Below are 288,358 nucleotides of genomic sequence, written 5' to 3' on the forward strand. Positions count from 1 at the left end.
ATCCAATATAGATAATTAACCAACTTCAAACCAAACTAAATTATTCGGTTCAGTTTGACAATTCAATTTAGGCTTTGAAGAACATTTATTAAATTGGGTTGTTCAAGTTAATTATTGGGATTTTACTTTGGGATTTGAATAAGATTTTTTAAATTTGGAGTTTGAAGTTAATTATTGGGCTTAATTGATCTAATAAATCTATATCAATATAACCACTAAATATAAATTTCATAGTTAACATGTTAACTAAAATATATAATATACCACTCTAATGAATTAAAAACATAAAGTAAATCATGCTAAAATATAAAATGAAAAAATTAGAATTAGATTTGAAAAGAAAATTAGTATTATACCAAATTAATATCTTAATATTTTTATTGCCTAATTATATAACCCTCTATTGCCAAGTACAACTCATCCACTTATTTTAGTTTAATCAATTATTAGATTTAAACTGCTTGATGTGGCACTTGTTGGTTTTTTTATTAAGTTTTGAAATTAAAATAAATACAGCTTATCAATAGTATAAGAGAGGTAAGACTCTCTCCCATGTAAGTTTATCTTATTTTGCTCATGTTTATTTCAAAATTACTAATAATATTTCATAATATTATTAACATATCTTTTTATACTAATACATACACGTAAATCATGAAAAGGAAGAGAATAATGACCCATTTTTATAATAAAAAAATCACGAAATTTTATATTTGTAATTAGTATAAATTAATTAATTTAAGACAATAATGTTAGACAAGTTAAATAGTATAACTCTTATAAATTGACTGCTAAAAAATATTAGGCGATAAAATGCTTATTGGATTAGGGTGATCATGGCATTAGTAAAATTCTTTTTCTTCCTCAAGAAAAATGCTTATCATGATTGCTGATAAACACAAATTGAAAAGATATACTCTCAAATAAAAAAAAGAATAAGAATGAAGATGATGACTTCAAAGAATTAAAATATAAGTAAATTTTTGTGAAAGATAAACACAACACCAAATTTGTCATGATCCCATTTGTGGGCCTGTGACCGACACTGGGGAATGAGTAGGTGTAAGACCACCGAATCTCGTAGTAAACCTGACACTCACTAACTCAACTAAATCTCATCTCATTTTACTGATGCCACAATTTATCTTACTGTTAAATTTTACATATTTAATTCGGTATGCCAGAAAGATTAGGCGAAATCTGAAACTACAGAAAATTTACAACGGATATATCTACTATTTCTACTGCGGAGATACTAAACTTTTACAAGTCAGAAAAACCGAATCAAACACGTCACCCGATGATGAAGAAGTCGGGTTGCTTGATAAGAGCCGCGGGAAGTCTAACAAACTCAAATATGAAAAACAGTAAAATTGAGACTGTCAGTCTTGAGAATGAGCTAAAATCATATATCTAAAAACAGTTGCAAACACCTCAATAATACATTTATTTAATTTAAAATAAATACTAACTCATGCAAAAATAAACGTGTCATGTCATGCTTAAATAAAATAAAATAATTTTCACGCTACGGGATGGAGTACTTCAGTGAAATCCTAATCCCAACACTAACATCTAGGTCAATCTCAACATTGACATCTCGATTAGCCTCAACTCTAACATCTCGACTCTCTCATTCCAACAGAACTGGTGCCTAGACAGTGAAGCTAGATCAGGGACCTTACCTCCAGTCTGGTCACTTAGTTATCACTATCAGTCTTAGCCTTTCGGCTCTCTTAATCCAATAAGACTGGCGCCCAGAGAGCGATGCTCGACCAGGGACCTTACCTCTAGTCTGGTCACTTAGGTTTCCAAATAAGCCGGCGCCCAAAGAGCAATGTTCGACCATGGATCTTACCTCCGGCAGACACACTCTACTAAGCTCAGAGAGCGATGCTCGACCAGGACAAGTTCTAAACTTTTCAATTTAAATTTACCCATTTACCTTTTTTTCCATCACTCTTAGATTTACACCGGTACACTCATCAAACTAATATGTTTTACTATCTTCCCATCCCGTATCATCATACAATAATAAAATCAATGATAAAGGAAAGGACATATATATGAATAGTAATTAAAAAAGTATAATACATATGAATAATAATTAAATAAATAATTAAACTTGTAATCAAATAATCATAATAGCTAATAAAAAATTTATGCATGACACGTGCATAACTAATATATGACTTTAACTCACTGCTTAGACGACCTCCTAGCTCTGCTCTGATGCCTCGAGTGGAGCGAGTCGAACTGACGGATTTATCTAATCACGAAAAAAATAATTTATCAATAACACTGAAACAATTGACAATTAACCCTAGGTCTAGATCTCTAGGACTGACTGTTTAAGAATCTCGACTCGAGTAAATTCTACCGAAAATTCGGCAGCACCTCCCCTATAATATGAACATTTATCCCCCGTAAAACGGGTCCAGGACCTGCCAGAAAACACGTCAAATATTTAACAATTCATTTTAACGGGAGTTGGGTCCCCAAGACTTCACTATTTTTTCCGACTCCGCCACACATCAACAAACACGACCTAAGGCAGGCAGTCTGACAAACAATTATTTTGACTCACAATATTCTCTAATACTCAACACAATTTGATAAAAATATAAATTTACCAAAGAATTCTAAAATCAACGGGTCAGAGAAAATTACCGAGACGCTTGATCGCTCGGTCGACTCGCCTTCAGCCGCCGTAGTCCGATCGACGATTCGTACACACCATCGGACTCGAAACGACGCACTGATGACGATTCCCGCTTCTGATTTTCTGATCCGACTCTCGATCATCCGAAGAGAATTGCGGACGATCTCGGCCGTCGATTTGCAAACGGAGTCTAATTGCCACGAAACTGGTGCCATTGCAAAGATTGAGCTGAGAAGAGTCCGGATACGTCCTCCGATCATCCATCCCCGGCCGGAGCTCGCCGGAAAAGGCGAAAAACATCGATCATTCTTCTTCTTCTTTTCTTTCTTTCTTTCTTTTCAATATCGACATTAGGTCCCTGAAATTTTATTCCATACCATTTGGTCCCTCAACTTTTTTTAATTACTATCAATTTCATCCTGTAAAAATTCCAATTAACTCCTAAACTTTTCTTTAGCTTTTCAATTAAACCCTAACTATTTAATTTGGGCCAAATTAGAATTATTGAAAATACACAATTACATATTTTCTCTTGCTTTTAAATATAAAATTACCAAAAAGCCCTTGCCGACATATTTAATTACAAAAGTACCAAACTTATAAATTTTCATTAAAACTCCATTATTAATAAAATTATACTTTTAATCCTTATTTCAAATTAATTTTCCAATTTAATCCTAACACACAACTAATTTAATCAATCAATTTGCTAAATATTTTTCAATTAAAATTTAATACCATTAGCTAATTAAAATACCCTTTTCCCCAACAATTCTTTTATAAAATATCCTTTACAATTTCTTTTATAACTCTCAAATATAGAATTTAATTAAATATATATTCATTTGGGGGTAAATTTGAATAACCAAAAATATAATTTATTTCTCAAAAAATTTACTTAATTAATTTCTTTAAAATTCAAACTAATATGATATATAAAATAGCTCATTTATCTGTCTAGCATTAAAATTCAAAATTGCATTTAAATCATTTCAATTAAACCAAATAAAAAATAAAGTAAAAATTAATTTAAATAAAAACTCATTTATTAATTATTATTATTATTAAAAAAAATTCCGGATATTACAAAATTTATCAGAAAAGAACAAACATAGACAAACAAAATAATATAATACCAAATCTTGAAAAACAACTTTGGTTAGAAAGAAGTAGAGAGTGAAAGTGGCAAAGAGAGAATAGAAGCGATAAAGAAAGAGGTAGAGAGAGAAAGTGCTTTCTAGATCTAATTTTGTTATATTAGGTTACTTTTTGGAATATAGACTAAACATAAAACTAAAAGACCTAATTCTATTATATAAAAACACACTTTATTCTTAATTTGGTTCGGTCTATATCGTTTTTTGGCCACAAAAACCGAACTGAACCGTATTGACTGAATATTTAGTAAATTACAACCAAAACCAAACTGTAGTTATTATATTTAAAACTCATTTAAGAAGCATGCATTGCTTTTTTTTTTTTTTTTACAAAAACTATAAGTAATTTCTATATAAGATATTTTTGAATTACCAACATAAGAAGGACATAATTCTTAAATAGAAAGCAATAAGTATAATACATACATCCAATTTTTAAAACCAATTTTTAAAATTACTTAATCATAAAAATAAAATAAAAGTCATTTACAATGAAATCACGATACCGCTTATAAATTTTGAAAATGAATTTAATTTCTTGACAAATAATTAACAAAATTGAAAATCATCATACTAAAAATATTTATCAAAATAATGTGTTAAATATCAAAACTAGTTGCCATATAAGATAAAACTCGAAATGAAAGCAATAAGTATAATACATACATCCAATTCTTAAAATCACTTAATCATAAAAATAAAATAGAAGTCATCTACAATAAAATCACGATGCCGCTTATAAATTTTGAAAATAAATTTAATTTTTAATAAATAATTAACAAAATTGAAGATCATCATACTAAAAATATTTATCAAAATAATGTTGAATATCAAAACTAGTTGCCATATAAGACACAACTCGCGAGCATCATGTCTTGGTCTCATCTCTTCCCACTTGGATGGTGTAGACATCAAAGCCATTTGGATATAGCTCTCCTTGGACTTGTTTAGACTAGACTCTTCATGTCACCGGCTTTGCCTTTTAGCTTTCATTCTTTGGCACCTTTAGAAAGCTAAAACCAAGCTAATATTCAACCGTCAAAATTGGAAAGAGCTAGAAGTGTTATCCCATGGATGGCAAAAGGTGGCTTTTGTAGGGGATGCTTTGAATGTCATTCGTGGCACCTTATGCCTTGCACCCCCTCCTTACTTTGTCACTCCAATTTTTAAATATATTTTTTCTTTTCATGAGTTGTTTGCAAGGGTTAAGTTTTTATATGTTCCTAGAGCTTTTAATTCTCTTACCCACCTTGTGGCAAATAATACCTTTATTGTATAACTCCCTTTTCATATAAATTATATCTTTAAAAAATAAGATAAAACTCGAACTAATTTATTTGGCACTCGCTTTAATATATTTGTATAGATAATAAACATTGTCTTAATTGTGATGATGTAAAATTTTAAGAGAAAATATAATAATAACAATCTTAGTGAGCAACTTTTATTAAAATAGAATAATGAAGAAAAATTATATTCTTATAATGACAAAAACAAGTGGAAATTCGAATTTACAAGAAACGTATGATTTTATTTTATAGTGACTAATTTTTGAATTTTAATTATGCATTACATTAAAATTATTGTTAAATAGAAATTCTAAGGGTGTGTTTATCTATAAAAAACTATGTTAATCTTCTAGAAGTTTTTTTAAATAAAAAAAAACTGAACTTTATATTTATTTGTGCTATTTCTTAAAATAAAAATAGAAACAGTTTTTCATATTTTTAAAATTATAATTAAACTTTTTCTTTATATGAGAAGTAACTTATTTTCAAATGAACACAATAATTTTTTACTTCATTTATTCCAAGTTTATTTTTTAAAGTTAAAATATTAGCTTTTTTATAATCAAAATAATTGAAACAAGGAGGTGTTACTTCTTCTCTTTTCTTCTTTTATTATTAACTATTTCTCTATTATTTCGATCCTGCTTCGCAAATGGTATCAGAGCCTAGTCATTAAACTCGTAATATTGTTTAAGGTAGCGTTGGTCAGCCCGTCTTCCCAATTATCGGTCAAGGCAGTCCCGGTAGGTGGTCCCACTATCCTAAACATTATTTACTTGTTTATTGTCTTTGGTAATGACATCGTTGTTTCGCAGTTTTAGTAGTCGAGAAATAGTTTCTCCTTCTTCTTCTTCTACTCTTTCTGATTTAAATTCTGAAGAATTTACTGTTCAAGGGTCTAATATCTCAGAAATAGAAAATCAGTTACATAATTGGTCCATCCCTAAATAAAATGTTAATAGTATTTATCGAATTGGAACTTTTGATTTTGCATAAAATTATTCTATTAAACAAACTGAACAAACTATTGCTTTAAATAAATCTCATGAAAATTTACATTTACTTTCGTCTTCTGCATTGCATGAACATATTAAAAAGAAATTTAAATTTTTACATATAGGCATGGTTCAAATTGCTGTTAAACCTTTATTTAGAATTGGATTGGACATACCTATTTTCCTTTGTTTAAGAGATGCAAGACATTTGAATTTTTCAAATTCACTTTTGGCTATGGCTGAATCAAATTTAGCCAATGGTCCTGTCTATTTTAATTGTTATCCAAATTTTTCAATTTCATTATTTGATTCAAATATTTTAGACACTTTGATTTTAACTGTTAAAACCAAAAATATTGAACCATGCCTATATGTAAAAATTTAAATTTCTTTTTAATATGTTCATGCAATGCAGAAGACGAAAGTAAATGTAAATTTTCATGAGATTTATTTAAAGCAATAGTTTGTTCAGTTTGTTTAATAGAATAATTTTGTGCAAAATCAAAAGTTCCAATTCGATAAATACTATTAACATTTTGTTTAGGGATTGACCAATTATGTAACTGATTTTCTATTTCCGAGATATTAGACCTTGAACAAGAAATTCTTGTAATTTAAATCGGAAAGAGTAAGAAGAAGAAGGAGAAACTATTTCTCGACTACTAAAACGCGAAACAACGATGTCATTACCAAAGACAATAAACAAGTAAATAATGTTTAGGATAGTGGGACCACCTAACGGGACCGCTTGACCGATAATTCGGGAAGACTGGAGGCCGACCAACTAAAACCAGTCGACCAACGCTACCTTAAACAATATTACGAGTTTAATGACTAGGCTCTGATACCATTTGCGGAGCAGGATCGAAATAATAGAGAAATAGTTAATAATAAAAGAAGAAAAGAGAAGAAGTAAATAAATAATTTAAACTTTTATTGAATAAAGATTTTACAAAGAGAGATAGTAGGGAAGATAGCTCAAGCATTCAAGTGATGCCTTCTTACTTCTAATGTACATCTATTTATAATAAGAAAAACTATACTATTCGGACTTCAAACATTTTTGAGTCCGTTACATTATTGAATCTGCTACTGTTATTCTTGGAACTCCGTTTTTAGCATTGCTTTATCCTTTTTCAGTAGACACTCACGGTATCAAAACTAGATTATTAGGAAAAGAAATTTATTTTAAATTCATCTTCTTTGAGCAAGAAAAAGACATAAATATTTTGAAGAAAAATTGCGTTTTTAATTATCTTATTAGTCAAAAGAAAAAACAAATCGCTTTTTTAAACAAAGAAATCTTGTCTTTAAAGATTAAAGAAGAGTTAGACCTTGATGTGACAAAAGCCAAAATAAAAGATATTGAGAATCTCTTTACTAAAGACTTATGTGCACCTGTCCCAAATGCTTTTTGGAATAGGAAAAAACATGTGATTTCTTTACCTTATGTTAAAGATTTTTCTGAAAATGACATACCAACAAAATCACATGCTATACACATGAACACGGAACTTGAAAATCATTGTAAGAAAAAAATAGATGAATTATTACAAAAGGGGTTAATTCGTAATTCTAGTTCTCCTTGGAGCTGCTCTGCTTTTTATGTTTTCAATGCAGCAGAAAGAGAACGGGGTGTACCTAGACTTGTCATAAATTATAAACCTTTAAATAAAGTCTTAGAATGGATTAGATATCATTTACCTAACAAAAGAGATTTGTTGAAAAAACTTTATGATTCAAAAATTTATTCCAAGTTTGACATGAAATATGGTTTTTGACAAAATCAAATTAATGAAAAAAATCGTTACAAAACTGGTTTTAACGTCCCTTTATAGAAATTCTAAGGGTGTGTTTATCTATAAAAGACTATGTTAATCTTCTAGAAGGTTTTTTTAAATAAAAAAAAACTGAACTTTATATTTATTTGTGCTATTTCTTAAAATAAAAATAGAAACAGTTTTTCATATTTTTAAAATTATAATTAAACTTTTTCTTTATATGAGAAGTAACTTATTTTCAAATGAACACAATAATTTTTTACTTCATTTATTCCAAGTTTATTTTTTAAAGTTAAAATATTATCTAAATAGAAAATAATTTTTTTTATAATAGCATGTAAATATCTTTTACAAATTTTCTATAAAAATGAAGGACCAGTTTAATTGTAGACAATTTTTTTTTATTTTTCAATTAAAAAAAAAAAATTTTTCATTATCATAAAAAATTTATAAAAGTTATAATATATTTACTTGATATTATATACATTTTTTTATTTTTATTTGAATAATATTCTAAGTTTAAAAGGTAAATTTGAAATAAATGAACTAAAAACTTATTGTTTTGAAAACAACTGGTTTCTTCTTATATAAAGAAAAACATAGAAAATATATTAAATATGTTTTCTAAAATTTAGTTGTAATGTTAAAAACATGAAAAATTGTTCTCTATTTTTATTCTAGAAAAATAATACAAGTAAACACAAATTCTATTTTTATCTTCATATAAAAAATTTCTAAAAAATTATAAGAGTTAAATACTATTTAATTTCTGAAGTTTAGTCTAATATATGATTGAGCTCTTATATTTTTTAATTACATTAAAACTCCATTCAGTTTTAATAAACTAACTACTATCCCCTTATGTGTTAGTCTAGGACTAAACTAGCAATTTAAGTTTGCAATTTGATTTTTAAATTTATTATCAAGTATCAAACTCGTCCAAAATGAATTTTATTATCAAATTAGAATAAAATATTATTTTTAACACAAATTAATTTTAGTGTTCAATTAAAATAACAAATTTAATATTATTTTACTTATTTATATCTTTTATATTTTAGCATAATTTTATTCTTAAAAAATGTAGATGTATTAAAAATATTTATTTTTGTTTAATATTATTAAATTACTAGTTTAATTTAAATGTTTAAATAAAATAAATAATTAAATTTATTATTTTTAACATATAAGATCATCATGATCTTTTCATTAATAATGAATTTATCAACTTAATGTCTAGATTATTCCACTAAATTAAGATATGATTGTTTAATTTAATTTTTAATTTTATATAATTTAACTATAATATATAATAATAAATAATAGAATGATATTTTTTAATTAGAAATATTTATTTTATATTAATAACTATAATTAAATTATATAATAATTTAATAATATTATTATAAATATAACTAGTTTTAAAATATTTAAATTTGTTTGAATTAAATTGTATTCAAAATAAAAATTAGAGTAAGAAAAAGAATATTAAATTTATTATTTTAATTAGACACTAAAATTAATTTATATTAAAATTAAAAATATATTCCAATTTAATAATAAAATTAATTTTGAGCGAGTTTGATACTTGATAATAAATTCAAGGATCAAATTATAAATTACCAGTTTAGTTTTTAAATTAACACGGAAGTAGATAATAGTTAGTTTTATTAAAACTGAAAAGATTCTTAATATAATAAAAAATTACGAAATTTACTCATATATTAAACTAAATTAGAGAAGGTAAATAGTATTTAATCTAAATTATGAATTTTTTTTATTTTTTTAAATTAAAAAATAACTACAAAGAAAAATTTCTATAATTAAATAGACCCTAATTTTTTGAGCCCGTAAAAAATCAAACCTGAAAATTAATTCATTATTAAAAGGCCAAGACCACATCTGGATTGTTCCATACAACAAATCACAACCGTCCATCATACGAAACCCTATGATCTCCCCAACCCTAAATCCTAGCCCTTTCCTATATAATGCTTCTCTCTCTCTCTCTCTCTCTCTTTCTCTCTCTCTCTCTCTCGAATATCATTGGTTGCTTTAGCTTTCTCTCTTGCTCGGGTTTCTTTGTGCTCTTGCTCTTAATATCAATTTTGTGTTCGTAAGCTCTCTCTGTTGAATTTTCTAGAAATCATATAGGTTATTACTTTTGTTAATATCTGATTCGGGTTGCTCCAATTTCTAGGGTTTGGTGTTATGTTTGATATATCCCTACGGGGACTACATGTCTGCCCCTTTAGCAGGATTCTGGGTGCTTTAGGGATGAACAAGTCCCTAATAAATATCGATCCATCCATCACTTTGTCGGCAATATTCGTTTTTGGTTTGTTGCCTGATCATTTAAGGGTGGAATATGCTATATTTTAATAATGATAATAATTATTACTAGTATCAAGATTGCCTTTGTTATAGGGTCAATGATGATAAATCCAAGGGCTCGTTGGCGATTGCCAAACTTTCAATGTCCATGTATATTTGTGTTCTAGTGTGCTTGTGATCGATGTGATAATTTCTATGCTTTTCTTTATATGTTGTCATTATATTTGGATCAGATTTACGACCTTTTGTTCCGTCAGCTTGTCCATTCATGTTTCATGGGCAGATGGCATGTAAATTGTAAATCATTGGTTGTCGTTCAAATGCTTGCTGTCTTGATGCTTCATTGTTTTTTGTTAATAGAATGGCAAATCTGTTTTTATTTTTGTTTTTTATTTGGATTATCTGTTTCTCATTTGTTTTTTTTTTTGTATTTTGTTGGATGCTAAGCCTTTTCTGGAAGTCTTGCCTGGATTTTCTTGATAAGTGGAAATAAAAGTCATGAATAGTTAGCTTATTTGTGTTATGTAATGTGGGTATTGGGCTAATAAATTTGCATTTTTATCTATGTTGATGATGACAATTCCAAAGGCTTGTTTCTCAAAACATTCGCAGTGGCCGCCTAAGAGCTTTCGCCTTCGCCTGGCTTGAGAGCTTGTGCTGCTTTATCCTTCCTTGGATGTCTGAAACTAATTGTTATTAGTTAATCCCAGTAATCCAATTAATTTCTCATCATGCATATTTCATGGTTTTTATACATGAGAAGTACCTGTGATAGTTTTGATGGTCTATACTGTTTTCATATGTTGTCGATGACATGTTCAGACACCTGTTATATTGTGTAGTGTTCAGACACTTTTTATATTATGTAGAGGCTGCAAAAGAGGAAAAAACCTCTATATATGAGAGCTTGTGTTGCTCCAATCCTTATTTGATTTCTGCAACGTGTACATTTAATTTAATCTTATTTCTTGGGCATATGATTTGCAGATTTGTAAATTGCATAAACTAACTCATTTCTGATCAATTTCTGGTTTCTTGTTTCTTGGATTTGTTTATGTTGTAATTGTTTTTGTTTATTTGTTGTTTTGTCTTTCTTTTCCAGGGATAAATGTTCTTTAGAAGATTTATCTGAATTTTCTTGTATGTTTTTCAGAAGTGAAAGTGAAGCATATGAACGACTCTTGGGTTGTTGTTGTTCCACATTGAGGATTTTATGGTCATTTTGTATCTTAGTGCATGTTGATGATGACAATCAAGAGGCTTGTTTCTCAAAATATTCGCAGTGGCCGCCTAAGAGCTTTCGCCTTTGCCAGGCTTGAGAGCTTGTGCTGCTCTATCCTTCCTTGGATGTCTGAAACTAACTGTTATTAACGAATTATAAAGTTTAACTTAAATCTTGTTATACATGGTTCATTCTGTTTATTTAATATGAGCACATATAAAGAAGTACAAGTGACAGTCTTGATGATTGTTGTACTTTTATCATATGTTCCTGGTGACACTTGTTATATTATCTTGTGGCTGGTAAAGATATCAATCATTTGCTACTTGAGAGCTTCTGTTGCACCTATTTTTCTTTCAATTTCTGCAACTTGGTATATTTAGGTTCATCTTTCTTTTTCCCATGGGCATATGATTTGCGAAGTTGTAAATCATAAAGCATAAGTCATTTATGTAGAATGGATTGGTTATAATTGTGGCTACATAGTTATTGTTTTTCTTTCTTGAAAAATGTGTTTGCTTGAGTTGTTTTTTAATTTTTTTATTTTGTACAAAATGTTGTAAGAAACTAAATCATATCTTTGTAATTTGTTTACCTGTTTTCTAGCAGTAATCTGTCGCATACTCTCTCCACTAATTTTCCTTGTTATCACATTGTTTCCTTTAATCCATTGTATGATCTTTTCTTATTTTCTTTATTAGATCAGATTGATATTGAAAAGTATTATTACTTTTCTAATTGCAACTTTGTTCTGTAGATTTCTTAAAATTGCAACTTTTTTGTGAGATTGTTGTAGAAATTTATGAAGTTGTATTAGAAACTGTATCCCTACAATATTAATTGAGCTGCTAATTCTTTTCCAAAAAAAGAAAGGTTTGAATCTCTAAAATAAGTGGTTTGATGAATAGAAATCTTTTTATCTTCAGGGAAAAAAGCTGTTTTAAAAAACAAAAAATAGTTATTCTTTTTGCTTCTCACAATATGTTGATGGTGACAAATCCAAAGGCTTGTTTCTCTAAACATTCGCAGTGGCTACCTAAGAGCTTTCGCCTTCGCCGGGATTGAGAGCCTGTGCTGCTTTACCCTTTGTTGGATGTATGAGACTATATTTGTTATTACTTAATATGGATAGTTTTGTACTTGTGCTTATATCATGGTTCAAGTTGATGTGAACTTTGTTTGACAGCCTCTGTTCGCGCATGTTATGTGTATTATGTTGGCTCTTTTTGTTTTTGTCAAAACAACTGTAGCTATTACTGTTCGTATATTTGTTCAGAAGTTCTTTTATTTTTTTTTGAGAACGTTAGCTCTGAACTTTGGCAGCAATTCCCTGGTAGTGTTAGAGCACTTGATGATCTTTGTTTATCTTACTTATCTTTTTACCATCATGAGAATTGTGGAGAGATGTAGATAGATTCTGGTGTGTTTTATTCTGCTGCAAGATGTGGTTTAAGGGATTTTGCTAGTTAAGTTTCAATGTGCAAGTACTCGAATGATAATCTTCTCAGTGAGATCATTTCTATTATATTTATATAATTATAATACAAATCAGAAACAAAAAAATAAGTTAAAAGTCAAAACAGTGTATGTGTTCAATGTAGGTGGGGTTTAACTTAGTCTTGTATCAGGTTTTGATTTACATTCGTACATGTTAATGGGACCTCATCTTTGGTTTGGTCTTTTACTATCTTTCTTCTATCCTTGATTGGCGACAAAAGCTGAAACATAGATGCTTTTAGTCCATGACAGGGAAATGAGGACATGGCATGGTTTCCTGTTTCTAAAATTTCTTAAGCTGAGTAGCATTTCATGATTCTAGCTTTGTAATTTTATTGATTGGCATTGCTTTAGGGTACTTGAGAAACTAGTATATAATATAGCATGATGCTTATTAAAGGTTCAACTCTCTCTGTACTTTCAGTTCTTGCGCCTCTACTACTGTTTTCTGTATTCTTTCAGTTTATTTATTTATTATCTTTGCCATTGAGGGATGAACTAAGATCAGTTGTTATCTGGAAAAAATGGCTCTGAATCATGAGTCAACAGCAGGCGCCGATTCAATGGCGAGTTGACTGCCGCATAGAGCCTACATGAAAGGCTGCACCATGAAACTTGCCTTTTTATTTTTTCAGTTTCATATCACAATAATCCACCTATATTTCTAGATTATTATTATTTAAAAAAAAAAAAAAAATATTTGTTAGTGAGGAACGCAGAGCTTTAGCTTTTAGGCGCTAAAGTCAGACACGGGTGTTTGAGGTCTTATAAATTGCCAAATCACCTTTTGCAGAGTGCCTAAATGGAGAGCTACTTTTCACGATTGGAGTGAGCTGTTTTTGTTCGTGGCTTCCTTCAAATTCGTAGTAGCGACATTCTTTTTATTTTAGTCAGCTTGTAAATGATTTTTCTTTTAATTGAATCTTTTAGGAAAGAGATTTTCAAGATAGATAGAAGTGTGTTTTATCTGAAGGTTCAGAAATGCAATGCATGCAAGTAGCAGATGGATTCATTTGGACCCTCGAGTGATTTGACGAATAGAATAGAAAGTAAAAAAAAAAAAATCTTTATTATCAAAACATTCGCGGAGGCCACCTAAGAGCTTCTGCTGCTTTATCCTTCCTTAGATGTCTGCGAGTAATTGTTATTGGTTAATCTGGATAGTTTTGTTGTTGTGCTTATGTTTGACAGCCTGTGTCATGCATGTTATGTGTATCATGTTGGCTTTTCTTTTTTCTTTTATTATAACAACTGTAGGTATTACTATTCATATATTTTTTTCAGATTTATTTATTTATTTATCAATTTTTCTCCCTTTTTTTTATTTTGGGTTGAAATCAAGTGATGAGAAAAAACTGCAACAATATGATGGATTAGTTCCATGATTCGTAGTATTTAAGTCTCTGATGATGATTATTTCTGATAAAATCTTTGTTTATCAATTTAATATTTTCTCTTTTCGGGGTTTTGATTTAATGTTTATTATAAATTGGAAATTACAGGAGTAGATATGAATATGACGAGTAATATTAATTTAATTCACTGACTGGTTATCTATTTATAGCAGCAGGAAGATTTCATGCAAGGCTCACATGAATCTCAAAAAGTAAGTTTTGTGGTCTCAGGTACTTAGAGCGGGAGTAGGAGCTTGATGGAATCTTGCTCTATGCCTTTTATTGAATAAAATCTTAGTTCTGCTGCTAGGCCTAAGCGTGGTGGCTTAATCAGTGTCTTATGATATGTGATTTTATTTTTCTTTTCATTTAGGAGTATAGTTTCATTATTTGATTAATTTTTTGTATGTGAGCACAAAGAAAGTATTACTAGTAAATAATTTTTAGCTAACTTTGGATATTTTTAAAAAATGGGGAATATAGTAAAGAAAAAGAAAGACTGACAATATAAAAGAATTTAATTTAAAAAGAAACAAAAGTAAAAAAATTTTGTTGAGAATTTTTATTTGTAATAATATATAAAAGATAATGATTTTTTAATTAATTTTTTAAAATTTTTTAGAAAATTGTTATTAAATATCCCATAAATTTTAAAAGTTTTTAAAGTTTTTAAAAATTTATGTTGAATATTTCATATTTTATTATTGAATACACTTTAATTTTTAAATTCTATTAAAATTTTTTTAAGTCTTAATTGAATATATTATCTTTAACGTAATTTTTAATTCTTTGACTGTTGTCTTATTTGAACTTAGTATAATAATATTATCTATATAAACCAACAAAGCAATAAACTTACCACTCACATTCTTTGTGAAAAGGAAATATGAGAAAAAGCATTTGTCAAACAATTTGTAAATTTTGCAATCTATTTTCGAGATTGCTTCAACTCATATAAAATTTTTTGAAGTTTGTAAATAAGTATAGATGGAACACCAAGAACAATATTCATTAGCTTAAGAACTGAGATTGCTTCAGCTCATATAAAAACTTTTGAAGCTTGCAAATAAGTTTAGATGGAACATTAACAACAAAATTCATTGGCTTAAGACTCTCATAAAAAGCTTCCTTAACCACCTTGGCATTGCTAACAGATTTAGTACCAATCTTCTCCTAAATCTGATAGCTTTGAGGGAATTCTAAGGAAGCATCATCCTTTAAACGATCATTTAAAAATACATTGCTGATTTCCAATTGAGAAAGAAACCATTCGTTTACAGCAATAAGAGCTAACAACAATCTTACAGTTGCATGTTTAGCTACAGGGTTAAAAGTTTCTTAGTATTCAAACTTTGCTCTTTAGTTATATCTCTCCATACTGCAATTAAAATGAAACTTTACTTTGTACACTTATTTTGATCAAATTGCTTTTTTGTCAATAGGTAGAGGAACAACTTTCCAAGTGTGGTTTTGTTATAAAGCATCAAGTTCTTCTCTTATAGCCTTTTGTAAATAAATATATTGAAAAGCTTGATGAAAATGTTGAAGCAAAAAAACAACAAAAGTTTTATAATTGGGATGAAGTTCGTCATAAGAGATGTAATTCTGGATGGGGTATGAAGTAGAACAAGAAGAAACAAAATTATATGTGGTTGAATCTTTAAGTGAATGATGGTAATCTTGCAAATATGTAGGAATAATATGTTTTCGAGTACTTTTCTTTGGAACATATGATATGAAGGTTCAAGAGTAGGATCAGGTGATAAAGAATTAACAGTTGTAGAAGGGGAACCATGAAGTGATGGTGCGATGGTATGAGGTGAATGTATATCAGAAGAGAAGAATGCACATTATTAATGCATCATGACCATGATCTGGGACATCAAACTGAGTATGTAAAGAATCGTATGTAAAGAATCAACACCAGAAAAGAGTGTTAGAGAGAACTGAGATAAAACATTAGAAGAAAAATATAAGTAGAATTAGAAGTCTGAAAAGGAAAATTAGATGCAAAGAATCTAACATCTCTAGAAATGAATTGATTTTAGATTCCAGATCATACAGCTTATATCCCTTCACTTTAACTGGGTATTCTATAAGAATGCATTGTTTTACTCTTGGATCAAATTTCTTTTTAGAAGGTAGTGCATTAAAAACAAAACATAAAGAACCAAACACCTTTAAATATATATAGACAAGAGGTTTATGAAATAGAAATTCATAAGGTGACTTATTTTGAAGCAAAGGTGTAGGCATTCTATAAATTAAATAACAAGCTATAAGAACAACTGCTCTCCAAAACTTAACAAGTAATAAAACTTGAAAAAGTAAGGCCCTAGATTTATTAAGTAAATATTGATATTTTTCCTTTACAACTCCACTCTGTTGTGGAGTATAAATACAACTAGTTTGATGTAAAATGCCTTTTGTAGCATAGGAAGTAGAAAGTTGAAACTTTAGTTCATTATCAAATCTAATAATTTTGATATTGACATGGAATTGATTAAGAATAAATTGATAGAATTGCTACAAAAGATGAGAAGCTTCAGATTTATGTTTCATTAAGAAAACCTAAGTAATTTTAGAATAATTATCAACTAAGGTAAGAAAATAATGATTGCCATTCAAATCAATAGTAGAATAAGGCCCTCATATATCCACATAAATCAGATCAAAGCAAATTGTAGTGTTATTAATGTGAACAGGAAAGAAACTTCTCTTTTATTTAGCTTTACGAAAAACTGAACAAGGAGTGCATGAAGAAAAATCACAACTTAGTAAGGTATTTTGAAGTATTTGTAATCTAGTAAAAGAAGGATGTCCTAGGCTGGAATGCCAAATATTGGCAGAAAGTGTACATAAAGTTTTATTGCTAATAGAATTCACAAGCCCAAAAAGAAGTAGTAGTCTTTGTTTAGCATCTGGAACTTGAAGATAGTAAAGACCTTTAACCATCTTAGCCATCCTATTCCTCGTCCATGATAAACGGTCCTGAATAAGGCAATAATCAGTGAGGAATCTAAGATAGTATTTTCTGTTCTATGTGAGTTTGCTAACATAAAGCAAATTAAAGGAAAAATTAGGAACGGATAGGACATTTGTGAGAAATAAAGAAGGTAAGAGAAAAACAGAATCAATGTGTGTAACTTTAGCTCTCATTTCATTTGGAAGTTGAACAAAGCAATTTGAAACAAAAGTGTATAAATCAAGTAATAATAAAGAACATACAAAATGGTCAGTAGCCCTAGTATCAATGATCCGTGATGAATATGAATGTTTATGCATTTTTTAGTAGATGTAATGAAAAAAGAACGAAAGGGAGTTTTACCAACAAGGTTAGAAAGCTATGAGGTTTTGATTTAGAGAGTGAAGGCATATGATCATTGATTAAAGATATAAGTTTCTGAACTTGATCAACAGGTAGATTCAACTATGAAAGAGTTGCTCCACTTGTTACTGACTTGCAGTCAACTGAATCTTGATGAGTATTAACTCCATATGAAACTTGATATGAAGTATGAGTAGATTGAACTACATATGTTGATTTAGGAGTTGGCAAAATCCATGTAGAATTACTTTGTGTTTGCTGATCTCTAGATTTATTAAACTTGAAATTTGATGAAAATCCAATGATCTTGTAACAATTGTCTTTGCTATGACCAATTTTACCATTAATGTAACATATCAGATTTGGATTGAATTTACTCCTTTTACCAGCCATGGCGGCCGCATCAATGAAGTTCTAAGAATTAGTATGCAAACTTCTTTGTGTCTCTTCCCTCAAAACCATATTATAAACTTGATTTAGTATAGGAAATGGTTTGAATAGAATAATCTGCGACCTAAATTCTTGATAAGTTTCATTCAATCTGCTCAAGAATATGAACACATAATCTTTTTGTTGAACTTTAACAAGTTTTTGAAAACAATCATCATTACATTTTCCACAACTACAATGAGGAGGAAAAGATTTAGAGCTTCAAAGTTATTCCCAAATAATATTCACCTTAGAAAAATAAGTATCAATGGAGCTTGTACCTTGAGTGATAGTACAAAGCATACAATGTAAATGACAAATCCTTATATCGTCAAGCTGAGAAGATTTGTCAAGAATTCTTAAAGATGTTTGGAGGAATGAATTGGCTACTCCTTAAAGTATTTGATGAAATTATGTTGGAATATTGGACTTTTGTGATGGAAAATTATGTATTGCAAGCAGATCAATTGGATCTAATTAAGTAGAGAGTCTCTAGGAATGGTCAATTCTCTTCAAATAGTGCTTAAGAGATGGGTGATGGCCAAGATTCCATATATTTTAAAAGGCCAAGACCCTTTAAGTATTCAAAAATCACGAGGAGTAAACTCTAAAATCAAGTTCAAGACTTATTAGCTTGATCCAATGGGCTTGATTAAATTCAATTGAGCTTTAGTTATTCAAAATAAGCTAATAAAAAACTAAGGAAGCAAGTTGGTCCAAGGAGGACTTAATGAGCTACTCTACACGTGTGACCTCCTGAAGTGATTACGGTTTCAACCTAAACTATTGACTAATAAACACTGAAGGGCGGCACCTTCTACTTTTGTTATCTAGCAAATTTCTTATTTACTTTATTTTGTTTAGGAAGTAAATATATAACTTATTTCTTTTTTTTTTCTAGCTTAATTATAGGGGGACATATGCTTGTTAGCTATTTAGAAGTTTTTGTTTTATTTCTTATTTAGTATAGGAAGTAATCTATTGTTTTCTAAGTGATTTTATTTATTTCTAGTATCATTATAGGGTTATAGGAGACCTATAAATATCTTGTATTCGACCACCTATATCGATCAATCTGGTATGAATTATTTTATTTAATAATTTAATTGAAGTTAGTTTACTTTACTTGAAGCTGGGGCCCCAAGTTCCGAATTTTATTCCATTTGGGGGAAGAGGATAACCCCTACGCTAGGTGAGGATCCCTAAACTTTCCACTCCTTGAAGCCATTGCTCTGCATAAAGCCGGATCGGCTCTATATATTCCCGATTGACTTATTTACTACATCTGTTGTCATTTTATATAAAGTTTTGACTTACAAACACCAAAAATAATAAAAGAAAATTCTAGAAATTTTTTTTTGTGATAAACATTAGGATTTTGGAAGATTTTTATTTGTTATTAATGACCAACAAAAAAATCTTTTTCTTTAAAATTCAAAACTGATGTGAGCTTATCTGTTGCGTAATAAGAACATAATAGTCAATATATTTATTCTCTTTATATTTAGTTTTTGTTATTGATTTTTAGTTTAAAAGAGCTTATTAGATTGTTTTATGTATGTAGGAATGATTTAAAGGAGTTTGTACTTAATTGAAAGGAAATGGTGAATTTCAACATTATGCATATTTGATCGCATTAGCTTTGGTAAGACTTTTCGTGACCTTAGAGGTCTATTTTCATTTAGGTTAGTCTTAGTGTTTGGGTTTTATCTAGAGCTAAAGAGGTCAATGGAGGTGATTCAAAAGCTTAAAATAAACTACTCTTCAAGAGCTACAACATCGTAAGCCTAAATTCAATTTCTACAAGGTTTAAAAATAGCCGGTAAAGTAAATAACAGAAAGAGACACATTAATGAGTTATCTTTTAGATTTTTCTTGTGTTGTCCTATAAATATATCATTATAATTTAGGGTTTAGTATCTTTGGCACCAGCTTTTGCATTTAGAATAGTAACTAAACTATTTTATTTTCATTTTTTAGCTATTTTCTAGTTACTATATATGGCTAGTTTCTTTATTTTAATTCAAGAGAACATCTTTGTATTAATTTGATTATTGTGAGACACGTGTCATGAAACTTAGGCTTAGAGGTTAGATAGCCAAGTCGCGTGGCACTTAGTTAACTTGCTTATCAAAGTCGAACTAAATAAGCCTAGATGAGAGTTGGGAGCGATTTTAGGTGAGCAAAGTAGACAGCAAAGGTGTAGGGCTAGAGTAGAATAGAGCACTTGAGCTTTGTAAATATGGAGAGCTTTATTAAGTTTTCCAACCTTCCTCTTGTATGTGGGGTGGCCTTTATATAGGCTTCCCACCTCCTCAACATGTGGTCAAGATTAATCCATCTAGAAATTTCTACAAGCTACTTATGTACAAGGCTTTCTTTGAAAGCTACTCTATGTACAAACAAGGGAAGCTTCTAGGCAGCTCCTTGGCTTGGCACACAGCCTTGCATCCTCTAGCAACTTCTAGGATCTTCCCTTAGTTTCTTTGGCCAGCTAACTTGGGCTAGGCAGTAGCATTGGGTCGGGCATATGCTGGGCATATTTCTGCCCGTGGACAAGCCTTGCCTCGTCCAAGATGAGGCAGGCTGTGACACCCTCCCCCACTCAATCTCGCGACGTCCTTGTCGCGCCTTGAACTTTGTAATTTTGGATATGCTCGGGGAATTGCCATAGCAAATCTTCACGTTCTCACATAACCTCAGTGTCGGGCAGATTTTTCCACTTCACCAAGTATTCGGTATAATTGGGAACTCCTCTTCTTCTTATCACTCTATCCGCAAGGATGCATTCGATTTTCTCGTCGAATTCGACGACAACGGCTGTTGGAGCTCTTCTAGATTCGCCACGACTGGGGTCTTCCTTGTCTTCGTGGTATGGCTTAAGCATACTCACATGGAAGATATTATGGATTTTCAATCTCGAGGGTAGTTGGAGCTGGTAGGCAGCAACACTAACACATTTCACAATTGGGAATGGCCTTCATATCTCCTTACCAAGCCTTTATGCACTTTGCAGAGGGACTTGAACTGATTAGGCAGCAACTTCACCATCACCGTCGCTAGCACTGTATTTCTTTGAGCGCCTCTTCACGTCAGCCCACTTCTTCAACGCTTTGCTGCCTTGTCGAGGCATGCCTTTGTGATGTCTGCCTCTTCGTGCCATTCCCTCGCAAATTTATAGGCGGAAGGGTTGGCTCCTCCATAACTAGCACCAATAGCATTTGGCGTCAATGGCTGCTGTCCTATGATAACTTTGAAGGGACTCTTGCCAATGGACTCGCTTCTTTAGAGGTTATATGAGAATTGGGATACGTTAAGTAGCTTTGCCCAATCTCGCTGGTGAGCACTAACATAGTGCCTTAGGTAGAGTTCCAGCAAGGCATTAATCCTTTCCGTTTGGCCGTGGCTTTGCGGATGAAAGCTTGTGGAGAAGTTAAGGTCTGTGCCTAGCAACTTGAACAACTCTCGCCAAAATTTGCCGGTGAACCAAGGGTCTCTATCGCTGATTATACTCTTCGGCCAGCCCCACAACTTCACAACATTCTTGAAGAAGAGACGAGCTGCCTCGTCTACCTTGCAATCCGCCGGGGCAGGGATGAAAGTAGCATACTTGTCTTGTTGGCATACAAGGCAGGTCCGAACATAGGCCTCCACATCGTCCTTGAGTTGCGGCCAGTAGTAGCTTTGCTGGACTAGCGCAAGTGTGCGAGTCATGCCGGGATGTCCAGCCCACAAGAAGTCATGGCACTTCTTTAAGATTTCTCTTTGCAGATTTTCCCACTTCGGCACATAGATTCGATTGCCAACAGTGAGGAGAAGGCCATCTTTCTCTCAAAATCGTCGAGTTTTTCCCTCAATCGCCAGCTTGATGATGCTTTTGGCCAAAGTGTCTTGCTGCATTCCTTCCTTGACGCGGCCAAGGAAGTCACTCTTCGGTGTGCTAGCAGCAATGGAAGCCAACTCCGCTTTTCTACTCAGCGCATCATCGACAATGTTGGCTTTGTCTGGCTTATATTCAAGCTTGTAGTCGAATTCGGTCAAGAAATCTTGCCAGCGTGCTTGCTTAGGACTCAACTTCTTTTGAGTCTGAAAATAGCTTGTAGCCACATTGTCCGTTAAAATTGTGAACTTGCTACCAAGCAAGTAATGTCTCTATGTGCGCAAAAGCAATGGACGGCGACAATTATTTCCTTATCTTGGACAGTATACCGCCTCTCCGTTTCGTTGAGCTTGCATCTTTCATAGGCGATAGGGTGCCTATCTTGCATGAGAACGCTTCCAATGGCATAGTCTGAGGCATCCGCGTGCACCTCAAATGATTTTTCATAATCGGGCAGCATCATGACAGGCTCTATTGACACGGCATCCTTCAAGGCTCCGAATGCAGCTTGGCATTCCTCACCTTAACTCCATGCCTTATTCTTCTTGAGTAGTTCCGTCAATGGGGCGGCGATGGCAGAATAGCCTTCGCCGATAATAGTTCACCAGCCCAAGAAAAGATCGTAACTCGGGCACTTTGGAAGGAGGTTGCCATTCTTGGATGGCTTTGACTTTTGCTGGATCCATCATCAACCTGCCATCCTTGATTCGATGGCCAAGGAACTCCACTTTTTCTTTCGCGAATGAGCATTTCTCGCACTTCACGTATAGCTCGTGTTCGCAGAGTACTTGGAAGACTTGCTTGAGGTGTTGCACATGCTCCTCAAGACTGTTGCTGTACACAACAATGTCATCCAAATAAACAACCACAAACTTATCAAGAAAGGGATGGAGTACCTTGTTCATGCGTGTGCAGAAGGTGGCAGGGGCATTAGTGAGGCCGAAAGGCATGACCAAGAACTCGAAAGCTCCGCATCGCGTCACACATGTTGTCTTCGGCACATCACCAGGTGCGATGCAGACTTGGTAGTAACCAGACCGTAAGTCCAGCTCTGAGAAGTACCGGGCCTTCCCCAATTGATCAAACAAGTCGGCAATCAAGGGGATTGGATACTTATTCTTGATGGTGATCTTGTTTAAAACCCGATAATCTATGCACATCCGTAGCGAACCGTCCTTCTTCTTTTGAAAGAGGACTGGTGCACCATATGGGGCCTTAGATGGCTGGATGTAGCCCGAATCAAGTAGATCTTGGAGCTGTTTCCTCAATTCGGCCAGCTCCGGAGGTGACATGCGGTGGGGTGCCATGGCAGGAGGTTTCGCACCAGGCTCGAGCTCAATGTGGTGATCCATATCTCGCTTTGGTGGCAACTTTTGCGGCAGCTTCGGTGGCATCACGTCCTTGTATTCGTCAAGGACTGCTTCGATGGATGGTGGCAAATGCGGGGCAGATTGCTCAACATAGTCTTCCTCATTGAGTTCTCTCATAGTTGCGACGTAACACTCCCCGTTCTTGAGACCCCACTTGAATTGCAAGGCAGAAATCACATCAGGTATTGATTTTACCATGCTCTTCAAGGGGATCACACAAAGCTTGGAAGCGTCGAGGATCAACAAAGAGCTCATAGAAAGGACCGGAACGGCATAGTCCTTGTAGAAGAATGCTAGACCAAAGACAGCTTTAAAATCATCATAGGCACAACAGTAAAGTCTAGCGTACCTTGCCAATCACCGACTTGCACCTTCACATTCTCCGCAATGCCATGCACAGGCTTTGCCTTTGAGTTGACAGCCTTGATCATGCCGACTCCTTTGGATAATTTTAAGCATAGGCGCTTCGCCTCGTGCATGTCCAGAAAGTTGTGTAGCACCCGTATCGAGCATAGGGCAGGCAGCTTTGCCTCCGATGGCAGCGTTGACGTAGAGTAGGCCTCTCTCCTTGGAGACTGAGTGAGAGAGGAACTTTGATATCGCACCTAAGTGCTGTAGAGAATCCATGCCAGCTTGGGGTTCTTCTTAGCATTTATCTTTGAATTCTGCCACAATAGCATTCATGGCCTTACGGTTTGGACAGTCCCTTACCCAATGTGGACCATCGCAAATGAAGCAAGGCTTGGGCGGTTTGGAGGTAGTAGGCTTATCTTTGCGTCCCAAGCCTTTATCGTGCCTTGAGTTACCGCCAGAGGATTTCTGGTAGCTACTCTCCTTGCCTTTATTGAAATCCTTCTTTTGACCTCTCCCACTCTTAGTAGAGCTAGGTTTCTTGCCCTTGTCTTGAGCGGAGTAGTCCTTGAGGTTTTCCACCGCGGCAATTTCTTCGTCAAGGGTCTACACTCCGCGTCGTTCGAGCTCCATCTTCACCCAATCCTTCAGCCCATCTTTGAAATCAAAGAGGAGTTGATCGTCGGTTAGGTATGTGATCTCTAGCATAAGAGTCGTGAACTCCTTAACATACTCGGCAATGCTTCCGGTTTGCCTCAGCCTACACAGCCTGCTTCGTACCTCATCGTTGGCGTTGTAGGGCACAAATTGTTTGCGGAGTTCAGTCTTGAACTGTTCCCACGTATTAATGATGCAAAGCCCCTTCTCTCTTTCGGAATATTTCCTTCTCCACCATAGTTGGGCGGAATCCCTTAGGAAGATGGCAGCATTGCTAATCTTCGTGAAGTCATCTGTGACGTTCATCGCCTCGTAGTATTGTTCAAGGCCGAACAAGAAGTTTTCTACCATAGTGGCGTTGCGTGTGCCATTGTACATGGCAAGCTTAGGGACTTTCAATCCGTGTGGGGCAGTGGAACTAGTAGTGGCAGCTGTGTTTGTCGAGGGAGGACTACCTTGACAAAGAGCATCCATCTCCCTATAAAGCTTTTTCAGCTCATCTCGTAGGGTCTTTTGCTGGTCGGCGAACTCCTCTCTTAGGGAGCGTAGCTCTCCCCGAAAGGCTTTGCCACGATCTTCGATCATGGCCTTGGCAACCCTTGTGATCTCCATGTTTTCATGGATGAGGTTGTCAACCTGATCACTGAGCTCGCCAATAGTCGAAGTTACGCTAGCCAAATCTTTCTCAAGGCTAGCAACTCTAGACTCCACAGGCTCGCGCGTTGGAGCCTTGGATTTGCCCCGTCTAGGCTGTGAACGTTGTTCCTCACGCCCACGGGTCTGCTCAGTGCGTTGCTCTTCCACCGTAGCAGCAACAATTCCTTCCTCACTTGCCATCACTCGAATCACTTCAACCAGCGGTACCTAGGATTCAAACCGTTGCTCTGATACAACCTGTCACGAAACTTAGGCTTAGAGATTAGCCAAGTCGCACGACACTTAGTTAACTTTCTTGTCAAAGTCGAACTAAGTAACCCTAAATGAGAGTTGGGAGCGATTTTAGGTGAGCAAAGTAGGCAGCAAGGGTGTAGTGCTAGAGTAGAATAGAGCACTTGAGCTTTGTAAATATGGAAGCTTTATTAAGTTTTCCAACCTTCCTCTTGTATGTGGAGTGGCCTTTATATAGGCTTCCCACCTTCTCAGCATGTGGTCAAGATTAATCCATCTAGAAATTTCTACAAGCTACTTATGTACAAGGCTTCCTTTGGAAGCTACTCTATGTACAAACAAGGGAAGCTTCTAGGTAGCTCCTTGGCTTGGCACACAGCCTTGCATCCTCTAGCAACTTCTAGGATCTTCCCTTGGTTTCTTTGGGCAGCCAACTTGGGCTAGGCAGCAGCATTGGGCTGGGCATATTTCTGCCCATGGACAAGCCTTGCCTCGCCCAAGATGAGGCGGACTGTGACACACGGTTCTTAATAAAACTCTACTTTTATTTTAATTATCTTTTATTTTTTTATTATAATTATTTATAATTGCTTAGATGTATAACTAAGTGGCCAATTAGTTAGAGATTTATAGTTCTTGAATGCTTTGTTGAAATTATAATTCGTAATTATTGTGAACTTTAACTTAGTAGCAATTAGATTACGTGCTAATCTAAAAGAAACTAGGGACGATTTAATTAATTATCGCTTGATAGGTATTAATCGGTTTAATAATCTCCTAGAATTTAATGTTATTTCTAATTATATGATGATTGCTTAATACCAAGTAAATTAGAAATAAGGGTTAATTTGGATGCTGGGTTTGAATTAACTTTTGTAGGGAAGATTATGATTTATTCTCGATTGTGGTAAATTTCTAGCTAAGTAGTTAATAATGGAATAGAATTTCTAGGTGTCAATGATCAATGTGAAAAATTAATCGAATCAATTTTCCTTGGATTGAAATTGTCTATAATTTTATTTTCAGTTTTTATTTCAATTTGCTTCTCAATCATATTCAACAAAATCCCTTTCTATTTTAGGTTTGAAGTTATAATTACTCTAATAATATTATTAAAGAATTAGTCTCTATGGTTCGACCTGGGCTTGCCTCCACTATAGTTTTGGTAAGATCAGCAATACAATCTTGGTGCTCATGACACGCATCAAATTTTGGTGCTGTGCCGGGAATTGGTTTTCATTTTATTTATTTTATTGAAGTTTTATAGTTTGTTTTTAATTTTATATGTTTTTTTTATTTTATTTTATTATTTATGACTAGAACTTCTCAATATAGTGATTAGAATTTGATCTAGAAATGGAAAAGATTGCTAAAAGATTGAGAAAAACAACTCGGTAAGCTAGATTAACAACTACAGAAACGAAGCAAGCAATTATTACATCTCCTGGTTTACTCGGCTTACTTTCCATCAGTTTAGTCTAGCGATTCAGAAGAGGAAGAGATAAATGTGAATAATAATAAGACTTTGAATGAGTTGGCTGCTCCTGATCTTAATCAGCAACTCTTATGCATTAGATACCCTAATTTAGAAGTTGATTTTGAATTAAAATCAGGACTAATACATATGTTACCTAAATTTTATGGTCTTGTAGGTGATGATCCACATAAGCACTTGAAGGAGTTTCTTGTGGTGTGTGCAAGTATGAAATCTCAAAATATTACTGAAGAGCATACTAAGCTGCGGGTATTCTATTCTCATTGATAAATTTGGCAAAGGATTGATTGTATTACTTTCCTTTAGGATTAATTCAGATATGGAATGAGATGAAAATGCTGCTTTCTGGAGAAGTACTTCCTTGCCTCTAAAGCTGTCAACATAAGAAAATAGATATGTAGTATTAGGCAATGATGGAGAGTCTCTTTATGAGTACTAGAAGAGGTTTAAGAAGTTGTATGCTAGTTGTCCTCAGCACCAAATTACTGATCAACTGTTAATTCAATATTTCTATAAGGGTTTATTGCCAATGGAGTGAAGTATGATTTGCTAGTGGAGGTGCATTAGTATATCAAACTCCAGAAGCATCAAGGAAATTAATTGCTAACATGCGGAAAACTCTCAACTATTTAGCATGAGGATGGGTCATACACCTAAGAAGGTGAATAAGGTAAGTTCATTTAACCTTGAATGTCAGAATTTTAGGTTTAACTGCTTTGATTAGACAAATGGTTATAGGTAATATACAAGCAACAACAAAGGTGTGTGGGATATGTGCTATGTTGGGACATTATACTGATGCATATCCAACTTTGCAAGCGGATGAAGGTGTCCAACAAGCTAATGCAATAGGCAATTTCCCAAGACAACAACAATATCGTTATGATACATGTCTATTGCCAAGTTATCTCTCCAAGCACTCCAATCATTTGATGTCTCAATTATTGAAATAACATTATCTATTTCGTCAATTCATTGACTTTGAGTACTTGTTCTATCTAATTTTTCCTTCATCTCATCTATAGACATTTCTCTTCAAATAAAATTATGAAGCAGACAATAGGGCATAATAATCTTTTTATAAGTCCTAACACGATAATAATTAGGACTCTAAGAATTGCCCAATGTAATTTAAGTACACTAAAAATCTCTTAATTATATTTCTTACTGCTGAATGCTTCATATTAAAAAAAATTCTTCTAGAATAGTAGGTCGATGCCTTTCTTTCCAATCATTTAGATGATATTTCTCCTAGTTATTGCATCTTTAAAGCACTCGACCATCTGCAGATAATCCCTCCCAACCAAGTAATATATAAATAAACACCAAATACTAGTAGCAATTTCGCATTTTCGTGATTGATATATAGGCCTACCTACTTCAGGCACATGAGACTCAAATATATGTGCCATCTAGAACTCCAAGACAATTCTAAACAAAAAAAATTGAGATGTGAATTAATTATTGACTTTTATTCGAGATATTACATACAAGGATCATATAATAGTACCTTAAACTATCTCCATCTTAAATCTGTTGAATTAGTAGGAACATGTTCTGGCTTCCCAACCGCTTAAATCTTAATTGTATAGTTCTATTCTTAATATGATGTGGTAACACATGTGAGAACATGACTACTTGTCCATCTACCATCATATGTGTAGTTGAAACCCCCTTCATGTTCAAGCATATAGGATAACTTGCTAAAATGCATATATATTCATCTTTAATTCTGATTTCCACGTGTCATCATTTTCATACACTAATCCATTCATCATCTTTCTTCTTAAGAAAAAATAAAAATCATTGGTATATCTCATTCTCAAACAATTTTTACCATATGATACCACTATACTACAATATAACTGAAAAAACCAGCTTATTACATTTAGTATCTCTAGCCATTGTGATAATGTAACAATCAACTTCCTCCTTCTTATTAATTTCTGCATGGCCAAACTTAGCCGAGCCATACTTATCTAGTAATAATAAATTGTCAAATTGAAAAAAAAAGAAGAGGTTTTTCCTAGACTCAAATTTGTCACTATAGAACTTTTAAATTTTTAAAATTCATAATAATTTAACTAATATATTGAGATCTCACATCACTAAAAAATAAAAATTGCTAACAATTTATAAGATAAAGATCCAACCAACTAAGTGGTTAGTTCTAGTCATTTTGATACTAGTTGGACACAGATCAATCCTATTAGTTGGGCTTTAATACTCTCTCATTCATTTAACTCTATTCTTAATCAATTAATTCAATTTCATAATATGATATCAGAGTAACTCTGACTCGGTTTTTCAATTTTTTGGCTTTTCGGCCGAACCGATATTACTGCCGTATTTCTTTCAATTTATTTTCACATTTCAAGAGAAATATTTAAAATTTTAGTGATATCTGAACGTCAAAGTCAAATTCCAATTGTATTTGGAGGGAATAAGTACTAACAATTTATAAGGATATAGTCCAATCAACCATGTGGTATTTTGGTATTAAGTGAACACAAATACAATCATATTAGTTGTGTTCTAATATTCTCTCGTTCATTTGCCTCTATTCTTAATCAATTAATTCAAATTTATAATATAATATATATCTATTATTTTATCCTTATTTATTAAATAAAAAATGCCAACTTACTCAAATATTTATTCTTAGCATTAATAAATTTATGATGAGTGAAATTTTTATTTTATTTTATTATTATGTAATTATACAGATTTCTTAGTTTTTTTATGAAAAAAATATAAAATTATTAATTTTATGAATTTTAAATTATTATTGTTTAAAAAATTTCAAAATTCAAAAACTTAATTAAATTTATAAAAAAACATAGAAGTTGATCCTTTGGTTTAATTTTTTGACGATAAGAGATATTATGATTCTTGTAATGATATTTTAATATACTGAAAATTAATATAACTAATTTTAAATGAGAATTAAATTAATAAGAAATAAAAGGGTAGAAGAATCATAAATATTAATAAATAAATATTAATATTAAATAAAATGAATTATAAACTATTGATTAATGATGTCAGTGAACTGTAATATAAAACATTTACATTTTAACTCTCTAAATACTAAAATATAATTAAAAAGATCACAAGTTATTCAAAAGGTTAAACCACATTTTTCTAGATTTTAAAATATATTTGCAATACAAATTGCAATCTAATTACGATTGAATTCGTCCAATTATGAATCTTGATCCTTCATCCTTTAATTTTGCCGGGCCATGCCCGCTTTTCAAAAAGTCGATAATAAGATTTCAGCTAAAAATGAAAGTATAAATCAATTTGAAACTCGTCGAGCACTTTGCAGTTTGGGGTTCTACCTACAAAATCAACTTGAGAGTTTTGAGTCTTAGACTCTCAATTGATTTTGACACTTTTGATTTTGATTTATTTTTTCTTTTGACAAATGAAAAACGAAATAATAAACTCAATCATCAGCAATTTGAGGCATGGATACAAATCTTTATCTCACTTGAAGTGGGTATCATCTTCTTCTGGATTTCACGTACCAGTGGCTGGTGCTCTTGGTGTTGCTGGTTTGATTTTGGCTTTAATAAAAGATCACAACTTTGATAACTTAACTCGATTATCTTGGTTTTCTAATAGAGAAACTCACCTTCAGAAGCTCTATTTAGTTCCTGGTTTGCAAAATCTTGGCAATAATTGCTTCTTGAATGTCATATTACAGGTATCATCTCTGTTTGGTTCGTGGGTAGTTTTTGTAAATTTGGGTTTTGTTTGGTTGATGAGAAAATTTAGTAGAAAGTGACAGAATTGTAATGCCCAGTTATGAAGTTCGCTACTTTCTTTTGTTATTATTTCTTTTTTAGGAAATTGAAGTTCAATGAATTTCGAAACAAAAGAAATTCAAAGGGTTAAAGGTTAAGTCTTTACTCTTTTTTCTATTTTCTTACTACCAGGCTCTAGCTAGCTGTTCATATTTCCAAGCTTATCTTCAAAAGGTGATAGGAGAATGTGATTCATCAGACACTGTGGGGTATAGTGAAAGTTTGCAGCTTACATTTGCTTTGGCTGCTCTATTAGAAGGTGATGCAGATATTTCCTTTGGATGAAGGAATCTTAAATTGTGAGATTTGAATTTGAAGAATTTTAGGTTTAATATCGCTAATTATAGTTATTAGCAGAAGTTACTTCTATCATTGTGGACAAAATTTTTTATGGATGTGTGAATTCTAAATTCTCCTGGGTAGGTGTCAATTTAAATCCTCCTCAAGTTCGTTCTTAAACCCACTCATAGATCTAATTATAATGAATAGGCAAACTTCTACACGAGCAGTTTAAACTAATATCCTACCCAAATCCCTGTTTGATTTCATACCACGTGACCATATATACAATAGACATTTTAAAATAACAACTCAATGAAAATGGAACTGTGCTTGTGTTGCTTTCTTGGCTAATGCTATGCATTACAAGTTACAGTTGAAGGCAGGGAATATTTGCTCCTGCAACTCCTCTATTCTTCTTACTGTTGTTTTTAACTTACAATGAGATTCAACTTTAACTGATTCAAAGCTCTCATGCATATGCAGGATAATGTTAGAAAGTGAGCAGATATTTTAGTTTTCTTTAATAAATTTTACGAACACTTTTATATCCCATGTTGAGAGTTTATTCTCCATACTTGCAAATTCACTACAAGAGGTGGAATTATTTCTCATTAGTTCATTCAATGGCTCCTAAACAATTAGTTAGACTTTAAATTATTGTTGAGCTTATTAAAATTTTTACTGAAAATTTTGTGATTATGTTTGACATTATCATTGGAATCTAATTCGTAAGCTCTCCATTTCTACAGAACTATCTGCATTTGGCAAAGGGAAAGTTGTGTTAAGTCCACGAAAAGTGATGCTTGCAATGACCGAGTATATTCAAAATTTCAGTTTAAGAAGCCAACAGGTGTGATTGCAGCGTCAATATTCTTTGAACAAACAAGTTGTGTTCGAATGACTGATTTGTGATTTCTTTGTGAGTAGGATGCTGAAGAAGCATTTCTTCATCTCTTATCATCTTTAAGAGAAGAATTTTCAGATTCTTATCCTGCAGATCAGAGTTCTCTAGCAGATTCTTTTGATTCTTCTAATTGTAGGATTCTCACCCCAAAGAGGAGGGAAATCCTGAATGAAAAAGAAAGGTGGCAGCAACACTTCCTTGGACCATTTGATGGAATTCTTAGTAGCATTTTAGCTTGTCAAAGTTGTTCATCTCAGGTTTGTGCTGCCCTCACACAACACTTTTCATTTGTATCTACATATACCAGTCATTTCTCTCTGCCTTTGGTTTTGCCTACATACTAGAATTGTATTACTATTAAAGGTTGCATTCATTAATAAAAATCAGTGATTGATTTGAATGTTTATAAAATGGGAAATTTTGGAGAAACAGGGTCTTCCTTTTACAAGAAGTTTGAATTCTATATAAATAGATTGCAGCTAACTGTTTTGATTCTCTTCCTATCTTGTAGCTCCATATAGTTTAACTGCACTTTTGTTATTTTGCAGATTTCGTTGAATTTTCAATTTTTTCATAGCTTACCTCTTTTGCCAGTCCTTGAAAGTGTTGCTACCATTGTATGTTAAATAAAGGTTTCAATTTTATTGAATTCCTATCTCAATATTTAGTTTTGTGGTAACAAATGTATACCCCAGTTCTAACTTTTGCACACATGACGCTAGATGACTGGATGTAGGTTGGAGGATTGCTTGAAGCAGTTCATTTCCGCTGAACAAGTTGAGAATTACAATTGCAGCCAATGTTGGCATATTGCTGCAATAAAGTATTTAATGTTAGAAGGAGTAAAAGAGGTGATTCTTCCATTATATAATCCAGGTTATTCTGATTTGTTGGCAGCTAGCCCATTGGCACATGTGACCCCAATCATATTCTGTCATTTTCTCCTGAAGTTACTTCATCTCCTTTTACTTATTTAATTAATTGATGTTGTCTCGTTTGCACTGGGCTTAGTCTGGTTTTCCAATTTGTTTGACCTTTCTCTTGGAATATATGTGTGTGTGTGTGTGTGTGTGTGGCTCATACTTATTTGATTTCTCTGACTTCATGTTTTAGACAGAGATTGAAAAACTTAGGAGATGTAGCATGCAAGATTCCTGTACTTGCCATAGACTTCCTCATCTTGAAGGTTTGCCATGGTCTAATAATTTTTCACGCACACTAAAGCAACTAAGCATTGCTCGTTGTCCGAAGGTGTGAACTCTTACTTTTTACTTGTTATAATAAAACCCAAAGTAAATTTCAGTGGTTCAATGCCTTATGCTCATTGAAGTTTTTATATTCATTTTGCTCTGACTAATATCTGAATGGGATTTCATGAAACAATAATAAGGCCAATGCTCTTAACCAGAGGAGATAGCAAGTGTTTTACATTTGCTACTTCCAAATTTTTAGGACGGACTAAGGGATAATGGTTACTTGGGAAAACATGCAGTAATACGTTTTTAAAACCTATCAGAAACTGGTATACATCCTTTAAACTGTTTTGTGAGGATAGGATAGCCCTGGAAGAGTACTTGCCCTTGTAATTTGGGTACTTTGTCCAACCTTTTATTCCTCTGCAATCAAGTTCTCTTCTTACTGTGTTTGTTTCAGACATTTCATATTTTGCTAGATATTCGTGCACTTTCTTTATATGCCCATGAGTTCTATCATGTACTTGCAGATTTTGTGTATTCATTTGCAACGTGCTTCAATAAATCAGTTTGGAGAACTAGTCAAACTTCAGGTATTCAAATTTCTATTGCTTGGGCTTCTTCTAACTTTGTTTCCGGGGATATCCTTATTCCAAAAGCTAACTTCCTTGCTTACATTGATGCGATGAGATTTACAGCATAACAGTGGATTACTGTACTGATAATTGTAGGGGCATGTCAGCTTTCCATTAATTTTGGACATTCTTCCATTCACGTTGGAAAAGGTGCAATGTCAAAAACGAAGCCCTCATTTGAACTATTTAAATGTTCAACCTGACACAAGAATGCTAAATTGTGATTATGGGCAAAGTACTTGCTCAAAGGTCTTAGCAGCTGATGAATCACAGTGCAATGAACACATAAAAACCTTTGTTGGAGAATCCATTTTGCCCCAAACTAAAGGCTGTTCCAACACCATGTGTACAGATATGAGCTCACAGGCTAATGACAAGGTAGGCTGAATGATTGCTGATATGGATATATTCATTTGTGCTTTAGAGGTTTGTGCTATGATATGTGTCTGTTTATTTATGTGAGTGTGTAAACATCTGGGCATTCTGGTCCAGTTCTCTGTGGCAGGAAGTAACCTTTACCATTAATTAACTTCTTCACCACCATTTCAGTTCAATGGTCTAATTCCAAGTTAAAGTTCCAAAATTTATTGTTCCTTTGGCTGGAAGCTTATGAAGTCTTCAGTAACTTGCCATATAGAATTAGGAGATTTAGTTTAGCTTGGCACGTCGCTTAAATTATGGCAAGAGTTGTGCAACATATCTCTGGAGGTTTTTTTGTCTCAATTGTCACTACCCCAAAAACATAGCACTTGTGGCAAATTCCTCCTTTATTCTTGGCTTTGATGAATAAGTGCCTCCTACATTCTTGGCTTTCCTGATGAAGTCAAAAGATTTTATTTGTGCATTGATAGGAGAATAAATATAAATTGAAGAAAATGAATTAGCTGGTTCATTTCATGTAAGATTTAGTTAGTGATTAATTGAATGATTATCCAATCTAACTAGACTTTAAAAAGAAAATTAGTGCCTAATGCGGGAAAGGCCGTTTGGTGAGAAACCTTTTTATTTTCTTTTAGTGAGTTCTAACTATTAGCTATTTCCCAGTATGAGGGAGAGATGAATGGGTAGAAGAATAAGTATATGGATAAAGAAATTTTTTTTCAAAAGCAAGAGAGCGATTGTATTGAAAGATAAAGGACTTCTAATCATTTTTTTTTAATCTATTTATCTTATAGTAAACAGAGACCAATTAGATGGAGAAAAGGTAAGGATGAGAGTTTGTTGATGAGTTTATCTATTTCTGAGGTATCTATTATTTCTATCCTACTTTGTTTTTACTCACGCTTTGCCAAATCTTAGCATGGAAATTGGAAGGGGAAGAAATCCAATCCATGTGGCAACCATGTAGAATTCCATTTCATTTCATGGGATTGTCATTGGTGGGAAATTGTCATGAGTTTCTACATTAAGGATGAAAAAATAATTTTCTTACCAGTTTAAACAAATCAAGATTTAATAACCAAATTAAACTCAAGGCCTAAAGTGCTTAGCAGTTTTAAGTTACCGGTTACATTAGCACATTATCTGTCATCTTTACTGAATGAATTTTTAAACCACCTTTTGAATATTACTCTCTCTCTCTCTCTCTCCCTCTCTCTCTCATGTCTTTCAACTATTTATTCGCTGTTTTATGAACTGATGCTCTTACTCTTTTAGTTTACTTGCCTACTGAAACAGAACAAAGTGTGGCCTATTAGGATTTGTTTGCAGTTGCACCTTCAATAGTCAAACTTAGTTTTAATAGTACTATTACACTTTTCATTAATGTATGTAATGTTTGTGATCAAAGTGTAATGGAACAATTTCTCCAAGTTTGGCTGCATAATCTTAGTTGCAGATTCTGTTTATAATGGCATTAACTTTTCAAACCTTTAATGAGAGTCATAAAATGCATTTTACTCTTTTGGCACATCCTTCCTAGGAATGAGTCGTGTTCTGTGTAGGTCCTGAACCTGCCACTTCTATCATCAACTTGAAGAAAAAGATACTTGTTACTGAAAGTTTTTACTTCAGTTATCATATGCTGAGAATATTAAATGTATGTTCTTAGAGCTCTACAAATGGAAAAGATTGCCATCTGGTATCTTTTAAATAAGAGGTGATGGTTCTAATTTCTCTTCAAGGTCATTTCATTATATGATTTGTTTGTCTCCATTTTTTGGCAGGTCGGCATACCTAGCTCAGTTGTTCCTTCACAACCTCTGGTATACCGTCTTGTATCTGTGGTGGAGCACTTTGGGAAAACTGGAGGGGGGCATTATACTGTTTATAGAAGCGTGATATCTAAGTCACCAAAGGAATGTACTGATGAAACTCTCAACCCCTCCATTCCGCAGTGGTTTTGTATATCAGACTCTGATGTACAAAGTGTTTCGGAGGAGGATGTTTTAGCTGCAGAGGCTAGCATACTTTTTTATGAGAGAATTGTATGAGGCAGAAAAATAACCTACTACATGTGCTGTTTTGGAAGCTTTTTGATATCCCATCAAAAGCAGCTTCTTCAATTGCAGTTCAAGCAATCACTTCATGGCATGCAATTTTGTTGCAAGGAATCTTATTCAACTCTGTAATGCTGGATAAATTCAAGTGCTGAGCTGAGTCCCTGAAGTTTACCTGATGACCTGCTCTGTTGGACTAGATGCTTCAATCCTGAAGTTTCTCAGGAACATGGTACTTGTGGAAGAAGTGCAGTTCAAACCAGTGATTGTTTTGTTCAAAACCTAGGTGCAAGACAGAAACAGTGACTACAGCAACTCTTCTATAGCAAAAAATGAAGGACAAATTTTCTGATGTAAAATTACGGTATACTCGATTTGACTGTTGCATCATTCAGTAATTGTTGGAACGAAAATGTTTTACATCTACATTTTGCTGGTCTTGCTGTTATTTTCTGAAAGAGGGGTCTTTCTGTCATACATTGAAGAGTGGGAATAGGTAGAAAAGAACTGACAGGCATTACAGAAATGTGTCATGTAGCATGTGACTTCTTGTTTGATGCAGTTCTTCTATAGCTATTGAATCCCACCTTAAAGTTATCAATTACTGGTGCAAATTCATGATTAGATGCCCACTTAATTATAATTTATTTATTAAGTAATAGATATTTCCTTCTGTTAAAATAAAAAATTGAAAAAAGAAAAAACTTGAAAGAGAATGTCATGCATACTCTCTTGCAAAGTCTAATCAAGTCTTTTTATCTTCTGCATTATAGAGTTCCAAATCAGCTCATCTGGTTGGCACCTTGTCATAGAGTCAATGCCATCTATTTCACAAACAAGAATATACATTTTTTAATTAGAATTTTCCAAAATTTATTTCAATGTTGGATTGGAAATGTTGCCTGTCATTGAATGGACCTACTTAACAAACCCTTCTTTTTTCTTTTTCCCAACATACCTTTTCCCTATTGTTTTTCACCAGATTCTTCTCATCATTTTCCACTCATAAAGAAAAGAGAAAGACACTTCTAATCATTGATTATGAGATGAGAATTGAACATTTAAATAGTTTTGAGCATCCAAAGTTGCATACATAGATGGTGTTTCTCTAGTTAATATAGCCCATGATTAACCCATTATTATTGTTATTTTATGTGTAGGAAAAGTTTATTACTGGTGATATAGCAGTATTTAAGAAAAATGAGCTTGATCTCAACCTAGGCTAGCTAGGAGATTCATCATCCCTAGCATATATGTTCTTGTTCATCTGTATCTCTCTCTCTCTCTCTCTCTCTCTCTCTCTCTAAGTTCTTTCTTTTGGATTATAAATAGAGCGTTTCTTAGAGTTTTACACAGTCTTTAACTTTCAACCCTTATTTAAGAAGAAAGAACTAAAGTAAAGTTTTTGAAAACTTTCAGAAAACTTCTGAAATTTCAAACCACCAAATCGGTAGATTGAGGAGGTTATAATCTTAAAAATGTTATATTACCTTCTAAACTTATATATTTATTCTTTCTAAATAAAAATAAAAATAAAATTAAAGATTCTAGTTTACCTCTTAAAACTTTTATAGAACCTTACCTTATCTTATCCTCACTAAAAACTTGCATTTGATTGAAAACTCAAGGGAAATGTGTAACAGCATCTTGTGGATTAAACTACAATCCTGAAATGTTCATTGAGCACTTTGATCATATATATAGTTTCATTATTGGATTGAACCGAAGCTATATGTGCTTATCAAGAACACTTTGAAAAATTAATCTTTTATTTAAGAATGAAAACACAAAGACGGACTCGTAAGAAAAAGAAAACAAGAAGGTTAGAGGGATAAAATGTAAAAGAAGAAGAAACTGAGTGGGAAAAATAACACAAAGAGAAGTTGAACTAGGAAGTAATAGCTTTGCGTTTGAAGGGCACCATGTACCAAAATGATAGATAATTGAAACATACTTATTAGTTTTAAATAATTATGTGTCAATCATTCGATGTCAAAGTGTAAAATACTAAATGAACACTCTATTTATAACAAAATTAATGCCAAAAAGAAAGGTGTAAATTTGTATTTGTAAATAATTTAAGGTATTACAAGCCGATACATCTGGATATATAGCTAGCATGTGTCGCAGTCAATTCTTTTTTTAAAGCCTCGACATGACCTAATTTACATAAAGACTCCATAAGCTAGATCCTACAGCAATATCCATACTTCCCATGTTACATTTATATATATATGATCATATATTATATAGATATCTTTAGCTTGTTCCTCCTCCTACGTATGTGTACCTAACTATGGGTAATAGAACAGAAACTTTATATGGAAGTAGGAATAATTAAGAAGAGACTAAGTTTTTAGCTTTCTAACAAAAAATTGCCATTTTAGTTATGAATTGGAGGCTTCTTTCTTGGAGCAGTGTAATCCATTCCCACTAATTCTTCGGCCTCCGGCACCGGCACGGGCGCCTCCTGCACCTCATTTTCTTTGGGTGTAGAAAGATCTTGATGTTTCATCTCTACTTGATTGTTGTTACTAGCCACTCTTAAACTCCTTGCTGCAATATAGAACAGAAAGAAAGCAAAGATTAATAATCTTAAAACATAAAGATTCAAGAATTCAGAAAACTGTATATGGCAAGAATTTAATTTATCACCTCTTGCACCAATAGAAACAAAGCAAAGCAGGAAAAGGGCTACAAGAACAAGATGCTTGCATGGGACTTTAGCCATTTTTCACTTGCAAGAAAAGAAAGCCTTGTGTAGTTTTGTTTGATCTTTTTTCTTGAGTATTGATTCTTGATTTGGTGTAGGCCGTTGAAACTTGATATCTTATATAGAGAATTGGACTAGTACTTTGTTACCCATATACTTGGACATGTGTTACAATCGATTATGACCTAAATTTTGTAGTAATTCTACGTGAACAAATGTGGTCTTGTAAGTGTCGATATCAATGTCTCACTACTGTCTTTGAATGAAAGATGCTAGTGTAGACATGACCCTCCTATGGCAACCTACAATTTCATGACTATAAATCTCTACATTGTTATCTAGTTAGGGCCAGGTCTTCACTTAATTACAGTACATACACTTCTTCCTTTTCCCCTTTCTTGTTTCCTTTGCATTAATATTTTCAGCTCATGTAATTTAGTCCAAAGGTTTTTCTTGGTTGATTTTCCTTTTTTTGGATCTCCTTTCTTTTTTATGCTTTATGTATACTCATATTCTAGATTTCTTTTTTTCTTCCCACTTAAAAATGAAGAAAATATTAAAATTTGAACTAGTCATTCTTGTATGATATAATTAAAATTTTTATTAATTACCTTGTAATTTAACAGTTTAACGTATTTTTATTTTATAGTCTGTGATTTTTTTTAATATCTAGTGAATATGACTATTAGTAAATAACGACTAAATTGTACAATACCGTTAAGAAATTTTGAAGTGGTACACAATAATCAATGTTCTTCTAACTACCACGTCAGTACTTGCTAACGGTGTTATGCAATTTAACCGTAATTTGCTAATAGTCATATTCATATAGTACCAAAGTGACAAACAAAAAACCATAAATTCTAAAATAAAAATATGTTAAATCACATAATAGTTTATTGAAGTTTTTCTTAATAATATATTACCGATTAAACTATCATTAATTTTTAATTTTATAAATTCCTAAAGATTTTTTTCTAAAATTTTATTTTTGAGTCATTGAGAGATATCAATTAATTAAAAATATAAAACAATAATTGGGTTTGACACTTGTCGTAATTATTAAATTAGAATTATTCATTTGTTGGGAAGCTTATAGTGGAGTAGTAGAAGGAGAAACAATAGGGCTAGCGGTGAAATGAAATTATTCAGATTTTAGAGGCCAGTGAGGGAACAGCTTCTAGCAATGTTAGATTTCTGGGTCCCCTAATTCAAGTATGTCTTGAAAGCAGAATTTATGACATTGTTGCAAAGCATTTGGATGCCCACTTGGAAATTCTAAGTTTAAAAGGAAGAAAAAGAGAAACCCAGAGAATTAACAAAATAAAAATAAAATGGTATATAATGATATATTGTTAAAAGATACCTAGAGAAGATGAACTGAAGCTGCCACAGTCCTGACCCTAAATTTTACTTTTGTTGCATTATGATGTGATATATGATAAAGAAAAGAAATAATAATTGTTTTTTTGGGTTATTATTATGAGGCAATTAATCACGAAAAAATTAAAAACCATGCATTAATTAATGAAGGGAGAAAAGCCGACAAGGGTGTAGGGGCAGAATTGCTATCGGATAAGCTGATGAATATATTGAATTGTACCAAAAGAAAAAATAAAATAAAATCACGTGAAATCCAGTGTGGACAATCTACTTAATGGACCCAATTGTCCACCTAATTTACATACACTAAACATGATTAGTCTTCCCAATTAGGGCTTAAGACAAAGACGATTAATAATGTATGTACACCATTTTTGAGATCCGAAGAGACTTGAGTTTGATGTGGGCACATGTTTTAGCATTACATATAAATACTCTCTATTTACTTTTTATTTTTTATTTTTTATTTTTTTTGTTTTAAAAAAAATAATTTGGTACTTCTCCTAAGATCATTTTTTAATTTACACATAGATTTAAAAATTTAACTTTTATAACTAATGACATTAGGGTTTTTTTTTTTTTAATGAATGATATTTGTGTTAATTATGAAGGGGTTTTTTTTCTGTGATAACTAATTATTAAATTAATAATTAAAAGGATTAGACTTGTATTTTGAAATTTAAATAAAAGAAAGAAGCCGGTATCAGTAAAGTCATTAATTTTTAATTTGTACTAAATCGTCTGAACTTTAATTTTAGAATCATAAAAGCCTTTCGTGCTATTTTTCTAGTAAAAAAATATTATCCGAATGATTATGTGGTGCATATGTATAAAAATATTTAATTTATAATATTATAAAATATATGCCATGTCATTATTAAAGGACTAAGAATAAATTGACTAAAAATAAATAGACTAAAATTTAAATTTTCACTAATCAAAAATCAAATAAATACTAACTTTTCTTTATTTTCTCACTAACCAAGCATAAACAAAACCAATTTTCTTTTATTTTCTCGGTAATCAAATAAGAAAAGAAGTCTAACTATAAATTATTCTCTCACTAATCAAACAAACTAATGAAACGAGAAAGAAAAATTCAATTCTGGAATAGTCAAATTCAATCGTTTAATTTTTTCATTTTCTCACTAAAACTCAGATCCATAAATGTAATAACAACTTTATTAATAATCAACCAGCGAACCTGCGCCATTAATAATAGATCCACCACCAATAACAAATTCACAAATACAATCAACCATTGATGTATAAAAGTAATATTTTCTATTCATGGCAGAAAGTAAAACCTTACGATTAAAAAAAATACCAGCATTTTCTCTCTTTCTCTCTCATCAATGGCAAAAAACTGAGGATGGCTAGACAAACATTGTAACTTTAGGGGGTGACTGAGTTAAGGCAGACAAACTCATTGTTAAAAGTAGCACCGTCGATCGATGAGATTTGGAGAAGAAAGCAATGGAAACCGTAAGCTTTGAATGCTGATTTCTCACTCCTCTAGCACTAGTACTCTTCAATACCTATATAGATAGACTCACAGTGGCATGGGTTTCGTTTCTGTGGTGGTAGCGCCATTTGTTGGGTTAAAAAATAAAATTGGTGGAAAAGATGAAAGAACGGTAAGGAGTAGGGCTGAGCACGGATCGGTCTAATTCGGTTATTTATAAATCACCAGTACTATACCAAACCTTGGTTATTTTAAAATTAAAGGTACCAGTACCGTACTAAACATAAAAGGATCCAATACTGTATTGTACCAATTTTACGGTTCAATACAATTCGGTTCGGTGCTATTTTCGGTTTTAAAAAATTTAAAAATTACAACTTTAATCTCGTCTTTAATCAAATACATTTAGAAAAAATATGATTACCAACCTAAAAAAAGTAGCATGAAAATCTGAATTAAAATTGCAATCACATTCTTAAACAACCTGTTTCGCAATTCAATCACTTGCAAATACAATAATTCATTCAATATTCAAATACAAACTATTAAAATATATATTACTGCTAACATAAAAATATTTTACAGATGGCAATTATTAAAATAAATAAATTTATAAACTTTATATAGCACTAAAATACATGTTCAAAATTAGCAAAGGAATGTTATTACCTCCCCTCAAAATTAGCACTCCACATTTAATCTTGGCATAAGGGACTCACCAATCTCATGATCTTGAATAATTTCTACAATAAAAGTAAAAAATTACGTCAATAAGACTTAACAGCATCAACAATAAAAATACATGACTCTATGCTTTCAATATCCTCTATTGATTCTTCTAGTTGGATAGGTTTATTTGAACTTCTAAGCCAATCTTCACAACAAATGAGGACCTCTGCTGCTGTAGGAAGTAAATAACTTCTATATTGTTAAAAGAAGTTTTGACAATTATTTCTCAAATTTTGTTTAATCCTTTTCAAAAAAAATAAATTAAATTTATAAATATAATTTAATATTTTTTTATATTTTAATATTAATTTATAATATTTTAAAGTTAATAAATTAATTATTTCTAAATATTTAATTTTTAAGTTTTATTAGTATAATAATATAAAAATTATTTTTAAAATATTTATTTCTTAATTTTAATATTTATATAAATTAATACTTTTAGTATAATTAATATTATTATTCTTAAAATAAAAATATTATATAATTTAAAATTATTTTATTAATAAATATAGTGTAAATAATATTAGATTTATATAATAATATCTTTTTATAATTTTTACTAATTTATATAACTTTTTATTAAATTAAATAATTTTTAATTAACTTGTCAAAAATTTCTAGATAGTAAATAAATTTTAAATCTAGTATTATATTATGTATACTAGATTACTAGTATCAATATACTATGTGACATATTAATATATATAACTTATATTTTTTATAGAGTATAAAGTATATTATAATATTATAGTTATTTTTAATATGTATTATTTTTTATATTTCCGATAACAATTGCTTGAATTATATAAATGATAAATATAAAATAATTTTATATAGAGTATATGTATTATTTTTTTAATATATGTATTATTTATATAATATAAATAATTATTTATAAATATATGTAAAAAATTCGGTTCTACGGTTTGGTCCGGATCAGTATAAGACAGATCGGTTCTGGTACGGTTATGGTACGGTTTTTACTAAAGAACTAGTACCATACCGTAATAGTAAAAAAATTCGGATCGGTTCAATTCGGTTATAAAAATTTTCGGTTTTTTCGGTTCTGGTACTTTTCGGTACGGTTATTCGGTTCGGGCGAGAATCACTGAGATCCATGCTTAGCCCTAGTAAGGAGAGAGAACTAATTACCAATTACATTAATTACCAATTGTTAAGAGATGATAAATTTAGAACTTAGCCCTAGTAAGGAGAGAGAACTAATTACCAATTACATTAATTACCAATTGTTAAGAGATGATAAATTTAGAACTAATTTAATATATGCTTTTAAATTCCTAGGACAACATTTTGGGAGTTAAAACCTCAAGTATTTATTAGAAAACTTTATATTTAAATTTGAATTATTTATAAAGTATAATGATTAGTGAGTTATAAAATCTAATTGAAATATATGAGCTTACATATTTATTATTAAAATAACTCTTTTATATCTCTTGATTGTACTTTTTTTTAATTGAGTAAGTTGTATTTTTATTTTTAGATAAAATTCATTATTAAGTTCTTAAATTTTTTTAGTTTTTTCTATTGAGCTCTTAAACTTTTATTTTATTTTATTGAGCTCTTGGATCTTTATTTTTTGCTTTATTAAAAAAAAAATTTCACATGTTTCATAATATTTTCATTTATTTTATTGAGCTCTTATATTTTTATTTATATCTTGATTAAGGACTATTAGGTTCTCAATAAAAGTAAATATAAAAGTATAAGAGCTCAATGAAACACAATAAAAATTAAAAAGCTCAATAAAATAAAATCAAAAAGTTCATGGCTTAATGAATTAAAATTTCACAATTAAAAAAAAGAAGTAAAATACATACTTAGATATCTAAACTTTGATAATTTAGTCACTTTAATACTTTAACTTTCAATTTGACTTAACAAATACCTAAATTTTATTTTTTAATAATCTTTAAATAGTTTTATTTTTTTATTTAACTTAACAAACACTTGAATTTTATTTTTATAATACTATTAAAACACTTATGCATATTATATGTAGACATATCGAATAAAGGCACTTGTCAAAAAGTATTCAAAAGCCTGAGCCCGCTTACGGAAAGTGGAAATAGAAGCACATAAGTTTGGAATGAATGTATAAAGTGGAATTTGATTAATTCAACTTATAAGACTTTGGAACAATTAGAAATTTAAAAAAAAAATGAAACCATTCATTTCAAACAATAAAGAACGATTAATCAAGTCCGACAACGGGTTTTCCAACAAGCCTTACAGGGAGCTCTAGGAACTCTGAATAGTTGTTTTTGACCAACGAGTTACATTTATGTACCATCAATTTTTTAAGTGATACGTACCATAATTTACTTAAGAATTTTTTAAATTGAAAAGGAAAAAACAAATTAGTAATTTTCTTATCTTACTAAGTATATTAGTAAAAGAGAATAACTTCTAAATCTTTTGTTATTATATTAAGATTTTACATTAATTTTAAAACTATAATTGATTAATATTAATGGAAAAATTTGTTGAAATAAAAATTAGGTAGTGGCATGTTTGATTAAATTGTTGCAGATAGTTGGTATTTGGTATAATTGGTAGTCAGTAGTAACTGATAACTGATGGCTAGTTAATAATTGTGTTTAATAAAATTGTCTATAGTTATTGTTGTTTATATATTTAATTACCAATTCAAATATCAGTTAGAAACGAGAAAAAGTTAAAATTATAATAAAAAGAAGATTTATGATTTTTTAATTTTTTTTAATTTAAAATATTAAAAATTAAAAGGAATAATTTACTCATTGTATTTATATTAATATAATTGCTTAAGAAAAGCTGCAAATTAGAGTTGATATCAACTGTAACTATTAGAAATTCCAAAAGCAATCAATAATTACTCAAAAAAATTACTAAGTACATAAACATAGCTATTTGAAATTAAACAATTATTAACTAATATCATATTAGGGGTGAAAATGAGCTGAGTCAATCTAAATACGTCATTCTTCAAACTCGGTTTGATGAAATCATATTTATGATCGACATCGTCTTGAGTTTGAGATATTTTGAACAAACTAGAACGAGTTAAAAACAAGCTGAGCCCAACCAAGCTTGAACCATTTATAATATTAATACTTCTTAATATTTCGCTTGTTTTTATTATATAAATATGAATAATAAAATAAAACATAATTTTATTAAAAATGAAACTAATAGAAAAACAAAAATCACAAAGAATAATAAGCTCACAATAACTAAAAAAAACTATTTAGAGAACTAAATACGAGCATTTTGCTTGTCTAAAATAAAATAAAAAATTATCTCGTAAAAAAAGATTAGTATATGTCATATATTCTTTTCAAATTTCATCTCATAAAAGAAGATTTAAAAATTATATGAATATCAGTGTACAAATGATGTTTCATAGTTAAGTATAAAATTTTCATTTTGATTTATAAAAAATTTTGTTTAATTTAAATAGATTTAATCTTAAATGGATTTAGACCAATACTAAATTTGGGGTAAGCATATATATATACATATACCCTAAATTTAGTACTAGTCCAAACCCATTAAATTTTGTTAGGCCCATAAAGAGAGCCCATTTGATGTTGATTTAAATCTTGAAGCCCATGGATTTTGACCCATATCTGGAATCCTCACCCATGTGTAAATCCTCGGCCCATTTGCTAGGAGTTGGTTTTATAATTCTTAAGGATTATTGACATGTGATAAATAAGAAAGCATGAAGATGGAAAATAGTTACAGAATCTTCTGAAAGCTTGAAACACGTTCTTGAAAAGTGGAAAGAAAGAAATACAAGTGTCAGCCAAGGAGAAAAAGATATGGAAGTGAAGCATATCTATATGAAAAAAAACATGTTTATAATATGTGAGGAAGGAAGTTAAGCAGAAGTAGAAAGTGGAGAGAAATAAGATTAGGAAGTTGAGAGGAGTAAAGGAATGGAGCAAGGAAGTTACATCATCAACATGTGCAAAATGTGAAAAGCAACAGGATATCCTCTCTAGGTAGGGAGTTAATTGAGGACCAAGCTTGTGATTAAGAATATACCAGAGCATCTTTCCAACAATGGAAGTCTATAAATAGGCAATGACCCTCTAGTGAGCAAATCCTAACCAACCAATCAACCAATCAAACAAAACAGACTTAGAGTATATAAACTTTATCTTTATCCTTAGATTAGAAAGCTATCAATAGATTAGACAATAATCCTTAGTTTAGAAAAAGTAATCCTTAGGATAGTTAAGCAATCCTCAGCTTTATTTTACAGTATGTTTAAAGCTCTCAACTGTTACATTCAATTACTCTTGTAAGTCAATTGCTTTATGTAATTAATTCTTGAAGCTTTCCAATTATTATTTGTACTTGTACTTATTGCAATTAAGTTCCTTAGCTTACACATTTACATCATCGCTCTTAGCTTACAGTAATTTAGCTCATAGCTTTATTCCTTAAACTCAATTTCACATCCTTAGCTCATAATTGCATGCTCATAACTTAATTTTACATTCTTAGCTCATTATTAGTCTTTAGCTCATTAATTAGCTCTGCGTGTTGATTTAGCAAAACTGCATCAGCTTAGCTAAGAACCTAAGATAATCTAGGTCCCTTTAATACCTGCACAATCATCTAGATCAGAAGTCAAACAGTCGTGCACTTTATATTTATTGCATCTATAATGATTATTTAAGGTAATCAGCCTCTAGCACACTCACACTTAAAGACTTTATTGCCAGTCCTTTTTGAGTGCTTCGAAGATGAAGAAGATGATTGAAAAAGAATTTAGAAGTGAGAATTCGCTTACCATTGTTCATGACATATAGGAATATGAGATCCTTTTGAGGTACTTTTTCCATCTCATTCTCTCTTGCATAGATATTTATGGCTATCATCCTATGCATAATCCAATGAACAAAAGATTTAAGGTCTTTTGAGATAGAGTCTTTGGAGTGAGTGTCTTTAGTGGATATTTATCAAACATTGGGCACGAGAAATAGGCATTTCAATAAAGTTTCCAATGATGGAAAGATGGATTGGAATCCAAAAAGCCTAAATTCTATCCATAGCACTCATCTTTATCCCTTTTTTGTTGATCACTAAGGTGGAGAGAAGTTCCTTAGTAAGATTTTCATGTCCTAAATCTAAGGATTAGGGTAGGAAAAATTCTTCTAAACCTACATTTTTAGGAGAGAATGTACCTCTTCAGAGATACCAAGTTTGATAAGTGCTTCCTTATCAAAGAATCGATTTGCTTGAGTCTCCTTTCATTCTATCTTCATAAAATTTATTCTGGCTTTATTATCAACACATTTCATCCTCTCTAGAATAGATTCAGAAGAAGAAGAACCTCTATCAACATATTTTTTTGACCTCGTGATTGAGATAGAAGGATTTGAAGAATATTTTTAAAGGTTTGATGTAGAGAAAACAAGAGTTTTGAAGGTTTGAATGATAATGTATGTAAAGAGTGATGATTCTCTATAGTATGAGTCTTATATAGCCTTCAAGGAGATAAAAAAAAGGGGCTAGTTTTGAATTTAAAACTCAATTTGAAATAAGCTATAACGACTATTGTTTATAGAAAAAAAGGAGAAGCGCGGGCACGCTCGAGAAGCACGATCGCACTATTTAAAAATCAGTCATAACAGCTATAATTTTTAGGAACTGGAGTCGCATTTTAGAAGTTAGTTTCCAAGTTCATAGTGACTTGTAAAGTGCGAGCATCCTTCTAAACCGCGAGCACGCTCTTCAAAAGAAAATGCAAATTTTATCAATTTCATGCAAGATTAGGGTTGATCACACTTGTTCTTTAAGAGTATTAAAATGCATAGTGTTTAAGAATGCATCTCATATGCAAAGTGAGATTTTAATACTCAAACATCAATATAAAGATGTAAATAAAATTTCTTCACATAAGAGATTACTAAGAACTTCAAGAATTTAGAGAATTTTATATAAGAGGGCTAACTTAGAGTGCTTCCATCAATCATTCCTAATTCTCTTTTAATGTAACTTAATCTCTACTTATTAAGAGGTTTTGTAAAGATGTCGGCTAAAAGGTTAGTTGTATCAATAAATTCTAAAATAACATCACCATTTTGCACATGATTTCTCAAAAAGTGATGCCTAATATCTATATGTTTACTCTTAGAATGTTGAATGAGATTCTAAGAAAGATTTATAGCACTAATCTTGTCACACTTTATAGGAATATGATCAACCTTTCTCCCATGATCTCTTAATTGTTGCCTCATCCAAAGTATTTGTGTGCAACAACCCCTCATCATATATTCGACTTCCGCGGTGAAGAGAGTAATTGAAACTTGTTTCTTACTAAACCAAGATACTAAACATTCACCTAACAGGTGATAAGTTCCGGAAGAGCTCTTTTTATCTAAAAAACTTCCCACAATAATCGGCATTCGAATAACCTATAATATTAAAAGACGTTTCTCTAGGATACCAAAGACCTAAATGCAAAGTACTATGCAAATATTTTAAAATTCTTTTAACGGCAATCAAGTGAGACTCTTTAGGACATGATTGAAATCTAGCACATAGAAAAATATTATACATAATATCGAGTATAGAGGCGGTTAAATATAAGAGAGATCTGATCAATACCTTTATAGAGCTTTTTATTTACCCTCTTACCCTTCTCATTTTTGTCTAATTTTGTTGTGACGCTCATGGGATTTTTGGCTATTTTGCAACCATCTCATCTTAAATCCCTTTAAGAGTTCTCTTGTGTACTTGGATTGGTTGATAAATATTTCATCCTTGCTTTGTTTGATTTGAAGACCAAGAAAAAACTTGAGCTCTCCTATCATGCTCATTTCAAATTTTCTAGTCATACACTTAGCAAAATTCTCATAAAGAAATTCATTAGTAACACCAGACACAATACCATCAATATAAATTTGAACAATTAGAGTATCATGCTTGTGTTTCTTTACAAATAGTATAATATCAACCTTTCCTTTTAAAAACTCATTTTCTATTAAAAAGGAACTAAGCCTTTCATACCAAGCTCTAGGGGCTTGTTTCAATCCATACAAGGCTTTAGTCAATTTAAAAATATGATTAGGAAATTTATGACTTTCAAAACTATAAGGTTGCTCAACATAGACTTCCTCCTCAATAAACCAATTTAAGAATGCACTTTTCACATCCATTTGAAATACTTTAAAATTCATGCGACATGCTTAAGCCAAGAATATCCTAATAGCTTCTAATCTAGCAACCGGAGTAAAGGTCTCATCATAATCAATGTCTTCCTCTTGGTTGTAACCTCTTGCAACCAATCTAGCTTTGTTTCTTGTGAAAAGCCTTGTTCATCAAACTTGTTTCTAAACACTCATTTACACTCAATTATTTGGTAATCCTTAGGTCTAGGAATAAGTTTCCATTCTTTATTTCTCTCAAATTAGTTGAGTTCATCTTGCATAATAATCACCCAACTCTCATCATTTAGAGCCTCATTAATAGTCCTTGGCTCAAATTGAGAAACAAATGCTAGATTATTTAAAGCTACTAGTATAGAACGAGTATTTACACCTTCTGATAAGTCTCCAATAACTTGAGTGGGAGATGATCCTTTTTGAAGTTCCACTCCTTGGGAAGACTTTGTGAATTCTATAATGCTTGAGGATCTTGATTTGCATCATCATTTTATTGATTTTCTTGATTCTCCTCTATGGATTTGTCAACCTCTTTTGATGGGTCATCAAGGTTCATATTAAGCTCCTCAAATGCACTTACAAGATCATTCACACAAGTACATTTCCCAAGATTAAGCTTACTTGATTTATAAAAACAACATTCATAGAGTTTTCAACTACGACCGTACGTTTGTTAAAAACTCTATAAGCTTTGCTTGAAGTGGAATAGCCTAGGAATATTCCAATATCAGTTTTAGAGTCAAATTTTTCAAGATTATCCTTGGTATTCAAAATGTAGCATTTGCATCTAAATACTCTAAAATATGAAACTTTAGACTTTTTTCTATTTCAAAGCTCATAAGAAGCTTTATTTAATAAAGGTCTTTTGAAAACTTTATTTGTAACATAATAACTAGCGTTAACGATTTTCGCCACAAAGTAAGAAGGAAGTTTATACTCGTTGATTATTGTTCCAGCCATTTCCACTAGTGTTCTATTTTTTCTTTCCATAACTCCATTTTATTGTAGTGTCCTAGAAGATGAAAAATTATGTGAAATTCCAAATTCTTTGCAAAAGTTTTCAAAAAGATCATTTTCAAATTCTTTTCCACGATCACTTCTTATGGAGGAAATCAAATATTCTTTTTCATTTTGAACACACTTTGCAAATGATTTGAAAATGTTAAAGACTTCATTCTTATGAGCAAGAAAATAAATCCAAGTAAATCTAAAGTAGTCATCAACAATCACAAATGCCTATGATTTTTCACCCAAACTAGCTATTCTTATAGGTCCAAACAAGTCCATATGTAGTACTTGAAGTAGTCTAAAGGCACTTACAATGGTTTTAGACTTAAAGAATGATATATATTGTTTTTCCATTTGACATGGTTGATAAGGCTTGTCTTTGATGAACTTCACTTTGGGAAGTCCATTCACTAGCTCTTTTTTGGCTAATTTGTGCAGAAGCTTCATACTTGTATGACCAAGTATTCTATGCTATAGCCAAGATTTATCACTAATAGACATGGGACACTTGAAAGATTGATTAGCAACTTTGTGTAGGTTAATTATGTAGGTGTTGCCACTTCTTTCTCCTTTAAATATCACATTGTCATCCACTAGGGCATTGACAAGGCATTCATTGGAGTCAAAAGTAACTGTGTTATCTTTGTCACACAATTGCCTTACACTTAACAAATTATGTTTCAATCCATCAACTAAGAAAACATCATCAATGAAAGATTTACCATGCTTACTAATGGAGCCAATGCCAATTACCTTACCCTTGGCATCATTTCCAAATGTGACTTTGTCTCCATCATAGTTCTTGACATTTACAAAGAGGCTTTGTCACCCAACAATATGCCTTGAACGTCCACTATCAACATGCCAAAGATTTGTGCTTATGGATTTAAGACCCACCTACAAAAGAAGATTAGTCACTTGATTTAGGTTCCCAAACAAAGTTGAGTCCTTTGAAGTTAGCTTTGGAAAATCCATCTATGAAGATATGCATCTTCCTTATTTGGCATTTAACATTGATATGTCCAACTCTCATGCAATAGTGGTAAGTAACCTTGGGATTGGTCTTCTTAGCCACTTTTACTTGAGGTTTAGACCTCACATGATCTATATCATTACACATGCATGAGCAAGACTCATCCTCATCATCCAACACATCATCACCAAAAGAATGAGAAGATGAATAAGAAAAAGAAGTGTATGAATGAGAAGTGGAGCATACCTCATGTGAATCTTCTAAGTTGGCCATGAAGTAAAGATTAGCCTCCTCTTCTCTCTCACTCTCATTATTAGATGATGAGGATGCATCACTCTAAGTAGCTTTCAAGCCATTTTTCTTTTCTTTATCTCTCTTCTTCCTTTTCAAGTATTTGGGATAATTTGGCTTAATGTGTCCTTACTTTCAAACTCATAGCAAGTGACTTCGTCCTTTTTGTCCTTGTTTGATCTTGATTTGGAGAAGAGCTTCTTGCTTATGATAGACTTGTTACTTTTTTTTCTTTTAGCCTCAAGAATTCTCTTGACATGTTTGGTGATGAGGGCAACATCATCACTCTCACTTTAAGCTTCTTCTTGATCTTCACCATTAATTGGGATATTCTTTCCTTCTTGAGCTCTTGTGCTAGCCTTGAGTGCTAATGCTTTCTTCTTCGCACCATCTCTATTAAATTCATCCTTGACAAGAGACATCTCATGGGTTAGAAGTTTGCCTATGAGAACATCTCTAGGTATCTTTCAAGGTATTTGTTTGCTTCTTTAATACTAGCCACTCTAGCACCATATTTATCCAAAGGAAGACTCCTAAGGATCTTATTGTTGATATCCACGAACTCATAATGCTTTCTAAGTTTTCTCATATTGTTGATGATGGTAAGAAGCCTATCTGTCATGTCGGTGACGAATTCGTTTAGCTTCATCTTGAACATTTCATACTTGGTAATGTATATTTGGATCTTTCTTGATTTAACTTACTTGGTGCCTTCGTGATAGTTCTCCAAGATAGTCCAAACTTGATGAGTCATAGTATAATGTTGTACTCTTCCACATTCTTCTCTAGAAAGACAACTCATACGAATGGTCATTGCTTGCTTATTTTTGTGATTATGCTTCGTATGAGCATCCACCTATTCTTCTCTAGAGATAATCCTTTCTTCACCATTTCTGACTTTGGTGGGAGTCGTCCATTCCTCATCATATAGTCCCACACTTCAATGTCATAAGAATCCAAATAAATTTCCATATGGAATTTCCAAAAGGCATTAATCGAATCCATCAAAAAATGGCTTGAGGTGTTGAGCTCTTTCATTGGCTGCCATGGTTTTTACACTCGCAATGAAGCTTGATAAGAGTATTCTTACTTTGATACCACTTGTTGTCCCTTAGAAATAAGAAAGGAGGTTGAATTGGTGACCTCAAATTGCGAAAATAAATTAACTTAGGAGGCACACGAGGACTTAAGGATGAGTAAAGTGAAATGGAAGAGAGTTAGGGTTAGAGAAATTGATACAAAGGTTTATTGTGGTTCAGAAACAATCCTCCATATATCCACTCCTCAAGATCACACTTGAGTATTCCACTATAATCTTCAAGATTACAACCTTTAGATTTTGCAAGTTCACCCAACAACTTGGTGTTTTCCAAGGCTAACACTTAATCTCTTCCCTCAGTGAACTAATCCCTCACTAAGTCCCTTGACCCTTGAGTATTAATGGTTACTCAACAACCAAATTTTTATATTTTTAATGTCTAGGCTCACACAACAACCCTTTAGAGTTTTAGTTGAACAATAAAATTCAACTTAATACACTATACAAAGAAGAGAATTAAATGTAGAAATTTGATAAATTAATTTGCATGAGTTTTGACATAACACAATCACACACTTGCATCTTAAGCTTTATCAGGGGAATTTATACTTATACCTACCTCTTAGAGATGTTATAAAAAGATCCAAACTCATTAAATGCAAATTAGGTGACATGAAAAAAAGTTACATGTTGGCATAAAAAGCCGCACTTCTCAAGCGCCCTAGCGCTTTCTGAAAGGAGTTATTGGGGCTCCAACAACTCCTGACACGTGGCTCTGACTTGGTGGTTAAGGTTACAACGATTACTAATATTGCATTAAATGTGAAAACCTTCCTCGCACCATAATAGCGGCCTCGCACTCAAGAGCACCCTCACGCTCTTCATCGTGAAACTATCTACCACTTTGAGTCTTATGCTTTAATTTAAACGCCCTCATGCTTTTTGAGGTGTTGACTGGTTGACTGCCAGGTGCCACTCCATCATTAGGAAGTTGTTAGATGGAATTTTCAGCGGCTTGGATAATTTTGACTACATGAAAAGCACCCTCGCGCTTTTAAGGCGCCCTCACATTTTTTAGGTCTTTTTATAATTCTTTATTGAAAGCTTAGGGAAGCTTTGGCCAATTTGAAATCTTTTGATACACCGTCATATAGACATTTAAACAAGAAGTTAGAAATATTCAATTTGATTGTTAAGATAAAAATAGAGATCAATTGACTCTTAGGTTAACGCACCCATTCCATATACTTTCTAAAAATATTTGTACATATTTTCACATTCTACACACAATCGAGAAGGTCGAATAACCCATTATTATTCTAGCCAAAATTTCTAGTATCTGACAAAGATACATCAATTCAACTACCACAACACATCCATAAACACATTCAAACCAAAAAATAATTCTACAAATATAATTCCCTAGTCATTTTTTATCAAAATCCATTTCTGATTAATATCTTAGTATATGTTAAAATTATTAAATAAATTTCAGGCTCAAATTCTAAGCACTAAATATTAATTTTAACTATCTTTAAACACCAAAGCCATTGAGTCCAGCAGTTTTTATTCACATTCCACATAATTTAATCCAAATTCATGCTCGAAAAATCTAAAATTGAATTTTGCTCGATTTTACATTTGTCGTCATATGCCCACAGCAAAATTAGACAGTATCTAAAAAATATCACCCAAGCTTTAAAAAAGATTCAGAACTATTAAAAAATCTCCATATTAATTTTAGTTATTTTATTATTTTTGGTGTTTTTATTTTAATTTAAATTCTATTTTTAGGCTAAATTCCAAAAAATGCCAAATATAGTGAATAATTGAAATTAATTCACCAACAAATCTCAAAAAATACCAAAATTTCCAGAAACACCCAGATAATCATTCTCCATTAGTTTGATTGTTTTATTATTTTTGGCTATTTTGTTTAGCCTAAATCCTATTTTTTGGCTAAATTCCAAAGAATTTCAAGAATGGTAAAAAAAATAAAATTAATTCATCCAAAATTCCAAAAAATTTAGAAATTCCAGAATACCTAGAAATCATGTCCTATATTGATTTTAATTATTTTGTGATTTCTAGTAATTGAATTTTTGCCTAATTCCTATTTTTGAGCTTAAATTCAAAAATGCTAAAAAAATCATAAATAATTAAAATTAATTCGAGAAAATTACACCATCATTCATTCATCATCACACAATAATCTTACTTGTTTTTATATTTTTAGTAGTGAATTTTGGCCTTAGATAAAAAATTTGGCTAAAAAACATAAAATTGTTAAACATATACAATAAATGGAATTAATCCAAAATTGTACATACCCATCATCAATCTCAAAAATTCTAAAAATTTTATTCAAGAAAATCAAGAATACATAAAAGAAAAATAGATTTTTGCATTAAATGCCTATTTTTCTCAAGAAAATTGAATAAAAATCAATTAAAGGATGTTGTTTGTGGGGCTGTCGGAGGCTGGTGGTCAGACAACGACTACAGGGGTTGCGGTATTGGTGGTGATACGGAGACGTGTGTGTAGCCTACACTCATAGAAATTTCAGCAGACGCGCAGACAACGTGTGTTGGGGCTGCTATCGGTGACAGGTGGCTGCCGGGCGGTGACCCACGGCGGTTGGTGGTTGATGGTGACAGCAGGCAGCCAGCAAGGGTGGTTTCTTGGTGGGCGTTTAGAATTTTGTGGGTTTTTTGCAAAAAGAAAGAAAAAATAAAGGAAAAATAAAATAAAAAATATAATAATAAAGATATATGGGGGAATTTTTGTGCTGAAAAAAAGGAGTTGTAGAATTAGGACATGTTTGGTCGCGCACTTTACACGTACTTCCTTATTTTAATTGGATTTGTTATTTAAACAAATTCTAATTAAAATGGGACATATATCATTTAAAAGTATGGATGAGAATAAATTGGTGAGGAATATAAGAAAGTGTTTAGTTGAAGAATTAATGAATTCTTTTATATTTTAATTGATTGTTTCTAATTAAAATAAGATTTCTTTCTTAATTATTTTAGAGAAAATTAAATGGCTATAAAATTAATTTGTAGTGGAATATTTTATACGATATTTGGGATTTAAAATTAAATATTTTATTTCTAAATAGTTCTAAACATTAATTCATTTCATTATTAATTAGTTATTTTTCTATTATTGTTGGCCTTAATTATTCTTAATAGAGACTAAAAATAATTTTTGAGGGATCTATTCATACAGATAAGGCTTTCAATCTTATTATATGCAGGAAGCAATTATTTACACCCAAATTTAGCATTAGTCCAAGCCCATTAAATTTGGCAAGGCCTATAGAGAAATTTCATTTAATATTGAACCGAATCCTGAAGCCCATGAATTTTGACCCACATCGGGAATCATAACCTATGTGTAAATCCTCGAACCACTAGCTAGAAATTTGTTTGATAATCCTTAAGGATTATTCACATGTGATAAATAAAGAAGTAGGAAGGTGGAAAGCAGTTACAAAATCTTCTGAAAGCTTAAAGCACATTCTTAAAAAGTGGGAAGGAAAGAATACAAATGTCAACCAAAAATGGAAAGCTGTGGAAGTGAAACATATCTATAGGAAAAAAAATACGTTTATAATGTGTGAGAAAGAAATTTGAGCAGAAGCAGAAAGTGGAAAGAAATAAAATCAAAAAGTTGAGAGGAATAAGAAAATGGAGTAAAGAAGTTACATTACCAGTATGTGCAAAATGTGAAAAGCACTAGTATGTGCTCTTAAAATGGGGTTAATTGAGGACCAAGCCAAAGATGAAGAATATGCCATAATATCTCTCTAGCTATAGAAATCTATAAATTGGCAAGGACCCCCTAATAAGCAAACCCCAACCAATCAATTAAACAAAATAGATCGAGAGTCTATAAACTTTATCTTTATCCTTAGATTAAACAACAATCCTTAGTGTAGTCAAGCAATCCTTAGCTTTAGTTTATAGCACGTTCAAAGCTCTTAAGTATTCTTTAGCATTCAATTACTCATGTAAATCAATTACTTTATGTAATCAATTCCTAAAGCTTTCCAGTTATTGTTTCAACTTGTACTTATTGCAATTAAGTTTCTTAGCTACACATTTACATAATCGCTCTTAGCTTATAATAATTTAGCACATAGCTTTATTTCTTAAGTTCAATTTCACATTCTTAGCTCATAATTACGTGGTCATAGCTCAAATTTATATCCTTAGCTCATTAATTAGCTCTATGTGTTGATTTGACAAAACTGCATCAGCTTAGCTAAAAACCTAAGGTAATTTAGGTCATTTTATTATTTGCACAATCATCTACATTAGAAGTCAAACATTATACATAATAATTATTTGAGGTAACCAGTCTCTGTCACGCTCAGTAATTCATCGCACGTGAAACGGTCTTAAATATTGACCAAACAATATTCTACTTCATTGTTGTAGATAATTTATATTATCTATAATGAACCTAAAAGCTCATGAACATACTAAGCTGAGCTTTTATCTTTTTAAACTCGGCTCGAATTCTTAACGAGTTTAAAAATAATATCAAGCTCGGATCATTATACTTTTTAAACGAGCTTGAACGAATTAAAAAACGAGTTGAATTCGAGTCAAGCTCGAACCAGTCAGATCATTTTACACTCCTATTCCATATACTCTCATCTCCAACATTTATACAAACACCCTTTAAATGTGATGGAAGGGGAAAAACATCCGGCGACCAAAACCTTCGGAGGGAACAAAAATGTCCAGACGGCAGTTAAGTGGGGTTGGGAGGCAACGGCCCGTACTACTCCTCAAGTAGGTTGGCAGATTAGCAACCACGTGAATGTGAATGCACCTAACGGCCCTTCTTGTGCTGTCCCGACTAAAATTACTGTGACATGCAATTAGCAGTTAAAATTGCAAAATAGAGTAAAACTATGTTTGTGGGAGAACATTAATAAAATGGAGAAATTTAAATTTAAATATGAAATGGAAGAAAAATATATTTAGATTATGTTATTTTTAAAATTAAAATTATTATTTTTTATTCTTTATAATAAGTATGAGAAATTATAAAATAAAACTGGTATTTAAACTCGGTCATCTTAATTAAAATACTATTCCACTTATTTTGATTTGAATTAATTTGATTAATTAGAAGTTAACTAAATAAAAAAATGTTAAAATCCAATAAATAAATTTTAGATTTTAATCCGACCAATACCAAAAGACTAGGATTAACCAATTGGCCGGTTGGATTTTTACTCTTATAGTATCTCTTATTTCTTAAGAATTGCACCACCGAATAAAGACACATAGTAAGCTAGTTTCTAGTTTGTAGGTCCGATTGGATTTGACAGAAGCCCTACAACAAATGCCTAAATACATGATCAAATAGTGCAACCCATTTTATAGCATTAAAAAAATAAAATTGTACAAGCAATTATCATTGCACATATTTTCTAGTACTTTGGTGACCCTTAGACTGTTTCAAGTGACCTAACAATATACTAGTACTAGAATTTATTTAGTGGCCCTCATAAATAATGAAATTTTAATAGAGATGTGAATGTTGGTCCACTAAAAAATAAATAGAAAAAATTTTACGGGCGCTATTTTTTTAAAAAAAATTATTCTTTAAGCTTCAAAATAAAATATTTTTATAGTTTTTTTTTCAATTTTTTTTATTTATATAGTATTTTTTTCAATATTTCATCAGAAAAGAGATATCAATAGTATATCTAAAATATATCAAAATGATATCATTTTGATTTGCATTATTGTGAAGTTAGCTTTTATTTTATATCTTTTTAATTTTTTTCAGAATTTCGTTAAAAAAAAAAGACACTAAAGATATACCTAAAAGATATTCAAAATTTATTTATTTTAACTTGTATTATTATGAATTCTTTTCAAAATTTAGTCTAAAAGAATATACTAAAAATATACCTAAAAGATACTGAAATGAGATTATTCTTAATTTGTATTATTATGAATTCAATTTTTTTATATTTTTTTATTTCTTAGAATTTCGTCAGGAAAAGAATATTAAAAATATACTTAAAAAGATACCAAAAATTTATTATTTAAACTTGTATTATTATAAAAAAATTTATTGTCAGAATTTTATTTGAAAAAAGATATTAAAAATATATCTATAAAATATTTAAAGGATATTATTTTAATCTATATTACTGTGAAATCAATCAAATATATATATTTATCATTTTTATTTTGTATATTTATGTTTAGTATTCGTAAATTGAATAATTTTACATGTTTTTATAGCAACTAGTATATTTTTGTGATATAAAAATATGTGTTTCAAGAATTATATTATAATATACTAAATATAATTTAAAATATATAAAAATATAAATAAAATAAAACTAAAAGAATATTTTAACGGTAACAAAATATACTAAAAAGAAAGTTTTGATCATAAAAAAATCTTACCGCCGCTTTTTCATATTTATGTAAAAGTCCTCTTTTTCTAAAACTTTTATATTTTTACCCTGCTTTTTGTTTATAGCAATTTTACACTTTATTTTGCACAAATACGTTGTTTTGCTAATCTTTCATTGTCCCTCTATATGGATGAAATCTTGTTGTTTGGCGGACCTATGTGAGCACAGCGGGACTGAACCCCCACTGGGAATTCTCTTTTCTTAATATTTTAATCAGTTAATTAATTAAAATAACAGAATAACATATTAGTACTCTAGTATATTATATTGATTCCTAAAAGAAAATATCTTAATATTAAAATAAATAATGTTTATCAAATATTATTTATTTATTGATAATTTTATAAAAATATTAAAGAATTAGCAGAAAGATGCTTGTAAAAATAATTTGAAAGCATTTGATTTATTTATGTGGACATATTTGTTAGTGAGGCTAATACCATCTTTATTTATTCATATCAAAAATATAATTTTAAATATTAAAATATAATATTTGAAAGTGATTATTCTAATAAAAGAATTTCATAAAATTTATTATTATTCATATATTTTAAATTTTAAATTTTAAATAAATATAAATGTCATCATCACTACCGCTCATTTCAAATTTTGTGTCTGCCAAGTACATATAGGGTCATGTCTACCATTGCATATTTCTTTTATTCTGTTAATTTATAATTTTATGTTAATTATGTAGAGTTTATTTTATTTTTTAATTTTGTTTCTAATATTTTTCTAGGTTTTGATTTTATTTTTAAATATTTATATAGGTATAATTTAGATATAAAATTTATTTTTATGTAAATTATTATTTTTAAATTTATGTGTAATATATTTATATAGTTTTTTATTTTTATTTTTATATTATGTGTTTAATTTTTGTATAGCCTTTTTAATATTTTTTGTATTTAATTGTATATAATATTGAAAAGTAAATATTGTGTCTTTATTTATTTAGTATTGTGCCTTATGGTACAGTGCACAATAAAACGCATAGTTAGCAAGTGGTGAATAGAATATTAACTTTTTTTTATTGTATGTGTTGATAATTTATTTAAAGCTTTAATATATAAAGTTCTTCAAATATAATTATTAAAAAATAAATTAGCACGTCTAAATATACTTCAAAATATTTAATATTTTAAAAATATTAAATTACTAAAGTATCTCTAAGAAATAATATTTAAATAAAATAAAAATTTATATTATTATAGTAAACAAAAAGAACTCACCATATTTAATATATATATTTTTACAAAAAGTAATTTAAAATAATATATATTCTTAATACATATACATAATAAAATAAAATAAAAAGATTTCAATGACAAGTTGATTAGCATTTCTTTGAAAACAAAAAGAGAAATTGATCAAAAAATATGTTCTAAAAACATGAGAAAACAATTTCAAATTAGATGCTTTTTATATTATAGAACTAGTTACTTTGAATAATTTTGTTGGTGTTTGGTTGATATTTAGTTGATCTTTGATTGATATTTAATAATATTTTTGTTGATTGTTTTCTAGTTCCTTGAACAATTATTTCCATGTTGAAGAAGATCTAAAATATTATATATTAATCTTTTTATTGAAAAATTATTTTTTTTAGTATTTAGATTTACCTTATTTCATGTTTGTTTATGGTTGATTCTTATTTATTTTGTTGATGCATAAATTAATTAAAGATGAAAAACAAATTAAAGTCAAGACGGCAACTCAAAAGTGATTTATATAAATTTTCATGTTATTAGCATCAAAAAAATAAAACAATGACTATAAATAAATTTAAAATAATATAATTAATTTTATAAATAATGAAAAAAAAAGACTGTCAAGAGAAAAAGTAATAAAACATAAGCGACATATTAATCTTATATATATTTTTTTATTTTAAGATATTGATTACTTCAAGAGATATTAATTTTTATTTTTAAGAAAATATGAAAACATCGTAACAATTTATGATAAAAGTAATAAAAATAAATCGGGATATTAATATTATATTTTTTCATTTTCAGATATTTACTATTTTAAGAAATATTTTATTTTATTTTAAAAAAATATGAAAATCTCATAACAATTTATGATAAATGTAATTTTTATTTAATTTAAATTATAATGGTAAATGAGTGGTTATAAGTTAAAATATAATAAATGATTAAATGATAATAAAGAAAAAATAAATTTTTAGTTATTACAAAAGCTATCATATTTTTCGAGAATTAAAATATATGTGCCACTATTACTTCACAATTTAATATTTTAATTCAAAAATATATTTGTTTAAAATTTTAATTCAATAAATAGATGAGTTTTAGAAAGTATTCTAAGGCAAATGCAGTTAAAAACATATCATTATGGCAATTTGAGAGCTTCAAGATATCAAATATATTTTTTAGTTAACTAAAAATATAGTCTAACTAAAAAAAATAATTACATTGATAATATAGACTACAACTTTTAAAATTAAAAAAAATGAGTAAAAGAAAAAGAGTATAAGAAAAAAATATAAAAAAAATATTTTTTGTATTTTGTAGTGAATTGTTATGTCATGTCATATGTCATTTTTAAAAAGAAAATACTAGTATTTCTTTTTATTTTGTAAATTTATTCATAATTTAAAGAAAAAAGGTAATTTTTCAAATAAAAAAAGTATTTTTATGAACTCATTTAGTTTGAAGATAAATATATTATTAAAATTTTTAAAAATGAGATTTTCATAAATAACTATTTATTAAATTCCCACCTTAATTAATTCAATTTCAATTTCTAATAATTGGCTTTTTTGATGCCTTTATATGTGCTCATTTGGTGTGGATTCTTTAAATGAAGAGCTTCAATTCAAAGGACCTAAAGTGGTGTCTATTTAACACCATGAAAGATTTTTCTATTAGGTTTTGTTTGGTTAAATTGATGATGATAATTTATCGATGTTGAGTGTTTGATAAACTATTATTAATTGTTGCTGATAAAATATTTAATTACTTATTAGACATTAAATTAAAATTTATTTTGAAAGACGTATAATATAATTTTATAATTTTAATGAGTATATTAATTATATATTAGACATAAAATATATACTAAATATTTTTTATTAAATATGGTATCATATTTTAATTTAATCTTAACAAAAAAGAATAACAACAGTTATTTCAATTGTTTTTAAAAAAATTCAATTAAAATTTCTAAGAGATATAAGGAATAACGTAATTTACTATTTTTTCACAAAAAAAATTAAATTAAAGTACTATAAGAATTAAAAGAATAATAATAAAAATAAAAATAATAGAAATATTAGTCTAATCTATTCATTTTAAAAATAAAAACTATTGGTGAAAAGTTTCAAATTGAAGCTGTTGTGAACCAGAGTTATTAAATATCCTAGCAACTATCAGTTATTATTCAAAAAATATTAAAGTACTTGCTGGAAACTGAAAAACTATCAGTTGTTGTCTAACAGCTATGTCAAACACCTTCTTAGAGTATGTTTAGTTCGATTGATCAATGCAGCAGATAGCTCGTAGCTGACAGCTAGTAGCTAATGGTTGATAAATTAAAGCGTTTGATAAAATCTTATTAGCAGTTGTTGTTAGTATGTTAAATGACTATTGATGATATAATTATTTTTATTATATTATATTCAATAATACAAACTAAAAATAACTTATAACAATTAAAAATATTATAGTTAATTTTTTTTAGCTCAATTGTATTTATTATTAAAAGAATTTTAAAAAAATTTTAGAAATAGAAATTTAAATTTAAATTCTACTAATATATAAATTTTTAGTTTCAAATACCATAATTATAATTATTATAATTATTTAACTATTAGGGAAAATTTTAAAATAATAATTATTTATGATAAAATATAAAAATCTAATTATATAAAATCAACTTAAAATAAATTATTTATAAATTTTAATAAAGATAATTGTGTTTAAATAAATAAAAAATTAAATTAGCTACTGATACAATTAGTAGCTGATTAGGATTAAATCAACTATCAGTTGTTGTTTATTAAGTCTTTACTAAATACTTTAATATAATTATTTAATAATAAACAACTATCAAACTGCCTCTAAACCAAATACTTTCTTATTTAGGTTCAGATTGCTCATTTTTATATCTATTTTTTATGCTACTTTATTTGGGTTTAATAGTCATCAAAATGCTATTTTTTATATCTATTTCAGCTCTTCTTGTTGATTCTTCTGAATCAGAATTTTCGAATAGTGATGAAGAGTTTCAAATTGATGAAATTAAAATATCATTCGATTATTCTGAATCAGATTTTGATGATATTTCAAAGAATATTAATATGCTCACTAGGCAACAAGAAGTTCTTCTTGAAGCCATCAAGCATATTAATGACCCCAAAATCCAAAAACAAGTTTTGAAAGAAATTCTAAAAACTGAAACCCTTGTCCCTTCTTCTAGTAAGAACACTTATGATCTTGGATAAAGGGAAAAGGTTAAAAAACCCTCTTCCTACAGTCCAAGAACTTCATAAAGAAATTAAAGCTATCAAAACAGAGCTCAAAGATTTAAAAGAAAAACAACAAAATGATTCTATTTTGCTCCAAAACTTGATTCTTAAACAGAATAGTGATTATGATTCTGAAGAAGAAAATGATTTTCAAAATCTCGAGGTTTCTGAAAATGTTCCAGAAAACTTTATTAATGTTTTAAAAGAAATTAGCTCAAGAAAATATTTAATCCAAATAAAACTCATTTTCCCTGGTGATTTCCAAATAGAAACTATAGCTTTATTTGATACAGGAGCAGACCTCAACTGTATCAATTATGAGCTGGTTCCTAAAAGGTATCATCAAAACAAAAGAAAGGCTTACCTCAGCCAATAGTTCAAATATTAGAATTGCGGGTAAAACTGAAGCTGCAATTCTAAATAACAATATTGTTTTAAAAAATATTTTTATTTTTATAAAGGATTTACAACAAACAGTTATTTTGGGAACTCTTTTAATCAATTTAATTACTCCTTTCAGCTTTTCTCTAGCTCATTTTATAAATGAATTACTTTTTATACGACAAAAGACGAGCTCTCTTTCTCAAATCTCCTATCCTCTGACCGCTTGTGCATTTTGCAAAGCAATGAGTGCTTTCTCTTCTTATGCTGAAAATCATTCTCATTCTTCTCAACTATTTTAGAAACATAGATTCCCAAAACCCTAACTTTAGGATCCAAAAAACCGTACGCTTTCTTTCTCACTCATAAACCTTACTCCTACTTTAATCGATCTTTCCTTGTTCTTTTTATTTGTATTCGATATGTTCTATTATCAATGTTAGTTGAATACAATGGTGAAACAAGACCTGTAAGCACATAAACTCGATTGCCCTTGCACCTTTATTAGTAAGGTTGCTTCTTTCCACTCATTAAAGATTCTATGCTTGAGGCATGGAAAGCATGCGCTCCATTATCTGCTGAGGGCTGCGTACCGGTCCCAAGTAATAGAATTCATTCCCACTCTATGAAGAAAACGTGAAGAATTGCCATTTTTTCCAAGTTTCTCTGAAATTCTGCCTTTGTTTTGGCTTTACTTCGAAAAGTTGAAAGAGAACCCTTCCTCTACAAGGAATGGAACAGCATATGGTAGATTTACCATATGAAAAAGATTTTTTTGATAAACAAATTTCTACCAAAGCAAGACCCATCCAAATGAATGAAACCCTAGAAAGCCATTGTAGAATAGAAATAAAAGATTTAGAGCAAAACGGTTTGATTACCAAATCCAGATCCCCCTGGTCGTGTGCAGCCTTCTATGTTAACAAAAATAATGTGATAGAAAGAGGAATACCTAGGTTGGTGATTAATTACAAACTGTTGAATAAAGCTCTAAAGTGGATTAGATACTCCATTCCAAAACAAAAAGATCTTCTTCAAAAGCTTCATTCTGCTTTTATCTTTTCAAAGTTTGATATGAAGTCAGGATTTTGGCAAATCCAAATTCATCCTAAAGACCGATACAAAACTGCATTTACAGTCCCATTTGGCTAGTATGAATGGAATGTAATGCCCTTCGGATTAAAAAATGCTCCTTCTGAATTTCAAAAAATTATGAACGACATTTTCAATTCTTATTCAAAATTTTCCATTGTCTATATAGATGATGTGTTGATATTTTTGTAAATTCTCTAGAGCAACATTTCAAACATTTGGAGACATTTTTCTATGTTGTTAAGAAAAATGGTCTAGTAGTTTCAAAGTCTAAGATATCTTTATTCCAAACAAAAATTAGATTTCTTGGACACTACATCTCCCGGGGAACCATCACCCCAATTGAAAGGTCTCTAGCCTTTACTTCAAAATTTATAGATAAAATTTTGGAAAAAACTCAATTGCAAAGGTTCCTTGGCAGTTTAAATTATGTGATGGAATTTTATCCAAATTTGAACTGTCTAGCAAAGCCCCTCTATGATAGATTAAAGAAAAACCCCCCTGCATGGACTGATGAGCATACAAAGATTGCCCAAGCATTAAAAAGCAAGTTTCTGAAATACCATGCTTACACCTAGCTGATCCATTTGCATTCAAAATTGTTGAAACTGATGCATCAAGTTTAGGATATGGTAGAATTCTTAAGCAAGTTCAAAACAACAAAGAATGCATTGTCCAGTTTACTTCTGCACATTGGAATGATACACAAAAAAATTATTCAACTATCAAAAAAGAAATTCTTTCGATAGTTTTGTGCATTTTAAAATTGCAAAGCGACCTTTTAAATCAAAAATTTCTTTTAAGGATTGATTGTAAATCCGCCAAAGAAGTTTTATAAAAAGATTTTCAAAATATAGCTTCAAAACAGATTTTTGTCAGATGGCAAGTTATTCTTTCTGTTTTTGATTTTGAAATCAAATACATAAGAGGAGATTCGAATTCAATTTCAGACTTTCTAACTAGAGAGTTCCTTCAGAAACAGGAGTGAAAATGCCAAGAAAATCGAGAGCAAAAGACAAAGAAGAAAAGTCGACAGCAAATTCAAAAGCTATTCAAAGCCCAAAAAAGGAGATTTTACTCTCCTCTTTAAAGCCTATCAGAACCTGAACCGAGATCATCTAGGAAGAAATTGACAAAAGCAAAGAAGATCTGACCCAAAAGCAATTACAAATTCAGGAGTGGCTTGCACAACAAACTCCCGAATTTCTAAAAAGAGTAGAAGAATATTCAAAGTAACTAGTAGAACTTTACCCCGAAGTCTCTCTAAAGACATCCTCTCCAAAGACATCCTCCTCTTCCAACAAAGGTAAAAGTATACTTTCTATCCCTCTTTCAAAACCTAAGATAGAAATTTTCCCTCAAAACTTATCTCAGAGCTCTCAAAGTATTTCAGAGTCTAACTCTCAAGAAATAGTTTTTTCACAAACAAAACTTTTCAAAACCAATGAGTATAAAGAAAAGCAAAATTTCCAAAGCATTTTAACTATTGAGGAAGGATTCTGTACAAAAAGCCCTTCAAAACTAATTTCCAAAATTTTCTCTCCAGGATGGTACTTCAAACCCTGGAATATATCAAAGCCTCAATCTTACTACTAGTCTATCCTTGAGGTAACTGGTTCTGTAAAGTTCAAACTCTTCAAAAAGTATAAAGACCACAAAGACCCTGCATATTCCACATGCACCATCCAAAGAATCCTCCACCCTTTAGATTGGGGAATGGATTTACATTCATCAAGATCTTTTCCAACTTCCCTCTAAAGAACCTACCCATCAAGCCTAAACACTTCTTTCAACTATTGGGATTACCAACAAGCTTGGTTTAATACCTTTCTTCTACAAAACAAAGGACAAAGCCATTCTTGGCTTTTCTACTTCGACACAAGCACAATCCAAACTTCAAAAATACCATATTGGTTTAAACAATGGTGGAATTTTTATGGCAATGTTCCTGAGACCATAATTTCAGAAGTTCTACCTCTGTTTAATCTATTCAAAGCCCATTATAAACCAAACAAAATAGAGAGACATTTTCCCCCTTTGCTTCTATTTTGTTCAAACTTTTTTCTCCCCTGGGTATGTGTATGGTATTTCCATTTCAACCAAGCAGCAGATGGAAAAATCATCCTTGTCCGAAGATTCAAAGTTAAATGGTGGGATAAATTTAACCACCAAGAAAAATAATCTCTAAAGATGGTACAAAATTTTCTTTCAAAGAATAGCTTCTTGCCACTTTCGAAAGAACATACCACTTTCCTGGCACAGAAGTCCTTCGTTATTCCAAAGCTAGCGGCGGCTCAAACAGAAGAAGATTTCTTACAATTGATCAAACAATTGTCGGAAACCGCCTCTTCCAAAGGAAAATCTATATATATATATATATCATGAATGACATTTTTTAATCCGAAAGGCATTACATTCCATTCCTACTGGCCAAATGGAACTGTAAATGCAGTTTTGTATTGTCTTTAGGATGAATTTGGATTTGCCAAAATCCTGATTTCATATCAAACTTTGAAAAAATAAAAGCAGAATGAAGCTTTTAAAAGATCTTTTTTATTTGGAATGGGTATACAATCTACTTTAGAGCTTTATTCAAAGGTTTGTAATTAATCACCAACCTAGGTGTTCCTCTTTCTATCTCACTATTTTTGTTGACATAGAAGGCTGCACACGACCAGGGAGATCTGGATTTTGTAATTAAACCCTTTTGCTTTAAATCTTTTATTTCTATTCTACAATGTCTTTCTAGGGTTTCATTCATTTGGATGGGTCTAGCTTTAGTGGGAATTTCTTTATCAGAAAAATCTTTTTCATATGGTAAATCTACCATATGCTGTTTTCTTTTCCAAAAAGCATTAGAAAGATCAGAACAAACTTCTTTTTCAATCTCCTTTTGCAAATCAGAAATTTTTCTTTGGACAAACTCATTTTGCAATTGGCTTTGGATTCTTTTTAAACCCATATCTTGTTTTAGGTGAAAAAGCTGGGTTTGTTTTCCTTTAATCAAAGCATTTATCTCAAAATTGTAAATTGAGTGAGCTTTTATAAGATTGAGAATTCTCTTCTTTGGTTTTTCTATAAAAGGAAAAACAATATTTGAATCTTTAGCAGTAGCTTTAAAAATGATACCAGCAGTAGCTACTTTGAAAGGAGTGATTAGATTTATAAAAGGAGTTCCCAAAATAACAGTTTGCTATAAATCCTTTGTAAAAATAAAAATATTTTTTAAAGCAATATTGTTGTTCAGAATTGCAGTTTCGGTTTTTTCCGCAATTCTGATCTTTGAACTATTGGCTGAGGTGAGCCTTTCTTTTGTTTCTTGATGATACCTTTTAGGAACCAGCGTGATACAGTTGATGTCTGCTCCTGTATCAAATAAAGCTATAGTTTCTACTTGGAAATCACCAGGGAAAATGAGTTTTATTTGGATCAAATATTTTCTTGAGGTAATTTCTTTTAAAACATTAATGAAGTTTTCTGGAACATTTTCAGAAACCTCAAGATTTTAAAAATCATTTTCTTTCTCAGAATCAGAATCACTATTTTGTTTAAGAATCAAGCTTTGGAGCAAAACATAATCATTTTGTTATTTTTCTTTTAAATCTTTGAGCTCTATTTTGATGGCTTTGATTTCTTTTTGAAGTTTTTGGACGGTAGGAAGAGGGTTTTTTTAACTTTTTCCCTTTATCCAAGATCATAGTAATATCATAGGTGTTCTTACTAGAGGAAGGGACAAGGGTTTCAGTTCTTAGAATTTCTTTCAAAACTTATTTTTGGATTTGAGGGTCATTAATATGCTTGACGGCTTCAAGAAGAGCTTCTTGTTGCCTAGTGAGCATATTAATATTCTTTGGAATGTCATCAGAATCTGATTCAGAATAATCGGATGAGGTTTTAATTTCATCAATTTGAAACTCCTCCTCACTATTTAAAAATTCTGATTCAGAGAAATTAACAAGAAGAGCTGAAATTATGTTCAAAATTTCTTCTTCTATTTGGAGCTCATGAAGTTTTTTAGAAAACTTGCAATATTTTGAAGTGTGACCATTTTTTCCACATTTGTAGCAAGTAATTTTGCTAAAATCTTTTTTGAAATTTTGTTTTAGAAATTTAGAAGAGGAAGACTTTTTGTAGAAATTCTCTTTGTTTTTGGGAGTCCTCCTATTTTTGAAAAAATATTTTTTTAAAAAAAGATTTAGAGAAATCTTCTTTGCATTTTTCTTTGCAGGTAGGTGAAGATTCTATGGGATTATATTCAAACTGATTGTAAAAGCTACCTAGTTCTTGCCTAGTCTTCTTCATTTCCCATTAGAGTTGTCTTTGGAGTTTAAGGTCATGGCAAATCTTCAATCTTTCTTTTTGGACAAGGCTAACTAATTCACCATAAATGTAGAAATCATAAGAGATCTGGCCATTATGGGCTTCTATTATGGTATTCCTAACTCTTTCACCTAGTATCTTAGGTAAACCAGCTAAAAAATTTTCTTTCCAGAAAGGTTGGTTTGAATTTTCTCTAAGCATGACTCTGGTCAGGAAAGTATCTTTATAAGCTTGAAAATTGCTAAGCTTTTTACAGGTTAGATTGCTGAAAAGCTCAACATTCTTATCTTTTAGAAGAGAATGGTCTCCTATGAAATGGAGGAAAATCGTCAAGATTAAGGTTGACACATCATCCTCAATAGGATTTCCTAGCTCATTCTAAGATGGGGTCCTTTTTATGGTGGTTTGGAAGGCACGTAGGATTTGGAGCTGTTGTGCTTGTGTGAGATGGTAATCCCACCATCCTTTAAGCTGGCCAGAAAATCTAGCTATAAGGAGCTCAACAATGGCTCTATTAGAGGTACCACTTTGGGTTTTGTAAGCATTGGCTGCCATGGTCATCTGTTGTAAGAGACCAAGAATGTTGTATTTTGACATTCCATCTATATTCCATTCATAGACGGAAGAGGCATTGAATCTGGATTGGGTAAGGATATTATTTCTATTTTCTATCCCTAGATCTGGGGTAGTATTCCTAAAAGTATGCCAGGTCAATCTAGGGGCTTGCCATCCCAATCTGTTGATGTTGGAAGGTTTTTCAGTAATACTTTTAAGCTCTGAATCATCAGATTCATCGCATTGGGCTTGATCTATAGCACTGATATTCCTACTGCTTTGAGGAGTATCTGGTACTAGGTTTTTGAAGGACTCTGAAGTGGCTAATATGCTAAGTTGTTTCCTGACTGCTCTTGCAAACTCAGTTTGCTTTTGAAATTGGTCTTGACTAGGCTTTGAGATTTGGTAGGGTTTGAAGACTGGATTTTTGAGCTTTTCTGTTTGGCTTTTCTCTTTTGGATAACCAATGTTGGGAATGGGAGAGGTGAAGACTGTAGGAGGTTTTTAAATTTGGCTTTCTATTCTAACAAGCTGCTTCCCTATTGTGCTAAGATAGGTATTTGAGAAACTGTTCTGCTGAACAATATTCTTGACATTTTTCTTAAGCTCTTCTCCTACTATTTTGTAAGGTGTGGCTTCTATTTCGTTCTCTCCATAAGGAATGGTTATTTTCCTAAGGGGAGGATGTTCAGACTGGATGGTTTGGTTTTCTCCGACCTTCCACTCTGGAATCTTGTTCCTTACAGTAACAGGACTAATAAGTTTTTCTTTAAAAGGATAAAGAATACTATTTTCTTTGCAATAAATCTGAAACCAATCAAAAAATTTGATTTGGATCTTGTTTTGTATGCAAAATTGGTAGTATCTTTCTTGGATACTGTCATTTTCTTGTAAAAAATATTTAAAAAATCAAAATTTTTTAGAATGATTTTTCTTTGAATAGAAATCTGCATATAAAAGCCTTTTATTGATTTGAAAATCTTTTGAAATCATTTTGATTTCTACTTCTAGATTTTGAGTTATTGCAGATGGTGATGGTGAAGAGGGGGTAGAGACGGACTCTATATCATCATCTTTCTTTAGTTCATTGTAAACGGCTCTAGGGATATTGCTTTGGTAATCAACATTTTGTAATATGGTGCTTGAGCTTGGTATATCAGATGTTGAAAATCTTGGTTGTGTTTGTGATGGGGTTGATTCTTTGTAAGAGGCATAAATAGCATAAGGTATTTTTTATACTCTTCCAATATCTATGGTCGAGGTTGAAGAGTCATCATCAGAAAATCTAGAAGAGGTTGATTTCCTGTTGAATGTAAGCTTTACTTTTCCATCTGAAAACTGGGTTATGTTTCTGAGATTTGTATTTAGCTCTATTTGCTTTGGTGATTCAGGTTGAGCTGCACCTTCAAGGATCCATTCTTCTGAAAGAGTGATATCCTTCCATTGAATGGTTTTTGGAATAGTTGAATTGGATTTGGAAAGATCTGTTTGGAGGAATAAGGTTTCTCCTTTTGGTGAGTGGAGCTTGTGTTTCGAACCAAAATCAGAAATCATGGCTTTGTAATGTATTTTGAAAATCAATGCTATCGGAATAGATCCTTCAAGCATTTTGTAATTATGTGTCTTTATTTGAAGAACAATGCTCTTTGAAATATTTTTATCATTTAAAGATATTGTAATATTTGGAAAACAATTGAAAGAAATTGGTCCTTTATTAAGGCTTGACTCAACAATACCTAATAAAGAATCATAGAAATTTGTAAATCTAGTATCTTTAAGGACTGCTAAGATGAAAGTATCTAAACTTTCTCTAGTAAGAGGCTTTATTCCTACCTGGACAAGACCTATATGAATGTACTTATAGTCTTTTTTTTTATACTTCTGGAGGGTCTTTGAATTCAAAATATAAATTTCTTCAAAAGGCTTTGAAATTTGAATATCTCTTTCTTCAGTTTTGATAGTAAAATCAGTTTTGAAGAGAGAAAACTTTGAAAACTCATAGATTTGCTTCTTTTGAACCTTGGGTATTTCCCAATCATCAATATGTTTTGAAAAATCTTCAATAGTGATTTCCTTACTATTTACTAAAACTTTAGATCTTAAAGACTCAGATGTAGAAGAGTTTGAGGAAGAAGAAGATCTACAGAAAAAAGGTTCTAAATTCATTTTAAAATAAATCAAGATAACTTTCTAAACAAACATGAACCAAGACACCATATTTGTTGCCCTTACACCAGACGGGATTTACTACTGTGCATAAATGAACAAGTTTGTTTATCAGTGAAATGATGCAGATTAAAATAATTTTAAAATCTCTTTTATGCAGATGATGTTTCTTCCTGGAACCCTATAAGCTCTAATACCAAAATATATACTAACAAGTTTCTGGTGTGCAGGATCCTCAGACGAGGCAAGCACAGAGCATATACTTATTAAATCATAAAAAGAAATGGAAATAGATAAAAATAACAAGTTCTTAATTATTGATAAACGAACAAATATACAAACTTTGAAATAAAAGTATATATATATATATATATATATATATATATATATATAATTAGTTTCCTTACATTGTATTTGATCAAAATGAATAATTTTATGAAATTGATTTTCAAATCCAAAATTTATATGTTTAGTTAAAATAAAAGTTCATTTAGAATTTTAACTCCTTAACTTCATAAAATTTATCATAATTAAAATAAATTCTAAAAAAATAGATAAAATATTAGAACACATTCCATATTAATGAAGCAACATATTTTATGATATTAATTTTATTTAACTTCTCTCTCATTTTACTCTTATATTTTCTATCTCTATGAATTAATTGTTTAAAAACATTAATTTCATTTCAAGTAAATCCTATATATAATTATTATTTAACATAAAATATATGAACTCATTGTAATTAAAATGAGTTTTTCAATAAAATTCAACCAAAACTAGTGCTAGCATTTGTTATTTTAATACTTATTATTAATAGTAAATTTGATATTTAGAAATTACCAAACATAAATAAAATTAGAATTTATTAAATACAAATAATTTCTTTTACACATATGCCACAAGAAAGAAAATGAAGTGAAAACTATATTTTCTATTAAAAGGAGTGTAGTTATTATGAATTTTATCTTGTACAATAATTAATTGATTTTAAATTTATGTAAGTAATTTACTCTGAACTTAATAAATTAATAATTTATAATATTATAAATTTTTTTGATATACTAAATATATCAATTATTATATGGTCGACCATATTATTTACAAAATAAGAAATTAATACATACTTTTTTCTTCTTTTATTTTTACCTATTTTTCTATATTTTTGTTATACTTTTTTTAAATATTTGCATTTTTTTAATTTCACATTTTATGCTTACCTTTTTTTATCTTAAAAAATAAATCTAACATAAGACTAAACATAAACTTATTAGAAGTCAATTAGTTACTCAATAAAAACCAATTTGAAATTAATTTCTTATGATTGTTATCATTAACTTGAATTAGAATCTAAAATAAATCAATTGAAAAGTTGCAGTCCCTTAGAAGAATTATACAACTACTTCGTAGTTGATATGCGAAATTTACTCTAATATGTGAAATGCCTCCTCTTCATTTTTATTATATTAAAACTTTTTTATATTTAAAGAAAAAGATTGACTATTATATCTCTGTGTCCAAAATTATTGTAGTTAAGGAATTAAATTGATAAATAAAATCTTAATTTGATTATTAAATTTTTATGCAATATGAAATTTATCCAAAATTAATTGTTTTAACAAGTTAGAGTGAAATTATTAAATTTAGTGGGATAATAGTTAGTTATATAATAAATTAATTTTAATATCTGTTGGTTACTTTTTTATTTACTCTAGTTTTTAGTACAATTTAATTTAAAAATTTAAAAATTTTAAAAATACTTATACTTAGAGAAATATTATTAAATTACTATTTATTTAATTTTAAGTTATTAAAATAAAATACATATTGATGATTAGAATTAAACTATGTTAAAAAAATAAAAAATTTACTCTAATTTAATAAAAATTAATTTTGGATAAATTACTTCTTATGTTCAAACTGCAATGTTTCTATTGATTATCCCTTTGACCCATTGAATTTGAATATAGAAATGTAATAGTTAGTTTTATAAAAATATAAGAAAATTTAATATATAAAAAATGACATAAAATTTAACCAATATGTTGGCCCAAAAATCAAAGGGTAGATAGTAATTATCCCTTATCATAAATTGAACTTTCATTCCATTTTCTATTTTGATAAACCAAAATTAGTATTGTATCAAATTTTGAAATAAAAAAAGTTATATAATATGTTAAAATACTTTAAATGTAGAAAACTATTGAAATATAAATAAACATAAACTAAATATAAACTCCACAAAAATCTAACATAGTGTTAGCAAAAACTAAAAAAAAACTCAACTGAAACAACATCTAAGTTCCTATGAAGACAACATGCATACCATATCAATATCTAGTTTTCTTATTATCTTTAAATATATATGTCAACATCAAATAAAAAGAAATTACTAAATCTTATATGTGGCAGTAAATTTTTAGACCTTTTATAATAATTTGATATGAGTCAGATCTCAAATATCGATAATAAAATATATTTTTATTTTTGGTAAAAAAACATATTCTTAAAAATAGTATATTCTATTTTATATTTTTATAAAAAAAATCCTTTAAAAAATAAATAAAACCTTACTTGACAAAAAGAAACAAAATCCAAGGACCCATACGTCTGTCCATGGTGAATATAGACTATAAAAGTAGCTGTCAAACTGGTTAGCAAGCTCAATATTTTCAAATGCTTCAGACCCAAAACTAACAAATCAAGTCTCAAGTTTAGCCTAGTTTAAATGATTGGATTTAATTTTTTTACTATTACAAAAGAAGATATCAGATTTTAAAATTTTATTCAAATTAAAATATATATATATATATATATATATATGTCAGACTAGCCTATCAGTGCATTAGATCTAATTTTTTGGATCCAAAAGAAAGATTAGACATATTTGAATATAATAAGAGTGATAAACAAAAATTAAAACAAAAGAATATAAAAAGAGTGGACCATTTCCAAATTTTAAAAGAAAACCCTAGACTTAGAGTGGTCCAAATAGGCAGTCCCTTTAGTAAATATGAGCTATATAATACTGATAGTCCACTCTCAGCTGCTAAATGAAAAATAATAATAATAATAATATAATACTAATTATGTGCAATCACAAGCAAAACATAAATTATCAAATGGGTTTGTTTTATTAGGACTATAATATGGTTGTTTGTATATCAAATTTCTCTTTCATTAGCTGAATTAATAACAAATTGACAAACTTTTTTTATTGTTCATAAATCATGCTTGAATCAACGGCAAGTTGATTTATCAAAGGAGACAACATAATTGAGACTGGGGCTGCTTGTACCTCAAAACTATGACCAATCTCAAGTAGATATATAAACTAGGTGGTGAAGATTGTGACCACTCTATCTATCTATCCCTTAGCCATGCCACACCACCTGCCTGGCCAAAACCCTCTCTAATCTAACCAGGTATTGATTAGACACTGATCACACCAGAATTTGCCTTCAAAGTTGAAGAAGTTGACACTTTTCTGACTATGTGTGTCTTGCTTGGCTTAGAGGATGGTTGGTCCATCACGTGCCACCCCTGATGGCTTTTTGGCAAATGTTTGCTTCATTTTTTATCAAACTAACGGAGGGTGTCTACCCAATTTTGGCCTTTTCTTTTTGGAATTTCTGGAGTCTGTTTCAAATGACAAAGGCATTAATGAGATAAAGATGTTCCTTATCCCCTTTGATTAAATTTAAATTTGAATATTTGTGGTAGGTTTCTTTTGTTATAAATAATGGGACGAGAATTCGAATTCAAGATTCAGTTCAAGTTGAAATATGTAATTAGTTACCATCAGATTTAATATTGTCTCGATATTGTATCTCTTTCGACCATTAATCACTATTTTCACATGTGGTTTATTAAGAAAAAAAAAAAGATCTTTCATTCTTTAGTTGAAAAAGCACATCAATTTGTAAGAATTGTTTACATTAAAGATTAATGTAAAATACTGAATTATATTTTTCTGATAGATACCTAATCAAGAAAGGAAAAAAAACCATATGGGTTAGTAACAATTATAAAAATCTAAGTGGCTATGGCTTGACATAGTTGGGTTGTAATTTTAAGGTAATTGTCATATTGTTTGTTTGCATAATTTGGCAATTGTAGCGTACAATTTATGTTATTGTGGTCATGGACAAGTGGGTAGAGAGGTATAAGGGTGCAACATCACGTGCTTGTGTTGCTCCTCTATTATATGTTTTGATGTGAACAAAATTGAAATATGGCCAAGCATAGGATTTTCTTCCTCTTCTTTCTTGTTCATGTATGTTCAGATTTTGGAAAACAAATTCTCCCTTCTAAGTCAAAGTCGGCAATTAAGATCCAAAAAGGAAAAAAGAAAAAGGTAGGATACATCCAAATAAATTTGATTTTAAAATTCATGTGTGAAGATATTTACTTTGCAAGAAAATAAAGAAAAAAGACATTTGGAATTTTTTTTTTACTAGTTTATTTTAAAAAAAAGTGAAATGATTATTATTAAAAATTGATAAAATGTATATGAAACTAGTTTTATTCGTCACGTGTATTACACGCATAAATTATTTTTATAAAAATTATAATATAAAAATATTTGATAAATTAATATATAATATAATATTTATTAAATACATTTAATTATTTCATGGTTATTTTTTTGCCCTTTAATCTTATAGATAATTTGACTTGAAAAGATTATAAGTGTTATATAAAATGCCTAACTTATCATAAAATGATTCTGCCATCATTATCATGTTGCCCGTATTTGATAACTTGAGTTTAGAGCTTAACAATGCCTAATTTTATTATTTGACCGTCATATTGATCTCATTAGATTATTGTCTTTTTTATTTGCGATCTGACAGTCAAATAATAAAATTAGAAATTGTTAAGTTTTAAAGTCATGTTAACTGTGACATCATAACCTAGAGAAGCAGTCTGATGAAAATAAAAAGTGAACACCAGGACAAAAGTAAGATGTCTGTATAAGGAGCGGCTTCTAGTAAGATTCTAGGATACATGAGTATATAAACGCATTGAATTGTATATCAAAACGGTGCAAGGAATGATTAATAGCATATATATAAAGAGTTGAAATTAATTACACAAAGCGTTCTTTGATTGTTTGTTTGTGGAGTTGTACGAACTCCAAAATCAAATATATTGAACTTAAGAAAATTTCAAAAAGAGTGACCTCATAGGAAGTTCTTGAATCCACTAAAGGGACAAAATTGTAAGGTCCATAGCTAAAGCGAGTAATATCTCATGTAATTTTGTTCTAAATCATTACGCTATCATACATGAGTAATATGATAACGATGGATGATCGAATTGAAAACAGTTAAAATCCTTCTAAATCATAACTTTTTTTACAATGAGATACTTATTTTAGTCATGATTTGCATAGACATACAATTTCTTGTCTAAATAAAAAATACATTCTTACAGTTATTAAAAATGAAACCGCATATAGTATTTTTTTTTAATTTTCTTTCATATAATTAAACTCTTACTAGCTTTTTACTCTTTAATCTATATATTTTGTTATTTGTTAATATTTTTTTTCTGAATTTTATTTCTTTTTGTCTTCATGGTTATTATTGTATCAATACATCAAAGATTAATTTTCTTTTATGTTTCTTCTTATGTTCTTGTATAAAAATTTATTTTAGTTAATTTTATAAATTTATCATTTTGATAATGATAATTAATCTATGTGTTTTCAAAGGCATATGTCTAGTTTATTTACTATTTTAAAAACCATAAAATACTATTTTTTAAAATTTTATTTATATTCTTATATGAGAGGAATTATCGTTGGGTGTTAAAAAAGTAATTTTTAGAATTTTTCTTATATAATTAGTTTTTTTTTAAATATTTTTATAAGTCATTCTTGTCAAACATACTTTTGTAAAAAAAAAAAAAAAACTATTTACTTCTCTTTAAAAGTAGTTTTTATTATGAAACTTCCTGCAAGTGTATAGTTGCCACTATAATAATATATGAATAAATCTAGATTATTGTACCACAAGAATTTATAATACTTAGCACCAAAATATATTATAGTTTTATACTAACTAGATTAAAATAAATAAGGTTGAATTTTGAAATAATTAAAATCAAAAGTAAAAGCTGTAATAAATAAATCAAATAAATAAAATTCTGAAATTAAGTTTCCACCATAATAATCCTTCTATAGTTCGATTAATTATTCCTTTTGAATCTAGTTTAATTGATCTTGAAGATAATTTACACTAGATTAGCAAATATATTCTTTCAAATCATATCCTCCATATTCAGATTAATTTCTTGCCTACTATCATGATGAATTCTATTAATCTGAATTCTTTAAGTTCTATAACAAATTAAAACAAATCTCAAGGACCTAAGCTTTATGTCTAAGTCTTTATAGTCCTCGCTTTAATACTCCTTAAACTAATATCAAACTTCAACCTTCGTTGCTTCACTTAATACCTAAATCTATTGTAAATATTAGGCCTTTATATTCACAATAACATGAAGGATAAAAATAATAAGTCCAAACTATTAAACAAAGAATCAAAGAAATATTATTGAATCAAATCATATAATAAGGTTATTAGATTTCCACCTAATTTCAGAAAATAAACTTAGTTCCTCATAATGTAATTGAAACTAACAAAAATAATTGAATTTATGGAATCTAAGAATAATAAAGTAAGACAAGAAAGGAAGAAAAAGGTCTTGAATTTTGATGGAATTTCTTCAATTATGATCTTTGAATCTTCTTCAATCCTTACCTTTAGCCGCTTTTTCTAACTCTAAGAACTTGCTTTATAAAACATATCCTAGAATACCTAAAAATACCTCTACTAATATCTTAAACATTTTATTTTAATTATAGGTTATAGTTTCATAAGTTTTAAGTCTTAGGTTCTTTGATATTTTTATCATTAATTCTGCATGCAATATAATTATTTTATTATATTTAAATGTCAATTCAAATAAATATGGATATATTTGTAGAATAATGAGATTTGCAAAAATTTAAATATTAAAATATTATTATAAAAAGTAAGAAATAATGTAAATATTTAAATATTAAAAGAAAAAAATGTATATTAGTTAAAAATAATGGAGAAGAAACTAAAAGAAAGTTAAATAATAATAAAAGATATAGTTACAATAAAAAAAAAAGTCTTAAAAGTTTTTTATAGGAAAAATAATTTGTTGGAAGTAGAGAAACGGCTGTGTTTTTAGGTTAAATGAATTTTGTGGGAAATCGTCTTTTTAATGCCGATCTTTTCATTTTAATCGTGCGTTAAAATTGAAGGGTAAAGCTCCGCTCGTATTAATAGACCCAGGTTCATTATCCTAAATGAACCTTGGTCAGAATATAAAAATTGGTTTCTTGACAATGCTCTTACTATTAGGACTCAGAAACGGTTAACTTTGAAACCTTATAGGGATTTTTTATTGGGTTTGGAACCTAATGATGGCCCATTCCTAGACAGACAACTGGGACACACTTGGAACGAAACAAATCCATTCTAATCCGAGCATGAGAAAACCTCAATCATCATAACCAAACATCTCCTTTTCCCTCAACAATCCCGCGCTTATTCGAAGACGAACCAAATCAAATCCATATCAGAAGCTCTCTAATCTTCCAGACTCTGCAATTCATTGTTCCAAACAATGTCGAATACAATAATTCTCTCCGATGACGAAGACGACCATAAGACTCCAGTCCCTTCTCTTCCCAAGAAACCCAGAACCATAGAACCTAACCTCCACTTCCCTACCATCCTCGTCCTCGATGATGACCCTACCCCACCGAAACCTGGGCCCACCACTTCCTCTTCCTCCACGCCCTCTTTCGTCCCCGATACTCCAATGTCTGATCTCTCTATCGTTAAATGCACATTTGCTCCTTCTAATCTCCATTCTAGGGTTTCTAATTCTGATACAGTGCTCTCAGGTTATTTATTTTCTTACATATTGTTTTTCTGGTTATTTTTTATATATTTGCATTTCATCGTACAATTTGATTTTGGTGCCATTCTTATCTGGTTATGGTGTATAGTGGTTTCCTAATATTAGGGCTTCAGTAATTTGTGATTTTGTATGTTAACTTATCGAAGATGCCATTGGAGTGTGTATGGAGGAAAAGTGTAATTCTTTTGTTTGCAGTTATACTACTTGACTATGCCTGAGGAAAAGTGTAATTCTTTTGTTTGCAGTTATACTACTTGACTATGCCTGTGTCTAAAATCTTACTCCACTTTTTTTTTTTTTGGGTCATTTGGGGAATTTCATGTTGCCAACTCTTGATATATATAGATTGCTATCATCCAGTAGAGTCCTTAATTTACTTAAGTGGTATTTATCCTCCAAACTTGGATGCATCTGATGTGATTTTGTTTGTGCCAGGTTACATTGAAATACTGAGTAGATCATTTTGCTGTTCCATTACTTGTTTTTGTTTGGATATCCCACTGATTCTTTTGTCATTTCCCCAAATTTTATGCTTGGCTGGGAATACTTTCAACCATGGCATGGTCATATTTCTGATTCACAACCTCCTTTGTGTTTTCCCTTCTCTATATCCTTTTTCTTTTTCAAAGGAAGCAGTCAATTTGTATGTTTGGAATCTGAGGATGATGAGTCAGAAAGTGGCTCTGCAATGGAAAATTGGAAGAACAGTGTATTGGGCATTAGTGACGACGAGACAGACAAGATGGCATGGAGTGATAGATTATATGGCTCTATGGATATGCTTGGTACAGTACTGTTGAATCTAGATTTTCTCTTTTCCTGCCTGAAACATTCAGCTGCTGTTTTCTGTAAATGCTAAAGAAGGCTACCTCAATACTTGCTATCCGTTTTCTTCTGTCAACTGAAGTTATGAAAACTATGGTTATCAGGGGATGCTAATCCAACCCAGAAACATGGGGACAATTCTTCAGAACCACTTACATGGCAAGATGATTTAAATCAGGTAATTCTTCATCACGACAATGCTACCACAGTACCATCATGATATTTTTCATTTTAAACATATTTGAAGGTTAAACAATGAGCAGTAGTTATAATCTAATAGGAGATGAATAGATACTAGAAAAAATATTAGAGGGCATGGTACCTAAAGAATAAAGAAACGGATAATTAATATAAAGAAGCGATAATTGTATATTGTATATATTGTATACTTTCCCGCATTTATCCTTTTGTCCTATAGTTTGTTTCATTTGAGAGAATCTAGTTGACAAAATATTAGGGATTCCATAAGTGACTTTGCAGATGGCAAAAATGATTGCCTGAATCCAGCCTTCCTAGTACGTCTATCTGCTCTTTTAATATGAATTACAAAGGAAAAAGACAACTGGGAAGAGAAAGAGTTTTACTTTATTATCTGCATGGGGCTTTAGCGAATTATATAATTCAAAGTTTGAAGAATACGTGAATGGGTGAAAAAGACTAATTAACGCATATATGCCAGGATGAAAAATACGAAAAAACCTATCTCTTTCTCACGTTTATAAAGAAAAAATGTATGAGATAATAGTACCTCATTAACGTGCATATAAAAATGAAGATGAAACTTGTTCTTGCTTTGTGAGGTGGCTTGGGCAACTTGGAAATGCCTTTCTTGCATTGTTGAGGAGAATTTGATGTGTCTAGAATCTTTTGTTGCTTTGAAATGGAGAGGATTTGGTGGCAGGAAAGTTGCTGAAATGTTGGGTGTATTGTGGAAGATCAAATACAACATTTATAATACTTGAATAATACATCATTTCATATTGTATTTTAGTATCACAATTAATTGTTGAAACTCACACATTATTACCACAAACAGTATTCACTTTAGGCATACTCTTTTTGTTTTTTTCCATTCTACAGTTTCCATGCTTAGGACTTGGTCTCACTCACATCAAATTGCCATACAAAATGGCTATAGTAGCCTCACATGCATTTAAGATGAGAGCCTTGTTCTCAAATAAATTACTTGACCACTAATCATGGTTGGAGACCAAGCTTGCACATTATGATCTTGACTCATAGCAAGTGAAGCGTTCATGAAGCTTCTTGACGGACATTGGCCAAATACCAGACTTTGGGCCTTAAGACAACAAAATTAACGATGATTTCATCCGTTCAATATCATCGCTAATTTACTTCTCTTGGGGTCAATATGTGGTACTTTCCTTGGTGGATTGCACTTTAATTTACTTGTGTTCAAAATCCAAAGGCGAGCATCTGGTCTTTGGTCCAATCCATATTTGGCTTGCGTTGATTCTTAGCTTATTTTTGTGTTCTCTTTATTTCTTCTAGCTGTCTGCCGAGTTTAATTTAGGAGGATATCTTATCCTTCATGTTGTACTTTCTTTTGCAACAATTTTTTTTTATTTGTTCTTTAAAGATTATTTAAAGAGCTAAAAAAGTTACACATCAATGAATTTCAAAACTTAGTAGTAATTTGTAAATATGCACTAAAGTAAATACTAATTATTTTTTTATGTTATAAATATACACTAGTTTGATGATTGTATAATAGAAGACCCTCTTCCTACCCTCATAAAGTAAGAAGCATTGTGCACTAGGGATGTCCTTTCCATTAAGACATTAAAATGGAAATTCAGATCTTTCATGATGATTTTATGTTCTCCTGAAAAAATAAGTAAAACCATACTGGTGGAACAATATATGTTCTTTTGCATTGGGTGCTAGGATTTTCCTTTGCTTTCATAGAGAAATTTTTTCATTTATGATGATCATTCAATCCATTTCTTGGCTACCTTTATATCTCAATGATATAATGGCGTTGAATCAGGTAAATTATGATCCTGATAAGGAAAATTGTAGCATGGAGCAGATTAGTACCAATGCAAAAAAGATAGGAACTAATGTTTTTTCTAAAGAGAAAGGTATAACAAAGAAGCCGACGGGCAAGAAGAAGCTGACAAAAGAGGAAAGAAATCTTCTCCTAGAAGAAAAAAAGCAAAAGAAAGAGGTAAATATCTTTGTGATGGTCTTCAACTTTTATTGGTTTTTCACTTAATACGTGAAATAGTGAAGTAGGATCTGTTGTACAGCAAGAGAAGTTGCAAAAAGCAGCTCAGAAGGCTCAAGCTGCAGAATTGAAAAAATTGGAGAAGGAAAAACAAAAGTGGGAAAAAGGGAAGTTTGCTCTGAAGTCTATTATTGTTGAGTTAGACATTAAAGTTGTAGAACAGGGATCAATTGGAGGTGAGGTTTTCTATTTTTGAAAATTTTTCTTATCTTGTTTTTTCAGTAGATTCCTTATTCTAATGTCTGGATCTTGCTTATTGCTACCTTATTAATACAGGACATTTGCTTACCAGGTTCTCTGAAAAAGGTGTTACATATCGCTTAACATCAAATTCTATAGAAAAATCTATTGTCTGGACTATGAGTGTTCCAGAACATATTTCTCAGGTAATTTATTATTACTGTACATGGTATTTCAGAGTTTGTAGATAATGTGATAGTTTCTGTTTTCTTTCAAAGTTGAAAGGTACTTGTCAGTTCACATTGTGGCTATTAGATAATCTATGAAGGGTACTTCCATTATGATGTTTCAGAATATGTATATGTTATCTGTAAATTATTGCAGCTTTCTCCCAAGGGAACTGAGGTACAATACGTGTTACTTGTATATGAGGCTGAGGAGTTCTGCAATCTTGTTATCAATGAATCACTTTTGGATCATGTTTCTAGAATTCGAAGTCGTTATCCATCGTATACAGTTTGCTATCTCACAAATAGGCTGATGGCTTATATCAATAAAAGGTAAAATATTACTAAGTCTATTTGTTCATGGACTGTAACTATATTGGACTTTTTATGTTGGATAGTTGTTGATGTGTTCTTCTTTTTATCTTAATTATTGAATACAATGGAATTTGAGGATTGATAGGGTGAATGCAAGTTTGTTTTAGGAAACAATGATTTAGTACAAGGGCAAGGTGTTGGCTTTATTGATTTAATACCTGTTATATTAAGTAATTTTTATTTACAAAGAAAGAAGAGCCACTGGATATGGCATTGGAATCCATTAGGTTGGTGAAAGTCAAATCAAATTATCAGTTTTTAGCACGGGTCCATGATGACCTAAGGACAGCTGATCAACTCTTTCTTTTCGGATTGATGACTTCAACCATATCAGTGATTAAGTTTTACCTCTGTAGCCGATTTTATGAAAATGCATTATGACTACTCATATAAATCCATATACTTAGGATCACCTTACAAATGTGCAAGTTTCACAGTATTTTAAATAATTTCACAATTTTGTTAATAAATCATATGTTTTCCAAACTAGCTCACGGATTTATTGCTCTAATCGTGCAGAGCATGCATGCATGTAGCTTTCAGGTCCATTAAATATATAACTGTTTTATTAGCCAAGTTATTGCATCACTAAAAACAATTGCTCATAGTCAATAAAACTTGAAATTTGATGTGATCTTCCAGACTGACTTATAGCTTTCAATTGATAACACATTCATTTTTCATTGAGGAAATTAAGTTGTTTGTTTAATGAGATTTGCAGTGGATTCAGTTCTTGTATTTGTGAATTCTTAATCCACACTTGATGTCAGCAATCTGTCCAGGAATAAGAGGCTGATTTGCAATTGGTTATGCTCTTGATTTGTGCATATGCATATTGCTTTGTACACAGTCAGCTCTTCATACTAGTCATCTTACATATATACCGTAGGAAGCCAGCTTGGAGAAGATTCTGCATTTTATAGGGTCACAGCCTAATGAATGCTGGCATTATCAATAACGATGTAATTTCGTGGCCTAGTTTTAATTGTTTCATGCATGTTTGTTCACTTGATATATATCGGTGGAACCTGACAAATTATAATTACAGGAAGGCTTTACTTTTTCCAATTTCTTTTGCTATGTTTTTGCTATTCCGTGAATTTGAAACATGGATATTGGAAATGTGCAGGGAAAAGGAGCAATACAAGAATCCAGAAAATGATAATGGTTGGAGACGTCCACCTATTGAAGAGGTCAGACTACTCAATTTGAAATCCATGGGATACCCAGAATTTTCAATATGGCTATGTGCTGATTTGTTTTTGAAGATCATCATGATGTTTTATGTATCTGAAATCTTTCCTACAGGTACTGGCGAAATTGACCACTCATTTTGTCAGGGTACATTATAGGCATTGTACAGATGAAGCAGAACTTGCTGAACATGTTGTTGGTTTGACATGCAGCCTGGCATCTTGCCAGTTTAGGTTCTGAACATTTCTAATCTTACTTGTCATATTACAAATATGGAGCATCTATTTTATGCTGCATAAATATGTCCCCCACATGAACCTTTCCGTACTTCAGTTGACCAATTTGCTCAATCTAGTTAATGTTTTTGTTATAATTGCAGAAATAAGTTAACACGATTATCTGTAAATGCTAACGGGGCTCTTGTCCCCAAGGACTCTGTTGACAGGAATTTAATAAAAAAGAGTACATGGTGAGTAGTATTATTCCTAAGCTTATTGTTTCAGAACATTCATAGATGTACTACATTTTAAAGTCAATTAAATACCACATATAGTAGTTATCAAGTTATTTTCTATTGTATCAATTATTTTTCTAGTTGTATGTTTTCAGTAAGTTTAATATTGTTACCATTTTCACTTTCTGTCTGTTATAAAAATTGTGTCATGACTCAATGAATATGTATATGGCACGCATTTACTTCTATTTTATGCATTTGAGAAACATTCATTATTTTTAGCAAAATAGCAACTTCACCAGATGCTTGGAAAAATTCTGAGAACCAAAGGGAGAGAGGAAGGGAGTCCAGACTCTTGAAAATGCTGAATGTGAAAACAAAGTCAAATATTAAATAGATAAAAGGTTGACAATCTAATAGGGGGAAGGGAGATGATTAAGTAGAGAACTGGAATGAGCAAGCAAGAAAAACTGAATCTATCTTCTGAAACAGAGTTAGGACTGAAAAATATTATAGCATTTGTGAAGTCTTTCTTCTTTCACTAGTTGGTTGCTTAAGACTCATTTAGTAGTACATGGAAAACTCGAGTATAAGTGGACCCAGCCATTGTACAAGTCCATAAACTATCTGAAATTCATAAGTATATAAGGTCGTAGGAAACTATTTACACAACCATTGTGGGATTAAATAAGTAACTCAAATAGACATTACCTAGGATGACAATTGTCTGGTTGCAGAACTATGTGTATTTTTCCTTTGTGAATTTCACCAAGAATATGACTCCACCAGACAGTATCTAGCCTGATGTAGTTTATCTAAGAAATGTGACAAGCGGGAGATGTGGACTGAATCTTTTTATATTTTGCTTTCTGAATTCAGGTTAAAAGCTTTGGTAGCTATTCCCAAGGTGCAGCCACGATTTGCTGTCGCTATATGGAAGAAGTATCCTACCATGAAATCTCTTTTGCGTGTTTACATGGATCCTAGTAAATCGGTAAGGATGAGTAAAATATTTCATGTATATTTTATGATTGATGATGAAACAAAGATTTGTCCTTAATATGATCCCGTATATTTATGTTCTACATATTACCTTTCTCAATAGTCCTAATGTCCAAAAACATCCAAATGTTTAGGGTTTTTTTTTTTCCTCTCTTAGCATTATCAATTTCTTTGACATTAACAAATTTGACCAATTTGGTGAGAGAAACAAAATGTATGCTAATGCTGACATAACAAACATTTATATGCAAAAGTTATTTAATTTCCATTGCTTTTCAAGGTTGAAGTGAAAAGTATTCTTTTTCTTAATATTTTTTTGTCAAAGACCAAAATTTTTATGGTAATATTTATATCTTCTTTAAAGAAAATATGTAATTATTTGTACTAACTAGGATCATAAATAAGTAAAAGAAATTTCTTCCTTTGCCTAATTGATATAGTTAAATAGGATTTCTTTGTGCATTTTGTTTTCCTTTTTAAATTGTCTACAATTGTTGCCAATGTCAAAGGTTAGGCTAAAGTTGACAAAATAAATAGGATTGGGATAAATTTTAAAAAGTATGCAAAACTTTGGGATTTTCTTTTCTGGTCATTTGGCCTTTCCAACATGGGTGCATCTTATTGTCCTACCAATATGAAAGACTTTGTTGTTAGTCACAAAAAATTTGATGGATTTGAATCAAATTAATTTTGGGATTATATGCAATGCTGTATGCTGTGCATCTCCGCTTTTGATGCTGCCATTTTTATCAGAAGCCTCGTACCTAATGAATCTTAAGAAATACCTTAACATTCAACTGTGTGCATATGAATTAGAAAAGTTCAGGTATCTAAATCACTTTGTAAACTGCACAGTTCCATGTTAGAAGGCTTTTGTGTAATTCTTTTTAATATCTTTAAGTCCATAATTTTATTCTGATCAGATAACAATTTGATTGGTGATCATGATAGTCATGAGTACCTGTTGATATTTAGGTGTAAAGACTTGCAAAATATTGTTTAGCACTTAAAAGTTTATGAGGCACGATCACATGCGGTAACTTGGCAACTTTAACATTGCTATCATGAGGAGAGCCATGGAATTGTGGAAATCCGGGAGTGAAGTTACCTGTCCTAAGTATAGTGCGACAAGCTGACTTCTTAAACTAAAATATGTTTGTTTGTTCTGCATTTGGAAGTTTTAGCCGTTTGCATCCATGGTGTGTTAAACTTGAATGGAGAGACCACATCCCATGATAAAATATTAAAATGTCATATTAAGGGCAAATAATGATGTTGCTTCACCTGGAGAATAGATACTTTCATACTCCTAATCTTTCTGGTCTGATTGAGGAAATTTATTTTTGGTTCGCTTGTTTTCGTTTCTCATTTTCCCCTCTGCAAGTTGTAGCATGGTTATGCTAAGACATTTGTCTCTTGGATCAAATGGCAGGTGCATGAAAAGGAATTTCTGCTCGAGGACTTGACTACAGAAGGTTTACTCGGTGGTGAAAGAAGGGTAGGTCGGATTTGTTCAAAGCGAATCTACAGAATACTTATGGCTCAAAGTGGAAGCATCAAAACTGATGATGTTGAGGATGGTGCTGACTTTTTCAGACATGAACAATCTTGACTAACTCTGCCCTGTTATTCTCCGCGATTATTGTATATATCATGCTTCTTACAATGCTTTCTTCGGGAGAACTGATTTGGTCAAAGCACTTCAAGATAGCACAATATTCTTGAAGTTGTAGCTGGAATTCACTTCCTCAAATGGCATCAGAATCGACAGGGTCCTCAATCTTTAAGCATCATGATCAGTAGCTAGGTATGTCAATAAACTGATGATGTGCAAATTAAATCAATCTCCAGAGCATATTAGGTGAGTGGAGTACTCCTCACCTTCCCATATGAGTTTGATAAATGAAAGTAATCGAAAGCCGCATTGAGCTTTTTATTCTGATTTTTGTTTTTTGAATAAAACTAAATGAGCTGGATTTTTTGAAATATAAGTAAAGAAGAACCTTTTTTCATGGTTCGGGAGTAGCTGGATTTTCTAACTATGCGAATTCTGGTGAATTAGTTATAGAGATTCTGGTTTGTAAGGATGTCTTAAGAATTTGTTTCAGGAGTATGGTGTTGAGAAAGTGTTACAGAAATGAGAACAATTGAAGACAACCCCTTGTAATTATGCTTGCTGTTTATTATTCAAACAAAAATGACAGCTCCTTCTTGTTCTTGTAGTGGCATAGCATGAACATCAACTTAGCTGTCCAGAGGTGTGTCTGCATCACTTCAACAGTTACTCCATACCATAAATTTCTTCTTTCTTGGTTTGTGATGTCTCATCATTGCTCTTTGATCTTCAGAATGGAAGATTATTATTATTTTTATTATAAATTTTCTTTGATTTTGCTCTTTCTCTCTCTCTCTCTCTCACACACAGATACACACACAAACACAAACAGACACTGGGGTTGGGAAGTTGTATGGGGGGGTGGAAGTGGAGTCATAGAGCGATATGTAATGACTTGATTAGTGATAGTATAGCCAGCGTGCCCCACTGCCCTTAGTGTGTTTGCCATTAAGTTCTTTCAGTGTGATAAATTTCTTTATAAAATGAAAATAGAAAGAAGAGATTGTCTCACATGGATAACTTACGTCTCCTGATCTAAAAATTGTGTCAAAAACTAATTTTCTGGGTATAAAGTTAATGCAAATGACTACTTTTCTTAGTGGGTTTTTATATCATACTATGGTACTAAATGGTTAAAAGGGCAATTTGCCCCTGAACTTGAATGTGATGCCTAATTGCCTCAAATTTTTAATTTTTGGCCAATTTGCGTTCGAACTTAACAAAACTTGGGTGATACAGCATCATCTTAATAACAACGAAAGATGATACAATAATTATAGAATAACGTCTTTAAATAATTATTTTGTAAAAGGAAAAGAAAAGTAAGGAGGATTTTGGGTTTATGAATACTAATTCATTGATATGTTAAAGTTAGTACTCGTAAGTGTATGAACCGAATAATAGTATAAGTGGATGTTGATTTCTAAAAGAATTTATAGCAAATTTATTATATAAACTAATTGTCAAATAAATAAATTAAAAAGTAAATCTATACATTCTAAATCAAGATTAAAAAAAAAATTTATCGAATAAATAAACAAAGTAATAAAAGGTAAATATGCAAATATTATGATTAAGAAAATTATGTGATGGAAATAGTACTTAATCTCGTTAATTATTTAGTATTATTTTTGTTTTAATAATAAACAAAGATCTAATTAATGAGAGGTGATGTTTCTTTTTTTTTTAATTACTCAAACTAATGATATAATTAAATTTTTTTAATTCAATATAGGATGAAGCAAAAATGATATTTTTAATACAACAAATTAAGATATTCTTAACAATCATAAATACTAATATGATATGATGGTCCAATAATATATATAACTAAAACTAATAAAATATACTGAATAAGAATCATTTATTAAATATAAAAATAACAAAGTTCATACGTAAGCAAAAAAGCTTAACTGAATACTTAAATGAACTAGCCTAATATCTTTAATCCCATGATCATAGTGATTAAATAGTTAAACATAGAAAATAACAAGAACAAAGTAAAAATTTCCTTCTAGATCCGGAATATCTTCAAGGCAAAAGGATGATTGGTTCTTATTTTTTAAATCCCCAAAACTTTTCTGATCTTAAAAGAATAAAACAAAACTAACTAAAGTGTTTATGAAGAATGGAGAATTGCAAAGACAAGAATGGTGGATAGAAGTAGATGGAAGATATAGTAAAAAGCAGATGAGAGAAATTTCTTTTCTTCTTTTGTAGATCTAAATCTGCAGAGATATATGTAGAGAAGTTATCTACCAAAGATAAGTCTCTCTAAAGATTATCTTTATCACAAATCTTAATTATTATCCTTACATAAATAACTGATATAAATCCTTAAATAATAAAAAGATTGAATTGCCCTAAAGTGAATAGTAATTTCAGTTAGCTTAATAAATAATCAGTCCACACACCTTGATCTTGGGTCTTGATACAAGCATGTCCTATTAAACTCTTTTATGAATATTTTGCTCCATAATTTCCTCTTTGGCTAATTGTCAACACCCATTTTTCGGATCCAGATATCAAGGGAATTACGGAAAACCCTATGATAAAAGTTACCGCCTTTCTCGAATTTCGGAAGATTGAGAACGAGCGAATCCAAGTTAGGATTAAGAATGGTTGAACCAAAATGACTTTTTCTAGAATCAATTTGGACCTAATTGGCGGAAAAAATTAAGTTTGAGGGTAAAACAACAGTGTTTTACAAGTTCATGGACTAAATTATTAAAATTTTCATAGCTTTTTACCCTTAAAGCCAATCAACTTTGCATACAGCCAAATCGGCTCACACAGAGTAGATCAGCTTAGCATAGAGTCAGTCGGTCTACAAGCGTTGATTGGTTAATTTTCAAAATCTAATGCCGTTTTAAGCGTATTTCTGACCTAAAATGCCAAAATTAATAAAAAAAATAAAGTTTCTAGAAGATATTTGTGATAATTATTGAGATTCTTAAATATATTTAGTGATGATAATTTGAATTTTAAAGATTTTATTGGATATTAATCTGATAAAAAAAAATAATCGATTTATTTTTTAATTTAAATAATTAAATATTTATCTGCTCCTCTAGGGTTTCTTAATCCTATTACTATAATTAGAATATGATAGTCTAGGTCTAAGGTTAGCTACATTCATTAAATATATTACTAGCAACTTAGGTAAATTGACAAACGTTAAAAGAGCAGAGTGAGTTTTAAGAAACAAAAGAAAGTCACTAGATAAAAACTAAGATTTGGAAACTTTATTTTTTGAATGACAGAAAATTTTTCAAATCCAACCAATACTGGATTCTCAACCAATTTTCGATTTCACTACCTCATCATCTCTAGAAACTTGAAGATCAACATTCAATGGTGATAGCCTAAGGATTCTCCAAATCTAATATCATCATCATCCCTATCTTCATAAAACTTGTTCTTTTATTTTATGTTTTAGAAACATGATTAGGAATGGATTTCTTTAATTATTTTGTATGATTCACATTATTAAATTAGGATTTTTCCTAAATTAATATGTTTGTGATATTGGACTTTGAATATGATAACACGATTTGTGCTGGGTTTTAAATCTGATATCCTAATTTTTATTGGTTTTGAATTTGATGATTAGAATAATTAGGGAAACATGATTTATGTCTTTTTTAAATGACTATATGATTATATTAGGTTTATAGGGTTGTATGTTAAGATCTAGAATTTGCCATGTGAAGTTTTATTTACTTTATGTCAGCTTTTTGCTTTCTAGAATTTGTATTATTTTATATTTTTTGACTTAATTTATTTTTTAATGAATTTATTTCATATTTTCAAGTTTTAATCATGTTTTTATCTCTTGTTCATATTAAATTCGCTTCTGGATGAGAGACGATCGAAAAAGTTATAAAACAGACGATAATCAGGTCCTAGAGCATATCGGCTCTGTGATGTCACCAATAGGCTGTGCCTTAAGCCGAATCGGCTCTGTGATGTCATTAATTGGTTGTTCGTCCCAAATTGCCCTAATTCACGGATTTTCAAGCCATTTTGCTAATTTTTATCAATTTTAACTTATTTTAGTCGTTTTTTGTAAGTTTATTAGTTATAGGAAGGGTTGTAATAGTTAGACTTACTGCTTATTTTATTTTATTTTTTGCTTTATTTTGATAATGGCAAATAACTGTTATATGATTGTTAACTAAAATTTGACATCTAGACTTAGGCCCTAAAACTTGGACTTTGGCATGCAATTTATAGTCCATTAGGTTAACATATTAATAAGTTTGGGCTTAAATTAAAATCCAATTAGACTTATTGAGCTTTGCCATGTTTAATTAATTAATCAACTCACTTAGAATAGGATTACTGAATTAGGTCTTAGCAATGTAAGACGTAGCCCATTTAGGTTAAAAACTTAGTAATTAAAGCATAATTTGTAATTGGGTTAGACTAGGTAGGTCTTTATACATAATTGGATTAATAATTAGGTTAATTATTTGATTGAGAATTAGGCTTAAAATGGCTAGACAGCGCAAAGTCTTTACACACATGACATGATAGCGGCAGCCATAAGTGGACCTTACATGCTGTAATGAACACTTGTAAATATAAACTGTCGTATTTATAGAGAATAGCTCGTTAAATACTAAAATTGATGACTAGGATACACAGATAAGAAAATTGACTTTTGGGTCCATCTCTAGATGTGGCGAAGCTTCCTTATGGAATATAGTATGCCACTCAATTAGTAAAAGTGTCCCAGAGAATTATTCGGGTGGCGACTCCATCTCCGTGCTAGTCTCTGTGACTAGTTTTCCAATTAGGTTGAAAAGCCTTGCAGTGCGTAGTTGCTAGAGACACTTGGGTGTGCGCCTGAAACCGCCGCCTACACTAATATTATTTGAAAATAGACAATTAAACTTAAATGAGGTATAAATACATATTTTTACCCAATTATATATATATATATATATATATATATATATATATATATAATGTATATTAATAAAGCTTAATATCTATATATAATTTGGACCTATCAACCACTAATCGAGACAAAATAATTCCAAGAATTACTACATTGTTTTGAAACCTAAAGCAAATGAATACATATAATTTGTATGATTAACTCTTAAACATTCACAATAAATAATTCTTATTTTCGAAAAGAATAACTTAAAGATTAATTCAAATTTGTTTTAAAATCTAACTGAAAACATAAAGAAATAAACCACCAGTATTGTTGACAAACAAGTAACAAGACAAGCTATCTTATCAAACAATAATCAAAAAATAAAAACTAGATTTCAAGGAATTGATAAACTTTCAAGAAAAGAATGTGATGCAAGTATAATACCAAGAAGTAAAGAACTTAGTAGATTGAGCAAGAGTAAACAACAACAAGAGCAGAAAGAACCCGGATATTATAACACCCACCATCTCTATCTTTCTCTTTTGTATCTAATACTTAAAAAAAAAAGAATATTGTGTCTTTATTTTTTCTTTTTTATACCAAAAAATTCAAAATTTATTGTTTTCTTTAAAGAAGGACCAAATATAGAATTTTCTTGAAATGATTGTGACAGTCTGACCTAGAGAAGCGGTTCGACAAGAACGGAAAGTGGAGTCGGGGCAAGGATAAGATGCTTGGACGAGGAGCGGTTTCTGGCAGGCTTTTAGGATGGCAGCACTCTAATGTACGGGGTTACATGAATGAATCAAATTGCACATCGAAATAAGGCGGGAAATAGTTGATAAAATATGTAAAGAGTTGGAACTAATTACATGAGGCGCCTTTTAGTTGTTTGGTTGTAGAGTTATAGGGACTCCAAAGTTAAACATGTTTGGTTCATAGAAATTCTAGAATGGGTGACCTCTTGGAAAGTTCTCGAACCTGCCAAAAGGTACAAAACCGTGAAGCTAGTGGGGCCTAAAGAGGACAATATCTCATGTAATCTGGTTCCAGATTGTTACAAATAGTATCAGAGCAAGACTCATGTAGTAGATATTTGGTTCGAGGATGAACCAGGTGGAAACTGGTGGGCATGTGACAGCTTGACCTAAAGAAGCAGTCTGACGAGGGCAGAAAGTGGACGTCGGGGTAAGGATAGGATGCCTAGACAAGAAGCGGCTTCTGGCAGGCTTCTAGGATGATAACACTCTAAGGTACGGGGGTACATGAATGAATCGAATTACACATTGAAATAGGGTGTGGAATTGATTGATAACATATGTAAAGAGTTGGAACTAATTACATGAGTTATAGGAACTCTAAAGTTAAATGTGTTTGGTTTAGAAAAATTCCAAGATGGGTGACCTCCTCGGAAGTTCTCGAACCCGCAAAAGGGAAAAACCGTGAGGTCAGTAGGGGACTAAAGCGAACAATATCTCATGTGATCTGGTTCCGGATTATTACAATAATGGAGGAAACTAAGGGGTGTTGTTATAAGGAATTATTAATATTATTAATTAGAAGGAGGCGAAGAGTGAGGGTAGGTTTTTGGTTTTGTATAATAAAAAGGAAAACTTGTTGAATTGAAGCAGCGAACATTTTTTTTTTGGCTTAATTACAAAAAGATTCTCGACCTTTGGCGTTTTTCTCAATTTAATCACGTGTTTTTAATTGTAATAATGTCATGTGCGACATTATAAATTTTGTCAAATCGATACATAAATGAAATTTCTGGTGAAGATTATTCCACGTGGCTGCTGGTGCTCTAGTAACTTAAACACGTAGAAATGGTGCGTTTTAAAGCAAAAGTAGAAATATTGCGTTTTGCCCAATAGAAACGGTGCATTTTTATAGTCTTAATATGCCCCAAATGTATCGTGCTTCATATGCCCGAAATCCCTAATTCCCAAATTCATTTGCAATCTGTAACCCTAGTTTTTCTTATTCTCGTGGTTGATATGCCCCCAAATTGATATTTGTCTGCTAGTTTTAAGGTCGCGCATGGAAGAGGTAATGATGTTCTATTAGGTAGATTGAAAGATTTATTTGGAACTTCTGATCCTGTAATGCTTCAATTGCGAGCTGGATTAGTAGTTCGATGGCTTCACCCTGACATATGAATGCCTTCCTTATACGAAAGATGTGATGAATCATTTGAAGGCTGAAAGGACGCATTGGAAGAGGTAATGAAAGTGAAGATGGTAATTGAGTCAACTATTGCAGAAAACTTGATGAGTGCAGAAAGCTTGATGATTGTAGAAAACTTGATGACTGCAGAAAGCTAAATTCTGAGAAGAAAATGCTACAAAGAGAGTGTCCTGATGTGGTTTGAGAAACTTTTGTATTGTACTACTCATTGGTATTGGTATTGTAATGCCTATGCGTTTAGCTTAACTGTTGGATAAATGTTTGTTTTGTAATTTGAATAGAAATATTGAATAAATGACAATGTTAATTTATGATTATTGAGCATTTTGACATAGGCCATATAACTTGAAGTTGGATGCCTTTTGCATATATGGTACTAGCATAAATCATAAATGGAGAATACAAGTGTTTAAGAAGAGTATGAATTGATGAAAATAAAGGCATTATCTGCCTTCAAAACATTCTATTAATATGTGTGGGTACAAAGGCAGTATTTGCCTACAAAAAATTAGTGTAAAGGCTGGTACAAAGAAAGGCATAAGTCTGTAAACAAGATAACAGACACAATATTTGCCTAAAAAAGGAAATGTCATGCTCTACATTTAATCACAATTGCATTGTACTACTCAATTTGCTTGACTCTTTTGGGTTCCAACAGGTGCAGCACTTCTCCCACCATTTTTAGCTCCTCTGCTACGACCTCTGCCAGCTTTATTGTTTGTTGAACTTGCAATTGTTGGTCTGGCATAAGAGGGAACTAATTTGCCCTTACTTGCTGCTGCCTTTGCTAATGCTGCCTTTGTACCAGAAAGGAATTTCACACTCCTTGATTCAGGCATCTAGAAACCAAACACAATTGTTCCATTAGACTAGGCATAAAATAATAAGAAATAAAATGTTGTATTGAAATTACCCTCAAATATATGTTGCTAGAATCTTCAAAGATTCTAACTCCATAACCTTGGTTAACCTGTTTGTACAACCATAATGAATACATATTTCTTCCCACTATTCAAATGTAAATCAAATACAAGTATTCAAATGTAAACTAAATACAAGTGTTCAAAAAACTTACTAATGCAGTTTCTTTTTTCCTCCTTTGAGGTCCACTTAAAGGTATGCCAGCAAATTGAGTTTGTCCAGATTCAGGTCCACTTGAAGGTGTCCAGCAAATTGACTTGGTCCACTTGAACTAGGGACATCAGACTGAGTTGTTGGGGAAGTTGCAGTAGATCCAAGTGCAGAAGTTGCTTTTCGTGGCCTGCCATGCTTGACTGCCAGTTTAGGAGGCCTCTTGAAAGATGGATCATTTTTCATCTTACAACTCCTCTTGTTGTGCCTAACTCCTCCACAAACTGCACAAGTCATTTGAATTCCTTGTCTAGATAGCTTATTAGGATTCTTTGGATCTTCAGTGATAATTCTCTTCCTGTTCTTCTTAGGTCTGCCAGGCATTTTCTTAAATTTTGGTGCCTTGATTGGAAACCCATCAGCCTGTGGTCACATTTTTCTGTCATTCAGTGGCTCAAGAGCATTTTTGTAGGTTTCAATATAAGTGTCTACACTAAAGTACTTGTCCACAAAGGTTGCACTATCCTGGTTCATCCAATGAATGCTAGAACATACATGGATATAAGGAATGCCTGTTATCTGCCATGCTTTACAAGTACAAGTGTGCATATTGATATCAACCACAAACTGATCCTCTCTTATGTTCACTTGGAACTTGCCACCAACAGTAGGTTTGCAAGTACATAATTTGCTATTGTACTTGATTTCTTCAAGTTTAGTTCTAATTCTAGGTGTGATGGAGTCAGTTAAACCACTAGCATGCATCAACTTACTGTGCATTCTCTCCATTAATGCACATCTAATCTCTTTTAGCATGTCTATAATGGTCATACTTCTAAATTTGACAATGTAACCATTGAAGGTTTCACTGATATTGTTATCAATCATATCACACTTAGGAAGCTCAAAAATAAATGACTTACAAAATTTGGATGGATCCCTCTGTAAAAAATTGTTATAGGCAGCTTCATTCTCTACTTTAATTTGATCAATGGCTTCCTTATAAGCAGCTTCATAAGTACTTCTAGCTGCACTCCAAAACATATTTTTTAAAACTTGCCCATTAAACTCCTTCTTCCAATTACAATAAACATGCCTAGCACAATTCCTATGTTCAATAAAAGGTGCTAGGTTCTTTATAGCATTAGTAAGACCCTGTGCAATAAAGCAAATATAATTATTAAACAAATACAAATATAAAGTAAGCAATAATTAAAACAGTCAAGAAAAATCACCTTTTGTTAGTCTGATATAAAGGTCCACCCTAAACCATCTGTAATTTGCAGCTCCTCTAAAATAATGGTTAAAAACCAAGTCCAAAAGTACTCATTTTCACATTCAACTACAGCCCAAAAGATGGGGAACATTTGATTGTTCCTATCTTTACTTACGGCACATAATAGTGCCCCTCCTAAAAAAATTTTCAAAAAACACCCATCGAATCCAATAACGGGCCTGCAACTCTTCAAGAAGCCTTTTCTCAAGGAACTAAAGCCTATGAAGAACCCTTTAAAAGTGCAGTCTTCATCAAGAAGGAAATAAAATCTGCCTTCCTTATCCACCCTAAGCAATTCAACTTTGTAGCCTCTTAACTTAGCATAATGTTCTTGTACAGACCCTCTTAGCATATTAAGCGCTTTCCATTTTGCCCTATAACACTTTGTTCTTGACACTTGAACACATAACTTCTTAAGTAAGTCATCCTCTAAGTCCTTCACACTCCAATTGCCATTTCTTCTGAATCTATGTATATATTCCTTAGCTATCCATTCAGAGGTAGCTTGCCTATTTTTCATCTCCCTAGGGCACCTATGCTCACCAACATATGTCTTAATAGCAAAGGTATGCTCTCTTTTAATCATGCTTCCATACAGTCTCCATGGACATTCCTTGTCACATCTCATTTGAAGTTGGTACTTGCTGCTTCTCATCACCTGCACATTGTGACCATCAATAATTGCCCATTTACAAACTGCAGCTTTGCACTGATGTGCATCTTCAAATCGCATTCCAAGAACCAGCTGTAAATAGTTATGATCACATCTAGGATCATATACAACCCTCATTCTCCTCTTTTTTGAAGCCTCTTCAATGCCATCCTCATCAGTACTGTCTAAATTCACATCCCCATCAGAGTCTTCGTATTCACTTATAAAGCTAAATGCTCGATAGATGCTTTTTTGAACTGCAAATCAGTGTTGCCATGTAATCTATCAGTAAGCTCATCAACAGGCACATAATTCTTATACTTTGTTGTCCTTTTCCTTGCTTCCACATACTCATCATCATCTGACAGTTCATTATTATTTAGTCCATTATCTGTGTCACTCTCATCAATTGGTAAGTACTCAGGATCCTCTTCTGATTCTACTTGCTGTTGCAATTGCTCACTATGTTCAATACTGACATCAAATACAGTTTCATCTAAATCATCTAAATTGTCACTCTCATCTTTAGTTTCATCTAAATCATCAATCTCACTATCGCTCTCATCAACTGGTAAGTAGTCAAGATCCTCTTCTGATTTTACTCCCTACTGCAATTGCTCACTATGTTCCTTAGTTTCATGTACACCTTTTGAATTTTCACTAATACAGCTAACACCACCATCTTTTCCATGTACACGTTTCTCTCCTTCAATATAGACTTGTAATACTCCATTGCCTTCATTTATATACTTAATTATATCCATTAACCCTTTACCATCCACCATTTCCCTTAACCCATTATTCAAACTCATTCCTGGAATCTTATAAGAAATCTTTGCCCCATAATACCCTAGTTTTTCTACTTCATCAAGTATATCAAAATATCCTATCCTATCTGGGTCTAATCCATGTTTAGGCAAAATATCTCCACCTACATAAACCACATTCCCACAAATAGATGCAAAACACCCACCATAGTTTATATATACAGAAAAACTATCAGACATTCTGTTGAAAGAGTGCATGAGTTAATATTTCAACAAGACAAACACAATACATTTTGAGAAACCCGAAAGTGCAGTAATAAAAAATTGATTGATGCCCTACCCCACACATATCGCACTCATCTCGTTAATGTAAAAGTTTCTTAGAAAAGCAATTAACAATATAATAACTTACTTGTCCTTTTCCAGTGGTCGGTACTTCAACGGACCACAACGTTCGATGGCTGTTGTTGTCTTTGCTAGTTGAAAGGACCACAACGTGTTTGATTCTTCAAAGCGGCTTCACTTTCACTCTATTCTTCAAATAGTTTCAGTAATCATAAACGGTAAGAAATAACGGCTATTTCAATTTTGGGGATTTAGGATTTTCTTATACCATATACGCCATCGTTTCGTTCTTTTTTTTGTTCCTATTTAAGACTATAAAAACACACTGTTTCTATAGGGTAAAACGAAACATTTCTGCTTTTGCTTTAAAACGCACCGTTTCTACGTGTTTAAGTTACTAAAACGCCAGCAGCCACGTGGAATAAACTTCACTGAAAATTTCATTTATGTATCGATTTGACAAAATTGATAAGGTCGCGCATGACATTGTTACAATTAAAAACACGTGATTAAATTGAAAAAAATGCCAAAAGTCGAGAATTCTCTTATAATTAAGCCTTTTTTTTAATCAATTTCTTATAAAAAAGTTGAATAAAACATTTCAGACTTTAAAGAGCGATTATGTATCACGTGTGAAAAAAAAGCTAAAATTAAAAGTTATGCATTTTGGCTAGTTTTAACAAATTTGTGTATAAATCAGCCAGAAATTAAAAAATTTGAGCTAAATGGATATTGGATCCAAGTTCAAAGGGCAAAACAATCTTTTTATAGATTATGGAATCAAATATATGAATTTCAGTCAATCAATTCATAATCATAAAGTAATAACTTTTTTGATATTTACAAGATAAATAAAAGTTGATTATATTATCCAACACAGTGTCAGAAAATATCTCAAAACAATAATTATATGTATTTTTTTATTTTATATTAGTCATCTTTTAATATATAAAAATTATATTTTTTTATTTTTTTATTTTATAATTTTATACTAAAAATCTCTTCTAGAAGAATTTATGTTAAACAATCATCGTTAACTAGATTTGATTTTATATTATTTACTCTAAATTTTAGTGTAATATATGAATTACTTCTTATAATTTATTTATTATATTATGTGCAAAATCAGTTTTAGTATCTGTACAAAAATAATTAACTAGTGTTCTTTAATTACTATAATTTCTAACATTATTAAATCCTAATAAAATTCAAATACTTATATTTCTATAAAAATATCCGAAATAAGTCAAAGTCTTTGCTTTAAGAAATGAAAAAGGATAATAATTTACTTATATACTTAATTATTTTTGTGTATTTACTATCGTATATATAATGATTATCATGGAAGTAATTACTCTTAAACCCATTATTTATTTATTTCTATTTTAATTCTCTTAAACCCATTTTAAAAAAATTAAGACTCCAATAATTATAATTTTTATTCAAAAAGAGAAGGATAAATTGATCCTTAATATCAAAATATATAAAATAAGTGTAACCGTTACTATTATTCTTAAGTACAAAAGTTCTACGAGCGGTGAAATTCTGAAACCCTGTGAAAAGTCTCCACCATCAAGGCAATGGAAACCCAACTAAGACACTCTCTCTGTATATATATGAGTAGTGGTGCAGTGTTCCCATGTTTAGGTTGAACAGGTTAGGACACCATCTTCCTATCGCTACTTCCGTTAGTCAAGCCAGCAGCAGTGTCTTCTCTATGGGGATTTTATGTAATGCCTTGTTTCATCCGCATAAGCTGCCTACAAATACCTCGTACACTATACATAAGTCGGTAAGAATATCTTTTAGTTTAACTAATACTTTTAATTTAAATTTTAAATATATAATTATATTAAGATTTTTAAATATTATCCGCATAATTCAGCCTAGTACGCTTTAAATTAATTAGACTAATTCTTGATACTAAATTAAAAAAATTCTCTCATAGTAATTAACCCATTTTTAAAAATTTATAGCATTAAGATTTTCAACTTTTTTTTCTTACGGAGGATCTATTTAGGGCAGTTTAGCATATTTTCCCTGTTTTTATTTATTTTCTATATCTGTTTTATTGAATTAGACTTTTAGACAAAGCAAAGTAAACTATGGTTTTTCTAAAAAAAATAATGTGTTAAAAAGGTAGAAATAATAAAAAAAAAAATTCACATTCAAATTCAAATTTTCAAAAAATAGGTGCTACAGAATGTTAAAGTAGTTCTTTATCAAAACATAATTATACATATACTTTTGAACATTATAATAGCTGAAAATCGTAGAATATAGTAAAATAATTAATATCAATCTTTGATTTTAAATATTTTTAGATAATATTTTTATTTTTTTATTTTTTTTTATTTTTTTGAAGATTAATTTGGATTTTTCAATAATCAGCTTCACTAGGGCATATGGCCCTCCACAGACTACTGTCTCCCCAGCATATCCCTCAAATAAATCCATTCCAATAGAATCAAACATAACTTATTGCCATAATAATAATTAAAAAGACCTTGATGATAAATTTAAGTATCTCCTAACAATGGAGAAAAAAAAAACTCCAGAATTTAATAAATATAAAATTACAGGACACGTCACTGCCCATGCACACCCCACTAACGTGAGAAATTAACATTTTGCATGTAATTCATAAATTTAAATTTTAGTTTAATCCTTTTCTTGCTCTATATAATAGAATTCAGACCATGGTTCTTCTCTTGGTGCTCTTTGATCATGGAGAAGAGCAAGTCGTTTTCAGGTTACTCTAACCCCTACTCAGAGATCCGGCTCGAGTTTGAGGATCGGTCAAAATCGTATAGTTTTAACGGTCCGACGACTGGGAAGATGGATGAGCTAGCAAGTTCAGGGAATCCAGAAGTGAAGAGGAGGAGGAGAGTAGCTCAATATAATATGTATACTATGGAAGGTAAACTCAAATCTTCATTGAGAAATAGCTTCAAGTGGATCAAAAGCAAGTTTGTGGATGACTATGATGTTTGAGACTTTATTAATTATTTGATGTGCATCTTTCTTAAATTTACTCTCATCTCTTTTGGTTAAGTATTTTCTGTTTTGTTTGGGTGCTCATGTACATAGAAAATCCTATGCTTTGTTATTGAAATTTTCTTTACAAAGTGAAAGCATTATTTAAGTTCTTGGATGTGGAGGAATTGTTTCATTATTTTATGAGATCAAGAAAAACCTTTTCATTATGAATTCAGATGTTCATAATCTTCTCATATACATAACATAATATAACATCTAAAAGTTAATAATTTCTCCTTTCCATAAGCATAAACCATTAACCATATAGGATTCATACATTAAAACTACTCTCAAGTATGAGATTATTAGCTAGGTTCAAGCATCTTTTACACTGAGTTTGCTGGAAGCTAGTGTAAGCTGAATCTCAATGTAGATTATTATTTTCTTTTGATTATGGGTTTTGGCCCCCCCTCCTTAAGTAGTAATAATTGTCACCAAGAAACTGATCTCTACTTTGGTCCCCATCAAGATTGTCAACTCATAGCCTAAATGATGGAAATTGGAAGCACTTAAAGCCTTTCTTGTGGATGATGATGGTGATGCCAATTCATTTCATTTTTGAAAATGAACTCTGGACCATACATTCTTATATACTAAAAGAAATAAATGGTTTGTGGTTTAAGTTAGACCGAACAAAATCGAAATGAAACTGAAATATAAATGAAATCAATTAGTACTAATTGGTTTAATTTTAAAAATTTAAAAATATTTGTCATAATTATTGGAGATGAGATCCAAACAACTACGTTAATATATTTGGCAATTTTTTTAAAGTATATGCTAATAGCTTTTTGAACTCCTAATGTTTATTGTTCATATCAACTCTAAATTGAAGCTTTTTGTGAACAACTTGTACTAATTTAAATACAATTACTAAATTATTTCTTTATTTCATTGATTTCATTTTTATATTTTCTCGTTGTGTTATCTAGAATTTGGCTTTTACAAATTGAATTTGATAATAATTTGCTATAATTCTTACCTACCCTCGTGGGTTCAATATAAAAATAAAAAATTATTTCTTTTAAATTAGAAGTATATTATATGTAACTAAATTCGTACACAGAATATCATATATTTATGTAGATAAAATATTTTATAGATAAATTAAAGATATTTTATCTATAATATAATTTATGAGCTTAATATATATATACAAGATATAGCTAGAGTGGTATTACTATTAGATATGGTAATTCATATAACTTTAAATTTAATATCTTAATTATATATTATATTATTTTTTTAATTGATATCTATATTGGTTATTAAATATATAAACAATAACAACTATAAATTATTTTACCGACCATAATTATCAATCAGTATAAGCTAACAACAAAAATATAGCCAAATAAGTTGTTATTTTGATTCAATTTAATAAAAGATAAGTTGAATAACATTTTGATTTGGTTCAATTTTTGCTAAAAAATATTTTGATTATAACCGAACAACTGAAATGTTTATAAATATCTAAAATATTATTCATTTCTTTATTTATGTAAAAAAATAATACACTTAACTATAAAATATATTTATTTATATATTTAAATATTATTTTATCATTTTTAATGTTGAAGAAAGATATATATATATATATATATATATATATATATTCAAAAGTTCAAACTGATTAATCAAATTGAACCAAATAAAATTTTTTTGGTTCGATTCAGTGCAGTTATATATAATATTTTAGATTGGTTCAGTTAATAAAATTAAAAAAAAAATTATTTGAGTTTTAATTAAATCAGATCGGACTGACCATTGCTCGCTTCTAATTTAATATTTTGACACAAAATGTCATATGGTATTCTTTTTTGTGATACTTTAATACTTTGAGAATTAGATCGTTTTATATTTAAATTCACTAATATTGTTATTTGTACCTCATTCATTTGTTGTTAATTGTTTATAATTTAATACTATTAGATTCTTTATCAATTTAATTTTTATCTAAGTGCAGCTGCATCAATTTTTATCAAGTTTAGAGAAAAAAGTCCAAAAGAAAAAAATATCTAATAATTTAATTTTTCTAATTTTAATAATTCAACAAGTGTTAGATGATCTAACAAAGTTAATAAATTTAGATATAAATTATTAACCTCTTGTATTAATTTAACTATATTTACAAATTTTATACTATTTTTTTTTTTTAATAAAAGGAAAACAGCTTGTTACATGAATATTTCATTAGTTATTACCATATTTATTCATTTCCGCCACATGTATGTATTATTTTAGGAGTGAAGCGGCAATGTATCCGTGCGCACACCCATTTGGTACTCTTTTAATAATGGCCGTCTATTTCTTTTTCAACCTAATCCATCAAGAAATTATTACTTTTTTATGAAGTACCTAATCCATGATTACCAGAACAAAGACTTTCTGCTGGCGGCATTCTCTTTGTCGTCTAACCTTTTAAAATCATGAACAAACGCCGCCTTGAAGTTGCTTCCCAAATCTCAAAAGTTTTAATATTTCCCAACTTTTTGAAGGTGAAAAAAGGCATTTGGTTCTGAGATTTAAAATTATTATTATATATTATATTATATTCAAAATTAAAATAATAATTAATAAATTTTAAAAAGAATAAAGCCTTGCACTACGTTATCCCATTTCCAGTGCTGGATAAATATTCATACGTCCGCTTTAACATGTAAAATATAATTTTTATTTTAAATTTTTAAACTTTCAGTTAATAATTCTCTTTTTTACTGCTAGAGGATAAACACTGTAATTTTTTTCTTCAGTGTAATGTTTCTTTACCTGGCAAAGGATTTGATTTTTATCGTTACCACCGTAATATTATATAAAGTTAGAACAAAAAAGAAGGTCTATAAGTAATGCACCAGCCGGGAATCGAACCCGGGTCTGTACCGTGGCAGGGTACTATTCTACCACTAGACCACTGGTGCTTTGATGTTTAACCGTGAAACAACACTCATCCTGAACAGATTCTCTAAATTGTCAACATAATGGGAGTGCTTTTCTTTATTTTCATTATGGTATCATGTCCTAAATTTTTTTTTTTGTGGAATCAACCCGGTAAGTAATTGCCCCTTTCCTTCCATAAGAATTAGTTGATACTGTAATAAATTAAAACAGTATTATATATGAGATATTGTCTACTTTGACTCCCACAGGCTTTACAGTTTTATTCCATGGGAAAATTCGAGAACTTCCTAAGAGGTCACACCCATACTGAAATTTCTCTAAACCAATCACGTTTAACTTCAGAATTCCTATAACTCTATAACTAAATAACCAAAGTCTCATGTGATTAGTTCCAACTTTTTACATATATATTATTAATCATTTCCTGTCCTATTTTGATATGCAATTTGATTCATTCATGTACATCCGTACCTTAGAATGTTGTCATTCTAGAAGCCTGCCAGAAGCCACTTCTTATCCAGGCATCCTATCCTTGCCCGAGTGTCTACTTTCCGTCCTCATTAGACTGCTTCTCTGGGCCAAGCTATTACAGATGCACTCAGACACCTGCAAATATAATGGATTGGGGCAAGGATGCTCCCAATGAATGGCCTCTCCTAAAACATGTAGACACTGAGTTTTTTTTTTTTCTTTTTTTATATAAAAATAGGAGAAATGGAACGATCAATGGTAACAATTTTCACCGGGTATATGATCATAAGGCTCTCGTCTATTGGAGAATATTCAAAAAGTCATAGCTTAATTTGAGACGAAGTCGAAGCCCGTTACCACAACACTAACTTTAGAGCTAAGCGAAAAAAATCCAACCAACACGTTTCCTGGATAATCTTATTAGATACCCTAAAAAACCGCTCCCTAAGGTTTAAATTTAGACCCTTTTAGCGCGGTGGAAGTACATTTTAGCAGTAGGCTGTTGAGTTGAAATAAATAAGTTTGTAACTTTCTCATATTCTGGCAGTGCCATATATATACCCAAAAGAACATAATTTATTGATGCACAGTCCCGTCCCCAAAAACAAACAAAAAAAGGACTTTCCATTTTAGATTTTCTTAGTTGAGAATTGATTAAATATTAAATTAAAAATATTAGAATTTGCATCCATTTCAAGAAACATTGAGCAATCAATTAAGTTTAACATGTAAGCTTTTCTGACGAATTTTTCTTGTCCATATTTAAATACGAAAGTAAAAGTCACCCGACTCCTCTTTAGGACTGTAAAAGTCACTTTGTTCTTGAGTAAATAAATCAATGTCGTTCCTCAATACCTTCATCTTCAACATTTAAATATTAGAGTTTTATTGAAGCCTTCATCGTCTAAATTTCCAATAGCCTTCCACAAGCTCTACTTTACAGGTAATGCCTTAATTTGAATCAGAAAATGATGAAATCCCCAAGCAAATTGAGAACTTTCCTAAAGATGATTGATGATAGGCCTTTATAGAATGATAAAGCTCCAAAGTTTTGACTGGGATAATGATGAGATGGAGAAAGAACAAAGTTGAGTTGATCTCTTTCGTAATAGTAGAACTAAATCAAGTGAATTTAAAATTGCAATATATAGCTCGTGCAATCCCTAACCGGATCAAAATTGTCAAATTCAACTCTACAGAATCGATGAACGTCATTGCTTGTTGAATATATAAAAGGATTAAGACATGGATTTCGAAGAAGTGGAGAGCTCTATGATGTCTAGATGGAAGAATTTAGGGTTACAATGAGATCCATATGCTTTAGGCAAGTGCCTGGTTGAGTTCACTCGGTTCATATGCTTCAGGCGAGTACGTGGCTAGGCCACAATCGAAAAATGTGCTTGGATTGGCTGAGTTCAACAAGGTTTCGGTATGGAGTAAATACCCCAATTGCCATTTGAGTTCTTGATGTCTTATGGGAATTTCCTGCTGTGGTTATTTTAGAGGATGAATGTGGACTTAGATTCAATCACATAAAGTGGAATATGATGCCATTTGAATCAATAAATCATTATTTTGAATTATTTTAAAAAATAATTATAACACAACTTGTTATGAAAAGAAATAGAACGCATATTTAAATATATAAATTTTTATCATTTAATTACATTTTTTAAATTAATTTAATAAATATATTAATTTTATTTTTAATCTCTTAATATAATTTTTAATTTAATTTAACAGGTATATTTAATTTTTAATTTAACTTAAAAAATATCTAAATTTTATTTTTTGTTAATATTTAAATACTTATGAGCAATATACGTAGATGTATTGAATAAAGGCATATATGTCAAAAAGTATTTAAATATTATAAAAAAATAAGTTCATGTATTTATTAGATTATATCAAAAATTAAGATGTTAAAGTGATCAAATAGATAAAATTCAGATATCTAAATATATATTTAGCCAAAAAAATATAAACACACTTATACATGTGAAAAAGATCAAAGACATTTAAACAATAATATAGCATATGCCAATAAAAATTTCACATGGTACTGTATTTATTCTAATAATATACTTTATACATGTCATGTGAGACACAAGTCTTGATAAAATAACATATAAAGGCTTATGATTTCACTGTTTGTCAGTCACAACAAACATTATCTTTTTAATTGTCATGCTTGCTATTTATACACATGGTAGTAAGTGGAAGTAAATAAAGAATAACAATTTATACAAGAATATTTAGATGAAATAGTAAATATTTTTTTATAGTTTAATTAAAATCTTGATATCAAATTTTAGATATGTAATTGTATTAAAACTTTTGAGAAAGTATTTTATTATCTGTAAGGGTCTAAATTAACTCTTGAACAAAATACCATTAAAATTGCGTTTCACACACTTTTCTCTCTCCATAAAAAAAGTTAAATGAGCCAAAAACAAAGAATTGTTCAAATTCGCTTAAAAAGGTCAAAAGGGTTTATTTGATACGCACGACAAGTTCAGTGACCAATTTGACCTTATTCCTTTTTCCTCCCCTCTCGTTTTGCTTCTTGTAAATCGATTAGTGTCGGAAGAGAAATGGGTTCAGTCTCTCAGCTAAATTATCACAATCCAAAATTAACAAGTCCTTATCTTTCCATTACGCCAAAACGAAATTTGTCCATCACCAATCCACACTACAGACAGAGCCTACTCAAGCTCCCATTTCACCGTACAACAAAACTACTACGAATCTCTTCTAAACTGTCTCTTTCACCCATTCCTCATATACCCACTTCAAATTCCTCGAAAAGGAAGGGATTCGCAAATGTTTTATGTGATAAAGTACTGATTTCTGTTCTTGGGGCATTTATCTTTATGGGTTCTTTTGGGTTTAATGCTAGGCCAAGTTTGGCATTACCTGCTCAGGAAAGTGCATATACAGAGGAAATGAGAGATACTCAGATGAAGAATAACGAAGATGAGGAGATGTATGAAAAATTTTTGGAGAAGGAGCCAAGAAATATGGAAGCTCTGAAGGTGGTTGTATATGGAAAGATAAGAAAAGGAAAGACTAAAGAAGCTTTGAAGTATGTGGAGAGATTGATTAAAACTGAACCTGATGAAGTAGAATGGAGGCTCTTAGAGGCACTTTGTTGGGAGATGATGGGGCAATTTAGTAAAGCTAAAAGATTGTTTAAGGAAATCCTGGAAGAGAGACCTCTTCTGCTTAGAGCTTTGCATGTGTGTCTCCTGACTTAGTACTCTTGTTTTTATTTTTTCCAGAAACTTTTTAATGTGTCTATATGAGGTGCATTCATGTGTAAAGCATATATTTTGTGTGCTTCCATTGTGATAAGGTGGATATGCTTGTGCAGAGTATAGTATGACTATTCAGATAATTAGTGATTAGCAGGATAGAGTTTGTTTAAAGTTGTATGATTTGGATGTTACGACTTATTCAGGCTGACTAACTTTACTGAATAAATGGTTCATGTATGTGAGTCCATTTTGGAAATACAGGGGAGATTTGTATTGGTGGGAAGTAGAGACTTTAGGAATGAAGGTACTAAACTGTTTTAAACAGAAAACCTAGCTATGTGAAATAGTCGTTGAATATTGTAATTTTGCTCACCGTTTCTTCTCCATTTTTATCTTGGAATCTTTCTTCCCTCAATGTGTTCTACAGGATTCTGCGAGCCAAATATTTGGTTCGCTCTAAGGAAAATTGGCAATTGCCTACAAAATGTTATCGTTTGCTAAGTTGCAAGCCTTTTTGTTCAATAGTTTTTGCTCCATTTCTTTTGAATATACCACAGTTACAAAGATGGCTAGGGCAAATTTTTCCAGCGAGGAGGGTCTACTTATTGTTTTTTGCTCACATGAATATTATTCTCATTTTCCATTGTTTGCAATAAAGAGTATAGTTATGCTATCAGGTTCATTACTTTGATTGCGCAGTTGCTAGTTTTTATCTTGGAACTATGCTGTTATGTATATAGTTTTAGCACAGGTTTCTGTTGCAATTTGTTAGGTGTTCTGTTTCTTATTCTCGAACCATTTCTTCATCAGTACATAGTTTATAGCATAGACTTTTGTTGCAACTTATAAGGTTCTGTTTCTTATTCTCTAACCATTTTGTCATCAGAAAGTAATCGCAATAGTCAAGGTGCACACCACCAATTTCCCTTTTCATTATAATATCAGCATTACTAGTGGGCATTTTGTACTGTGATGGTCTCATGACAAGTAATCTAATTTCACGGCAATATGATAAAATATATCTGAATTTTGTTAAATATATTTTTATAAGAAAATTATCTCTTACTTTAAGTGACTGCATTTATTCTGTGGACATATGACTCCTATGTGGGCTACTAGCCTAAGATATTGGTATTGTATCACCATAGACTAAATTTTTTCGGTCTACCAAACAGGTCAAGATAAAAAACTTCTGATCATAAAATTAAATTGTGTCACACTTTGGAGGTATAACTATCATCAGGATTTGATATAAGTAAGTTTATTCATTGTCAAATGTTGAGGTTTCAACTTCATTGCACCATTTAATGGTGAAAACAGTAATTTTATACAGCAGTCTTAAGACCATAGTTTTGAGCTGTTAGCCGTCTTTTTGGCCAATTAAAATTCCTAGTTTATATTATTGTAAAAAGAGGTCCTTGGATGAGCTATTCCTTACCTGGTTAAATCTTGCTCCAACACCGAAGCATTCCCTTATATTATAGTGAAACTGTGAAACCGGTCTCCTGTTTGGTGGGGGGGGGGGGGGACAAGGATTAAAGTTACTCCAAAATTGAAGCATTAACTGTTTGCCAATGCAATTATTCAAGATTTCCTGTTCATGAAGCCTTTAAGCACCTTGCCTATGTAAATTTATAATATGTTCATCTGCTGTTACAATTCTCTGTTAATACAAATGTGCCTTATTCCTTCTTAGGATTTTGTGCTTGCTTGTGAATGAAAGTTCAGCGTGTGACTTTCAGTTTTGGGCAGGGTCTGGCAATGGTGATGCACAAGAATTTTGAAGGTCCAGCTGTCTTTGAGATGCTTAATAAGGCTCTAGAAGTTGCCTATCATGAAAAAAGAATCATGGAGGAGAGAAACATCAAAATTTTGATTGCACAAATGCATGTTGTGATGGTGAATCCTTTAAGCTTCTATATGCTGATATCGGCAATGCATCACTTCATTATTTTCTATTTTTACTTATTGATTTATTTAATTCATTTAAATACTGTGCATCAACACTAATTCAAGAATTGGAACCATTAATGAGTGAAATGAATTGGAAATAGTAGGATAACAATCGATACGGTGGGACCTAAGACAAATGGTTCCAGTCGATTAATATAATAATTCTCATGGGTAAGTGGACTTTTTGTATACTGCAGGGGCGGCTGGAAGAAGGCTTGAAAAATTTTCAAGATCTGGTTAATGAGAATCCTCGAGATTTTCGGCCTTATCTTTGCCAGGTAATTTTGTCCCTATTATGTGGTTTAGATAGTTAGTAGCTGGTAATGGCAGCATGAATGATCCTTCAGGTTCTGCGTGGTCAAAATTCTGTGTGACCATTAATATTATTTTAAGATTTTGATTCTCTCATAATGTTTTATTTGTTTACTGAAACACACTGGCTGCACCTTTGGTCGAATTATGTGGGCATCCTAAGCATACTACTGTATCTCGTGATTTCCGAAAGTGCGATTGAATAGCATATTTCTTAGGTTTTATAAAGAGGCATTATCTCTTCTACTTGTGGTCAAGCATCAATAACATTTGACTAATTGCACTTTATGAATTAATATAGGGACCCCATTTTGTATATTTTTCTATCTAACTCCATTCCAAACGTGCTCTCCATATGCATTATCTTTTGAGTGCCTGTGATAGCAAGCTAATGAAATACCTTTAATCAGCCTGTGGTTAGAAATCTTCTTTCCATTGGTGTAGGTATGAAATTCTATTTAAAACATGTGGTACAACTTTATGAGAATATGATATTTCTATGCCTTTGCATTTTTCTCAAAGCAGTAAATAGTAGAGCATTAGCAGTTGCTTATATGATACATATTTTGCATGGGATATGCTGAACTACTGGTTTCCTCTCGAGTACTTAACAAAAAGTTTACTGCCAAAACTAGAGAAGGATAAGCCTTGTAGAAAGGGTTTATCTCCAACAGTATTTATTTCCATAAAGTGACTGCAGTTAATTGAACAGAGATGAAGGTTAAGAAAGAAACTTATATTTTTAATAACAGATTGTTGGAATATGTGGCAGGGAATAATTTACAGTCTCTTGGATAAAAAAGAGGAAGCTGCAGAACAGTTCGAGACGTACCGTAGTCTTCTGCCTGAAGACTTTCCTCAAAGAGGATTTCTCGATGATGTTGTATTGGCAGCAAAAACCGAATCCAAAGAACGGTTTCGAAAGGAGTTTGAAGATGAATTTTCTTACAGGAAGTGAAGGGCCAGCCTCTCTCATCTTATATTCCGCTGACGAATGCTTTTAGCTGGAAGGTTGCCATCCTTTGAAAATGTAATCTACTGGGATGACTGATGAGAAAATTTCGGAAATTAGATTTTACTTTTTTCCCTTTAATTTTTTTCTATATGGGAATATACAAAGCAGTGAACAGAAGCATGCCTGATTTTACAGTTAGTGTGGTTGCACACTGGGATTGGCATTTGATATATTTGAGCATTCAAAGTATTAGTTAGGAGTAAGGTTTTGTATTACTTTCTCAAACAGAAATAGGAGCAACCATGTGGAGGAAATATATAATTATTTCAGTTATGGATCAAAGAAAGAAAGTTGAGTAGGAAATTTGTAGCAGTGTTTGACAATTTCCTATATTTCCCATATACCATATTTCTTGCATTTTTATGGTTGAATTCTTTGTTAAGAAATAAAATAATCTTTTAGTTTCTTCTTTTATATATCCTGCAATTTTATTTTTTTTCAATTAAAATCTGCAATGTCTTTATCCTAACAAAAGTTTCAAGTCTAAACTGTCTTTAATCTAACTCAAGGTTCAAGTTTAAACTATTTTTAGCCTAACCGAATTTAAATTTAACAGTAATACTTTGAACTTTCTCAAATTTAAATTTAAGGGTAATAGTTTAAATTTTTTTCTTCAGTTTAATTAAAAAAAAAACTGCAATATGGATAGATATTTTATGTAAGGTAAAATTACTAAATTGTTATTGTTATTTAGGTGTTAAAATCTGAATAGCCAGAAAATAAAATTTTAAATCCTGAATGGTTTACCGAATATAAATAAAAGAAAAAAATAAGAATAAGAATAAGTTTTAACGTTGCAGTTGCAGACAAAATCCTTGGCTAGTAGGTAGTTAGTTAACTTATAGAGTTAAAAGAGCCAAGGCAATCCACAACATTCTCTGAAAACATGTCTCTAGAAACAACCTCAACTCTGAGTCTCAAATCCGGTTTTCCATTCAACCGCCGGCTCATCACTTCCACAAACGCTTTTCCTCCGTTTAACCACCACCACCACCACCACCGTGGCAGCTCACATCGGTTAATATCATCGTTTCCATTTCGCGCCAAAAATGTTAACCGCCAACTAACTAAAATTCCCGCTGTTCTGGAGAGGGAGAGTGCGGTGACGCATGAACAATCTGATCCGCCAGTGAGAATAGTGGCACTCGTCGGCGAAGGAAGCGTTAGCCCTCTAAAATGCGCCACATGGGAGGAGGTTATGCTACATACTGTAAGTAGTTTCAGTTCTTCTTTTTATATATATAATTAAAAGAAATGATAGAAGTGCAAAGTTAAAAGAAACTGTTACAATTTTTTTTGTTTAATATTTTTTATTATATCACCCCTAAACATAATATCTAAAATTCCAGTTTCGATAGTTTATTTTTCTTTTTCATTAGAATGTTTTTACTGATTTCTTGTTTTATCATTTGGAATGTCTCAAAATGCAAGAATTCAATTCAATTCAATTTCATATAGTCGATTTTCATGTTTGGAAAGCTAATGTTTAACAGAAATTTAATTGTTTCATAGAACTCAAGTTCTTTCATATGATTTATTCAAAGCACAAGATGGTAACTTGACATCTTTGATAGATTTTATATGATTTTTGTGTAAACAGGCAAAGAGGTTGAAATGGGTTGATGAAGGGTATGAAATGCATGTGTTCACTGATAAACTATTTCAATCTAATGACGGAATTGAGCAGCTAGAAAGGGCATTGACGAGGGCAGATATATTGCTAATAGTTTCGATTTCAAATCAAGATTCAGTCAAGTGGATCCAGACAAATAGTAAAGTTGTACCAAACATAATCTGCTTTGACTCCTCTCTAAGTTTGGCAAATAAGCTAGGTGGATCTTATGTTGAGAATGAAACTAATGGAACCTTATTTGGGAAATTAATCGGAATTTCTCAGTCTAAGAAAACCAATGATGCGACGGAGGTAGAGAAAACTGTATCTGAAGCATGGAATCGGCATAATTCAGATGACATAAGGTTCTGTTTGCTAGTTATAATCAATGCTTATATTAGACCAGTACCAATCCTGAAGAACCTAAGATCAAAGGGTTTTTCCACCCTCAACTGCATGGTTAAGAACTGTGGACGTCAGATACTAAACTGCCTATTGGATCCTAACTGCAGGAAAGCTTTACAATGTTTAAATAACTGCAGCCCTGTTGATCAAGTGTGTAATTATCGGTGTATTGCTTCTTATGAAAGTCCGAACCTAGAGGCATTTTCTCTATGTGTACTGCAGAAAAACAATTGTCTTGAGTTAGATGCAAAGATTCCTGAAAGGCCTTTTGTGCATCCCATGGATAAGTTCTTGGGGAAGGACCTCAGTCATGAGGTTGCAGAGGATCTTTTTGTGGGTTGGTTGGGGACTATGGATTGGAGTTGGCGTGTTGTGGCAGGACAGAACCCAGCTTACGATCAATTTCCATGCCAGTACCAATTGTTCTATAGGGGAAAGGCAAAAGGATCGTTCTGGTATGAGCCAGTTTTCCAGGTTCAGACACTGGAGGGAAAATTGGTCTGGAGAAGAAGGAAATATCGTGTCAAGAGAGGCAAAGTTCCAGGAACATTTTTCTTCAGTGTATTAGATAATGGTGTTGTTTCAAATGAGTTTTGGACAATTGTAGATGTAGCTGATAATTTTAGCTGGGGTTTATTTCATTATAGTGGGGCTGCTAGAGTTGCGGGACAGTCATATACAGGTGCTGTGCTTGTTAGTCCAGATGGTGCATACCCAAATGAGAAGGAGAGGAAGAGAATGGCTTCTGCCCTGGACAAGTGTGGAATTGAAGAATGGGAGCTATATACAGTTGATAATTGTTCGTGCCAAGGGGCTCCTCTAGGAATTCCAGAGGGCTCAAGTTTGCATTCTACAATTGCTTTTAAAGATGAAAAATGGAAATGAGCCAGTTTGTAAATACACCTAAATGCTTCAAATTCTGCCATGGTATCCATAACAATTAGACTGGTAGATGAAGAAGGCAGTGCAGCATGAATAGATATATCAGGGTGTTTTACTTCAAATTGGTGATTATGCTTGTTGGTCAAAACTGTGACTAGTCATTCAGAAATTGCGCAACAGATATGTTTTATTAGCTGTACATAACAGAAGCATTGAAATGAAATTTAATAATATAGAAACTTTTGGCTGAGCTTAACAGTGCGAAGCTTTTGTTGTTTAGATCTTTTTATGTCTATGTTATGATTAGCAAAGGGGATTTGTAATGTTCTAATTTCCTATAAAGCTACCTTTAACAATGGAGTTGGCAGGTTTTGATGTGTGGCTGGAGACTATAACATTACACTTACGGAGAATGTCTTCAAGTGCACATGTAGAATAGAGGTTTTTGCAAGGAACACGGAAAACTCTGACTTCAGTTATATAAATTTTTGCTGGATTAAAGGGTTGAAAGATGCGGGTGCTTATGTTGCGAGATTTTCTTTGGTGAACTTTTGCTGATTCAGATTTGGATCCTCTTATCTATCAATGATGTTGCTGGTGATTACGAGGTAGGAAACTGGGAGAGAGGATATGCCTTTCCTTCTAGTTGGTGTTGCATGCCAATTTGGATGGAAGGAATTGGCGGGGGCTTGTTAATTAGTTTCAATCCTAGAGATCATGTGTGGGGTGAAAGCCTTTTGGTTCTGAAAACCCAACTAATCCAACGTATTTTAGCTTCTGGGTTAGATGTTAATGTACCTTCATAATTAGCTGGGTGTAAATTAGCACTTATTCCACTATGAACTCTGTCATAAAGATTGCATCCACAAATGCAGTCTCATGGGCACCCAGTTCCTATACCATACTCCTTGTTCTTTTTCCCTTTTCCTTAGAAAAAAAAATGCCTATAAATAGTAAAAGAAAATCCAAAGACAATATATAACAGACCAATAATCTCGAGGCGCAAGGCCTTCCCTCATTCAACCAAACACATTAGACGAGACCAGAATATGATTTCCCAGTTATTCATATTCATGGAATTCTCAATCAATAGGTGGTCAGGCCTTACCGTAAAACAAACCATTTGGCAAAGGAAGCAAAATAAGACCAGGAAGGCAAAAATAAATATGCTGCAATTCGTTTGAGCGTTTCCATCTCCAAAACCGTTTGAGGTTAAAACTGTTTATTTGATTCAAAAGTAGCAATTCTGGTACAGAGAAGAAAAAAAAATTGATGCCAATTGTTAAAATCATGCTGAAATTAAAGCCATAGGCCGCTACTATTTCACTTCTAAGCATTGAAAAGAAAAAGGACCTTAGCGGCGCATATGATCATGGCTTATATTCACAAGGTTCTTCCATCAGTTATATGCATGTATACTAAGTGGTTAATGATCTTTTGTCAAAAAGATATGATATACCAATCAATCCAGGAGATATCTATGAGAGATGAGTAGGATGGTTGTTTGTCCTCGTCGCTGGGGCTTCTAACCAAGGATGTCTGGGTGCTCCTTCCAAAAACTTTCCACAATTATGTCACAAAATTGTACGATTACCTTAGTCCTGAGATTTTTGGCGGATGCTCCATTCTCATGTATCACAATATCCTCCTGCATGCAAACAAATCTCAACTTCCAAAAGTAAAAAATAACAAGGTTTACCGTTAGTAGAAGAATTGAGTTATAAGTACCAATGAAATTTTCTATTTCTAACATATAAGTAGAAACAATTCAAAACCCCTTCAAGACATCTAGAAAACATGCCAAAAATTCTATTATGAAGGCAAATTGCCATGTATACCACATTCTGTCCTTCCATTTCTTGCAGTTGGCATTCTGAGTAATATAAAATCATCCTCCTTATCAACAAAGCAAAATAACACAGCAATCTTTCAAAAGGTTTAGTGTTTAATTTTCAATGGAGAAACATGACCAAATAATATCACACTCCATTCTTACTGCTCATCATCATTCTGAATGGGAAGAGGTGTGTGCAGAAAGTAGGAAAGCCATAAGAAGAAAGGACAATAAATAAAGTGAAAAGACTATATACGGTGATAGAAGGCAGGAAGACCACACAGCAGGATGAGAAAAAAAAAAAAAAGCCAAGGTGACCATATGCCTGCCATAAATCACTTGTAAGCAAGACACTGGGGAGATTACATGCAAATCTACATGTTATTCGCCTAAGCAGTTATTGATGATCCTAGCTCCCAGGTTAACAATAGAGAAGTTAGTCATATGACCAAACACAAGGAAGCAAATGTGAAATCACATTCTTCCAAGTCTATTTTCTAAAGATTGTATGTATTGATTTTCTTGGAATGGTTACGTATAGCATATGACAAAGAGATACTGCAATGAGAATTTCTGAGTGAGGAAGAAAACCTTTACTCTAAAAACAGAGGAACCCTGACGAAAAATGAGTGGAAGATTGTTGTAGTCGATACCAAATTGTGCAAGTATTTCATTTTTCTCTCGTACTTGAGTACCCTGCAAAGCAAAAAAGTTTCTAAAATTTAATTGAGAGCTAACTTGTCCAGCGATTGCCAATCCCTATCGTATTTAAACACCAATATCAGAACCACTGTTTACAAGTACAGTAGAACAGATATTACCATTTTTTTAAGGACAGAGGGAGAGAAGTCACACCTTTAAAGTACTTTGAGCATCAGTTTTGCTTTTTCCAGACTTAACAAGTGCCCAGAAACAAGTATTATACTGATTGTTGATGTGGCCTGCAAGAGTAGAGCCAAAGGACAATTATGATACTGTCACCCGGATTCTGCTCATGTTTAAAAAAATCAAATGCCCTGAAGCTTGAAAATTCACCAATACATTTTAGAAACCAATGTGTCTCCATTCAAATTTATTAATTTAGTTAAGATTACTCACAATCAACTTGTCTCCAAGCCAGATAATCTTGAAGAATCTCAGATGATGGATAGCATATAGCCCTTCCATCAAAAGAGGGAGGATACTTCAGGTCTTTCTGTGGGAAGAAAGATTTCCAATTCATCACATACATAGAGGAGAAGAATGACACAATGACAGAAACAATATCACTGCACAAGCAATACCAAAAATAAATCTAATATGTAAGGAGCATATGACAGAGGACCAATTGCAAGCCAGAGATCAAGTACTTATCAGGATGTAATGACTAAAATGACATGCTTGGAATTCAATAAAGATTATATTAATTCAAAAGAGAATTATTCAAAAGCATTTGTCTAAAGGAGAAACTAATTCAACTTCTGTATTATTCTTAAAAGAATAATCTCTGACCCTTATATTGTACAATGAATACTCAGAAAATCAATAATCCAAATATGTGTGTTTTCTAATTTACTTTATACTACAATCACCTGTCTCGGAAGGAAAATTGGGTAGAATACTGAAAAGATTTGTAGTTAATCCATAGAAGAGATTTCATGAAGAAGATTAGAAAGTTTTGATCCTACAGTAATTGCTTTAACATGAGTTGTTAATTAGGAAGATTACACAAACAACTAAGGACCCCTCACCCATAGATGACACACCATTTGTAATAGAAATATTTTTCTTCCAATTTCCCATGAGTAGCAGCCCAACTATATTTTCTTTAAAAAGGAAAAACATAAATGTATTCAAATTATAAGGCCCATAAAGTACAGAAAAGATACCTGGCTTGTCTGCTGTAAAATTTAGAGTCCTTCTTCAAAACAAAGCTGCAAATTGTACAACCAAACATATGAATATTGAATACACAAACAAGTCCAAATATAGACTATGTCATCAAGCACTCAAGGAATGGAAATGGCACAGGCAACGAAGAACATAAATTTATCACCTGTACTCATCACTGACACCATAAGCAAACACAACATCTTGAAACTCTTTTAGTACAGCGACTGCGCATGAATTCATAAGGTTTAGAGCTTGCTCATCATTGGGCTTCTCAAATTCATGACCATCAGAAAACCTGCCACATAAAACAAACTGAATTTCTTGGCAAGATAGATAGGAAAGAAAACTTCAAGAGGCTTGAAACTGATAGAAAGAACAAGAATAATTGCACTTTACCTGTGAAAATGGCACCCATCAATTCTAATTACAACCCAAGTAGATTGCAGCAGTTTGCTCTTGAATAGGAATGACCTAATATAATCAGGATTAACTTTGCCAATGTCTTCAGCAAAACCACCTAGCTCGATAAGAAGATTTTGGTGCCCATTCCAGAAGCATCTCCCAGCTATGTTCTCTGAATGGACTGTTATTGCCTTTCTCCGTAGTCTCCTGACAGGAGTACCGTTCTCCCTATACTTCACAATATCTTCTTCCTATAGTATTCTAACAAATGCCTCAGTTTAAAATATTAGAAGTAATAGGCATAAAATTTATGGATTCAAAACCATTTTAGCTTAACTATGAATTTGTTTTATGCCTAGGAAATAATTTATGCCAATTATTTTATACAAAATCAAAACTAATCCAAATAGGTATAGCCAAAGTGTTGGCAAAGCAAGAGATTAGCATAAGATCATGGCCCACGTAGAAGTCAAGTCCAAACCTACTAAATGAGTTTGAACTCTAGCATTGAGAAATTGGTCAAACATATTAAATAGCAATTAAGAAGTATACATAAATTAATAAAAGTGAAGATTACACTTTTAACATGTTAGTGCAAGCAACATCTAAGTAGCGTAAGTTTTTCGACTAGACGTAACAAGGAGATGGCATGTACAGTTGGATACTTTTAAGCTACACCCAAGCCAATAGCAAGACTAAATATCAATTTAGCAAGACTGAGCAAAAAAATACATGAAAAGAATAAGCACAAGAAAACTTTTTTTTTTTTTTAATGAACAAAAAGACTATCTAAAACGTACGAGGATGGGAAACTTTTCACATGACAATGTTGATGAAACATTGAAATTGTCAGATATCTTGAAAAACTCTCCAATAAAGAGTAACGAATAAAAAAGCATGCATTAGGAACATAATTATGCTTGAAAGAGAATGGAAATAACCTGTGTCATAAAAATACAAGATCCTTGACGAAACATTACATTGCAGTTATTGTAGTTGACACCAAACTGTAGATAGAGTAGGTCATGCTTCTCTTGCTTCTGAGTGCCCTGCAGAAATTGACAGGTGAAATCCATGTAAAATTAAATATTATATTTTAATGACAATGCACAAGACATGCATGATCGTGAACCCAAATGATTCTAATACAAAAAGATAACTGAATCAAAGTATGCAAGCAAAACAGAAAAAGATGTCATAAGAAATATCCACAAGAAAAAAGTATGAGAGGGGAAAATAGATAGATATGAGAGAGAGAGAGGGAGAACAAGAACCGACAAATATCACAGATTAGAGGGACATGAAATAGAAGGGAAAGAGTTCACAACTCAATATAAGAGTTTACTCAAAATAGCAAACTCGATCGTATGATCTCACATATATACACAAATGGTAACTTTTTATCACATTTATCCATAGTAACTAGGACATTACAGGGAGGAGTAGAAAAAGAAATCAGAACCTTTAGAATTTCTTGTGCTTCTCTTTCAGTCTTCCCACTTTCAACCAGCTTCCAAAGACAAGTGTTATACAAGTTACTAACATGGCCTATGACAATACAAAACAAAAGAGATAAATTGCCTCCTATGTAATTAAAAAGCTCATTTTCTTAAAACAATAACTTCCAGATCAATAAGTTAATGCAAAAACTTACAGTCCCTCTGTCTCCATGCAAGATATTCTTGGAGAACTTCTATTGATGCACAAGGTATAACTTGTCCGTGAAACGAAGGAGGGTATCTCATCTCTCTTTGTGGGAAGTGTTTTTTCCATTTGGTGACATAAATGGAAGAAAAGAAAGACACAACAAGGGATAGAATTTTACTGCAAATTCATTTTTTCAAAGCAACCAAACAATAATTACTCCATCTAAAACCCAGACATAAGATTTAAAGAGAAGAGAAAATATTTATCTTAAAAGAGTTCTAAACTGGCATTCACATGTTAAACACAACTAAAACAAAAACAAAGCTAGCTTTTAAAAATAACAATATAAAAGAACTCATGGAAATAAACCTGGCTCGACGCTGGTAGAACTTTGTTTTCTTCTTGAAAACAAAACTGTCCATCAATCATATAAAAACACTATCACATTAATCTTTTCACTTAACAAAACTTGAATTATAAACAATAGGAAATTAAAAAGAGAAAAAAAAAAAAACCTGTATTCATCACTGGAGCCATAAGAGAAAACAATGTCAGGATACTCGCGTAGAACGCAAGTTGCACATTCATTCATCAATTTTAAACAATTCTCATCATTTGGCAGCTCGAATTCATGAACCTTAGAGAATCTTTAAAAGTGCCCAAAAAAAAAAGTACGAGATTAATATTTGCACAATTTTTTCGTAAAGAAAAAAAAATTAAGCTTTACCTTCTAAAATCATGGCCATCAATTCTTACAACGATGATGTTAGGAAGCATGACCTCATCTTCAACCTCGTATGACTTCACATACTCATATTTACTGTTTGCCATTGCTCGTTTTGTTTTATTTTGGTTTTGTTTTGTTTTCTGTGTGTAAGTTCTTCTCATGCAACTTTAATCCAACACCTGGTCTGCATGAAATGAAGGTTATATATCCATTCAATCTCCAGTAAACACATAATGCAATGGGAAAAGGTGCTTTTCTTGCCCAAATATTTAGTCCAAGGAGTAATCCTTTGACTATTCTTAGAGACAAATAATCTTTTAAATTCCTCTGGTTAGAATTGTGTTCACAAAATCAAAAAGAATTAGCCCCACCACAATATTGTATATGCCAATAAAATAATTTGCTGATAATGTTCATTAATGCATTAAAAAGATAAACAATGTCCATTAAAAATAAATAAACAACTGTTACAGTTACTTCTTTTTACCCTTTGTTTCAAAAATTCCAGCCATCCACGTCACAGCAGTCACTACCACCACCACCAACCATCATCAAATTGTCTACTACATTGTGTCAAAAATTAACAGACCAGACATATATTTCTTGACTAGCTCATAAAGTACATACGAAAGCAAACGGCAATAATAACTAAAAGAGTTCTTTTAAATGTCTGGAGAAGAGAACTGGAAAGACGATCAAAATGATATCAATAAACAGAATAATAGCATGTACGTCATCCGTCAGAACAAATTATTTAGGTTATAGCACAGGGTCATACATTTCTTGTATCATTGGGCTCATTAGACTCGATGAAGACCTTCTGAGCTTGTTGAATCACAATGCACGACAATATTTATCCATAGTTGTCATAAAAAACAACTTCCAAAAGAACACTCTATTTCGGAGAAAGCAATCAGGATTGTAGAGCCAAAATATTATAACTGGAACATAAATCTCAAAAGACCAATAATTAAAAAAAAAAAAGTCATCTGGAGCAGAGTATTAATGTCACTAGAATTTATTGTGATGACAAAAAAAGGAATGCACTGCTCATAAGCAAAATGAAAAAAAAGACACTGCCCAAGCACTGAAAATCCCTAAGGTCTACAGCATATAGCTTTGTCTACTATGACAGGAAAGAAGTTTACCCTGATAAATAATAGGCAAAAGCAAGCACAGTCGACGATGATCTTACAAAATTCAAAAGCCTTTCCTTAACAACCTGGCTAGCTTCTGTAGGCAGAACATGAGGATCCAGCACTCTGCACTACAGTAACCTCCCAAAAACACCACAGCCACCACACACCTCTCCTCCTCTAACACCACCAGCCACCAGACGACTCAGTTTCAGTTTCTGACTACCAATCCGACGACGGACATATCTATCTTCATTCTCACGCGTGCCAAGTATGTATCGGCTTTATTATTTGATGGTGGTGGTGGCGTGAGATTATTTGAAAGGAAAGGTGAAAAAAAAAAAGAGTAATTGTAACAGTTTTGTTTTATTATTTATGGAAATCTTTTAATTTGTTTTTAATGTATTAAAGAATATTATTGACCAATCATTTATTGGCACATAAGTTGTAGATAATGGAGACAATTTTATAGTCAAAATTTTTGAAGGAATATTTTGTCCGGTAAGAATCCTACCTGGCATTCTCTATATATTTGTATATTAACTTTTGAGGAAATATTTTATCACCCAAAAAAAATTTATCTAGCACACTGTATATTAACTATATATATAAAAGAAATTGTTAGTGTCTGATAATTTGAGGAGTTATTTATTCTTAAAAATAATTTAAGAGCTCATTTGCTTTTATCTCAGTTAAAGGTACAATCTAATCTAGTAAACTCAAGAATTATTTAGAATCAATTCAAAAATTACTCGAAATTGACTCCACTCAATGTTAATCAAGTCGAGCTCGAATTCAAGCTAATTGACTAGCTTGACAACCTAAGCTTGAGCTCCATCATATGAGCTTAGGCTTAAAAAAAAGAAAAAAATTCATGTCTTACTATTTTGTTGAATTTTTTTATTTAAACAGTTGATTTTATATTTTTATATTTATTTGGTATAGATTTTTGTTTATATCGTTATTTTGTCTTTATTTTTCATTTATATTTTTTTTTTGTTGACTTAAACTCCTTTGCATGTGTTTTTCTTTTTATTTTCTACTCTTTTTCTTCTTCTTTTTTTAGTATATCTATCTTTGAAATTAAAACTTTATCTTCTTTATTTCTTTTTAATATGAAACTTAATTTTTCTCAATCTATTGCTTAAAATTAGGAGTCAAGATAGAATTTTAATAGATAATAGCTCTATAAATTCGTATTTTCATAGTGAAAGCTAATAGTCAAATTTTGAGAAAATAAATTAAACCTACATTTTTTTTGAAAATGAAAAGAATAAGAAGAAAGAGAGTGAAGTAAGTGAGGTTAGATAAAAAAAAAAAAAGGAATGGTGCTACTAGAGAAATGAAGAAGAAATCGAGTAAGTAGAGGTGGCATATAGCTGGAGATTCTCCAAAATTGTTTAAGAAAAAAAAAAAGAGAAAATGTGAGAGAAGTTTCTCTCTTGAGGCGATCGAAAAGGAGAGTTGTGTTTAAAGCACTTGTTCTTAATTCGAAGAAATCTCAATAAAAAAAAAGAGGATAAAATCTCCATTGAGAAACTTGTTTCTCGCACTTTGAAGTAATATTTTAAAAAAAAAAATCGTGAATAGATATATATGAGAAAGTTTTATATATTTTTTTTGTTTATTTTTATAATTTCTTGTGGTTATTATTTAGTTTATTTAAAATATATGAGATATTGTAAAATTATCTGAAATATATTTTCTTTATGTTTTTTGTATATCATTATATCTAAAGTTGATATACTTATTTTTATATTGATAAATTTACATTGTCAGTGGATAATTTTTTTATTACTTTATGTGTGCTTTGTAATTCATTAATTTTGTAGTTGAATTCTTGAGTTCTGTATGAACTTTATTTTATTTTTGAAAAAGATACTATTTAGCTATTAGAAAGATATGATAAATCACTATATTGTTAAAGTAATTGAACTTTATTTTATTTTGATTTCTAAAGTAGAATATTTAAAAAATACTATTCAGATATTGAAAAGATACTATATATTAGGATACCATTAAAATGATTGAAGTATTTTTTTGGTTTTGGTTTTTGTAAAACATGACACTTAAAAGTATACTATTGATTTTCTTTTTTATTCTTTCGTATATAGTATACTAATGATATACTGTAGTTTTGTTTTTCGTGTTTTGTTTATATATTTCTTAATTTGTATAAAATATACTAATAAGATACTAATGATATACCTTTTATGTATTTATTACTTAGTTTATTTTATTTATATTTTTGTAAGTTTAATTATTTAATATTACTTTTTGTTTAGTGATTGTGGTATTTTTATTCTTGCTTTTGCTGAGTATTTTACATCTGGTGTTGATATGTCTACTGCGAGATTTAATGTTAATGATCTTCATCGTCGTTATAGTGTTGCTTTCTAGAATTATTTGAAGACAGAAGAAAAAATAACGAAGGATCAATATTTTTTAGCTTTGAATCTATTTTAGTTCCTATAAGTATTCAATTTATATGACATTTACTGTTGTAAATATGTTCATTTTGATTGTTGGCAAGATATCATTATGATATTAAATAGATACTCTTTATTTTGTTCATTTTCCTATATGGATGTTTATGTATTATCAGAAATATTCTAAGATCTTAGAAATATACTATTAGTATACTAGTTCTCTTTTACTGTAGTTATATATATAGTATAAGATACTCCTAATATACTTATAAAGTACTGTTAATATATATTTTTTCTCTGGTTAACTTGATATGTTGTAAGTTGATAAACATTAATTCAATTCTTATAGATTTAGTAATAGAAGGTATCATGATTTTATTGATGTTGGAAATTAAAAAATGAATACAATTGATTAAATGAATAATTAGTTGAGATAATGACCCTAATGATCACTTAATTTTGCTTCATTTTGATCACTCAACTTGCATTCGGGTAGCAACAATGATCACTACAAGGTGACTGTACAAAAATATACTGACGTGTATAAATTGGCCTATGATTGTGTGACACGTATTGGAAGCCTAATCCTAGTCATTAATACAGTAAGATTAGTGAGTTAACTCAACCCTAAACTAACTCAAACCTAAAGTAATCGAACCTAATTTTAATTAAACTAACCTAACCTAAATAAGAAAATCTCTCGCAACTCTCAATTGCTCCCAAAGTTAGTAATTCTCAATGAAAGTAAACAAAATTATTACACTCTAATCATCGTTTTGCCACGCAAAGAATCTCTAAAAGAATTATTCTTGTTCTATCGATTTAAGTGATTAAGGTGCATTGTAATGGATTGGCTTCATAGAGAAAGAGGAGAAAGTGCACCCAAATACTGTAAGTTTCCTACATTTATAGCTATCATAAGTTAAATTTATAACTTTAGGTTTTTCAAAACTGATTTCATATATTGTAATGATATAAATAGCGATTAGCTTTATTGTTTAATTAATTACAATTCCATCTAGGACTTCTATTTGGGTAATGTAATATAATATAATAATCTTAAGGTTTTTTATAGTGGTAATAAAATAATCATAGTATACATATTTTTATGGGTATGTTGTTTGGGTTATATAATAATTGATTAATTGGAGTTGTTGGATTTAAACTAATAATATGTTTCTTGTTTTTTTTTCTATTTGTCTTCTTACAGTGCTTAACTCTGAGTACTTCTCTATTTATTTTCACCATTCTGGTTTGATGACCGAAAGTAGCTATCTCAATGGGTATGTTGATTACTTTGATTTTTGCTTTGTTGATAGATTATCTTGGATTGAGTTGGAAATAATGGTAAAGGAGTGCAAGCTTAGCCTTAGAAATTTATAGTTCTTTTAGTTGTTACCAAAGGTGCAGTTTGTTAAAGGGCTTAGAAACTTAGATACTAATGTTGATATGCTCCAAATGAGGATGAATGTTAGTGATAATAGGATTATGCATGTGTATGTGAGGCAATTGCATGAAGAAGATAACGCATGTGATAAAGAAGACAGTATTGTAGAACTTTATAGGAAGGATAGTGATGGGTGTGAAGAAAATTTAGAAAATAACGAGGGTGATGCTTCTGAGATTCTGTTGGAAATGAAGTTAATGTTGATGATTATAATGGGATTTTGTTTAGAGTAAAAATATTGAAAATGACGATATTGTTGAGGAATGTAATGTGGTTGAGAAAGGTGATGCTGTTGAGGAAGATAATGATGAGTATGAAGATGAAAATGAGGAAGATGCAAATGATGATGAAGATTATGAAGAACTGGCTGACAATGATTATGATATTAGAGATGGGGATGATGACCTATTTGAAAAGTATGTGGATAAAGGTATTGAAAGAGATATGTTAGGTAGCAACAGTAAGAACAAAGAAGTGGTTATGGATACAACAAAAAATTATCAAGAAAATGATCATATTAGGAGAAAGGGCAAGGAAAAGTACCCTGAGTTTATTGCAGAGAAGGACATGAAAAACTCTGAGCTTCGTCTGTGCATGAGGTTTAGGTCATTTAAGAAGTTTAAGATGGCTTGTAAAAGTTGGCCCATTAAGAATCTGTTTCATATTAAATTTGATCCAAATGATAATAAAAGGTGTTAAGCTATCTTATCTAAAGGGTGTCCATGGTACATATGAGCTGCACCTATGGTTACTGATCTTTTTACAATATAGATTAAGAGTGCTGAACTAATTCACACATGTGGTAGAGAAAAAATTATGAGACATGTCACTTCTAATTAGCTTGCAGAGACTTACTGTAACCAATTCAGAGCAGACCCTAATTGGTCCTTAAAAGGGTTCATTCCTAGTGTAAAAGAATATAATAAGGTGGATATTTGTAAGGTTAAAGTATGGAGAGCAAAGTGTAAGGCTTTAAAAGGATCGATGGTGATGAAACAAGTCAGTATGCATTGTTGTAAGACTATGGAGATGAACTATTAAGGATGAACCCTAGTAGCATTGTTAAATTTGATTTAAACAATAAAGTTTTTTATGAGATGTATATTTGCTTACAAGCACCGAAAGAAGGTTTTAAAGATGGTTGCATGCCTTTAATGTGCCTTGGTAGATGCTTTCTTAAGGGAATGTATGGGGAACAATTACTTTCGGCAGTTGAAATAGATGCAAATAATTGCATTTATCCAATTATGTATGTTGTGGTAAAAAAAGAAACTAAGTTTACTTGGAGCTGGTTTTGAGATTTGTTTGCTGAAGACTTGGATATAAAGAACAACTACCATTGGTGCTTCATGTATGATAGGTAGAAAATATTCCTTTTTAAAGTCTACTTGTTTTACTTGTAGCTTTTTTAGACATGTGTAGTAAATTTATGCCATTTATTGGCATATACGATACTTTTATTTGTAATGAACCCACTATCTTTGGCTTAATGCAATTACATTGTTTAGATCTAATTACAATTTGTATTTTTCTAATGAAATAACTAATAGTTTGTTTATTTGTGTGATATTGCAATTACAAGTTTCATTTGAAAATCACATGGCAAAAGAAGTTAACATGTCTAATGAAATAACTAATGGTTGTTGTGTTTGTCGTTAGTATGCTATATATCTAGGTAACAGAAAAACACAACTTGAAAATTAAATATATTATCATAAATAATAAAAAAAATCCAGCAACTAGGTTATATAAATTAAGATAAACATCTAATATAAAAACAAACATGGTCACTTTATGCTATAGTATCTATGCTTGAACAACCAACACAACAACTACTAGAAACAAAGTCATTGCCAAAGCCAAAGTAATACACCATATTCGTTTCCGCAACTTCACATTATCATTTGAAACACACTTAACCTCCCTTCATAGAGCACCTTCCACTTCATTTTTCAATGCCACTATATTCTGCTCCAAAAGGTATCCTAATTGAAGCACTTTCAACTTCGGTTCACAAGTATTAATATAATCATCATCGTTACTACCATGTTTTCGCCTTAGGTTGGTAATTTCATCGAATAGGTTGTTGATAACCTCGTTGGCTCGAGGTTTGAACTCATCATCAAACCATATGAAGAGTCCACAACCCCTCAGTAACATAAGAACACAACAATAAATCGAATGAGTCATATTATAATTCTTCAAACCACCATTCCAGTAATTACAATAAAACAACAGGGTCATTGGCAAAAAAATCCATTTTACCTTTCCTTTCTACATCCAAAGAACCTTCTTCTTGGGTTCTCCTCTGTAATTGAGACCCATCTAACAGCTTTTAGTTCACACTTAATTTTGGACAAGCCCGAGCCCGCCCAGGCCCGGGAATTTTTTAATATCTCTGAGCCCAAGCCCGAGCCCGAAAGTTTTTGAAAAGCCTGGCCTGGCCCGGCCTGGCCAATTATTAAACATGTCCCAAATTGCATTTACATTTAGATTTAGGGTTTTGTTCTGTTTAATATATTATTAATAATAATAAAATTATAAACATAAATAATAGGTAGCTAAGTGGTATATAGCATTTAATTATAAGTTGAAGGTTACAGGTTTGAGTGCTAGGTATGACATTTCTTTTTTTCAACTAAACTAGACATCGGGCTGGGCCGGGCCGGGCTTTGGTTTTTATATAAATCCCAAGCCCGGCCGGAGGAGTACAGGCTTTTTGTGGGTTCGAGCCGGGCCGGGCTTGTACATAAAAATTATTGTCCAAGCCTGGCCCGAAGAGTGCGGGCCTGGGCAGGCCAGGCGGGTACCCAAGCCCATGAACAGGTCTATTTCACACCTACAGACCATCAATGGCCCCTCATAGTCATACTCTAGTTTGCTAATAAACCATCGACGATCAACATGAGTTTGCCTCCTTTCCAATGAGGCTTGATTTGGTGTTGAGTTATTCGATTTGAAAGATGAAGAGTGGCGTGAGTTTGATGGCATTCTCTTAGTTTAGAATGCCAGTTAGATGTAAGAGAAATTGGGATTCTAGGTTTTCTTCTTTAGGTTGGTTTAATTTGGATTAGGTTCGGTTAGTTTAGGTTTAAGATAGTTTAGGATTGAGTTAGCTCATTAATCTGACCATATTAATGACTAGGATTAGGCTTCCAACATGTGTCATACAATTATAGGCCAATTTAAACACATCAATATATTTATGTACAATCACCTTGTAGTGACCACTGTTACTAAACAAATACAAGTTGAGTGACCAAAATGAAATGAGAAAAGGATTAGTGCCTAAAATGAAACTTAGAGCAAAGTTAAATGACCATTAAGGTCACTATCCCTAATGAATCATTTGAGCCAAATAATTTTTTTTATTATATGAAGTTAAGTTGTAAATTAGAATAAAAAAATAATAAAAAGAAAGAAGTTCTTTTTTTATTTTTCTATATTATTATATACAATGAATGAGGAATTTTACCAGTTCTCTTTTATTGAAGTCAAATATATATTATAAGTAGTAGTGTTCAACCAAACTAGTAATCTGACCAATTCGAACAATCTAATAAAAACTGAAGAAAATATATTGTGTTTAAACTATCTTAGGTTGGAAATGGTTTAAGAATATCCAAAACCGAGTAAGAGTGGATTGGGTCTGATTTTGAATTTAAAAATATAATGAAACCCGACCCAACTCAATGTAAAATTAAAAAGTTCAAATTCACATATAGGACATGACTTTTTGTTCATGAAACTGTTATTTTTGCTAACTCATAACTTTTCTCATTATATGAATGGTTGAATGGTTTAATACATAGTAACTTTTTGTGAGTTGGATAACTATTTTGCTAAATCTGGTAGTACACATGACAATAATTATGTTAGTAACTCATTGGCTATAATTATTGCTTCTTATTATGAATTATGGATTAAATCATGAGTATCTCATTATTTTATTATGCAATACTATTTTTTGTTTTGGCTATTCCTATAGTGTTATTAAAACTCATTCTATTTGACATTTATTAGCTGGTTAAATTTGGCAAAATATATTATAATTTTATTTACTCAAAATTTTCCATCATCTTTGATGGTTTTAATTATAATAAATGTATAAGCATAGTACTAGTCTTTAGCTATTTACAATTATATTGTTTTATATAGTACAAAGTTGCTAGCTATTTTAGTGATTATATATTATAATTTTATACTTACTATTTTACATTATTGCAAGGATTTATTTTTGTATTATGTTTTTGAAACCAAACTCGATTAAAAACCGATAAATCTGAATTTATTGATTTTTTAATTTTTAATATTAGGTTTGGCTTTAAATAAGTACAACTCGACCAAGATTGTTTGGGTTAGCATATAGCCTATAAACCAATCAATTTGACCCACGAATACCCCTAATTATAAGATACTCTTAATATTCCAAAAAGATATTTTTAATATATTTTGTTTCTTTGCTTAACTTGATATGTTGTAAATTGATAAACATTGATTCAAGCCTTATATATTTAAAAAAGGTATCATGCATTTACTAATTATGAAAATTAGAAAATTGAATAAGAAGTTTCATCAATCCTCTTGTATTAGAATTATATATATCATAAGATACAATTAATATACCAAAAATATATTATATCTTTCTCAATAAACTCTTTTCTGTTTAGATTTATATATATGAAATTCATAATAAAATTCAGAAAGTATGAAAAATATAAGAAAACTATTTACTAAATGATTTATATATTAGCAATGTACAATTTTTAATATATCTTCTTTTTTGCTTAACTTGATATGTTGTAAATTGATAAATATCGGTTCAAGTCTAATATATTTAAAGAATGTATAATGCATTTAGTGATTATGAAAATTAGAAAATTGAATAAGAAGTTCCATTACTCCTCTTGTATTAAAGTTATATATATTATAAGATACGGCTAATGCACCAAAAATAACTTGTAGTATTGGTATTGCTTCCATTTATGAAAAAAGATTTAAAATGAAATCAACTACAATATGCCTATAAGGTATCTATTAGTTGTGTATTTATATTTTTTTAAGTTAAAATTATAATATATGAAATCATTACTCAATTGTATAAAAAGATACTATGTAGATATTTAAAAAATATTTTTTAGTGCATCTTTTAGATATCTTTGCAATATAAAGTAATATGTGTAAAATAACAAATTAATGATATTTTGCTATAAACGAGATAATTTTAATATATTATGTCATTGTTATTATGAATATGCAAAAGATACTATTAAAATTTTAAAAGATATCATTAATATATCTTATATTGTTATAAAATTTTAAAAACACACACTGATGCATTAATTAGAAGTCAAATAAATTGATATTCAATGAATTTCTTCAATTTTTGTTATAACATTACACATATAATAGCACTTTTTTGTTATTCTTGTAAAATATAAAGCATATATTTCTTATTTTCAAATATAATGAACTTTAATTGAAGCTTTTTTGTATTTACTTTGATTTTAATATATTTTGACACAATTTCTTTTCTATCCACTGTTTTAGGTCAAAAAACACTGCTCTATTACTGAATTGTGAGTTATAGCTTGCTTTGAATGTTGAAAACTGAAATTTTACCTTCAATATGAATTTGGTTTCTTCTTATCTTTCTGTTTAGTGATCGTAATAATTTGTTTATTTGATTAATCTTTTTTCTTTTTTGATTTTCCACTCTTTTTCAAAATAAAGTTGCAGTATTGATCTTGCGGCAGATTTATTAATTTTGTTTCTTATTTTTGTGAGAGTTCTAGTTTTGGAAGGAAACAACTGTTTTTTATAGAAAATAAGCTGAAAGTTTGAAACAATATAAATAAATTTCCTTCAGCTAATTGTCAAATTTTATTTTGAACAATATCCAATATCCAAATAAATAATTTATTTTAATAGTATGGTATGATATATAGTTATTTATTAATTTCTTATAGGATTAGAATAGAAATGTATATGAAATTATAATAGTAATCACTAATTAATTCTATTAGAATTAGAAAGTTAAATTAATTACATATAGAATTAGGATATGATAAAGTTAATAATTACTGATTAATTATGATGCTATTTTAGTTAGTTAAAAAGTTCTCTCACTTCATGCTTTTATATATACTAATTTTTTATCCACATACGTTGCATGTAAATGTTAATAATTGGACTCATAATCATTAATTTATATATAATTTTTATATACATTAATTTGAAGATAAAAGAAGGTCCCAGATTCATTATTATAAAATATTTTTAGAACATTTTTAATTAATAAAAATACATATACTTAAAGTGTTGATGTTAGTTGATATGATCATAAATTATATTAATAATTTTAAAAAAATAAATAAAAATATATGATAAAAATATAGAAAAAAGTTCTATACTTTTTTGACAAATACATTAACTAAATGGATTAAATTAGTGCACCTCTAGTCCTATTTTTTACACCAAGTGAATTTTTACTTTTACGACGAGTGTAAGATGCTGACTATCTCCTGTACGTAGTCTACGGACTATTGGCCCCTTTTTCATGGAGTATACTGCCTCCTTAGTATAAAAAAATTAGTGTTTTTTTATTTTATTTTTAAATTACTTAAGTTATTTTTAGTAGTTTTTTGAAATATTCTAATAAGATATGTAATTCTGTCGAAATCTATGTCTCATAGTTATACAACCCCAAATGAGTCCAAATCATAGGACAATGAGCACTGTATAAACTTGTGAAAAATCTTTACTAAATAAAATTGGTTCAAAGAACGATAGTTGGATCTTACAAATTACTAATACATCACTCAAAAATTGTAAAAGAAACACAACAATAAAATATAAAATCATAAATTGAATATAAAAAAATAATAATTACTGATCTCTTTTTTTTTTATATTTATTATTATGCTTTAAGGAAAACAAATATTACCAAAATAACTAAGAATAACAAATATAATTTCATATTTACTATTAGGTAGTATTTATATAATAATTGCTATTTTATAATCCTACTACTATTTATTATCTTTTCTCTTAAATTATATTAACATAATAAAAGATCAAATTGATTAATCTTAACAATACTAATTATAAGACTTTTTCAGTAAATCTAGTTGTCCCTCCTTTCACTTTAATTTTAATAGTATAATTATTTTATAATTGCATATTTACTGTGTTTCATTATTTTCATAATTATGAATTGAGTTAATTCCTCAATTTTGAAATAATTAGACTTGTAATTCTCATGATTAAATTAGAATTAATAAAACCCTCATTAATAGGTTGATTCATTATTAATCTCAATAATTACCATTGAAATTTCATTTTACCAAGCTTGTCATCGTATATTTATTTGATAAATATGATTTATTAAATTTAGATATTCATATACTTTTAAGTTAATGCTCATCTCACAAAAATATTGTTTTTCTTTTTCTATTTGTATGAGTTTATATGCACTATAAAACGACTCCACCGTGAATTTTATTATTACATTTATAAATATTTTATATTCTATTGTGCCTTTTGTTATTACATTTATATAAATATTCTATATTCATTTTACTATTACAAAGTATTTCTTTAAAACTATCATAATTTTTATATCTTTTCATTTGTTTTCACCATGAAAGATATGGTAGATATGGGTCTAAGAACCCTGATATTGAAGGAGTGGTTGATGGGCATGCTGCATGCAAAACATCTTAATTTGTTAAAATTGGAAATAGACTATTAAAAATTCCAAACTTTAATCATTCTATTATTCCATTATGTTTTTTTTTATATTTATATATATAGAACTTTTACTTACAATCTCTTGGTATCTTATTTCTATAACTTTTATCTCTATACTATTACCATTAAATTAGAAAATATATTAACTTTTAAAAGACTAATAATATTGAATTTCTAGAATTTAGATATATACTTAATAAATTAATATTATAAAAAATAAATTTAATTTAATAAATGAACCAATTAACTCTATTGATTAAACTCTTAATAAGGCTCTTTTAGTAAATTTACATGCTCTCTTTTCTTTCGCACTTTTATATATGTTATAACTAGTATTATCTGTCACACCCATTACACGCGTAATTCTTATTATAAAAATTATAATATAAGTTATTTAATAAATTAGTATATAATATAATTTTAGAAAGTAAATAATTATACTGATAAAGTATTATAATAATAATAATGTCAGTAAAATAAAATTGAAAGTATCATACTTTTTTTCTTAAAAGGTTGTATTGAATTATTTCAACTCTATGACAGGTACATATATGGTGTAATATATAGTAATTTATCAATTTTTTGTAGAACTATGTAAGTATATGAAATTATTATCGGATTAGGATTAATTTGGATTAATTCTATTAGAATTAGGATAGAAAGTTAAATTACCTACATATAAATTAGGATAAGATTAATAAAGATTTTTTAGTCAGTTTAAAAATTCTCCCCCTCCGTGCTTATATATTAGATTAGATAGATAAATAGGTCATTCGCATATACTATATTTAAAAAAAGAAATTAATATGATCTAACAAAATTTTATATATATATATATATATACCAAATAAATGTTTAAATATGATACTTAATATGAAAAGATTTAATGTGCTGCACGAAGATTAATTTATTGTTCTAATAGTCTATGAAACACCTATTACATGGCAAAATAATTTGGAGAAAGAAAAAAGAAGGAATTATGATGAGGTTGTTATAAACTTAATAACTATGGATATACAAAATAACTAATCTACCTAAAAAATGAATCTTAGAATTGTTTCACTGCAACCCCGATCATCTTCTACAGTTGTTGATGAGGCTGTGTAATAAGAATATTTAAAACATATTTTTAATGATGAAATTTTTTATTTAAATAGCTGATACAATTATTTTTAAAATAATTTAATAAACATATTTAAAATAATGCAAATTGTAGTATAACAAGAATTTACAGAGAAAAATGACATTTTTTATTGGGAATTATACACGTAAATATACAATAGTATTAGATCTCATTCTACCTACTTTTAATGTAAGTTGGACTCATTTCTCCAATTAAGCGTGACTCCTATTTAAGATATATTACATATTTTACAGCGTGTAACACTTCCCCTTAAGTTGGATGGATCATAAACAATGATCATTGCCCAATTTGTTACAAATATAAGAAATCCGAGCTCCATTCAGAGCGTTGGTGAACATATCTCCAAGCTGCTCTTCAGTCTTGACATACTTTATAGAAATTAAGTTTTGTTGCACCGTTTCACAAATGAAATGACAATCTATTTCAAAATATTTAGTTCGTTTATGGAAGACTGGATTAAAAGTGATATGGATTGCAACATGATTGTCACACCATAATGATGCTGGTGCTGAGACTTTAAAGCCAGTATCTTTTAAAAGATGAAAGATCCACATTATCTTACATATAGATTGAGCCATGACTCTATATTCTGATTCAGTACTAAATCGACATACAACACTTTGCTTCTTGCTCTTCCATGAAATCAATTTACCATCGTGAACATATAATGACTAGTGGTGGACCTTCGATCAATTTTGAAACCTACCCAATCTGCATAGGAAAAACTCTATGCATATAAGTCTAGAAAGGATGAGAAAAGTATTCCTTTATTACTTCGCAGTATTTTAACAGAAGTATGAAACTGTGTCTTATTCTCAGCACAAAATGTAAGAAAATATGAAAATAACTTAGAACGATTCTTCATTAGATAAAGCCAAGTCATATGAGAAAAATCATCAACAAAAATAATAAAATATCTGAAACCGGTTTTGGACATTCTTGGACCTCAACCATAATAGACATACTAACCCTTTTATTGACACGAGGAACAAATGACACACAATAATGTTTAACAAATTGACATGCTTCACAATTTAAAGACAACACATGCTAAAACTGAGGACACAACTTTTTTTAAAAAGGTAATGAGGGGTGACTAAATCGATAGTGTGCTTCAAGAGGAGACAAAAATAATAGGGCAGGCAACAGATCGAGGTATCTAAACATCCAAAATACAAAGACCTGTAATTCTTGTCCTTTACCAATAATTTGCTTCGTCATAAGATCCTAAAAGAGAAAAGTCAGGGAAAAATAAGAAAGAACAATTAAAAGACTTAGTAATCATGCTGACAAACACTAGATTAAAGGAGAACTTTGGTTAGACTTAAGGCATATGACAAGGAAAGAGTTGAAGTAGGATTACGAGTGCCATAACCAAGAATAGAAGAAGTAGAACCATGAGCTAATGTAAGAGTAAAGTTGTGTGGTTGAAAAGTAAAAAGGAGACTAGGATTACCTATCTATGATATTGTAATACCCGGAATTTTTTTTTAATAAAGATAATATTAATAATGATTAATAAATGAGTTTTTATTTAAATTAATTTAACTTTATTTTTATTTGGTTTAATTTGAAATGATTTAATGGAAATTTTAATGTTAGACAAATAAATGAGTTATTTTCTATATCCTATTAGTTTGATTTTTTAAGAAATTAATTAAGTAAATTATTTGAGAAATAATTATATTTTGGTTATACAAATTTTTTTCAAATATATATAGTATATGTATACATAAAATTATATTGGAGAATTATGGAAGAATTTGTAAAGGGTGTTTTAATAAAATAATTTTGGAGAAATTGGTATTTTAATTAGCTAGTGGTATTTAATTTTAAGTTGAAAAATATTTAGCAAATTGGTTATTTAATTTAATTGTGTGTTAGGACTAGATTGGAAATTTATTTTGGAATGAGGATTAAAAGTATAATTTTATTTTTATGGGGGTTTAATGAAAATTTGTATGTTGGTATTTTTGTAAATAAATATGTCAGCAAGGGTATATATGTAATTGTGTATTTCCAATAATTCTAATTTGGTCCAAATTAATTAGTTAAAGGCTTAATTGAAAGGCTAAAGAAAAGTTTAGGAGTTAACTGGAAATTTGTCTGGACAAAATTGTTTTAATTAAAAAAGTTTAGGGACCAAATGGTAAGGAAGAAAAGTTTAGGTGCCAAAAGCAGACATGGAAGGAAAGAAAGAAGAAAAGAAATCGGGGAAGAAGGGAAATGAGAGAGAGGGGGGGTGTCGGGGCGCCGGGAAGAAAGAGAGAGAGAGAGAGAGAGAGAGAGGTCATTCCACGGACCACCGTGGGCGCGAGGGGTGGCAGCTCGTCATCGCCAGTGAGGCGTGGGAGCAAAGAAGCAGTCGAAACTTCCTTACCGCCGTGCGTGCCTTTCCGGCGTCGGTGGCCACTGATCTTGGTAGCGATCGACTCCCCTCGGTCTTGGCTTTGTTTTGGCGGCGGCGGTGTCGACTGTGGTGGCCAGAAATGGAAGTTCGCGGTGGAGAGAGAAAATAGGGGCAGCCTGTGTTTTTTGGTTTTTCCGGCGAGCTCCGGCGAGCTATGGACGATCTGAGGGCGTATCCCGACTCTCCTCAGCTCAGGCTTCGCAATAGCACCGGTTTCGTGGCGATCGGACTCCGTTTACAAATCGACGGCCGAGATCGTCCGTAAATCTCTTCGGACGATCGGGGGTTGGATCGGAAAATCGAAAGCAAGGATTGTTATCGGTAGCGTCATTGCACGGAGGCGAGTCGATCGAGCAATCAAGCATCTCGGTAATTTTCTTTGGCCCGTTGATCTTGGAATTCTTTGATTTAATTATGTGTCTATTGATTTGTGTTGAGTATTAGATGATATTTGTGAGTCAAAAATAATTTTTTTCGGACTGCCTGCCTTGGGTCGTGTTCTGTGTTGTGTGGGGAGTCGGGAAAGATAGTGAAGTCTTGGGGACCCGAGTCCGGTTGTATTAAATTGTTGGATATTTGTAGTGTTTTTCTGGCAGGTCCTGGACTCATTTTACGGGGGGTAAATGTCCGTGTTATGGGGGAGGTTCTGCTGAATTTTCGATAGAATTTACCGAGTTGAGATTTTAGACAGTCAGTCCTAGAAATCTAGACCTAGGGTTAATTGTCAATTGTTCAGCGTAATTGATAAATTATTTTCCGTGATTAGATAATCCGTCTGTTCGGCTCGCTCCAACCGAGGCACCAGAGCAGAGCTAGGAGGTCGCCAAAGCTGTGAGTTAAAGTCATATATCGATTATGCACATGTTATGCATAAATTTTTTATTTGCTATTGTGATTATTTTATTACAAGTTCAAATTATTCATTTAATTATTAATTATTTGTATCATACTTTTGATTACTATTCATTTATATATCATTTCCTTTATCATTGATTTTATTATTGCATGATGACACGGGATGGGACGACAGTAGAACATATTGGTTTGATGAGTGTACCGGTATAAATCCTTGAGTGATGGAAAAGGGTAAATAGGTAAATTTAAAGAAGAAAGATTAGGACTTGTCTTGATCGAGCATCGCTCTCTGGGTGTAGTAGAGTGTGTTTGCCGGAGGTAAGGTCCCTGATCGAGCTTGCTCTCTGGGCGCCAGACCTGTTGGATTAAGAGAGCCGAAAGGCTAAGACAAGTGACCAGACTGGAGGTAAGGTCCCTGATCGAGCTTCGCTCTCTGGGCGTCAGTCCTGTTGGGATGAGATTAGTCGGGATGTTAGAGTTGAGATTAGTCGAGATGTTAGAGTTGAGATTAGTCGAGATGTCAGTAATGAGATTGATCGAGATGCTGTATTGGGATTAGGGTTCTACTGAAGTACTCCGTCCTGTTGTGTGTGAAAATTATTTTATTTAAGCATGGCATGACACGTATGTTTTTACATGACTTATGTTTATTTCAAATTAAATAAATGTATGATCGAAGTATATGCAAATATTTTTAGATATATGATTTTAACTCACTCTCGAGACTGACAGTCTCAATTTTACTGTTTTTCAGATCCGTGACTGTTAGTCTTCCCGTGACTCTTAGCTTGTAACCCGACTCCTTCATCATCGGGTGGTGTATTTGATTTGGTATGTAAATTTATAAATTCTTAGATTCTCCACGGTAGTAATAGTAGATGTATCAGTTGTAATTTTCTGTAGTTTCGGGTCTCGCCTAATTCTTTTGGCAGACCGAATTAATTATGTAAAATGTAACTATTAAGATAATTGTGGCATCGGTAATATGATATGAAATTTAATTGAGTTAGTGAGTGTCAGGCATACTACGGAATTCGGTGGCCTTACGCCTACCCATTCTCTAATGCCGGTCACGGGCCCACAGATGGGGTCATGACAAATATGTAGCACCTGAATCAATAAGCCATTGGGTAGAAAGGAGACACATGTTGGTTTACCCGACTCGATAATGGCAGAGATGGATTTTTCAGTGCTTCCTAAGACTGAAATAATTTTGCATATTCATCGGCTTTGAGATGGTAATAATCTGATCAGATACAGATTCTAGAACTACGGTTGTAGCCGCCATAGCAAATTGTGATATCTGTTTCTTTCTTTGGAGCTTTTGGCACCCATGTTTAGTATGCCCATGTTCATAATAGCAAACAACTCCCTTGACTCCTGGTTCCCGACATCACGGCTACTATTACCTCCTCCCCAACTTGTTCGAGAGTTTGAACGACCAATTTCATTCCCATTGTTACGGCTAATAACAATGGAAATGGAATTCTGGATAATTCTCTACAGTTCTCCATAAACATTTAGTTTAGGAGCTTTTCAAGAAGTAGGGAGTGATGACCAATCTTCTTCCTACTTGAAGAAATTCTAGATCTAGAGGGAGTTTTACTTTATTGTTATATATCTTTCTATTTAATACCATGATCATTGGATTAAATATGTTAAGCTAGTTTTTATAAGTGTTTAGTTTTTTATTTTTATATGAACCTTGTTATTTATTTATTTAATGAATGATTTTTTTACCTTCATATCTTTATTAGTTTCAGTTATTATTAATAGTTAACCATCATATTAATTTAGCAATAGTAATTGTTATGAACATATTTAGATTAAAAATATTAGAAACACCATTTTTACTTTAATCTATGTTAGTATAAGAAACTTAGGTTGCATCATTAGCTTGAGTGATTTAGGGAAAAATGCACATTACCATCTCATTCATTAGATCTAGTCTTAAAGTATAACAATGAGATTACTAAGTAAATGGTTGGACTAAATACTATTTTTAGCATATAGTTTTAGATCATAAGCATTTGCATTTGCATTGCATATTTATTTATTGTTCAGTTATTTTACTTTATGAACTTTATCCTCTCAAACATACTAATTTAGAGTGTTTAGATTTACTTTTTCTTTATAATAAGTGGCGTTATAGTTTCTTAAAAGATCGACATTGTGGTGTACTTACCCTTAATATATGAATGGTTTGTGCACTTGCAAGTACTAAAAAAAATACATCAATAACCATTATAATCTCTACTTTATGGAGAAGAAAAGAGAGAGCGTCAGTAAAATAAAAGAATATGATGAAAGAGAAAAAAAATGAAAAAAATTTGTGTAAAATGTTAGTAAAATTGAATAGGTAGTTTTTAGGATTAGAATTATAATAAAAAAAGATAGTAGAGTATGATTAGAATAATAAATAGGATCTACTATTTAAATGATATGGCGCCTAGTTGTCTGCCACATCATTTTTCAATCATTATTTATGCATAAAATCAATCGAAAATAATAAGTGACTTACTATTAATATAAAAATTAAAATTTAGTAATCAAATTGATATAAATTAAAATTTGATATCCAATTTAAAATAAAGTGCAAAGTTTGGATACAAAAAGGGCAATTAACCCCAGATTTGTACATGCAAAGTTCCCAAATTGATTTCAAATATAATGTTCCTACAACATAATACTCTTATTCTATTACAGTAGATATATTCGATTAATAAGAAAATCTAATTAAAATTAAAAAATCATAGTAAAACAACTAACTTTAGTTAATTAAATTAATAATTAACTATGTATTTAATCCGATTTTTGGTTTAACAAATAAAAATTTAAATGATTGATTTTTTCTCAAACATATATTCGATTAATCAAAACATTATAGTTAAAGAACTAATAAAGAACTAATTTTTAGTTAATTAAATTAATAATCAACCAAGTACTTTTATATGATATTTTGTTTACAAAATTAAAATTAAAGATTTGCCTTTTTATCTCAACACGATAGTTGATCAAACCGTATCCACCCCTACTAATAACCAATAGCAAATTGACAAATTTTGATTGATCTTTTTCTTCAAACTGATGGTTAACCAAACCATATTCACCCCTACTAATAACCAATAATAAACTGACACATCCTAATTTTAATCGTGGTGACACGAACACTCACTTAATATATATATATAGTTACATTTAATTCTCATTCTTCAAAATAACATTATAATTATTATTTTAATCTATATATTAATTATTAAATTAATTTTTTAATTAAATAGTTTTCTCATTATATAATAATTTTTAATTTTAAAAAATAATACTATCAATTATATTTAAATACTAATTAATAAAAAATAAAAAATAATGTAATAAATATTTTATCCATAAATTTATCTTTTATTTTTATTTATAATAAAAACAATAACAATAAACGTACAATACATAAATAAACAATTAATTATTTCTAAATTATATTCCAGATGATAACTACGTGAAATATTAGTTTATTAGGATCATGTTCCTTCCATTTTAATTGGAATCACAATTTAATTAAATACTGTTTGATAAAATCAATTATATATTTCATTAATGTAAATATGAAATCTTAAAAGAATAAATAAACAAAGAACATAATGCACTTAAAAAATTATTTTCGACTAAATGTATTACTAAATTGAGTTCTAGAGTTATTCAAGCCATCAAATTCAATTCAGATACAATTAATTACAAAATAAAAATAAATTTCGCAATATCAAGCTAATCATTTTGTGTAAAGGTTTTCTGTGTTATTGACGTAATGTATTTAGAATTTTCAATATTTTAGAAATATTAGTCATGTCTTAGAAAATAATACCAATTTAAAATAATTTTAAGTATACATTTTTAATATTCTAATAACCTATTAATACAACAATCATAAAAGGTCATGCTAATAATATTTATTGATTACATAATTAATACTAAAGTTATTTAATATAAAAATTATCATATAATTAGAAAATTAACTTATTAATTAGTAAAATATTAAATATATAATCAATATAGTTCAAATAGAGAAATAATTTAATTGATAAATTAATTATATAATAAATATAAGACATACATATTATCATTACACCTTTGTATCATAATTATGATATATTTCATAATCACTGGGGCTAGACATCAAACTATTGTCACACACACACTCACATAAATTAATGTGTCAAAATTGATAACACATGTCTCAACTTTTATAGGGCAAGGGTTTCCATATTCTAAAGGAATCCACCCTTAATAGGTGGAGAATTCCTACTTTCTTCTTCCATATAGGAGTATATTCCCTAGTCCCATGGAATCCTCTATATCCAATTTTCTCAAGGCCTAAAACGAAATACTATATAAATTAAATATATAATTGGAACAAAACTATTCTTTTTTTTTTTTAGTACCATATGATGGATAATTATTCTCATTAAAAATTATTAATAATTATTATTGTAAATTAATCCTATATGATTAGTCTTTTATAATTTACAATAAATTATTATTATTTTAAATTATAATTTATAATTAAAGTAATATCTAACATTAGAAATCCGTAGAATTTAATATATTAATAACAATAATTAATAAAATTTAATTTAATTTATCAACTATCACCTATTAGTTATCAACCACAAACTACTAACTGCATTAATCAGTCTAAAATTAACTTTTTTTTTTATAAAATTTACTTTCGAAAAATATAATTTTATAATTAAATCCTTTCCTAATCTTTTTTGCTTCAATACATGAAAATAGTAGAATTAAATTCTTATCCATATAATAAATAAAATAAATTATAAATCTACGGGATTGGGCGAATATATATAACCTACTTTTTTTACTGAAGATCAAGATCCCTTTAAGCTGATAACAATAACATAACGTAACATGTCAAACTGTCAATTTTTCTCTTTTCAATTGAGATCAAGATATTGTGGTGAAGATTACATTAAATGAAGAATGGCAATACTACAAATCCAGCAAAAATGGTCACCCAGTATCCCAACATTAGTCTGTCTCCATGGCTCACAATCTGAATAGGAAAAAGGCAAGTCCCCCGCGAGGCATTTTGGGTAACAATGGTAGCCAGTCCACTGAAATCGCAAGCCTGAACATCTTGATTATTCATTTGAAAATACATATTAAAAGCATAGGAAACATTTCCATCAGAATCCAACTTGTTGCAAGAAGATCCATATGCCAAACTCGAACAATCTGCTAATGAACATGCATACGATATCTCAGCTGGTATCATACTCTTGCTCTCAACTTCTTTATTTAGCACACACCATTTTGCAGGTAAGTATTGAACCCCCTTGGCTTCTATAAGCATCTTGTCATTTCCTTGTCCGGAAAAATCCATAGCAAACTTGGGTCGTCCGTCGAAGCGAAATATTCCCCAGTGCCTCTCGAAGTTCCCCGGAAGATTGCTCTTCATGTCCTCATCCAGCAGGCCAAAAAGATACACATCTAAAACGCCTGGTCGGAGCGGAGTTCCTTTCTTGGCAGCTAATGTTTTGAGGAGCCCGTCGTAGAATTTCTTGGCTAGGTTGGCATTGGCATAAACGTGACCGTCTGTAGGCCAACCAACTTCACCAACCAAGATCTTGAGATCAGGAACGCCAGCCTTTTTTAGTGACCAAACAAGGGTATCATAGTTAGCTTCAAAAACATTTGTGTACGTAACATTCTTGTCTTGGATCTTTTTGCCTCCGCCATCAAAGAAAGCGTATTCGAAGGGGAAACTAGAGCTTTGGTAAAGACTAATAAAAGGGTAAATGTTAACAATAAACGGAGCTTTATGGTCATGGAGGTGGTGTACAATTTTGGTCATGACATCCCTTACATCCTTACGGAAATTGCCTTGTGATGGTAAGTTCCCTTCATAAACATCAGCATTTAAGGGTACCGACGCTTTGATCTTGTCACCAACTCCTTCTTCATCAAGTGCCTTTTGGACGTTTTGCAGAGCTGGGAATGTAGTTTTGTCATATGATCCATTGTAGGATGCCAGGAAGGGTTCGTTTCCAACAGCCACATATCTATACATACATATATATATATATAGACACCAAAAGGGAATAAATTCAGGAAACATCCGCTAGCTTTTAATCAGATTACAGTACGTGAAACAAATCTTACGATTATCTGATAACAATAAGGAGGAAAAAAGAAAGAAAAAGGTACTAACCTTATGTCAACACCACCTTGGCCTCTAAGATATTCGGTAACATTTTCTTTGACCCAATCTTTGGCATTATCCACACTATCGGCAATATATTGTAACATGTTATTTGGGATGGCAACCATAACCTCAATGCCTGAACCAGCCAAGGCATTTACAGTCCAGGCATCAGCATCGAAAAGTTTAACCCTATTAATGTTATTGTCTTTTAACATTTTAACCACTATGTCAGGAGGCAATGGGTGGGATGCTATGTTCCCCCAGTTCACCCCTATACCCGGTAGAACAGCTGATAGAACATTGGTTGACACCATCACCATACAAAAGCCCCATAGCAGCAAACCACAGGCTTGGGCCATGGTTCGAGCCGACCGGACTAGAAGACGATGGGAATTGAAGGAAATATTGCAAGAAATGCTGTCTTGATGAGAGAGAGAGAGAGAGAGGGAGTTAGTTTCTTGGGTTGATGGGAAAATTGAGGACCAGGTTTCTTTTTTTGGTTCATGTTTTGTAGGGCTTTTAATGGTATGTCCATAGCAAGTTTGTTTTTCCTACACTGTGTGATTTGCTAATTTTGGCATTAAAAGAGAGTAGAAAATCTTGCACAAGTTGGAATTTGCAAAGAAGACGGAGTGTGTGAAATAACTTGTGTGCGTGGCAACATGCATGCTAATTACAGGAGGGTCTCAACTTAAAAGATCATTTTGGCCAGAAAAACGAATAACAGTTTGCTGGGTCACTGTTCCTCAATCTGGCATTAATCATTAGAGAAAAGCATGTAACATGGTGGGCCATGCATGGTCATGCTACACTTTCACTATGATATCTAATATGACGAAATTACATAGACAAAATCTTCTTTATTACGATTTTTTTTTTTATTCATTTATACTGTATCTTCATTTCATTTTTACTTTTTTTTCTATTTTTTTTTTAATTTTTTTTACTGCATTTCGTTCCTTTCTATTTTCTTCTTTCTCTTTCTCTTCTCTATTTTTGTTTTAATTTCTGAAGTTGATGGAAACCTTCAATGCGTATGTTGCTTGCAAACTCAGATGAAGAAGAGGAAACTGTTAAAAGACCCATTTTTGCATTTGCTTTGGTTTCTATCTGAGTTGCTCAAAGTCATAGAACTGAAGGAACTTTGGTTTTGTAAAAAAAAGAAAAAAGAACTTGGCATTGTATTTGTTTTGTTTGGTTTTTTCTTTATTTCTTTATTTATTTTACCGATTTCCTCAGTTACAGAACAAGAAGTGCTTTTGGTTTTCCTTATGTTATATAAAGAAGCATAAATTGAGTTAACTATGAGTATTTTTCAATAAACACGGTATAGCATATTTAGATTATTATTAAGTTATTTTGGGACTTTGTTGTTTATGCATAACAATTCATGATTTATGTTAATCCATGTTTTCTGTTTGCAGCTTAATGAATCAGTTTAAATCAAGAAAAGGGTAAACACAGCTGTAATAGCAAGGAGATGGAGCAAAGAGTATGGTTTACATTGTTCTTTTATTCTTATCTTATTTTTGTTTCTATTTTTTGAAGTTTTAACTTTTATTCAAGTTCTGTAATGGTTGTCTAGTGTGATGAGCAAGGAAATAGTGGGGAAGGTCAAAATTTCCTTTTACATTCAGATGAGAACAGAGCCAGAAATGGTAATGTATCCTATTCTTTTTTATTTTAAGATGGAGAGAGTTAAACTAGTAACTATAATTTTTAAATGTATCTTACGTTTTATGGTTTGAATTTTGTGATGTCTTGTGTTGGAATTGAGTTGGTTAAAGCTTGTGATTTTAGATTTACGTTATTGATGAATGATATTTAATAGCATAAACCTATCCTTGAACTATTTTTAATTGGGTGCATACATGAGGCTTGCAAACTACAAAGAGAGCATGTAAAGACTGAGCTAGCTTCTTGTATCAACCGACAAAGGCTTCACTACTGAAAACCAAATTGCTTTCCTATAGAAAAAACATATATCAGGCTAGTACAAGCTTTGTACGTAGTATGAATGAGCTACACTGTCAATCATAATGAAAATGCCCAATTTAAAATGACTGATAGATTCCTGAATAGATGCTCTTTAGTTGAATCAGACCCCCCAATCTAATAATCAAGCGCCAATTTCCATGTTCGTAGGAGGATAGTTGCAACAGCCAGCATGATGCTTATCAGCATGTTCAAAATAATGCTGTCCAGAATGAGCCCCTAAATTCACCTACAACTAATCCTCTTTCAAGTGTTGCTTCAGTGTAGGACGCTTCTGAACAAGATACCGCTTTGTGCTTTCTAATACGCCAAAGAAGATCGAGCCGCCAATGCCTATCCACAGAACTCTGGGTCCTATGCCCTGCAGTATTGGACAATAAACCAAAACAAGAAAATTGAAATTTCTCTCCTCAATATGCAAGTTTCTACTATAGGTCGACACAACATCATTCTTCATAACTCATGCGATTCTCATAGTTTCATACAGGTACAACATTATTGTCTTATTTTTTCTGTTTCCAGGTCATCTGTCGTAAGTATAAAATGAACACAGTTCTTTTTGCATATTTGATTAGAAGCTTGCAAACATTTCAAAACCATATGACTGCCAAGAGCTTGAGTGATGCAAAAATTAAAAAACCACCTAATTGACTTCACTGGCTTTTCACAATTATCTGATTAACAAAAATAGAAAATATCAAGCTTGTGGCATTGAACAATAAACAGGTTATGCTAAAATGATCAAAAAGTCATGTTAGAACAGAATGGACTCTCAAGTTCATTGGTGTGAGCCCATTTCTCTCAAACAGTAGCACTAAAGACTCTAAAAGATACCACATTTCCTTGACATTCAATTTAGGAGGTGCAAAAAGATATATAGATTATACGCACCTTGAGAAGTGCAGTGGGTCCTTCTTCTCTAACAACAGTTTGAACACAATCAAAGATTCCTGTGTACTGGTTAGCTGAACCCTGTCAATAATAATAGCATACAAAAACATTAATGAATTCACTCCAAGAAAAAAATAATAGCAGATGAGACATTAAGCATACCTGAACCATTAGCCTTGTCTTAATCACATCGAGTGGTGTAGTTATAGCTCCAGTTAGTGCACCTGTAAAGGTAACATTCAATATGTGTAGGATAGTTAAGAAAAATACCTGCAGAAAAATGTAAGATGAAATGGGTAGGGAGTGCGAGAGAAATTAAGATCTGTTCTCTGCGGAAAACTGAGAGAGGATCATCTAGCTTATGTAACCCGTCCTCTGTTATTTATTTATTTAATTTCGCAAACTTGCAGTCAAAGAAGCATATGATCATGAAAGAGTAAAAAGATTGGTAAACACATAAAAGGTATAATTTATGTGTTCACTCATAGATACAGTTGTTCATTCAAGTTCTTATAAGTCAGGAACTATTATCACATGCACAATTCCACACCACGCATGCAGCACTAGGGCAACTTATCATTTCTCTTTCTTTAATATACATTTTTTTTTACAAGATATTAACAAGAAAGGGAACTGAAGAGAGAATCTCACTTCACACTTGCACATTTTTGCTGAATATACTGGATCACTACAAGGCTTGCTATAAACTTTCTTCAAAAAATGCTTATGCAACCAATTTCATTTACAGGTGACACTCCTAGAGGATTGCTGTATGCGTGTCCCACTCCGGGAACACGGACATTGTGGGGATACATATGGGACGTGCCAGAAAAGTGTCCTTTGTTTCCTTTTTCTTTTGCTGAGTGTGGAACACGTTGGGGACACGAGAAGTAGTAAACTTTGAAAACTTTGAAAACTTTGGAACAAATTTGAAAAACATGGAATACTTTTTAAAATAACTTAAAAATTAATTTATCAAATTATAAAAACATAATACATGAGTATTTTAAGAAAATCCTAGCACACTTGCTCTCACACTTATTTCAACAAAAAGAAATCCCTCGCTCTACCTCTCTATCTCTTTGATATATTCCTTACTTTCTACCTCAAATCTTTTCTACAACTTGTTGAGATTGAGTCACTGGATGGTGCAGAGATTCTTGAGATTGCCAATCTATCACTTGATGAACCAGGATTTAAGTATTATTTGTAGATGAAGTGTGTGAAGATGAAGAATTGAAAATGTTTAAATTGTAGTTTAATTTTGGCCTAATTACTAATTAAATCCTGAGCTTTACACTTTCAATAATTTTATCCAATTGTTTCAAAATTTTAAAACAAATACCTATGCTTTTAATTTATTTTTAAAAACACTTTTTGGCAACAATTTCTAAAAATTTACAATGAGAAAAATGATGGGACAAGTCAATTTTAGTTACTAACATAAGAGTTAGTGAGTCAATAAAAAATTTATTACGTTTAAATGTAAAATGTGTGAAATAATACACATATATGAGACTTTTAATGATTATATTGTTAAGCCTAGGAAAAATTATTTTTGATGATTTATAATTGTAATTCTTTTAGTAAACACAGTCGACTTCCTACATTATTTTTCTAACTGTGAAATTTCAAAATTTATCATCGAAAAATATTTTTGAAACAAATTTAAAAAAATGGGTATTCTTTTTTAAATTTTGAAACAATTGGATAAAAATGTTAAAAAGTATAAAATTCATAATTTAATTTGTAATTAGATCTTGAATTTTTATGAATGTTATTTATATATAAATTTGCATTATGGTTATTATCATTTTTTATATAAATACATACATATATATATATATAATATGTTGTGTTCCGCCATATCCGCGTCATACTTTTTAGAAAATCCCGTGTCCCGTGTCCCGTGTCCGTGTCCGTGTCCCGTGTCCGTGTGCATGTTCGTACTTCATATGTAACAGGTCTTAGAATATCTGAACAATTTAGAAACTGAAGGAGGGTTCATGATATGACCAACTCCTTGTGTGAAGAGACAAGATGCCATATTACCAGCGAACGCGCCAATGACAGCATTTTCTGGATCATTCAATTCTCTCCTTGCCTGTCAAATACAAGTAACAAAGAAAGGTAAATATTAATAAGACTATGCTTGCTTTTCTGCTACACTTTGCTGACCAGTTAAAGCATTATAGCATCCATCTGTCCTAATCTAAGAAAGATAGTGGTCGCTTACCAGCTAAAACCTATATGAATGACTAGATATTTCCAACAGTCACCTCTACAGTAATTCTTGCAGGCATGCTAGTAAAATGAAAAATAACATATATGATAAGTTTACATTTATGAATTTAGATTAAAAATTTGAATTTCTGATATTAGATTCTGAGTCAAGGATTCCAAATAACATATATTTGGTTGTTTCAAATCCTGATTAATTGCCTTCCAAATTCATCGTGGTTGATTCAAATACAAATCCATATGAAGGTTTAAATGTTCCAAACCAGGTATTTGATTCACATCCAAATCCAAGGTCTGTATCTAAGCTCAAGAGAATACAAATGTCATAATTTGTCATATTCAGGAATTAAATCCAAAGAAATTAAACAAATAATAACTTATTCCGTACAAATATAGCACAGTTATCATTATGCAGTAAAGTCACTATGAGTAACAGATGCATTAAAATGATTAATTTCTATTGACCACAGTATCGAACAGGAAATATCTGAATACAGTATACAAGGGAATAAAAGAAAGAGAAGAATGCTTCTTTATACAATTGACTAACATCTACTTCAAGGTTTGAGTAAACGGTGTCAATACACACAAAGAAAAAGGCAGAAAAGAACATCGAATCCTTCACCCATAACTTTCAAATGATATTAGGGATACCAAACAACAAAGCAGGAGTGAAAATCAACATTTCTCCTTTTGCTTTTGGAGACTAAGGAGTACGTGCAGATGCAAAGTGAATTCACAAGACTGCATTTTGAAATTCTATCATTGACTAATTTTCAAGTTCAAGAGGGCCACCCATGCCTTATTTGAAATTTGCACAGTTCAATTAGGGGCTTGAAAATAAAAGATATTCAAGATATTGCAGATGAAAATCTATGAGCTCGGTATTAAAAGCAGAAAAGGATAAAAAGCATATAAAAAGCATGCTGTAAGATGTAGGAATGGCAAAAATCTGTCAACTTATGCATGATGAGGAGCATACTGCTGCTTTATAACCTATCCGAAGTTGTTCGTAGATACAAAACTGAATTGCATCAAATGGCAAATCCCGCAACAAAAATGACCCATATCCCTGCACTCAAACATAAAATAAGTCAGAAATAAAAAATATAGAGGAAAACACTTAATGGAGAGCAATGGCTAATGATATACTTGTAACAAAATTACAGCCATAAATAGTTATACAAAGAACAAAGGAAAAGAAATATTGTTAATCGCAAAGGAACTTTGCAATCTCTACTATGATTAGAAGAAAACTGAAAGTATAAATTGGCTGATTCAGAAGTCCATGATATCTTAGATTGTAATTATAAATAAAAAAATAAATCATCCTGTGTTTAAACTGAAGGACATTACACACCGCATACATCCCCTTGAAACCTTCCTTAGAGATGATGAGGCGAACAGCATCAGGGGCTGAAGTAAATTGCCCAGTCTGCATCCTTTGCTTGACAACCTGAGGATTGTTTAAAAATTCAAAATACATTACTATGAAATAATATCTCATAAAGCATGTCATGGTGTAAGAATGTAGAGGTGGAAAATTCACCTCCGTTGGAACACGAATGAGAGAAGCAGCAACCCCTCCAATGGCACCAGCAGTCTGCACAGAAGTCAGAAATCTTGTGTTACACAGCAAGAAAATGGTATCCATTAATACGGAAAAAAATTTATTAAAGACAACGTAAGCTCGTGGAACTAATTTAGCAGGATTAGCATATGAATTTATTTTAGTTAATGTCATGGAATAACCTCAGACTTTAGGCAACTAATATAATAGAGGATGTAACTCATGGAGAAGAAAATATAATGAGACCTCATGTCGTTCTAATGACACAGAAAATATGGAGACAAAAAGGTTGTGCACCCATAATGTGTATGGAACTATAAACAACCTAACAAAATATACTTTTCTGAAAGGAAATCTTTGTAACGCAGCAGACTTTCATAAAACAGTTAACAAATAGGAATATCTACATCAAACTAACCCCACCAATCACATGCAGGAGCAAATAACATTAAAATAGGAATTTCTAAGACAAGGAAAATCTTACTAGATGTGCTACAGCGCTAAGATTTTCTGGAAACATCTGCAACAATTTCTGCTTCGTAGGCTCATATACTCCAACAAATAATGCAGAAGCCCTATGCACGAAAAATCATTATCACTGACAAATAATGGGAGAAAAAGGAGAAATAACAGATTCACCACAAAAACATTACATGGGCAGGCAAATGAGTAGAGACATGAGAGAGGCAGAAGCGTGAATATCATATTCGATAATGCCATAATATTCCAACCTAGTTCTATGAACCAAAATTATATAATTCATGGAAGTTGATAAATGCCAATATTAGGGACACGCCAATTTTGAGAACTCGAAAGCCTACTATTAAGTGCTTGAGATGTACAATTAATTCTCCAATGTGCATAAAATCAAAGGAAAAGCTTATAACATTTAAAGAGCTAATATAATATGATAAGATTATGGATGACCCTCAAACAAGAGAAAATTGACTGCAGAAGATACATACGGTAAGACACCAGCAAGATTTCCAGCCAATCCAGAGTAAAGACCCTTCAAAACTATTTTCCCACCACCATGAGCTGCTTATACAATAAATTCAATAATTATTTTCAGAATGTTAGCAAAAAATTTAGATGCCCTCTGCCTCATCCACATGCTAAAACAAGGTCAATGATTGGAAAAAAAAAGGGTAAATATACTAACAAAAGCAAATATATGTCGCTAGCAATGACAGAGTATGACCCATTAATAAACACAATCAAAGAAGCACTTAACAATAAAAATTTGACAGTCTTCGATAACTAATATGATAAGATAAAGCCTTACATACAACAAAGAAAATGTAAAACTTAAGAAGAAAAAGGATGAAGCACTTCATATTTGACCTGCCTGCAGCCTTGTCTTTATTGTATCAATTGGATATAATGCTGTTTCAACAACAACACCAGCTGTACCTCCTGCTATAACTCCCTCTACAAAAAATTTCCAATTCCAGAAAAATTATACAAGTAGTGAAACTTATAACTTTATTTTCAAAATCAAGAACACCACATACCAAATAAATAAATAAATAGAAAACTTGATTAACGAATCAATTTGGAGAAAACCCTTTTCACAGTTTGGTTCTAAGAGCCTATCCTCTGGCATTTAATTAACAAACAGTAGAAACAATCTCTAAATACGAAAATTAAAGTTCCGTTCTTCCTTTAAAGATTTAAAAAAAATAAAGATTCAAGAGAAAAAGAAAAAACCAGCATACCAAATAAAGTTCGCAAAAAATCAAAAGGTTTATCGTCTTTCACACTCATTGAAGCAAAAGCCTTTCTTGTTTCAAGTTGAGATGAGCTTTGCACTTTCCTAACAGCTGTATCTGCAAAACCCATAAAACAAAGATTATTTAGTAACTTAAAAGAATAATTAAAAAGAAAAAAAGAAAAAGAAAAAATGTGTATACCTGAAGGGAGCTTGGAGGAGGTTTTAGTATCAATAGCTAAGGTAAAAGGGCCCATTAGATTAGAGGAGGGTGCAACTTAATTATGAATTGAAATTGTTAAAATTACCCAAAACAAGAACCAGAAATGAGTGTGTTTACTATTAAATAAGTGATTGAATGAGAGAAAGAGAACGAGAGCAGTTTTTGGTCTGGTGAAAAGTAGCAACGGGGATAACACAGAGAAGAACGTTGAGTTCAACTTGTGTTGCCCTTGTATTATATAGATTTATGGATCATGAAATTTGGGCCAATTTACCATGGTTAACGGACCTTTTTAAGGGAACTGTGTTCTGATTCTTTTTTAAGAAACATGGAACTTTTTAAGGTAAAAATAAGAAGTGAATAATTATAATTTTGATTTCTCAATTTGTCAAAATTTGACAATTAAGTATCCGAGCTTTTATATCAAAATTGCCTCAACATGTTTCTAACATCTTATAACTCTTTATAATCATTTGACAACTCTTCACAATCGATTACATCTTCATCAGACTTCCTATCATTCAAAATAAAGCAATTTTTAGACTCAAAAAATCATTCAAAATAAAATTTGATGTTGGAAAAGTGCTTTTCCAAACTCAATGTTTAAACTCACTCTAAGCATGTCTATAACTGACAGGTCATACAACAATTTCAACTTATATACTAAAGATTTATAAGGAGTCCTAAAATGTAATATGTGTATATTCCTGTAACCCATTATGTCATTTATAAATTTTTCAAACTCCAACTCAACCTCTATGTCTATATCATACATATCACCTTTAAAATAAATTATTTGTTCAACCCCTAAATCATTAATAAAAATATCACCCCAATACAAACGAATAAAGTGCATGTTAAATTGAAAAACCAAAACACACACATTAACCCTAGAAAATGACAATAAAGAGGAAAAGATGAGAGAAAAAAAGAGCTTCAAAAAACGACACTAGTTCCATAGAACGACATCTTTTCATTGAAAGATAATGAATAATTTAATTAATTTCACCATAATTGACACTATAACAGCAAAATATGTATAAACAAATAAACTCTAAACCATTAGGCACAAAAGAATACCTTTTCATTTCACAAATGCTTCAAGATTTGATTCAATGTAGTGTTTCTTTGGATTAGCTTTGGTCAAATCTTTAAATGTTAGTCTTAATTTCTAATCTCTAATTTCTAATGAAAGTGAAAGAACTAAATCCTTAATTTTTTCTTTTTTGAATCCTTTGGAATAGTATATACAAGAATTGCATAAGTTTTACAAGGGTTTTGTATAATTTCACTTACTTTTTTTCAACCTCGCATAATAATTTTATAATGAAATAATCCATGTTAGTGCTTCTAATAAGTGACCTATAAAACAAACTCGTTTACTTCTTTTTCACAAGTTAACACACTCAATTCTTATTTTTAAAAGTTCAGACACCTAATTGTCAAATCTTGACAAGTTCAGACACCAAATTTGTAATTATTCCGTAATAAAAAAATCCTTACTATATCTATTATATTAAATGGAAGAATTTTCTTTAAGGAAAATGGAAGAATTAGGGATTTGGTTCTTTCACTTATGCAAGACTTTCCTATTTCTACTATGGGTGTGGGTATATAGGACAATGCTTATAAGGAATGTGATAAGGTTATTAATGGCCATCTTGTTAGTATTTATGACCTTCAATTTAGGCCATTGATGAAGGGAGTAAATTCAACTAGTATATAAAGAAAAGAAAAAAGTGCAAGGCGAAGTGGAAGATAAGAGTTTTCACTTGAGAATGAGGCAGGTAAGCAAGGTAATACATCGGTATAAGATGATCAACAATCCATGCACCAACGTGTTCATGCAAGTGGTGATCGTGATGAATCTGATTCCACTCCTAATGTGACAATTATAGCTCATTCAGATGGACAAGGCAACAACAAGGAAATATTGAAGGGAACTTACAAGAGATGATGATCTTTTTGGCTTGGTCTGCTGATGCTGAAGTTATTATGCCTAATCCGTTACAAAGGGTTAGGAGTAGAAGAAAATTTAAATGGGTTAAGACTGACAAAATAGAATAAATCCAAAGCTGAGTCTGGACTTATTTTTATTAGTGTCAGACTTACTCCTCTTATTGAACAATTGAATGGACATGTAGGAGATAAGAGGCACATTGATAGAATAGTGGATGAGAAGGCGGAAGATGTTGAACCAATCAAAAAGTCTAGAAAAGTTGATGGCTCATTTGATAATATTTCTGAGGTTGAGGCTGCCCTACAGTACCACCTACCTCAATGAGTTGCATATGCTGAAATGTTAGTAGGCTTAAAAACCCACGAGCATTCAAGGAGTTATAACGACTTGTGTAAAGTATAAAACATATTCCATACTACATGTAAAGTACAAAACCATGATGCTAATTGTAGTCTAATCATTGATAGGGGTAGTTGTACTAATGTAGCAAGTGCTATGATGGCTGATAAACTTAAACTTCCAACTCTTAAGCACCCTAAGCCATACACCTTGCAATAGCTTAATGATCAAAGTGGAATTAGAGTTACTAAGCAAGTACGGATTGCATTTAGTGTAAAGAAGTAGCATGATGAGGTACTATGTGATATTGTTCCCATGCATGCATGTCATATGTTGCTAGGTAGACCATGGTTATAAGATAGATCTGTAATTCATAATGGTCTAACCAATGCTTACTCTCTTGTAATGGATGAAAAACCGTATGTTTTGGCACCATTGAGTTCTAAAGAAGTTTATGAATTACAAATAGTTGTAAAGGACCGAATGGAAGCATATGAGAAAGAAAAATAAAAGTGTGAGAGAGCACATGAAAAAGAGAAGGTGCACAAGCAAAAGGGGAGTTGTGTGGAAAATAATAAGGGGCGAGAGCAAAGATTGGTAAAAGGAGAGTTTAGTGAGGATTTGCGCAAGAATGTGAGCAAAAGAACGAGTAAGGCGCAAGAAAAAGGGGAGGCAAGTGAGAAAAAAGTGAGTTTCTTAGTTAGAAAGCGAGACATGAGAAAGGCTTTGAGCGAAAATAGGCAAGTACTTGTACTTATGTACAAGGAAACTTTATTTAACACTAATGATCTTAACTCTTCTCTTCCTAGTATATTTGTAAGTGTTTTGCAGGAGTTTGAAGATGTGTTTCCCGAGGAGTTACCTAGTGGGTTGCCACCACTAAAAGGGATAGAGCACCAAATTGACTTAGTGTCGGGGTCATCTATTCCAAATAGACCAGCTTATAGAGTCAATCCCGAGGAAACGAAAGAGTTACAACGCCAAGTTGTGGAACTACTAAGTAAAGGTTATATTAGGGAAAGTCTTAGTCCATGTGTTGTTCCTATTTTGTTAGTCCCTAAGAAAGATAGGTCTTGGCGTATGTGTGTTGATTGTCATGCAATTAACAAGATTACCATTAAATATCGTCATCCTATTTCTAGGTTAGATGATATGTTAGATGAATTGCATGGTAGTGTTATCTTTACTAAAATTGATTTGAGAAATGGCTATCACCAAATTAGAATGAATATAGGTGATGAGTGGAAAACAACATTCAAAATGAAATTTGGTTTGTATGAGTAATTGGTCATGCCTTTTGGCTTAACTAACACACCAAGTACTTTTATGACCCAAAGTCAAGCAACATTACTCATGAGCCACCTGCTCTAGTCTTAGAAACTCTTGGGCTTTTTCCATTTGCTCATAAGCCTGAATTTGTTACTTGTCTTACTTGGGAGTTTACCTAAGCCCATGAAGCATGTGGTATGCAACAAGAAAGTAGGGTACACATCAAGGCCAAGTTTTATTATGTTATTTTATTATGCTTTGTTTTAGTTTGAATTTTATGCTTTTGTTTTAGTGTGCATTTTAATACTTTTGTTTTAGTTTGTTTGTAACTTATAAATAAAAATATTAAGAGTGAGGTGTGTAAATAGGTGAAAGAGTTCCTAAAACGGTCAGCTTTAAATGGAAGAATTAAAAGGCTGATTTAATTAAGGAAACTTTTCACATAGTGGGGGTTATGGTGTGCAAACATTTTCATTGTTGTTTGAAGGCTGTTTAAAGCCAACTTTTGGTATTCTTTTCTTATTTGTAAGTTTCTTATATATATAAGTTATGGAATGAGAAAAGGGGACAGTTGATTATCAAAGAAAAACATGTACTCTCTATTTTTTTAAGTTTATCTCAATCAAAGAGTCTTTCTTGTTACTTTGAGTTTGTCTTGAGTGATAAGATTTCGGTAGAACATTGAGTGAGTCTTATGTTCTTACCTAGTCTTCCAATAGTCTTGAGTTGGTCTTGGATTGTTGATGCAAAATTTCAGTTTATGAATTCTTGAGTGAAATTAAGGGGTTCTTTTCAATCTACTCTAAATACCTTTACAAGTTTTATGTTGTGAGGTGTATTTGACTTAGATCATCTGGTATCAAAGCTTAGGAGAAGAAAATTTTCTTAACAATACGAAAAGCGGATCAAACCGGAGGGGCAGATTTGAATTGAAGATTACTCCCTCGTCCAAAAACCTTTTAAGGAGTTTTCTTTCTTCAAACAGGTTCTTTTCTTGTGAAATTTTCTGAATCTGTAAGCCTTGAGTCTTGAGGTCAATTTCTGTTTCTTTATTGGTTGCTTAAAAGATTTGGCAGAATCATCTCTTGTAGTTATAATTAATTAGCAAAATAGTGAAATCATGGCTAGGGAGGAACTTGCTAGAATGTTACAGATCATCACACAAATACTTGAGAATATGGAGAAATTTCAAGAGGAGAATGAGGAGTATAAAAAAAGGCAGGAGGTGAGGATGAATGCCATAGCTAATATGGCTTTACAAGTAACTAGAAAACTGAGTTTCCTTGAAAATGATGATAATAGTGAAACTTCTGGCCCTAAGCAGAATGATGATGATAGAGGCCTTAAGATTGATCTACCCGATTTTGATTGTGGTCATGATATAAGTGTTTCCTTGATTGGGTAAGGCAAATTGAAACCGTGTTTGAGTATAAAGGCTATGATGATAGAAGGAGGTTTAAAATGGCTATTTTAAAACTCAAAAGTCTTATGGTCCTATGGTATGAAAATCTTAAGTCACAAAGAAGAAGGGAAGGGAAAGAGAAACTTGATTCGTGGGAGAGACTAAAGAAAAAAATGAGAGACAAATGGGTGAGTAAAGAATATGAGCAAGAACAATACCTTAAGCTAACTCATCTTTCATAAGACAACATGAGTGTAGAGGAGTATGTGAAAGAATTTGAGAAATTATGTTTAATTTGTGATTTGCATAAGAAAAAAACCTTTAAAATCGCAAGATTTGTAAAGGGACTTTCTAAGGGGATTGGCAGAAAGGTAGAGGTTACTCACTACTCTACTTTTAATGATGTTTGTAAATTGGCCATGAAATACGAGATGCAATTGAAGGAAGAAAAGCCTAAGCCATCATTTGGCTTCAAGAATCCTTCGAGATTTAACTCTTCTTACACTAAGGGGAGTACTTTTCAACACAAACCATCATCCTCTAGTCCGAGTAAGTTTGACAAGGGGAAAGAAAAGGCTGTAGTTTCTTAAACTGAATATACTACAAGAAGAAAGTGTTTTAGATGTCATGGAAGGGGGCATATTGCATTCAAATGCCCTAGCAAAAATGTCTTGACCGCAACTCAATGTGCTCTAATGGATGAGGAAGAGAAACTCTATCACTTCATTGCGGATGAGGATGAATATGATAACTTCAACGATGAGTATGATGAGGATATACCACCAGAAAGTGAGAGCAATATGATTGGAATTGTGAGGAAAATCTTGTATAGTGAGCCCAAGAGTGACTTAAGGTAAAGAAACAATTTGTTTCATACTAGATTCAAGGTTGGAGAAAAGACTTGTAATGTTATAGTTGATGGTGGTGCCCAAATATATGTGATCTCATCCGAAGCTGTGAGTAAGTTGAAGCTTCAAACCAGGGATCATAATAAGCAGTATAAGCTTAATTGGTTGAATGATGGAACCGGGGTTCAAGTCAAGAAGCAAGCGTTGGTTGCCTACTCCATAGGCGGGTTTGAAGATGAAAGATGGTGTGATATTCTTCCAATAGATGCGTGTCACTTACTTCTTAGGAGACCTTGGCAGTTTGACCATGATACGAAGCACAAAGGTAAATCAAATGTATATGTTGTAACTATCAAAGAAGGCAGAAAAGTTAGATTGTTGCCTTTACCTCCCAAAGTTGCTAAGAAAGGAAAAGAGAAAAGCAACTTTCTTGTAACTTGTAATGAATTTGAAAAAATAGTAGAAGAAATGAGGGGCGGGTATGCTTTGGTTGTAAGGGCCAAAGAAAAAAAGGATACTTATTGTGATAACTCATCATCCCTTAATGAGTTATTAGAATAGTATAAAGATGTTTTTCCGGATAACTTACCAAAAGACCTTCTGCCACTTAGAGACATTGAGCATGCCATCGATTTGATTCTCGAGGCATCCTTACCTAACAAGGCAGCCTATAGATGCAATCCGAAAGAAAGTAAGGAACTTCAAAGGCAAATTGATGAATTAATTCTAAGGGGCTATGTGAGAGAGAGCATGAGTCCATGTGCCGTTCCCGCTCTCTTAGTACCAAAAACAGATGGTACTTGAAGAATGTGTTTTGATAGTCATTCCATAAACAATATCACAATCAAATATAGATTCCCTATGCCTAGATTGCAAGACATGCTGGATGAGTTGAGTGGTGCCTTAATCTTTTCCAAAATGGATTTAAGGAGTGGATACTACCAAATGAGAATTAGGGAAGGAGATGAGTGGAAGACGGCATTCAAAACAAAACAAGGGTTATACGAGTGGTTAGTGATGCCATTCGGGCTTTGCAATGCCCCAAGCTCTTTCATGAGATAAACGAAGTCCTCCGTCCTTTTCTGAATAAATTTGTTGTTGTTTACTTAGATGACATTCTTGTATATAGTAAAAACAATGAGGAGCATTTAATTCATTTGAGGATGTTGTTTGATAGATTGAGAGGGCAGAAGTTGTATGGAAAACTAGAAAAATGTACTTTCATGACTCCTAGTATTGTATTCCTAGGATATATTATAGCAAGAGAGGGGGTGCATGTAGATCCCGAGAAGGTCAAGGCAGTACAATTTTGGTTGGCTCCGAAGAATGTGCACGAGGTTAGAAGCTTCCCTGGACTAGCATCATTCTATAGGAGGTTCATTCGAAACTTCTCAACCATCATGGCTCCCATCACCGAATTGACAAAGAAAGGAGAGTTCAAGTGGAATAAAGGTGCCCAAAGGGTCTTTGAGAAGGTAAAATTTCAACCTTGCAATGCTCCGGTTCTTATACTTCTTGATTTTAACAAGGTGTTTGAGGTGGAGTGTGATGCAAGCAGGATTGGGATTGGTGCGGTATTGATCCAAGAAAGAAAACTAGTGAACTATTTTAGTGAGAAACTCAATGGGGCTAAATTGAACTGCTCAACCTATACGGTGGTCAGAGCCCTTAATCATTGGTCTCACTACCTTATACCAAAATCATTTGTTTTTCATTCTGATCATGAGGCCTTAAAGTTCATCCATGGGCAACAAAAACTCAACAAGAGGCATGTAAAGTGGGTAGAATTCCTTCAAACTTTCACTTTTAGCTCCAAGTATAAAGATGAGAAAAGCAACGTAGTGGCTGATGCTCTATCAAGAAGAAGCTACTCACTTTCCATGGTCGATGCCAAAATCTTAGGTTTTAAACAACTCAAGGAGTACTACAAAGATGATCCTGATTTTTCAAGTGAGATGGAGAATCCTACTAGTCAGTTTGTACGTCAAGAAGGATTCCTCTTCAAAGGTAACAAGCTGTGTGTTCCAAAGAGTGGGGTTCGGGAGTTGTTAGTGCGAGAAGTACACAGTGGGGATTTAGCTGGTCACTTTAGGATACAAAAGACAATTGATATCTTAGGTGAATATTTTTATTAGCCTAGGATGATCAAAGATGTAACCCATGTAGTAGAGAGATGTGCTACTTGCCAAAAGACCAAGGGACACTTCAAAAGGGGTCTCTACACACCACTGCCGATTCCGAACAGACCATGGGATAATGTAAGCATGGACTTTATTGTGGGTTTGCCAAGAACACAAAGAGGAAGGGATAGCATCATGGTCTCTACACACCACTAACTTGTTTCTCTATGAAACAAAGTTTCATTCTAATTTTTGCAGTAATTTTAAATTTTAATTGAATTTTGATCATATGTTTGTTGTTAATAGTGCTGGAGTTAAAGGCAGGGTAATTCTTTTCTAGAAGGACCCTCTCAATATCACCATCAAGTCTTATTCATGTGGCCATACAGATATAGTAGTATAAGAACATGGTAACATGTGGAGATTTACTGGTATGTATGGCGACCCTGACTCATCTCTTTGGCATTTCTCAAGGGATTTATTAAGACTGTTGTCTACAATTTCAAATTTAGCACCCTTACCATGGGTATTGGGAGGGAATTTTAATGAAATACTTTATAGGCATGAAAAAGTTAAGGCTCGAGTTAGGAACTTTAATCAAATAATGAGCTTTCATGATGTTATTGATGATTGTTCTCTTCGAGATATTGATTCCATCGACCAAAATTCACATGGATCAATAGGCACGATACTACTAATCTTATTAAATGCCGACTAGACAGATTTTTTTTAACTCGGATTGGAATTTATTGTTTCCATCTGCCTATGCTGAAAACATATGTTTTTACCATTCTGACCATTATACTATTAGAATGACTACCCAAGCTTATCCGAATTTAGCAGATGTAAGGGCCCTAAAGGTCCTAGAAATCGGTTTCACTTTGAGGAGGTTTGGATTTCTAAGGAGGAATGCACTGAAATTATTGAGAAAGCATGGTCAATTGGGTCGAGAGCTAGTACAGGATCGATGGAAAACTCAATTAAGTCTTGCAGTTCTACTTTGAGTTCATGGAATTTTGATAAGTTCAGGAGACTTCCTTCTAGGAAAGTAAGAATTTGTAAGGAAATTGAGCGACTGTATTCAAACACGTGCTCAAGGGCGGATATCGGTCGGATCAAAGCAGTTAGAATGCAAACTTGAAAATTACATAATAAAGAGGAGATGTATTTGAAGCATCGGTCAAAGGCTACATGGTTGGCACATGGAGACAGAAAGTTGAATTCCACTTCTAGGTGTCCCAACGTAGGAAAGCTAATACTACAGCTGATGTTCGAGGTCAAATGGAAACTAGCAGAATTCAAAGTCAGGCATTTAGATACTATACAGAGGTACTATACGGACCTTTTCTGCACTTCTGACCCATGTGATGTTGCTATAATACAGGTGCTAAAGTATGTCTCAGTGAGTGTTACTAATGCTTTGAATAATCTGCTTATATCGCCTTTTATAGCTAATGAGATTAAAATTGCCCTCTTTAATATGCATCCATCTAAGGCTCTAGGTCCTGATGGATTTCCTGCTCTATTCTACTAGAAGTTTTGGAGTGTTGTTGGTGAGGATATTACTAGGGAGTACTTGGAGTTTCTTAACTCGAGTGTTAGATGGGAGAAATGGAATAAAACTTCGATTACTGTAGTGCCTAAATTTCAACAGCTGCAACATGCTAAAGAGTTTAGATCGATAAGTTTGTGTAATGTCACTTTTAAATTTATCACTAGAGCTATCACTAATTGGCTTAAGGGAATCCTCATTCGGGCTATTGATGATTGTTAGTGTGCTTTCATTCCAAGAAGACTCATTTTTTATAATGTCCTCCTTGGATTTGAGTGTATACATTGGATCATAATCATAGAGGTGGGCATATGGGTTATATCTCTCTTAAACTGGTAAGATACATGAGAGGGTGGAATGGAAATTTCAAGAATTCCTGTAGCTAAAGATGGGTTTTCATTGTAGATGGCTGGCTTTAATTATAAGATGTGTGCGGTTTGCTTCCTATTCTTTTCTCATTAATGGGGAGGTGTCTAGTAATGTTACTCCTGGTAGAGGGAATCGACAAAGGGATATGCTTTCTACATATCTCTTTATTTTATGTGCACATGGATTATCTTCTTTATTGTCTTATGCAGTTTCTGTAGGTAATTTTCATGGAGTGCAGATTGCCAGACATAACCCAGTCATTTCTCACCTTTTCTTTGCAAATAACAACCTAATTTTTTATAGAGCTTCAGTGCGTGATTGTGCTAATTTGAAAAATTATTTGAAGCTCTATGAGTTGGCCTCAGGATAAATGATTGACTATGAGGAATCAAACTTATCTTTTAGTCCTAATTGTAAGGATGCTAATATTACAATTGTAAAGGATCTATTTGGTGTACCGATGGTTCATGGCCATCAAGTGTATCTTGGTTTACCTACTTTCTTCCTCAAGAATAAGAGGCTACAATTTTCTTACTTGTGAGATAGAGTTTCTCAAAGGATGTATGGTTGGAATAAGAAATCCTTCTCAATAGGCGATAAGGAGACTCTTATTAAAGCAGTGGCCTAATTCATTCCAACCTATGCAATGTCTTGCTTCAGGCTTCTTTATTTATTTTGGATGATATAAAGTGCCTATGTGCAAAATTTTGGTGGGGTGGTAGTAAGTCAGGAAATAAGATGCACTGGGAGTCTTGAGATTTTCTATGTAGACAAAAGTCTACTAGAGGCATGGGTTTCCGTGATCTTAAACTATTTAACCAGGCAATAATGGGAAATATAAATGGAGATTACTCATAAGGCCTGACTCTCTAGTTTCTAAAGTTCTCAAAGGAAAACACTATCCACAAGGTCTATTTTAGATGCAACCTTAGGAGCTTACTTCGGGGAAAGGAATTGATTAATCTTGGGTTGCGATGGAGAAGCTTACTTCGGGGAAAGGAATTGATTAATCTTGGGTTGCGATGGAGAATTGGTGATGGGGCGTCCACCCGTGTATATGAGGATAAATGGTTTCCTATGTTGTTTAGTTTCATGTTAGCTCTCATAGAGTCTTGCTTGATAATACACTTGTTTCACATTTATTACAACCCAATGGAGATTGGAATGCAGCTATGGTTTAGAATAATTTCCACCAACATGAGGCAGTAATGATTTTGGCTATACCTCGACCTCGATTTCGTGTACAGAACTCTCCATGTTTGCATTTTAAGAAGAGATGAGTTTATTTAATTAAGAGTGCCTATTTTGCTTGCCAACAACACAAGCTCTCATCTGAGGCTTGGTTGACGTATATTTGGGCGTTTTCGCTATCTCCTAAGGTAAAAAATTTTATTTGGAGAGCATGTCAAAATATCTTAACAACTCTTATTAATTTAGCCGCTCATCATGTTCTAACAATACTCTTATGTCCAAGATGTGGTTTTCCATGGGAAACAATTGCACATGCTATTTTTTGGTGTCCATTTATAAAGTATATATGGAATTTTAGTCTATTTGGTATGATTTTGAAAAATATAAAATCAAATAATTTCACTCATATGATGCTTTACTTTCGGGAAAGATAGAAAAGCAAGAGATGGAGCACTTCTCCATTTGTGCGTGGCAATCTTAAAGTTTAAGGAAGAGTTTTATCCATCAGCGAGGTTTTATTCCTTTTAACTTGATTTATACATGGGCTATATCTTTTTATGAGGAATAATAGTCACAAACTGACTCCCTTTCTACATTGCATTTGTATGAAGGATGCTCACGCTGGCTAGCTCCAATGGGTAGTATTTATAAAATAAATACTGATGTTGGTTTATGATGATTTAGGAATTTATAGTCTTAGGTGGTAATTCAGAATTCAATGGGGGAATGCATGGTAATGGGAAGTTTCCCGATCCCTAATAGTAGCTCAGTTTTATTGGGTGAATTAGAAGCCATTCGTGCAGGTATATTACTTGCTATGGATTGTGATTTACTTAGCTTAGTGGTGGAATCAGACTCACAAGCTGCCATCTCGCTTCTAAATGGCAGTGATATGTTAATGGATGAGACAAATATGTTAATTCAAGATATCAAGCAGCTAGGGTCATTGGTAAATGTGGTTAGGTTTGTATTTGCGTCTAGGACTTGCAACAAAGTAGCTCACGGTCTTACTCATCTAGGACTCTCCCTTGAGATTAATTTTATTTAGTTGGAGGATGAGACTCCTATAAGGCTTCATGACCTAGCTTCAGGACCTTCTTCTAATTCATGATCTTCAATCTTAGTGTAGATAGTAGGCAAAAACCATAATTTGGCCCTTAAACTTGTATATTTTTGGATTTAGGCCCCTCAAGTTCAAAATGGTGGAATTAGGCCCTCGTATTGTTCAAGTTGGTGTTACTTTGCCCCTCATTAAACAGACGTTAGCCCGTGAATTTTACCTTATCAATGAAATATTATTTTTTATATTTAATTTGGTAAAAGTAAAATTTGATACCTCTCTCCTTAGTACACACCATCTCATTTTGGAACCAAAATACAACGTATTAGCTCAAATGTAAAGAAGCGTGAAAGAAACCTTAATTTGATATATCTCTCCTAAATCCCTAATTACTCTCAGAACCAGATTGATTTATAAAAAAATCCAAAATTCCACACAGTTTTAAGCTTTGAAATCGCGCTTGTTAACCTAGGAAATTCTAAGAAAGAAAAAGTTTCATTTTCAGTGTTGGGAGCAGCAAAAGGTATGCAATGATTCTCTCTTCTTTGATGTCTAAATTTCATTGGTGTTATAGTGGTCCCAAATTATTTTTTACTATGAATGTTGGAGGAATTTTATGCATGTGGTCCCATTGCTTGTTTGTTAGCATTTGTATCTTTGATGTTGTGACAAGTAAAAACTTATTTGTTCGTTCATGATTGAATTCTTTAATACTTTAGTGCCTGAAAATGCTTTGAATGTGAACATTTAATTTTTTTATTCCTTATTTGTCTTATATTGTTTATTATTCCAACATTTGCAGAATGGAAGAGGTATTTATTATTCTAAACACTCATCGTAAGGGTAGTATAAATAGGAAGGGTAGTAAAAGTGAGTATGTAGGTGGGACAGTGGACTGATGGATGAAAACTTAGACTTAGATGAGATGTCTTACTCTAATATAATGTATTATATTAAGAAATTAGGCTATGATAAATTAGGGGGCATTTGTTATAAAAGTAGGTTGATTGGGGAGTTTGTTAGCATACACAGTAACAAATGCCTTACAGATTTGATTAAACACATGCTTAATGGGTCTGTCCTTAATCTATACATAGATCATTCAGTCTCCAATTGCAATGCAACTGATGGACTCATTGATCAACCATTTGCTGAAGTTGTAGGAAGTAGTCAAAGGGCAGAAGTCTTAACTGGTTTTGGTGTTAGTGAAGTCTTAACTAACGGGGAAGAAGTGCTTGACCTAGATTGCAGACTTCATAAGACTTATAATGAGTTTGTTGTTCCAGTTAATCAACTAATTGATGATGAAGATGAAAAATTTCAAGAAGCTAGGGCTAAAGTGAGAGAATATCATAGGAAGAAAAAAATAGGCAGAAAAGATAAGAAAGTGGAAGAGGTAGTTGGTGTTGGTGCACCAATAAATGAAGTAGAAGAACTTGAGGAAGCTGAGAATGATGAAGTTGGGGGCTCATCTTATAAAAGTGATGGGAATAGTTCCTAGTGATGTGGAGTATGGAGAAACTACTTTAAGAAGGAGAAGTACTTTAGTCAGGTTTGATCCTGACAATACAATTCTTGTACTCTATTTAGGAATGGTTTTCCTAAACTCTCAACAAGTGAGAGATGTAATTGTTAAGTATGCAATTATAAAGGGCTTAGGGGTGGCAATGAAAAAGAATGAGCTAGGTATACTAAGGGCAAAATGTGAAGGGGCTCCTAATTGCCGTTGGATATTATTTGTCTCTAAGAAAAAGAATGATGACAACCTTACTGTAAAAACATATTATCCTTCTCACAAGTGTTATAGGATGTCAAAGAATAAAATGACAACTAGTTCATTTCTAGCTAGGTACCTCAAAACAAGGCTGATGACACAACCTAGTATTAAACTAAAGAACTTGAGGGCTCCGTGTAGGAAAAAACTAAAAACTCAGTTTTACTGTTGCTAGGGCAGTAAAGAACAAAGTGTTGGTTGAATTGGTTGGAGATTAGAGGGTAGAGTATGCTAAGCTACATGAGTATGTACAAGAGAATAAAATAAGTAACCCAGATAGTACTTGTGTTGTGAAACTTGACAACTTTGAGCAGTATGACAATAAGAAATTTAAGAGATTTTATATATGCTTTGAAGCAATAAAGAAAGGGTTTATAGATAGTTGTAGGCCAATATTTGGGATGGATGGATATTTTTTGAAGGGGATTGTCAAATGGCAATTTTTGTCTGCAATGGGTAAGGATGGAAACAATCAGATGTTTCCTGTTGCATAGGGTGTTGTTGAAGTTGAGAACAAGAATAACTAGGCATGGTTTCTGAGGTGCTTAAAGCATGACCTTCCCTTAGGTAATGGAGATAAATACTGCATATAAGTTATATGCAAAAGATACTGAATCATAACTATTTATTTACTTTCATATAGGTTTACATGTGTTTTCTAATGTTGTTTTCTATTATGCAGAGACTTGATGCTAGTATTAAGGTTGAACTACCAAATATTAAGCATAGAATTATGCAAGACACATCTATGCTCAATAAGTAACAAAATGGAGGGGAGATGAGAGAAAATTTGCTTTTCGAGGAATGGCTAAAGCAATATTTGAGACATAATTAAAGGCAAAGATGCAAACCTAGAAGAGTTGGATACTGGAATAGTGGAGGATGCTCTTGAGAGGCTAATGGAGGCATGGTGTAAAGCCTTCTTTAGTACCACCATTAAATGTGATGTTGTTGACAATAACTTGTCACAAAAATTTAATGGTTGGATGCTAGAAGCTAAGTGTAAACCTATAACCAGTATGTTGGATGAAATTAGGGTTGCAGTTATGAAAAGGATAGTAGAAAAAAGGAAGTTTGCTAAAACTTGGATTAATGATATATCTTCAAAGGCAATGGATAAGTTGGAAAAAAATAAGGAGCTTAGTTTCAATTGGTTTATGGAGTTCAACGGGGTTGAGTTTTGAGGTGACACATGTGGCTAATGCAGCTAATAGGCATACAATGCACTTTTCTAACAGTACATGTACTTGCAGGGAATGAGATTTAACTAGTATTCCCTGCCAACACAGTATATGTGCTATCTATAGTCAACATGGGCAGTCTGAGCACTACATAGCAAACTGGTATAGGAAGGACGCTTACCTAAAGGCATACCAGCACATAATGCAACCTGTCTAGGGGATGATGCTTTAGAAACAAATAACTTTGCCACCACTTGAGCTACCTGAAGTGAGGAAGATGCCTAGCAGGCTTAAGAAAGCCAAAAGAAAGAACAAAGATGAAATCAAGAAGGTAGGGAAATTAAGCAGAAATGGAAGGGTTATGAAATGCAAACATCGTGGTAGCAAAAAACATAATAGTAGAGGTTGTCCTACAAAGCTAAAGACAACCATGTAAATTTTCTAACTAACTACTGCATATATTATATTCTTAAATTTATTGTATTAACTATTTTAACTTTTTAACTCTTGGTTAGGGTGTAAACAAAAATAAAGAAAGAGAAAATAAAGAAAAGGCACCACAACCACCATCAAAGGAACTTAGAAGGCAAATCGCTAAAAATGTTATAAATGAACATTTTACAAGAAAGAAGTTGGAGACTAAGAGAAAAGAAATTGATGTTGCATCCACCACAACTTTTAACCAACCATCTAGATATGACAATATTGAGACAGAGTGTATACTTCTAGAAGTAACAGGAAGAAACCTAAAATGACAGATTTGGTTGTTATGTAAACACCACGACATGTGTAGGTATCTTCAATGTAAGTGGGTTTGTGTGGGTAAAGTCACAATGTTTGTTGAATGTAAATGTTTGTGACTGAGTATAACCTTGTTGTTGCATTTGTTTTTTTTTTTTAAACAACTAGACACATCATCATCCAGATTTCTCTATGATGGAAAAAAGAAGGAGAAAATGCAACATTGCTCTCAACCACCACTTTTAGATACAAATAGAAGCAAAGGCCCCATGATAAGAGAGAGGCAAACACAATAAACAGAAGAAGAAGATTACAATTACTATTATTTTTTGTGTAATATTTGTATTTTAACATAGAAAATAATTATGGCCATTTTGCTTAAAGATTGTCCTAATTGTAATAGTTGGCTGTTATTTTTTGCATGCAGTGGGTACTATCCATTAACAGGCAAAGGATGATAATGTTTCTTTTGTTCTCATGGCCATTGTTTATATGTACTGCTAATATTTTGTTATATTAATGAAAGCAGTTTATTTCCGATCTAATTGTTTTATTTTGTTAATGCACTTGCAGTTTAGATTTTATCCAAAAGCAAGTAGTTTCTAACAACAATGTAACAATATAAAGTAAATATAGAAATCTCACACATGTAAACCAACTTCCTAATTTATTAATAGATAAATAAGGGCTTATAGTACCATTACAAAATCACACGCAAATGCCTTGCTAAAATCCCTAAAAACCACTTACATTACATCTATATTAAGAACTTGACATATACAACAATTGCCAAACAAACAAAGAACAAACCCTTATACAATTGTCTACTTTTCTTTATAGCTTGCATATTCTGAGTCACCTCAATAAGGTTGGCCCTAAGTAAAACAATCTCCTGCTTGACAGCCTCAGTTGCACTTGAAGTGACCATTTCCATCTCCTTTTTAGCAGCTTCAATTTCCTCTTTTAACTCCGAATGAAACTCCTTAATTGAAGCGTTAAATTCATCCTTCATAACCTGCACTTCATTCTTCACATCTTCGTGATTAAGTATATAAGACCACTCCAACCTTGCAAGCTGATTCATTTCCCTTACTTCTTCTAGCAGCTTCACATTACACTCATTAATCCAATAACTATGCCACTAAAAATGATTACAACGGGACTACAAGACAAAAACAAGAAAAATATCATGAATAGATAAGCCAATCTCACTTCTTACTTCTCACTTCATACCAAAAATGAGAAATACAGCTTTACTTACATTCTCATGAGGATATTTTCAAAATTTTCTCCCCCTATTGTGCTCTGTCCTTGCTATCATCAATCTTAGTCTGTTGCCACACATATATTTCAAGCTTAAAGGATTCATGGAACTACTACCTCCTACAGCGTATGTGCTTTCAGTTTGGCTTTGAAATGGTATTTCGCTTTCTGGTTGAGACACCATTGGTAGATTTCTTGACAAAAATGTTAGAGGATGTTTTGATTTCTTCAAACAAATGTTTCCAATGTGCTTGCAATTTCCAAAATCTCCCAAATTGAAATCCGTTATAACCCCAGCCCCAAAATCAAAATTCCTCTTTTTTACCTTTTTGTTTTCTATTATAAAAGTTAATGGCGTTAGCTTAAAATATAATATTTAATTAGGACGTTAACTAAGAGGCAAAGTAACACCAACTTGAACAGTATAAGTTACCTAATTCTACTATTTTGAACTTGAGGGGCCTATATAAAAATGTACAAATTCAAAGACCAAATTATGGTTTTTGCCTAGATTATAATATTGGCAAAGCTTTTTGTTTGATTGAACTCTTTTTTCTTATCATGATTTTTTCCTTTGAGGGTTTTACATGGCAAGGTTTTTTAATAAGGTAATATTTGATGTAATTTCAGCCAAGTTTAATGAAAGATGATCTATTTCTCAAAAAAAAAAAAAAATGGAAGAATTATTAGAATGGTTAGTTTTGCAAATTAATTTCATGGCTTTACTGTGTTATGATCTAATCCCACATCTCATTCTTGTTTCATCTTTTTTCTTTTTTTCTTTTGTTCTTTGGGATGGTTTGCCAACTATGGTTAAATGCCAAAATCTTGGCGGTTTTCATGGCTCATGATCGAAAATGGAATGTGAATTGTGATTGGGAAACTAATTCCATATTTTCAGCAATATTATGTTTTGTCTAAAAGGGGATGGTTGATTCACGCTTAAGCATCCATTTGAGATTGACTTCTTTTTTTTTCTTTTTTTTTTTTTCAAAAGTAAACATAACTTTATAATACTCTTTGTACTAAAAAATAAACATAACTGTATATTGTTTGTACTCACCTCAGGATTAGGCTAAAATTGAACTCATATTCAAGAAATTATCAACTAATTCTGGGAGAGCAAGAATTAAAACAAGGAAAATAATACAAGACATACTTTACAGACTATGATCTTTCTTCTTCTTTTTTCGTGATAGTATCCTGCGTATCATTTTTCTTACATTTTAAAGCCCTACTATCCGATATCATTATTATTTTTATAATATAAATTAATAAAATACTATTAATAATAAATCATTTTGTAAGTGGTTTACCATAAAAACACTCTTCAAAAGTATTAAAATTCGCTTCTAAAAATTATTTCATTTTATTTCTAATGAAATTAATATATATATATATATATATATATATATATATATATATATATATATATTAATTATATTCAATGTAGTTAGTTTTATCCTAATTTACTTAATAAATGATTTTACTATTAAAAGTAAATATTATACTAATATTAAACTATATATTAATTTAAAAGATAGTTAAAAAAAAAAAAAAAAACTAAATCCGCACAGTTTTTGTATTCTTCCCTTAAAACAATAACAAACTTAGCCCAAGTAAGTGACATCTCACACATGAGAATTTGCTATATATGATGAATACGGCGGAGCTCTATAACAGCTCTCTCCTTTGCTGGCTGCATCAACCAATTAATGAAAGGACAAAAACTTGTGCGCTTACGAAAATTGTGTTGCCATATGAAGGGCCAGTGAAAACGAAGCCAAGACGCATAGACCCAGAGACTGAAACCCTCACAGCACGGAAGTGCCTACCGTAGCAAGTTGAATGAAGCTATTGTTCAAGTTCAACACCCTAGCAAGCAAAGAAGCAAGCAGGCAGTCTTAAATTACATGGGAAAAGGGGCATCAACACCAATCATTATCTCCCAACAACCTGTAGTGATAATGTCAGTTTTTATAAGCCAATAATAGAAAGCTCAGATCACCGAGTCTAATCAAAGTTAGTAACTGTCATGAGTTTACATGATACAGTTTTGCATCATTTGCTAAGACATATACATCTCTTTCTGCCACAACACATGCTTGACATCTCTTTCTTTTGCAGGACAAACTGTTCCACTCACATGTAAAACAGCGTAATGGGAGCGTTTGCCACATGTAAAGACAGCATCAATTTGTGCGTATACTATCTCATGATGATGTTTCAAGTTCCCTTCAACAATCTTTTCCTGCCCAAATTTTCCATAAACGATAAAATCGGCTTGGAAAAACAGTAGGATATGCATTATGTATTCCTGATAGGATTTTCTATATGAAATAGCTAAATCACAACTGATAAAATCCAATAATGAACATCCAGAAATTCTTTTTTTTTAAAGAAGGGTTATGCCATAAATGTAATTCTGACATAACAGAACAACTGAAGCACAAATCAAGTCAATCTCTACCGACCTGACAACAGCATCCATAAATGCCTTATGGCCTTAATAGCAGGTGAGAAACGAGCAAGGCCACAAAAATACTGTTCATCTAGTAGTTTGCTAGCCCAGTGTGATCATACCACACAAAGAGATCCAAAACCAACAAATGGCAACCCTGTTATTGCATCCTGTTCAAATTCAAAAATGGTCTGAGGTGCAAGCCCAAGAGACTTGAAAAGGCCAAATGTATAAAATGGAACTTATTCCAGCCAGACCTGAAAGGATATAATTCGTATATCAGATCCACATATTTCCAATGTAACAAAAAGATATACATCAGATCCACAATAAAGAGAGGAGATAAATCTAGGAAAATGAATATTAAAACCGTCCACTATGTTAATCAAGAGGCAAACAATGGCAAGAGTATCGCACCGGATCGCCATCTCATCAACAGCCCCGGTAGCAAAGGCGATGAGCAGAAACTATATTGGACATGCCAGCATAGGCTTTAAATCATCCCTCGATCCACGGGAATAGAGTAAACCAAAAAAAGTAAAAGAAAAAACGAAAAAGAAAATTAAAAGGGGAAGATACATGGAAACTGACAAAATGCATAACTAACTTGAGAAGCTACAGGATATATATAAAAGAAGGGTGGAAGACGGAATATCACAAGCAAACATACACTCCGAAAAGAGCAGGCCTCAAAATTAAATAGCTCTATGTAAGGTCAACAGTAAGAAGTCAATTGCATTTGCAAGGTGGTAGAAATATTCAGACCAAAAATATTAGAAGCATCAAAACTATGCACTAAGGCAAGGAAAAGTTAACAAAATACTCAGATAAGTCCAAAACAGAAACAGGGAGATTAAGTTGTAACGGCGTTGCATGACTTACACTTATATGACCGAGTATCTTCCTGGTTGAGCTCCACCAGGAAGTGATAATGCCTGGTTTGTGATGTCTTCCAAAACACGTTTAAGCTCTGCTTTAGCTTTCTTAACAGATGTTTCACTAGGGCCCTCAATGAACAAGTACAGCTTGCGTTCCCCTGGTCCTGGAATCCGACCTGGTGGGAAGAACTGGCCCCTGGTTGTAATGGCAGCACCAGTCCAGTCGGAAATTGGACCCAAAGTTTCCTTGTGGGTAACCTTCCACCGAGCATTTTGTGGAAAATCATTAATCTCAAGCTCTGCTTCATAATGTTCAGGCATGGCATCAGCTTGAATCTTTGCAAGGTTATGCTGCAAGTTGATGGCAGCTGCAATTGCCTTGGCTGTGTTATCGTTATTGATAACAGGCAGTCCAGCTCCAGGCACAACTGCTGCTGGGCCTGGAATTGTTAGGCCAATGACTCCTGGCAAAGAAACAGGTAATCCGCCAGGAGGAAGCAATTGACCAGCCGTGATAGGAGTCGGTGTTGCAGATGTAGTGCTTTTGGAGGCAGCAGCAATTGCAACTAACTGCTGAGCAAGCGCAGCATTATGCCTTGAAATGTCACCACCTGCCTTACGAATCCCTTCATCTTCATCTTCTGAATCTGACTTGTCTTCCTCAAAGCCATATTCCTTTGCTTGTGCTTTCTTTGCTGCTATCCTCTTTTCATCCTCCTCTTCATTGAATTTAAAACCACTTCCACCATAACCAGTTCCATGAGCTTGCTCAAGCCCCTGGTTCACTTTTACCATAAAACCATCAGCAAGAGCTTTCAGGTCCTCTGGAACAACTTGCTCCGAGAGTTCCAATGCTTTTACAAGATCTGGTGCATATCTTGCATCCTCCTCAGAAATAAATGTGATTGCACAACCTTTGCGGCCAGCTCTGCCCGTTCGACCAACACGGTGAACATAATCCTCATAATGGTTTGGAACATCAAAATTGACCACCAGATCAAGCTCCTTCACATCTAAACCTCTGGCAGCAATACTCGTGGCAATCAACAAATTGCAGACATTGCTCTTGAAATCTGAAATGGTAGACTCACGGTCTGTTTGATCCTTAGCCCCATGAAGTGAAAGGCATGGATAGCCATGCTTAAGCAAGTCCCTAAACAGAGCATCGCATTTATCCTGTGATTGGACGAATATCAAAATTTTTCCTTTCTCATTCCACTCACCAAGTAGTTCTAACAGTCTCAAGAACCTTTCACTTTCAGGCCTTACCTCAACTAATTGAGTAATGTCCTTGTTCACCACACTCCTCCCACCCACCTGGATCTCCACAGGTTTGTTTAACACTTTACGAGCCAAAATCTCAACCTGCCGAGGGAAAGTGGCAGAAAACAGCACAGTTTGACGATCTGGGCGAATGTTTTGAACAATTCTGGTGATCTGAGGTTCAAAGCCCATGTCAAACATACGATCAGCTTCATCCATAACCAAATATGTGACTCTACGAAGATTTGTAATTTTCCCCCCACTTGTGCAAAGTATGTCAATCATCCTACCTGGAGTACAGACAACAATCTCAGTTCCCCGCTTTAATTCACTGATCTGTTGAGCAACGCCAGAACCTCCATATACAGGCACACATCTAATTCCCAGTACCTTGGCAAACTTCTTTATATCACTGTGGATCTGTTGAACAAGCTCCCTTGTAGGTGCCATTATAAGCCCAATCGGTCCATCTCCAGCTTCCACAAGTGGCTGGTCCTTGATATGCCTCAGCATAGGCAGCACAAATGCAAGGGTTTTGCCAGAGCCAGTTTTTGCAATCCCTATGCAGTCTCTGCCACTCATTATTATGGGCAGTGCCTGAGCTTGTATTGGCATAGGCTTCTCATAATTAAGCTTCTTAATTGTCTCCAAAATTTTACTTGCAAGTCCAGTTTGGTGCCATGTTTTAACTGGTTTTGGAACATCCTTTCCATGTATTTTCAGTTCTAATTGTTTCCTATAAGCAGCAACCTCTTCCGGAGCCATTCTTGATATCTCCTTCACTTCTATGTAGAAATTTTTTCGAAATGGTTTATAATCAATCTTTGAGTGGTCAACAACAGATAGCTTCTCTGCTTTTGTCTTCTTGACCCTCTTCATGAACTCATCATCATCTTCATCATCTAAAGGACCTTCATCATTCTCAAGGTCTCCGTAATCTGAATCAGAATCCTCCCCAGGTATTATTCTCCCCAGAGATTTGTTAGAGCCTTTCTTCAGCTTCTCTCCCTCATTTCCTTCTTCCTTTTTCTTCTTCAACTCCACTTTATTTTCGTCAACAGTTTCAGTAATCACTGCATTGTTTAGCTTCTCAACTTCAGGTAAGACCATGGAATTCATGAAAGCATCTAGGGGATCAATTTCCTCATCCTCGATGACATCATTATCCCCATTTTCTGAAGTAGCTGTGCCATTATAAGAGTCTACCACCATTGCATCTCCAATTTCTTCATCAGGCTTTACATTTTCATCCAGGTCCATATTTGTCTCTGATTTCCCTGCAAGAGGTGCTTCTTCATCATCAGATTCTCCTTCAAGGGTCCAAGTCTTACCTGTTTGGGGTTCATCAGCATTTGATGCTTCCCCATGCTTTTCTCTCTCAGATTCTTCCTTTTTTCTCCTCAACTCTTGCCACTCCTGTACTCGTCTTCTCCTCTTTTCCATTTCCTCATCCAATCTCTTCTGTTCATCCTCTAATTCCTCCTCTCGGGTTTTCTTCTCTTTCTTATCCAATTCATCCTCACCACTCTTTTTCCTTGGGCTCCCATCACTTTCATCCCTGTGCCTGCTTGACCTGCTAGTGCTCTGTTCCCGTGCTCTCTCCCTGTAGTCATCCTCATCCCTCCTTCGACGCTTCCTATCATGTCCCCTAGAATCATCTTCGCTGTTATCATCGCTGCTAATCTCTCGACGCTTCTCCTTTTCCCTTGCCCTCCTCTCTCTGTCTCTTTCCCTCTCCCTCTCCCTCTCCCTCTCCCTCTCCCTCTCCTTCTCTCTTTCTTCTTTGTCACGTTCCCTTCTCTCCCTCTCTCTTTCTCTCTCTCTTTCCCTCTCGCGTTCTTCTCTTTCACGCTCCCTTCGCTCCCTCTCTCTGTCTCTTTCTCTCTCCCTCTCTTTTTCTCTTGCTCTCTCCCTTTTCTCCTCCCTCTCTCGGTCCCTCTCACTGTCCCTATCTCTATCTCTATCCTTACCTCTTTCTTCTCGATCTCTCTTCCTGTCCTTGGTCCTTTCTCTTTCATCATCCCGGCTCCTCCTATCCTTGTGCTTTTCTTTGTCCTTCTTCTCCCTTTCTTTCTCATATTTATCATCAGAATCAGTACTCTTCTCTCTCTCAGAGCGGCGGCTTCCACGGTCCTTCTTCTCTCGGTCGCGATGCCTCTCTCCATTTCTCTCCTTATCACGCTCCCTTTCTCGATCACGGTGGCTCCTCTTCGAATCCTCGTCCTTTTTTTCTGATTCTTCTTTCCTTGATTTAAGTTTCACATCCTCCATTGCTTATTCCTGCGAAAAATCATAATTCCACAAACAGGTAATTTAACAATGTGCAGTTCAAAAAAAGAGCAGTTGTTGGTGTTAATTCGAATCAACAGCTACTAATCAATGCAATACAATCAGTCATAATTCAACAAATAAAACTGCAGAAACTACCAGGGAGTAAGTTACCTGAGCAGCGACGATGGCAGAGCTGCTAGGCTTTGGGATGAAACTAAAATTTGGGAAGAAGAGAAATCCCGCACTAATACTACGTAGTTTTGGCTAGTCTTATTTGCTATACTTATGGTCCAATTAAATAGAGATAATTCTTTACTTAATAAATTTCAATAAAGTTCCAAAAAAGAATATATTTTTTAACATATATATTAAATTTTTAATATATAAAATTTTTATTTTAATATATGTATTTATTCTTAACATAGAAAATTCGAAGTTATATGTAATTTTATAATTTTTCTTAATTTATTGATTTATAAGTTATATTCTTAATTAAATACCGATTCCAATTCAAAAAATAATATATTAATTATATTTTAATATTATATTAACTAATAAATTAATTTATAATTAACTAATAATTTTAATTTTAGAAAGTAATATTTTCATATTATATTTAATAATAAATTAATTTTAAATTATATAATAAATTTTTAATTTTAAAAATAGCAATATCAATTATATTTTGATATATTAATTTATATAATATTAAAACTAGTTAATAGATAATTTCTAAATTTTTTAATAGTATTGCATTAAAACATTTTAAAATTTTAAAAATATTTAGTTTGTTTTATAAATTGATAGTAAATGTCAAAAAATCTTATTAAATTGTATTTATCAATTTAATTTTATAATTAAAATAAATAACGGCCATGCAATGCACGGGTAAAGGACTAGTTAAAAACTAAAAAACTCAAAAAGTTAAATTGTTTTGAAAACTCTCGGATGCTCAACTAATTGGAACTATAAATTACAATTTAAAATATTATTTTTTAGAATTATAATTAATTTATTAATTAAAATAATTTTAAAATATAATTGTTATACCATTTTTAGGATAGAAGTGGTATTATTATCTTATTAGAAAAATATTTATTAATTAATATAATATTAATATGCTATTTCTTAGGATTATAGTTTGTATTTACTTAAAAATATAACTTATGAATCAATAGATTAATAAAAAAAGCTATAAAATTATACATAAGCTTGAATCTCATATGTCAAAAGTAAGTACACATGTCAAAATAAAAATTTTATGTGTAAAAAATTAAGCATGCATGTTATCATTATCTGATTAGCAAATCATTTTTTGTTAGTTAATATAATATTAAAATAATAATTAATATCTTATTTTTTAGGATTAGAGTCAGTGTTTAATTAGAAATGTAATTTATTAATCAATAAATTAATAAAAAAACTATAAAATTACACATAAACTTGAATCTTATGTGTCAAAATAATACACATGTAAAAATAAAAATTTTACATGTCGGAAATTAAGCACATATATCAAAAAGTTTTAGATTTCAAGAAGTGACATATCTATAGATATTAATTCTAGAAAATAACATCTTAAATTATATTTTTAACATTATATTAATAATAAATTAATTTCTTAATTATATAATAAATTCTTAATTCTAAAAAATAGTAATATTAATATATATCAATTTATATAATATTAAAATTAATTAATAAATAATTTTTAAAATAATTTTATATTATAGCATTAATAAAGTTTTAGAGTTTTTAAAAATTAAGAACCTTTTTAAAACAATTAGTTTGCTATTATATTTTAAAATTTTATGATTAATATTAAATATAAAAAAAATTATTAAATTATATATATCAACTTGATTTTATAATCAAAATAATAATAATGATCGTGCAACGTACGAGTAAACAACTAATTTAAGTTTTAATTTAATATATTTATTTGGAAAAGTCACTTAATATCTAGCTGCGACAAAATTCTAGTGACTTCTATATTCTCTTCCCTTTTTATTATTGTTGACTTAATAATCTAAAAAATCCAAACCTCTATGAAAGTTTATTATTTTGGCCAATTTTTTAAAATTTAGTTATGATTTGATCAATTAAGTGCAATTTTAATCAAATTTAGTTGCTGGTCAAAATTAAACAACATGAATAGTAATATGAATGCTATTTTTAAAAATAAAAATTTAAAATTATACAATATATATAAATAATATGGCGTTAGAACCCATCAATTTAGATTTTTTATTTCTTAATTGATATTCATGTCATTATTTACAGTGGTTAATTTTGTAAAATAACTCAATTGGACTAAAATCGCATTCAATTGGCTAATTTGACAATCATTAAAAGATTGACCAAAATAACAAATTTTCACAAATATTTGATTTTTTTAAGTTATTAGGTTTTATTGTTTTCATCAAATTATTTTCTTGATCGTCGAATATCATTTTTTAGATCAATGGTGATTCTTTTTTATGTTGTTTATATTATTTTATTTTAATTAATAAAATTTATATTTTTCTAATATATTAGAATTTTATGATTTCTCCTTTAATAGAGTTTTTAATTTCTTATGGATATTTTAATTTTAATTTTAATTTTATCGATAAGAATTCTTTTATAATGTGTTGCAATCAGATTCATTTAAAAACTAAACCAAATTGTTATTTAAAATTGCCAGTGAATGAACTTCATAGATCACCTGAGTTACAAATTAGAAATATTTTGTTAACACCAATTCTTACTATTCGAGTCTTAATTTGTAGTATTTTTTTTATTTTTAACATTAATCATATTGTAATTTTATTTTCTAATGAATGAAAAACTCATAATTTTCTTCAAAAAAAATAAAAATCAAATATCTAACCTTTTTATTATTTTAATTATATTCTAGACGTTTTCTAAAAAGTAATGCACTAAACTCGCATAACTTTTTTTATTTGTTATATTATAAACTTATTTTAAACAGTATTGATGATATTCTTAACGTTTTTATTAGTAGCAGAGCTTATTTAAATTTGTACTAATGATATAATGACAGTTATTTTTTTTTCTTTACCTTAAAATAAAAAAAAAATAGTAAAATGGATTAAAACAAAAAAATATTAAAAATTAATCAATTCTTTTCTGGTTAGGTGATAGATCTAAATTGTATATAATTATTTAAAATATTTTATAACTTTAATGATATTTTTTTTATGTTTATATTATGTAAGTAAATGTTTATATATCACTTAAGATTTAGTATGGGATAATATTTGATAAAGATAAAAATAGATTTATCTTGGATATGTCTATATTTAGAGAGACTTATTTTGACGGAAAAAATTCTTCTATATGTATATCTGCAGATCGAGATCTAAAAATGAAGGAGGAGAAGTTTCTCTTATTTGCTCTTGTTACTTCTTGTTCACCATTTCCATCTTTATAGTTTTCTCCATTGTTCTTCATCACAAACATTTAGTTTTAGATATTTGTTATTTTCATCAAGAAAGTTTTTAGAAAGTAAAGAGTTAGAATTAATCATTTTCCTACTTTGAAAAATTTCAGATCTAGATGGAGCTTTTAATTTCATATTTATTTTTATATTTAACTATTTAATTATTATAGACTAAGTATTTTTTAATATTTAGTATAACCTATTTACTTTATATGAACTTTGTAATTTTTATATTTAGTGAATGATTTCTTTGTTAATATATCTTTATTAGTTTTTATTATTATTATTATTTAACCATCATATTAATTCAGGAATAATAATTGTTATAAAAATATTCAGTTTGAAGATCATTGTAATTGTTTTGATTATAGATAATGTAATTGAGTATATAAAAAAAATTAATAGAATCTTTAATATTTTAAATTATTTATATATTTTAAAAAGCAATAATAAACTTGATACTTTTGAATGTCTTTCTTAAAGATTTTCTAATATTTTAAAATTTTATTAATTTCAAATAAAGTTTTATTATGTAATAAGATAAAGTTATTTTAAAATATTTATCAATTATTATTTATTTTTTTAGGATTAAGAATTATTATATAATTAAAAATTTAAATTATTAATTAATAAAAATATTAAAAATATTATTTTTCAAAATGAAAAATTATTTTTTAATTATAATATCTTTATTTAATTAATATAAAATTAAAAACATAATTTTCAAAATTAGTATCATTATTTAATTAAAATTATAACTTATTAATTAAATAATATATAAATTTAAATTTCATATACAAATGTCAAAATTTTATATCTCAAAATTATCATTATCCAAGCAACATCAACATATGACAATATATTAAAATTACTAATTACTTAAAGTATGTATTATTATTTATTAAGAAAAAAGATTACATATTTAAAATTTTAAAGAACCCCAAATCACAAATAATTTTTTCTTGTACTTGTCCCAAATAAAAGAAAAAGAAAATATAAGGTATACCCTCTTAAATGGTATGAGGGAAGCTGCTAGAGATTCTAGAAATTATTTCATCAACATATATAGTATTAATATTAGGATAAAACTAATCATATACCCCTGCCTTCTTGAGGACTAATTAATTTGTTTTGACGACCCAAATATTAAATCGCATTTAGAAAATAAAAATGATACTTTACAATTATGACAAAAATGAATAGGGCTCCCTCAGCTCAGGGTCTCCATTATAAAACCAAAAATCAATTAACCAAAGCCGACTAAACTATATGGTCTTTGTGAGCTAAGCTATTTACTCAAATAATCAATTTACAAGATTCCCACCCTTCTAACTAATGACCTAATCTAACATTCTTTCTTCAAGACAACCACTCCATCTTCCTCAGCTTGGCTCCATGTATGTTGGAAAAGAAAAGAAAAATAAATGACTTCCTGTTTTTTCTTTTAACCCCCTACTCTTCCAGCAATTTACAACTGTGTCAATCCTCATTATTTCTTCCAGCTATTTTCCGCAAAGAAAATCAACAGGACAAGCTATCTTGTGCCATTTTAATCAAAATTTCTTCAGTAATCCTCAGGTCCTTATGGTTAAAGCAAACCTTCAGCTTTCCATCAAGCATGACCTCTCACATCAATGGGAGATAGGCACCACCATGCCCTTTCCTCAATACGAGCGGCCCAGCAGCATCCGGAACCTTATCCAGCGTCTTCATACATGCATCAATGATATCGGTAAAACCGGTTGCCACGGTAGCCAGTTGCAACCTTAACCTCAGATCTCTAGTCTTCTTCAACAAGCATCTGAATGATCTCCCCAGATATTTAGCCCATTCTGCAGGCAACCCTCCCCCAGTCAGCCAAACAGAGAATTGCGATTGATCACCTCTGGCTGCCACCTCGGCCCTATAAAATCTTGCCAACTCAACAAGCATTGAAGGTTGGAGAGGAAGCACAGCCACAAATTCCGCCACAAATTCTTCGGTTAATTCTGGATTTAGCATCTGATTCCAAAGAACCAATGCCCACTCACTTGGCTGGTTAAGATCATAGGCTTCAGCAACAAATAGAGCCTCTTGAAAACGGGACTGCTCGACTAATAATCGCCTGGCATTGGTTTCGGATAAACTGAGCCACTTGGAATCGGGCATTCGAATTTGAAGGGATACAAGGGAAGCCTGCGCACAAGTTCTGCAAGTTTTATTGCCAGCATCAATGGAAGAATGAACTTCAGCTGCTTCAATGAAATATCGCATCGAGTCTAGGAGGTCTTCATTCTGATCCTTGTCATAGCGATGAAACCACTGCTCCGAAGACTGCCACGCTCGTGACTCTAATAGAGAAGCTGTTTCATGCTTCATGTCAAAGTGGTTATAGACCTGAGAAGAAGAATAACATGCATAGTTATCAGAGGGAAAGGAGCACCAAAGCACAAAGGAGTCCTAAGGCCTAGGCACAGGCACACTTGATAGACGCAAGTTGAAAAAGTTTCCTATTTTTTCTTTCTTCAAAGAGAAAGAGAAACTTTTATAATGGCAAGCTTATAAATGCATAAATCATAAGTTGTAACAGAAAGAAACAAAACTCAGCATAATGGTTTTTAAATCCAAAAGAAAACTTTATAATGAAGAAGTTAGAAAGGCTTGAAAGTCAAAACGATATCCTACTCCTAATATTACATAGCAAACATTCTTAAAATGTCAAAACACAACTTCGCATTATCAAGCTCAATATAATCTTCATCATATTGCGTTATTTTGGAGAAGCCCTTCCGTATAAATATTTTCTTCTTTTATTTCAGAATAGAAACCTTTCTTAAAGCTTCTTTACTTGTATTTTCAATTTTTCGTGGTAATTAGGCATGGATGGGCGCCTGATAGGTTCCATTAACAATTCAGATTACATAAAAGGAAAAGGAAATTTCTTCTTTTCAAATATAAGTGAGGCACGCCTTATTGCACCTCACCCATTGCAAAAGGTGTGCGCCTCTGTGCCTGGGCAGGCGCCTCAGTGACAGCACAATAAAACAAAATCTGGATAAGCTGTACTGGTTAATAACTTGAAAGATGAGATAGAAACAAGCTTGTGCAAATAAGAAGAGAAATACATAACCTTAATAGAAAAGAAAATTCTAGGTTTTTACCATAAATTCAACTCCCAAGTTCCAAACTGGCACAAGGACTAATGAGAGAATTTATCATGTCAGAGCCTATTAAGCAGTACAGCTGAACAGGCCTAGCTCAGCCCCAATTATTAAGCTAATCACCTACCAAGATGTTGAATTGAGGAAAACAACATTAAAGCACACATCAGCTGGACGTGCTCAAATATATGTTATGCCACCCAAAGTGCTCTATCACTATAAAGGCAGTGCCAGGGCTACCTTCGATATTTCCATTGCCTAGTGAGCTATGTATCATAGAATGGGGAGAAAATAACAACCCAAAAGAAAGAATGATGACATGGTTTGTATATATGGGCCAGTGAGAGTTACTCAAGCCTAAGTCGTAACAATATAATATTTCTATACACTTCTACACAAAGTAGTATTATGATAACTTCCCCTCATAAAATGTAAAGGCTTCCTATGTGATGCTTTTCAGTAGTTCATAAATGTGATGGTGTTTTTCAAAAGGAAACAAGCAACAATATGTGAAATGAACAGCGTGCAATTGGCAAGCCATCTACCACAAATTTGAGTATGTAAATATGGTTATTAATTAGTACTAACTCAGATTAACACTTCGTGAAAATTAATTTCAAGTTTGACAAATAAGTCCTTTTTCTTCCATTACACCTTGCCTAAAGTTAAAACCATATTCTCCATCAGATGCTAATAAACCAAACTCTTTTTTCTTCCATAATCAAGCTAAGCTAGTTAGGCTCATCTTCTATCCTGCCTCTACCTTTCACTCAAATAAAATCACTTCTTAACAGGACCTCATCAACTAATATATTCCTAGCATAGTTGTTAAAGGCGAAAGGTGCACCAAGGCAATAAGGGCTCTTGGTGCTTGAGGCGCAAGGTGCAAGGCGAGGCGCGCGCCTGATAGAAGTGAGGCGCAAAAGATAAAATAAAATAAAACTAGGACTCATAACACAACCCATGTATAAAAGAAAAATTATAACACACAACGAAAGAAAAGAAATAAAAAGATCACGACAATCATATTCAAGAGGCATTTAACAAACAACAAAAAGGCATGTTCAAAAGAGATGATAAAAGTAAAACATAGTTTTATAAATAACTAGAAGTCCTAGAGTACTAGAAATCCCAAAGCATCTTCCATTACTAATTTAATATAAGTCTATAATTATGGTCTTGGTCCTACTCCTACACTTCTAGGCAATTCTTCTCTTCTTTTTTTTGATCAGATGTCTTTTTGCCCTAATTTTCTTTCTTCCATTTTTTTTTAAATTTTTTTTGGAGATAATTAGGTGTGCGTAAGCCTATATATTCTATATTAAGTCTATGATGAAGGCTGAAATCATTTCATGTCTTAAAAGAAAAAAAAACAGCTAAAAGTCAAAATATTACAAAGGCGCGCCTTAGTGAAGTCGCCTGCCTTTCTCGACTTGAGGCACTAAGGCTTACGCCTTGTGGGCCTCTCGCCTCAGGCGTGCCTTTGACAACTATGATTCCTAGATAATGTGACACAAACTCATGCACCTGGTATGTTATTCCAAAAATAAATGAACTAATGCATATACGAACCATAGCAAACGCGTCGAGATCTTTTGGGTTGAAATGCTTCAATGATGTCAAAACAGCCATCCGAAATCCTCTGACAGCCTCAGCTGTTCCTGCATTTGTATCTGCAGCAGCAGAATACTTTTGAAGTAGAAGATCCAGCTGACCATTCTCTATGAGAATACCAAGAATGAAATTAAGGGAATGGAAGTTCCCAACTCCAGTTATCAGTCTAGCCAAACATGGAAAATCACCCTCAGACACATAAGCTTCAACTCTGGTTGCAGCAAGAGCTACCAAAACATCAACTCCATCAAGGCATGCTGATGATTTGTAGAAGTGATGAGAAAGAATAAGAAGCTCAACCTGAATAAATGATTTCATTAAAGAAAAAGATTTGGATAATTAAAACATGATCTTATGACTTAAGAAACCGTGAAAAGTATCAAATCTACCCTAAATATAGGTCATTTAACAGTGGTGGAAAGATTTACTGGTTACTTACATTAGTCAGACATTATAAATGAGAATCCGACATATATTATTGCATGCTAAGCAAACAAGTCAAATTTCAGAGATAAAAAAGCAACAATTAACCAAAAGGATGTTATCATTAAAATGATAATACTTCAACTGCCTGAATTTTAGTCAACGTGCAACTCATGTCCTAAATCACACTAATAAGGCAGCTATATGGATCTCGGGAGATATTACATTTTTACTAACATCATTCACCCTATATCCATGATGACGATAAAAATAACAGCAATAAAGACTATAAATTAATATCACTAGACAAAAATGACAGCATCAACAGCAATAGAGTGACATAGTAGCTTTTATAATTAGAAACATATTATTCCCACATGCAAATACCATCCAATGGTAATTAAAACTTGGCATACCTCACAGGCATGTGGTATTTCTTGTCCTGTAATTACCAAACGCATCAAAGCATGACCAATTTCAGGTGGTGAAGAGCAAAGTTCTGCCCACTTCAAGAAGTCTGAAAATCTCCACAATAAAGGAGCAGGCCCTTCCTCCTTTTGCAAATCCATATATCCCCCACGATGTGCAGCCAATAGACCCTGAAACAAAAAATAAGAGTTGCATTTTCATTAAACAGGATCCAATGACTCAGCCAAAAAGAAATTGAGGAATGCCTGATATTCTGCAGGTACATATTGCAATAATGGTTAACAAGAAAAACAAGTGAAAATACAAGCCTCCAGATAGAGACTGAAATGTTATGCCAAATTCTTCATACAGCTCAGCTAGCCAGCCAGCCAAGAGAAACACAAAAATGCATTTCTAACTTTTGGCAAGACGAACGCATTCATTTTTATTTTTTTTGAATGAAAAGGCCAGAAGCCTATAAAATTAGTTTAAGAAAAAGATACAGCACTGAATACAAGACTATAAGCAAAAAGTCCACCTTCAAAAAGGACTCTGCCAGAATTTGAGCAATACTAGCTGCTGGCATGGAATGAGTTTGCACTAAGAGAGATGCTTCTTCAAATGATTCTTGTGCTTTAAGAGAGAGCAGCTGCAGCAATTCAACTGGCTGCTTCTCAAATGCTTCTGAAAAGGAGATGCATAGAACATTTGCAGCTTTCACAACTGCTATGATTTTCTTACATAGTCCACGTCCATTACCCTCGGTAAAAATAGTTGCCAAGTTCTCCAACACCTTCATTTGCATTTGAAAATTTCAGATCCATGTATAGAAAATGAGTTAGTTAGAAAAGCCAATAAGAATAGCATCCTTTGCATGCATTAAAAACAAAAAGATTTTCAGGAAACAAGAAAACATTAGATATTGGGGTAACAACCTCAAGTGGATCAACCAGATTTTGCTCAGTAATATTACATGACTGGACAACTGAATGGACTTCTTCATCAAGCAATGATGGAGATATTTTACTACTAGGAGTTGAGATAGCTGCAAGCTTTAGAGCAGTATCAACAAGATTAAACTCTGGAGGTGTGTGTTCTGGGGACAGCTTATGTTGGAGTTGCTTGGCAGCTGTTATTTGTCCAAACTCCAGCAAAGAAAGAACAGCCCTTTCCACCTCTGCAGGTCCCACCCTTTCCTCCCATTTCAAAAAAGAAATTTCCAGCTTTAATTTTTCATCTTGCAGATGTAACTCATTCTTAGATGTAAGCGATATAGAAACATCTTCCGGATCTGTACTTTTATCAACTGAATCCATAAATGGACGCCTTGATGGCATATATGCTTTTGCTCTCCGCTTTATCTTTGCTCCAATCCCTGCTGTTGAAGTGCTAGCATCCAGGACTTGGTTCTTCTGAAGTCCTATCATATTTTCCTTCACATCATGTTTATCTGCAGTTCTGTTTCTCATTGTGTTAATATGGATGTCCATCTTTGTAATTAGATTTGCAGTCTTGTCAATGATGTTGGAACCATTTCCAATCACAGGATCCCGACTGGAAGAAGTTGATGTGAACTCCCCATCACTCTTTACCTGAGCTTCTGATTCTACTGCCAACAGCCACACTCTAGTCTCAATTTCTCGCAGAAGATTTATTGGATAAACTCTGCAAATCATCATGAAGGTGAGAAAAGATGGTCTTTTCCCAAAAGGTCAAATCGAAACTTTATTGGCGATAAATCACTTACGGATTGGACAGTGTTATCATCCCACTTAACCATTGAAGAGAAAGCAGAAGTAATTCATGAAGCTCTCTTGCTGGAAGGTCTTTCTCCACCATCTCAGCATGTTTAAGGAAAAATAAGCCAGCCTGTGAAGCATATCCAACCCAGAGATAATCAACAAACAAGCAGCATGGACACAGAAAATAATTCTCAATCTACTCGTTTATAATAGTAGATTAACACACCTGTAAAGGGAGAAAGGAATATCTTATGAACAGTGTCTGACAATGGCCCCATAGAGCAACTCTTTCCTCAGGAACATCCCAAAGAAATTCCTTCCACTCAGTTACCATGGATTCAGCCTGAAGGTTTACAGAAACAAGTTAAAAGTGTATCAAGAGGTTCATATCACAACAATTTCATTACAAACACCAGAACAGTTTCAGAAATGAAAAATATCATATATTTAAGGTGATAAATATTTGTTTACATGACCAATGCTGAATTTTCACCAACTATACCAAAGGTACTTCTACCACAGAATTGAATACCTTCACAGTGATATTTGACTAAGGGAAAAACTACTCAGGTGACTTAAAGAGTGTCTCAATAAATTGGAGAGAGAAAGTGGGTTGACAAAGGACCAAATTGCAAGTAGGAAATTGCTTGTCTCTTTCAACATGCCGACTTGTCTCCAGCTTGGAAATAAGGCTTAGTTGAGTTGAGTCTCTTTCACCATGTGGCCAACAGTAAGAAGAAGATTAATTAAGGAATAGCGACCTGAAAGAGTGCTAGAGGAAACAATAGCTGGATTATTCAAGCATATAGCTTCAGTAGAAGGTTCGGATTTTACAAAAGAAAATTAGGTGGCTGTAAGCCCTTTTAATGAGGATGAGATTGAAAAAGAAAAAGCAGTCTTGAGAAGGATAGATTGAAAGTTAAAGATCACACGCCTTTTTCAACGCTTTTTAGCCAAGAATTTTAGATTTTGTTGAGCAAATTTGATTCAGTCCTTACAGGAGTTCTTCCTCAGTAGTGTTGTAGAAAGTACAAATTCTACTTTCATCGCCCTTGTGCCAACCATCCACCAAGACTAAGGACTTCCAGGCATACTAGTTTTGTAACAAGTATTTAAAATCCTAATCAATGTACTATCTATACATTTATTTAAGGTCTTGATACATACCATTTAGCAAACCAAAGTACTATCATCAGTGATATTTTGAATCTGGCTTTAATAATGAACGAGGTAGTAGCAGATCTTGAGAGAAGACAAAAGAAAGTAGCCCCTTCCTAAATTGGATTTTGAGAGTGAGTTGAGAAATTCCTGACATGGTACCGATGATAAAGGTTTTCGGAAGAGATGGCAAAATAAATTTAGGGTGTTTTGACTCACTATTTTATCCAATCATTGTCAATGGATGGCCTAAAACATGGATTGAAAGAGTCTATTTCCTCTTTACTCGTGGTTGATTGGTTAAGCAGGATGATTGAGAAGGATGTATAGTAGGATTTGATTTAGAGGAAAGTGTAGTGTTAGAGAACATCATCATCTCACATTTACAATTTGCAGATCACATGCTTTTCTTGTAAAAAATAGGGACAATTTCATCAACTTTTACCGTATTGGAAACTGAAGATCTGAGAGATAAAAATTAAAATATTCAACAATGGCCCAACAAGTAGTATTCTGACTTGAGCAAATATTTTAGAGTTGATTTCTTTAGTAGATTACAAGGTCGGAGTGGCCTATGGCATATCTGAAGTCCTCATAGGTGTTAATCTCAGCAAAAGTGCTTTTCGGATCCAAAGGTCTAAGGTTTCTATGGTCTCTAGAGGCTAGACGCCTGGAAGAGATGTCCCCTTTCAGGAGGAATATTAGTTAGATTCAGGCTCGTCTTTCTACCAAACATCTGTACTTTTTACCTCTGTTTAAATTCCTCCTAGTGAAAAAAAACCCATTGAAAAGGTGATAAAACACTTGTGGGAGATTTGAAAATCATAATCAAGTCAATTGAGAGAAAATTCGTGAGCCTATTTTCAAGGGAGATTATGTCTTGGAAAGTTGGAGTCCCTAGACTCCTAGTACAACACTTTCCTTCTGATACCCTCTGACATAAGGTTATAAAAAGCACGTATATTGGAATGTCGACTTCGAAGCTAACATAAGGAAAAAAGAGCTTGTGGAAATATCTCGAGCATAATAATACTTCCTACCTCTTAGCAGCAGTGATGTGGGTCATGGAGCCATATCTTTTTTTGGGAAGATATTTAGAGTGGCGGCAATTTTCTAATTTATTTCCCCATTTTCATATTATTCCAGATTGCATTTTACTCCCAATATCATTTTATTTATTTGTTCACTATAATAAAAGCTTCTACTTGGGAGTTCAATATTTCAAAAATATTGAGCAAAGGAAATGGAAAATATTTTTGTCACTTATTTAAGTGTACTCTCTCATTTGTCATAATATATTCTAATATTTCCCCATTTTATATGTTCCTCATGATCCTTTTCTTTTCCAGATAATAACATTTTGAAAGCTATTGTGCCACTATAGTGAAGACTTTTGTCTATATTTCAGAAAAAATAATAGGGTCAATTACAACAACCCGTATAACTTTAGGAAAAAATTGACTTAAGTGGCTTCTTTTTTACAAGTGAACATAATGATTTTCTAATTTGCTTCATCCTTTTGTTACAACAATTATAGAACTTAGAATTTGAGATTTTCAGTCAAACAACTAGTTCTTAAGTTTTCATACATTGTACACTTTATTCTATATGTTTAGTACCTATGGTTTTGTTTTATTCAAGGTCTTAAAGTCTAAAATATTGTTTCATATAAAAGGTCCACAATTAAAGTCAATATTATTTAAGCAAAGGACTAAAGTAAGTGAATTGAGAAAATAAGAACCATTAAGGTCAGTTTTCAGAAAGGTAAGAATCAAGTTTATATTTAAGACCAACTTGCTACTGTAATTCACCTCAAAAAAAAATACAAATGGTATTCTGCATAAGAGGCAGCATACTAAGATTATTTCTCATGCTGATACGTTGTGTTTCAAACATGTTGAGATTCATTTCCACCTCCTTCTTCTTTCACTCGAGGGGTACTTGGAGCTGTACTTTTTGTGCTTTGAAAAGAGTTGGCAAAGCATAGAAACTTTGGAGATTTTTGTTCCTCTGAATTGGAGAGGGTTACATAAATGCAAAAGTTCTTCAGAACATGCAATTTTTTGCAGTTATTTGGGGGTTTGGATGAAAGGAATGTACACATCAGTAAAATACAGATTTTTCCAAATGGATTCTGGAATATGTTAGATTCCTTGGCTCGATTATGGGCTACTGGTTCTGTCTCTTTCACAAGATGCCTTTATCAGTAGACTAGAGGACATTTACTTTTTTTAGTTTGTTGGTCTTATATTTATTCGTCTTTGTTATAGTTTTTTTTGTATTTTCTTCTCTTTCCTTGACAAAACTTTCTTTATCAAAAGAAAATAAGCAGGTATATATATCACAAGATGGTACCTGAGTTTCCGTAACATGGTGAACAGCAGATTTCCATGGCCCACCACTTGCCTCCAACTGCCTGGCCCAGTTGCGTGCTTGCTCCCAATGCCCATTCTTTTCTAGTGCTGTTAAAAGCGAAGCATCATCTAGAGTCTCATTACCAAGATGAAGAACATCATTCTTCCGTAATAGAGGCTCTGCTAAGTTAATTTTCCAATAAAGTCGTCGATAGTATGTTGAAGCAGATCCTCCATCACCAAAGTCAGTTGCAGCAAGAAGTTGTAGCAAGCATCTTCTTTCATAAGGTGATGGACAAGTTGAAAGCATGGCATTGGCAGCTTTTACTGCAGTGGAGCTTAACCATGATGTTCCAGTCTGTCCTTCTCTTACAATATTCGAATGTAAATTGGATGATTCATCCTTTATCCTGGCAGAAAAGGAACCTAAATGTGCTGAAGCTTCAGATAGGCGCATTTGTGAAAATGCCTGAAAAGAAAAGAAAGAAACGGTTCTAATGACTTAAATAGTCCTTATAAAGCAAGTAACCAAAAAACATCGTTTGTTTGATGAAATATTATTCTACGAGAAGGTATAACCAGGGGAAAAGAATGAATGGAACTGACAAAATAATAACGTAGAGAAATGGCCAAATAAAAATAGAGAATGACTAAAAAGGCAAAGGGACATGAATACAATAGGACCAAATGAGGGAGAAGGAATGACAAAAATGAATAAAAGAAGACTAAAAGGTAAAGAGACATAAAGGTATCAGAAAATTTCAAAAAGCCACATGGTAAATATCTAAACGCTCATTCTAACATTAGAAAGCTTCATTTAGAAATCTCATTGCTCCACATTTAGAAATCTCATATTTAAACAGGGGAAATAATCGCTAAAACCCTATTTCTGCAATATAAAATTGAACACAGACATTGTGTTTCAGGATACATAAACAATGCACAAGGACACATCAGCAAAAATAAAAATGTAAATAGTTGTCGTCACGTAGATATTTATCCTCAACTCCCAAGTTAGTTGTCATCTTTTCTTCGAAAAATCTATGAAACCCTTGTTCAGTAAATATCATTCCGCATAATAATCACCTAATTAAAAATAGGTAGATCCAAGTGGAAGCCCATTAGACACTGATCAGGATGCTCAAGATAACAAATGAGCCTGTACTCAGCCTCCATAGAAAATTAGTATGCATGTCACAGTATGAACAGTACATAAAAAAGAAAGGTTAAAATTTAAACCAATTTCAATAAAACCGATAAGCTAGCAGTCAAAAGAGTTATCTTCATCCTAAGGAACCCTAAAGATGGACTGAAAAGATGAGTTGTTAGTTTGGTCACAGACCTGAAGCGCACGGATGAAAGGCAACAAAGAACATGAAGGCAGGAACATGTCAAAAGCCTTTAATAATGGCAGAAACAAGTGTTGTTCACAAAGCACTGCCACCATCTTTGAGAGTGATACTGATACTTCATCAGAATCACTTGAAATATTAACATGTTCACTAGCATCTGGTTTTCTTTCCTCCTCGCCAATTACAGCCTGTGCTGCAGATACTTTTGAACCAAAATAAGTACTCGAAACATCAATAGGTGCAACCAATGGATCCACAAAAACGGGCTCCATCAGACGGCGGCGTTTCGGATTCTGCCGGTTATAATGAATTGTTAAAGCCCTGTTACCCACTGGCAAGGAGTTATTAGCTTCGACAGCTGCCCCAACATTATCAGCAATCTGCGATGTAATGCCATTCACCTTGATGGCTGAAGTTTCCCTGTAAAAATAATAATCAGAGTACAAGCCATAAATTCTTGAAGACCACATAATCAAGGAAAAAGAAACTCTAGACAGAAGTGCATATCAATCAAATCCAGATGGCAAAATGCTCATGAATCTAAAATCTTGAAAGAGCAAAAAAATATGATATCTGGAAAGCATAATTTATTTGGGGTTGGTGGTAACCTTGCAGCTGTAATTTCAAGCCAAACAGTCAGGCAAGATAATGGAGACATGTCTGGAAAGCATGATGCAACCATTGCCAAAAGAGACCAGGACATCTCTTTAGCTTTCCTCAACAGAGCCTCACCAGGATTTTTCTGCTTCTCACAATCTGCTAAAATTCTAAAGAGTTCAACAGGTATAAGTATATTCTCATCAGAATATGAAGTTTCGCTCCTTTTTTCTGCTGTATCACAATATGATGGAGAACAAGCTTTTTTCCTTGACTGCATGCCCTTCAAAACGGTTAAAATATGAATCTTGAGACGTGGATCACTAAATTCCTTGGTTGCCTGAGAAAGTAAATTACCAGACAATGTACATGAGGCAGAATTTATCAAAATCTTTGAGAAGTTTATTAAACTGAAGAAACTTACCACTTGGACCACCATCTCAAAAGGGTACCCTCCAATCTGAGCTTCAGACAAAAATCCAACCTTATAGCAGAAAGTGAGAACATAAGATTGGGAGGTGAACAAGTTACTCAAAACTAAAACCAAGGAAGCATAATGGGCAAGATGCCAATCATCTCTCTCCCTGGTCTTTTTACTTCATTTTATAAGGTTAAGGGAAAGAGACATACCCAATCATTATCTCTTGCCAATACAGCAAGGTATTTAGTGCTCAAGGGAAGCTGGTGCATCTGACAGAAAACTGTCACTAAATTCCAGCGCTGACTTGCAGCTTTTTGTTGAGATCTCAGTTCAGCACCATCACCACTACCAGTTAATAACCAAGATCCACAAGTCTTCCCATCCATCATCACTGGAAGGCTAGCCTTCTCTAAATGCTGTAGAACTAGCATGAGAGCTCGTGAAGGTCGTTTGCTAGCAAGTAAATCTGAACTTCTCTTTAGCTTAGCATCACTTACGCTATCCTTTCTCAGATATTCATCTGCTAGTGATCGAGCCAGAGACTCTACCATGCCACCCTTGTGAGAAGCCAAATGCAATACAGAGCCCTTGGGTGAAATTTGACCATATTTCTCATTATCACTTAATTTGTGAAATGAAGATATCCGCCTCAAGGCAGCAATATCTACTCGAAGCATGCTGGCAGATAAACCACACAGCTCCAGGAGAAAAGCACATGAAGCCACCAATACAGAATCCTCAAAATGAGTGACAGCAAGTGGAATAACCTGAAGTGCCACAAGATATGCCAAACAATGACTGAATTGAGATAAACAAAGCAGTTGTAAGATAAAAGATTATGCACTTTATCAGTAACAGAAACAGAAATCGATAAATTGCACCGGCCTCCAATATTGAAGTGAATGACATTCAGTTAAGACTCCCTTAATCTAGCCACAAAAGAGAAAGAGAGAGAGAGAGGGAGAGTGGAATCAATTAAGATCAAGAATCCTTCACATGAAAAAATTGAAGGCATAAATTTCATAGATTTTCTCTGCAGTTTTCATCAATTTACTGTAATCCCTCATCTGCTACTAAAGCTGGCAGATTAAATACAAGATAATAAAGCAACCTGTGCATATAAACCCAATCAGAGTAGCAAGATCAGCCCACTACACTACCAGTTTAACTATTTTTTCTCTTTGAACTTGGAGCATGTCCATTAAATTGAGAATGGAACTTGTGAGATTTAATAAAAGTTAAATTTTACACCACCTAATATATTTTCACTGCCTTTTCTTTTTTGTGCAGATTTAAAGAAGTCTCATGCAAATTTCACTTTTAAACATGAAAGTATGAAACCAACAATAAAAGCAGCCATGAGGAAATTCACAGTTTTGGTTGCCTCTCTAACTTATACAGATGTCATCTAGTCCCCTAATTTTCTTTATTTTAATTTTTCTAGCCCACAGTATGACATACGTTTAACTCTTTTACCATCACTGACCATCCATAAACTATATAGGGATATGGGAGAGTGAACACAAAAAATCACTACAAAAGGATTCATACTAGATTAGAGGGCACTCTTGCCCGACTTCATTATGCATCTGATGTTGAATTGTAGTTGTTGTCCAATTATTCTCCTGCCAATGCAACTTACAAGAGAAATTTGGCAACAGTCCTAATACCACATTGTTGCACAAAATGGTTGATTTTATACCTTTAATTGTAAGGGTGAGAGTGCTATTATTACATGGACGAGACTTTATTGAGCTCCATTTAGAAAATAAAATTCTAAACCCCCTTTTCTGTTAAAACTAATAAACCCTCAAAGTATATGCTAGGAGTGAAAGCAATGCTTACAGATGAAAGAATAGCTTCCTCGCTCTGTGCTATAGGAGCTAGAAGTGTTTGGACATCTGATTGCACATTTGTTTGTCCATGTGATGAAGTGCCAGATTGGCCTTCCACTTTCAACTTTTGAACTCTAAGACCAAGAACATGATTAAAAGCTGCCAGTGCACGTCCACGATGCAGATGGTGCTCAAGCCCATGTCCAGTTTCCTAAAGTCAATGTAATAACATCAGATGACAACCACAATAAAGATACAGGACAAGCACTATTAAACAAATCATTCAACATCAGTGGAGCCAGGCTCCTTAAAATACAAATTCAATTGGTAAATGCTCCTGTTACCCGCATCATCATAAATTTTATTTATCCATTGATATGCTATTGGGTTATCTCTCCAAATAACTAATCCATTCAAGTCAACATACTTGTATATTCAGATAATAGAAATATAAGTAACATCTACTATCATGCATATACACCTCCACCGCTCAAGTCCCAAACATACTTGTATATTTTGAGGTAATAGAAATATACACCATTTAATTTCATGCATCTACACCTACCCATTCAAATTCACCTGCATATCATCAAGCATCAAGATTGAAAGCGGGAAATTTGTTAGAGCCCCAAATTTGAGAAACCCATGATCTCATTAAAATGAGAGCTCGTCAGAGAGAATTCTATAATCTCTGAGTTTATAGGAAACTTGAGACTTCCTGAAATTCTCCATCTTACTGTTCCTTAAAGAACTTAGCTAAGAAACAAAAGAAATTAGTACTTATTCACTAACTCAACAACTACCCACACACAACTGAACTGCAAATTTAGAAACACACTAAAGGAGATGCAACTACTAAGAATTTAACATAACTACCAACTCGGAACTCCCTAGTTGGTTACATATGACCCATGAATTGTTGAACTCATTGATGAATCTAACTTAATTCACAACAAAACTTCATGTTCAGAGACTATCGGTGGTATTGCAATTGGCATTAAAAAGTACCATCCTGCAAATACTGATATTGCAATTTTCTTATAATGCTCCAAAGAAAATTCAGATAAGAATGTACATTGCACAAACACATAAAAACATAAATTAGATATGATAATGAGCGTAAACTAGTTTCTTACTAAAGATGCAAATACCTCAAGTGAAGAATCATAGAGTTCCTCCTGAACATGATTTTGTATTGTTGCTTCCCAAGATACGGCACCTATCTCAGTGTGCTCATCAGCATGTATGCAAAAATCAATTTCTCTATCTAACAAAGAGTCTCCTATAGGCAGCCCTGAGAATGATTGCCATCCGAGAGGACCCTACAACATCATGAAAACAGCAACATGAGTTTAAGCATTTAAGAAAAAGAAAAGTCACTTGGATGTTACTGTTATGTCAAAGCAAAACTAAAATGCCATATGTAACTTGATTACTGTAAGAAGTGTGATATGGGGTTAATGACCAAACAAATCTGAACTTTTAGATAAATTGTATTACTAGTAAAGAATAAATAAACCAACTTTGACATTCTTATTAATTTTGACAAACCTTATGGTGCCTTAAGCTAGATGTCCTAATGCACAACTATAGCGTAGTTAGGGCGCATATGAAATGCTGTTGACCAATAGTGACAGAGTACGCAAGTAGAGAAGCAAGGAGAGGTAAAGATGGAGTAGATCAAAAAAAATATTTCCATGGTTGATATAAACAGTGCAAGAAGATGAGCAAGTGTGCAAATGGCAAATGGTACAGAAGAAGACTCAAAAGGACAAAAGAGAGGTACCACTAGTGCAAGGAAAGGTGGAGGAGAAAAAATCAAAATAGATTTGAAGGTTTTTGATGAAGAATAGTGTGTTTAACATATAATTATCTAGAACTAGCCACAATTGAAATAAATGTTGCAGATAGAATCCATAACAGATACAGAAAACGAACTAGCCATAGGGCTCATAATAGAATATTTGACCTGTGTTGGAATCATCTGGTCATTAGCCCTTTGATATAATATCTACATTGCAAGCATGCTAGAAAATAAATCAAGAAAGCAGCCACAAGGAAAAGACCTGGATAAAAAGCTGAATCAGCCTCCTCACAGTTTTAGGAAACCAGCATGGCAGCATTTGGAGAAGTGAAGTATCACGTGCAGAAGAGAAGAAGATATTATCCCGCCAACAAAGATAGTTTGAAAGCACTGAATTTCAATACATATAAATTAAACATCACAGTTTGACAGATATGCTACAGAAATCTAAACATTATATGGTTAATTCATGTCTAGCCCTAGATGGAATCAAAATAACATGATATCAAACCAACCATTATTTGCCTTAGAGCCCAACAAATTAGAAGTATCTTGTCCAACACTTGCTGCTACAAGTGTGCGCCATAATGTAGGAAATCGTTGTAAAGTGGGCCTAAGGTTTTCCAAAGTGCACTGAGCTGTGGAGCTACTATTCCTTAATACACTCCCACTACTTAGGCAAGTTTGAATTGGATTAGGGGCATGCATCAGAGTTGCTAAAGCCGCCATTTCACCCCCTCCTTCCGCAATGTCATCAACAGTACGAATAATTTCATCAATCTCCAGAACACTGAGGCTACTATCATGCGACATTATAGATCGAGCATTACAAAATGATGCATCATATTCACGACCCTTTATCCTAGAGAGAAGCAACCATTTTGCCCATTGGCATTCTCCCTGAAAAAAAAGAGAAGTGTTTTAAAAGGAAATAAATGAAAAAGTGCATCCACAAATTATACATTGCAAGCAACAAGCCATTTTGCACTGGAAATTAATGATAAACAAAGTACCAAAATCGAACTGAAATACCATGATGACCAACTTAAAGAAAAGAAGGAATTTCTGCTACAGAATTGAGTTATTCAAGATAATAGGGATACTGGTGTAAACAAAGACAATCTAGTTTTGGAGATACTAATGCAAGGATATATCTGCTATTACACATGGACGATGCTACTTACCTTTTCCTAAAGAGAAACATTTCAACTCTGCCAGGGCTTTACAAAAGCAGCAAATAGACAAATCAGTACAAGCATTAACCTATTTTAGAAGTTTTTTCTATTTTTCTGTGAGGAGATTGTTTCAAGCATTATCCTAAGGAAGGAGACTCGCAATAACATTAAAGTGTACTCTGCAATAGAATAGCAAATGACCACATATGAATTTATAGAGTCCAGAATACACTTTAAAAAAAGAGGAAAACATATTTGGTTCTATTAAATAATAAATTGAATAAAAGACCAACATCTTTATAACAGGGCAATTAGATTAGAGAACACACTTTCAAGGTTAAAGACAAGCATCATGCACAAGCACAAAAGCTTACTCCAGTATGTATAATACCTATACTAAACAATTTGCTTAACAAAAAGAGCTGCAAATGACAGATAATGCTGAAGCAAAAGCAAGACCAGAGATATCCTAACAGCAGTAATTTAAATGTGGTCATGGAAGAAAAGCTATTGAAACTCGACGCAATCAAGGAAAATCCACATAGAGAACAGTAACACTCACTGGATGTGATGAAACTTACTGCAGCTTCCTGTAACAAGTAAAGTGAATCATTATCCAGGACCGGATTGTGATGGTCAAGATAAAGCTCCAAAAGGTTTGGCAACCTATATTGTACGCAGTGATGCAAGAATAATTTATGTAAAGCTTGTGTGGTATCAAATTGATATTGTGCACCATCTGATACATTCAGATCAGATGAACTCTCCACAGAATAATCCTCTAAATGTACTCTACTAGGTCTCCTAGTTATGAAGCCTGAACGAGCTAGTAGAGCTACAATCTCTGCAGTGCCTTCCCAGTAATCCTTCAAAAAAATAAATTTCTTAGCAAGCTCCTGTTCCATGAGCATCCTTAGCCACATAGAGCACATTGCATCAGCTGAAAACCTGAATATTTTAATTCCTGGAACATCCATGCACACAGCATCCACTTCTTCAATGGAGCATATATAACTTCCATATGCTGGAAATTGGCTGCTTGATCCAACAGCTGGCACATGCTTTGTGCTGTCCAAACTTACTTGGAGGCTTCCACGTGATACAGCAGATGCAGGAACGAAGTCCATAAGTTTAAAAACCTCCTGCCAATCATCATGGCATAAATAATACTCCAGTTGAGACTCCCACAATACATGAACACCCATAAGGAAAGGTTGATCCAACACTATCTGCATAGCAAGAAAGTAATTGAGGAAAAAAAGCTTAGTGCATGAATTCGTGTATTTATTAACTGACTATTCAAAGAAGAACTATAAGTGTCTAGCAATTGACAAGTAAATGAATTCAGTTCATAAAATAAAAGCATCTGGGGCACAAAAGGAAGATAAAATATGGACCCATGGCATCGGCATGTCCTATCTTACAACTGGCATTTTCTTTTCCTTCAATATAACTTCAACACAATGGTGCATCCAAAGAGCCATAAACCAAATAAAAGCAAAAGAAATAACTTACACGATCGATGGTTCTCTGATCCCAAACACTAGACCACACTGCAGCACCAGACCAATATCCAGCACCAGCAGTATCTTCATCAACCACAGAATCAAGAGAATTTTCATTCATGCTTGTCCATGAACCTAAAACAACTCCATCAATTTCGCCACACTCGATGATAAGATTGCTAAATAGATGAGAATGAAATAACTGGAGCTTAATTCCTCCAGGAAAATTTAGAGGCCGTGTAGCTCTCATCAATTCCTTCTGCCGACCAAGAAAAGTTTTCCAGAAACTACTGCTAGGATACAGCCTCTTTCCAGTAAGAAAGAAGAAGAAAGACTCATCAGTGTATGAAAACCAAAATAAAAACACTTACTCAATAATAAAAAATTGTTCCAGACAAGTACAGATACCTCAATTAATAATATCATTTCCAACAACTTCCAATCATAAGGTCCCAGGTAACCAAATCTTCTTGCCTCTTCTGCAACTAAAATCCGAAGAGATCTCCGCACTGTGCCAAATAACAACTGCTTCAGGCAGGTTTCAATGTCCTCCCCAAGCCTTTGTAACGTTGCAATGGCATGCCCAGTTTCCCCCTGTTAATCACAAATGATGAAAACAGAAATATATATTATTTGAGCTCCATGTGACTAAACATTAATAAGGTACCTTTAAAAATAGGTCATAAGCAATGGCTCTTCCAATGTCACGAACTTCACTAAAAGTATCAGGAAGCTCGTCATCATTGTCTAAATCTCTTGAACGATGAAGATGTAATTGTAAAACAGCTAAAGGTAGACGACCAGAAAGAAGAGCATCTTTAACCACAGTTTTGAGGTCTAAGTTATCTACTTTCCAACGTGCAATCATCTCTTTAGGATTTTCCAAGGGAAAGATTTTCCTTCCCAAATTTCCTGCTACTGGCACAAATACAGATACTGCAGTTGAATCCTCTTGATCCAAATAAACACTGGAATCCAAGGCATCCTTGGACATCAAAGCAAGCTGTTCAGTACTGGTGCCCATGGACGTTGCAGAAATTGAAAGTTCTTGTTGGTTTAGTGTCTCCAAAGATGAAGCATTAGCTGAAAGAACAGGAAGCTGAGACTTATCCTCAAACAAATCTGTTTCTAAATTCAAAGCCTTTCCATCCACCTAAAACATCAAAAGGTTACATGTGGTAAGCAACAGATAAGAATCAAGCAGCTCAGAAATATGTCATGAGATCACATATAGCATACCAATCCCTGGCCACGCTTTTTAAATTGTGCTCTAAGCCGATTCTGCATATTTCGAATGATCTCCATAAAGCGAGACATATCATGAAGCCTTCCTGAGCCCCCTATTTCGTTCTGCACTTCATCTGGTGAAATTGATGGGAGAGAGAGCAACCGGATCTTCCTAAAGCCATGCAATTCCCCATTCTTATGCTGCTGCATCCCATATTTTTGAATCATTTTGGTTGTGAAGGCAGTAGCCAACGAAAGAACCCTGTAATGCAAAGACGACAGGAGTTAAAAAGAAAAAAAAAAAAAAAAGCAACCCAGTAGTAAAACCAGCAGCCAACCAATAAAGCCCTTGAAAATTTAAACAATCAATAATATCTTTAGACTTAAATTAATAGCAAAATATCAGCCGCGCAGGATTCAAGGAGGACAAATTAAGGGGTATGAAATGAACTGCACGGAATAGCTTATGGAAGACAAGAGAATGGCCATTCTTGATTTTTCCTCAAACTTGTCGAAATGCTAATTCAGTATATGAGCTTATACCAGATGGGTTCCAAAATGCAAACAGTTTTAGTCAAAAAAAAAAATGCAGATTCAATGCCAGCCCATGTAAGTTCTACTTAAAATCTAAGAAGGAAATAAATACCCAGGTTTGAGAAATACATGAGCATTACCATATAGAGAATACTCTTGCATCAAAACTGAATTTTAATAATTCCATACAAAAATCAAAACCAAAAAATCCTGAGACTTTATACAGACAGGGTAATGCACCATAGAAATAAGATCTCTTATACATTCTAAGAATCCTGAAACATAGATATACTGCACATAAGAACTACAAATTACAAAACATGACTTCTAAACCAAACTAAAGAAGTTTTCCATAGATTTTTGACAAGGCTAGGTAGCATAACTTAGTGGCTACCCACTTTATGACTAGCAGAAGAAGGTATAGTTTTAGTATGACTGTGAAATAAATGATATCAGTGAAAAATCTTACCTTGATGCAGCAGAAACCTCACTGTCACTGCCATTTTTATGACACATCAAATAAGCAGCAGCAAAAAGCAATCTCAAAATTCCTTCCTCTGCTAGATTGACACCAACAAGCATTTCCAGAGATCTGGTAAGCCACCCAAGAAATTAGAAAACTAAGTGTTTCACAATTTGATATAAACACAATGGATGCTTATTCATATACTTCTAGATGTTCACTGCTCATCCGTCAAAACATTAGAGCCTCAGAGACCATATCATATAAAGTTAATGTCAGCATAACAGGAGGAAAGAAATTTATAGCGAAGAGGGTCTTGTCGGAAAAGAAAAACTTTAATATTTCAGTTACTATATATTTACATCCTGGCATAGCGTCTAATATAGAAAGACAGTCTTGAGCTGAATTAATTAATGCCATTTCTAAAAGATCAAACCTCAAAGACAATTAGTTTTTGACAAATGGACTTGGGTAGAACTCATTCTCAAAAGCTATCTCAAAGGAAAATGGTGCCCAATCCACATATATACACCATAACAGCCCAGTGACTAGGCGATGTGGGATAAATACAACTTCTAAAAACCTCCCTCGCGCTTAGCGTGACATACAAACGGGTCGGGTCCAAACCCATCATCGCAGACAAAAGCCCGGCTCTGATACTATGACAAATAGACTTGGGTAGAACTCATTCCCAAAAGCTAGCTCAAAGGAAAAGGGTGCTTAATCCACATATATACACCATAACAGAGATCTGGTTCTAGGTGATGTGGGATAAATACAACTTCTAACAATTTCAAAGAAGGGAAGAAAGCAGTTTGTTACATTGAAATAGAACAATTTCAAAAGTTCAATTTTATTCTCTTCACTCAATCAAAAATAAGGAGAAGATGCTAATAAGATGAGTCATCCTCCTCAATACAAGAATAAAAAATAAAAACTAAGGAGAAAAAAATAGTAGAATTAATAAAATGAAATCATCCAATCATGAAGAACAGTCGGTAAAGACAGCCAATGATGCTACCAGAAGCTGAACCATATAGGCCATATAGAAGTTGGACAAACAATTTTATTCTCATAAGGACTGCAAAAACATATACTCTGGCTCCTTTTCTTTTTTCTTCTAAAAACCTTTATTTAACAAGAGATAAACTTTCCAAATCTCAGGAGCACATGTGACATGTATAGACCTATTCATGGGTCCAGATACCAGCCTGAATCCCCCCGAAAACCTAGGCTTGGGCTTAGATCACTAAGCCGCGGTCCAGCCTGCCATTTACACTGAAACACCTCCAAGCCAATTCAAGTGTAACAGAGGACCATAGTAAAAAGAGGTTATTAGAAGACTACGCTAATGCAATAACACAACACAAACATCAAACTTGAAAAGACTCCATATTAGGCCTTCAAAACTGCAATAAGTTATCGGTATTTTACTGAGAACCAGAAACCTAAAAATCAAATTTTGGAAGGAAATTGAGCTTTCAAAATGAAGAAGGAAACATCACGAGAAAACAAGTTGGACAAACAGAAAAGGGTATGCAAGAGAATATCCCAACAATTTCCAAAACCTAAACCCTGCTATCGCCTCATGTCGAAGACAGCCAGAAGGATTCAAGAATATTAGATAATGAAGCAAGAAATATCATCATTCAGACATTTGTAATGTTTTATAAGGGATTGTATTCCCATCTCAAATGTGAAAATTAGAAAATTGGCTAAATCCACTACTACAAAAAACCACGCTCATGTGAAAATCTAGCTTGAGAATTAACGCTACTTTTATTCCAAAACAAATAAAGTTTTGGAGAACTTGAATGTCTTTCATTCATATGGTAGCAAAGTGTATTTTCTTTCTATTTGTCATCACATTAATCTTGTTCAATTAGATAACTTTTCTATTTGTTTACAAAGCATTCCCACCATCTTCATTCACAATATATGCATAAATAAAAACAATAAAAAAATGCTGTCAAGCATTTTCGTATGAGTGAGCTGTAACTGATGCAAGTATTATCTTGCATTCCCAAGGAAGCAACTGTAGAAATGTATGTGGTGCTCAAACATGATAATTTTAATGCCATAACAATCAACCAGAAACTCAATGCTGCAACTTGAAACAAGAAAGCAATAATGGAAAATCCAAAAGAATTTGTAGAATCTTACTGCTCTATTTCATCATATTTCAGGTAGTGCAATGCCATCTGTAGCCGACGCATCCTAGATATTTTTAAGTCCCATCCTGACACGGTAGTAACTCAGATTTAATAAGCGTATAAGAAATTTGAAAATGCAGCAAATCTATCACAATCATACAAACACGTAATAATGTCAACAAACAATTTCCAGCTGGACATAACTACTTCCTTTCCTACTGTTGTGTTCCCAATTCTTTCTTAACATTCTCATCTCAGCTTGCTCTTTTTTGCACATGCACCCGATGCATAATCCATACTACAAATTGCGATCACCACATAAAATCCTCACTCAGGAATTTTGCATATAAGCTACTTATAAAGTCTACCGATTCAAGAGCATTAAAATAAAATAAAATAGACTGCATGGAACTATAATTTGCAACTTGTGTATTTTCAGAGAAGAGGGGAGAGAGACCAAAGTGTCCATTAAATTATGAATAACTAACTAGAACAAAGAAGCTTAACCTATGATCTTAACAATTATGATGTCATACACAGTCATCAAAGGTGCAAGGTGCATCAAGGCGCAAAGAGGTCCTGGAGCCTAGGCGCAAGGCACACGCCTAATGGAAGTGCAGTGCAAATTTAAAATAAATAAAATAATCATACAAAGCTAATAAGACTCATATCATAATTTTTTAAATCTAAAATGAAATACATGGTTGCATGCACAAACATATACCTACTTAACATATTTCTAAATCCATAATATAAAACTAAAAGGAAACATGTACAAGGAACATAAAACCGTAATTATAGACTTATAGTCCTACTAAATAACTATAATTCCTATAGAATGTTCCATAATACTACTACTCATCATAATTAAGCTCATACGGTCATCATCTTTTTCATCTTCTTCATTATATTCCTCAATTTCCTCATGGTCACTTTCAATTTCCTCTTTATCATCTTCTTCAAAATCAATCTCTTCCTCATCTCTAAATATTAGAGTATTAGCCCTCCTTTGAGAATATACTTATTGATTTGTACAAATCCTTATTCAATATTCTTTTGATTTCTCGAAATAATAAGGTTTAATATTATTGAGGTTCATCTTACCATTGATAGCCCACTTTTAGTTTTAAGTTAAAAACAAAAATTAAGAGTCCAACTTCATTTAGAACCTCATCTAAGTCATGCGCCTTAGTGCCTAAGCGTGTGCCTCAGTGAAGTTGCTCGCCTCTAAAGCTATGAGGTGCAAAGGCTTAAGCCTGAGGTGTGCCTTTAACAATTATTGTCGTAACAACAGAATATTCCACGTCCGACCAAAGCCTTCAATGCTACTAACATCTTCATTACCTTCCAACACATTGAAGTATATGTATCTTTCATTAGTAAACAATTTTGCACCAAAATTTAATTCTTATTGTTAGAAACCAATTAAGTTCCATTACCACACTCATAAGGATAGCCTTTCAGATTTGAAAATACGGAATCCTATAAAACTTCCCCCATAATCAGAAGAAATTTTACAATCATAGGAAACCTTGCAGCACCACTACATCTTATGCATCATGTTTTAATTCTAAAGTTAACATTCACCAAATTCTCAGCCTCAAGCTCAACTAAAGCTCCTCGAGAATGAAAACAATCAGCCCAATAAAATCATTGTCCCAATGGAACACTCTTTGATTACACTTAAACATAGCATCATTTTCAGATACCAGAAAAATTAGGTTCAAGTGACCAACACTCAATCAAATTCCGTATCCAACATCACTAATACATAGTAAAGCTCACTTCGGGTAAAAGAAGTACATAAAACTAAGAGCTCCAAGCTTTAATATTAGTTCAAAATTGATTCAGAGCACTATATGGCATAAGAATTTAAACAAACTACAAACTCTACGGATTCAATGTAAGACATGCTCCAATCAACTAAAGGTAACAAGGAAAACTATATGATAATCAGATATGAAATAAAAAGGCAGAAATTTTCAAGAGAGAGCAAAGAAATTGAAGCAACAATACAGTGCAGAATTATGGATGCTACAGCACAGTAATTACTGATATATGCAATGAGTACTACTAATGGCCAACTAGAACTTGTAAAGATTGAATGTTTGTCTCACCATTTTCCAAACACAAGCGATCTGCCTCTTCAGGGCCCTCGTACAAAAGAACCCTATCCAAAACCTCCACTTTCCAAGCCGAGAAGAGCTCTTTTGATCTCTTAATTTGAGCAGTTCTTTTTAGAGGATATCCATTGACCGTATGAAAATTGTGTTGCCGATACCCAATGGTTTCAACAGGAATGAAATTTGATGAGAAAGAAATAGAGGGAAGAACAACTGAAAGGCCAACTTCATTCACTAAATAGAGACACCCTTGGAAAGTACAGCCAATCGCTTCTCCAATAGAAGCTTCTTCCTTCCCTAGACAAGATAACGATTTGCCCCTAGAATCCAAGCCAATGTCGTCATGAACCCCCAATCCAACATTCATATTTAAGTGAATGACATGAAGATTCCTTTGATTCCTACTATCATCCTTTTTAGTGAGCCGAATGATTCCTAAAGGTGAAAAACACATGCAATCATCCTGACAAAATCTCTCAGACAGAAGAAAAACTTTACGTGTCGGTTGAAAATGTATCACAGAATCACATTGTATACTTTCTGATGCACTAAAAGATAAACTTGGCAAGTCAACCTGGACTCCCTTCTCATGAATGTTCCCATGTTGGATAGTCCAAAGTGCATTATTTCGATCACAATTCAAAAGGGAAGCAACATCTTTCCTCATGGATGGATTGTTAGAATATGCCCTTTGGTGGCCTATCTCAGAACCACCAGCCTCCCAACCAACCAACATACCAAGCCCTAAATGTTGAAAACGTGGAAGCAATTTCTCATATGCATATAAATTTCCTGGAAGAAAGTCACCAGCACAAATAACATAAATAACACCACATTCATCAACTACAGCTAACAAGGAAGTATGTGAAGCAACAAGCAACTTTCTAAACGTTCTTCTACCAAATAAACCACCAAGTTGAGAAGTTGACTTATCATGAATTCTATCAACAATTTTCATTTGCGGCTTAACAAATAGAGACACATTTTGCTGCTGCCCTAGACTTGGTTGAGGGTTTAATCCACAAGCCTGTAAAACATCCAAACGTGCTATACACTCACCAGAGTTTGCAGCATGAAAATAGATTAACCCAGAAACATTTAGGCAAACAAGAAGGTTATCAGAAAAGCAGAAGTCAGTCCACTCAGTCAAATGGTCTGCATTTACACTATGTGCAAGCTTCACTAAGGAAACCCATTGAATTCCTGAAATATCTAACCTAGCAACAAGAAGCAGAATTTTCGCCCTGCCTCTTTCAGTCTCATCTGCAGAATTGATAAAAAAGGAATCTCCCATTATTAACACAAATCCAATTAAGCAATGTGAATTGCTGGAAAACACTCTGGAACACTTGTACGCACTTGCACCACAGCTATCAGACAGACCACCGGCTACATTCATATCACTATCTAGTCGCAAATCAGTTTCATGCCGGCTTCCTTCTCCATCTGAGATAGAGTTTCCATGAGAAAGAAAGTCCAGAACTGGTAAATTCTTGTCAAGAATGCTAAATGAAACGACTTCTGCAAAGCAAGGAAATGCTGTCTTCTCTGGGAACCTAGTCCAGATGTTACCATCAGATTTTACTGTTTCAGCTTTAGCAAGAAAAGATCGCAACCACTTCTTTGAAGCAACAGTTCTCAACAGCTGATCAACCCCTTCATATGCATCTTGCACAATTTCCCCATTTTCATTGGCCTTTCTAACACCTGCAATAGTGCTAGTGCCTTCATAAAACAAGCCAGAAGAGTCCTGTGACTTCATATTTTGAGCTGATGCAGAAGAAGGGCCCCACTCCACCCACCTACCTTGCCCAAACTCATCGTCCAATATGGGTGTTGGCACTGCAGTTTTATCAGGTATAAGCTCACGAAAAGCATGCACTGTAACACCAAAATCATTTGACACAAATAGAAGCTCTCTGAATGTGACATCATCATGCGGATTATACATATCTCCACATACACCCCAAGCCAGTGAGTTAACATCACAAATAAAAGGATAACTATTAGATGTTGAAATTTGATCTTCAGCAGAAAAACCATTTTCACAATCTGTTGCTGATGCATCTGTAGGAGATATATTTTCTTTCGTGTCTGACCAACTAGGGTGTGTTGACAGTTGGGAAGAAGAGGCTGCTGAAGATTGACTTTGAAGATGATCATTGTGGACAGTTTCTAAAATGTTGTCGTCTGTGGCATCCCCTATCACGATGATTGGAAAAGAAGGCAAAGGGTGTCAAATGATTTCCAGAGAACTGAAAAATAGATGATGGTACAGAACTAATAAGGTCAATAGATTCATACTACAGCTATGTTTGGAACAAATCACAAACAAGGGTTAAATGAAATTGAATCCTTGCAAAATCATGTTCGTTTTTTGAATGATCTCATTTCTTTCAAAATGCATTTTTTAAAAAACAAAAATTGAAACAATTGAAATTCTAATAAATATGAGGTTTCCAAACACGAATTAACCAAACAGAACTTCAATGGAATTGAATTCTTGCACTTTTAGGCTTTGCAAACATGGTGTTAAAGTTGGTTGTAGGCATATGAGCATGCAAACATAGGCACGAGATCATAACATAGTAAAATATTTTATGGAAGAAGCCTATAGAAAATACTCACCAGTAACCAAAGGAAGAAGTAAGGCTTCACATTGATGAGACAGCAACAATAGAAGCTCCCTTGTTGGTGATATAAAAGCTTCACGAAATTCCGATAAGTTCAATTGGCATTGAGAAGGGCCCCATTTATACAGCTGTAAGATAGCAGGACTCTCACCACCACCATTAAAGTAATCCATTAAGATTCCAATATCCTATACAAGGCAAGCAAGAAAAAGAATGAGGCCTTTTAATATGTGAATTAAACAATGAGAATTGAGAAGAGAAAGAAATACAAAACCAGAAAAAATAATGAAATCTTAGAGGCTCAAAACTAAGCATTAAGGCATTGTTTGAAACAAATCAAGTGCAAGAATCAAATGAATCGAGCTCTAGCAAAAATCATGTCAATCTTGATATGTTTTCATTTCTTTAAAAATGCTTTGTTTCTTCTGAGTTAAAAGAATTGAATTCCAGCAACTATGAGCTTTCCAAAGATGAGAATTGATTAAATTGAACTCAATTCAATTCTAGCATTTCTATACTTGTCTAAACACTTGATTAAGCTCCTAATATATTCCAAGCAGAAAAAACCTACTCAAACAAAAAAGACCATTCCAGAAACATGAGATTTTCAGTTCAAACTGTTGAATTTCGCTATTAATTCGAAATGATGAATAACTAAGACTTAGATACATAAGCATAAATATAAATTAAAATGACCAAAGATAGCAAAGACTCAAATTGGGGAAAAAGATATAAAGAAGAAACAATACCTGGTCCTTTTACAATCAGAAAACATTCCTTAGAAGCAGTATCTCCATGTAGAAGAATGCAACAATCTAACACATAATTGCAAAACAAATTGCACAATCAGATATTAAATTTAAGTAAAAATTACAAACTCAAGAACAGCAGTAACTGAAACAAATTTAAAAATAATATATAAATAAATAAATAAATAAACTCACTATCTGTAACGTTGCATACACATCAATAGTGTTTATCGCGAACGTAGAGAGAGAGGCAGAGAGAGAGAGAAAGAGAAAGTGTGATTTTAGAGAGAGAGAGACAGAGAAAGTGTGATTTTAGAGAGAGAGAGAGAGAGAGAGAGCGAGATGGTCCGAGAGAGAGAGAGAGAGATGGTCTGTGTGTGTTTGTGTTTGATCTGGAAGGATGGAGGGTCATTTGATACAGAGAAGAACATACAGTTTTCTGTTTTAATTTTCTTAATTTAATTTTATTACGGCGTGTCGTTTTTGTTTCCTTTTGTTTTTAAGAACTGACAACGACATGTGGTTTTACTCAAATCATAAGGAAGCTACTTTGCAGCTGCTTCAATTGGGTCTCCGATCAGAACCAAACCGAATCCCAACAAGATCGGTTCGGTTAAATTACTCCCTATTAAGTTTTCATTTCAGTTTTGACTTTTAAAAATTAAAATAATTTCAATTGGCGACGGTTTTACCAAAAAAATTATTAACGATCAAACTTTTATGATTTTAGAATATACATATATTATAGAATATAATAAATTAGATGATATTTTATATATTAAATTTTAAAACATAACATATTTTATTATTTTAATAATTACGTATTTATTTTTTATATTTAAATTTTTAAAATACTTTTATTAATTTATTAATTAATAATTTATATTTTTAATTAAATATAATTTAATTTTAATTCTAAAAAATAATATTTTAATTCTATTTTCAATTTTATATTAACTAATAATTATTTTTCTAATTAAACTATAATTTTAGTTTAGAAAATAATTTCTTAAATTATATTTTTAGTATCTATATTAATTAATAAATAAATTTTCCAACTATACAATAATTTTCAATTCTAAAAGATAATAATATCAATGATATTTATAATACATATAATACTTAAAAAATCAACTAATAAGTATTATTTAAATAATTTTTATATTATTTTATTAATAAAATTTCAAAATTATAATTTTAAAAAGAAACTTAAAATATTTAATTTATTAGTTTTCAAATATTATAAATAGTTATAACATACTAAATTTCTTATTAAGTTTCATTTATAAATTTAGTTTTATATTATTATTTATAATCAATAGAATAGTAATTATGCAATATGCACATAAACAAATTAATTAGTTTTAGTGAAATAATTGAAAAAGCTCTACTGATATTGGAAAATCAGCTTGTGTGAGAAAATAATGGGTAATAGCTACCACGTTTTTAATTTTAGATTGCTCATCTCATAGTATTTAATAGGTCTCAACCAAGATTTATTTAATTAAATTGATATCTTATCATTAAATACCAAATTATTTTTTTAATACAAAAATAAGTAAAACACCCATGACTACAATACAACAAGCCGTTGATATGCCACACCATATAGGTCATAATTCAACACAAGTTGAGACACAAAAGATGATAAAGCATACGTCGATATCCAAGATTAAGAGAAGCAGCAAAAGTGGCAAGCCAATCTTCTCCAAAATTAGATTCCTTGAATGAGTGTTGGACTATAATTTGCCAACTCCATTACAAAAGAAGATGAATTTCATGAACCATAGAATCATTAGCATTAGGAAGAATTTTGTACTCTGAATAAGTTGAATCGCACAAAGATTATCTACCTCTACAATCACATTTCTCGTACCCCGAGTTCCCAAGCAATGGACAACCCTTTTGAAACCTACACTCACTTCCCCTTTTATTCAAAGCAGGAATGTTGTACATGAAACTACCAACCTAATGCCCAACTTCATTCCTTATCAAACCACCCGCTGAAGTCACATCAGTGCCTTTAACAAAGCCATCTAAGTTAACTTTATACCAACCTGGCGGGGAAGGCCACCAGGCAATATCCCTAAGTTCTTTTAACACCACATGAGTCACTCTATCAAATTGATCCTATTGACCGTATCCTGAGCATACGCTACTACATTAGAGATTAATCTTTTTAACGGAAGATGCTCGTCAGCAAACACTACTTTGTTAAACCGATGCTAGAGATTCCATAATGTCACTCCAAAAAAAGTAGCCCCAAGTCACATCCCTATCCATTTTCCTCAGATTGGCTAGGTTTGAGAACAACCAATCCCGAAGAGCTGAGCTAAAGAACACAACTCTCTCACTAACAGGCATAAATTGCAACCAAAATTGCTTAGCCACCCAACAATCTCTGAGAGGTTGCAAAAGGCATCTTGAGACATATGCCTGGAAACTCTACATAAGTTAGTAAGAAGTTTTTCCTTAAACACCTGGCACAAGAAGAACAGAATCTTTTTCGACCCCCTCCAATTCCAAATCATATTCCAGTCACTAGACTCTTCATCCTAATCTCCAGCTATGAGTTTCGCATAAGCAAACGAAGTGGTAAACTCACCCGAGCGGGAGTAAACCCAAGAAATACAATCATCTCCTAGTTCCATATTCGAAGGGCAAATGGCAGCAATTCTGAGGACATGATTGGCCTATTTCGACATAATTTAATTGATTTCCAAGTGCTAATTTTAATCATAGCCTCAATCCCATGAGCCAACCGCTCCATACAACTCACAAAGAGATAAGGAGATAAGGGATCTCCTTGACGGACCCCTTAACTTGGAATAAACTCCTTAGTAGTTTATCCATTATAAAGGACATTCATCCGCTCAAAACTAATATAGGACATAATGACTCAGGACAAATACTCAAGAATACTAATGTCAAGGAGATCCTGAATGAATTCCCATCTCAAATTATCATAGGCCTTCGCGAGGTTAATCTTGATAGCAGAAAACCCCACATGCCATGTTTTGCTTATCATATGTGAATGATTTCTTGAGCCAGAATGACATTCTCAGATTTGTGACATCCTGGCACAAAACTAGTTTGCAAGGGCCAATAATGCTAGGCATCACTTTTTGAAATCTATTAGCCATAACTTTGGTAACACCTTTATAAGCCACATTGCAAAGAGAGATATGCCTAAACTAAGTGATATTTTCTGGTGTTTCTACTTTCGAAATAAGAGTGATAAGGTTCATAGTTTCTGGTGTTTCTACTTTTCTGATGTTCATATCATCAGGGAACAAGCCACCATTAAATACCGTAAAGGCAAAATCACAAAAGGGGCTACCAACCACGTTCTACTGGCTTTAGAAAAAAAGCTGCATGGAGCCTGTCTTTACTAGGGGCTTTGAGAGGATTCATTTTAAAAAGCGCACATATAATCTTTTTAACTGTAACCGGTTATTAAAGCATTTCCATCAGCTCACTTGAGATGCGAGGGAAACATCCCACAAGAGGATAGCTTGGGATATCTATATTCATGATAGAATACAAGCTGGAGAAATATCTAACAGCATCCTCCTTGAGAGTATCATGTCATCTGACCATTGCCCATTATCAATCTTTCAAGACTTTTGTAAATTTCTTTTTAAATCTCTGAAAGCCCACTCTTTTCCTTCGACGATCCCTTGATGAAAATATTACTTATACTGGTATTGGCTCATCTCCCTCATCGATATCTGATAGCGGTGACTTGCCTTCTTATAAAAGAAGGTGGTATTCTAGTCACCCAAACGAATCCAGTCCTTTCGAGCCCTTTGGAACCAGAGCATTTCTTTCTAACATAAAATAACCTCTAACTCCTTGTTGAGACTCTCCTCAAGAGCACTCAGATGATTAGAGGTATGATTATCCAAAACCTGTTGGATACCAACAATCCTCATAATAATCATTTTCTTAATTTGGAAAATATCTCCAAACGCTTCATCATTCCACTCTTGCACCTAACCTCGAAACATCAAACAAGTATGCTGAAAAGACTCTTCACCCCTCAAAACATCAAAGATTAGCTTTTTAAATGTTCCATGCATGGCCCATGTAGCTATATAATGAAACGATTATTACCACCACCACTCGAACTTAGAGCACCAGTACGAATAAGCAAAGGGTAATTGTCAGAAAACAACATAGGCAAATGAACAACATAAGTAGTATGGGTTGAGTCGAACCAAAGCTGATTACAAAGGGCTTTGTCTAATCTTTTTCAATTATTACCTCTCTTCTATGCAAATTTAGGGCCTTGAAACCCTAGGCATGCAATGAATTATTATTAACCCAACTTGAAAGCACCGACACATTCCCAACCTATTACCAGAGCCACCACTCTTTTTCGAAGCATGAAGAAGGGTATTAAAATCTCCACATAATGAAATATGGACCTTATAGACAATATCATCAAGATCTTTTCACAAATTATGTCTAATACTTAGAACATGACTAGCATAAATTGCTGCTAACAGGGCTTCATTATCCTCGAAGCAACAAAACCTCCCTATGGCTCTCCAAAACAAAAACATTAATACCATCTCTCCAGAGAGCCCATATACCCCCTGGTTCATTAGTCTCATAAAAGTACTTGGCGTGTTAGTTAAGCCAAAAGGCATGACCAACCACTCATACAAACCAAATTTAGTTTTGAATATTGTTTTCCACTCATCACCTATATTCATTCTAATTTGGTGATAGCCACTTCTCAAATCAATTTTAGTAAAGATAACACTTCCATGCAATTCATCTAACATATCATCTAACCTAGGAATAGGATGACGATATTTAATGGTAATCTTGTTAATTGCACGACAATCAACACACATACTCCAAGACCCATCTTTCTTAGGGACTAACAAAACAGGAATAGCACATGGGCTAAGACTTTCCTTAACATAACCTTTACTTAGTAGTTCCTCAACTTGGCGTTGCAGCTCTTTGGTCTCCTCGGGATTGACTCTATAGGCTGGTCTATTTGGAATGGATGACCCTAGCACAAAGTCAATTTGGTGTTCTATCCCCCTTAGTGGTGGCAACCCACTAGGTAGCTCCTCGGGAAACACATCGTCATACTCCTGCAAAACACTTACAAACACACTAGGAAGAGAAGAGTGAAGATTATTAGTGTTAAATAAAGTTTCCTTGTACATAAGTACAAGTACTTGCCTATTTTCACTCAAAGCCTTTCTCATGTCTCCATCTCTAACTAAGAAACTCACTTTTTTCCCACTTGCCTCCCCTTTTTCTTGCGCCTTACTCGTTCTTTTGCTCACATTCTTGTGCAAATCCTCACTAAACTCTCCTTTTACCACTCTTTGCTCTTGCCCCTCATCATTTTCCACACAACTCTCCTTTTGCTTGTGCACCTTTTCTTTTTCATGTGCACTCTCACACTTTTATTTTTCTTTCTCATATGCTTCCATTCGATCCTTTACAACTCTTTGTAATTCACAAACTTCTTTAGGACTCAATGGTGCCAAAACATACATTTTTTCATCCATTACAAGAGAATATGCATTGGTTCGACCATTATGAATTATAGATCTATCATATAACCATGGTCTACCTAGCAACATATGACATGCTTGCATGGGAACAACATCACATAATACCTCATCATGATACTTCTTTACACTAAATGCAATCCATACTTGCTTAGTAACTCTAATCCCACTTTGATCATTAAGCCATTGCAAGGTGTATGGCTTAGGGTGCTTAATAGTTGGAAGTCTAAGTTTATCAACCATCATAGCACTCGCTACATTAGTACAACTACCCTCATCAATTATTAAACTACAATTAGCATTATGGTTTTGTACTTTACATGTAGTATGGAATATGTTTTTCCTTTGAGCATCATCATCAATAGGTTATAAATTAGGAGCTCTAAAGGTTACAAGTACATTACTAACCTCATCCAATTACACATCATCACAATCCTCCAACTCAGGCATGTCTAGGTAATCCTCCTCACTAGGTTCAGATTCTTCATCACTCTCAAAGACCACTTCACCACTTCGAATTGCCATGGTTCACTTGTTTGGACATTGGGAAAATATATGCCCATACCCTAAACACTTGAAGCATTGCACTTTCTTTAATTTGAGGCACTTTGTGTCGTTGGCTTAGTGTTAACATCAAATTTAGGGGCTGCCTTGATGTCCTTTGATGCCTCACGACCCTTGTTAGGGGGCTGTTTGCTCCCTTTCCATGTGTTACTCCATTTTGAGCTAGGGGCAGCACTTCTGCTCTTGGTTTTTAATTGCTTTTCCACCTTTACGGCCATGTGCAACATGTCCTCCATCTCTATATAATGTTGCAATTCAATTATGTCAGCAATATCACGATTCAAACCATGCAGAAATCTTGCCATTGTGGCTTCCCTATCCTCATCTATATTGGCTCTAATCATAGTTATCTCCATAGATTGCCAATACTCCTCAACACTCTTACTACCTTGTACTAAATTTGTAACTTGTTGTACAAATCCCTTTGGTTGTGTGATGGCACAAACCTTTTACGCATAATGCGTTTAACCTCATCCCATGAACCAACTTCGGGTTCCCCACAATGCCTATGACCACTCACCAATTGATCACACCAAATGGCAGCATAATCACAAAATTCAACAACAGCAAGTTTAACCTTTTTAGACTCACTATAGTTATGACATTCAAAAACCCTTTTAACCTTCTTTTCCCACTCCAAATAAACTTCAGGGTCACTCTTACCATGAAAAGACGGTATTTTCATCTTAATGCTACCCAAATTAGTGTCAATTTTAGGTTGGAGGTTATCTTTAGACCCTTTAGACTCACTTTCTTGATCATTATCAGAACCATCCCCTTTAGACGTTTTAGGCATATTATTAAATAACCTAGTTAATTTGTCATCTTATTTTTGAAATTGTTTTTGCATATGTTCTACTACATCTCTCAATGTATAAGCTAAATTTTCCAAAGTCAATGGTTTGTTCAGATGACATGGTTAAACCAAAAGACTAGAAAAGAAAAAATAAAAAAAGACGTGATCAAGTGTTATACTCTGGAGGCTTCTTATAATCAAAGGCAAAACAAGAAAAGATCATTCCCTCACGTGTTTCACTCACAAAGAATTGAATTCCTTATAGAAATTAAATCAAATTGTTCTAGTAATCACAAGAACAAATTTTTCACAACCTCTTAACGTTTATTAATTCTGAAGTTCAATAGAACATTCGTGAATCAATAAAATGAATTATAAGCGTGTGAACAAAATAAACTTACAACTAATCGAACAAGACTCAATTAACCTAAAAAAAAAGCTTTTTAAGAGAAAACAAACAAAATTACCCAAATCAAAATTTTAAGAATGAAGAACAGCTCCAATCAATTAAAAAGAATTGCGGAATGAATCAATCAAGAATTAATTCTTCAAGAACTACCCAACACAAAATGGTTAGGGTTAGTTTTCTGTTCCTTTCTTTTTTTTTTGAAATCTGCCTTGGTATGCGGACAGCAATGAAAATAGTATACCTTTTTTTTATAATGATGCAAACAGAAATTGAGATGAAATAGAAGACAGACTCTTAACTGAAAAGAAAGTAAACCAACTTACAAGTTTGGCTCTGATACCAAATGATACGAACTCGAACCGGATACGTTCAAACACCAAGATAAGTAATGGTGAGAAAATCAAACTGATAAATGCTCTCCCTATTTAAGAGGAAGCACCCTTACCAATAAGTTCAAATTTGTCGCCCCAAAATCTAACTTGAAAGTTTACAATTGATTATGGAACTAACAAACTTAGCAATAGAACTACTAAGCCCTTTAGTTATAAATAGATGAAGAATGTTCAAACAACCCAAGAAACTAATAAAAAGTTAATTGATTGATCAAACATGTAGATGTGAAACTAAATCAAACAAGTTAATTTAATCTCAAGAAATTCAATAAGGAGCACCTTAAGGAATAAGAGTTAACAACTCAAATAAAACTTCATTCAAAAATATATATTGATCTTCTTATTTTTAGCCGAAATATATAGCTCTATTTATGGAGTTTTGAAATGATTCTAAACCCTAAAAGGACTAAGAGATAAGGAATAAAAATCAAACCCTAAAAGACTCCTAATATGTGGCTAATCTTATCCCTATAAGAAAGGATAAGATAAAGAGTAATCTAACCCTAATTAAAATCCTAAATTCATAGGAGGAAGTTCCCTTTATCCAATACTTCTAAAAATAGAGAAAATTAACTAAAAACGGGTCCATTACGAATGTTTTCTTGAAAAATTCGAAGCTCTTTTTATAGGCAGCTTATATACTGTAAGGCGTGGTCACGCCTTATGGAAGTTGAGCTTCTGCCCCCTTTGCTCATTAATAGCAATTAATGTCACTATCTTCAAGGCATTGTTATCATCATCAAAACCATCAAAAAGCACCATCATTAGCCATCTTCAAAACATGCTCCAAGTACAAATTTAAGGCTTGCTTAAACTTCTTACTCCTTGCTCGTGTCATTGGTCCTCCATAGGCTAGTGGATCCATGCTAGTTGACTTAGATGCATCCTTGGTTATACCACATATCATTATCAAACTGAGGAGATCAAGATTGCACAATTAGATAATGACCCAAATAAGCCAAGGTCCCCATGTTAAGACATATTCGACATTAAAATCCCTAAAGAACCTCATGAGAAAGAAGTCATTCTCTAGGTCTATCGCTTGGGATTCACTACATTTTCTCCATTAACCATGAAGTCTATTACACAGGGTTTTATAACTGATGGTTCGTACTGACTTCTACGATGGTTTTTCCAACTGTTCTTTTGCATTTTACGAGAAGACACACGAAGGAACACCATCTTTGTTAATAACTATAAAATCCTCATCATCTATTTTGATATCATCATTGTCCCCTATAAGGTCTTCCTCAATATCAGTATGATTCTCCAGTAGCTTATCTCGGAATGAAAGTACCTCTATATGGTCATCGAAAAGGTTAATAACCCTAGGTCTTTTCATTGAATGATCTAATTCCCAAAGGGAAGGGCATGGTCCTTAACTAAGGGCGGCGAATGGTTGTCAATTGGAAAACCCTTACTACCAATTTCCATTTAAAGAGATTTTTTAAAATGTTAGTAAATAACAAATTTTAATATTATAACATATATACCCAGGACCATGTAATTGAGATGGTAAGAGTCTTCTCTAGCTTAACTAAGGTCTCAAGTTCGAACTTTGGGTATGCAGCTGCGTTAAAACTCTTGAGGGAGTACTTTGCCACCGTAAGGGTCCTACTTGGTACGCTCTAGATTAAATCTAGATATATATAAACCAAAAAAATATTATAGTTGTCAGCACCCTTTTTCGGGATACAAATATCAAGGGAAAAACGGAAAACCCTGTGATGAGAGTTACTACTTTTTCGGGTCTCGGGAGGTGAAGAACAGGTGAATCCGAGGCTAAACTCAAGGTTAATTTGGTTGGAATTAGTCTTTTTGGAATTAATTTAGATCTAATTTTTAGAAAAAATTAAGTTTGAGAGTCAAAATGGTAGTTTTTACAAAATCAAGGACTAAATCATAAAAAACCATGACTTTTTCTCTAGAGTCAATCAACTCTATATATTGTCAATCGGCTGTTGACTCTTCGACATCGTTTTTCGAATGATTTTACATCCAAATGCAGTTTTTAAAAGGTTTCCATAGGAATAACCACTGTTTTATAGATAATTACTTTAATTTTAATTAAATAACTGGATGTTTATCGATAAATTCCTTAGTTTTATCTCTTTCTCTTAGTTTTCCTCTGAAATCCCATCTTTATAAATAATAATAGGTGTTTAAGATTCTGGGGAAGGAGGCAAGAATTAATTTTTTATCGAGAGCAATTTTAAGAACAAAGAAACACTTAGAAAGAAAGAAAAGAGAGAAAATCAAAAGAGAACAAAAGAAATTGCACTGTCGATCATAATCAGAATTCAAAGACTCAAGCCACTAAAGAAAAAAAGGTTTTAGGAAATTGGCCACCTAAGAAAGAAGACTTTTGGAAACTTTTTTTCAAACGACAAAAGATTTTCCCAAGTTAGATCCAGCTCTGGATTCCTACCTAGTTTTTGATTCAACTGCCTCCTCATTGCCCGAGACACGCAGATCCAACATACATGGTAACAACCTAAGGGTTTCTACTACCATATATCTGCATCAATCATAAAAACTAGTTCTTTTGTTCTTTTTTATCTTTTATTTACTTTTATATTATTATTTCTTAGAAATATGATTAGGGTTTTTATCTTTGATCAGTATGATTATATTAGGATTTTAGAATATGCATGTTAATAGAGTTTTGAATCTAATAATAAGAACTAGGGTTTTTTATTAGATCTAATATTTTGCCAATTAGGATTTTAAATTTACTTAAAAATATGATTATAGGATTAATATTTAGTTTCTGTTATTATAGTTTAATAATTAAGACTAAATTAAAATATGTTTCTTTGTTCTAATAACTTACTGCTAGTTTATAAGATTTTAGAGTTTCTAGCAATCTAGGGTTTTCTTAGTCTCTATACTTTATTTTATTAATTTTTTAGCTATTTTGTCTCATTGTAATGTTGTTCAAACATCTATGCATGTGAAAATCATCTTTGGAGTATGGGTTTGGACTGTTAAATGATGAAGAGTCGAAGGAAAACTATTTGAAGTGTCCTTGGACTCCAAAGTCGGTTGACCTTATACTCAGTTGATCGGCTCTACATGCACAGTTGATCAGCTAACCATGTTGGCCCCATATTTTTACTTTTTTTGGCAATTTTTGATGTATTCTTAGTCTCTGTTCAATTTTATATCTTTATGGTTCTGTAATCATAGTTGTAGGCGGATTTATTACATATTAATCCAATACTTGATTATATGACTGATTAATTAAAAATGGCTCGCCTAGACTTAGGACTAAAAACTGATCCAACACGAATCTGATAGTCTAATAGGTTATTAGTAAGCTTTGACATGTTTAGTTAGGTTTTGAACTTAGTTAGGGCTGAAATCATAATGAATAGGCATTTTCGTAATAAGTAGTATAATAGGCTTAAAGGCTGGAATCCAAATATCATTACATGTAATTGGGCTAGAATAGGTGGGCCTCGTGCATAATTAGTTAGTAAATCATATTAATAACTTTAAATGAGGGTTGTGCTTGAATAAAATGGGCTAGACTTAGATATATTTTATGATGTTTTGGCATGCATGTGTATAAAATGCTTGCATTTATAGGGAATATTTTATGAAGCAATAAATTTTGAAACTATATACACAAAGAAGGAAGTTGGCTTCCGGATCCATCTCTAGACTCTGCGGCTTAAGCTTCCTTATGGATTCTGAGTAAAGCCACTCATTAGTAAAAGTGTGCCGGTCCGGTGGCGACTCCCATCTCTACGCTAGTCTCAATGACTAGTTAATGTATTCCCAATTAGGCTGAAAAGCTTTATATTACCATAATCGCTAAAGACACTTGTGTGCACCCCTAAAACCTCCGCCCACAATGACATATATAAAAGTATGGAGGGACGTAATAATTTACTGAAAGAGTTTTATAATTAGTGTTATTAAAATTAGTTGACTTGTCCCTTTGCCCCTTTTATTAATTTAATATAATTAATAAGAAAAATAATGCATGGTAGTAGTATAAGGATAAAATTTATTTAAAAACAGTATACTAAAATATTATAATTCTATTAAATAAATGTAATATATATAAAAATATAAACTAAAATGGACAAATATACTAAACAAGGTTGGTCAATTTGGTCTTTTACTAATTTAATATAATTAATAGTAAAAATAATAAATAGTAATAGTATATAAATAAAAATTATATAGAAATAAGATACTAGCATGTTAGCCCCAAGAAGCTAATAATATGAATTTTGATGATAAAAAAATCTTGCATATTTTTATACTGTGTATATGGACATTTGATAATACAGGAACAAAATGGTTTTGATCATATCACTGACCAAGTAGAAGAATTCCATTAGACATCTACCTTAATCAAAGACAACAGCAAGACGCTCAAAATAGAAGTCTATGTGTGAGCAATCTCAATTTAGGAAAGTGTATGTATTAGATATCTTGTTAAATGGATCAAGTTACTTTTTTAGAATGAAAGTTTTTGTACACCGTAAAATTCTAAATCTTTTTCTAATTTTAAATCATGAAAGAATATATTTTTATTTTTCTCAAAATGATTCAAAAAGTAAAAATCCTTATTCCTTTGATATAACATTTTTTAGATATTATTTTAGATCAGACATCCATTTGATATCTTTAAGGTATCTATCTATTATCGAGTCTGACACATTATTTTTCACATTTACATATTTCTCACATGTATCCAAACAGCTAGTTTAGATTGGATGAAGTAAAAGTAATTTCATACTGCCAACTTTAGTTGTCTGTCACTATGACAGACTTTTTCTGACAGCTTGTCGTTGACTGTTGATAGAAAACTATAAAATATGCTAGGTGTCTAAATCAGTAGCTGTAAATTTTTTTTAAAACAAATTGTGAAAAGGTTTCTTTATGCATATATCTAAAGTCTTCATAAAATGTCTCTAATAACTAGTTTTTTCATTGCTCTATAATAAAGGCTTCACCTACCAAATCAATAAGGAATGATATTATTTACTTCTCAAAAACTCTCAAGAACCAAAAAGCATTATTACTCATCATCTACATCTCCTTTTCTTGAGTATTTGCATTTATGATCTTCTAAAATCAGTTTTTCTTGCATTAAATTTACATTTAATCCATATAGAAATTCTATTTATTTATATTTATTGCTTTTAGAAGAGAAAATCTATTGTAAAGTTTTCAAGCACCTTGTGTTGAAGCTTGTGATTTATAGGGTGACACGACCCCCCTTCTAAGAGTTTGTGAAAGGTCCATTTTTGCCTAAGAAAGTAAGTGAGAGGTTGACAAAAGCCTAACAACTTATATGGGTTAGTCAGAGAAGAGATATCCTAGACTGTATAAGGTATCTTAGCATTAGAACCTTGTAAGACTTGATCTTTAGCCGTTAATAGAGTCAAATAGTGGAGAAAATCTTAAATTGCAATCCTTAAGGATTTGATGTAGGTCTTAGCATTGAATCAGGATAAATCTTTTTGTTGATCTCTATTAACTTGCAATTCATAAGATATCTGATTCTAAAATAATGTTCAATTAGTTGTCTATTATATCTTAAACACGAAGATCATTTACTTAGACATCTAATTATTTTCTAAAAGAAACATCAGACATCATTCATGATGTGAATCCAAGTTCAAAGCTTAAAGAGATCCAAGATCCATTAATAGTACAAGAAGGCCCAACCACAAGGTCCAAATCCAAGAAGCTTCAACAAGCCATATTGGGTTTAATTAGGGACATTTTGAAAGCCCAAGAAATTCAACCCAATAAGGCATCCATGGAGGCCCAAGGAATAATATTTAACTTGTCTTTTTGTTAATAACAATTAGGGTTACATGTAGCCACCATACAAGTTAATGTGGTAATTAATACCAAGTAATGGCTATCAATGTGGGTAGTGGTTATTAAGAGCCACCATATACAAGTTAATGGGGTAATTAATACCAAGTAATGGCTATTAGTGTGGATAATGGTTACTAAGGCCATTTAAGAGTAAAAGTAATCCTATGTGTGTGAGTCTATTTTAGTAGTGTGTGCATGGACTTGTACTCTATATAAACAAGTCCTTTTCTTTCTTTTGGAGCATGATTGAATTTGATATATGAAATTTTGTTTGAGTTTTATTGTGAGGAATTTTATCTTTAATTTCTTGCTTGAACTTTGTGACTTATCAAGCTTTATTCTAGCTTGTGGTGTCAAAATCTAAATCTTTGTTTTCTTGTTATTTATCAAACTTTCTCGTTTTTGGCATAAGAGGAAATTCAAAGTCTATCTTAGTACCTTTATCCTTGTTGGTAAAGGGGTTAAGTAGCATCCATCTTCTTACTTCAATCTTTGAACGATCCAAATTTGTGGATTAAATTGGTAATTTCTAGTTTTCTTCTAATTCAACTTATCATAGTATTTTTGTTATTGGGGATTTAATTGATGAAACCTACAATTCCCATCATAAGTGGTATCAGAGCATTGGCTCAAGATTGAGGTTTGCGTATCCAATACTATCTTTTAATTTTAATATCTTGTGTTCATCTTAGATTTTGCACCTTTTGCCATCTATTGTTCTTGTTATTATTATTATTTTTATCTTTATTCTTCTTATCTCAAGATTTTGTTTGCATATATCATAGTATTTTTGTTATTGGGGATTTAATTGATGAAACCTACAATTTCCATCATAAGTGGTATCAGAGCATTGGCTCAAGATTGAGGTTTGCGTATCCAATACTATCTTTTAATTTTAATATCTTGTGTTCATCTTAGATTTTGCACCTTTTGCCATCTATTGTTCTTGTTATTATTATTATTTTTATCTTTATTCTTCTTATCTCAAGATTTTGTTTGCATATATCAAAAAAAAATCGTCCTAAAAGAAAAAAATTGTTATCTTTGATATTCTTGTGTTAGATCTCAGATTACATTAAAAAAAATTGACTCTTCATATTCCATTGAGATTTATCTTTATAATTCTATATCTTTGTGTTCTTTGATGATCTATCTTTGTTTTTCATTTCTATTAGCCTATTTGCTACAAATTGTTCATTTCTTTAAGCCTACCTTATTATTTTCTTGTTAGCCTACCTTATTTTTTTTTTATCATTGATTACTACATTCTTGAAATTTTATTTGATTGAGAAACTTAGTTCATCTAAGAAATCAAAAGCCAAATTTGAGAGGTAAAAGGCAAGAGTGTGAGATCATTAGAAAAAAAAAAGCCAAAATTGAGTGTAAACACGAGTGGTATACATCAATTTTGAGTGAAACACGTGAGAGAGTGTTGTGAGATTGTTTCTTTCTATTTTTTTTTAAATTTTAGGTTTTACAATCATGTCAAAAGACACAAGTTCTTCTTATACAAATGATCATGTGATTCAAGCTATGCAACAACAATTCGAAAGAATGTTTAATATGATGGCGGGAATCAATGAAAAATTAGAGAAGTATGATGGCATCCTTAACCAATTACATGGAGAGCCTAGACAAAGAAGATGTCCACCAATTGACCAAGAGGACTATGAAGGAGAGGATGATTTGGATGATGATCAAGTCACCTTGTTGGGACAACGAATCAATCCTAGGAGACAAGCTAGGAGAAGACATCCAAATGATGATGTTGATCGCAACCTTGGAAGCATCAAAATGAAGATTCCTTCATTCCAAGGAAGAAATGATCCAGATGTGTACCTTGAATGGGAGAAGAAAGTGGAACTCATCTTCGAATGTCATAATTATTCGGAGGAGAAAAAGGTAAAACTTGCTGCTGTTGAGTTTAGTGATTATGCAATTGTTTGGTGGGATCAATTTTGCAAGGAAAGACGTAGATATGGAGAAAGACCCGTGGAGTCTTGGAGAGAAATGAAGCAAATCATGAGAAAGAGGTTTGTTCCAAGCCACTACTACAGAGAGCTTCATCAAAGATTACAAACTCTAATTCAAGGATCCATGAGTGTGGAGGAGTATCACAAAGAAATGGAGAAGGCTATGATTCGAGCAAATGCGATAGAAGATCGTGAAGCTACCATGGCAAGGTTCTTAAGAGGGCTAAACAAAGACATTGCTGATGTTGTTGATTTGCAACATTATGTGGAGATTGAAGATATGGTGAATTTGACCATGAAAGTGGAAAGGCAATTGAAAAGAAAGAGGTATGATTCTAAACCAAATATGGGTTCTTCTTCTTCTTGGAAAAATTCTTGGGGGAAAAAGGATGATAAACCTTTTACTAAGTCAAAAGTGGAAGAAACTAAACCTAAAATTGACTTGGGAAATAAGGGAAAGGGTGAGAATCAACTAACCCAAACTAGGGGAATCAAATGTTTTAAGTGTTTGGGTCATGGGCACATTGCTAGGGAATGTCCAAATAAGAAAGTTATGATTCTAAGGGATGGTGATATTGAGTCGGAGAGTGTGGGGGGGGGGTAGTGATGATGATATGCCTTCTGTAGAAGATTGTAGTGATGTTGAATGTGCTAAGGGAGATAATCTTGTTGTTCAAAGAACATTGAGTTTGCAAAATAAACATGATGTCCATAGGGAGCAAAGGGAAAATCTGTTTCATACTCATTGTTTGATTTCTAACAAGTTGTGCAACATGATTGTGGATAGTGGAAGTTGCACCAATGTAGCAAGCACTTTGCTAGTGGAGAAATTGAAGTTGCCTACTACCAAGCACCCAAGACCATACAAGTTGCAATGGCTTAATGAAAGTGGAGTTGTAAAGGTAAATAAGCAAGTTTTAGTTTCTTTTCAAATTGGTAGATATAAGGATGAAGTGTTGTGTGATGTGTTGCCAATGTTGGCCGGACATATGTTGTTGGGGAGACCTTGGCAATATGATAGAAGGGCTAGTCATGATGGATTCAAAAATATGTATACTTTGACTATGGATGGAAAAAGTTTTTAACCTTGGACCATTAACTCCAAAACAGATTTTTGAAGACCAAATGTGCATCAAGCAACAATATGAAGAAATGGGTTCTTCATCAGAAAATTCTTTGGGAAGGGAAACCTTTGAGAGTAAAGAAAAAGGTGAGATGAGTGAACCTAAAAATTCCAATTCTCTTGACCAAAATGGGAAACACATGGTAAGAGAAAACAAAGAAGGTTCAAATGAAAGAAAAATGAGTGTTTATGCAAAAATGAGCAATGTGAAGGAAGTTATGCTTTTGAGACAACACATGCTTATACTTATGTACAAGGAGATTTTGCATATTTCTAACGATATTGTTTGCCTAGTGTTGTTGTTGATCTTTTGCAGGTTTATGAAGATTTATTTCCGAAAGAAATTCCAAATGGTTTGCCACCTAAAAAAGGCATTGAGCACCAAATTGATTTCATACCTGGAGCAAGCATTCCAAATAGACCAGCATATAGATGTAATCCGGAGGAGACCAAGGAAATCGAAAAGCAAGTGAGTGAGCTTATGGAGAAGGGTTATGTTCGTGAAAGCATGAGTCCATGTGTCGTACTCGTCTTGTTAGTGCCTAAGAAAGATGGAACTTGGAGGATGTGTTTTGAATGTCGTGCCATCAACAAAATCACGGTGAAGTATAGACATCCCATTCCTAGGCTAGATGACATGTTGGATGAATTGCATGGTTCATATTTGTTTTCAAAAATTAATTTGAAATCTGGTTATCATCAAATTAGAATGAGAGAAGGTGATGAATGGAAAACATGTTTTAAAACTAAACATGGTTTATATGAGTGGTTAGTAATGCCTTTTGGTTTAACTAATGCACCAAGCACTTTCATTAGATTGAAGAATCATGTTTTAAGAGCATTCATAGGCAAATTTGTTGTTGTCTATTTTGATGATATCTTGGTTTATAGCAAAAATTTAGATGAGCATGTACAACATTTGACTTGTGTTTTTTATGTGCTTAGAGAAGAGAAGTTGTATGCTAATCTAAAGAAATGTTGTTTTTGCACTAATGAAATTACTTTTCTTGGATATATTGTCAATGACAAGGGTATTCATGTTGATCAAGAAAAGGTAAAAGTAATTAGAGGATGGCCAACACCCACAAGTGTAAGTGATGTAAGAAGCTTTCATGGTTTAGCTAGCTTTTATAGAAGGTTCATTAAGAATTTTTCTACCATAGCTGCACCTTTAACTGAATGCATAAAAAAGAATGTTGGTTTTAAGTGGGGAATTGAACAAGATGAGGCTTTTAACTTGCTAAAAGACAAATTAAGTCCTGCACCCTTGTTATTTTTGCCAAATTTTACTAAACCTTTTGAGATTGAGTGTGATGCAAGTGGCATAGGTATTGGAGGAGTTTTAATGCAAGAAGGCAAGCCCATAGCATTCTTTAGCGAAAAGCTAAGTGGAGCAAGTCTAAACTACCCTACATATGACAAGGAGTTCTATGCACTAGTGAGGGTTCTAAAGACATGGCAGCATTACCTTGGCTACAAAGAATTTATAATTCACACTGACCATGAGTCCTTGAAGTATCTCAAAGGACAAGGAAAGCTCAATAAGAGACATGCAAAATGGGTGGAATTCATTGAATCCTTTCCGTACATCATTAAGTACAAGCAAGTGAAAGAAAATATGGTGGCCGATGCATTGTCAAGAAGGTATGCCTTGATCTCTAAACTTGATGCAAAATTATTAGGATTTGAATACATAAAAGATCTTTATTCTAATGATCCTGATTTTGCTAATGTTTATGGGGTATGTGAGAAAGGGGGTTTTGATAAGTTCTATAAGTTTGATGGTTTTCTTTTTCGGAAAAACAAATTGTGTGTGCCACAAAGTTCTTTGAGAGAGTTACTTGTGAGAGAGGCACATAGTGGAGGTTTAATGGTGTCACGACCCCACCCGTGGGCCCGTGACCGGCACTAGGCAATGGGTAGGCTTAAGGCCACCGAAACCCGTAGTAAGCCTGACACTCACTGATTTAAACAAATTTCATCTCAAATTAATATTATTAAAGCCACAATTTATCTTAACGTACTACATTCTACATAAATACTTGATGCGCGGAAAAACTAGGCGAGACCTGAAACTCAGAAAATTTACAACTGATACATCTACTATTGCTACTGCGGAGAATCTAAGATTTACCAATTTACATACCAAATCAAATACATCACCCGATGATGAAGGAGTCGGGTTACTGAATAAGAGTCGCGAGAGGACTAACAGTCACGAATCTGAAAAACAGTAAAAATGAGACTGCCAGTCTCGAGATTGAGTTAAAATCAAATAATCTGGGGACTATTGCATTCTTCTCAGAAAACATAGATTATTCAAATTAGTATATCAAACCATGCACATAAATACCAATCATACTATAATCATACCCTAATACTTTCTTCACAAAAAATATTAATCATTCGAATCAATATATCAACCATGCACGTAAATACAATCCATATTATAATCACACCATAATAAATAAATAAATGAATAAATAAAAATATATTTTTACTTTTACGGGACGAGTGGCTCATTAGAACCCTAACCCTAAATTCTAACAGCCATTTTGGCTCTCTTAATCCAATAAGGTGGCCAGGAGCAATGCACGACCGGGGACCTTACTTCCAGTCCGGTCACTTAAGTATCCAAATAAGCCGAGAGCAATGCTCGACCAGGGACCTTACCTCCGACGAATTTACACAAATCAGCCCAGAGAGCCATGCTCGACCAGAGCAAACCCATAAAAATCTTATTACATGTCCATGATCATTACCGGTGCGCACGCGGTCCTGATGTAACCCATCAGGTGGCATGTTCTACGAAAGCCACATCCCCAAATCGAAATCATCACATATAATAAATATCATTGTATAATGAAATCATTCAACCATATCAAAATAACAATTAACAATTAAGAGTAAGACATCAGGCAACTCATGTGGAAAACTGATTATATTTGGTATTATTATAACATTACTATAATAATACTTATATTATCTTCATTAATTAATAATCCAGTAAAATTATTTACATTGCGATACTAATAACCAAATTAAGCATAAACTTCCAAAATAGCATATTAAAATCAGACTTAGCAATAGTGCAATGATTAAATGACTTTAACTCACAGAATTGGGCGACCTCCTAGCTCTGCTCCGGTGCCTCGGTTAGAGCGAGCCGAACAGACAGATCATCTAATCATGGAAAACAATTTATCAAAATGCTGAAACAATCGATCATTAATCCTAGGTCTAGACTCCTAGGACTAACTGTCTAAGAATCTCGACTCAGGAGAATTCTACCAAAAATCCAGCAGAACCTCCCCTACAACACGAACATTACCCCCCGTAAAACGGGTCCAGGACCTGCCAGAAAAACACTCCAAATATCCAACAATTTAAACAACGGGAGTCGGGTCCCCAAACTTCACTATTTCCCGGCTCCGCCACACAACATAAAATACGAGGCAGGCAAACTAACAAACGATTATTTATGACTCACAAATATCATCAAATACTCAATATAACCCAATAGACACAAATTTAAAATCAAAGGATTTCCAAGATCAACGGCCAGAGAAAATTACCGAGACGCTTAGTCGACTCGCCTCCGGCCGCCGGAGTCCGATCGACGATCTGGACACACCATCGAACTCACAACGACGCGCTGACGATGATTCCCACTTTCGATTTTTTCGATCTGACACCCGATCATCCGAAGAAATTTGCGGACGATCACGGCCGTCGATTTACAAACGGAGCCTGATTGCCACGAAACCAGTGCCATCGCGAAGCTTGAGCTGAGGAGAGTCGGGGTACATCCTCCGATCGTCCATCCTCTGCCGGAGCTCACCGGAAAAGCTGAAAAACCTCGGCTGCCTCCATTTTCTCTCTCCACCGGATCTTCCGTTTCCGGCCACCACTGTCGACACCGCTGCCGCCAAAACAAAGCCAAGGGCGAGAGGAGTCGATCGGCACCAAGATACCTAAGCGCCGCGCAGTGGCAAGGAAGCTTCGGCCATCTTCCTCCTCGCGTGAGAGCTGCCGCCATCGCCATTGGTGGTGCCGTGCTAGCCGTGCCCTTCGCCCGCAGACCGCACCCCGGTGCTCCGCAGCCTCGGCTCATACGTGCGCTCTCTCTCCCCGATTTCTCTTCTTCCCTGATTTTCTTTCCTTTCAATATCGACATTAGGCCCCCGAACTTTTTCTTATTACAATTTGGTCCCTCAACTTCCTTAATTACTTACAATCTCATCCTGCAGAATTCCAATTTAACCCCCAAACTTCTTTTTAGCCTTTCAATCCTTATTCCAAAATAAATTTCCAATATATAATTTTACTTATATAAATATGCATTTGGAAAAATTTGAATAACCAAAATATAATCATTTCTCAAATAGTTTACTTAATTAACTCCTTAAAAATTAAACTAATTGGATATGGAAAATAACTCATTTATTTAGCTAACATGAACATTCAAAATTTGTATTTAAATCATTCCAATTAAACCGAATAAAAATAAAGCTAAAATTAACTTAAATAAAAACTCATTATTAAATATATAAAATTTCGGGTGTTACAAATGGCACATTTTGGGATTAAAAAAACTTTGGATATATTGGGTGACCATTTCTTTTGGCCACACATGAAAAGGGATGTTGAGAGAATTTGTGAGAAATGCATTACCTGCAAACAAGCCAAATCCAAAGCAATGCCTCATGGTTTGTATACACCTCTTCCCATACTAAATGAACCTTGGGTAGATATTTTTATGGACTTTGTTTTAGGATTACCTAGGTCCAAGGGAGGGAGAGATTCTATTTTTGTTGTTGTGGACAGGTTTAGCAGAATGACACATTTCATTCCATGTCACAAGGCGGATGATGCAACCCATATTGCCAATCTATTCTTCAAGGAGATTGTAAGGCTACATGGAGTGCCAAGGACCATTGTGAGTGATAGGGATGTTAAATTCCTAAGTCACTTTTGGAAGACTCTTTGGGGAAAGATAGGGACAAAGCTTTTGTATTCTACAACTTGTCATCCGCAAACGGATGGACAAACAGAGGTGGTCAATAGGACACTTGCAACACTTTTGAGGGCTGTCATCCAAAGAAATCTGAAGAATTGGGAAGAATGTTTGCCACATGTGGAATTTGCTTACAATAGGAGTGTGCATGGTTCAACAAATTGCTCACTCTTTGAAGTTGTGTATGGATTCAATCCATTGACTCCATTAGATTTGCTACCATTGCCGTTGGACAAAGCTAATTTAGAGGGGAAACAAAAAGCTGAATTCATCAAGACTTTGCATGAGAAGGTGCATGCAAACATTGAGAAGAAGACACTCCAATATGAAAAGCAACACAACAAAGGGAGAAAGCAAGTCATTTTTGAGCCTGGAGATTGGGTGTGGGTGCACTTGAGGAAGGAAATATTTTCTAACCAAAGGAAATCAAAGCTTATGCCAAGAGGAGATGGTCCTTCTAGAGTGCTTCAACGCATCAACAACAATGCCTACAAGCTAGAACTTCCAAGTGAGTATGACAATGTTAGTGCTACTTTCAATGTTAGTGACTTGTCTTTGTTTGATGTAGGTGATGAAGATGATGGAGCTGATTTGTGGACAAATCCTTTTGAAAAAAGGGGGAATGATGTGAATCCAAGTTCAAAGCTTAAAGAGATCCAAGATCCATTAATAGTACAAGAAGGCCCAACCACAAGGTCCAAATCTAAGAAGCTTCAACAAGCCATATTGGGTTTAATTATGGACATTTGGAAAGCCCAAGAACTTCAACCCAATAAGGCATCCATGGAGGCCCAAGGAATAATATTTAATTTGTTTTTGTGTTAATAACAATTAGGATTACATGTAGCCACCATACAAGTTAATGTGGTAATTAATACCAAGTAATGGCTATCAATGTGGGTAGTGGTTATTAAGAGCCATCATATACAAGTTAATGGGGTAATTAATACCAAGTAATGGCTATTAGTGTGGATAGTGGTTCCTAAGGCCATTTAAGAGTAAAAGTAATCCTATGTGTGTGAGTCTATTTTAGTAGTGTGTGCATGGACTTGTACTCTATATAAACAAGTCCTTTTCTTTCTTTTGGAGCATGATTGAATTTGATATATGAAATTTTATTTGAATTTTATTGTGAGGAATTTTGTCTTTAATTTCTTGCTTGGACTTTGCGACTTATCAAGCTTTATTCTAGCTTATGGTGTCAAAATCTAAATCTTTGTTTTCTTGTTATTTATCAAACTTTCTCGTTTGTGGCATAAGAGGAAATTCAAAGTCTATCTTAGTATCTTTATCCTTATTGGTAAAGGGGTTAAGTAGCATACATCTTCTTATTTCAATCTTTGAACGATCCGAATTTGTGGATTAAATTGGTAATTTCTAGTTTTCTTCTAATTCAACTTTTCATAGTATTTTTGCTATTGGGGAGTTAATTGATGAAACCTACAATTCCCATCAATTCACCTCGTATCCTCTTACTCATATAATCTACGAGACTTTACAAATTATTGCAGTTAAGGTATTAGTTGAAATTTCTGGCTTACTGATATAGGTGTCTAACAGCGAGCTTTCCAACCTTAGCTAGATATTTATGCAGTGAGCTTCAAGCTCATAATAATTAAATTATAAAGTTGTGTTGGATATAAATTGTCCTCTTATTTTAGTAGTAGATTTTATTTGAAATTTCAACTCAAAAATTAAATTATGAAGTATTGATATGAATTAATATATGTTTTTTAATAATGCTTATTATTGTATCAAATTCAGTTTTTGATGAAAATGTTTAATGGGAGTTATATATTTAATTATTTATATTCAAATTCTAATGCTATAATTAACATATTATTCTTAATATAAACTATAAAATATAAAAAAGCTCTTATTACTTTTTTATTTAATATGAATAATGTTTTTGTTTATTTTAATATAAATAAATAATATTTGGTCAATAGGTGAGTTAAAAATTCTACATAAAATTTAAGTTTTATTAATCTATTAAGAACTATTCACTTGGAAAGACATTGATGTTCAACTTATATGAAGAATCTATTTAAATCTTATTAGATAATTGGTTGATTTAAGAAAAATAACAAAAATATATAAAAGTCACATACATAATACAAAAAAATAAACAATAAAAATAAATATAAAGTATGAATTTTTGTAACATAATATTATCTATTGATAAAATTATAGTTCAAATACATATATATATAATCAATATCGATGTGATAATATTTAAATTGATTAATTTTAATATTTTAATATAAAATACTAATTTATAAACTTTAATACTATATTTTTATTTTTGTAATTTTAATAAGGATATTTAATATCAGATTATAATCAACCGATTCTAATTAAAGATTTTATTTTTAACTACTTAAAATATTCATAATTTTAATTAATAATAATATTTTTTTGTTAATATGAATAATAGTAAGTCTAATTGTTAGGAACTGATATTGACATCATGATGTTAATTAGAGTAGAAAGAAGTAATATTTAGAATGATTTATAAAATTCTACATATATAGATGTGATAAAATAATTCTATTTCAGAAGGGAGCGTTTAATAATATAAAAAGTAACAATAATCCTTTTCATATTTATTTTAATTCAAATAATTTATAAGTTAGAAATATTCTACAATCAAAATAAGAATGAAGATCAAAAATTAAAAAATGAAAGTAAAAAAGGATTGGATTATTAATAATTGTTATTATATCTCTTAATCTAAAACGAGTTAATTATTGTTAAAGACATATTTTTACTTCAAAGAACCAATAAAAGAATAAATATAAATTAAAACAACATTTGATAAAAGAAATACAAGATTAATACCAAAATAATTCCGACATTCATTGCAATCTCATACAAGAAAAATTAAAGAATTATGTTTTTATGAGGACAAAAAGTTTTAAGTATTAAATATTTTAATTTCTTAATATTATAGTTTAATTGATATTAGATATGTTTAATTGGTGGTCGGGCTAGATTTAAAATTTCATTTTATAGAAGTTATATAAGATTTTAATGTTCTTGTAATCTAAGTTTTGATAATAAATTTATTATTTTATATGTGAAAAACCTAATAAGTCTAACTATTATTATTCATGTGTATTTATATGTAAGTAAAAAAATTAATAATCAATAAATTTCATCGTTAAATTTTACATTTTAGCATTTATATATAAAATAAATTGTCTTTCCTTATGAAACGAGATTTTAATTATTGTTATGTCTTCTTATTTAAAAATTAAATAATCACTCGCACTCATAAGTAAGAAACGCCCTTTGTCATGGTCATTAAAAATCTTATATATTGTTGTCTTTTTAACTTGTTCTCGTGATCTAAAGCTCGTATGTTCCATTTGCTATTTCTTACTAGCTAAATAAGAAAAAGAAAATGAAAAACAAAAAATAAATCCTCCATTTTCTTTTTTTTCTTTTTCCTTCCTTTCAATCTTTAACCTCTTAATAATACACACCTGACTCACCTTTCTTCTTCTTTTTTTTTTTTTTTTCTATCCTCCAAGTATTAAGACCTTTGATTACACTTTATAAAGATCCAAAAGTACTAAGGAGTCCTATAAAATTAATTATGTTGATCAAGACATATATGTTTTTTTTCAAACACTCATTTTCATTTTCTAAGTTAAATTTATTTTGAGATTATATCTTTTAATATTTTTTGTTATGTTTCTCTCATTTTTTCTCTTTCTTTTCTTTTTATCCTTTCATTATCTAAATTATTATTGTGACCTTAATGTGAGAGAATTGCTTTCATGTAATTTGATTTAGAAAAGGGGTGCCTATGCTTTTGATTAGCATAAATTTATTCTACTATACGCTTAATTTGTTGAATGATTTTCTATTTAGTTTTTTTTTTTTTTTAAATGCTAATCAAACCCAGATCTCCAAAAGCCCAATGTTCAAACTATATAGTTTAGTTGTAAGGGCAAATTCTTTTTTTTTTTTTTTGCATTTAGTTTTAATTATTATATTGGGTCTTAGAAGAAATTTCATTTTTTCAAGTGAAAATTAATACAGAGTTGATGTTTCTATTTAATATATGGAATGTTAAAGATGATTAAAACTCAAAGGTATAATTATATGATTCTCAAAAAAGAGGAATGTAATTGTAATTAGAGTCAAACTTAAGGGGAGAAAAATAACTTTCTCTTAAGTATAACATCATCCTTATACAAATACTTGGACAATAGTCCTATTAATACTAAAATTTTGCAATTTATTTTTAGTTGGTACTAATTTTTCTATCTTTTTCTTTTTGATATGCTAATTTTTATTTTTCTTTCAAACCATGTTAGTTAAAAGAAATCTAATTAATTTTTGATGATATAGAAACCTGATATGAAATATCCCTTAGTTATTTGCTACATATTAGGATACATTCAAGACATTATATCACTTGGACGGTTTAAGTAGCAAATTGGCCCCTGAATTATCAAGGAAGGTCTAAATCTGCCCAAAATTAACTATTTGGCCTAATTACCTTTTATTGTTATGAAAATTGCTTTTGTGTCCCTTAATAAACTCCCAGCTTCACGCGTGCATAGAACGCACTCAGTCAATTGATAAAATAATATAAAATGAAAGTTTTATCTCAAAAAAAAAAAAACTGAAAAAAGGCAGATAAATTTAATTAATAAGTTAAACCTGACAACATTCATTCTCCTTCCTCATTGATTGAAGCTACAATATTCTTTTATTTTTATCAAAATTAAATCCTTAACAATGTCACAATCTAATTCATACTCTTCTTTCTTAGGATTTTCGTCAGGTAACCATAGATCCTTTGCTAGAAAAAGGAACGAGGAAGTGTTTTTGTGGAGAGGAAGCTCCTCTTCTAATTTCATGGAGCGAGTGTCACCCGGGTATGAGGTATTTCACATGCCCAACTGTAATCGCAATGAAGGTAAGGAAAAATTATGGGTTTTTGACTTTGTGTTTGTTTGGGAAACTAATCTTTTTACTGTTATTTTGATTTTGTTTGATGCAGAGAATAAAATATCAATTTTTTGAATGGTACGATGGTAAGTTCACCGGCAGGTCAGTGGAAATGATAAACGAGCTTAAAGGTGAGTGCGATTTTGAGACAGAGGTCAAGTGTAGTTGACAAAACCAGTGCTGTTAGTCACAGTAGAGTGGATGAGTTGGATTTTTAAATCGAAGGCTTGAAGGAGGAGCTTGCTATTATTAAGATTGAAGTACAACAGAAGTTAAATAAAGCTTGTAGTTTTTATGTTTGTGTTCTGTAATTTAATTTTTATAATGCTGAAATAGGTTGGTTATATGTTATGAAGGGATTGGTATTAGGTTGTTTTGTTTAGTTGTATGTTCTGTGAACTCTTCTGCAGTAGATTTTGCAGATGTAAATTTGAAATATTAATGAAAATATTCATTTTCTTGTTGATTAATGGCAGTATCTATTATATTTATATACCTATTTAACACAAGTTGAATGAGCATAATAAAATTAAGGCAACTAGAAAAATAAAACAAAAAACTTAAAGAGAATACTGTCAGCTTGAAAGCAAAATATCAACTAGATTTCTCATTGAATATATCAATAGAAGCACAAGGCCTATATGGACACATTGAAACAAAAAAGAAACACTTTAGTTCTATCTATTATGCACACTGCACATGTGTCTATATACAAAAGCAAAAAATAAACTGATGGCCTAAACGGTACTACCTGCTAAAAAATAACTAATATCATCATGGCCATAATGCTACCCAAAAACAAAAGTATTCGAAAAGTTGTCCTGTCCTATCTTCAAAATAATCTTTGACTACTAAGTCTCCATGGTGATCTTATTTTCTGCAACTTCTGCATAACTATATCTGCAAAACACTTGATGTTTATGAGGTTTGAGTTATTAGAGCTTCAGTTGTGAGGTCTATGACTTCAAAATAAGTTTGACTCAAGTTCTCAAAGTTGGTAGCATCACCAACTTCATCTCTTTATTTGTGTTTCATAGCCCCTATTTTTTAGCATCAGATTGCAGCTTCTTAGCTGTGACAACACTGTTCCTATCCCATCTCATACTAGGAGCTTAATACTTTTCATACATTAGATTGCCAACATATGTCTGTGGTGGCTTTAGCAGTCAAATTATCCTCTGAATATCTTTTGTGACTGGATTTGCAGGCTTTGTTAAATTTTTCATAAAAAATGCATCCTGCATTATACATACAACTTTGGAATTTACATTTAACTACAACACATATTAAGCTTCACATAATTAGAAAACACTGCATATTTACATAAAATGTGGTTGTACCATTATGAACAATGAGACATGTTGGTTGAGGAGGCTTCTTATGCTATTTCTCTTTCTTTTTCCCTTGAGTTAAAGCTTCTCTTGCCTTTTATGTAGCTGTCTTCTTCCCATGAGACCCTATCTTTATGCCAATAGCTCCATAAATAGCTTCTATAAATGAAACTCCTTCGTGAGATATATAGAATAAGAGCATTAGTTACACTCTAAGCACACATTTATCAGACATATTTGGTGTCATAACAAGCACTCACATTAATAAAAGTTTGTGCAGCAGGGGTAAAGAATTTGGCAAATTCAGTATTAACATAATCCTCTTATGTGTTAAATGCCTCAAGAGGTACTGAAGAATGGGGGCAGGTGGTATTGGAGATTGAGAGGCAGTTAGTATTGGAGATTGATGGGCAGTTAGTATTGGAGATTGAGGATAGGTGGTATAGGATCAGTCTGAGTTGGTATTTTCTTTGCACATGCTGGATTAGTTAATCCAGAACCCTTGCTCTAAGTCCTCTTCTTGCAAGTGGATTTATTATGCCCATATTATTTACACACACTACAGTTGATACATGTCCATCTTCAAAAAATATTCCCACTTGTCTTAGGCTCATCAGGGTCCTTCCTCCTCTTAATCACAGGTTTACCCACCTTTCTCTTCACTATTGGTGGCAATAATTCAAGTATACTAGTTTTCTTCCACATATTATGGCCTTTCATAGGCATCACAAATTAGTATGCCTTGTTGAAATTTTTCTCTTTACACCAATGTGCAACTTGTTCCTCTAGCTTTAATTTCCTCAAGTAAATGACACATATGCCATGTGGACAAGAAATCCCTATGAGATCCCAATATCTACAGCTGCAACTCTTACTATCAATGTTTAAACTGTTATCCTTCCGTTTAGACCGTTAACACCATCCCATTTCTCATATAACTTCGTTCTTTCTTTAAGTTTATTCATCATTACAATTCTAATGTCTTCCATTAAACTAATGATCTATTTTGTTCTTGAGTGGAGAATAATACTGTTGAAAGCTTCACACGTATTGTTATCCACCAAATCACTTTGTGATGTAAAATTAAAAAAAGCCCTATACCATGTGTGTAGTAGATAAACAAGCACTTATGAGACACTACCAGTTGCAAGTTTTTCCAACTCATCACAAGTGTCTTAGAATCTCTTATAATTACTCTTAGCTACTTGCCAAAATAACTTCCTCAACTTAATCTCAATCCACCTTTTCTACCATCTTATGAAGATGTGCATGGCACACCACCTATGTTCTGCCATAGGCAGTTCCTACTTGACAGTAAATAGCAGTCCATGTAGTACAAGGAGAACTTAACAAATAATTAAAAGATTCAACATAAAACAAACATAACAAAGAAAAACATAATGACACTTACTTTTTGCATGGCTGTAACTACAGCCAACCCCTCACCGTCAGTCGAATCCAAGTCCTTTTTTAGCAATTACAAAAACTAAATCCATGTTTCCTTGCACTCCACATCAACAACTGCTAAAACTATTGGAAATTGTTATTATTGCCATCTCTACCAACTAGAGATGGCAGTCAGGTGGGTATTTCTGAGTACCCGACCAGACTAAATTCTAATATGACATATATGAGTAGTTATAAACGGGTTTGGGAAGAGTTTGGAATTAAATTTTTAATACTTGTGTCGGGTTCGAGTCGGAATATTCACCCGCTACCTGAACCCAATTATTTAAACAGATATGTTTATGGAGTACTGAATCTAGTATTCGATATCCGTTTAAATAATATACATATATATTATGTGTATGAAATAAGATAATAAAAAAATTATAATTATAATTTTTTTATAAAATACATGGTTTAGAATTTAGAATTTAATTATTATAAACTGTATGTAAATGGATACCCATTTAATTACCCGAATATTTATATAAATGGATATTTAATGGGTAAGGTACCCGCTAGTCATTTAAATATTCATAAAGTGTTATTTAATAATTATATATATTAAATTGGTTTTTATCGGGTTCGAATAGTATACAGACATTTCTATTCAAATTTGGGACGGGTTCAACTAATAAAGGTGATTTTTAAATAGATTTGGGATGAGTTCGGGTATATATATATTTTTATCAGATTTAGGTAACTTTAAATGGGTGGGTAATCTATCCGTTGCTATTCCTACTACTGACAATTGTTAAAAGCTAACCTCCACACACATTTTTTAGAAAACAACCATCTATTCCTATCATTGATCTACAACCTTATTTCCATCCATTCTTCATACCTTCAAAACAAACATAAAACCTACCAAATTCTTTTGTTCCAGGCTTTGGAAGTACCACCACAGTAGAAGTAAGGTTACTACTCCCAATCTCTTGTGCATAATCATAAAACTGAGCACACTGTTGTACATAAATTTCTGCCAGCTCAGTTAATATAATCTTTTTAGCTCTTTTTGCACATTGACTAACCAATCTCAAACTTGAGCTCATTCTTTGCTTTTGTTTGCATTTTAATTATTTTGGTTGTGAGCTTCTTCTCGAGTTCATCATTGAAGTAGTAAGCCAAGAACATTTCTGCTCTTAAACTGCTTTAAACACCTACATTTAGGATTATAAGTTTTTATCCTAAATTTCCTAGTTTCTTTCTCTTTGCTACCATAATAAAGCCATGGGCAGTTGGGGTATGTACAGACTACCCTTACCCTTCCAAGTTCATTCTTCTTAAAATCAACCTTAACTTCCCTAGATATTTAGTACTTAGTGCGTGCAAATTTAAATTCTTTTGCATCCTTAAATATCATACCCACCAAAAATGATGGTATTATCACTAAAGGATCATACACAACTATTTTTTACTTCTTCCTCTATATAGTTGACTTACTTTCTCCATTACTGTCCTCTTCAAAACTGTCATTAGAGTCATTGTTTTTCTATTTTTCATCAATTCCAACCTCTGTTGGAACTTTATTCTTTGTTGCAGCAATCTCAAGTATTTCTGTTTTACCACCAGGCTGGACTACTTCCTCTTTATGATTGTTATCTTCTTTCTCATTTCGCTTCTCCTCAACGTAAGCTCTCATTCTCAATCTAGTCTCAAATAATTCCTTACTCCTAACTCAAATGCACATTCCTTATCAATAATAAACTCCTCATAACTGCATTCTTTATCAATAACAAACTCCTTATAATTCCTCATCTGTCTGCCTCAACTACATTCTTTATTAAAGTATTACCCACATTTTCTGTTTCAATCACATTCACAGCCTCATTCACACCATCATTCTAAGCCTCAACTCTCTCTACTAATTACACCTCAATCACTTCTAGTTCATCTAAAGGATGCCATAGTATATCTGAATATTGTCCCCATTACTACATACAAATAACATTTCATGAACTCCAACGTCACTATACAAATACTTCACATCCTTCTCCACTCTCCCACCAAGTTTTAACCAATATAGCTTAGGGTTACTAACGTAGCCCAACATAAAAACCATGTTTCCTATTTTATAGAAACTTAGCCTATCTGTAATTCTAGTGGTAATCAAGAGGGGGGGGGGGGGGGGGGGGGGGGGGGGGGGGGTCAATTGGTTAAAATTAAAATAGAAAACAATATGAAAAATAAATCACAATTCACAACACCCAGAAATTATAATAGTTCGGCTAATCTCTTGTCTACATCCACTTCTCAAGAATCCTTTTAAGATTTCTATTATCAAATAAAATTATAAATCTAACTCTTTTTGTGTTCTTTTACAAGACTAAGCACGAGCCCAAATGTTTCCCAAATGCTCACACTCTAGCCCAAGTGTTTTCCTAGGCTCACACTCTAACCTAATCTAAAATTTTCAATCTTAGTTACAAGAGCTTTTAACCCCTTGTCCAAATACTCAATCTTACCTTTTGAGCTTTGAATACAAGAATTAAATACCCAACTATCCAAAGATTCAATCCCAAGCTTGACCTTTAATACAATATAAAAAAGATGAAGATTTGAAGTTGTTGAGAGTAAATACACAATGGGGTCTCAAAATAAATGCTCTTGCTTAACCTAGAACATTTAGAATTGGTGTTTAAATACTTCTAAGTAAAATGGAGACATTGCACCCTTATTAAATATAAAAATAGTCATCTCAACAACTTTCATAAATGCAGCGTCACGAGCGTGAATAATTCTTCACGGCCGTGAAGCATTAGCAGGAAAAGAAGATTTGAAAAGCTGGAACCCATTATGGCCGTGAAAATTTCTTCATGACTGTGAAGATTGCTTTTACAGCTGGGAACCTTTGTTCATGACTCGGAACTCAAGTTTCACGCTTGGAAACTTTAACCGTGAACTCTTTTGTGATTCTTTGAAAATTTGGAAAATCACCATCATTCACGGGCGTAAGGCTAGGAAGGATATCGTGAACACTACTATCCTTTTTGTCGTTTGAGGTGAGAATTCTTCATACTTAGAAAACTGAAGTTTCATGGCTGTGAATAAAAGTTGACGAGCATGAATCTACCCTGTTTTAGAAGAACCAATTTCCTTTCTTTGCATATAAACACTCAAAAATAAAATTAGTTATTCTTAATTATTTGTAAACATCAAAATATGATTAAAAACCTTCAAGGTTTAACACTATCTATACACCAACACTAAAATCCTCAACTTCTCCATTAGAGAATCTTAAAACAGGGTCCCTAACAAACTGACCACCATGGTGTATTCTTATATTCACAGGTATTTCCATTTCAAGCTATAATAAAGAAAATAAATAAATACCATTTATTCAACCTCAACAAACATTCCCAACCACTCGCATAGAACACAAACTACACAAACTATTTCTAAAGAAAACAAATATATGTTATAATCAAGTAAATATCATTAAACTAATCATATCGTAAATATTTTAATCAAACAAGATCATTAATATAATAATATGTCAGAAAACATGCAAACTAAACTTGAAAATGCTTGTAAACAGAAACATAATAGACTTACCTTTACAGAATCCCAGTCTTGCACTTTGCCACATCGATTCAATCCTTCAAAACACCAATATTCACACATATAAACTAAACCCTCAACCAATTTTAAATATCGAAGTTCTTTGATATCTAAATTTGGGGATTTTCTAATTTTACATTTTAGGGTTTAGCTTAGCAAGGCTTTTTCTTTAATTGGGGTATTTGGGAAAATAATTTCTCAATTTAGGTTAAAAGTTAACAAAACTCTATTTTGGGGTATGTTGAGAAGTAATTCTCAATTTGGAGTCATTTTTTAATACGTGGACATTGTCCACTAATTGGACTGGCGGATAGGGGTATCCACCAATCCAACTAGCAAACATTAATCCAACAATCCAAGTGGCAATCTCGTCGTTAATTCGTTAATCTTAATTCCTAAATAATTAATATTTAAAATTAATAAAATGAATATTTCATTTTAAATTGAAATAAATATTTAAACAGGTGAGAAGGAAAAAAAATACAAAAGTAAATATATATGATAATACATTATTAAATTAAAAATATGATACATAATAAAGATATAAATTTAAAAAGATAAAATATGTTTAAAATAAATTATTAGACGACATGGTTAAATACATTAATAAGAGTATTTATATCACAAAAAATTTCTATGAGCATTCATATGTTAGGAAAATTCTAATATAACTGAATAAATTAAAATTAATTACTACATAAAATGGTCAAATACATACACAATTATAGTATTTATGTGCCGCAATTTCTTTTCTGGACATTTGATTTTAGTCCCCTGACTCTCTGAGCATTCCTATATGTAGTATCCATCCCAATGAAAGAAGGATTACGTGATTGAGTCGGTTGAATACCATCACGAAGAGGTTCAACATCATCAGCAACGTTACGATCATCATCTCTAACATCATTCGCGGTAGCATATATATCTATTGGCATTGTACTCAATTAAGAAAAATTATGAAAAGCATTCAAAATGAAGGACTAAAATGGAGAACAAAAAAATTATGGCAACATCATATCTAATAGTGTCTACATCAATTGCGAGTCCAAATGTTGTGATTATATCATCAAAAATGTTGTAGGAGGCTAAAAAGGCGTGAAAGTTGGTCAAGCCCACAGTATGAATGAGCCTAATATTGAAAAAGGAATTGTGAACGATGGTGCATAAGGACCTTGCATAAAGCTTGATGGATTAGCAAATAGGTTGGGTTGAGATTGCATAGGAATATTTGAAGTTGTAATTATTGCAGAAGGAGTTGCGTATGAAGTTGATATTCCATAAAACCGTTAATGATGATATGAGACTAGTTTTGGCACTGTAGCACATGTCCAACATATGGGATGGATACTTCTTTATGCCTGTTACGTCAGCATCTTGATAGTTGTGCAACTTCTGTATTAGGACCCTGCACATGTTTGTTCAATGGTACTGGAGCAGATGTAGGATGCAGAGGAGGCATTGTGATAGTATGTCTATCCTCATTCAGTACCCCCTAAGAACTTTTGGCTAATCGATGTGTGTTTTCGACGAAGTTTGTCATCCTAATATGCTCAAGTGTATCATCCTACATATAAGTTATAAAAAATAAAAAATAATAATTTTTTAGATACATACAATTACAAAATGAAGAAGTGAGGGTAACTAGTTGATGCTCCAATTGTAGCACCTTGGTATGAGATCCACCTACGCATGACATGTCTATACCACTCCATGTATTCTGAATGATAATGGAGTGGTCCATCTAATAGTGTCCCATTAACTATCCAATAAGCTATGTTATTTCAAATTTCGATCCATCTAGAATGACGGTCTACCCAGTTGACATGGATATTATTATGTAACACCATAGAGTATAATGCCTTAGTCTTTGTGGCAAATTAGGGATTGGTTGCTTTTAGCCAAATTGTCTTAAAACTCTACCAGGCTAGTGCCATTCGATGATATGAATACTTATCAGTGATATTATAGCTCGCCATATATCACGATCATTTAAGTAGTCAACTAGAAGGCCTCTTATGACTTCATGTGTGTATGGCTCCCATATAATTTATTAAAAGAAATATAATATTAAAAAGATAATTTATAATCAAATACATAGTATAGATATACTTAAATATTGTAGGAACGTAAGAATATAAGTTTGAAGACACCTCATCTCCACGAGATACTTCAAACCTAAATCAGATCTCATATGTGGCTATCTGTAAATTATGCAATTACCAATCCATCTGGATTTTGTTATATTAGTGAGATTATCAAATATGCATATAAATAACCAGGTAGAAAATTAAATAATTATTAAAATAAATCAGATACCTTTGTTTGAGCGGAGCGTCATGATGAAATTGTGGATAATGCAATGTTAGTGCGATTAATGGAAATTTCTCCCACGCCCAAAGCTGCAATAGAAAGAGTAGACCCCCAATTTGTGAAGGATATTTCGATGCAGTACACAATTCTCTATATAAAAAATGTCAAACATGCACCTTTCTAACTATATTGACGAATAGTCCCAATATTTTCTAAATATGGTAGGTAAACTAATGATACTCGTCCGCTAATTTTATCCTAAAATAGGATTTCTAAATTGAGCTATAAGATGTAAGATCGGCAACATAATGAAATGTTTCTTGGTCAGTTCCATGTGGTATATTGCCAAAGTTAGCACGAATCCATGATAGTCGAAGTTGTAACCCTCTAATCAACTCTGCAGCAGGGCACAACCCATGCAGTCTCTTACATAACGCTGGCCAATCATATCTAGTAGGCTCGATCAATGCATGACCATCAATAGGAAGTCTAAACAAAATACTTACATATTGCAACGTTATAGTGCACTCTCCATCTAGGAGATAGAAGGTATGAGTCTCCGGCCTCCATCTCTCAATAAGTGTGGTTATTAGGTGCCAATTAACTAAAAAAATTCCAACTGTACTAATCCATACAACTTTGTTTGTTTGAGTATATCCTATAAACGGTCGTCAAGCTCAAGTCCATTATTTAATCGATGTGTAGCTCTATTATTACGTTTATAGCTTAGCACCCTATCGTCAACCTATATAGTTAAAATTTAAAATTATAAAAAAGGGATACATGAAAATAATATAACAACTCACTGTATATTTTAATTTATACCTCCTCTAACTAGATTGCCTATAATCTGTACTGAGACTGCAAATATAATAATGATGGATCGAGTGGACCAGGCTGGATGTAATCACACTGATGAGTTGCCACATCTAAAATACCATAGAAATAGCAACATAAAAAATATCATATTCACTATGATGCCTAAAAATCAGTTGACAAGACTACATATAAGTTATTTGATATTACTACACATTATATTTACTTAGTACAATAAATTATTATCCTTATGGACTCATTTTCTATAATATAAAACCATATTGCAATCAAACTGTAAAAATCATATTGAATTTGAGTGTGGTTGGTTCTTCAGGTTATGATAGAAGGAAAGAGTTTGGGTTCTACTAAAATTTGATGATCAATATTATTTTAGAAAATATACAAGTCTGAAAGAATATAATATTGGTTTGCACCGTGAATGGAACTTTAGAGTCGAGGAAGTAGAGAATTTGATCTCTATTTTGCATTCATTGGGATTGTTAGCCTCATTCTTACTTAAGTTTCTGTCAATCGTCATTACTTGTTCTTTTATCAATTGTAACAGGTATGCATTAGATATGAAATGTTTGATGAAGAAATATGATCTCGTATTTATATTCTGATATTGGTTTATGATAAAAAAATATATTATCGTGACAATGTAATTATATTAAATATTTTTGCATAAATTGCATGATAAATATTTCTTGTTTGATGATAAATATATAATATTAACCGCTATAAAACAAATCTATGTCGGACAGATAGTCACATGAATTTTCTAAAGCTCTAAATATTTTAGCTTGTTGGTGATCCCCATTTTTAAGGCCCTCATTTACTCATTGATGGAAATACTCTCAATTAACATAAATTTTGATTCGATTATTCTCTTTCCTAATGCGAAATAAAGTAGTACAGAGTTCAAAGATAGTAGATCGACTTATATTAATAGCACTCGCATGGGGTACTCATATTTGAAGTTCCAATGCTTCTTCACGTAGAATTTGAGATTGACATAATCAAAATTCTCACTCGTTCATTAGTTAACTGGGTACTTTCTCACTATTATGCTTATTCGAATCCATTGGATATCAAAAATCATCATCTAGTGCCCAATAATGTCTAGTAGCTCCGGATATGTCATAAGGAATGTAAACACTCATCACGATAGCTACGAATAAAAATTTTAAAATGTTAGAATATTAAATAAAATATCGTTTAATAATATTTGGGTAAACATGAAGGAAGATATTTGATAAAGTCATTGCCATCACTATCATTATAATCTAAAATGCCCTTTTCATCTATAGGTATTGGAACGCTATTTGGAAGTTCCATCCTGAATGGGTCGTGCTTCTTGTGATATTTTTCTAATCGATGATTCATTATGTTAATCTCCCTCCTTAGTTATTCCATTATAACTTCAACTTCTTCTGAAGTCTGTCTAGGTAACGTCACTGAAATAGCTCTAGGTATTGGTAGATCATGATATCCGTAATATGCCTGTAGCTCACACCTTATTTCCCAAAGTCTGCTCTACTTTAATTCTTTACTAACAATAACATTTCCAAGCTCTTTCAAGTTAGTTGTATGACGACCTACAAAAATATGATTTGCACAAATATAATTCAATATTGAATTAGCTGGTTGATTTAGAAATGGTCTCTTCTTTTTGTACCAAACATTGTCATGAGGATCTGTATATTTATCAACCACAATCATAGTATGAAATTCTTATTTACTGGTGCTGCTTCCTTCTTTTGTTTCATTATAAATACATAACTTGCTAATTAATTGAGATAATAATGTGGCTTAAATATTCAGTTCTACAAACATAAAATTTGCCTTAGCAATACAATATAAGATATATAAAATAAAATAGCAACACTAAAATAAATAGAAAACAAATTAAGATTTACGATATGTCCTAGCATTATGCCTAGTTTGACCACATTTGCTACAAAAACTGGTCATTGAATCTTCTACATTTTATTAATCCATTTTGTTCAAAATCCTTTTTGTTTGTTTTCTTCCTTTCTTCTGCTTCCATTCAGGGTTAGGCATTGAAGGGAGTTTTAGTGGATTTTGGCCAATAATCTTAGTGCCCAAAGGATATGAAATCGATGAACCAACATTGAAGGCCTCTTATAGATTGTACCATTTTCTAATGAATATCTTGTAATCAATTTCAAGTTTCATACATGCGGCAATTGCATATAAACACGGTATTCAACTTTGTTTAAATTTGTCACAAGTATAGTTTTGCTCTGTAGGTTAACCATTTGATTTTGCCCGCCTTTCCTTTGTGAATAGTAATTGAGCACACACTAGTCTCCTTATTAAATGTTCTAACGTGATAACCATTTTTATTTTGCACACGATGCTCCAATACCTCGATGCAATAATCAATATATATACAGCCTTAAATAATTGCATTAGTATACTTCATTCGGTACTTATTAAATATGTCGGACAACTTTAAAAACAACTCATGCATCATAGTCGTTATAGACATCCCTTTACAGGTTTTAAAGTAGAATTGAAAGACTCAACATAGTTATTTGTTATAACATTGTGCAAATAGATGTCATTATATGACAATGTCACTTCTTCTTTGGTATACTATCAATCAAAGTAGCTGTTTCTAGATGTCTAGCTTTGATTTTCTTCATCCACATTTTAAATTTTATCTTTTGATGTTCGTGATCTATTTTAGATGTAACGCAAATATCATCTCGATCAGCACATATATGATATTGGACCATTGTAATGAAGTACTCTCAGTTATCCTCGCTTTCTTTTTCAACGATAACAAAGGTAACTAGTAATATCTTGTTATTACCATCTATTGCTTCAGTAGTCAGCAATACACTCTTGTATTTTCCAAACAAGATTGTATCTTCAATATGTAATACACTTGTAATGCTTGAATCCTTCAATGCAAGGCTTGTATGACTAAAACATTTTCTTAAACTGTTTGACGCCACAAATGACTTGATTATTAATGCAATACTCTTGACTTTCAATGTCCCATACAAACCCTCTATTCATGGTCACCACAGCGTGCATGAAGTTACAGTGTTTCTTGTATGACTTATCCCAGTCTCCGAAAGTATTAGCAAAAACATTTTGTTTTGCTTTCCACACCTTTTTATATGTAATTGTTATACTAAATCTTCCTGCCAAATGTGTTAGTATAGCTTTCACCTTAATATTCGGTTGTTCGACCAATAAATTTCTATGATCTTGTGATTCAGCAGAGGCACTACATGTGTGTGGCCCATTATATCTAGTAATCTCTATGTGTATCTTTTCGGATGATTGTAAATTATTGTAATGGTGTTATTCTTCATTTTCGAACTTCGAAATTGTCGGCATATTCTCATTGAGTATATTTTTGCAGCTACTTTAATTGCATCTCTTAATTCAAAGAATATGCCAATACGAAATTCAAAAGACGGATCCCATAGCACACTGTCTACATCCGATCAATCACGAGGGGTTGTCGTCTTTTCAATATTGGTGCTTTTAAACTAGTTCAAATATATATGTTCACTCATACTTTCGAAGCTTGAGTGAACTTGTACTAATATGGTCATACAATGCTAGTGTCATATTTCATCATCTTTTTCATCCTCATCATAGTAGTTTTCTTAATCATCCTCATCTGCAGTTTCATTTTCATAACTACCATCATCATCTTCCTCCTCATTATTTGTGTTATATTTAGTATTAGAATTTTGATCATCGTCAAAATTATCATCTACATCCTCATACTCATTATCACTACCATTGCCAGGTAAACTTTGACTACAACTGCCTATTTCACTAAAACTAGGGCATGGAGGTTCATCTTGTTGACTACTTGTTCTGTAGATCTACCATCGTTATATTCGATAAATAATTCCACAAACTGCAATCCCGGGAATTAACTAGCAGTATGATGGATAATCACAATATCATATTCCCCCAGATTTGACATGTTGTAAATATCAAATTTTCATTATAGTTAAAAGTTGGTGCCTAAATAAAATTCTAGTAATTTCCGTATTGCAAGTGAGTGTCAAATTTTTTTTATCTTGTATAGCAATACGGTAAAATTTAATTCTTCATCCAGCGTCACCATTTTTGAATAACCATTAATAAAACACACCTTGGAGTATAAATGATATCACTACTCCAATAAATAAGCAATAACGGTACCGAGGGCATCGTTTCTATCATGTAAATTCTTATGAATATAACTATGCTTTAAAATATGCTTCAAATATAAATACTTCCAAACATAATTAGCTTTATTAACAACTCGAAATATAATTAGTCTCAAATATAAATACTTTCAAACATAATAAACTTTATTAACGTAAAAATACTTATTACAAATCCATCCTATGGATAGAAATTGATTTTTCTAATATTTCCTTATCTTTCTCGAATAACTCACAATTCACTTTTGGCAATATAGGGTATTGTGATATATTTTATTTGCTAATTGAATAACTAGATGTGTTCCTTACTACACAATTCATATACTCTTTAATAAATTCTTTAACAAGTCTTCTATAAGTTACTCTATCTTCATAGTTATTCGACAGAGAATCAAGGATACTTCGTTCATTTGGATAACATAAACATGTTCTAAGGGCTTGATATTTTTCAATGCCTGTCCTTAAACTCTTTTTCCAAACAATCTCTTGTATAAAATTATTAATCTTTATAATATGATTAACTAAAACAATCAAGTCATTATTATTATCCTTATGATCCAATTTTATATTTTTTAATATGCATACTAATTCTCTCACTTTTCTTCATTGTTCACTAGTACGTATAACCACAAGAACTCGAGCAGCCTTACTATAATTTTTTGTATCAATAATATAAATATAATTAATAAAAATAAATAATTAAACAAAGAAATAAATAAATTATTAGAGAAAATCTAAACTAATGATTAATTAATTACAATAAATAAAAACTTCAACTTACACATAGTTCTAATATGATTTAGATAATGATAATTCATTTTAATATAATTTTTAAATTTTTAATTTTATTAAAAGAATTTGCTATATAATTTTTAAACACAAATTAAACTACTCATCTAATACAAATATTAAACTATCAAATATAACAATATAATATTTAAAAAGTATACTAAAAATATATAAAAAAATTTAAATTAATAATTCATACCTTATAGGACGATTTCTTTAAGAACTAATAAGCACCTACAAAAATTATAAATATCAATTATACTTACATAATTTTTATTCAATAATATCAAAAAATTATTATATAATAGCATATACTAAAAATTAATAAAACAAATTCTATACAAATTCTAAATATCATCATCATACTTACTCATTTATATCTAAATATTATTATAAGAGATAATACATTTAAATTTAACTGTAAACATTATATATTTCATCATACTGATAAAATATTTTACTCATTCATATCCAAATATCATTATATGATATTATAGAAAAAATAATATAATAATAATTATCATTATAAATTTTAATATTATTATATTGTAAAAAATTATATAAAAAATATTCTAAAAAAATTAGTTTAAGGTACAATAATACATTTTTGTAATATTCGATTTTATAAATATTTTACCTATAATCTATGATCTTGGTCCAAAATTTGTTGTCTGGAGAAATTTCTATACAAAATATTTCAACTTTTATGTGTTTGATGTATATTATATATTCACATTTTCTTGAATTTCAGGTTCTTATAATTTTTTTTAATCACTAAAAGCCTTGTCTTAATTAATTACCAATTCATTCTTCCTTTTACAAAGTTATTTTTTAAAAATATTTTGATTACAAAAACATTATATACAAATTAATTATCACTATGATATTAATACAAATTAATTATCACTATGATATCATACTTACATAATTTTTTTCTCATTTATACAACTACAAAAATATAATAAATAATATTAGCACTATCAAAAGAATAGACAATAATATACATATTCTAAAACTATAATAAAACGTAAAAAGATTATATAACATAATAAATAATAATACAGAGAAATTCATAGTTATTACTAATATAAAAAGTTACAAAATTACAGTAAAATATAAAAAATTATAAATAAGAAATTATACAATACGCACAATAATAAATATAATAAATAACAACAAAAAACTTAATTTAAAAAAGTTACAGATACAACTCCTTATCTTATATGATGATTTTTTTGTGTAACTTCAGTAATATCTATAAAATTATAAATAATATTATATAATAATATACTAGAAATTCTAAAATAAAAAATACAAATATTAATAAAAATATTATACTTACAACTGTTATCTTTCTAATGTGAAGTAAAAAAGACTCCACCAAAAGAAAGAAAGAAAAAAAAAAAGATATACAGTAGTTCACTACCGAAAGAAAGAAAGACATTTTTGTTGTTCACTAAAGAAAGAAAGAAAAAAGGAAATAAAAGAAAGAAAGAAAGAAAGAAAGATGATGGGAAGAGTGAAACAAGTAGTATGGGTGTAAGAAATAAATATCAAACAAAGATTTGATTCAAAGATTCAACGTCATTTTCTTTGAAAGTGAAAATAAGGTGTTCAGCTTGTGTTGCATGCATGCATGCACACATTACCTTTTTTTTCACCAAAAAATAACGCCATGCTATTTTCCTTTTACGAAAAGATAACATCATGCTTTTTTATAATTCTTACATTATATCCACGTCTCTGCTCTGTCCGCTAGTCTCTGTTCGCCTAGAGGATTAGCGAACAAGTCCTCTATGCGTAGAAGACCAACCTTCTTCTTCCTCTTTTTCCTTCATTTGATTAGTTTAAATATCCACTCTGAATCAATAATTATTTTAAACCATCCTAAAATAATAATTAACATATTTTCACTCTAAAATGAGAAATATTTGTCTCATTAAAATTAATTTAAGAAAAAAGTCGAGCTTAGCAATTAGACATTATTATTATGAAGAAAGGGAAATAATGGGGGAACTAATAAGCACGTGCTTGGTTATTCCCACCCAACAATTATATAATAAGAAAATCATGTTTTTCAGCTTATTTTATTTTTTATTACTTCATAAATCCTTTAACTCGCTTGGACGAGCGCAATCTATGCACGCGAAAAGCTGTGAGCTAATTAGGGGGCACAAAGGGTAATTGGGCCAATTAGTTAATCTTTTATATTTGGACCTTACTTCATAATTCAAGGGTTAATTTTCTACTTAAACCTTACCTGGACATTTTAGCATTCTTTTATTCTAATCATCAAATGGATTTCATAATGACTAAGTGATATTCCACCTCTCGTTGTCACCTCATTTAAAATTGACTAAATTTCCTTTAAATATCATATAGTATAAAATATAATTAATATTTTAAAAATCAGACTAGACCAACTGGTTCAATTGAAGCGATGATTAATACCAATTCAATTATCTTTAAATTGTTTGGATTGAAGAATTCTATATAAGAATTTTATAATACTATAGGTTTAGCTTAAATTTATTATTTGACAAGTAAAAAAATAGTCTAAATTCATGGATTTAAAAAAATTTACCATCCTTCAAAATTTTTCATTTTTCAGGATTTTAATTTCCACCTAGAAGGTCGAAATTTCTAAAATCCACTATTTTAAAAGAATATTGTAATATACTTTTTATTCCAATATACTTTTTTTATGTTATCCTAAAAAATATCCTTAACTATAAACAAAAATTTATTATTTTTATTTAATTCAAATGATTGAAATTTTAAAATCCATGGATGTAAAATCCATAGATTTTGGCTAAATCCATGAGTTCTAATAAATGTGTAGTTTGGAAAAATTTAAAGGTGTGTCCTATATACTTAGTAATATAAGTTATTGATAAATGAGTATTGCTTATGTGATGAATCAATTAAGAATATTATATTTTCAATAGTTACATCCGTAAAAATAGGCCAAAGACATGGTAAACCCTAAATTGAAACAAAAAAAGAAGTACTAAAAGGAAAAATTGAAGTATTAATATCAATTAGATATTAGATTTAAAAGTTTAGTACTGATGGAACAATTTATCTTCAATAGTGATCCACGTCATCATATCGCTTGATAAAATAGTTTTTATTTTCTTTCTTCTATAGTGGGTGAAAAATAAAACAAATAAAAGACATCACTCCAGTAGAACATCTATCAAATTGGAATTTGATATGTCAAATGGATCTAGATGTAAATTTAGATGGTAATTGTCTTTTTTTACTTCCTCAAATGTTAAAAGTGGGCTCATTCATCCACCAATCTTAGCTGATACGCAGTTAGTAGATAGGGTAACCCACATTTAGCCCTTGTATTTTGGTTTGTTTTCGGATTGAGTTCTTGCTTTTCTATTTCATGATATTGAATTCTTCTATTTTTGCTTTTATAAAATTTAAGTCCTTTTTTTGACGAAAGGTATAAACAATGTTAATTTTATATGCAAAATATATAGTTCCTATATTTTTAAAATTTTACCTATCAAGTCCTTAGATCTTAATTTTTAATCAATTAAGTCCTTAATTATCTTTTTAAAGAACTTTTACATAACACGTTAAAATTATTCATAATTAATTGAAAGATCAGTTCAATAATTTAGGAGTTTGATTAAATTATAAAAATTACAAATTCCTTTTTGAGTTACACAACAATGAAAACAAAATTAGAAATTTGTTTTATAATGAATATTCAAATGTCATGACGTATATATGATTTAATAAACTTTTTGTTTGGTCATTATTGTGTATATATATTTAATTAATAGATACGTGATTTGACTAACATCCTAATTGAGTATTTCTATAATTAAACTTTTTTAATAATTGTCTCATTATAAATAGCTTATGTCTCTTTTTCTATTAGTTCATCTCTTATTTTTATTAATTAAAACACATATCTTAACTAATATAACTAATTTTACCTAACAAAATGGAATTTTAATTTAAATAATTTAAAATTAAGTGATATATTTCCAATTATAAATTAATACCGAACTATTAAAATATAAAATATAATTTAAATCTAAATCATAATAAATTTATATTATTCTTACGAGTTAAAATTTAAACAATAATTCTCAAGGGTTAATATCATCAAAGTAAAAGTATATGAGTTTATTATTATGAAAATAAAAGTATAATAACTCAATCTCAAAAAATAAAAGCACAAAATTTTTAATACAAAAAAACTTAAAAACTGTTTCTACACATATTAACAATGAATGTAATGTATACTCCAAACTACTATTAGAAAAGAGCTTAAATTTCATCAAATAAAAATATAAAAAATAAATAAACTAATGGGCCGGATATGGGTTATTCCTGCAATACAAGCCCAATCCAAATGATGGAACAAGAAAACTTTTAGAAGACTACATAAAGTTAAAGAAATAGGAGAATGAGATGGGTTGATAGTAAATACAACAATTCTTAAAAGAGTCTATTATTTTATTGGAGTCTCTTTGGGTGGAGAGAAGAGACAATACTTGGAAAAAGAGAGAGTAGAATTAGTTTTCAACTCAGTGTGTTTAATGTTGACTCTAACATCCACAGATATCCAAGTCAATGAATGCCTCACATCCTCAAAATAAGTGTACCATGTCATAATTCTAACTTAGAATGATAACCACATTGAAATTTCATGTTTATGAATACAATACCCAAACCAACATATAGTAATGTCTCTCTAAATTAATGTTATTAATTGTTTGATAATTAGTGAAAGTAATAATTTGCAAAAAAAAATCTCATATTGATATGGAACCTCCGCGAATAAGCTTGAGAATTCTTTTTGAATTGCGCATCTCCAACACATTAACATGAAAATCCCATGAACCAATTCGGTTCAACCCCTAATATTATCATGACTTCTTACAGGATTAGGATTCCCAGTTGAGTCATGACTCCTTATTAGATTAGAATTTCTTTAGCTAGTAGGATTTGCATCATCAAGATTCTTTGTTGGAGTAAGATTTTTTTGTGCTAGGTTGGTTCGTATCACATATATATCAATATTCACTATATATTTTATATAGTTGGAAAGTTCTCATTTTGCTAATTTAACTTTTTGTATCTATTACTTATATGTAAGCAATGAGCTTGTTATTATTTTTAATATAAATAAATAAATAAATAAGTAAATGCATGGATGATACATATTTTCAACTAAGTGCAAAACACATGACAGATTATTAATTACACATTCCTTGTACTTTATATTTATTATTAAATAACAGAAATGTCAAATTATGTTTATAAAATGCTGCCAGTTTCAAAAAAAAAAATATTAATTAAATATTAGAAATTATTAACTATAAGGATTTCTTAGATGAGTAGATGGTTACAAAAATAATATGCACTTGGATGCATGTGCTAATGTTTTTTTCTTTAACAGGATTGATAATCATTCATTATTAAGCAATCTTCAATAAACTTTTTAGATTTACAGCTCACATTAATAATCATAAGAATACATAAAGAATCCAATAAATAAAGAGAATTTTTAAATTCACCAATAGATCCACTCTGTAACTCCGATAGATTCAATAAGTGATATTAAATTGTTTAATTGTAGAAAAATCTATAAAATTTGTAAAACTTATTTATTTACTATCATATAGAATACTTTTTATTTTCTATTTAAGTAATGTTTTAGGTTTAAAAAATAAACTTAGAATAAAATAAGTCACTTCTAATATAAAAAAAAGAAAAAGAAATACACATTAAAACCTATCTTCTAAGATTTTGTTATAATTCAGAAAATATGGAAAATTTTCTTTTATTTTTATTTTAAAAAACTATTATAAATAAATATAGGAAATCTATTTTTTATTTCTATTTAAAAAAATTTCTAATAAATTGGCATAAGCTTTTTATAAGTAAACAGGCTTTTATATTTTAGTTGGCTCTGCATCAAATTTAAATCTTTTTATTTTCAGTGGTGCTTCCTTGAATCAGTCAAACCCGCTTCATCAAAACGGTAGTTAAATTTCAACAATCCAAACACTAAAGGGAAGCAAATTTATTATCTTTCTATGATCAAATTAGGCAAGGTAAGCATAAATAACAATAAAACTAAAAATAACTACAGAACGATATAAAATTTATAAGTAAGTTATCATTTATCCGTGTGCTATACGGTCATTATTATTATTTTAATTATAAAATCAAGTTTATAAATATAATTTAATAAATTTTTTAATATTTAATATTAATTAATAATATTAAAAATAATACAAATTAACTATTTTAAAATGATCTCTTTAATTTTTAAAATTTTAAAATACTATTAGTACAATAGTATAAAAATTATTTTAAAAATATTTATTAATTAATTTTAATATTATATAAATTAATACTATCAATATAATTAATATTACTATTTTATAAAATTAAAAATTTATTATATAATTAAATATTAATTTATTATTAAATATAATATTTAAAATATAATTTTCTAGACTTAGAATTAATGTCAGTTAAAAAACTAATTTATTAATTAATATAATATTAAAATATAATTGATATATTATTTCGTAGGATAGACTTAGTGTTATATGATTACGAACTATTAATTAGAATTCAATATTAAAATATAATTAATATACTTTTTATAATTAAAGTAAATATTTAAATAAAAATATAATATTAATCAATAAATTAATAAAAAACTATAAAATTACACATCAATTTGAATATCATGTATCAAGAATAAATATACATATCAACATAAATAAATATATATCAAAACAAAAAAATTTATATATAAAAAATTAAAAATCTCAAAATTAATATATATACACATATAAATTTCTTTCAAAAGAAAAATTATAATTAATAATATACTAGAAAAGAAGGACAGTCGCGTGTGTTTAATTGTCCGCATTTTAATGCTAAAATGCCGGTGTCGGAAAGATGAGCTTAAATTTTAGGATGGCAATGGCTTTACTTTTTAGAGGAAAAGAAAGAAACTCTTGAGAACCAACAATTATTAGAAATACCCTATCTATTATGTCATTTATATATAAATATATATTTAATAAAAAGTTTATATTGATAAGTGAAGCTGATTTGTTTTTCAGATATATAAATATATGTTATAAATTTTACAAAAAATATATTTTATTATTAAAAAGTTTTGATTTATAAAAACTTAACTACTTTTATTCTGGTCCGCTATCATTATTATATTGTCTGTGTTTGATAACATAAGCTTGGAGTTTAACAATTAATAATTCCATTGTCTAACTGTTAAATCGCGGTTTAAAAAATTATTAATTTATTGATATCAATTTAACGGTTAAACAACAATATTTTGAGTTATTAAACTCTAAATTTATATTATTAAATATAAAAATATAATAATAATGGATATCCGAAACGAAAATGGATAAATCTTTGCTAATCGATATTTTTAATAATAAAATATTCTTTTTGTCATAATTTTTATATTTATTTCTTTTTATTCTAAAAAAAAAACTATATGCTGAAAATTGCTAAATGTTGAAACCATAAAGTATCTTTCTATACTTATATGTAACTTAAACTATAACCATATAATTAAAAAAATATTTAAAATCAATTATTTTAAGTAACATTAAATCACTAATTAATATTAATTATTTTAAACTATAGACATATAATTAAAAATTAATTATCTTAAGTAATATTAAATAACTAATTAATATGAGTTATTTTTATTGAATATTTTTATAGAAAAAATTTAACTAAGAATTTTTGTCAAAGTTTCTCCGTGAGAACAATAATGTCAAACCTTATTATATCAAATATAATTACAATGTTAGAAATAAACATGGTAACTTGTAATGGCAAACATTGATAATTATTGCAAAGACTTTTATGGCATTTAAATAAATAATAAATAAATATATATATATATATATATATATATATATATATATATATATAAATCGTTTATCCTTCTCTTTAGGGTAGGCCCAAAAATAAATATCAAATTACTCACTAATAATGTCCTTAAACTCAAAAGGAGTAGGGTGTTGATTTTTAGTATTGTTTCCAATCATTTGTTAGCCCCCAAATTATGCCACCATGCTATAAGTTTAGTTACTTTTACAATTGGTAGGTAATTATTTTGACACATGAAAGGAAAGGATGAGAAAATGAAAGATTTTATGAGAAAAGAAAGTGTAGTTATAGTGATTCACTTTAATGATAAAAGTGACCCCATTTGAATGAACAAATACACCAATGCCATTTGAGTTTAATGGCAATCACAAGATTAAAACATTCATGTGCTTAAATCATATTACTCAAAACATTCCCACCCGCTCCAACCCAAAAAGGTTATCCTTCAAATAGAGCCCCTAAACTAAGCAAAGGTACACCTTTTTCTTTTATTATTATTTATTAGCCCTTAGACTAAGGACTTAAGGGTAGATTAAATCATCATGCCGATTCAACACCAAGCTACTTTAGTTGTTTGGTATTGAGGGGGAAAAGATATATATATTTAATTTTAAAAATTATTTTTGTAAAAAACACATAAATTCATGTTATTCAGTTTTGTGAACAAATAATTTATAAAAAATTAAAAAATAATAATTTAAATCAAAAAATACATAACATATTTTTTTCAACACCCAACAACAATCTCAAACACGCTCACAACATAATTACCTAAACATGTCAATTAATTTTAGAGTCAATTATAAGGTCTCAAGTTTGATATCCACTTATCGCAAGAGTCGGATTCTCTTTGTATTGTTTATAGTTTATACTCAGTCTGAGCTACTTGTTTACTTAGTCTCCATTGTACTTGGGCTATTAAAAGGAAAATCCAAGGCTTGAACATCAGAAAAGAAAATATGTTGATTTTAAAATAAAGAACACATAAACTTGAATATTATATGTTGAGAATGTTCGGTATGAATAATTTTCTAGTATATAATATATATATATATTTATTTATTTATTCATGTGTGACACCACCAATTTAAGCACTTATCTGTAATTTCATATTTTTAAAATTAAAATAAAATAATATAAGTAAAATAAATTACCAGTTATCTAAAATGATAACAGTGGCCAAAAAGAGTGAAAATATGAACCTTTTGATGTACTAATATTTCTGTATTATATGCACTTTTTGATGTGCTGGAAGAACTAAGTAATTTTGAGGGGCGAAATATCTAAAAAGAATTGCCCATTATATTTATTTAATAAAGAAATAAATGCCTAAGCATATCAAATTATGAGAAAAAAGAAAGCCACGGTGGTGATAAGAGTTGCAGGGTAAGAAGCACGCGCCACCAGTGAGACAGTAGTTAAGGGAGCAGCAAAAGTGCTGAGGGGGAGTGGCGCACGCATTGTCAGCTTATAAAAACGATCTCTGACACATCCACCACTCGATGCCTTCCACAAATTTCAACTGTCATTTTCTCTCTTTTATGATCATTTCTTTTTTCTTCCTTATATGCCAAAAATACGGCCATCATTCTTTGATGTGATGCCTTGCCAAAAATATACATATTATAATAATATCTAAACGAATGTGTTCACCAATTTTATTGTTTGAATAAATATTTAAAACTTTAGGTTTAAAACATTAAAAAGAAAGATATATAATTTGTAAATAACATACGATTCATTCCACTAGTAAAATGCAATTATTGGTGTGACACTTTAAATTTAAGCAAGGAATGCTTGCACGTTAGGAGAAAATAATACGTCACATAAACAAAAGTTATATTATATTACCATTAAAAATCTGATATATCAGCAAATAAATATATTATATAAATATATATATATATATATATATATATATATATATGAAGATAAATATATATAACGAAAAATAAATATATTTCTTTTATACTCTTTAAAAAAAATTAATTATATGTAATATGAAGTGAATTCAAGTTTCATATAGATATAATAGATATATGTTTTTAATTTTCCTATAATTTTTATATTATTGCAGATTATTATTTGATTATGTGGAATATATTGTTATCTGATATTTTTCAAATTAATAATAATGTGTGTTATGAATTAGTTGACATGCATTGCATTTAGTTCATATTTGTTTAATATTTTTTTCAAGGAGATAAATAATATATTTGGATTATAAAAAAATTAGAAAATTAACAACAATAATAAAAATATATATATAATGAAAAAAATCTTATTAATCTTCAGTTTGTACTCAATGTTTTTATAAAATCACAATTTAATTTTATAAATGTTTTTAAATGAATTTAATTCGGAAAAAATCAAGATTTTTATTGTCATTCTTAAAAAAGAAGAATCTAAATCTCACTGAATGAAAATTCGTAAATTTTTTATTTTGAGGAAGAAGATTTATAAATTTTCATACAAGAAAGATAACAAGAAATACACTGTAATTAGTGATTTTATATATCAATTTTATTATTGAATAAATACAATATAAATATATGATAATAAGGAGATCGGTTGAATAAAAAAAAAAAAAAAAGAGATAAAAGGAGGATGCCGTCAACAACGTGAAGCAAAGGTAACTCTCGAGGTTTCTTTTAAAATTCTGATATATAAGCGTACAGGTGAGTAAAAGTCTGACCAAATTGGAATTTTTCAAAAAATAAATTTAGTTTACTTAGTTTAATTTAAAAAAAATAAATATTATTTTGGTAGTCTTTTAAAAATTAAAATCAATTCGGTTTTGTTCGATTTTATATCAAAAATTCAATTTAATTAAACAAACTAAAACATCTGAATTTTTAATTATTTAGTAAAATATATATTTTGATTTTATTATAAAATTAAATTCTTAAATTACTTTAAATTTGGTTTAGTTATTACGATTTAACGTTCTATTTGATACATATTTACATATAAATCAATTAAATTATTTGATTTTAAACTCAATTATGTTTGATTTATTTTTTAGAGAAAATTCTATTTATCTAATGATGCTGATTCAATTTAATTTTAAACTAAATGGATCGATCTAATGCTAGCCTCTAATAAGGAAAGTAAAATAATAATTATACTCAAATATATAATCTCTAATTTAAAAAATATACTAATTATTATTTAAACATAAAAAGATACTATAAAGCTCGGATAGAAATTTCAGATTCAACCCTTTATTTCCCTTCCATTGATAAAAAGGGGATAAAATGTCATTGGCAAATAGCTGGCGCCTGGCAGCGCATGAAGTGAGTTCTGACTTCTTTGTTGATTTTCTTTTTCTTCCCTTATGAACTCAGGTTTTCCTGCAATTCTACTTGTACTTTTCCAACAATTCTATATCTCATTTCCCTTTTGAGTTTTATTTTCACAAACTTACCATTAACCTCTTCGTCCTTTCTCTATATAATTGACTTTTAATATTGAAAGAGTTTCTTTCAAATAGGGATAGAATTTTCTCAATTTCAATCGACTAGGTGTATTATATCGATTAAAAATATCATTTGGGCGATATTTTCAAAAGAGTTGTAAATGGATCCGCAAGTTTAAAGTCTGGATTTTGTTTATAAATTCATTACTTAGATTTTCTTTTTTTATTCATTCTTATAATTCCAATTAATCTTATCTATAATTGGTTTTGTAAAGTTTTATAAAATAGTGTAATAAATTCTAAAAATATATATAGAAGGGTAGTTTAGTCTCTTTTAATTAATTTTTTTTATAATTAAGACTATTAAATATTTTATTAATTTAAATAAAATATTAAAATACTTCAATTAATATACAGCAGAAAAAAAATACTTTATAGGTGGATTTTAGTGATCGAAGAGGGGTTCGAAGAAAATAAGACTACCAGTTGAGAGCTCACAATAAAATGAACTTATGTAGAGAAGATCAGTGCCAACTCCATTAAGAAGGTAGCAGGTGGACCTATGTACTATGTTGCGAGAGTGGAGGTCAAATCTTAGGGCTTAAATGAGAAAAAAGTATACATTTAGTATTAATTATACCATAGGACAAAGATCAAGGACTTATCTGTATTTTTACCTTTTATCTTTTATTCTTGCCTATAGAATTTTGCAACCTTCTCCGGTTATATGCACATTTTTTATTCGATAATATTCTTTTTATTCTTTAATTTGATGAATAAAAACCAGACATATGAAGATGGTGAGATGTGACATTGTGACTCAATCCGGCCAAATCTATCCAATTATTTTGTAGTCTAATATTTTTAGTTTTGAATTATTATTATTACTAAGGAATGATATTTCATGTTTAATTATTAGTTAATGTGAAATATGTAATTAACATAAGATTTTGAGTCTAATTAATTAGAATGTAGTATAGTTTATGTTCTTATTTAAAAGAATTGAGAAAGTTTGGGGTTTGAATTTTTTTATTTATTAATAATATCAGTATGATTTTATTTATTTTTATAGTAAGGATATCCATGTTATTTGAGCTTGTTAATAACCCTTATTTTAAGCAAATAATCAGTTTATCAAAATAGATTAATTTGCTAAAATTAATCTATTTTAATGGAGATATCAAAATATTTATATTTTAAAATCATATTTTATTATCTTTTATTCTTTGTATCTTATAGTATATGACTCTTTTGTTAACTTTTTTTTTAAAAATTAAGTTACTGTTAGTCTTAAATGAAATGACAAACCTACCCTTTCATATTCAATAAGCTCCACCACTATCAAAATCTTAATTTCACTCTCCCAGTCAATTATCACTGACCAAAGTCCAAGAATTAAAAATAAAAATAAACTCATACCATCAGCTTGTTCCATGGAACTGCAATTCTTTTACGCTATTTTCACAAACAAAGTCCACACTCTACCTAACCTAATCCATCAGTAAGTATGCTCCACGAAATAATCTCTCTTTCAGGCATTTTCACAAACACTTCATAGATCATCACTTAAAACTCTTCATTCTACAAAAACCCACCACAATCAAACTCTATACCACCCCATTTCTATACTATAGCTTAAAAAGCAGTTTCATTAAGTTGGGTGTTATTGTGATTCATCAAAGAAACCAGAGAAAAAAAAAAACTATGAAAACTTCCATCAAAGAGCAACTGTGCATCAGCACTAGCTTCTAGTGTAATTTAATAAGTTTCAGGGAGGCAAATGGTAATCAGTAATTCCTCTAAAGCAAAAAAAGTTTAAAATAGAAAAAGAAAAAGAGAAAGAAAGAAAGAAAGAAAGAAGAACGCATGAAATTCACACACGCATGGGGGCACGTGAAGGAGAGTAGGAAATGCTTGGGGGGGAGTAAGTAATGATGTGTGGAGGAAGAAAGTACAAATTATAGGTCAAGTCATGACAGCTTGAATTAATTAAATTAGGCAGGGGATGGCAGGGCAGCAGTATAATAGGCTGCAGCCCTCCCCTCTGCTGCTGCGAGTGAGAGATAGTGTGGACTGTGGCGCAATTATTCCTTAGAACTCAAAGATGATTGATACCCTGAAATACTCGCTTTTTTTCTTTTTTTTGAACAAGATAAATTTCATTACTGCGAAATGGCATTACAAGCATCTGAAAACAACAGATCCCTCAGTTTGGAGGGAGGGGAACTGCACCCAATTCACTGAAATACTCGCTTATTCAGCTCATCATACCTTTCTTCCTGTCAATGTCATATATATACTCCTCTCTTTCTTTCTTTCTTTCTTTTATATATATAACCAGCCTTTGAGTCACATAGTTTTACCACTCTACTCAGTTCTAAATCTATAATCCTATTACTGCATTTTTTTTACTTTAAATTATCATAAATGTAATTCTCTCATTATTTAGTTTAAGTATACAATAATAAAATTGCGGCATTACTTGTTACACATTTAATAATATTTTTTTTCTCAGAGATAGGTACAAAATTTAGAATCAATTTTTCGGGCACTACTTTTTCTAAAAAAAATCTTATTTTTAATAATTTTTTTAAAATATTTTATTTATACAATTTTTTTTAAAATTTTATCGAAAAAAATACTAACAGTATACTTAAAAGATATCGAAATAATATTATTTTTAATTTATATTATTTTGAAGCCAGCTTTTATTTTGAATTTTTTTTAATTTTTTTTAAATTCATCGTACAAATACTAAAAGTCTTTCAGAACTTCGACCAAAAGAAAATAATAAAAACATATCTAAAAGATATTAAAATGATATTATTTTTAACTTTTGATATTATAAATTTATTTTTTTATTTTATACCTTTTTTCTTTCAGAATTTCGTCAAAAAAAATATTAAAAATATACCTAAAACATACCGAGAATTTATTATTTTAACTTGTATTATTATGAATTTTTTTCTTCAGAATTTCGTTTGGAAAAAGATACTAGAAGTATATCTATAAAATACTGAAAGGACATTATTTTAACTTGTATTACTGTAAAATAAGCCAAATGAGACAAAATTAAAATAAAAAAAAATATAATTAAGATTAAATGTTAGAGATGATACTATTTTAATTTTATAGCAATCTCCCATTCTCTTTCGAAAAAGTTTCTTTCCCTAAAAGTGTCAAGTATACTTAAAAATACCTCAACTAAAGTATATGCAACTCTAGGCTATAAAAAAAATCAAAAGATTCAAAAATTAAGAAAACATGATTAAGATTAAAGGTTAGAGATGATATTATTTTAGTTTTCAAGAAATCATAGAATCTCCCTTTAATCTTGTATCAATCTTTTCCTTCTCTCTCTAAAACTCCCTAAATATACCTAAAAGTATCTTAACTAAAGTATATATAACAAATTCAAAAATTACAAAGTCAAAGCTAAAATTTAGAGGTTAAACCTTGGCGATTCACACAATGTCGCAAGGCCTCTTGCCAAGTCACAACAAGTTCTTTATACAATTCCACACCATCACAACTTCTTTTACGCCTGCAACAATCATTTTAGGATTTTCCTTCCATTCGACCTCACTTAGAGGCCTTGTGACTTCATATGGTAGGCTAGAATTCTTTTTTGATTGGTCCTCAAGCTCTCCCTTTTCACATATTTTAGATCCAAAGTCTTCCTTTTAACCATAATTATTTGAAAACATAACAATTGACTCCAAGTGTATCAAATTCTCATAAACCAATCCAAATTAGCATAGACTCAACATATTTAAGCAAAACAAACAATTACACCCTCTTCTAAATTAACACATCTTGAAAGGAAAATTGGCAATGAAAGAATAAGAAGTGCAACAGACCTTAAAGATCTCATAAATAGTTATTCTGCCTATTCCAACAGTTAAACTTTACTTGCCCATATTAGTATCAACAAAGTTATGAAAAAATAATCTAAAGAGTCATGAATATAAATTTTAAAACAAACTCCTTATTGCATTTCGATAGTCATATACTCTTGTAAAATCTTTTAGAAATTCTAAAATTTATGCACAATTCCATAGTTAAAAAAATTAATTAATTTCTATTGATGTAAGTTATGCATTCAAAAAAACCAAAAGGTCTTTAATTGGCTTGTAGTGGCGCTAGGATGTTAAGGTAAGCCAAAAAAAGGAAACAAAACCTAAAAAATATGCTCACTCCTTTAGTAACTTTTGATCTCTTTTTCTATTTTTAATTTTTACTCATTTTAGTTTTTCTTTTCTCAATTTTATCAACCTATAAGGACCGCTAAATTTTGTACTTTCTAACAAAAAAGTGCCAAACCTTTAATTTGTAACTAAATGATTGTTAAATTTTAATTTCAATAACACCAATGAATTTTTTTGGCGTACTTAGAAGGTAAGTTAAATAGATAGTCACCAAACTTTGCAATTTGTAATAAAAATATATCAAACTTTTGATTTGTTATAACAAGGTACAACCTATGTATCTTTTAAAATTAAAATTTTAGTATCTTTTTGTGAGAAAGTGTATAATCTGGTGATCATCTCGGTAATTTATTCTCATACTTGCTGAAAAAATTCATCGGTGTTATTAAAATCAAAGTTTAGTAACTATTTAATTACAAATCAATGATTTGGTACCTTTTTATTATAAAGTGTAAAGTTTGGTGACTACCAATATAATTTACCCTTACTATAACTCTTGCAAGTAGTTCTTTTACAAGTTATGCATAATATATCCATCAGGATAAAAATTTATATATGAATCATAATCCTAAAGTCAATTAATTCTTCACAAAGAGTAGTCAAAAGGCTTTTAGGTTATAGGATTAAAAGTGAGTGAATATCAAAGAAATAGGTGATTAGGCATATAATAAAAGTACACACTTAATTAGCTCAAAAAGGGTAACTAGAAATCAATGTAATAAGGTAAAATAATATGGGCAATTTTATAAATAAGAAAACATAATTTATAGATTGCATTTCATATTCTGTTTTTAACCATGCTCCTAGAATTAAAATAATTTAGAGACAGACTTTAAAATATTCACAAAATTATAACTTATAATTAGTTCTAACTATATTCATTTTTCAAGAGCCAATTGTCTAGAAGGCATGTTATACTAAGAAAAATTTTAAAGTTTCTAAAAAAATTTAAACAAAACCAACTCTTTGTTTTTCCTTCTTCCCACTTAATATTGACATTATCTCCAATGTCAAATCATTCAAGCATACACAAATGAAAAGAAAAAAACTCCTTTGATCTAAGCATATCCTATTAGACTTTGTTATCTATAATAATGATCAGTGAATAATCCATAAAAAACACATACAAATTATAGATATCAAAACCTATATTGATGATCAAATCCTAATAACCAAAACTATCATACCATAATTATTAAGGAAGTTTGGCCATAAATACCTGTCTCCATTATAACAATCAAATCTTTTGCAGAATGAATGATGAATGAGTGCTTGAACCAATATGTATGGCTTTTCTCAGTTAAATCTCTGAATTCTTTAGAATTTCTTGCATTTTGTCTCTGATGGGTAGAGAATAGAAGTTTCTGTATGATTTGATGCATTGGAAGAATTCTTATATTAACCTAATAGGATCCTATTAAGCCTATATGGGTTAGAAAACAGTATCCACCCATTTAACCCATAACAAAATTAAGAAGTCTATAGGCTCTACATAAATGAATAGCTTTAAATCAACTCACTAATAAAATAGTTATTAGTATAATTGTTATTAAATATGTAAGTCCACATAATAAAGAATAAAAAACCTAACAATCTCCCACTTAGGCTGCATATGAAACCTGAAACAATTATATCAAATAAAATTCCTTATGTGTATTATGTCTTGCTATTTCTTTAGAATTCCTCTTTAATACAATCTGGAAGATTTTCTATATTAATATGAGGTCATGGCCGCTTTCGCCACATACATGCGTGACTAAACCTTCCATGCTCACCATATTAATATATTTAATAATATAGATCAACTATGGATGAGTAGCATGGAAATTACATGCAATGTGATCTCAAAGTAAGCCTATTTCTATGTAAGCATGTATCAATCCATAAAATATCCAAAAGTAAAACTCCCACTAAATCAGAATATCACTAAATATGCCTACACTCATATGAGCGGTGTGCTCATAAAAGGCCTTGAGTGGCAATCCTTTAGTCAACGGATTTGTTATCATGGAGTTTGTTCCTATATGTTCTATAAAAATTTGACCACCCTAAACTCTCTCTTTAATATATAGAAACTTGATGTTAATATATTTTGACTTTACAGAGCTTCTGTTATTATGGAAATATAAAACTGTAGATTTATTATCACATAATAACCTTAATGGTTTTTTAATGCCATTAGCTATGCCCAACCCTATGATAAAATTTCGCAGCCATATCTCATGAGTAGATACCTCAAAACAAGCTATGAACTCTACAACCATGGTTAAAGAATCTATGAGTGTCTGTTTGACACTTTTCTAAGATATAGCTCCTCTAGCCAACATAAAAACATAGTCCGAAGTGAATCACTTACTATCTTAGCATATGGCAAAATCAAAATCAGAATACCCAATGATCTCCAAACTGTCTTATCTTTTATATGTTAGCTTGAAGTCTTTTGTGCTCTATAAATACCTCATAACTCGTTTGGCTACTTTCTAATGATCCATTCCTGGGTTATTTAAGGATATATACCACAGTCTTTAATGCTTATTCTCAAAGAGATTCAGGTAAATAAGAATGACTGATCATACTTCTTACCATGTCATTAAATGTTTCGTTTTGTCTATTAGCAATACCATTCATGCTAGGTTTGCTCGACATAGTATACTCTGGGATGATACTGTATTCTTTTAGGGAGTTAGTAAAAGGTCGTGGATGTTGTTCACCTAATCCATCATATCTTCCATAGTATTCTTCACCACGGTCAGCTTTGACCGCTTTAATTTTCTTACCAAGTTGAAGTTCAACTTCAGCTTTGTAAGACTTGAACACGTATAGACTTGAGATTTATCACTTATTAATTATAGGTAGCTATATCTTGAATAGTCCATGAACGTAATAAAGTACTGTTGACCATTCCATACTGGTGTAAGGAATGGACCATAAATATTCGTATGTATTAGTTCTAAGACTTATATACATCTGTTGGCACATGATTTCTTTATGTTTATTATCTTGTATTAGTTCTAAGACTTATATACATCTCTTGGCACCTGATTTCTTTATGTTTATTGTCTTTCCCTTAATACCCTCAATATAAACTTGAGAGTTTGTTGAATCAAGGGAATCAAAAGTTCCATCTGACACAAGCCTCTGAATTCTCTGTTTAGAGACATGACCTAAACACTTATGCTATAGAGAAGCAGAATTCTCAATTAATTTATGCTCTGTACCTTTGAACTAGTATGTAGGATTTCATTATGGAAAGCAATAGTTTCTAGCATATAAAGACGATCAACTAAAATACTAGCACGAATAAAACTTGAATTTAGAGAGATAGTAACTTTATTATTTCCACAACCAAAAAAGTATCCATATTTATTGAAAGAGAAAATAGAAACTAAATTCTGTTTAAGTAACAGAGCAACAAAAGTCTCAACAAAATCCAAATAGCAACCAGTATTTAGAAATAATCTAAAATGCCCTATAGATTCCACACGAACTTTATTGGCATTGGCCATATAGATTAATCTTTCAGCATCAGTTGGTGGTCGACTCTAGAAGCAGTCCTGCATAAACAAACTTATATGAATAGTAGTACCAAAATCTAACTACTAAGTGTTTATAGGTATAGAATCCAAATTAGCTTTAGAATAAACTAAAGTGAGAACTTTACCCTTTTTGGCACACTAGGCGGCGTATTTGGAATACTCTTTTTTCATGTCCTCCTTTTTTGTATAAAAAGTAAGTGAATTCATCACTTTGCTTCTTCACTTTTTTCTGTAAAGGTGTTTTAGTTGCAGTATTCTTAGCTTTTCTTTTTTTTGTTATTATGAGAGATTGATGCTAAATGAGGACTTTTAGTCTTATCCCTCTGGATGCTTTCTTCTTCTTGTGCACATTGTGAAATGGGCTCATTAAGAGGCCATGTATCCTTTTAGTATTATAACTCACCTTAATTGACTGAATTGTGTAAAAAGAGAAATAAGAACTAAATGCATGAGTAAATCTTCATCTATCTCTCACTTTAGGGCCTTAAGTTTTCCAGCAAGGTTTAACATTTCTATAATTTAATCCCTTATGTTGCCTTTTCCCTTATACCTCATAGAAGTGAGAGCAGCCAAATAGTTACTTATTTCTAATTTCTCATTCTTTGCAAAATACTATTGTATTGCCACAAGGGATTCCTTAGCATTATTGCCCTAAAAAATAAAGCCTCAAAATGCTTCAAATATGGAAAGTTTCATGTTTATTGGACTCACGCGGCTAGATCGATTCCACTTATCAACTTTAGCCTAATTTAAAGCATCTTCAGCTAAAATGGGTCGCTCCATCCTTAGTGCAAGGTCTAAATCCATACAACCGAGAAAAATTTCCATATTCTCTTTTCAAACCTTAAAATTTGTACCATTTAGCATAGAAATGACACTAAATTGAATAGAAATATTATTTGCAGTTGTTGAAACTAAATAGAGAACAAGAAATATCATACAATTAACAAATATGTCATAAAAGTGACAAAGTAAGATACCTAGTGCAACTTGACATTTAGTGTTTGCATAAAAATATCAATTGTAAATGGTACTCTTAACGCAATAAGCAAATATTGATAATAAACCTTGTCAAACAACAACCTTTATTTGGACTAACTATCAATCACAGGTGCAACAATTGAAAAATCATCAATATTTATCACACAAGTGTTTTTATTGTTTGGCCAAATATTAACTCTTCTTTGAGTTGGTCAATATTTACAGAAACAATGGATACACAAAATTTTTATGTTTTAAATTAAATTAATTTTACACAATAGTAGCTACTTTGATAATATGTTGTTTCAATTAACTTAATTTGAAACAGTGATAATAGCCAGTGTATATAAAAACCATAAATTTGTATATTTGACAAAATCAAACATCCCAATGATACTGCCATACAATTTAAATGCATATAAATTTCATACATACATTAAATATTCAGATAGGATGAGGTTTACTTTCAAAATAAAAATTTTAAAAACTGATGAATATGAAAAGCCTCATAACACAAATTAAACGCAATTATATGAAGAAACCTAATTTTAATTCTAATAATTTAACATGATAGAAGCTTTAATACCACTTGTTAGACTTTATTATCTATAATAATGATCAATGAATAATTCATAAAAAAAAATATACAAATCATAGATATCAAAACCCATATTGATCATCAAATCCTAATAACCAAAACTATCATGCCATAATTATTAAGGAATTTTAACCATAAATACCTATCTCCATTATAGTAATCAAATTTTTGCGGAATGAATGATGAACGAGTGCTTGAACCAACATGTATGGCTTTCCTCAATCAAATATCTACATTCTTTAGGGTTTCTTGCTTTCTGTCTCTGATGGATAGAGAATAGAAGTTGCCGTATGATTTAACGTATTGGAAACCATAACCTATGAGTCTTATAATAGTATCTCATTAAGCCTATATGGGTTAGAAAACAGTATCCACCATTTAACCCATACCAAAATCTAGAAATCTATGAACTCTACATAAATGAATCACATTAAATAAGTCCACTAATAAAATAGCTATTAATATAGTTTTTATTAATATGTAAATCCATATAATAGAGATTAAAAAACCTAACATATCCACCTTTATGGTAAATATCATGTCTTTAGAGTCCATCATCGAATTATACATGTGTAGACTTTCATTGCTTGACAATCAATTCTTTGAATGGTCTATCTTTCAGTCTTTTTCCATTTTCATAAAAAAAAGAAAATACAATAAAAATGAAAAGAAAACTTTATAATACATAAATTAAATTATTTTACAAAACACTTAGGTTGTCTTTCAAGAAGCGCTTGTTTATAGGCCCTTGCTTGGTTTTTCTTTCTTCAATGTGGTTTATTCAATCGCTTCTTCCACACCTTACTAATAACTCGTCAAAAGACATGAAACTTAGCTCTTTTTTTCTTCTTCATCCTCGTAAGATTCAACAACTCATTCACAATCAAGAACAAAGTTATTTTTTTAGTTTAATCTCCTAAGTACACGCTGCTCATCATTAGTATAGTCAACTATATAGATATATTGGTATGTACCAACTAATTAAGATTTTTATATAGATTTTTCAGGTGAATGCTTGTTATAATCTACCACTGATAATGAACCTTCCATCAACCATATTCTTGAACTTGAGTTTTCTCCTTTATACATTCTTCATTCTTAGCAATTGTATCAACCCTCAAGCAGTCCTCGTAGATAGAGTTTTCTTTCATTATTATATACCTTAAATTCAATATTTTTCTCCTATATTGTAAAGTCAACTTTCTTTTATAAACATCTATAAAGGCATTCAATATTACTAGGAATAGCCCCCTAGGTTGATTGATATCGCCAAATCTTTCTTAAAATCCATCACCCGTAAATTTATCTATGGAACAATAAACTTTTCCACTGAGATTAATATGTTTTCTATAATGCCACTGGATCAGTAAATAATCAATCTACTAATTGTACAGATATTATTTTAAGAAAATTATTGAAATGATTGCAAGATATGGAAAATGTTAGAGAAAAAAATTAAATATTATATTGTAATAAGTATAATCCCACTTACTATACATAAAATAAAACTGAATTATGAATTTATGTAAGAAAAATAATAATAATATGGTATTATTATTTTATATTTTTGTATGTAATATATGTAGATATTATCCCCACGAACATAATTTATAGATACGTTCCTACTTATATTTGCACTTTGCTTATGAATATAACTCTAAATCTATGGAAAAAATCAAGCAACTAGTACTTAACCCTAGTATACTTTTAAAGTAGGGAGAAGATTGAATAAGATCTTTGATTTTCTTTAGAAGATAAAATTCATAACATCTGTTGCTAATTGTAAGATTTTTTACGAACAAGGAGATTTAAAGATAATGACTATTTCTTTTGTCAAGAGACAATGACTATAGTAAGAACCATACTATATGTAATCACTTTATTAACTTCTATTGAGATTCTTAAAGATATAATGCACGATAGGATCAGTAAAAGTATTTCCAAAATTGCTAGAAAAAAAGAGGCCATGTCGATTAACGAAGACCAATGGCTTCTACTAATACAACCATTTTTTATCCTAGATCATCGTTGAACTATAAATTATAGGAGGATATGGTGGTGATGGGTAGAGATAATATATGAAAAAAGCTAGATAAAGTGGATGAGATTCAAATTCATGAGCTAAATCTACCTCCAAAGATTAAAGATTTCAAGCTTTCCTTAAGTATGAGAAAATAATGAAGCATGACCAAAAAAAAAAAAAAAATTTAAGTCTGAAAGCACATTTGAACATTGAAATATTGTATGGTTATATAAGTAGACCTACTAATCATCTTACCAACAAATGAAGTGGAGTCACTATAATAAAAGTAGGTTAAATAGACTTTACAAAATATAAATAAAAGTAAGAAAATAGTATGATTGAAAAATAAGATGTAAAATCCATGCCAATAGAGAATCAAATTTACTCAAAATTACAATAAAAATAAAGATTCTATGAATAAATTTTTATCTCAAAATTTACTATAATTATAAATTATTTTTGCTAAGATTAATCTAAAACTCCCATTCTTACCAAACTTCCAATAGATCCAAAGCATCAATTAGGTTGAGGAGTTATTAAGTTAAGTTTGAAAAGTCTAAATTTATAAAAAAATTCTAGAAGTTTTCAATTCTATAGAGAAGTATAAGCTAAGTATTATTTTTGAAAGTCAAGGCTGAGTAATTTCTCATGTTTAAATATTGTGGAAACACAAAAGTTAACAAAAGCTTTTAATCAAAATACATTCATAACATATTTAGAAATAAACTTCCCAAATCCTTAAAAAAATTACTTCTAGAGAAATTGTTTTGGTCTAGTAAACTATTTAATTCCTCAAACCTAAATATCTAAAAGATCTCAAAATTTTAAAAATCATATGGGATCCAAACTAGAAATTCTGAGAAACTACTATTCAGATCATACATAAGAAATTTTATAAGAATTCTATAGTAAAATAAACCATAACAATCAAATCCAGCAATTTCAATCATCAAATAGAACATTCGAGAAGTGAGAGAGTCAAGGAATTCATGCCGCTAAAATTGACAAATGGAGATTTTTTAATAGTATGAGATTGAGTAGAAAATATTTATCACATTGTGGAAATGGTAATAACAATTAGCCCTTTGTTACAATAAGTTTGTGTAAGAAAATATATAAGCTCATTTCTCTATATTTTGTAGTAGCATAATATCATAAGGCTGAAGTTGTAATATTGTTATTGTATCAATTTGTGATGAAAATGAAATTGTTTGGATATGTGAACCTAAAATTGAAATTTTCAATGAAAAACTGCTAGGGATTTGAGGTAAACTCGGTATAAAAAGTCAAGAATTTTAGTGTATCAGTGAAGAAATCTTAAGATTGAAAAGGAAAATAAAAATTTGCTAAGAGGAGCAATAATACATGCAAATTTAACTTATAATTAAAATCGAGTGTTGTGCTCTGTTTGGTTAAAATCAACAAAAGAATTCAATTCATTTGAGAAAATAATATGAAAGAGAAAGTAAAATAGAAATAATAATATTAGAAAGAAATATTTTAGTGTTACGAAATATATTGACTTACTAATATGGAATTCATTTGAAAATTATATTTTATTTTATTAGAATTTAGTTTAGTTATAACCAATTATATATAAATTTTATTATATAGATTTTTAAATTAATTTTTACTTCATTTAAAGCAAATAAATTTTGAATTTGTAAATGAATTTTATAAATTTTATAGATTTCAGCAGACATAATGAAAGAAATGATTGTTTATACATAAATTAAAATTTTTAATAATTATCTTGTTTTAGGAGGTAGTTATAAAAATTGGAAAGTAAAGCTAGTAGTGGAGCAATTATAGAAAAATGAAAGTTACAATATAAAGAACAAGAGGAAAAAGGGCAGAGGACAATGGATTCTACATTCAATTGCAAACTCAGCATACTTAGTTATAATACTATTTTGTTTAAGTCTAATTTTTAGTAGATTAATCTAGAATGTCATTCTAAGTTTTACATCTATTGATTTCTTTTCTCAAATTACTTTATCATTTCTTTTAATTTTATTTTATTAGTATCTCAATAGAATTTGAAAAAACTGTACCGATGATTTAATAATCTAAAATTAATTAAAGTCATTTTATAATTAGTAAAATCTCTTTTATTAAAAGTTAAATTATTTTTAATTCATTTTCTTATATACAGAAGATTCAACCGGCAATGTACTATACAATAAAAATTATCATCTCCTTACACTATCTATAAAGATAAAAACTCATTCAGCGCTCTAATTTTTAAAATAAAAGCTGTGAAGACTTCAAATGTCAAACCATATGTGATTTATGAATTAGAGATTCAGGTATTTCATACCCAGTGACACATCCACACCAGCTCATGAAAAGGCCTGAAATAGTTATGCCCCAAAGGAAGAAAGAACTAACAAGTAGTAACTGATAATGCTAATGCTAATGCTAATGTTCCTGTTCCTGTTTCTAGTGGTTCCAATTTTTCCCCCTTAAAAAGACAAAAAGAAAAGAAAGAGAAAAATGGGTTTGGGAAGTAGCTAGATGAAAGAAGTGGCATAATGGCCACCTATAAACAGAGACAAAAAGAAATGATGAAGCTTTTTTTTTGGCCTTTGCCACCCTCCATGCCCTATCTCCAACTTAGCTAGGGCCCATCAAAAGAGAAAGAGAAAGCCAGAAATACATTTTTAATTAATTAATTAATTATTAATTTTTTTTGAAAAGTAATTAATAATTTTCTTTTCTTTTTCTTTTTATTTTAATTTTTTTAAAGCATCAAACCAGAGGAAAAGAGTTGCTGTAGATGATGCAAGATATTATTCCCAATTGTACGTACCATTGTGACATCATCTCCACGTTATGTCCACCGAAGCATGCATTTAAATTCCAAGTAACCTCCAGTTTATTTTCTTTAGAAGGAAAGTTAGATATATTATATAAACTAAATTAAATTATTAATTAGCAATTATTTGTTTTTATATTTTTATTAACGTATAAAGTAAATTAAGGTTATATGAAAATAATTTAATTATTAATATTTTATGATAACAAAGTCTATAAATTTAATAAAATAATGAGAAAATAGCATAAATAAAACAATTTTCCGATAAGAATAAAAAGATTCTTCTTTTTGCTTGTTTGTTAAACAAAATAATATGGGCAAATTTCATAAGTGTAACAAGTCTCCCTTCATTAGACTCTTATTATTTAATCTTTCATCGATCATTTTTTTAAATTGGTTGTAATTTTTCTATTTTAGTTAAATTTAATTAATAAATAAAATATTAATATATCTGTTAAATGTTTTATAATATTTTTATTAAAGAGGTGCAGAATTTAATTTTTTTTTATTGTGACATGGTTATTAAATTTTTCTTTCCTTACGAGAGTGTTGAAAATATTAAAGAATTTTAAGATAATATTTAAATATTAGATTTGTTGAAAAACACTTGATATGTGTTTTAGCGTCATCGACTGTAATGTATTTTTCACATGATTATAATTTATTATTTTATCAATATAATGGATAATTGTTAAAAAAATTCTTTTACTTGTATTTTTAATATTTGATATTTATTTTTTAATAAGATATTTAATACTCATAATTATATAATTTTTAACAGAAAATTAGCATTTTTCTTCTTCAATGACTTGCTTGGACCTTTTTTTATATTCATCAGATATTTATAATAATTAATTAATTATCAAATGGAAAGATCATTTAAATATGAGTTGAGCTACCCAAAGCTGATAAAGACATTTCCATGGACATCAAATACTGCTCCTAAATAAGCTCAAAATGTATGTAGCCATTATTAAAGTTTTATCACAAAAACTATGGTAGGAGAAGTATTTTCAGATTCTTATTTTACAACTCAAGAAATGCATTCATTCACCTAAACCTAAGAATCTTTAGTAAAAGTTAAGAACTAATTATCATTACTTTCAAATTCACTTCAAAAATAATAATTACCAAATCTGTTTGCTTCACATTATATATTATTGCATAACAAGTGCATTATTATCGTAACTTCCAAAAACTGGACCAGTGCCAATCTTGTTACTTGTTACACTTCTCTGAAAATCTTACCCCATTATCATATTGATTTGCATTATTATCCCACCCCTCCAAATTGCTAATTATTTTCTGCTAAATGAAAGTTAATCATTTTATCCAAGTTTAAAACAAGTACAACAAAAACATAATTAGCCATAGCAATTATAAGTTAAAAAGATATTGAAATTATGTATCCAATGGCCCTAAATTGGTGCAAACAATGTGATGATAACAAGCTATGACCCACAAAAGAATATTTAACACAAACAATTAAAAAGATACAAAAAAGAAAGAATTATTATGATTAATTGAAGAGATGATAACAACATAATAGGGTTGGTTTGGAATTTGAGAAAATGGTGGGTAGAGAGAAGGATGTGGGGTTTACATATCTACAAATACAAATGAAAAGTGTAATAGCAAAAAGGAATTCGAGAAAGGTAAAGAGCTTTTCTTTCTTTGTTCTTCTTTATTTTATTTTTATATCTCCAAAAAGTCAAATAGGGCCTATTTTAACAATCATAATGATATCTCTTCACCGCCGATACAGAGAGGAGGGGAGGGGGAGAGATTTGCACCCAAGATTCATCATCATTGCTCCTCTCATTTTTCTCTTTTATATGCCCAAAAGAAAACCCTAATAACAATAAAATGACACAAAATAATGAAAGGCCCTGCATACTGTGATAGATAGATAGATACATATACGTATTACCCTTTTCCTTTTCTTCTCTCCCACTGATTTTCTTTCTCTTCTTTTCTACAGTGAATGACCATTTTTAGAGACGATGGAGCTTTTCCCACGACAAGTAAATATCCCTAATTTATGAAAATAACTTTTACCACTTAAGAATTAAAAATAATAATAAGATATGCTGTGAATAATAAAATATTAATAATTGAATTCTTGAATTAGATTTTCATCATTTTATTTATATATTTTTTGAGTCACATCCGCATTTTTAAATAATATATATTTTTATTTTTATTTCTATTTTAGATTTAAGAGTATAAAGTGGAGGGTACTTTTCTATCTCGAAAAACATCAAATTGCTTTACATAAAAACATGTCAAATCGCATAATATATATTTATACTTTTCTAAAAGTTTAATTCACCTATCTATATATTGAGAGCTATTATGATACGCAGTATTCAGTATTCAGTATTCTACTTCTTTTTCTTTTTCTATTATTTCCTTCTAACCTTTGGAGCCATCTAAAAGTGAGAGTGAACAGAATTTTCCATGCAATCTGGCAGGAAAACGATAAAATAAGAAAACCAACAGGATATTTAACTATCTGCTCCTGCGCTGCTCAAACCCATTTGTCGTCTATTGTTGACCTCCAGAAAACATAACAGGGAAATTCCATTAACCCTGGCACAAATTTTTCATGCTTTTGAGGTCAAACAGTAACATATCTGTTGCAAAATATATGTCACCTAAAAAGCTATTGAACCCAACTTCAGATGAATGTGAAAAGTCTATGCAAACTGTAATATGCTTTTGTGTTTTTCCTTTTATTTTTACTTTTTGGTTACATTTGTATTAAGCAGAAATTTTTTGAGAGGAGCTACAAGAATAAAATTCTGAAGTCTTTTCTTTTTCCTTTTTCTTTTTTAGAAAAAAACATAGAGATCTCTATAGGGAAAGTGGTTGGTCATATGTGTAGGTATTGGGTTACTGTCATATCTTGGTTATTCTCTTTGCTATCCTTCATTCCTAGGAATAAGTATTCATATGCCCTAAGCCTCCTAGCCTCCTTGTCTGTGTTTTCTTCCATCCCTCTAATCCTTGGACTGCTTGCCTGCGCTGTTAAATATATATAATCCAGAGATCACTCTTGATACTAGAGTTTTCCAACTCCTTTACTAGCTGGTGTTTCTGTCTTCAAACCAGAAAGAGAGAGAGAGAGAGGAGAGAGAGAGAGAAAGAGAGAGAGAGAGAGAGAGAGATATGGCAGCCACCTCTCAGTCCATGTTAAACCAAGGATTATTTGAGGAGCAAGAGATTCCTTCTACACAGATGGGTTTCTTTTCTTTACCTCAAAACATGTCCTTTCCTCAATTGGGTAGTTGCCATCAATCTCTTAAAGGCATATTCACTATACCTCATTCACTTGCAGTTGATGCACCCTCTTCTACTGCTAATCTCACCGAAATCCTACTCTCTTCATCATCATCCACTGCTACGAAGCAAAGAGACGACTTTACTTCTAATTTTGGAGGACCCCATCTTCTTTCTCTGCAAAGATCTAGTGCAAATCTCTGGTAAAGATAATACACTTTTTACAAACACAATCATGCAAAAAATACCCTCCTTTTTCAGTTTTCATGGTTTTATCACTTTTTTTTTCTTTATTCTTTCTCTCTATTTTTTATCACTTAGTTTAAATTTAAACTCGCTAGATTATATTCTAACTTCGTTTCCCCAATCAATGAAATATAAGTCATACTAGATCTCTTAATTTTAATGGAATTAATAAGATATTCAATTTATGAATCTTCATAATTTTCATGCATGTACCCTCTCCCTTTCACTATACATATAATGAAGTGAATATTTATTGGAATTGCTTTCAGGGCATGGGGAGACGTAAATGAATGTTTAAGCAACAAAAGAAGCAGCGTAGAAGACGATCATCACCATCACCATCATCTAGGGATTTCTACAATGAAAATGAAAAAGATAAAAGCAAGGAGAAAGGTAAGGGAGCCTAGGTTTTGCTTCAAGACAATGAGCGATGTAGATGTGCTTGATGATGGTTACAAATGGAGGAAGTACGGACAGAAAGTGGTAAAGAACACACTTCATCCCAGGTTAGACATTCAAATCTAATAAAATTTCAAATCCTATATATGTATTTGTTTTCTAGCTTTTCTTGATCTTCTTGTTCTTGTTGTTGTCGTTTTTGTGTACCCCATATACACATGCTATGCTCCTCTTCCCTTTCTCTCTCTCTCTCACATTTTTTTTTTCTTTTTCTTTCTGTCGTTCTCATTATTATCGTTGTTATGATTATTGTTATAGGCTTTTACAGACTTGGTGCAGGAGATTTTGATGGATAAATGTGTGTATATATATGTGTGTGTGTGAATATTAATCATTATTTGATAATAAAAATAAATTGAAGAAAGTGGCCAAAAAGAAGTAATTATTATGGCTTTCAAAAGACAAAATCGCAATTGTGAAGAAAGTAAAGAAAAGGAAAATAAAAAAAGTGCTAACAATTGATCAATCATAATGTCATGTGTAAAGCAAAGTATGACATAATATTCTTGAATCAAAAATGAAAGTTAGACAAACAGCATAATATTCTTGATACACTTTGATTAAACTTGGAATCATATAAGAATGATTCCATAGCTAAGATATGATGAGATTATGTCTATAATATTGAATGCCGAGTTTAGATTAATTCCTCATGATAGTTGAGGTTCTTGTGTATGTAAAATGTGCATAACTAGATTCTTGTATTTAACTTGAAAAATGGGTATAAATGTTTTACCAAAAAAATATGTTGAATTACAATACACTTTCATCTCTCCGAGAACAAGGAAAAGAGATACCATTTGCTTGTCTGCGTTTATGACCCAAGAGAAATTCATTGATAGACAAAGTCTGCTCTAAGTAATGTGACATAATAATTTGACATGACTCATTTTTATTAGATGTGTCTATGAAGAATGCCAATTGGAGAATTTCTTTCCAATCCCAGAATGTTATAATCTTAGGATTTATAACAAGAGAGGTGGACTTTTAGATTTAGCAGTTCTTTGACAATCTTGTAATATAGAGATAAAAGATTATTTAACATATACTTTAGAGTTTTCCATCTGAACTTTTGACGTGTACACCGCAACAAATAAGAGAGTGACATGTGTATATGAGTATTTTAGACTTTGACATTTGATGATTGGTATATACTCAATTTATGCTAAGCATATATCAGTTTAGTGTATAGACGAGACACACCTAAACTAGACAAGAAATTTCCCAACTATTATTTGTCTTGGCCGGGAATTGCATTGTTCATTTGTCAGTACAACATAGAACGTGATGAGGCTTATTGCTCATAATGTCCATTAAAATTCTACAGCAATGATTTCAGCTTTTTGAATTTGTAAAATCTTGCATGATTATAAATGAGTACGTTGCTCATTTGTTTTGTGCTTTGCATGTATGTCTTTCTTGTGAGCATGGGCACATATATATAGCCAAAGTCAAAAAAGTGGGGATCCTAGTTTTCAAAATACAATTTTCCTCCAACTAGTGGCTACCCTTACCAACTTGGCTTAGAGTTTTAACTATAGTTTTGAGCAATACATGCATCTAAGGCCACATGCATCTAGAAACTCTTGTACTACTATAGTCAAATTTGCAATTAATAGAAGACTTAATTAATACTGAATACTATTAGTTAAAAAAGACAAATAAAGGACAAAATACTAAATGGATTAGTGGGTAATGCTGATGTGGCCTTCTAAACAAAAGACAGTAATAATAAGGATAAAATTCTTACACTGTAATAGTTAAACAAACTTCTAATATTGACAAGGTTAGAAAGAAAGGAAAAAAAGAAAAGAAAAAAGAGAAGAAGATTACATAGAGGCTGCTCCTTGCACTTTTCACTTTTTCCTGTTTCTTTTTCTTCCTCCATTTGTGTTTGAGCAGCTATATGCTATTATTGAGGAAATTAACTTTTCAGTTATCACGCTCCAAAGGTGTTGTACGTAAAGTTTCTTTGATCATTATGATTTTTACAGTGCATGGACTTGGTGTATACCTGCAGTAAAATATGTTCAGTGTGTATATATATATATATGTACCTTTCTTTATTCAGGGGTAAATATATATATATATATATATATATATATATATATATATAACAATTCTCCAAAACATGAACTAAAATGTGTTTGATTAGTGAGAACTTTTTGGCAATAATAATTCAAAGTTTTTGAACAGTAGCCTCCCATCATTTCTTCATTTGCTTAAGAACGAACTTAGTTTCATATTGAATTAAGTAACAAAAGCACAACACTAGATGCTTGAGTCAGAGCAACTTAAAAAAAAAAATTATTTTTACCCAATTGGTGAATTTCACATACTTTTGGTAGAGATAGATCATGCGGGAAAATCTGATGTCAACTAATATAGACAAAATCAATGATAAAAGTATTAAAAATAGTGTTGAATCTTGAATCATTTTTTTTCCTTCTAAAAGTAGATATGGTTAGCATGTTAGAAGTATAGTAGTGCGTTAGAAATGAGACGGGGAATTCTTTTTTTATAAAGTGAGGAATAAGCCATTATAATTATAATTATAATTAAAAAGGAGAGTCTTCGATTCGAGACCTCAACTTCCGATGTTAAGCGTGTGGTTTTTAATTCATATAACTTTATACTTGGCCTGTTTCTTAAACTTCTATATATAACTATATAGATTTTTTTCTACACATTCCATCCTGTGATACTTGGCCTCTCCTAAAAACTAACTTGCCTCTGCCCCTGAACACAAGGATCATTTTTTTATATATATTCTTGTGCTACTTCTTTATGTTCATATCGTGTGATTTAAGTTACAGTTTCCATAGAGAATTCCATGTAGTTAATTAACTTCTTCTGGTACAAAATCCAGGAGCTATTATCGCTGTACACAAGATAACTGCAGGGTAAAGAAACGAGTGGAGAGATTGGCAGAAGATCCAAGAATGGTGATAACAACGTATGAAGGGAGACATGCACATTCTCCATCACATGATCTCGAAGACTCCCAAGCTCAATCCCAGCTTAACAATTTCTTTTTCTAGTTCTCTTTGTGTTTTTTTCTTTTCTTTCTCTTTTAATTAAAGATTACTTGATTCCAATATGTTTGGAGCTTTGTTAGTAAATTTGCTGCTTGTGTAAGAGCTTTTCCATTATTATGTCTTTGATTAATATACTACTTACTGTGTTCAAGGCATGTAAAAAATAAAACAGTATATCCATGAATTCATATATGGCCGCATTTCTAAGGCTTCCATTTCCATAGATTGCCAATATACTGTTTAACATTCTTTTCAGTTCTGAGGTCTGTAAGCTTTGTAATCTCTTCCAGCTTCTGTAGTTTCCTTTGGTATGGCATCATTTGTATAGAAATAATAGGTATTTGTCATGATTTCTGTTTTCTATATTGTTTTTCTAAACAATTTAGTTAGTCTTTCTTTAAAATAAAATAAAAAGAAATAGTTTAAAAATTGGTTGATCAATTTTCTTTATTTTGCTTAGAATTGCGTAATATCTTATTATGACAAATCAATTATATGAAATTATTTTAAATAGTTTCATATAAGTTATTCTGATTAAAGATTTATGATTACTTAAAACTGCAATGTCTATGAGTAAAATTCATAATTTGATTGTTATTTTATCGAGGAGTCCAAAAGACTATGTTTTTGAGAGAATGTATTATTTTACACACGTGCTATTTAAAGAAATGGTTACCGTGTTTTTTGATTTTAATTCTAACTTCTACTTCTTGATTTTGGACCATTTAATTTTTTTTTAATTATGATAACTTTTTTTCTTTATTTGTATTTTGATTTTATTAACTAGACAATTATTAAAATAAGTTAATGAACTCCTAAATTAGTTTAATTTATTTGGAAGTAACCCTTTTAGACTAAATTAATTAATTCTTTTATTTCTTAAATTATTAAGTAATTAAAAAAGTTAATAATATAAGACAATTCAGAATTAAATAGATCTATGATTCTTTTAGAGTAAGATAGATTAAGAGTGTATATTTGATCTTTTTTAGTTTATTTATTTAAATTAGATTAAAGGTGTATATGTTGTTAATATTTTATAATTATTTATTTTACTTATGTAAATTAAATTATAAAACTTATATACATACATTATTCTATTTATTATTAATTAGTATGTTTTATTATAATTTTATATTCATTATTTATAGTCATTTACCCGTATGTTGTACGACTGTCGTAATTATTTTATTTTTAAACAATTATTTAAATTTATATATAAAATTAAATAGGATTTTAAATATTTTACAATTATTTGTAATATTTTAAAAATAATAATAAATTAGATATCTTTTACTGTCTTTTAATTTTTTATATTTTAAAATTTTATCAGTACAATAATATAAGATTTATCAATAAATTAATAAAAAAACTACAAGATTATACATGAACTTGAATTCTATGTGTCAATGATATGTACATGTGGTCAAATAAAAGTTATATATGTCAAAATATAATAACTCATGTTAAATTTTTTTTATTGGATCAAGTACATATTAATATTTTTTGTTCATTTACATATACTAAAATGTTCATATTCTATATATATAACGTTCATTAGATGTAATATCCTATAATAATTCATTTTCTTTGTATCAAAGATTTATTACCTGTGAATTTAATATTCATTTTTTTTAGCTTGATTTTTTTTGTTTACCAATTGTGTAAGGATAATTTACGTTATGTCCATATCATATATATTTATTTGAATGGATTAATGGGTATAATTTTCATTAATGACGAATATTTATTGATAAACTAATGAATATTATGTCTATAAATGATGAATGTTTATATCAATCATAATTTTTTCAATATGCATCACAAAAACAAGAAGACTTTCATAAATAATCAATATCTTCATTTGAAAATATTGATGAACATTATATATACAGATAATGAACATTGCAGTACCAAATAATGGACATTAATATTACTGATAAATTATACATGAAACAATATGAACATGAATATTAACCGTAATGAATATTAAGTTCACATATAATGAATATTTAAATACAAAAAATTAATTAGTATAGAATATTACATCCAATGGATATTATACATATAGAAAATGAACATTTTAGTATATGTAAATGAACAAAAAAATATTAATATATATCTGGCCTAATAAAAACTTTTTGATATGTGTTACTATATTCTGATGCATAATTTTTATTCTGACATATATAATCTAAGTTTATTATTGACATATATAATCTAAGTTTATGCATAATTTTATAGTTTTTTCTATTAATTTTTTGATAATTTTTATATTATTGTATTAATAAATTTTAAAATAAAAAAACAAAGATTTTAAAATTATTTAAATTACTATAATTTCTAAATATTTTAAATAATTATAAAATAATAAACAATCTATTTAATTTTATTTATAAATTCAATTTATATTATTGTTTATAATCAAAATAATTAAGACGACCGTACAACAAGCTGGTAAACGACTAGCTTTCATAAATATATAAAAATTTATTCAAAATATTATTTTCAATATAATATTATTTTAGATTCATTTTATCATAATTAAAAAAATAAAAATCTAAAGTATCAAAAATAAATATATATGTCAAAACAAAAATCATTAAAATAGTTACAACAGTTGTATAACACGCGAATAAATAAATAGTATTCATAAATATATAAAAATTTATTCAATATATAAAAATATATATTATTATTATTTTTTATCAATTCATTTTATTATAATATGAAAAAATAAATGAAGAAGCGAGGACAAAAGTTCCTCGTTGTACAATTTTAGAAAGAAAATAAAGCACTTCTTACACTTCTCTCACCACACACTACAAACACCACACATGTTTTATGGACTTTGGTCCATGTAAAGTCATGGACCGGAGTCCAATTGATGTTTTTATGAGCATATAAAAAAGGAGATTGGGCCATAAGAATGGAACTGCTAAAGGCTCAATAAGTCACCATAAGCCTAAGTCTAATCCACGAAAGAAGTTGTCACGCCCCATTCTGTGGGCTCGTGACCAGTGCAAAAAAATAGATAGACTTAAGGTTACCGAAACCCGTAGCAACTTTAACTATTCAATAACTCAGACAACACACACATATATGCATACACCTTAGTCAAACTAACAATTTATTCACATAATCCTAATATTAATTAATTAAATCCATCAGTAAGATTACTTGATCATTTCTATAGTTTCAACAGGGCGAAAAGAAATATTAATATTTAAAACCATTACTGTGGAGGGTCTAGATTTTTAAATAATTCAAAATATAAAAGATAGAAATTTAATTACAATAAGCCTGAAGGAGAAGGAAGTCAGGCTATCTAGAGAAAAAACAGCATAGAACCTAGTTGTCACCTTAAAAATTAAAATTGAGACTGTCAGTTTCGAGAATGAGTTAAAATCATATACTCTAAGTTTAAGCATACATAAATATAAATTAATTATTTACTAGTATAAAATCTCACAATATAAAGAATGTGTGCCAATATCATAATTTTAGAAAAAATACAACGGGATGAGTACTTCAGCAGAATCCTAAACCCCCAATTCTAGCAGCATTTGGGCTCTCTTATTCCAATAAGACTGGCGCCCAAAGAGCAAAGCTCAATCAGGGTCCTTAAATTCAGCGTAGTCACTTAATCTCCAATATAGCCAGTGCCCAAAGAGCAACATTCGACCATGGACCTTCTTCTAGCAAATAAAAATTCTATAAGCCTAGAGAATTATGCTCGACTAGGACACATCACTGAATATTCGTCTATTACCTGACTCAGAATTCTACCGATGTGCAAGCGGACTTGATGTAGCCCATCAGGTGGCATGTTCTACTGTTGCTTCATCCTGAGCTACAAAATATTTGCATCAATAATATGATAATGCAATATGATACTCAAACATTCATGATAGTTATAACAGTATAGGGAAGTAATGTAATTTTTTATAAAATTAATAATCATATGATAATAATAATAATAACAATTATGATAATAATAAATGTAATGGCACGAATAATAACAAAAATAAAAATATTAATAATATTACTATTAATAATAATAT

General features: G+C 31.3%; 11 protein-coding genes, 4 long non-coding RNA genes and 6 other non-coding genes across 31 annotated transcripts in view; 13 read left to right on the plus strand and 8 right to left on the minus strand.

Moving 5' to 3' along the window:
• Positions 1-9,802: 9,802 nt before the first annotated feature.
• LOC112536838 lies at positions 9,803-11,765 on the plus strand. The gene is made up of 2 exons (XR_003080775.2): positions 9,803-10,222; positions 11,372-11,765. It is a non-coding gene; the product is annotated as an uncharacterized LOC112536838 (long non-coding RNA).
• Positions 10,151-10,256, plus strand: LOC112536844. Its single transcript, XR_003080780.1, has one exon. It is a non-coding gene; the product is annotated as a small nucleolar RNA snoR99 (small nucleolar RNA).
• On the plus strand, positions 10,784-10,906 carry LOC112536840. The gene has a single exon (XR_003080776.1). It is a non-coding gene; the product is annotated as a small nucleolar RNA SNORD14 (small nucleolar RNA).
• LOC112536841 lies at positions 11,456-11,577 on the plus strand. Its single transcript, XR_003080777.1, has one exon. It is a non-coding gene; the product is annotated as a small nucleolar RNA SNORD14 (small nucleolar RNA).
• Positions 11,766-12,422: 657 nt separating the features above from the next.
• LOC112536842 lies at positions 12,423-12,545 on the plus strand. Its single transcript, XR_003080778.1, has one exon. It is a non-coding gene; the product is annotated as a small nucleolar RNA SNORD14 (small nucleolar RNA).
• Positions 12,546-14,271: 1,726 nt separating this feature from the next.
• Positions 14,272-14,349, plus strand: LOC112536843. Its single transcript, XR_003080779.1, has one exon. It is a non-coding gene; the product is annotated as a small nucleolar RNA Z199 (small nucleolar RNA).
• Positions 14,350-29,935: 15,586 nt separating this feature from the next.
• On the plus strand, positions 29,936-36,594 carry LOC8279077 (ubiquitin carboxyl-terminal hydrolase 27). Of its 2 annotated transcripts, XM_015727608.3 has the most exons (11): positions 29,936-30,441; positions 30,674-30,800; positions 31,573-31,673; positions 31,751-31,984; positions 32,276-32,344; positions 32,450-32,578; positions 32,841-32,978; positions 33,451-33,513; positions 33,652-33,705; positions 33,805-33,933; positions 35,721-36,594. In XM_015727608.3, the coding sequence occupies exons 1-11, from the start codon at positions 30,160-30,162 to the stop codon at positions 35,985-35,987; spliced, it is 1,593 nt and encodes a 530-aa protein (XP_015583094.1). In that variant the 5' UTR covers positions 29,936-30,159; the 3' UTR covers positions 35,988-36,594. The 2 variants fall into 2 exon arrangements, with proteins under 2 accessions (XP_015583094.1, XP_015583093.1); XM_015727607.3 differs by having other exon boundaries at positions 29,940-30,441; positions 33,652-33,933.
• A 1,434-nt stretch (positions 36,595-38,028) lies between these two features.
• On the minus strand, positions 38,029-38,808 carry LOC112536839 (protein GOLVEN 1-like). Its single transcript, XM_025159744.2, has 2 exons — positions 38,649-38,808; positions 38,029-38,549 (listed from the first exon to the last, which is right to left on the minus strand). Exons 1-2 carry the CDS (start codon positions 38,722-38,724, stop codon positions 38,377-38,379), a joined length of 249 nt encoding a protein of 82 aa, XP_025015512.1. The 5' UTR covers positions 38,725-38,808; the 3' UTR covers positions 38,029-38,376.
• A 40,827-nt stretch (positions 38,809-79,635) lies between these two features.
• LOC8264051 (crossover junction endonuclease EME1B) lies at positions 79,636-89,038 on the plus strand. Its single transcript, XM_048377365.1, has 12 exons — positions 79,636-80,198; positions 80,845-81,000; positions 81,145-81,218; positions 83,052-83,231; positions 83,314-83,467; positions 83,568-83,677; positions 83,856-84,031; positions 85,203-85,266; positions 85,382-85,500; positions 85,647-85,736; positions 86,601-86,715; positions 88,156-89,038. Exons 1-12 carry the CDS (start codon positions 79,916-79,918, stop codon positions 88,333-88,335), a joined length of 1,701 nt encoding a protein of 566 aa, XP_048233322.1. The 5' UTR covers positions 79,636-79,915; the 3' UTR covers positions 88,336-89,038.
• Positions 89,039-105,413: 16,375 nt separating this feature from the next.
• TRNAG-GCC lies at positions 105,414-105,484 on the minus strand. Its single transcript has one exon. It is a non-coding gene; the product is annotated as a tRNA-Gly (tRNA).
• A 2,944-nt stretch (positions 105,485-108,428) lies between these two features.
• LOC8264049 (protein SLOW GREEN 1, chloroplastic) lies at positions 108,429-112,886 on the plus strand. 2 transcript variants are annotated; one of them, XM_002530215.4, is made up of 4 exons: positions 108,429-109,174; positions 110,945-111,091; positions 111,343-111,423; positions 112,230-112,886. In XM_002530215.4, the coding sequence occupies exons 1-4, from the start codon at positions 108,530-108,532 to the stop codon at positions 112,413-112,415; spliced, it is 1,059 nt and encodes a 352-aa protein (XP_002530261.2). In that variant the 5' UTR covers positions 108,429-108,529; the 3' UTR covers positions 112,416-112,886. The 2 variants fall into 2 exon arrangements, with proteins under 2 accessions (XP_002530261.2, XP_048232524.1); XM_048376567.1 differs by lacking the exon at positions 110,945-111,091.
• A 245-nt stretch (positions 112,887-113,131) lies between these two features.
• LOC8264048 lies at positions 113,132-115,621 on the plus strand. The gene is made up of 2 exons (XM_002530214.4): positions 113,132-113,682; positions 114,073-115,621. The coding sequence occupies exons 1-2, from the start codon at positions 113,359-113,361 to the stop codon at positions 115,372-115,374; spliced, it is 1,626 nt and encodes a 541-aa protein (XP_002530260.1). The 5' UTR covers positions 113,132-113,358; the 3' UTR covers positions 115,375-115,621.
• A 943-nt stretch (positions 115,622-116,564) lies between these two features.
• Positions 116,565-123,339, minus strand: LOC8264047 (tRNA(His) guanylyltransferase 1). Of its 3 annotated transcripts, none has more exons than XM_015726031.3 (14): positions 123,002-123,339; positions 121,854-122,037; positions 121,642-121,773; positions 121,496-121,540; positions 121,134-121,303; positions 120,942-121,027; positions 120,460-120,528; positions 119,474-119,730; positions 119,241-119,372; positions 119,074-119,118; positions 118,304-118,473; positions 118,061-118,146; positions 117,797-117,901; positions 116,565-117,019 (listed from the first exon to the last, which is right to left on the minus strand). In XM_015726031.3, exons 2-14 carry the CDS (start codon positions 122,012-122,014, stop codon positions 116,897-116,899), a joined length of 1,581 nt encoding a protein of 526 aa, XP_015581517.1. In that variant the 5' UTR covers positions 122,015-122,037; positions 123,002-123,339; the 3' UTR covers positions 116,565-116,896. The 3 variants fall into 3 exon arrangements, with proteins under 3 accessions (XP_015581517.1, XP_015581516.1, XP_015581515.1); XM_015726030.3 differs by having other exon boundaries at positions 120,421-120,528; positions 121,854-122,032; positions 123,002-123,337; XM_015726029.3 differs by having other exon boundaries at positions 120,421-120,528; positions 123,002-123,337.
• Positions 123,340-143,946: 20,607 nt separating this feature from the next.
• Positions 143,947-147,059, minus strand: LOC8264045 (glucan endo-1,3-beta-glucosidase 8). The gene is made up of 2 exons (XM_002530211.3): positions 145,247-147,059; positions 143,947-145,097 (listed from the first exon to the last, which is right to left on the minus strand). The coding sequence occupies exons 1-2, from the start codon at positions 145,597-145,599 to the stop codon at positions 144,005-144,007; spliced, it is 1,446 nt and encodes a 481-aa protein (XP_002530257.1). The 5' UTR covers positions 145,600-147,059; the 3' UTR covers positions 143,947-144,004.
• Positions 147,060-147,185: 126 nt separating this feature from the next.
• Positions 147,186-154,108, minus strand: LOC8264044 (S-adenosylmethionine carrier 1, chloroplastic/mitochondrial). The gene is made up of 12 exons (XM_002530210.4): positions 153,851-154,108; positions 153,656-153,766; positions 153,282-153,368; positions 152,903-152,975; positions 152,422-152,512; positions 151,917-151,970; positions 151,728-151,823; positions 151,350-151,439; positions 150,179-150,230; positions 148,289-148,350; positions 148,127-148,207; positions 147,186-147,596 (listed from the first exon to the last, which is right to left on the minus strand). The coding sequence occupies exons 1-12, from the start codon at positions 153,903-153,905 to the stop codon at positions 147,471-147,473; spliced, it is 978 nt and encodes a 325-aa protein (XP_002530256.1). The 5' UTR covers positions 153,906-154,108; the 3' UTR covers positions 147,186-147,470.
• Positions 154,109-162,274: 8,166 nt separating this feature from the next.
• LOC112536539 lies at positions 162,275-170,222 on the plus strand. The gene is made up of 2 exons (XR_003080530.2): positions 162,275-163,138; positions 169,846-170,222. It is a non-coding gene; the product is annotated as an uncharacterized LOC112536539 (long non-coding RNA).
• A 2,276-nt stretch (positions 170,223-172,498) lies between these two features.
• LOC8264040 (DEAD-box ATP-dependent RNA helicase 42) lies at positions 172,499-178,045 on the minus strand. 6 transcript variants are annotated; one of them, XR_007216572.1, is made up of 5 exons: positions 177,985-178,045; positions 174,284-177,822; positions 173,415-173,658; positions 173,087-173,191; positions 172,499-172,815 (listed from the first exon to the last, which is right to left on the minus strand). XR_007216572.1 is itself a non-coding variant. In XM_002530207.4 (3 exons), exon 2 carries the CDS (start codon positions 177,811-177,813, stop codon positions 174,286-174,288), a length of 3,528 nt encoding a protein of 1,175 aa, XP_002530253.2. In that variant the 5' UTR covers positions 177,814-177,822; positions 177,985-178,045; the 3' UTR covers positions 172,900-173,658; positions 174,284-174,285. The 6 variants fall into 6 exon arrangements, 1 of the variants encoding a protein (XP_002530253.2); XR_007216573.1 differs by having other exon boundaries at positions 172,499-172,896; XR_007216574.1 differs by lacking the exon at positions 173,087-173,191.
• A 4,338-nt stretch (positions 178,046-182,383) lies between these two features.
• Positions 182,384-211,093, minus strand: LOC8264038. 2 transcript variants are annotated; one of them, XM_015726028.3, is made up of 27 exons: positions 210,864-211,093; positions 210,669-210,734; positions 209,915-210,107; positions 207,281-209,476; positions 205,174-205,249; positions 203,017-203,139; positions 202,026-202,275; positions 201,454-201,939; positions 201,195-201,380; positions 200,797-201,093; positions 199,863-200,510; positions 198,622-199,006; positions 198,369-198,496; positions 197,454-197,624; positions 196,313-196,513; positions 194,677-195,234; positions 194,471-194,530; positions 194,058-194,386; positions 193,440-193,869; positions 192,099-192,566; positions 188,812-188,928; positions 188,591-188,712; positions 187,779-188,508; positions 187,382-187,636; positions 186,852-187,034; positions 185,971-186,312; positions 182,384-183,634 (listed from the first exon to the last, which is right to left on the minus strand). In XM_015726028.3, exons 3-27 carry the CDS (start codon positions 210,090-210,092, stop codon positions 182,885-182,887), a joined length of 9,669 nt encoding a protein of 3,222 aa, XP_015581514.2. In that variant the 5' UTR covers positions 210,093-210,107; positions 210,669-210,734; positions 210,864-211,093; the 3' UTR covers positions 182,384-182,884. The 2 variants fall into 2 exon arrangements, with proteins under 2 accessions (XP_015581514.2, XP_015581513.2); XM_015726027.3 differs by having other exon boundaries at positions 207,281-209,488.
• A 24,493-nt stretch (positions 211,094-235,586) lies between these two features.
• On the plus strand, positions 235,587-237,773 carry LOC107262141. The gene is made up of 2 exons (XR_001536029.2): positions 235,587-237,271; positions 237,356-237,773. It is a non-coding gene; the product is annotated as an uncharacterized LOC107262141 (long non-coding RNA).
• Positions 237,774-280,062: 42,289 nt separating this feature from the next.
• Positions 280,063-284,513, plus strand: LOC8278090 (probable WRKY transcription factor 13). Its single transcript, XM_002533999.4, has 3 exons — positions 280,063-280,754; positions 281,067-281,303; positions 284,126-284,513. Exons 1-3 carry the CDS (start codon positions 280,441-280,443, stop codon positions 284,295-284,297), a joined length of 723 nt encoding a protein of 240 aa, XP_002534045.2. The 5' UTR covers positions 280,063-280,440; the 3' UTR covers positions 284,298-284,513.
• Positions 284,514-287,740: 3,227 nt separating this feature from the next.
• Positions 287,741-288,358, minus strand: part of LOC125370549 — a 15,759-nt gene continuing 15,141 nt past the window's right edge. Inside the window, exon 4 of the long non-coding RNA XR_007216597.1 lies at positions 287,741-288,142. This is a non-coding gene — a long non-coding RNA (uncharacterized LOC125370549). The remainder of the gene's footprint in view (positions 288,143-288,358) is intronic.

This window comes from Ricinus communis, chromosome 7 (genome assembly GCF_019578655.1).
Source record: "Ricinus communis isolate WT05 ecotype wild-type chromosome 7, ASM1957865v1, whole genome shotgun sequence".
NCBI lineage: Eukaryota > Viridiplantae > Streptophyta > Magnoliopsida > Malpighiales > Euphorbiaceae > Ricinus > Ricinus communis.

Excerpts from the sequence above, each read along its gene's own strand:
- LOC8279077 (XM_015727607.3), top strand. The coding sequence starts at position 30,160 with ATGAAAAACGAAATAATAAACTCAATCATCAGCAATTTGAGGCATGGA. Across the intron at positions 30,442-30,673 it reads TCTTGAATGTCATATTACAG|GCTCTAGCTAGCTGTTCATA; the intron begins GTATCATCTCTG and ends TCTTACTACCAG. Across the intron at positions 33,934-35,720 it reads GCTCACAGGCTAATGACAAG|GTCGGCATACCTAGCTCAGT; the intron begins GTAGGCTGAATG and ends ATTTTTTGGCAG.
- LOC112536839 (XM_025159744.2), bottom strand. The coding sequence starts at position 38,724 with ATGGCTAAAGTCCCATGCAAGCATCTTGTTCTTGTAGCCCTTTTCCTG. Across the intron at positions 38,550-38,648 it reads TGTTTCTATTGGTGCAAGAG|CAAGGAGTTTAAGAGTGGCT; the intron begins GTGATAAATTAA and ends TCTATATTGCAG.
- LOC8264051 (XM_048377365.1), top strand. The coding sequence starts at position 79,916 with ATGTCGAATACAATAATTCTCTCCGATGACGAAGACGACCATAAGACT. Across the intron at positions 80,199-80,844 it reads TTCTGATACAGTGCTCTCAG|GAAGCAGTCAATTTGTATGT; the intron begins GTTATTTATTTT and ends TCTTTTTCAAAG. Across the intron at positions 83,468-83,567 it reads AGAACAGGGATCAATTGGAG|GACATTTGCTTACCAGGTTC; the intron begins GTGAGGTTTTCT and ends TTATTAATACAG.
- LOC8264049 (XM_002530215.4), top strand. The coding sequence starts at position 108,530 with ATGGGTTCAGTCTCTCAGCTAAATTATCACAATCCAAAATTAACAAGT. Across the intron at positions 109,175-110,944 it reads TTCTGCTTAGAGCTTTGCAT|GGTCTGGCAATGGTGATGCA; the intron begins GTGTGTCTCCTG and ends AGTTTTGGGCAG. Across the intron at positions 111,424-112,229 it reads TTCGGCCTTATCTTTGCCAG|GGAATAATTTACAGTCTCTT; the intron begins GTAATTTTGTCC and ends AATATGTGGCAG.
- LOC8264048 (XM_002530214.4), top strand. The coding sequence starts at position 113,359 with ATGTCTCTAGAAACAACCTCAACTCTGAGTCTCAAATCCGGTTTTCCA. Across the intron at positions 113,683-114,072 it reads AGGAGGTTATGCTACATACT|GCAAAGAGGTTGAAATGGGT; the intron begins GTAAGTAGTTTC and ends TTGTGTAAACAG.
- LOC8264047 (XM_015726030.3), bottom strand. The coding sequence starts at position 122,014 with ATGAGAAGAACTTACACACAGAAAACAAAACAAAACCAAAATAAAACA. Across the intron at positions 119,373-119,473 it reads GATGGGTGCCATTTTCACAG|GTTTTCTGATGGTCATGAAT; the intron begins GTAAAGTGCAAT and ends TTTATGTGGCAG. Across the intron at positions 117,020-117,796 it reads CCTCTGTTTTTAGAGTAAAG|GAGGATATTGTGATACATGA; the intron begins GTTTTCTTCCTC and ends GTTTGCATGCAG.
- LOC8264045 (XM_002530211.3), bottom strand. The coding sequence starts at position 145,599 with ATGGCCCAAGCCTGTGGTTTGCTGCTATGGGGCTTTTGTATGGTGATG. Across the intron at positions 145,098-145,246 it reads CAAGGTGGTGTTGACATAAG|ATATGTGGCTGTTGGAAACG; the intron begins GTTAGTACCTTT and ends ATGTATGTATAG.
- LOC8264044 (XM_002530210.4), bottom strand. The coding sequence starts at position 153,905 with ATGGGCCCTTTTACCTTAGCTATTGATACTAAAACCTCCTCCAAGCTC. Across the intron at positions 150,231-151,349 it reads GGATAGGTTATAAAGCAGCA|GCAAGGAGAGAATTGAATGA; the intron begins GTATGCTCCTCA and ends TGTATTTGACAG. Across the intron at positions 147,597-148,126 it reads GACCCACTGCACTTCTCAAG|GGCATAGGACCCAGAGTTCT; the intron begins GTGCGTATAATC and ends CCAATACTGCAG.
- LOC8264040 (XM_002530207.4), bottom strand. The coding sequence starts at position 177,813 with ATGGAGGATGTGAAACTTAAATCAAGGAAAGAAGAATCAGAAAAAAAG.
- LOC8264038 (XM_015726027.3), bottom strand. The coding sequence starts at position 210,092 with ATGGATTACTTTAATGGTGGTGGTGAGAGTCCTGCTATCTTACAGCTG. Across the intron at positions 188,929-192,098 it reads ACCATGTTACGGAAACTCAG|GCTGAATCCATGGTAACTGA; the intron begins GTACCATCTTGT and ends GTAAACCTTCAG. Across the intron at positions 187,637-187,778 it reads ATCTGGTTGATCCACTTGAG|GTGTTGGAGAACTTGGCAAC; the intron begins GTTGTTACCCCA and ends ATGCAAATGAAG.
- LOC8278090 (XM_002533999.4), top strand. The coding sequence starts at position 280,441 with ATGGCAGCCACCTCTCAGTCCATGTTAAACCAAGGATTATTTGAGGAG. Across the intron at positions 280,755-281,066 it reads AGATCTAGTGCAAATCTCTG|GGCATGGGGAGACGTAAATG; the intron begins GTAAAGATAATA and ends AATTGCTTTCAG. Across the intron at positions 281,304-284,125 it reads AAGAACACACTTCATCCCAG|GAGCTATTATCGCTGTACAC; the intron begins GTTAGACATTCA and ends TACAAAATCCAG.